The following is a 275,891-nucleotide window of genomic DNA, read 5'->3' on the forward strand; positions in this document are numbered from 1 at the left end:
CATATGCGGATGAAGAAACTGAGGTGTGGAGAGGTTTAAGTGTCCAACATCACAGAGCTAGGAAGAGGTGTTACCGGCTCTAGAGCGCATATTCTTAACCACGAGGCTTAGGTTTCCCAGGGTTCCGTGGTTACCAAGGAGCCTAGAGAGATTAGGCTGAAATCCCGTTTCCCTCCCCGGCCAGAGCTTATTCACAGACCTAAGCCACATACAGGAGCAGTTGAACTCTCCACGTGATGGACTCAAAGTCTTCTGCCGATACGTTAGGAAATATTCGAGCACCTGCTTTGTACACAGTGTTATTTTCAAAGCTGGAGAGAAGTGGTGAATAAGACAAGACCGAGTCTTTATTCTCTTAGAGGCAATTATGAACTAGTGAGCACCACTTTCTAATATGACTTAATACGTTTAAGTGCTATGAAGAGAATAAAACAGGGTGCTGTGATAGCAAGTGGCCTGTGTCTACTTTGAATGAAGTAGTCAGGGAAGGCCTCCGTGGGTGACTGAGGGAGCCAGCCATGCAGAGATCCGGAGACAGTTACAAGCAGAAGTAAGCGCAAAGGTCCTGAGGAAGATTTTGTTTGGTGTGTTAGTGGTAATCGAACTCTGATTTTACACACAGAATTTTCTCCGCACTGGTATTTCATTTCCTCATTGACCTAGCAAATTAAAAAGATGATCAATATGTTTGTGTAACCCTCAAAAGTAAGAAATAAATTTGGAATAATCAAGAACTTCTTTCCTGGGTTTAGAAATACACCACCAAAGACATTTGGACATTTTTGTAGCCAGCAGTTTTGTAAGCAGACCCATAACTTTATAGTTTCAGTGTTTGTTTTGAAACCCAAGTAAAAGAGGGCAAGCAATCCCCAGCTGATGTGTTTTATTTTTTTTTTAAAGATTTTATGTATTTATTTGACAGAGACACAGCGAGAGAGGGAACACAAGCAGGGGGAGTGGGAGAGGGAGAAGCAGGCTTCCTGCCGAGCAGGGAGCCCAATGTGGGACTCGATCCCAGGACCCTGGAATCACGACCTAAGCCAAAGGCATACGCCCAATGACTGAACCACCCAGGCGCCCCAGCTGATGTGTTGTAGAAAGCCAAGCAAATTCACACTGATCGGTGGGCCATGAGAGTGTAAGGAATAATACTGAGGAATAAACATGGAAAAGCTGATTTGCTGCCCAGCCTCAGGGTCAAGCACAGGCCTGAAGGGGGGCCACCTGCATCTTTTTACAGTCTTCTCAGGGAAATGCAACTTCTACAGTGTGCCACCTTGGAAATTTTGCTTGCTGGCCTCGTATGTGAGAGGTATGCCCAACACACTTTGGGGAGGTTATTTCAACTTTCTGCTACTTTAGGAATCTGTGATTGGTGAACATCAAAAACCCCAAGAACACCTGTGTGTCCTTGGCTTCCCTTGGAAAGCGCGGAGAGAATTTCACCAATCGAAAAGAAAACATGCTGGATTTTGTCTGATCGTTGTTGAGCCGACATTTTTGGGTGTCCCTGAAACCTAACTTGGATAACCCTCCTTGGCACCTGCAGCTGCTGCCTCTTCTGTCTGCTTCAGACTCATTTCTTGCCAAGATCTGCCAGGGAAGCCGTGGTTCCCACCGTGGGCCTCACACAACTACATGGCAGCAGACTGAAGTTCGCTGTTCAGTGCCTAATGAGCCTGTGGCTGTAGGAAGTGAACAAAGCGTCTACATTTTTGCAGGATGTCACTTGAAAGTGTTCGCTGAATAGCCTCAGCTGTTCAAATAGTAAAGCTGGATACAGTGGGGTGTGTGGAGGGGGCGGGTCCTGGGGTGGGTGAGCAGTCCTGGCAAGAAAGGTCTAGGCCTCCTTGAGATTTAACGGGCTAACACAGATGTGGCTGCACATTTTATTTTTCTCAAAAAAGCCTGATTTCAAAATGGGTGAAGGGGAGTGGGAGATGCAGGCTTCCAGTTACAGAATGAATAGGACGTGGGGATAAAAGGTACAGCCTGGGGAACACAGTCAATGGGACTGGAATAGTTGTTTGCGACCCTCATGAGCACAGCTTAATGTATAGACTTGTGGGATCACTATGTTGTACGCCCAAAACTAATGTCACACTGTGTTTTACCTGTACTTCAATTAAATAAACAAATAGAAGGAATAAGTTTGAAAAAAAGTCTCATTCTGTTGTTCTTAGAGTGCTGCTCATGTGAACCTGGGCTGTGGAAAGAATAGCATTTCTCTTCCTTTGTTCAAGTGAGGTGAGGCCTTGACGCAGAGGGGAGGGAGGCCGGTCCGTGGATTTGGGGTGGAAGCTGCTTCAAAATGAATGGATCCCCAGGCTTATTTCTGCACCTGAGAAATGAGAAGTTAGATGAGATGAGTGTCCTGGGCTTGCCTATGGGTGAGTAGCTCTCTTAGTCAAAACCACTCTGCTCTCCTGACTCAGAATTCTCAGGAGCGTGACCTGCATCTTGAGCAGGCATCACCGGTGATCCCCCTCCTCCAGGATGTCTGGGAACGGTGGCCTGCACCATCTCTGACAAGTCTTCCAGCTGTACGACTCCTGGCTAAGTCTGGAAGGCCGTGATTCCTAACCAGTTTTGAGACCCAGACCTCCTTGCAAATTTAAGGACAGCTGTGGATGCTCTCTTTAAGAAAAATGTATGTAGACACAGAATACCGAATCCAGTTCCAGGGTCTGTGGGCCTTGATTAAGAAATTGTACCCTGAAGTCAGCTCTCAGAAGAGTGGCTAAGCACTTAGAACCATGCCTGGGATAAAGTAGCAACTCCCTGAAGGTTGTTCCATGTATGCCTCCCAGCTCCTATGATACACTAGTACTATCTTCATTTTATAGATGAGTAAACTGGGGCATAGAAAGATTAACAGACCTTGTTAAGTGGTGGCTGGATTTGAACCCAAGCCCATCTGATAACAAAGCCAGTGAACTTAAAATTCTGGCTAACCTAATAAAGTGATTATCAGATTTGTCTACCTGAATTGATGGCTCTTTCTTTCTACTGCTGGCCACTTTCCTACATCTCTCCTGTATCGGTTATAATTAACTGAGCGGTTACTATGTACCAGAACTGTCCTAGGCACTTTATACATATTGTTTCATTGAAAAATGTGCTCAGAAAATGATGTACAGAATTAAGGGAGCGCAATGAGTTCTATGTAAAGGTAGGGAAGAAAAGGTAAATAATATCCCAAGGCTCAGAAATTTTTTAGTTATTCTTTGGATACTTTCTCTTTCACTATACAATCAGAGAACTAGAGATAGAGAAGAAACTGAAGATTTCCTAGTTCAAGTATCATTTTTCCTAGGGACTGGCAGAGAATAGAAACATGCATGGTCATTGGCGCTGTGCTCAAGCACTTCATATGCATTATTTCACTTAACCTCACAATGGTATCAGACCTTCATATTTCAGATTCCCCTTTCAAGCAAAGAACTTCCAGCAGAGACCTTGTCTGATTTCACGCTTGCTTGTTTTCTAAGTGGGAGAAATGCACAACTAGACAATTAGGGAACTTGCCCGGGGCTACTCAGCAAGCCCTGAATGGAGGGGGCGGGGGAGGAGGAAAGGGAAGAGAGAGTGAGAGAGAGAATGAATGAATGCCAGGGCAGAACTTGTGCCTTCCTGATGATGATTCCCAGGCCAGTTTGTGTGACATCCCTTACCAGACTGGCCCAGCCAAGATCACACACATAGTGGGAGGATCCTAAATCACAGGGGATCACATGCTCCACTGAGTGAAACCAATACACAAGGGCCGGGCCCACTTTGTGTGGGTGAGAACGGGAGGGGCTCCCAAGCTCAGTCCCACGTGCTGGTGCAAGTGGCTGTCCCAAATGGCAGGACCCTTCCTAGCCCCACCCTGGGACACCAGCCTCCTCACCTACCGCATAGGGAGTACAGCTGGAGGAGGGCACACCTAAGTAGGGCATTCTCTGTAACTTTTTAACAGGTTGGCCTTGCCCAGTGTGAAGCAACTAGCCAGGCCATACCACATCTTCAAACACCCATCTGTGCCAGACTCACGATGAAGCAGGATGGGGGGGGGGGGTCCAGGCCCTAATAATGTTGAGCCTATGTTGGGGGTAGGGGTGGAGCAGACCACTTGGCCCTGACCTCACCTTAACAGACAGCCTCTAATTATGGCTTTGAGGTTTAATAGACAGTCATAGAAGTGTACTGAAATAGTTCTAAGTAGGAATGTTCTCCACACAATTTTAAAGTTGTGCAGTGTTTCCCGTAGTGTGCTTATAATGGATTTCTTTAATGAATCTTGAGATTAACATGTGGGTAGCAGCATCACACATCATTGGGTGTGTGTGTATGTGTGTGTTTGTTAAGGCTCATTTGCTCAATGGAAAAAATATACCACACTCTTTGTGTCCTATTTTGACACATTTTTTCTTTTTGTTTAAATGGATTTGATTGATTGATTGATTGATTTAACATAACCTCTATACCGAACGTGGAGCTCAAACTCACAACCTCAAGATCAAGGGTCATATGTTCTACTGACTGAGCCAACCAGGTACCCCACACCTTTTTGTTTTTTGAAACTGTTAGGTCCTCAGTAAGTGTGAGTGGCTCACATCACGCTTGCCCTCTGAGAGCCCTGGAAAGACCACCGATTAGAGATCTCAACAGAGGACCAAACACAAGCCCCATTTCTGTACAAGTTCTATCCCCACTCAAGGCTTCCTGGCTACAGGACCGACCATCACCAACAATGCCCAAGGCTTCACTCTGCTACTGGCTGTGGGATCCTGGGTCAGTCTTACAAACTCTGGGCTCTTTCAACAAGTGCAAGGCTGGCAGGACAGCATTATATTTCTGAATACCCCTGCCTATGACATCTTCAGAAGTTAAAGATTTGTTTGACAGCTTACAAAGATGCCCAGGGGTATAGACCTCCCACAAGCCAGCTGCCTGGCAGGCATTGGGAAGGGAAGTAAGCGGTACAGAGAGGACGGGTGGCTTGGAAGCCTGGCTTCTTGACTCTGGGTTCTTTTCTGATAAAGTAGGAGAGATGCTGGGATAATTCTGGCCTGTAGGGACCAGCAGAAGGCTGGACTCAAAAGTCTGGGCCACACCTCATTTGTGCGCCAAGTAGTAACTGAGCTCATGCACTGTCCTGCATTTGTTCAAGGCTCTGGTTATTTAACGGTGGACAGAGGAGGTTCCTCCCCTCTTGGGGGGAGGATATCATTACCTGAAATGATCTTATTTATAGCTTAATGTTATTTTACAAAAGGGTTGGGGGTCATCTGGGCCCACCGTGGGTGAGGTGCGGATGGCTTAGTGTGGGATGGTTGGAAAAGGCCTGAGTTCTTTTTTTTTTTTAATATTTTATTATTTATTTATTTATTTATTTGAGCGAGAGAGAATGAGATAGCATGAGAGGGGAAGGGTTAGAGGGAAAAGCGGACTCCCTGCTGAGCAGGGAGCAAAAGGCCCGAGTTCTTCCAGTTTCTGAACTAACTCACTTGTGCCCTTGGCCCAAGCATTTTCACCCCGAGGGTCTCAGTTCTGGGTTCTCGGTTTGTATATCCCACAAAGAAAGGGGTTGGCTTCCACTCTTTCGCACTGGCTTGGTCGCTTGGTCCGGTCAGGCTCACGCTCTGTGTTCCGTTTCCCGCCCGGGCCTCCCTTCAAGCCGGCGGAGGATCCCTGAGGTTCCCCGAGGAGCCTGAGCCCCGAGCAGCCAGCTCCTGGGCGGGGCCCACCTGTCCCGGCCGGGTCCCCTTGCGGGCGCCCCAGGTGGCTCAGGCGGGGAGGAGCCGCGCCCCGCCCCGCCCCGCGCGGCCGCAGCCAACGCCGGCCCCCGGCAGGAGCGCAGGGAGCCGAGGCCGGGAGCCGGGCTGGGGCGCCGAGAGGCCCGGAGGGCGCGCGCGGCGCAGGTGAGCGGGGAGGGCGCGGCCAGCTGGGGGCGGTGGTCGGCCGCGGCCGGAGGACCCCGCGCCGGGGACCTGCGGGACCGCGCGGCTGCGGCGGGCCGTGGAGGGCCGCGGTGCGGTGGAGGGGCTGGGGTCCCGAAGCCAACTGGAGGCGAACAGCTGGGCACATCTGGACCGGGCGGGGGCGGGGTTGCCAGGGCGCCGCCGAGCGCCGTTTGCGTGGCGCTGGTAGGGGAGAGGGGAGGCTGGGGGACAGGGCTGCTGGGTAGAGCGCGGAGCTGGGGCGGGGGTTCGGGCCGTGGAGGAGCCGAGAGGAGCTCCCGCCTCTCCCTCTGCGGCGCCGCACAGGGGCCCGCGTCCCTGCCGCTGCTCTGCCCGGCTCTTTACTTTTCGGTGGTGGTGGTGAATAAACGACCCATGCGTAAGGCTTAGTTAGTTCCCTGGGGCTTCCGAAGAGCTGAGTACGCTCGGCTGCTCTGACTCCAGGGGCCGGAGGTTGGAAGACTGCAGGTCTGTGTGCCCTGGGGCGTTGTGGGCATGAGGGTGGAGGTGGAGGGGTGCCTCCATCTCCCAGGACCCTGCGATCCGAGGGAGAAAGGGGGAAAAGGTCTATAGTGCTGTTTAAATTCTAGTTACTAGCTGTGTGACCCTGAGCAACTTACTTAACTTCGCTGATGCTCAGTTTCCTCAAAGGCAAAATGGGTATTATAGTCATTAAAATAGCCTTAAGTTATATGATGTTCATAAAGTGCACAGCACAAAGCGTGGTGAAAGTTCTCTCCATTTTTTTCCCTACGTGATAATGTAGCACTTTATGCCTCCCAGAGGTCTCCACACATTTCTGAACAGAAGGGAGATCCAGGAGGCTCAGATTACCCGCCTTTAGGGGAAACCCTAGGAGTGGTGAGGTGTGTGTGTGAGTGTTTTGGGGGTGGCATTTTTTTTTCTTTAATCACTCTGACTTGCTCACTGCTAGACTCCTCTCAGGCTCTTTTACTTCCTGATACCATCCTAGAGGCAGAAGATTGAGAGGTGCCAGGACAGACCCTGCAGACAAAAGGGGCTTAGCAGCCCGCTTTCATCACCATCGACTGTGTCAGAATTCTTTTGAGTTGGGTGTTGGTCACTTGAAAATTGATGCAATATAGAAATTGGGTCACATAAATGAAAAAAGGCTGAGGGTTTTAGCTTCAGGCATAGCTACATCCAGGGGCTCATATGAGGTTGCAGGGCTCATTCTCTCTCATACATATCTTGGCTCTTTTCACCTTCTGTGTTAACTGGTTTTTAGTATGAGGTGATAAATAGCACTGGCGCCTTCAGGTTTATCTCCTCCTTTAGAGAGAGGGGGTGGGGGGAGGGGAAGAGTCTCTCTCTTCTTCCAGCTCTTTCATCCTCATAGCAAATCTTACTGATATGCTAGCCCGAAGCTGGGCCAAGCCATCTCAGTGGATAGGCAGTGGGTTTCCAGGATAGGAGTGAATACATTACCCAGGTGCCACCAGTGCCTGGGGGATTGGTTCAGGTCCAGTTCAGCTGTTGGAGACTGGGGAGGGGCAGTTCCCAGTGAGAAGTCTGCTTCGGCACAGATAAAAATAGTACATGTCCATTGCACTCTCTCTGCCTTTGCTCACCACCACCTAAATGAAGTCCGTAGTAGAGTGTAGACTGCCTGGGTGCCGTATTCAGTCTGTCAGTCATCAAGTCTTTATCCAAGGCATGGAGAGCATCCTGTGTATTCATCCTTCCATTCATTGTTTTGTTGTTCATTCATTCACTAGGACCAAAATGGAGTCACTTATGCTAAGCCCAAACTGAGACTTAACTACAGTATGCCAGGGCCTCTGCCAAGGGTGAAAATGATTGCTTTGGAGAAGCTCACCATCTGGTGGGAAAGGCAGATGTGCAGATAACAGTGCCTGAGAATGTCTAACTCTCTGGGGATATAGGGAAGGCTTCTCCAGGAGACGGAAGTTGAGCTCTAAATTGGAGACGGTAGGGCTGCTCTAGGAGAAAAAAAGCCTGAGGGGCTTCCCAGGCCATTGTGGTGGGGGATCAGTGCTTGCTATTGTAAATAACGTGATTTAGGTCCCTTAACTGTCTCACTTAAGAAGTCCTTGCAGGTAGGGGTTCACAGTGGTCACGGCCCTCGTTTGGATTCGCTTGCTTTTCCCTTCTCTGCCACAGGATGACTGCAGCTCCATTATGGCTGCCGGTTATAACACCCAAAACAGAAGGGAGGGATGGGGTTTGTCTAGATAACAAAGGACAAAATGTCCCAGAAGTTCCCTAGGTCATTGGCCAGAATGGTCACATGCCCACCCTAAATCAGTCACTGGTAAAGGAGAAGAAGGTGGGCTATGATTGTTTTATCCACACAGTCTTCTGGAGCTGAGAAAGGGGCTCAGCTTCTCTGAGCACATCGATGCCCCATATCTGAACAAAGCTGGAGTTCTGTTATCAAGGAAGGAAGTGAGACGGCCTATCAGGCTGTTAGGTAGGCAGTCAGTCAATGGTTTTTCCCACAGGCAGTGACAGATGATGACAGGCCTGGCCTGTATGGACAATCAGGAGAAGTTCAGTACAATAGAGTACCGGGTGCGGCTGAGGGGTGACAGGAGTGAGGCTGGAGACACAGGTAGAGACTCTAACATGGAGTACCCTATATTAGATACCACTCTGGCTCTCACTAAGAAGCGTAAATCTTGGTGCCATTCCTCAAAGAACTTACACTTAAAATCTGCAAAAGTTTTTCTGAGCTTTTCATACTCCTGTTGGTAACAGCAGCAGTGGCTTACCTTATCGTGATGATTCTGTAGGGGTGGGTTAGGGTGGAGGAGTTGGGGGGGGCATGTATAGTTTGAAGAAGCCTCACAGCTGGTTCTGCTCTGTGTCCCACTCCCCAGCACCTCCCCTTCACCTTCCCCCATGCCCTCTGTTGAGAACGCTTTCTTGTTCTAAATCATGGCTGCGTTTCAGTATTGTTAACCTGTCTTCAAACTAACAGGCTGGGACTTGGTGAAGATGCAGTTTGTGGTGGATCCTGGGCAAGAAAACAGTTCTCCGGACAGTAAATCCAGTAGGTGAATACTCTATAGTTGTTTTAGTAGGAAACCAGCCTCTACTGCCTATTGCTTTTAAAGCATTTAGCCTGTTTTCATTTGAAGTATGGAGTGCTGCTTTTTGTTTCCATTTGATATGGCAGACATTGGTGGACATTTCGGAGTTAGATTGGGCAAAAAGGGGTGCATCCTTAATATCTCGTTAGCACAGAAGTTGGCAGAAAGTCTTGGTCACTAATCCTGAAAGAAAGGAGGGAGTGGAGGGCAGCATATTTTGTTTCCATCAGCAGTGGTGCTATGGGATGGCCAGGATCATTGGAAAAACATGAAGGAATGGGTAGGGAGAGATGCCTTGGGCCGTCATTGATTCACAAATATTGAGCATCTACTGTGTGCCAGATCCTGTTCTGGGTGCTGAGGATAAAAGAGTACACAAGAAAGACAAATCTCTCTGCTCATGGTACTTACAATCTACTGGAAGGAGACCTATTTATTTATGTTCTGTCTCATATTTCAAGTGATGAGAAGTACTATAAGAGAAAAAAGTTATTGTCAGAGGAGAGGGTAGTGGAAGGGTGGGCAGAATGGGTGAAGGGGAGTGGAAGGTACAGGCTTTCAGTGATGTAATGAATAAGTCGCAGGGATGAAACACAACACAGGGACTATAGTTAATGGTATTGTAACAGCATTGTATGGTGACAGCAACTATATTTGTGGTGAGCGTGGACTTGTTGAATCAGTGTGTTGTATATCTGAAACTAACGTTACATTGTGTGTCAAATGTATGCAAATTTACAAAAAAAGACTCTAAAAACTAAAACAGGGTAAGAAAAGAGTGCAATAGTTGGAAACCAGCTGGGCATAGTGCTGGAAATCTTCAAGGTTTATTCTTTCTCTGGTTTCCAGCAGAGAAGTATGGCCTGAGCAGGCATGATACTGGGGGGAAAAAGACATTCACTTGGAAGAAGAGGGTTACATATTGAATGACTTGATTTTAAAAGATTTCTTTCATGAAGAATCTCTTTGTTTCTTTGTTATACTTCACATTGTTCCCAAACATGATTTACAATGACTTACAAAACGTGATACCAGGTGGTGAGAAATAAGTGAAGAAACATGAGCAAAGGGAAAATAAGAATCATTTCTTTCATCATTGGGTTCCAGAACTGTTTAGTTTTGGTATCAGGAAGGAGGAAGTATGGTGATTAAAAATGTGATTCATGTTCAGGGCTCATTACTTAAAAGGTGAGAAAATAAATTTTTATGCCTTAGAAAGTTATAAATTTTTTTGTGTGTTTAAAGAGTCAATTTTATTTGATAGGAAAATTAGTCTCTTTAGTAAGGACTTATATGAAATTTATCCCTTGAGTTCAATGAAAACTAATATTTTCTTTTTTTTAAGGTCAATATAAAGTGCATCAAAGGTTAACAGAGATCAAAACCTAATTCTGGGGTCAAATGATATGGAACAAAACAAATTGGTGAGAGGCTACATTTTGACCCAGAATAGACTGGAAAAAATGTACAAATTCAGATAAAAATTTATAGCTTTTAAAAGTTATGCAGTAGTAATTTTGATTGCCTATTTTTATTGGGTTGTTTGTTTTCTTATTGTTGATTTTTGAGAGTTCTTTACATAATCTGGAATCTCAGAAATGTGTTTTGCAAGTTATTTCTCCCAGGCTGTGCCTTATATTTTTATTCTTTTAACAGTGTCTTTCTCAGGGCTAAAGTTTTTAACTTTGATAAACCAGTTTATCAATTTTTATTGTGAATCAGACTTTTGTTGTCATATCTAAGAATTCTTTGCCTAACCAAATAGTTTGAAAATTTTTTATACTTTCTTCTAGAACTTTCATGATTTTATGTTTTACACTTAGGTCTGTGATCCATTTTGGGTTAATTTTTGTATGAGGTATAAGGTATGAGTCAAGGAATTTTTTTTTTAAGGATTTTATTTATTTATTTGACAGAGAGAGACACAGTGAGAGAGGGAACACAAACAGGGGGAGAGGGAGAGGGAGAAGCAGGCTTCCCGCAGAGCAGGGAGCCCGATGTGGGGCTCGATCCCAGGACCCTGGGACCATGACCTGAGCTGAAGGCAGACGCTTAACCGACTGAGCCATCCAGGTGCCCCATGAGTCAAGGAATTTTTTTTTCTTTTTGCATATGAAAGTCCAGTTGTTCAAGCATCGTTTATTGAAGGGACTATGTTTCCCTATTGAATTGTCTTGGCATTTTTGTTGAATATCAGTTGGTCATAAATGTAAGTGTTTATTTCCAGACTCTCAGTTTTATTCCATTGATCTCTATGCCTATTTTGTGCCAACACCACCTCTGTCTTGATTACTGTGACTTTATAATAAGTTTGGAAAGCAGATCGTGTAAGTCCTCCAACTTTATTTTTATCCAGAATTGTTGTGGCTCTTTTAGTTCCTTTGCCTTTCCATATAAATTGTAGAATTAACTCGTCAATATCTACAAAAAGCCCTGCTGGGACTTTGAATGGGATTGCTTTGAATCTATATGTTAATTTAGGAAGAATTGACATCTTTACAATATTGAGTCTTTCAGTCCATGAAGATGATATATCTTATCTCTCTATTTGTCTCTTTGGTTTTTCTATTACCATTCTGTAGTTTTTAGGATATAGATCTTGTGTGTTTTGTTAGATTTATACTTAAGTATCTAATTTTGGGGGTTGCTATTGTTGCTAGTATATAGAAATGTAATTTTTTTAAAAAGATTTATTTATTTATTTGAAAGAGAGAGTGAGAAAGAGCGAATGGGGGGGTAGAGGGAGAGGGAGAGAGAGAATCTCAAGCAGACTCCCTACTGAGTGTGGAGCCCAATGTGAGGCTCCGTCCCACAACCCTGAGGTCATGACCTGTGCTGAAATTAAAAGTTGGACACTCAACTGACTGAGCCACCCAGGCACCCCTGTAATTGGTTTTTATATATTGACATTATATTCAGTTACCTTGCTAAAGTCACTTATTCTAGAGGGTTTACTTGTAGATTCTTTGGGATTTTCTACACAGTCAATTATGTCATCTGTGAATAAAGAGAGTATTATTTCTTCCTTCCCAATCTGGATACCTTTTAGTTATTTATTTTTTGCCTTATTGCACTGGCTAAGAATTCCAGTACAATGTTGAATAGGAGTGGTGAGAGAGAACATTTGGCCTTGTTTCTTGTCATGGGGGAGAAATAATTAATTTTTCACTATTAAGTATGATGTTAACTGAGGCTAGATGCCCTATGAGGTTAAAGAATTTCCGTTGTATTGAGTTTACTGAGAGTTTTTATTATGGATGGATTTTGAATTTTGTTGAATGCCTTTTCTCCGTCTATTGACAAGATCATGTGATTTTTTTCTTTATATTTAATATGGTGAATTATACTGATTGATTTTCACACATTGAACCAGTCTTGTATTCTTGGGATAACTTCATTTGGTTGTGATGTATTTTTGAAAGAGGCTGTGCAGGATTGGTATTGTTTCTTCCTTTAGTGTTTGGTAGAATTCATTAATGAAACCACATGGGTCTAGAGTTTTCTTTGATAGAAAGTTTTTAACTAAAAATTTAATAGGTATAGGTACACTTCAGGTTACCTATTTCTTGATAAGTTAGGGTAGTTTATGTTTTTTAAGGCATTGTTCTACTTCACCTAAGTTGTCAAAATATGGAGGTAGAATTGTTTGTGGTGTCCTCATATCATCCACTTAATGTCCATGGAATCTATAGTGATCTTCTCCTTTCATACCTGATACTAGTAATTTGTGTCTTCAATTTTTTTCTTATTCTGTCTAGAAGATTATTAATTTTATTGATCTTTACAAAGATCCAGATTTTGGTTTCATTAATTTTGTCTGTTTTTCTGTTTTCAATTTTATTTGCTCTTTTCTTTATTTCTTCCTTCTCCTTGCTTTGGGTTTATTTTTTTGTTTTCTTAAGGGATAGTGCATATTACTGATCTGAGATTTTTCTTCTGTTTTAATATAAGCACTTAGTACTATACATTTCCCTCTAACCACTGCTTTAGCTGCATTCCACAATTTTGTTATGTGTATTTTCATTTTCATTTATTTAAAATCAAAATATTTAAGAATATACCTTGAGAATTCCTTTTAATCCACATGTTATTTGAATGTATGTCATTTGATTTTTTAACTGGGAATTCTCCAGAAGTCTTACTGTACTGATTTTGAATTTAATTCTACTATTGTCTCACAGTATAATTTGCATGATTTCTGTTCTTTTAAATTTGTTCACCCTTGTTTTATGGCCCAGAATATGCTCTGTCTTGTTGAATGTTCAATGTGTACTTGAAAAGGATGTATATTCTGCTATTGTTGGGTAGAATGTTCTAGAAATGTTAGGTCTTCTGTGTCCTGATTTTCTGTTCACTTGTTTTATCAATAACAGAGAGACATGTTGGTCTCCAACTAAAGTTGTGCATTTTTCTATTTCTCCTTTTTGTTCTATCACTTTTTGCTTCATGTATTTTGATCATCTGTTCTTAGGTGCCTACACATTCAAGATTGTTATGTCCTCTTGGAGAACTGATCCTTTTATTATTATATACTATTTCTTTTTATCCTTGTTAGTATTCCTTGTTCTGGGTTCTACTGCTTTGGGTGTTAATAATATAGTTACTCCAGCTTTCTTTTGGTTAGTGTTTGTTTCCTATATCTTTTACTTTTCTTTTACTTTTAGCCTGTCTATGTCTGTATATTTAAAGCAGGTTTCATGTAGACCTTAGAGTCTTGCTTTTTTAACCGATCTGACAACATCTATCTTTTAATTGGTGTGTTAGACCATTCACATTTACTATGCTATTAAAGTTAATCAAAATCTACCATTTTGCTAGCTGTTGTTCTTTCTTTCTTTTTCCTTTTGAGTTCCTTTTATGATTCCCTTTTATCTCCACTATGGACTTCATATTTATGCTTCTTTTACATTTTTAAGTGATTACGCTAGAGTGTGTGTGTATATATGTAAATATATACAAACATATATATATATATAAATATATACCTTTAATTGATCAGAATCTACTTTCAAATAATATTATACTGTTTCCCATGTAGTGTAAGGACGTCAACAGTAGTATATTTCCAATCCTTCTCTTCTATCCTTTGTACTTATTGTTATCATCATTTTCCTTTTACATATGTTGTAAACACAACATTGCTGTTATTTTTGCTTTAGACCAGGGGTTAGCAAACTTTTTCTCTAAAGGACCAAAAAGTGAATATTTTTGGCTTTGAAGCCACATTTGGTCTCTGCTGCATATTTTCATCATTTCTTAAACAATATTTAAAGAACATAAAAATGATTCTTAACTCAAAGGTCATACTAAAAGAGACTATGGCTTATAAACCATAGTTTGCTGACTCCTGCTTTAGACATTCAGTTATCTTTGATGGCAATTAAAAATAAGAAAAAGACAAATTGTTTTTGACTTTCATTTATTCCATTTCCAGCACTCTTCATGTCTTTGTGTAGATCCAAGTTTCTGATATTATATTCCTTCTGCCTGAAAAACTTTATTTAGCATTTCTTATAGTGTAGGTGTCCTGGTCATGAATTCTCTCAGTTTTTGTCTGTGCCAGTCCTTTTTTCTCCTTTTTTTTGAAAGATATTTTCACTGGGTCTAGAATTTTGGGTTGACAGTTTATTTTTTCTTTCAGCACCTTAAAGATATAGGTTCATTGACTTCTTACTTGCATGCTACTGACAAGATGTCTTCTATAATCCTTATCTTTGTTCTTTTATATTTAATGTTTTATTTTTCTACCACTGCATGCAATATTCTTTTTGTCTTTGGTTTCAGCTGTTTTAATAAGTTACACCTCTGTGTGAGAGTGTGTGTGTGTGTGTGTGTGTGTGTGTGCGTGCGTGCACATGTGCACATGTATGCACATTCTTGGTATTCATCCTGATTGGTATTCTTGAGCTTCTTGGATCTGTGGTTTGGTGTCTGTCATTAATTTTAGAAAATTCTCAACAATTATTTCTTCAAATATTTCTTCTGCTCCATTTTCTTTTCTCCTTCTGAAATTTGATTACACCTATGTTAGAAATTTTGATTTGTTCCACAGCTGTTGAACACTTCATTTTGTTTCATTCTTCTTTTTGTTGCTTCTTGTTTTAGTGTGGGTAATTCTGTTGACCTATTTTCTAGTTTACCGACTGTTTCCTTGGCGGTGTCAAATTTGCTGAAGAATGTTGAAAGCCATCTTCATTTCTGTTACTGTGTTTAGCCTTTCAAGTTTTTTCATTTTATTCTCTCTTACAGTTCCTATCCTTCTGGTAAAATGAGACATTTAATCTTCTGTGTTGTCCACTCTTTCTGTTAGGGTCTTTTACAATTAATTAAGGTTGTTTAAAATTTAGTGTCTGATAGTTTCAACATCTGTGTTATATCTGAGTTTGGTTCAGTTCATTGCCCTCTCTTGGCAGTGTGGTTTCTTTCTTGCTTTTGTATGCTCTGTATGTTTTGTTGTGAACTGGACATCTTGTGTAGGACACGAGAGACTGAGATAAATAGTTTTTATGTCTGGAAATGGGAGTGCCTTTCTATTTTTGCTAGACCTTTAGTGTGGGCAATTGATCACTGTAATCAGGATTTGAACTGGATTTGAGGTTTGTTGTTGGTATGGTTATTCACAGTGCACCACACACTTCAAATTCCTCTTGTGATACTTTGAGTTTGGAATTGGGGCTGGTTGGCCAAAGGGCTTTTCTTACTGTCTGTCTCAGTGTCAGCCTTAGGTCTTCCTTTTGCACTGTGCCTCAGAGTGGTCTGGCTCCATGCTCTGTCAACTGTCCCAGCAGTATTCTGTTGTTATTTGTTACTTGATGCCTGTTAGCCAGTGTCCACGTACATCCACTTCAGGTAAACAAGTGCTGTCTTCTCTCTTCCTGTAGGTATCTGGTTCTCCTTAGATTTAGGGCTAGTTTGTTTCCGTGTGACCTCAGCTTTCCAGTAGAGTCAAGAAAGCTCTAGACTTGCCATTTATCTGGCTTTTTATTTGTTGTGAGCATGGGAGTGATGCTCTCTTCAGCTCTCTACACCCTGAGCAGAAATTAAAAGCCTTGATATGATGTTAGTCACCATACAATACATCATTAGTTTTTGATGTAGTGTTCCATGATTCATTGTTGGAGGAACATTGTTGATAGCCTTGTAATTGTTTTATGTCCTCCCATTTTTTCCATATTAATAACGCATTATCCTAAATAGCTATACATGCATCTTTATTTTCTGAAAGACTGTGAACTCCTTAGATGCCAAGAAGAATATTTCATTCTTCCTGTCCGTGGTGATCAGACCAACAAAATTAATTTGTTGGAATAAATTTAGAAAGCTATATTCCCAGTCCAGAAACTTTGGCCTTTTAGCATTATCGCTTCGCTGACAGTTGTACTATCAACCTTATCAGCTTACCAACACAGGGCTTGATAGCCATGTATTTACTTTGGGAAACAGATAAACTGGGTAATTTAGATGAACTTGTCACCTTAGGATTCACACATAAGTGACTGTGGCAGTTGCTCGGGGAGATGTCTACTGTTTCACAGCTTATAGCCTGAGTGGGGACACATGACATGCAAGGTGGGTGTCAGCGAGTACTGTGGTGGGTAAGTGCTCCTAGAGGTCACGGAGGAAAGGAAGGCCACATGGGTGGTCAGGAAAGACTTGATTCGGGCCTCGAAGCATCAGACACATGGAGTGGAAGGTGTTTTGGAGTGGGGGGATTTGGAGGGAGAAGTAAGCTATTTTAGCAGTCTCCCAGACTCTACAAAATCTCTGCTGTCTCCGGGAGTGACTTGGATCCATAGGATCTGAGAGAAACTGCAGGTAAGATATAGAAGAAAATCTAATTTAAATTATTTCTATAGCAAGGATCGACATCCACAGAAGATAATAGGCACAGCTCCCCGTCCCCGCCCCCCATCTCAGCCTTCAGAGTCTCTTACTCTAACTGATATAGTTTGTGTGTATTTCTGGAAGCTACTTCTTGTCATGGCAAGGTTAAGCTTTCCAGAGACAGTTTCAGGGCTGGTAGCTTTAGCAGTCAGTGCCTCTTTGTGACTTCTGTGTTTTAGGTCCATAGCCACTGACCTAACTTTTTCTCTATTTTCTGTTCTCTGAGGACTCTTATGCAGATGCTTTATTAAGAAATGTACATTCTTGGGGTGCCCAGGTGGCTCAGTTGGTTAAGTGTCTGCCTTCGGCTCAGGTCATGATCCCAGGGTCCTGGGATCGAGCCCCACATCAGGCTCCTTGTTTCGCGGGGAGCCTGCTTCTCCCTCTCCCTCTGCCTGCCACTCCCCCTGCTTGTGCTCACTCTCTTTCTCTATGTCAAATAAATAAATTAAATTAAATTAAAAGAAAGAAATGTACATTCTCAAAGTATGCTACATCTACCACACTTCAAGATTGACTTCATCTATGAGACCATCTTCTGAGTATCCTTGTTCAGAGTGAAATGGTGACACCCTCAAAATATTGCATAAAAGCCAGATACAGCATCACTGGGGTCTTACTGGAAACAAACATTCATGCGGGAACTATTTTACTGCAGTGAAAAATAGGGATGGAAGTATATTATGAGAAAGGCATTATGTGTGTGTTACTTATTGTTTAGCAAGGGGTGGGGACCACAGTTCTTAAGCAACAACAGAGAACAAAAGTGAAGGCTGTGCATTAGCCCCTGCTGTGCTGTACTACAGGGTAGGTATTCGTATTACCGAGAAGCAGTACATCATGCTCTTCCCCTAGAATCCAGTGCCGGAATGGTAGTTTATCTCCTGGGATGAACTGAGAAATAAAACTAGTAGAGACCTAGATAATTCTTCATGTTTCTCTTTTTGCCTTGGCAGCCAGGAAACCCAGAGCTAAATGTAAAAATACTCAACGATGTGGTAACTTTTTTCAAGTTCTAAGTGCCAAGATTTCCTGCCTTAAATTATATGATTTCACCTTTTTAAAAAGAGTAACTTTTGCTTTTTTCTTATTACCAGGGTGATACATGTTCATTATGGAATATGTGGAAAATAATAGATTGCACCACCAATCAGATGCTTTCCCATCACACAGAGATAGTCACTGTTTAAGCCATTCTCATTTCTTCTAAGCATGTATGTCTTTATATGTACATATATGTAAATATATATATTTACAAAAATGAAATGATACCTTTCACACTGTATTAAAACTCTTTTTTTTAGTCTAAGCTTTATAATCATTTTCCATGTCATCATATTTTCTTGTACAACATTATTTTTAATGGCTAGTATATTTCATCATGAGGCTGTATCTTGCACATTTAGCTTGAACTCAGCTTTTTGCTATTGTAGACAACTCTGTCCTGTACATTCTTTTGTAGCTAAATCTCTGAGCAGATCCACAATTATTTCCTTAGAATAGAATTTCTAGAAGTGACACAATTAAGTATTAAAATAATTAAATAATATTTTTTAGGGCTCTAGATTTATATTTGTGTTGCCTCCAGAAAACATGAACTAATCTATTTTATCACCTAAAATTTTGAGAATGCCTCTTCCCCTGGTCTCCTCCAGTACCAAGATCATTATTTGTTAAAATCTGTATTAGGATGCAGAATGACTGGCTTTTGGCCAGGTGTGGAGGATTTATGAGGACCCCATGAAGCAACTATGAATCTAGACAAAATGAACAGAAACAGCCTTTTTTTTTTTTTAAGAGTTCATTTATTCATTTGAGAGAGAGCATGGGGAATGAGTTGGGGGAGGGGCAGAGGGAGAGGGAGAAGCCGACTCCCTGCTGAGCGGGGATTCTGATTTGGGGCTCAATCCCAAGACCCTGAGTTCATGACCTGAGCCGGAAGTCAGACACTTAACCAACTGAGTCACCCAGGTGCCCCCAGAAACAGCGTTTTTGTCACTCTGGTAATCCATCAAAAGCATATAACAATCTGAGAAGCTTTTGTTCTTGAAAAACTGCTGAACTTCAGGTAAGAGCAGTAGGAATCTGTAGCATTCTTGCCTGGGGCTGCCCCCATCTCGTCACCACTCCCCTCGGTGGGCTCAGAGACGTTGGCTCAGCAAGGGAGGTCATGTGGACCAGCCCCTGTGCTGCCAAGATCAAAGGGACTCACCCAGTTTGCAGTGGTGGGCCATGTCTGTACCTTCAGGGTATTTCCAATATTCTGATCTTACAAACTACATTGCAGATAATCTTTATAACTAAAGTGGTGACATTAATAATTATTTACAGAGGATACGTTCTTAGAATTTGAATTATGGTATCAAATTCGATACCTGTTTTCAAAACTGTCTTTCAAGATGTTTTACCAGTGAACATTTTCACCAGCAGTATCTCACCATAATTGTTATTGTTAAGTTGAGATAAACACACATGCCATAAAATTTAAACTTTTATAGTATACAATTCCGTGGTTTTTTGTATGTTCACTAAGTCGTGAATTATCATCATCATCTAATGCCAAAATGTTTTCAAAACTTCACAAAGAAATCTCATACTCATTAGCAATCATTCCCCGTTGCCGCCTTTTCTCGGCCCCCAGCAGCTTTTAATTTACTTTCTATTTCCATGGATTTGCCTATTCTGGACATTTCATATAAATGGAATCATTCAGTGTGTGACCTTTTGTGCCTACTTCTTTTACTTAACATAATGTTTTTAAGATTTTAAGGTTAATAATGTTTTCAAGGTTACAGCACAAATCAGTCCTTCATTCTTTTTTATGGTTGAAAAATATTCTACAGTATGGATATACCACATTCTGTTTATCGGTTCATCTTCATGGAGGTTTGGGAAGTTTCCATTTTTTGGACTATTGTGAATAATGCTTCTGTGAACAATTATGTACATGTTTTTGTGTGGACATGTGTTTTCAGGTCCCTTCGGTATATACCTAGGTGTGGAATTGCTGGATCATGTGGTTATTCTGCTTAATTTTTTGAGGAACTGCCAAGACTTTCCAAAGCTGCTGTACCATTTTACCTTCCTACCAGCAATTTTGTGAGGGTCCCCATTGGTCCACATCCTCACCAACACTTTTATTATCTGTCTTTATGCTTATGGCCATCTTAGTGGGTATGAAGTGGTATGTCGTTGTGTTTCCAGTTTGCATTTTCCTAATTATGATATCGAGTATCTTTCATGTGCTTATTGGCCATTTGTATATCTTCTTTGGAGAAATGTTTACTCAGATCCTTTGCCAACTTGAAATCAGGTTATTTGTCTTTTTATTGTAGAGTTGGAATAATTCTTTATATATACTGGGTACTGGACCCTTATCAGATGTATGATGTGCAAATATTTTTTCTCATTCTATAGGTTGTCTTTTCATTCCCTTGAGAGTATCCTTTGACATACAAAAGTTTTAATTTTGATAACATCCTATTTATTTATTTTTTTTCTTTTTTCACTTGTGCTTTTGGTGTCATATCTAAAAAACCATTGCCTAATCCAAAGTTACAAAGGTTTACACTTATTATTTTGTTCTAAGTTTTATAGTTTTAGCTCTTCCATTTAGATATTTGATCTATTTTGAGTTCATTTTTATATATGATGTGAGTTAGGGATCCAAATTTATTTTTTTGCATGTAGCAATCCAGTTGTCCCAGCACCATTTGTTGAAAAGAGTATTCTTTCCCCATTGATTGTCATAGCTTGTCAAAAATCAGTTGACCATAAATACATAGTATACTTATGTACTCTCAATTATATTCTATTGATCTATAGGTCTATCCTAATGGTTGCTTTGTAGCACTTTTGTTATTGGGAAGCGTAAGTTTTCCAACTTTGTTCTTGTTCAGGGTAATTTTGCCTATTCTGGGTCCCTTATATCTTCATATGAATTTTAAGATTAGTTTGTTAATTTCTGCAAAAAGCCGGCTGGGATTTGATAGGGATTACATTAAATCTATAGATCAATTTGAGGATTATTGCCATTTTAACAATATTAAGTTTTTCAGTAATGAACATGGGATATGCTTCCAGTTGTTTAGGCCTTCTTTAATTTTTTTTAGTGATGTTTGGTAACTTCCAGTGTTCAAGCCTTGTATTTCTTCTGTTAAATTTATTACTGAGCATTTAAATTTTTCTGGTGCAATTGTCTTAATATCATTTTTAAGTTTTTGTTGGTAGCACATAAAAATGCAATCGCTTCTCATGTTTTGATCATGTATCCTGAAACCTTGCTGAACTTGGTAATTAGCTCTAATAGTGTTTTAGTGAATTCATTTAGATTTTCTATAGAGAAAATAATGTCATCTGCAAAGAGAGATAGTTTTACTTCTTTCTAATACTGATGCTTTTTATTTCTTTTTCTTGCCTAATTGCCTTGGCTAGAAGCAACAATACAACGTTGACTGGAAGTGTTGAGCAGACATCCTTGTTCCTATGTTAAGTTCCTGATTAACAAGGTGGCCAATATTATTTATGATATTTTTTGATGACCTTTTTTATACTCTAAGAATCTGAGTGATGGAGCAGGAGTTGCTGATTGGTTTCTCCTAGGGAAGGAACAAACAAAAATTCCCTTTTTCCTGTGCATTTGAAGGTTTGGCCTGGTAGTTAATAGGAAAAAAAAAAAGTATTTTAATTGAAGAATCTACTTATGTGACGTCTAGGTGCCAAGGAGTTTGATTAATGCTTTCTAGGATATAAACATTCATTACTTAAAAATAAAACTTAAATTTTCCCTGCTAGTTTTTCCATCCTGCCTTTCCATATATTGGTCGCACATTATATGCTTCAGCTACCATGCTGGGATCCCAAAGATGAATTAAACACGCATGGTGTCTTCAGGGTGCTCATGGAGAAGTCCTGGGGGAGACAGATAGGAAACAGGGAGTTTAATATTCTGGCAAGTGGTTCCCATGCAGGGTAACCTGTCAGAAGGAAACAGGTAACAGATGTGGGTTTCCCGCTGGGGGTTTTTAGGTCTCAGTTTGGTGATGGAACATTCAGATTTCACTCCATAGAATCAAGGAATTTTAGAACTGGAGGCTTAGAAATCCTTTATCCAACTCCACATTTTTCAATAGGAGTAACCTCGTACCTCATTCAACACTTGCTCTTCTCTCTCATCGGCAACTCTTCTTTTTCTGAAATGTTTTATCTCACACACACATACACACACACACACATACCTCCCTTCACACAACATTTTCTCTAGGGAGGCAATCCATGTTAGGCCCACTTCTTGGCTCCATTTGTTGCGTCTGGTAATATAACACCAGCCTTGGTGCTCATCTTCAGTATGACTCATCTAGGAGTCCTGCTTTCGCTTGACTGTGAAGACTACTGGGCATTGTCCCTTTTGTAGGTCTTATGATGTGGAACTGAGAAGGATGGGGACATTATCCAGCTCCACATCCGAGTTACCCAGAAAGCTTGCAGGAGGCCTCCTGCTCTGTTTCATTGTACTTTGAATACTCTTTGTAAAGAGCACATTCCATTTTAATCTGGTCAATTCGGGAGATTCACTAGGATGCATATAAAGTCCTACCTGTATGCTTGCTGTGAAGTCATCTTTCCAGAAAAGAATGAAAGTGGTATTAACAAAAGCAATGGAATAGACACACACCTTAACAAGGTTTACAGTTTTTGTTTTATAAGTCAAGTCAGAATCGCATGGTACATATGCTTCCATTTTTACTTTGCTATTTAAAAAGAAACCTTTTACTCCAGCTTTATTATTTATTATTACAATTAAAATAATATCAGGTTACTTTTTATCATTCCACTGGTAAAATGGAATGCAAACCTTATGGTCTTAGGCTACAAAAGAAAATGAATTGTCCCCACAAACCTTTCAAGCTTAATTAAACTTTTAAACAAATATGAAGTTCTAGTTTCCTTTTTTCTTTTTTATTACAATGCGTTTTTTCTTTTGATTACATGAGGGACTGAGATAAGGATGCAGAGCTGCTTTCTGGTTCACACTGTTTAATGCATATGATACAGCAGCCAGTTCAATCAGAAGGGAAATAGGAAAATAACTACTCTATTTGTGCCTTGTAAGTGCTTTCTACAGTCCCCTCCAGTCCCTATGATTAAATGTTGGCTTCTCTCCTTGCAGGCTTCTAAAATGAAATTAGAACGTGAAGCAAGCAGCATTTTAAGACCAGGCACAAATACTGTGTAGGGCCAAACCCAGCAAATTGAAGAATCACAGCATTGCAAGCAGTCATTTGATTCAGTGCTGAGAGAATGCAACAGAAAACGAAAGGGGATGGGAACGGATCCTGAGAAGGTTCTGGGTCCTGGAAAAGCCTCTGAGGATTTTTCTATGTTGGGGGTCAGTTGGGGTGGGGAGAGGAGGAGGGCATGGATTGGTGTTCAGGGCAGAGCTTTCCCTAGTGTGTGTGAAAAATGCACCAGTAAAACATATTGTCCTCAAGTTACTCTTTACCTCAGTCTAAGCCCTAGAGTGGCCCTGGGACTTGCTAATGGGGAAGAGGGGAGGTTAGGGTGTAGAGGGCCCCTTCTAGAAAGGGGGCTGGCACTGTGTAGAGGAAAGAGTGTTTGGACTGGTAGTCAGGACCTGAGTCCTGTTCTTGGTCCTTCTGCTTTCAGGCCACGTGACCTTGGATGAGGTCACCTTACCCCTCTGAACCATGGCTTCTATACCGCAAGATGCAGATTTGGCCTAAACCTGTGATATCCAACCCAAACTCCCAAGCCTCCACTGAGGCATCTCAGAGGCTGTCCCTACACCAGCAGTTGGGGTTCCTGGCCCCTCTTTCCCAAAGGGAGCAGCCTCAGTTTCCCCTCTCATATTTATGCTTCTACAAGCTGTTGTTTAAGCCAAGAGAAAGGTCCCTAGAGAATGTTTGAAAGCTCCTAGATGGCCTGATCTCAAAGATCTTCTGGTTCTTGCATCCCAGTCATCTGTAGCTCTGACATCCAGTCCTAGGGGCCTGTGGCAGGGACCAAGGGACACCCACTCTTCTGGCGTCTCCCGCCTTTCTCAGGAGACACCAGGAACAGAAACACTACTCTTCAGGGTCAGCGAAGCTGCAGTGGGGAAAGACGGCCTGTGCATATAGGATTTCAGCCTTGGACTCGAGGAGCAGACCATTTCACCCCTATTGACATAGGTTCCCCGTGGCTCCAAAGATTAGGGCCCGGCTAAAGCATGTGGCCTGGGAGACCTGTGATTTTGAGGGCAGCTGTGGCCTCTATCTTGTGGCCCTCATTAGCTCTCCAACAGGGGCTGTCAGGTTGCCTAGCCCTGAACCTTTACTGGGTGCCTCTGAGGCCAAGGAATAATAACCTGTCAGCCACAAGTTGCGATTCTGAGAGCCGGCCTCTCCCAGGAGCCATTTGCTGGTTCAGATTAAGTAAGCCTTTTCTCCCCACGTCAAGTCATCACCTATCTGGGCCCCGCCTTGGGAGTCTTTTCCTTTCACTCCTTAAGAATGTGCCTTCCTCTGCCACAAACTTTCCTCCATCTCTTTTGAAATCAGAATGCGTGTACTTTTGTGTTGCCAGGAGTGAACAGTGAGGGAGTAAGCCTTCAGTTTCCCCTCTGTTTCAAGCAAAGATTGTGCCTTTTGTTACTTGTCCCAAGATGCTCTGGTGAACACATAAGCCTGGGAGGAAAGGTTTGGCAGAGGAAGCCGTCGTGAAAGAACTGTTTTAACTGAGGAACATATAGCTGGAGACCCAGGGGTGTTGAGCAGTTTAATTAATGTTTATTAGAAATGGAGACGTGCTATTTAAAAATGAAATTTAAGCCTCCTGTCTCCATATCCATTTCTCTCTCGTGTCACTGCTCGTCTTGCCTGCTTTTTAACTTAGCAAGCTTTTATTGAGTTCCCACAATGAGACTAGGCACCTTGTTGCACACCGGGCTGACAGAGATGAGTAGGACCTACGCCTTGCCCTTAAGGCACTCATGGCTAGGCTGCCGAAAGATGGTAATAGAGCGGAGTGGTCTGTGCTTTTTTGGAGGAGGTCCTGAAAGTTGGGAGAACACTCAGGATGAGCAGCCACGTGCCCTTGGCTGCGGACAGGAAGTGGTTTCTGCAGGGGGAACCCTGGGACCTGTGTCCTGGAGGAGGATCTTGAGGTGGTCAGAAAGGAAGGGGAGGGCATTCCGGGCCGAAGAAGCGGTGGGTCCAAGGTGCGAGGGAGTTGAGTTTGTTGAAGTGTAGGGGTTTAGCGTGCTTGAGGGCCGAGCTTGAGGGAGGAGTGAGGGGGAGAGAGCAGGAGCCTGGATGGGATAAGCAGAGATCAGGCTGTGAAGGACTTGGAATATTTTACCAATGTACTTGTCAGTTTGGATTTCACCCCAGGGTTTGAGAAGCCACAACTAAATTTTAGGCAGCTTGGGACAGGAGGGTTTGCAAGGCTGTTTAGTGTGGCAGTTATGGGCAAGGGCTCTGGAGGCAAGTGACTGGGGTTCGGTCCTGCCTTTACCACCTTCCAGGTGTGGGTAAGTTACTTAACTGTATCTCTGTTGCCTCATCTTTAAAATAGGGATAAAAATCCTATCTGTCTTATAGGGTCCTTGTGAGGAATGAATAAGTAAATTCACCTAAAGCTCTTACAAAATGGGTGCATAGGAAGCACTTACTAAAATTTAGTTATCATTTTTTGGGATGCGGAGCATTGTGTTTTCCATGAGCAGTCTCCTTAGACTGTGTATCAGTTAGCTATTCCATAATAATGCCATATAAAAAACACTCTAGAACACAGTGGCTTAGAACAGCAATTATTTATGAAGGCTCTTGCAATTGCGGTTGGCTCTGGGGTTTGGCTGGTCTTCGCTGGGCTTGACTGAGCAGCTGTGCTTCAAGCTGTGACGCAGCTGGGAATTCAGGTTGGGTTTTCATCTGCTTCAGGTGGGGTCCAAGCTGAGGGCAACAGCTACCTGGGTCGGCTCTTCCCAAGGCCGTGGCAGAGCTGGGGGGCGGGTAAGAGGAAACCTGCAAGGCTTCTTACTGCCTAGATTCCTTCCAACCAAAGCCATTCACAGGCCAAGCCCCAAATCAAGAGGCAAGGGATTATTTGATCCCCATCCGTGTGAGGAGCTGCAAAGGCACTTGGCGAAGGGCATGAACACAGGGAGGACTGGGGGACTGGGGCCAACAGCGTGAGGTCCCACAGGCTGGCAACTTCCAAGAGGGAGCTCCGTGAGGGGCAGAGTTAACACTCAGCTTGGGCAGATCTGAACTCTAGGGGGCCTGGCTTCAATTAGTGACCTTCCTGCGCTTGTCCCAATGCTCACCTCCGGGCCTCGCGAATGCGTTCTTTCTCCTGGGTCTTTGGAGGAGACCGCACATTTTAGGGGAAAATGTACTGGTGTGGGTTTGACTGTAGACGCTGTGGGATGAAATGGGGATGATAATATTCTCCCATAATACCCATGAGAAAGTGTGGAGGGGAGCAGAGGAATGCTCTGCAGCCTCTCTCGGACTTCCCAGGCTGCAGTGCTATTCTCGAACATGGTTTGTGGCAGATGTGAACAGCTATGATAAGACTTACTGTTTAAACCCAACAATAAGCTGTGCGTTTGTTTATATGTGTTTTTAGATATCTCTCTTGATACAGTGGAAGGAATTATATCTTTTCCTGGGCTCCCTGGCATTTGCTTTTTATTCCCTGGGAACCTCCTGTGAGGCGTGGCTGACTCTTCAGTGGACAGCCGTAGGCAAATGCTGGGGGAGAGGCAAGGGAGAGGCAGGTTGGTTAGTGTTTATGGGCATGTAAATATACCTTGTTCTCCCAGGCTCCTTAGGAGCAGGACGGGGACAGTGATGGGAAGAGTCAAATACGGTTGCTTTGCCAACATGTAAAATAATCTCCCGCTCCTCCTGGGCCTCCTTTTGCTGCATGACAAACGCATCCATTCTTCTCCAACAGAAAAGAGAGAAGCAGGGACAGGGAGACTTCTCTGTTTTATGTATGAGAACATAAGTATATTATGAAATTAAATAACAAACATTTTAATATGCCAGTCATTTCTTAGATTAAAAAATTAAGCACGATCTCTAAAATTACACTTAAGTATAATATTAAATGGGGCAATTTTTAAAGATAGGGGTTGGAAATGTATTCTAGAATTTTCTGGTAATGGAAATAACAAGTAAAACATTTAGCAGTATGATTGATATATATAAAATGCTCAGTAAATCTTATTTTATTTATTTATTTTTTAAAGATTTTATTTATTTATTTGAGAGAGACAGAGAGAGAATGAGAGACAGAGAGCATGAGAGGGAGGAGGGTCAGAGGGAGAAGCAGACTCCCCGCTGAGCAGGGAGCCTGATGTGGGACTCGATCCCGGGACTCCAGGATCATGACCTGAGCCGAAGGCAGTCGCTTAACCAACTGAGCCACCCAGGCGCCCCTCAGTAAATTTTAGCATTGATGATGATGATGATGATGATGATGTCTAGAGAACTTGTCCATTTATTGGTAGAGAGGATCACAAAGATTACAAGGCTGAGGACTCTCATCAACTGCCTTATTCCAGAGGAACCTCTCTTGGACATTCCTTCCCTATGTGGGAAAGCAACAGGCAAATGAACCCAGAAAATCTCAGGTTCTAAAACCAAGCCAAGTGTACACTTTAGAAGTTACAATTTTTTGCTTAAAGTGGTTGTTTCTAAAGGCACAATTCAAAATAGTCACTGCAAGAACAGACATGCTGAAATCCTAATGGTGCAATTCTATTTTGTTGAGTCAAAAAAATAGGGCTGGATAAAATGACGAGTCGTAGCTATGCAAATGAAAAGAAAGATCATCATGTCTTGTGCTTCAGGGTATGAGTTGATGGCAAAAATCTGTCCATGTTACTTAGTAGGAGATATGAATTCAGATGAAAACATTTAGTGATATATATATACATATATATGTACATATATATACATACATATATATATATAATTTTTTCCCTTAAGCATCGCTTATGGCTGAACTATTAAAATGTTGTTGATCTGTTGGCAGGCTTTCCTAGGTGTCAGTTGTGGGCATGGCTCAGCAAATGTGTCAACCCTTCCTTCCTTCTCCAACAAACACAGACTTTGTTTCCAGGAGCTTATATCTTAATGGGAATGGCAAGATGCAGACATTAGAAATGGAAAAAACAAGTCTAAATTTATATAGTACACATTGTGAATGGTAGGTTTCTAATATATCTGGAGGAAAAATCAATAGAGTGAAAATGACAGTTATAAATCTTGGCTAAATTAAGCAATGAATTCTTCAACTTCTTTTAGTGTTTTCAGGCCAAGGGGCCTTATATTCAGGTGTATCAGAGTTGGAATAATATTGTCTGCCACCCAGGAAGAGGCCCCTCCCCAGTAATAAGCAGAGAATTCAAACAGTAATTGGTGACTCAGCCACCATGTACTTATATGTCCTACAAATACATTCTCAAAGCCTTCTACTGAATGGGAAGAATTGATTTTAAATAGGAATTATTGCTTAGCTGACTGATGTCTGAAATGAAGGCGAAATGGCTTGATCATTTGATTTGTTTATAATCTCTTACTGAGATTTCTTATGAAACTACTATGTATATTTGGGTTTTTACTTTGAGGTTTTTGAACTTTTTATTTAAAAAGTGAGCTGGAATAACTTCTAACTACATCTAATGCCAGTGTGCCAACATTTTCAAAATAAGTCAATGAGGAAGAATTATTTAATAGATTATTTAATAAATGCTTTGCACATGATATCACTTTTTTTTTAAAGGTTTTATTTATTTGAGAGAGAGAGAATGAGAGATAGAAAGCACGAGAGGGAAGAGGGTCAGAGGGAGAAGCAGACTCCCTGCCGAGCAGGGAGCCCAATGTGGGACTCGATCCTGGGACTCCAGGATCATGACCTGAGCCGAAGGCAGTCGCTTAACCAACTGAGCCACCCAGGTGCCCCATGATATCACTTTAGACCCCATCAAACATACCATATCTTTCAAATAAACTCCACAGAGAGTTGAATAATGCAAATCAAATTATAGAAAAACTAGCAGAAAATATTTATTAGGCCTGCATAGGAACGACAATTTTCATAGCTTCACTGCAAGAGTAGCAACCAGTGAAGAAAAAACAAATAGACTTGAATATATGAAAACTTAAAACTTCTATATAAATGAAGAGACAACAGACTGGGAAAATTTGCATTAAATTTGTGACACATATATGATTAATATGTGTTATAACTTGAATATATAGCTTACTCAAATATGTAAGAAAAGGGCTGGGGCCCTAATAGATGTAAAATATAATAGCTACCATTTATTGAATATTTTTTTATGCCCGCATAGATTTACATAATCAGATTTTACTGATTGTTTTACCTACAGAATATTTTGTAACCAGCTTTCCTCACATGCCCAGACTATGTTACTAGTTAGTCTTCTAAAACAGTTCTAAAACACGGTTTTCAGCGGTAGCAAATTATGTCATTGGTAAGGAAGTACAGCCCAATTTTACTTACCTAAGTCTTCAGTGCTGGATGTTAAGGTTATGAAAATATCAATTAAGGTGATTTTCCTAGTATCTCTTCTATTTGTGAAGGCACGGTCTGTTGTTAGAGCTATGGTTCTGGAAAAATACATCTCAGTGAGTGAAACAGTGATTTACAAAGAAGCACATTCGATACTCTTTTTATAGGTAGCATCTGCCACTGAAACCTGTTTTAGCAAAAGAGGAGATAGCATTTGAGATCCCATGCTTTTCACAACTTTGCACAGCATGTCAGCATGTTTACTGAAGGCCTTAGTAAAAGAGACATGTTAATTACCATCCCTGTGAGCATCTCTAGGGTAGAGATGACTGTAGTATTCTGTGAGGGCACTTTGTCAAGCACGTCATTCCCTTATCTTGTTTTTATAGCAGAGGAAATAGAGGCACTAGAGAAATATCTTTGAGGTCACACAACAAGTTAACAGCAGATAAACATTAGAACCAGCAGCTCCAGAATTCCCACTGTGTGTAATTAGTTCACGGCGGGCAGGAAATGACAGCATTGGGGGATAAATGGCAATGTGGTGTTTGGGGACGTCGAGGCTGCTGGGAATTCTCGGAGCTCTTCTGAATGGTTAATTAAGTTAGTTTCTTGCTGAGGTTCTCACTGCATAGAACTTAGAGGCCTCTCAGCCAGGCACCTTCTTCCTTAGGGTAAAAGGAATCCGCGCGGTCACCCTCAACCGCTTTGATGGGCTGTCGAGGTGGAGGATGTTGGGTGTGGGCCTGAGTCATTTCATTTCTTAGGCTTTGCAGTCTCTTATTGAGGCAGTGTGGAGTTTGTGAGTGTGTTTTTTGCTGTGAGCTCCTGATGGACCCTGAGAAGGCTGCAAGTATGAGGTTGGAAGTAAAAGGGCAGGCACTGTTCTGACTCCTTACAAGCTCACCCCTTTCCCTGTGCCCCAGTGTTCTCAGAGTCCCCTGGAAGTGCTAGGTAAGCTCATGGAGTCCATGTTTGCCTTGTTTTGTACAGTCCTTATGAGTGATAGGTTCTGAATTTGTTGACTGCCTCCTATTCCTAAGCATCTAACAAAATCACTGTAGGAAATGATGTGCTTGTAAACTACCACCAAGAGATTTGGTGTTTGTGAATTTTAGGGTATTCAGAGACTGTCTGCCAAAGGCTGGTTCCATTGGATGCTCTTGAAAACTCATTAGGTCCTGCAATCATGATTATCTTAATTTCATTGACACCCCCCACTTTTAAAGAACATAACAAGTGTTTAATCACCAAGGGTTGATGAGAGAGAGGACTCTGTGCCTTTGCTTTAGAACTTTGAAAGGAGGTGGAATTCTGAAGTTCATTTGCTCTTCTGCCCTGTCTAGAATGAGCTGGGCATGCTGCCTGGGAGAACACAGGCTAGAATCTACTCACTTCCTGTTGCTTCAAACATGGCTGCTCAAAGTGAGGTCTGCAGATCGGCAGCATCAGTATCACCTGAGGACTTGCTAGAAGTGCACCTTCTCAGGCCACATCACCTGTGTTTTAACACACTCTCGAGGTGGTATAAGAACTTGAACAGAAGATATGCTTCTCGTAAGAAGCGCTGGAATAGAACATATAAATTGTTGAACTCTGAAAGGTAGCTTACTCAGTGGTGAATGCTTTTTCCTGATCATATTTTCTGTTTATACATTCTGACCCTTAAAAATAATTTCAGTTTTTTGACATTTTAATAATTTTCATGTCTTTTTAAAATTTGCTTTTTGCAGCACCTGGGTGGCTCAGATGGTTAAGCATCTGCCTTTGGCTCAGGTCATGATCCCAGGGTCCTGGGATGGAGTCCCATGTCGGGCTCCCTGCTCAGTGGGCAGCCTGCTTCTCCATCTCTACCACTGTGCTCTCTCGTGCACTCTCTCTCTCTCTCTCAAATAAATAAATACAATTTTTAAAAACATTTGCTTTTCATTATGACTACATTCTCATTCTAGAAGCTTCAGAAAATACAGAAAAGTGTAACGTAAAGAGCAATTTATTCCTCAAGTACACTTATTGATAACGTTTTAAAGGTACCTTTTCTGTCTTTCTGTGCATCAGTTTTTAAAACTTCATGTTTTTTTTTTTTCCCCCCAATTGTAGACATTGTATATTATCCTTCTGGAAAATCAAGAAAATAGGAAAAAACATAAAACAGAGGACAGAAAGCATCCTACATAAGCAAGTGTTTGGGTTTTACATAGAGTTATAAAGTGCATTTCATAGTCTTTGCTTCTTTGGTTTTAGAGGATCTTCTCAGATAATCACTGTCTTTAGTTCTCATGCTACTTACAGGTTCTGTTTCTCCACTTACTTTTTAAAATTTTATAGAAATTAAATAGAATTCTGGTATAATCATTAGTGTCTCAAATAGTTATTTTATGGTCGGAATGGAGAATTTATTAACTTCTTTGTGCACTTGAAAAATTGACTACTCACCAATGGGGCATATTTTATATTATTTATGAATCCTCTTTAATCAGAAATTTCTTGGGGGGTAGAAAAATCTTTGCTTTTGAAGGATGTGTGACTACCCTCCTCTCAACTTGCCTGATAGGTTGTCTTCTGGAGGAGAAAAGGAGGGACTGGCTAGATTCCTGATCCCAGGAGAAAATCCTCTGCCGCTCCTTAGGTCGACTGGGTAGAAACTTCTAGATGTTTGGGGAATACCACTGCAAGGAAGCAGGTTTTGGTTACTTGGGCTCTTCACGGAGAGTGGAAAAATGCAAGACAGAATGAATCTTTTTGTCCATATTCCTGCTTTTTTAGGTAGTTTGGGAGAAAATTGGCATGTGATTTTTAACATCTGTGGAATAATGGGCTTCAGCATTTGCGGCAGGGCGGAGGACATCTGGTTGTGATTTTCCCTGTAACATCTTTGCCATGCTTTGTTTTGGAATACACCATTGCCCTTGATAGTGCAGAAGGTATTCTGTCAAGTGAAGAATTCACTGCATTTTTTCTGTCCATGGACTAAACTCTTTCTCCAAGTCTACTTGTTCTAAGAGTACTAGATGCACTTTACCATTCCGATGAAGCCAGTTCAGAAACTAAAGTCACAAACAAGTATTTCCACATTTCAAACTTTGCCTTTTTCAGAGAACATTAATAGGGATTTAATGTATATTTCTAAAAATGCTAAGTAATAGCCCTAAAAACTCTCTTCCTTCTCTCCTAACTGTTGCGGTTCCAGATCGCCTCTCCTCAACACTCATTGTTGCTCCTCTGGTCCATACCTTTCTGAAGTTCCAGTCACTTCTTTCCAGGAAGTTCTTTATTATGTAGATCACTTTAGCTCCACTGACTTCTATCAGCTCTCTTTCTGGTAATTTCCAACTAAGGATAGTCTTGGAATGACCCACCAACAGGAGTTTGTCCATTTTGTGGGTAGGTAGGTAGGTGTGGCCTGGCAGAACCTGATGGGGAAGGGTTGTGACTAGTCATTAATAATAGCTGTTTTCTATTACACGGACTTCAGAGTATGCCCTGTAGTCCATGCTTGTGGCCTTGGTGACCCAGGCTGTGTGTTCTTAAGAACAGTAGAGTCACTGCACTGAACTGTTTAGAATTTATGAGTGTTTGTTCATTGGAAAGCTGTTTACATGATGCATGAAACTGGTTGATTAGGACTGAATGGAATTGGAAGATAGCCGAGCTTAAGGTACCACCCCAAGCCCTGCTGTGTCGCAGATCTTGGTTGATAGCAACTTACTCACGTTGAGAAGCTGGTTGGGCAGGAAGGATGTGTGGTCTGGATATTGCATTAGCCAGCTTGGCATTCGAATTTGCCAAAGACGTTTGGGGCATTGCAACATTAAAAAAAAAAAAGTCCCTGTGGTAAATTTCAATGCTCCTGTCTCCTGTAATTCTGCATGTTATTCTTATACACCAGCGTGACATATTTTTATAGCACTGTTGCTCATCCAGTTGCCCCTGGTATTAAGCTGTGTTCTCTATTGTGATGCTCGGTCCCAGTTCTATAGAAGCTTACACTCAAAACCAGAGACAGTTTTCATTTTTCTTAATGGAAACTTGGGATTTTTCCCCAGGCAAATATGTTGGCTTTTTGTTGTTGTTGTTGTTGTTCTCTTGAAAATATAGAGATGTGTATTTTTTTGAAAAATAATCACTGCAGCATTTTGAGTATATGAAAAATGGTATTACAAGCAATAACAAGCAATTTTTATTTTTATTTTATTTATTTTATTACAAGCAATTTTTTTGAAAAATAATCACTGCAGCATTTTGAGTATATGAAAGTTTGGTAAATGGGTGACTTTTCTCTGTGACTGATAAAGAGGTATATGTTTTGGAAGCATACATCTCAGTCCCTGCTCCTCTGGGATTTTATTTCTTGCATCTGTCCCTGTGAATGTTTGGCTCCAGCTACACTGACTTCCTTGCTGTTCCCCCAACATGCCAGCCGTGATCTGCCACAGGACCTTTGTATTTAATGCTGCCTTGAATGCTCTTCCCCAACTATCTGCAAGGCTGGCTCCCTCACACCCTTCAGACTCAAATACAAGCTTCTCACTGAGGATGTTCTTGGCTACCCCTCTGTAATTTCACCCCTCCTTCTGGCCCTATAACATTTTATATCTGCTTCCCTATTTTTTTGTTCTCTCTTCCTTAGCACTTATCGGTATTTAACACAGTACAGTTGACTCTTGAACAATATGGGGCTTAGGAGCCCCAAGCCCTATGCTGAAAATCCATGTATAACTTCTGACTGCCCCCCCAAACTTAACTACTAACAGCCTACTGTTGACCAGAAGCTTTACTGATAGCATAAACAGTCGATTCACACATATTTTGTATGTTACATGAATTACATACTGTATTCTTACAATAAAGTAAGCTAGACAAAAGGTCAAGAAAATCATAAGGAAGAAAAAATTTATAGTACCATACTGTATTGAAACAAATCCACATGTAAGTGGACCCAAGAAAATCAAACCTGTTGTAGTTCAGGGACCAACTGTATACATTTTACTTATTGTTGATCTCTCTCTCTCTCTCTCTCTCTCTCTCACTAGAATATCACTGTCCTGAGGGCATGGTAGGGTTTATTTCCTCTGTATTCCCAGTGCCTAGAATGATGCTTATCCCATGGAGAAACTATGATGTCATCACATAAAGCACTTGATAAATAAGGCTGGAGGGAAGGAAGAAAGATTGTGAATGACTTTTGTTGGCTTCTACCCGTCATAATTGACCTCCTCCACATTTTAGACAACCCAGTGTAAGCTAGCAATCAGCCCACTCCCTGCACAGAACAGTCTGATTTTGAGGTGAATTTTGAGGCTCATGGGTGCTGGCAGGCTTCACGGTTGGTGAACTCTCGTCAGGATTTGGCTTAGACAGGCATGTTCCGTGAAACCAGTGAATGCCCCGTCTCTACACTGGTCTACTATTTTGTACATTTCTAAGAAGTCAACGGGTAGTAATAGATGGAGGCTGATGGATTTCTGGGAGGGTCAAGAAAGAGCGTATTTGCTGTGAGATAGGTAAATGGAATCTTTGGCACTGAAATTCCATTATCTTTTGTCCACGGATAAAAGGTGTATGACTTACTTATCATTTAATCCCACATAGAGCATTAGCGGTAGTGATAGGTGAAGGGGTGTGAGGAGAGGGACTTGTAAATAGTGATAAGATGATGGGAACATAAAGCTCAGTCTGGCAGGGTCTGCCTGGGATTTTGCTGAGACCACAGCAATACTTAATTAACTGTAAACATTCTATTCAAGATAAGACTATAACAGTTGCCTTGGGGAAAATTCTTTTGAGTCACTATTTGTTTGATCTTTCATATAGTATTTTGGCTCTGCTATTCATGCAATAGCAAAGTTCCTATTATAAATGCCATTTTCAAGGATTTGCTATATTTGCACACCAGGTCAGTCCTGGAAGAGGTAAAGGATTAGAATCACTGTTTAAATAGAGGTTCGGAGCGGTTTCAAACAAATCTTTAAAAGTGGAAATCCTTCCTTTCAACCAGTTGACAAATAATTATTAAAAACCAGGTTAAGTACTCTGGGGGATTTCAAAATACAGAATAAGATCTTTGCCCTCAGTTTGCTTATCATCTAGCTGTAGAAATAAGACTTTAATCAGTGTATGTGACATGATACATATGCTAAATGATCATGATGAGTATGCCTTACTGGATAATTAACAGCACCAAGCTCTGTCTTGGAGCTTTTCTAACCACGAACTCACTCATCTCATCCTCCAGTCCACCCAGTGAGGCAGGTGCTACTGGTTTAGAATAAAGTTTTGCATAAGTAGACAGTGCCGTGGGAGTTTGAGGGAAGGGGAGATAGGGGAAGCAGAAACACGTGAAGGGGAGCTAGAAGAAGGACGTCTCTCAATCTACCTCTTAAAATCGGGAATGGCTGTGTATTCGAAGAGGGAAGAGGGCATAATGGGCATTTGTGGTTTTTGCTTGTAATACCATTTTTCTCTCTTGAGAGTTCTTTTAGTCTTCCTAGACTCTCAGCACATGTGCTTCTGGTGAAGGAGACAATAAACAACTATGTCGGTAAAACATGCAGGATGTCAGTTTGATCAGTGCTTGGAAGAAAAATAAAGAAGGGCGCCTGGGGGGCTCAGTGTGTTGGGCGTCTGACTCTCGGCTCGGGTCATGATCTCAGGGTAGTGGGATCGAGGCCTGTGTCCAACTCTGAGCTAAGGGTGGGGCCTGCTTAACATTCCCTCTCTCCCCTCCCCCTTCTCCCCCTTAAAAAAATAGAGACAGGAAACGGAAAGAGTGCTGAGGTGCTGGAGGAGGGGATGTGTAATTTTAAATAGGATGGTTGGGAAGGCTAACTGAGGCATCTGAGTGAAGAGTGGAGGAGAGAGAAAAGAGCTGTAAAGGTACCTTTGGGAAGAGCCTTCTAGGCAGAGGGAACAAAGGTCCTGGGGTAGCAACTTACCTGATTTGTTCAAGGAACGTCAGAGTGGCTACAGAATAGTAAGCAGGGAGGAGAATGGTCCAGGTGAAGGCTTTACAGGCAGTGCCTGCCCAGTTAACCATTGCTTTGGTGGTGCTGTGATGCAGGAGGAGCTGGTGAGATTTGGGAGTAAGGGGAATGGCCCTTTGGCAGTTCTTCCTATTTTCCCCAGCCCTGTGCAGCTGTAGCTCCTCTTGCTTTTAACCGGCAGGCCCAGCTCGGCGGCTCTCAGTTCTGGTTCCAATGCTGACATGGGCAGAGGCACTCACACCCACCGCCTGGCAGGTAAGAACCCAGCCCACACAAGCTCAGGCCCTGGACGAGAGCACCCGTGTGAGCTGAATGACACTCTCGCCACAACCCTCACAACATATTTTTGGCCCATAATTCCGAGTTTCTTGCATTTCCTGCTTGGCATGGATATTCCTGCTGGAATGGCAGCCATCTTGGTTGGGTCCTTGTCTGTGCCTGGTTCTCACCATCCTCTCTGCCGGGCCCCCGCCTGTGTTGCTGGGAGTTAGTGCTGGTTCTGGGCTGTATCTATGGCTTTGGGGGGGCTCTCTAGGGAGTTAGGAAGATCCACTGTGCTGCTGGAGCCTCCTTTCCCCCAGTGTTTTTTGGTTCTCTCCTACCATTGCCCTGTCTTCTTAATTAACAGACGTGGAGACTGGAATTAGGCATCGTGGACTCTGGTTCTTCAGACACATCTGCGAGACTGTTGTGCTAGCTCCTTGAGGCCGGGCTAGGACATGGGTTTGTCGGTCTCTGACCCTTCACCTTGCTCCCACGCAGCTGAGCCACTCCGTTCAAAGCACAGGCTATACCTGAGAGTGAGAGGATGGGGCCCTGAAGTGGGGGATGAAGATCCAGACCAGGGTGACAGTAGGGTGGGAGGAGGAGGAGGGCGGAAGTGAGCGATCTGGGGAAGGAAGCCTCAGCACAATGTGGGACGGTCTGCTTTATGGGGATGCAGTAAAAAATAGAGCCCAGACAATCATGTAAGAGTTCACGGATGAGTGTCAGTTTAGAAGTTGCAAAAGCCACGAGCACTTTCAGAGAGTCCTAGAGCTGAGTCATGACCGAGTTACAGAAGAATGTGCTTGCTGCGGAGCCCCCGCCTGTGAGAGTGTGGGGGGCCGGGGTCAGGGTGGATTAGGATGAGAACAGACATTCCAGTTAATGTAACCTCTAAAGGTCAGCCGTGGGGTCACTCCTGTGAGGACACACCCAGAAGCACACACACTGGCACGCACATTTTCGCCCATTCCTGCCTTTGGTTTCTGATTTCAGCTGCCGTTGCTTCTATAGAAATCTAAAACACCAACTTGAATGATGTTCGTAGGAACAATGAGAGTGCAAATAGGCCCGATTCTCAAATTTACACACCAGAGGTTGAGGTGATAGAAAGTTCTCTGCATTTGCTCCCTGTTTCCAGCAGTGGGACCCGAGTTTCTAGGGTGCACATGGCTTTTCTGAATCCACTATGAATCAAGGTATGCTATGGGGCCCTTCCAGTGCTGGAAAAGAGTAATTGGGTTGAAAAACGCTGTTGTAATAAAAATGTAGTATTGGCATGGTCCTAGAAGGTGGTTATCTAAGGGATATTCCTTCTTTGAAGAAAAATGCTAAGTTATTTAAGGTAAGTGGTCTCCTGGGCCTACCACTTGCTTTCCTGGGAAGGGATTAATCTGAGTTAACATTTGAGCTTCCAGAATATCCTATGAAATGCTTTAAAAGTTTGAAATGCAATTTGTTTTCTGAATAGGTAATTCACTCACGTGGTTCAGCATTTAAAAGCTGCAAAAGAATATTCGGTGACACTCTCCCACTCACCTCCTCCACTTGGCCAGTTTCTCCCTCAAGGCAACCCATGTTACCAGTTTCTGATGTATTTCGGAATCTATCAGTGTTAATGCTCTTAGAGAAAAGACACCTTGTTGTGTTTTTTCTCTTAAGAAACTTGCCTTTAATAAAACAAAGGGAGCTAATCATTTATAGCTGCATTTTGGAAACTTCTGTGATGACAAAATTCCTAGATGCTGAAATCTAGATTTGCTGCTCAGAATGTGGTCCTCAGACTAGTGGCAGTAACTAGCCCCTGGGAGCTTGCTAGAATGCAGAATCTCAGGGCCCGCTGCCCCCACCCCCCAAAGCAGAATCAGCCTTTCATAGATCACAGGTGATTCAGCGGCACACGGAAGTTTGAGAAGCCACTGCTGTGTATCCTTTTCACAACATTGGCCTTAGGTGGCAGAGTGACTGAGGTCCAGGTGGGAGAGAGGGAGAGATGATCTTAGACGTAGAGTTCTCCCCACGTTACTCTTCACAGTTGTTGCTAAAGTTAAATGATGGTGATCTCTTCTTAATTTGCAGCCACAGATCTAGATGGCCTATAAACTTTGTGACTTTTGATGGTGAAATTGAAAATCTTTTTCTCCCTTTCCCTGGCTTCTCATGAATTGTTCTTAAATCTTTGGCATTTGCTGGAAATGCCTTATGGAGCCGTGCTGGCCCTGAGTAAAGAAGTAGTAAAGAGGTAATAGAAAAACCTAGAAACAGCCAGTCAGGTTTAGAGTGACAACTTCCATTTTGATGGGTACCACATAGGTTTATGGCTGTGGTTTTATATTGTGTTTGGCGGTGTGTACGTACGTTTGGTTACAGCTCACATTTCTGAGCAGTTGAGCCATTTAGTGTATGTTTGTGCTCATCGCAGCGTGACAGAATTAAATAGTTCATGGGATTCTGAAAAACTTAAGCTTTTTAAAAGTTGTCAAGCTTCTGGCAGAGAAAAGAAAGAAGGAAACTTGTTTGTTCTGTGTGAATGAAGAAATAGAGGGCAGAAATTATTGAAAGCCCTTCGATGGATGACCTTGAAAACTAGTGCAAACAATTTGACTATGACTGAGTATGACTAGGAACTTGAGAAAAAATTTACAAAAAGAAATTAGAAAGGTCAGAAGACTGTATCTTTATTATTAAATGTTTCTAACCACTCAGGATTTACATTCTAAAAAGGTGAGATACATATGTATCCATTTAAACAATGCTAATGGGATACTTTTTGGGGACTGTTGTGGCCGACTTGGAGGAGGAGTGAAAATAGGCAGAAACAAAAGCAAACAAGAACAAAGCCTGGCCTTCTTCCGTGTGAGACAACTAAGCCTAGGGGTTGGGGCCAGTTTTGCAGAAGGAGGCAGGAGGCTGAAGGGAGGGGCAAGTCCGGGGGTGGAAGGGATTCTAGGGAAGAATGAGTTTTGAATATGGGAAAGTAAAATGTCAGGATTTAACCCTGAAATGCGTGAGAACCCTCTTGGCAGTCTGTTACTGGTAACTTTAAAATTCTTTGATCATTTGGCTAATTACTCACCTGGACTTACTCTAACTCTAGAAATCTATTTTCAAGGAATGTCTGAAATTTTTAAAAAAATCTTCGGCATGAAGATGTTCTTTAACGTGTAATTGATAATAAAAATGGGAAGTGACTTAATTGTCTAACAAAAGGGGATGGATAAGTAAATTCTACATCCATAGGATGAACATTTTATAGCTATTGTAATATTTATGATCTAAATTAGGTATGAAGAAGGATAAAGTTTGCTTGGTAAAAATAGGAAGCAATGTTGATTGTGTGATGGGAATTTTTTTAAAGACTGTTCTGGATCTAATAAATATACTATAGTGAGGATGTACTACCTGAAAAAGTGGAGTAAAAAATCCTACTCTCCTTTTATTTTTTTAAAGATTTATTTAGAGAACGAGCGAGAGAGTGTGTGCATACACCTGTGTGCGGTGGAGGGGCAGAGGAGGAGGGAGGGGGAGAAAGAATCCTTAAGCAGACTCCGTGCTGAGTGTAGAGCCCGATGCAGGCCTTGATCCCAGGACCCTGAGATCATGACCTGAGCTGAAGTCAAGAGTTGGCCACTTAACCAACTGAGCCACCCAGGTGCCCCCCCTACCCCCGGACTCTAAGTTAAAAAAAAAAAAAAAAAAAGACCAGGAGTTGAAAATGGACAGAAAACTTGAGTATCATTATTCAGTGGAAGATGTTATCATGAATATTTAAAATCTGAGGTGTTCAAGGCATTTTTGTAAATGCCTTAGAATGTAGTCTAAGATTAAAATATGCTGGGGTTGGAGTTAGTTGTGTAGGGAGGAGGGAGGAGGCAGAAAAACTCTTAACAGGGAGAAGTGAGAACATTCCTGACTGAGGCTGTGCACAGTTTGCAGGTCTCCTCTGCCCCCATATATGCGCTGGGGGTATTTGTAATTTGTGGAGAGGACAGTCCGCCTCTGGCTATAGATTGCCAAGCCGCTGGCTGGAATGGATGGCCACAGACGGCTTAGTGACCAGTGTCCTATTAAATGCCACAGAAGGCCTTGACAGCTCATTTTTAATTCTCTGGAAGTCCCTTGCAATCTTGAAATAAAAAGGCAAAAAATCATACTGGGTGTGCACTGGGAGCATAAGCTGCCCCTAGGGATGTCTGCAGGAAGCTCTGGAGAGCAGGGCAACTTCCCAGCTTCCCAGCAGCCCAGGGAGGTGAGGGCTTTGGTTTCTGGCATGGCTTAAAGAGCCATCTGGACACAATAGATTAACTTTGAAAAATATGTTCCCTTTGTATTAGGAAACCATTGTATTTCTGTAACACTTTGATTTTTTTTTTTTTTTTAAAGACAATGTGATATATAGTAAGAAGTGGTAACTTTTTCAAAAAAATTTTTTTTCCCCTGGGACTCTGCTGGAGTAGCTCTTCAAAGGGCTGTTTTTTTAAAGTGATTTGAAGGGAGTGGCTTTTCAGGTTTTTGTCCTTTCTTCTTCATGTATCTTTAAAGTCGGTGAGCTGAGCGTGTCCACATGAACACATGCAAGTATAATTGCCCCGGTTTTGAGCTTACCTGTGCCACAGTGAAAAACCAACACCATTAGCACAGTGTGTGAGCCCCTGTCCTTCAACTGCTGGGTACCTTTTTAGTGGATAAATTGCAAATTGAATAATGGAAAACTGGGGTTAATCACCCTGGCCTCTACCTTTCAGCTTGTCATTTGCTGAAAGTGATCTGGTGTCACTGAGGAAAAAGGAGTTGGATGGGCATCAGGTCCCAGGGGTGTAGCCTGAGGCTAACAAGGAGCCCTTGCTCCTTGAAGGGCTGCTGCTGGCTTCAGAGGCTGTTTCTGAACTGCTCAGTCCTCCCTAAGCAGGAAAGGGAAATTCTAGAATTTACAGGAATGTGACAGGAACACTACTAGTTTGCCTTGTAGGCTGACTGGAAAATGTCTGTCATAGTGCCACAATGTCAGGCCAGAAGAGTGTCCTTGAAGGACTGAGGGAATCCCATATGTAGGAGGGAATGCTGCCCTCCCTTTGCATCCCTGCTCTCTGCCCCTCCCCCACCCTAGGTGCCTTGATGCCTGGACAGAGGCCAGTTTCCTGCTATAAACAGATCTTCATTTGTATTGGCCTTTGCTTCCCTCTCTGGTCATGGAATGCTTTGCCCCTCTCCTCCCTGTGTGTTGGAGGCCATAATTGCTTTCTGTAAACCAATGGTATGAAATGTGGAAGTTACTGTGGTCCTTTTGGGGATGAAAATCTGTGACCTTGGTTTTCTCAAGCTATTGACTGGTGTGCTTCCAAGGTTGGCACACACACTAAGGGCAACGCTCCTATACATTAGACCTGAGAGGAGTCTAGAGCCCAGCCTTTGGTACTTGTTTCAAGGATAGTCCTGGGAGTCGACTAATTTTAAAATTCAGAAGAACAAATAGAAATTTCTAAGCTAGTTGTCAAATTTTCACCTTTAAAGACCAGGAAGTATTACCACTGTGTGGGGTACTTTTGAACTCCACTTTGTGAGCTCCGTGCTGAGCCCTGTGAGGACAAGGGTAGGGTCTATAGCATTCATCCCTGGGTCTGATTTTCAGCACGTGGACTGGTGTCTAGCGCTTACAGGGGCTCAATATTTCTTCTATGAGTAGACTGCCATTTCATAATATTTAACTCTAACCATATTATTGTAGCTAATACTAAATTTAATCTAGCTATTACTGATGTTTGCTGCAATTTGGACTTTGGCCATAGTTGGTACATACCAGAGATCAATTCATAAAACCCACCCTAACACTGACTGCTTTTAGAGGTTCATTTTTATTTTCAATGGCGGCACTTGAAACTGACACCCTCATTCAAGGTTTTTGCTAGACGGATGTTTTTGGAAGACCTTGTAGATGAATTCCATATTACAGTTCAGAAGTGAGTCTGAACTAGCCTCCCTTAAAGTCTTATTACTTATTAAAATGCCATTTCTATTCATAATCTTTTTTTCTTGCCTCATTTTCAGTAGCTACATTCTTTTTAGTAGATTTAGGCCTTTGAAAAGTACTTCTTTCCTGCAGTGGGAATTAGGAGTCTGGGGGGAAGGTGTGCTAGAATTGGCTGAAATTTGTAGGACTAGGAGACACCCTTGGGGACCTAGGTGCTCTAGGCACCTTTCTCTTTGGACAGAACCATCCTAAGCCATCTCGGAGGAGTTAGCAAGCTCCCAGGGAAGGAGATTTTGTCATTTCTTTCATGCTTTGACTTCTCACAACTTTTTGCAGCAGACATTTTTTTTTTCTTGCTTTCTGAATTCCAGTGAGGGCTTTGTGTCTTAAAGCCATCTACTTTATTTCTCAGTACTTGTTTCTTCATCTCCGAGATAAAGCTAGAACTGCCCTGTTAGCTGACCTTGCCAGGGCAGGGTTGTCGTCACAAACTAACACAGCGGAGTGGCTTAAACAACGGAAATGTGTCTGCTCCCCGTTGGGAGGCTGGAAGTTTGAGACGTAAGTGTCAGCAGTCCCCCGTCCCCTTTGAAGGCACTAAGGAAGGATCTGTGCCAGGTCTCTTTTCCCAGTTTATGGTACTTCCTGTGGCAGTGTAATTCCAATCTTCACACGAGGTTCTCCCTGGGTGGTGGGGGGATGTCTGTGCCCAAGCTTTCCCTTTGCATAAGGATGCCAGTCATGGTGGAATAGGACCCACCCTGCTCCAGAAGGACTTCATCTTTAACTAGTCCCATCTACAATGACTCTATTTCCAAATCAGGTCACATTCTGAGGTATTAGGTGTTAGGACTTCACCCTATGAATTTTGGAGGGACGGGAGACACCATTCAACCCATAACATGAGGTAAGAATGGTCAAATAGGATTGGGAGGTCTGAAGTAGTAGGCTGTGTTATTTCTCTCAAGTTCCCTGTTCCTCCTTTTTTAGAATCCAGTGTATTAGGAGAAAGGCCAACCTGGGACACATGCATTTGCTGTCTGACTGGGATCCTGTTTAAAAAGACCAGATTGGAGTTAACATCCATGGAGCCTTGATTTAATCAGGATGGTCCATTACTAACCTCTAGTCTGTTCCTGAGTCCAGCCGCTACCATGCTAAAGTGCAGGATCTGGGTCTGCTACCGCAGACGATGCCCCAGCTGCCTCTGCCAGAGCGCTGCTGGGCCCCATTTGTTCACTGGCTGCTTTGAGATCCGGGATAGAAGGTGTAATAGAGGATCAAAGGCCTTTGTAATTACATTCCCCTCCCCTCCCTGCCACCCCCCCTCCCCCCAGCAATTCTTGCTAATGCCTGCAGAGTTATTTGTACAGCTATTGCAGGGACTGGGTCTCATTTCACTTTACATACAGACTGTGATGTTGGCTCCTCAGTGCCTTGAGCTCTCACTTGCTTTAAGCAGATGACTTTCTGTGACACGCCCAGAGACCGTGGTTACATAAGTCCTGTCTCTTGGTGGAGGGAGGATTCAGTTGTCTTCCTATTTTTTTTACATTTTTTGAGATCTCCTTGACCTATGACATTATTTTAATTTTAGATGGACAACATAATGATTTGATATTTGTATAGATTGCAAAATGATCACAAGTTCTAGTTAATATTCACTACATATAGTTACCGAATTTTTTTCTTGTGACCGAAACTTTTGAAGTTTATAGTCCTCATGCTGTATATTACATCTCTATGACCTGTGTATTTTATAACTAGATGTTTATACCTTTTGACTCCACTCATTTTCCCCACCACCCACCCCTGCTTCTGACAACCACAAATCTGTTCTCTGTATCCGTGAACTTGGTTTTTTGTTTTTTAAATTCCACATATAAGTGAAATCACGTGACATTGGTCTGTCTTTGTGTGACTTGTTTCACTTAGCATAATGCCCTCCAGGTCAATCCATGTTGTTTCAGATGGCACAATTTCATTCGTTTTTATGGCTGAATAACACTGTTATATGTAAAAATATATACCATATTTTCTTTGTCCATTCACCTGTTGATGGATGCGGAGGTTGTTTTTCTGTCTTGGCCATTGTAAATAATGCTGCCATGAACATGGGGAGGTATATATCATTTTGAGTTCCTTTTTTCATTTTCTTTGGATAAATACTTTGGATAAATAAATACCCAGCAGTGGAATTGCTGGGTCATAGGGTAGTTCTATTTTTAACTTTTTGAGGAAACTCCATACTGTTTTCCAGAGTGGCTGCACCAATTTACATTCCCAAGACGGCACAAGGGTTCCCTTTTCTCCACATCCTTGCCAACACTTGTTATTTCTTGTCCTTTTTATAATAGCCTTTTTAACAAGTGTGAGGTGATCCTGCGTTGTGGTTTTTTTTCTTCATATTTTTAATTAAACTTTTTATTAAAGTATGACCTGCAAATGGGAAAGGGCACAGAGAAGAGTGCCGTTCAATGAACTTCCAGACACGGAACATCCCTGTGTCCCTGTCCCTGCCCTTTGTGCCCTTTCCTACTCCCTAGTCCTCCTTCCAAAAATAACTACCATTTTACATTCTAACAGCATTAGTTATTCTTACTTGGTTTGAATTGTATTTATATACATATTTAGAAATATATTTAAGTTTTTCTTAAAATTTTAAATCAAGTACTTATTTTATATAGTCACAGTAGGTACTTTTTCAGTGCCTGGCTTCTTTTGGTCCATGTTCTATGAGATTTATCCATGTTGTTGCCTCTAGGGGTGACCATTTATTTTACAGGGGAGGAAATAGTTCTTCCTCTACTCTTCTGAGTTCTTGGCTTAGAACCTTTAATAGAAGAGTAGCAAGAGAAAAACAGTAGTTTATTAACATGTATACCTCATGTGTCCATGAGAGACACTGAAGGAAGAATAACTTCTTAAGGCAGTTCAGAATTCAGGATTAAATACCATGTTCTGAGGGAACCGGGAGCAGGATGTAGGCCTCCTGGGGAGAGCAAACGATTTTTAGGAAAGCTGAAAGAAGGGTCCCTTAGAAGAACAGAGGAGAGGTAGGATGGTTTGTGACAAAATCTGTCTGGGTGTGGTGTTGCCTTCCAGTCATCCTTCCTGTGACAAGAGTCCGTCTTCCCTCGCTGATGAAACTCCCGGGAGGATATTTATGATAAGTTGAGCTCCTTATGGAGGATGTGTCTTGAGGCAGATAGGGGAGTTCTCAGAGACGGCCTCCCTCTGCGTTTGCTGTTTTTCAGGTGCCTTCAGCACAAGCTGTCAAATGCCTACCCCTAAGTGGCCTACTTTGGGTGGCAAGTCCTGAACCCCTGCAGTCCTATTTGGGGGTGGCATATTCTGCCACTCTTCAGTTCCAGTTGCCATATGATATTCCAGAGTAGCCTTCCTATTAGTAAGAAGTTACTGTCTTCTATAGAGTTGCCGTGGATGTAAGTACTGCCGTCCCTTGCTGGATGGTTGGCCATGCTTTTTGGGTACATGTTCATGTAATTCAGCAGCTGCCCTGCAAGATTCGAACGCCTGCCTAGCTTCCTTGGTGTTTGAAGGACTTTTTTCCTCTTTATTGTATCCGTATCCCCATGGCCTATTTGAAACTTAATTTTACCCTCTTAATAACTATCTGCAGTAACTTTAAGGAGGGAAACATCTGTTCTAGTCTTCTGAATTTTCTACCACTTACGTGTGAAGAGCTGTGAGCAATGGCAAGTGGCTGATTAGCGATGGCCCGAGTAGCGATGGCCAGAAGGAACGACTGGATGAAGTCATAGATTTTTGCTTCTCTTGCTTTGATTGCTGTGGTAGACATCAGGAAGCAAGCTGGGATTTTAATTGTGGTACATTCTTTCTGATGATAAATGATGATGGATGCCGAGACAGGCAGGAATTTGAGGGGTGATTTGCATTAATGGTTTTTAGGGGAGGAGAGGGTGAACCTCCTTCTGCCCCCAGTACCAATTACCATTTTTTTTTTCAAGCAAAGATGACTGACTCACCCTTCTTTGAATGTGAATAGTATCACAAATTGCTTTTTAGTCTTGGCTTACAGTGAGTGTTTCAGTCAGTAGCTGATTGTAGTATGTAATGATCTGCTAAAGATTGACCACATCTGGAATTCCATGCACTATGGTATGTGCCAGGCACTTAGAACGGTGTCTGGTGCATAGTACGTCTTCAAGAACTGTGGTTATCTTTGTTACTGGAAATTACTTGGGATTTTCCTTGTGCCAGCACAAGGTCCAGGGTGGCTGGACTCCATTGTGTGGTTAATAATTACCATGTAGTCAGGCGGCTGGAAGAGCTTGTCGGGGGAACCTGGCTGGGGACAGCCATAATTCAGGCCTCCCTTTCTACCTCGTTGCCTGTAGGAAATAAGGAATCCAGGGTGTGGAACAGCTTTCTCTCTGCTTGCCTGCGTGCACCCGGGTGTGCCTCCATGAAGGCAACCAGATGCCAGCACATGGGGCAGATGTAGACAGCCCTATCTGCAGGCTAGAGTCTGGAGACCCTGGACGGAGTATCCTCGAATGGGAATAAAGCAGCATGGTGGGGGGCATCACGACAGAGCAGTTAGGACGAAAAGAAATAGCTTCCTGTAGACCGTGCCAGTACGCCACACCCAGCAACAGCATTGTCTTTGTCTTCTCGCGTCTCTCTCACGTTTCAGACATCAGAGCACTTCATCCCTAAATATTTCAGAAAGCCTCTTCTAAGAGTAAGGACCTTTTCCCTTCATTACCAGAATATGATACTACACGGAAGCAAATTAACAATGATTGTTTTCTTAGGTATTTCAAATCTCCCTGCTTATTCAAAAATGTCTTATTATTTTTTTTTTTTTTTAACTTTCAGATCTAATCAAGGTTCATTCACTGCATTTGCTATGTCTCCTTAGTCTCCCTTAGAACATCCTGCACATCACCTTCTTTAACTTGGGGAGTCTAGGCTAGTTGTCTGGGAGTATGTCCTACATACGTTATGGGTTTTTTGATGGTTTCCTCACATGTTATGTACGTATTCTATCTTACAGACATCCTTAAACTGGAAGTTAAGTCTAGAAATGGGAATAAATTCAGGCAAAACATTGTCTTGGTCCATTCAGGCTGTTAAAACAAAAATTCCATAGACTGGGTGGCTTATAAACAAGAATTTATTTCTCACGGGTCTGGAGGCTGGAAGTCCAGGGTTAGGGAGTCAGCATGTTTGGGTGAGGGTCATCTTCTGGTTTGCAGGCTTCTCCTTGTAGCTTCACATGGTGGAAGGAGTTAGGGAGCTCTGTGGGGTCTTTTTTTTTTTTTAAATAAGGCACTAATTCACTCATGGGATTAGCTCTACCCTCCTGACCTAATCACATCCCAAAGGCTCCATCTCCTAATAACTAACACCTTGGGAGTTAGGATTTCAACATAGGAATTTTGGGGGACACAGACATTTAGACCATAGCAAACATTTTTGCCCAAACTACGTGATGGAGGATGCTGTGAATTTCCTGCTGTCTCAGTATTACTGATATGGAAGTGCCAGATCTTTAGACGGTAAAAGTGCTTTTCCTTTGCAATTAGTAAGAATTTGTGGGGTGGTTTTTGGCAAAGTGCAAGTATCTTGTTTCCTAACAACTCTTCAAGTTTTGAGCTTCCTTTGATCCCTGCCTCTAGCTATTTTGCTGGAGCTGCAAACTGGAGGTTTTACAATTCTTTCAGTGCTTCGATACTGGGCTGCTGGCATTCTTTAAAGAATTTTCCTCCCTCACCCTTTTTGTGAGTATCACTATAGATTTGTGACTTTATATATCTAATACATCATAAGCAGTTATGGCCATGGTTCTTTTTGATACTCTGGTAATCCTTCATGTTGAAGGACACAAAGACATTCTGTTAACTGACAAGTTCTGTGTGTATAAGAGCAGAGCCCTTTCAAGGAGTTTGTTAACTATAGGCAACTGGCTTACAAACTGGTGTGTTCAGAAGTATTCCGAATGTTCCAGCAATGTGGTGTATATGTGTGTGTGTGTGGGGGGGGTTAGTTCTCTTTAAGAATCAGCTTTGTTCAGGTCAGTTACAAAACTGTGGGACCTAAGAAGAGCTTTGAAGCGAAAAGGAGAGTGAGGATTACATCTGGTAACTTCTATGTTAAGGTGACTTAAGTCTTTTTCTGATTGGAAGCATTATCCTTTTTCCAACTTTTTTTTTGGTCACAGAAGAAGAATGAGGAGTGGCCAGTGGGAGAGGACAGGAAGGTAGCTCTGTTCAGAAGGCTCATCAGTGAGGACTGGGATCCCTCCAAGGAGGAAGTTAGGCTCTCTGTGCCTCTCTGTTAATGCAAGCAGCAGGAGAAAGGTCCATTAAAAACAGCTCCATCAAAATCCAGGACATTGCCAGGAAACTGTTCTCAGGGGCAGTGCCTGGGCTATTTCAATGCATGGATGCACCTTAGCTGAAGGGTTTCAAACAGAGTGGAAGGCAGCCCATTTTTTTTTTTTTTTTTGCTTCCAAAATGAAATGTTTCGAGAATATACTTCCCCACCCCCATACACATAAACACTCCCCCAGTGTAAAACAGCCTACCTATATTTGCATACATTTAAGAACAATAAAGCCAAAGGCAGCTACATCTAGAAAATGGGAAGGAGGCTCCTCGCTCTCTGCCTGACAGAAAGGCAAGGAGAAAGACAGTTGTTCTGGGGTTTGTGCATACTGGGCTTTCTTGGCAGCGCTCCCCTCCACACATTGCACTCTGTTCCTCCAGGCCCTGGAGGGGAAAAGAGCCTCGGAAAATGAGCAGTAGTGGTGCCATGAGCTTCAAGGTACCACTAAGTGCTAAGTTTAAAATCTGGTTCTTCCTTCTCTCCTTCATTTTTTTCAGTCTTACTCCAGAGTAGTAGTCACTTTGTGCTCCTATTCGACCTCATTCTTTTCCTCTACAAAATGCACCCAAAAGTGTGTGATGGGAATGGAGACATCCTATTCTGGAAACCTAAAATCTGTGACTCTGCCTTGATTTGTCTATTGGAGGGGTCAGGGAATTTTTGATTCTCTTTGCATATATTCCCATTGTCTCTGTGGTGAGGATGTTGTGTCCTCACAAGATGTTGAATTAATGATAACAGGTGTATCCCGTAAAGAAGACTTTATATTTCAGAGATACAGGAATCCATCCTTTGAAGAACTTAAGTTTAGCCCAAGGTATTAACCTAGCATAGACTCATATGCAATTATATGGGCTTTTTAGCAAATGGACTGACCTTTGGAGAGTGGTTCAATTTCCAACTGACCCACTGGGTCCTAATGACTTAGATGGCAAAATGCAATCATTGTGCACTTAATATGGCTAAATCGTCTTTCTGGATCACTTCTTTCCATTTTAGACTTGCTTTGTTTTGGCTCAAGCCAGAGGTCAGAGGTATTCACAGAACGTTAGGAATGGAAATGATCTTTATCAATATTGTCAGTACTCTTAGCTTCTTCATGCAGGATTGTTCATATTAAACCTGACGTAACAAAATTTTCTATATAAGACTTAAAATATGTGGTCCACTACAAAAATCTTTTATTTTGAAGGAATATCCTGTTTCTTAAAAAAGGTTATCTCAGACTATTGGGGAGATAACTCGGGAGACCCAATGATATTGGTTATATAAGGCAAGGGAAGGCATGTTAAATCTTTAAAACTTGATACAAAAACACTAAGAATTTCTTTATTCATGTAATTATTTACTGATTTCTACTAAGTGCCTGGTACATGACCGGCACTGATCTTTTTGAAACCCACAGGCTGTAAGACCACAGCATTCAGCAACATCAATCAGTGTGCTAAGCATGGGGACAGATAAGAATGATGAAGATGTGCTCCCTTCCCATGAGTTTGGTGAAGTTTCTTTTCTTTGAATTTGGTCTGATTGGTCAAAACTATCCCGAAAATATCTGAGAGCCCTGCATTAAACACATGATACACAGAATAAATTGGTACTCAGTTCTTGATGTCTTATGTCTAAAAAGTAGAATGAACTAATTTTGGGAGAACTCTTCATTCAAGGTAAGGTTTACAATAGCATAAAGCCTTATGTATATTTTCATTTATACAATTATGTTCCATTATTTGCAATAACATAAAGTCTTACATATATTTTCATTTATACAGTTGTGTTTATTCCATTATATCTCTGCATCATGTGAAGTTGAGGTTTCAGATCTAAGTGAAGGACCTAAATGAAATGAAGGGCTGTGTCCTGATATGAATAAATAAGTGAGCAAATGAATAAGTGATTAAAAAGACTGTGCACATGCCTGTCCATCTATGGTAGACTGATTTTGACCATCATTCTAGCTTATTGAAAGGTTTTGGATCTTGTTTCTGACATATTATATTTATTCCTCTCTTTTGGTTGCAAGTTTTGGTATTTTTAATAATCATACCACTATATCCTCATTAATGTTAGCAGGACAAGTCCAAGGATAAAGTCTTGAGCTATGCCTTTCATGAGCTTCCCTTGGCATTCTTTGTTTCACATAGGGACAAATCTACCTAAATATACTATAGTCCAGTTTCTATTCTTGTCATCAAATCCTCTTTCCATCATTCTATCCATAAACCAATCAACATTTACTAGTGATTCCTGTGAATCACATATTGGGCCACTTCTGCAGTGAAAACCTGGAGAAGACATAGGTTGTAATCTAATACAGGAGAAAGCAGTATAAAAGGACAGTTTTAAGACTATGTGACAATTTCAATCCAGTTTTGAGGACCACTGGTTTAGCAGCCATTGATTCAGGATGCTGATTTGCTTGGAAAGTAGGGTGATAGTTCATGAAAGCTACTGCAGTGTCCAGATTGGTTGAGGGAGGCAAGGTTGGGAGGGAAGAAGAGTGGGAAGGAGAGAAAGAAATTGATAGAAAGCCTGACAGACTGGAAAAAAAATGCAGCTTTCAGGAACTAGCTGTTTTAATGTGTGATGGTAGAAGGAGGAAAGTAAGAAAAAGAAAGCTAGAAGGACTGGAAGTTGGGATTGGTGTGGGCGTTTGAGTTTAAGATGTCAAAGATCATGACAAGGTTAGTATATGGATAGGAGAGGGGATAGCAGAACTGGAGGGAAGGTGAAAATGTTGGTATTGAAGTCAAATAATTGTGTTGCTAGGGTGTTGTGTAGGCTAACTGCACACATGAAAGTCATCTTAGATGACAGCAGGACTTGGGATGTCATGAAGACCATGAACCAATGTGGAAGTGACAAAGCAATCTTTATAAACCAAGACAGGTGTACAGTTCTGGAAGTGGAATCTGGGATTCATGAGGCAGCAACTGTGGTTGAAGTCCCATTATCTATTCTTCCTTGACAATATAATCGTAATTTTTAGCCGAGAACATGGCTGCCCAGATTAAGACTACATTTCCCAGCCTACCTTGTAACTAGGTAAGGCCATGTGATTAAGTTCTGACCAATAGAATATAAGTAGAGTGGTGCTTACAGTGGACATAGAGCTTCCTTAGAAGTCTGTCTTCTGGCTAACTTTAATGTGCTTGTGCTCTTATGAAGTGACAGTCCTCCTGTACCATGATGGAGAAGATACTGCTGAGGGTGGTAGAGCAGTAAGTTAAGAAATAACCTTGGCTCCTCCTGACCTTGTGAAGCCCACCCCTAGTAACTTTTCATGTGAGAGAGAATTGTAATATCTCATCTCCAAAAGCCATTGCCATCATGGGGTTCTGGGGTTCTGTCCCTTATAGTCAAATGAATCCCTCACATAGCTCAGGACTGGGGGGAGAAAGCTAGCATCAGCAGGGGAAGAAGCAACAGCTCTAAGAGAGAGCCAAATTTCAATTTAAGTCAGAAGGTGGAAACCATGTTCTGAAACGAGCTTATGGATGCTGAAGGGCTATTTCACTTGGGAACAGGGCTGCCAGAAGGTACAGTGGAAAGCTTTGAGGAAGATAGCTGCCCAAGAAAGCAGGGATGGAGAACAGTTCTGGAATGCAGAGAATTTACATTTTGGCAGAGATTGAAGAAGTCAAGGATTCAAGGGAGGTGGTAGAAGCTGACCTCAAAGACTCCAGCAGATATTTGATGTAGTCTGTATAGGTCCCGATGCAACCAACCCTAAACAGGTAGGAGACCTGATGACTATAGCAAATAGGAAGTAAGGTGTGTTGGTGTTGAGACCTGGGACAAAAATACACCCTGGTCTAATGGGATCTCCTGATAGACTGTCAAGATACCCTATCAGCATTTCTGTAAATAAGACTGGGACCAGTGTTCAAGAAGGAAATAAAGGTAATATACTGCTTATTATTCTGGGACAATCCGTGATGGTTTCTGATGATCTCTACTCTTTCTCTAAGCGCTCATAGGCCATCTCTTTAAAGATCAAGGTTAGGTATTTTCCCTTGGATTTGACATTTTCTGTAGCACATGGCTCACTAGACACAAACTGGATATTTTTATTCTCTTTCCACATGTATATTCTCACATTACATTTTGTTACCTATGGCTCTTAGAATTTGTGATTTTCTCTTTCCTCAAGACTGCTTCCTTGCATGTATTAGGAATCTGCACTTAACTTCTTCAGCTCTTGTGGGTGAATAATTTTTTTCCTGATTTATGACAGTAACTTTAAATTATTTTTTCCCACTTACAGCTCTACTGGTTTAGTGATGCATTTTCTGCTTCATCTGTGATTTTTTTTTTTTAAAGATTTTATTTGAGATGGCAAGTGCATGAGATCAAGAGGAGGGGGGGAGGCTAAGAGGGAAAGGGAGAAGCAGACTCCCCCACTAAGCAGGGTGCCCACCAGGCTGGATCCCAGGATCCCTGGGATCGTGACCTGAGCCAAAAGCAGACATTTAACCTACTGAGCCACCCAGGCGCCCCCTCATCTGTGATTCTTTTTTTGTGTGTGTGTGTGTTAAAGATTTTATTTATTTGAGAGAGAGAATGAGAGAGAGAGAGCACATGAAAGCGGGGAGGGTCAGAGGGAGAAGCAGACTCCCCGCTGAGCAGGGAACCTGATGCGGGACTCGATCCCGGGACTCCAGGATCATGACCTGAGCTGAAGGCAGTCGCCTAAGAAACTGAGCCACCCAGGCGCCCCTCATCTGTGATTCTTATCAATTACTCGGACTCCTTTGCATTAACTTTGTCCTTCTAATTATAACGGAATAAGAATTTTCTTGACTTTTTGTTTTTTTGGTACCTGATCAATTCTAATGGAATATGGCTTTGGTACCATGGAATTGATATAAAGTGGTGAAGCAATAAATGGGTAAAATAAACATGTATAATGAGAATTCTCCCAGCAAATAAGAAAATAATTATCTACTTAATTTTTGGTCCTGCTTTAATTACTTTTGGTCCCTGTGTGTGAATGAATACACATAAATAAATAGTATGTAGAATAAACTTCTTTTCTTCCTTTTTAACTGTTCATTGTGAGGATTTTAATACCAGAATGCAATTTCACTAAAAGTGAATGACCTTTGGACATAAGAATGATTGGACTCTGGCTCCCATGTGAAAAAATGAAAAAAGCTTTGTAACTTCACTTCTAGAATGCCAGGGACATGATATAATCTTGAGGACATACTTAACATGTAAAGATCATAATTAGATTTGTTGAACCAAATATCCAAAGGATTGTCTGAAAAATACCTCCTGAACCCTAGGCAGGTGGAAATGAATAGTTAGAGGAGACTGTTACTCTGGGGTTAACCACTTGGTCATTAAATTCTGGATATGGTAGCTATTAGAGCAGGAGACTGGAATTCTTGAAAGCATTCATTAACTCTCAGATGGATTCTTCTTTGGAAAGAAGAGTGAATAAAATTAGGTTTTACTTTAAACTTAGTTTAAATGAAGCGACATTTATAGACAATAAGAACATAAGTACCATTTGCAATCCCTATATCTTCATGTCTGATCCTTGTCAGTACATAGGCCTAACTTGTTCTTTGTAATGAGGGGTCTTCAAATCGCCACCATGTTGTTGCTCCTTTGCTTGGCATTGCTTAGCCACTTGTCAAAGGACATTTAAGGAGGAATGTGCATGTATCAAGTAGCAACTCCAAAAATAGCTATCAAAACAATAAAGAATCAGTAATGTCTATGTCCTTGTTCTGGCTTGTGTGACTTGTAATGTTCAAGAAATCTTGTTTTAGAAGAGGACAGCATGGATGCCATAGCTGATGGACTAAGACAAAGACAAAAGTTGAAAGGACATTTCTCTTCTAAAAAGGGTGGTGTGCAGTCCTGTGTGAGAGCATGCTCCCAGATGAACAGTTAAAGACGTTTTATTCTTGCAGTGTAAATTAGTGTGTGTGTGTGTGTGTGTGTGTGTGTCTGTCTGTCTGTCTAGCTGGGCTTTCTTCCCCCCTTCCCCCCCCACAAATGGGAGTTTGGTGAAGCACCGCAGTGATTTGTATGTACTTGGTTTGAACAATAAAACTTATTTACCTTTAGCTAATTGGGGTAATTATTGCTTTCTGTTTGATGTTCAAGACCTTGGATTCAGACTGAGAGTAAAAACATGAATGGGGCCCTGCAAGAGAGCACACGACCAAGCAAGAGATGTCAAGGAACTAGAAGGGAGGGAGGGCCAGTGTGAAGTGAGAGGGTGAGAAAGTGATGGCTAGCTCAATAAAGGACACCCGAGGGACAGACAGATGAATGGTGGTGGGGAGAGGAGATGATGCATGGAGGGAGGGAGGAAGAGAATATGCAGAAACAAGTACAAGCAGGGGAGAGATGGGGGAGAGAGAAAAATGGAAAGTAGGGAGTCAACAAGTTTGTGGAGGTCTTGTGTTACTGCCTGAACTCCCTCTTGGTGAGTCATCACAGAGCAAAGTTTATCGGAAGCCAGTTAATAAATGGAAAACTATTTGAGAGACAAGTAGCCGATTTACCCCATGGGTTAAATTTCCTTATTTCCACTTAGTCCATGCTTTCAGATCTTGAACTTGGGTCCTGAGCTACGTTAATCATTACTGAATATTAATATGGAAATGAGTTTACTCTGTTGCAAGTCCCAGTTTCAATCAGTAAGTAATTATGAAAATTAGTCTTAAAGATGCTGTGAAAAGGTGTTGCTTTCCAGGCAATAATTAAACCTCTCAGCCATCTCTGGATGGTTGATTTTTTTTTTTTTTCTAAACTTTCTGCAGGTGGGAGAAGACTGAGTTGCTGCTGAGTTACTCATTATTGGAGGTAGGTAAAATTCCATCAAGAGAAGGGAATGAGCAGAATGTTTTAGGACCAAAGATTAAAAGATCATCTGCTTTCTTACCCAAGGGAAAGAATTTTAAGTTTGAATAGAACCTTTAAAACTCCAGTTTTCATAGGTGTATTTTTGAGCCAGAACTCAAAAATGGAGCTACATCTCCATCCTCAGTGGAAGCCAACCAAACAAGCTTGCCAGTTTCAGTTTCTGGCAATTAGTAAACAGGTGCTCAAAAATAGCAACATATAATTGTTATTATCACCATCTATGAAGTGCCATGGGAGCTGTGCATGACTGCAGAAGTAGAGCCTGAAGGGCTTGTAGGCATGCTGCCCTGGTGGCTCCCTGCACCTCTGTCTTCCTGCTCCCCCATCTCCTCCCCCTAAAAGAGAACCTCACCCACCAGAAGAACAGGACAAAGCCCCTTCGCGACTCCTTCAGGTATGAAGCCTTCGAGGACATGGTATGGATCTAGGCACTATTCTTCAACTTTACGTTTGCAAAAGTTGCAGTATCAGCAGGGTGTTGAGAATGTCCTTTTCTGCACGCCAGATGTAGAAACTGACAAGGGTGGGGGGAAGGGGTGCCAGATAAAATACAGGACACCCAGTTACACTTGAAGTTCAAATAAACAAGGAGTGCAACATTATTTGTTGTTTATATGAGACTCCCAGTAAATGCCAAGGGGCAATGGGCCCAGCACTGTCTCTGGAGCTCCGGCCCCAAACAGAGCCCCATGGACTCTGCCAGATGGCTTTGAAGGTGATCTAAGCAGGCCCCTTATCTGTACATAGTGACTGGGGCAGGGGATGGCTGGCCAGTGTAGAAGCCACCTCTCTGTGCTGAGCACAGCCTGACTTCTCTGGCCCCTGTAAATATTGGATCAGTGAATAAAACTCTCCTAAGAAATGAAAAAAAAAAAAATAGAAAAAGTGACTCGATGGCTTTTCCTTTCTCAGTAAAAGGCAATGGCTGTTGATCCTTCCGGATGGAATTTTGACGGCACATCCCGTGTTAATTTGCTAAGCTAGCCAGCCAGGTTGCATCACCTCCTTTGGGGAGTGCCAGACCCTAATAGTGTGGGCTGGGCCACAATTGAGCCTGTGGTTCCCAGGCCTGTGATGTGTTGATCAGTTCTAGAATCCTTGTACCTTCTTCCAGAAGGTAGCATAGATGTAACTGGGAATAACTGTAAAAGGAAGAAGGAAGAATTTTTGGACTAGATCTTATCAGAGATTTATACAAGTTAGAGCAGGCAATAAAACAAGCCTCTTAAATTGGGTTGCTTTCCTGACTTGAGGACAAGTCTGTGGCTGTTGATTCATCAGTGAGAAAGTGTGCTTATATCTAAGCATCAGCACGTTTCTTGGGCTATTTGGTCATTCCGTCACGTACCCTACATGATTTTCAATGCACAGGCACAAGACTTATTTAATGAGGAGAGAGAAAGGAATATAATTCTTAAAAACCGTTGAGTCAAATACTGTTTTTGGTTTTTTTTTTTTTACTTCGAGGCAGTATCTTTAAAGAACTTGCAAATCAAAATTGTGAGTAATTGCTTACTTGTTGTAACTTTGCCTTTTGTTTGCTTTTTCTGAGGGAATGAACACCGAGTGGTGAAAATTCTAGGAGTTAAGAGGCCTGGCCCAGTGCTCTTTCTGAATTCTTTCCTTTGGGATTAGCTATCAATGTTGATACATTCTGAATTTCATCATGAATTCTGGAGACTTAAATCTTCTGAGGTTACCCTAACTTTTTACGTTCCCAAACTGGTTTGGATCCATGTTGTCAAAACCTGTTTTCCCTGTGTGAGTTGTGTAGCACATGCCCAACCCTAAACATGGGTTTGATTTCTTTTTGCATGGATTCTCTAAGTTAAGCTTGTTGGCTTTTTGAGTACATTGGAACTTTGACATATCTATTTTATAGACATAGATGTAGAGATAGATGTAGATATATATGTATAGATAAAAATATACAGATTTTGTCAAGTCACACTGCTTCAACAGTGGGTAGTTTAAGATAAATGTGAGCTGACGGGACTTGGATGCATTGCCATACCCTGCACTTCCACAAGGCTCTCATGGCTTTCCTACATAGTGAACTGTCACAGCAATGATCAGTGGAGAAGAATGCCTCCTGAATTCCTGACCAGCTGTTAGAACAGTTGCTTAAGTAAATGTTTCCTGATGTCCAGTGACCATTAATATTGTCTGTATACAGCTGGTTGTAAGCGGAGATCCTGGAGGTGTACTCTCTATACTTTAGTGAAATCTATAAAAAAAAGCTTTGTTATTGTTATCCCCTGGACTAGGGAAGGTAAACCAAAGCCCTTCAGACAGGACAGAAGCCCTTTTTTAAACATCTACTTCTTTAGAGATCAGAGTGGGTCTCTGAACTGCCCGGAGACTCATGGGAGGATCATACCAGTGTCAGGAAGATGGAATGCATGTTCCAAGATCCCTGTCCCTCCCCACCCCAAGTCTGGAACCCAGTAGAACTCTAAGATGGTTGAATACCATACCTCTGAAGAATGAGGTGAATCCTCATAACCAGGATGCAACCATGCTCATCTAAGGTTTCCCAGAGATCTCCAAAGCTGTGTATGTGGTATCAGGAGCAATGCCCAGTCTAGGATTGAATGCCTCTTTTTTGTGGTGGCTGAACTTGAGGAATAGAGTGTTTAACCCCAGGGACTTTTAAACTGTATTTTCCAAAAGATGGGAAAGAGAGCTAGCACTCAGGGTGAGGTCACACCTGATTACCCAGCCGAAGTTAGAGCACTTGTAAGCTTGTTGGGCCCAGCATTGTGATGGTTACTAACTAAATGGCCAAGGCCTTTGATCAGAAGTTACTTCCTAGATACATGCAGGCCACATAGAGCTGTTCTCAATGGGCATGGCATGGGCCCTCCATTATTTCAGTGTTGTTGTTCTGAATAAAAGGTTTGTCCTCCTTATGTTTAGTATGAGGCATTTCACGTTTTTGTTGTAGAGAGGACTATTTATACCAACTTATTTCCTGTTAGGAAAAGGTTGATTATATTTGCTGGGGGCTGCTGGGAAGGGATGGGGTGTGACAAAGTATGTGATAGTCTAAACTGGATCCTATAATATTAAAGAGTTGTAGCCCCTCTTCTTTGGGCCCCGGTGTGTCCTCAGAATGCTTCTCAACTCAGTCCCCATAGTCCTGCTAATTAGGTGTCATTGACACATGAGCTGATGCCAACGGCCACTTCCAGTTTAGAAGGATTATTTTCTCTGCTGATTTCTCTAGAAATTTGCCTTCAAAAACAGCTCTGTGGGTTTTTTAAAAAGCGGGGCTCAGGTTGGAGTCCTTTGGCCTTAGCAGAAAAAGGGCCAGGTCGTGAGACAGAAGGGTGGTCTGAAAGGGATTGGGCGTAAAGAACCCTTGCTTTTTACCCCAGGTCCCCTGCCTGTCACCAATGGGCGGTGGGTCCTTGGATGGGGCTAGAGGACCCTGTAGAGGCTTAGCTTCAACTAGAGCTAACCAGCCAATATATCCTCTTCTTGGGTAAGTTCAGTTCCTCCTCACTACCCTTTCCCACAGGGCTTTATTGAACCTAATCTGTCTTATTATATGGACTTTTAAAATGGTGGGTTTGTGTAAGCTATTGTAAAAGGCTGAATGAATCCATCATTGAACTTAGTAACAATTTAGAATCCTCCTTTCAAAACTACCATGCAGGGCGGGCTGTGAGTTACCCAGAATTTGGAGTGTAAAAAGCAAAGCAAGTAAAGATCTGCTTCCTGTCCGAGCTAACACTAGCCCAGAGCCCTCCTGCTGCCCACCTCTTTGTGGCATTTTTAATCCACACTCTTGTGGCTTGAGCCAACCCTTGCCCACGTCCTAATCTTGCAGCGCAGAGTTGTGTCTTCAGACAGCACACATTTATATCAAACAATAGACGCTCTTGTTGTCGGTTCTGCTGCTTTCAATAATTTATCTTGACTTGATGTTCATTAGCACATGCCATTGGCAAAAGTGCGTACCTCCAAACTTGGCTAATTACTCGGCTTCCAGTATCGGTACAGCTGAAAGGAACCTAGCCATCGTCATGAAGGGTGCTTTTCTGCCAGAGCCAGCCTTGAGTGTGGCAGGTGACAGGGACAGGACTAGCAGTGATGAGCCAAAACCGGAGGAAGTCTGGAACCATCAAGGGAAGTGTGGTGCTTCCTTTTTCTCTAATATATTCCCCTTCTGCATCCCCATAGAAGCCATGGCACAGTCCAAAGGCTGGAAATTAAAAGCAATTTGGGTGGAGAAACACCACAAGTAGCCCTAGAAATTCAACCACTGATTTACAAATTTGGTAGCAACTTGTGGAAATGCCAAGGCTTAGGGAATACTTGGCAAACCATCAAGGATAGCCGTGCCTATTGTTCATTGCACAAGGGCACTAAGCCAAAGGGTTAAGTGGGGCCAAAATCCAACCCTTGCTCTGTCTGGCAGAAGGCAGTGTTGGCCTGGAGAGATGGAGGCCTTTTGCAAAGGCTCGCATAGACCCGGTCCTCTCACCAAGCTGTGTGCACACACAGGGCTCCTCTGCCCATGGCAGGCACCTTTTCCTGATTTGTAGAATGGTGCCATTTGGGCTAATGGTGGGGGGGCCCTAATGCTTGCTCCTGGTCCTGAGAGCACCTCAGACTTTTATGGGAACTCTGAATCCATCATGGCCTCAGGAGCTTAGGAGATGGGCTCTCAGAGATCCCTGAAGGCAGGAAGCCCTGTGGCATGAGATGATTTCCGGGTGCACCTGACAACCCATGTAAGAGGCTGCTTCCTTTACCTCTTTTCAGCCCTACTCATTAGTCAAGAAGAAAGTGTCAGTTTGCTAAAAAGGGCTATCAGCGAGTGCTAGAAATGTTTAGTTAGCCACATCAGCCCCAAAATGGAGCTGAACTTAGAGCCAGAGGCTTCCGCAGGAAACTCTTGTAGGTACTTACCGCTTTAATAGTCGGTGCATTTGTGTTTAGAATGACCTATCTTTGCCAATAAGTTGATTTCTTGTTTTAGCCAAAGCCATCTTGTCACCAGCATGGACTGAATTCAGGAAGCACTGATTTAGTGTAAAAAGACCAAATGTAAGAAGTGATTTATTTGAGTGCGGTAAGAGAGAGGTCCTCACAGTAATACAGGTTTCTGACAACTTCTGCTAAGAAGACAATGAAACATTTGCACTGTGTTGGAGGGATTTGGGCTTCAAATGTGCAGGGGTGTTTCTGTGTTTGTGTGTACTCGTTCCATAAACAAAACCTGAGAGACTATGGGCTCCATGAATTCCTGAGGGTGGGACTAGAAGATGGAGGAGAGACCGCAGTTATTTAGATGTCAAGCAATTGACCCCACATTTTTTTTCTGTAGGGAAGAAATGGCTGGATTAAAACCAGAAAGTTCCAGAAGAGGAGCACTGCTATTGATACTTGACTCAAGGTCTTCCTTCATACATCCCTCTGTGTCTCCTTCATTTTGTCTTTCTCACACACGAGCGTGTGCATGCACCCCCCACCCCCAGCCAATCCACCAGTGATTCAAATCTGCCATCTCCCTTGTAGGATTCCCTGCACAAGTGGCCACGTAAAGTTCCAGGCGCAACATACAGAACTAAGGGCATTGTTTTCAGCCCTCTTCGGGTGAAAGAACATACTCAGCTGTCGGTGTGAACATGGTTGATATAACTGCAGTAAAAGCATTGTTTGGTATCCAGTGGCAATGTTAGTTTCTGTTTACATAAAGAAAAAACGTGTCATCTGATAGAAGCTCAGAAAACTGCTGCCACAGGCCTTTGAAACAATTAGCTGAGACTATTTCACAGAGCATTAAGCTTAACAATGTCAGTCTGTTCCTAAATGCTATTCAAGAAAATTTTTGCAATGAGGCCAAAACTTAGGTTGGCAGAAGGGCAACCTTGGATAGGCCATCTCATCCTTTTTTTTTGTTTTTCTTTTTTTAGGATAAAACTGACTTACAATAAACTGCACGTATCTGAAGTGTAATTTGCTAAGTTTTGATATATCTATGGGACAATCACCATAATCAAGATAATGAACACATTTGTCACACCTAAATGTTTCTTGTGTATTTTGGTAATCCTAACCTGCCCCTCTCTGTGTACCACTTCCCCTGTTGGGGAAATGCCTTCTGTCGCTATAGATTGGTTTGCATTTTCTAGAGTTTTATATTGAAAAGTTTATACTCAGTTTATACTCCTTTTTGTCTGGCTTCTTTCAGCATAATTATTTTGAGAGTCATATACGTTGTTCGCATCATTAGTTCATTTGTTTTACTGGTGAATGACATTCCACACTCCACAATCTGTTTATCCATTCACCTGTTGATGGACACTGGAGTTGTCTGTAGTGTTGTGTTATCACAAGTAAAGCTACTATGAACATTTCTGTATCAGTCTTTATATGGATGTATATTTTCTTTTCTCTTAGGAATGGGTCATATGGTAGTTGTAGGTTTAATAAACTACCACACGGTTTTTGGAAGAGTTATACCATTTTATGTCACCACCAAAATGAGAGTTCCATTTCTGGTGTGAATTCTAGTTCCTCTGAATCCTTGCCAACACTTGGTGACATGTAAGCCATTTTATTTCTTTGGTGGTTTTAATATTTCCTGAGTAATGATGCTGAGCATCCTTTTTGTGCTATTTACCACTTGTATATCTTCTTTGATGTGTCCATTTATAAAATGGGGCTGTTTTCTCATTATTCATTTGAGTATCCTTATATAGTCTTAATGCAAATCTTTTATCAGGTATATGCTTTGCAAATATTTTCTCCTAGGTTGTGGCTTTTTATTCTAACAGTTACTCTATCAGTTCTTTCAAAGAACTGAAGTTTTAAATTTTGATGAAATCAAATTTATCGATTTTTTTTTTAACCAGACCTTGCTTTGGGTGTCATATCTAAGAAACCTTTACATAACCTAAAGCCACAAATATTTTCTCCTATTTCTTCTTCTAGCAGTTTCAAAAGTTCAAATTTTACATTTGGATCTGATCTGTGTGGATTTCATTTTTCTCAATTGGTCCAAGGTATGGATCAGTTAAACTTTTTGCAAATAGACATCCAATTGTCCCAGCACAATTTGCTAAAAAGTATTTTTTTCTCCACTAAATGGCCATTACATGTTTGTCAAAAATCAGTTGTTCTTACATTAATATATGTCTATTCCTGAGCTCTCTTCTATTTCATTGATCTGTGTGCCTATCCTTACTTGATTACTCCTGTGTAATCTTAAATAGTTGTTTCTGTTACTCTGGTTCTTTTGCATTTTCATATGAATTTTAGAATCAGCTTGTCACTTTCTATAAAAAGCCTCTTGTGATTTTGATTGGATGGTGTTAAATCTATAGACTGATTAGGGGAGAATTGCCATCTTAACAATATCTGCCTTCCAATCTATGAATAAGGCTGTAATCCTCTATTCAGGTTTTCTTTTCTCTGTTTCAGTAATGTTTTGTTTTCAGTAATGAGTTCCTTCACATTTTTGCCAGATTTATCCTTCAGTGGTTTTTATTTTTAATGATATTGTAAATGATTAAAAAAATTTTAAATCACTGATTGTTTGCTGGTATGTTTTTTTATGTTGATCTTGTATCCTGCAACCTTACTATAATCATTTATTAGTGCTAGTAGCTTTATTGAGCCTTCTGTTAGGTTTTCTACATACATGGTCATGATATCCTCTATTATGTTAGTTTGACTTCTGTCTGGATGTCTTCTGTTTCTTAGATTGACTTAGTTTCCTGGCTGGTTGCTTCTGTACAGTGTGGAATAGAAGAGATGAGAGGGAACAGCCTTGTACTTGATCACAGAGGAAAGCATGCAGTCTTTCACTGTTGAGTGCAATATTAACTATAGGTGTCTCATGGATGCTGTCAGATTCAGGAAGTTCTTCTGTTGCTAGTTTGCTGAGAGTTTTTTGTTTTTTTTTTCCTCTCTTATCAGGAATAGATGTTGGATTTTTGTCAAGTGATTTTTCTGTCTCTTGAGATAATCATATGGTTTTTCTTTTAAAGTTTCTTAATACAATAAATTGATTTTTTATTTTGCTGGTGACTTTTATACCAACCTTGCATTCCTGCAATAAAACCTATGTGGTCTTGATATATTATCTTATATATTAAGTTCTTTTGCATCTGTTCATGAGGGATACTGGTTTGCAGTTTTCTTGTAATTCCTTTTCTGCTTTTGGTATCAGAATGATGTTTCACAGAGTGAGTTGAAAAGCATTCTCTCCTTAATTTTTCTGGAAAAGCTTGGGTGGAATTTGTATTTCTTCATTAATGTTTGGTAGATTCACCAGTGAATGCATCTGGGTATTTTGTTTGTGGGAATGTTTTTAAACTACAAATCCAAGTTCTTGAATAGATACAGAGCTATTAAGGTTATCAGTTCTTCGTGAGTAAGCTTTGGTAGTTGTGTCTTTCAAGGATTTTTTTTCTTTTAATCTGTGATTCTGAAATTATGGCCATAAAATTCATAATCTCTCATTCTTCTAACATTCCTTCTTGTTATTTATACTTCGTGTTTTTTCTTTTGTTTTCCTAATCTAGGTACAGGGTTAAAAAATTATTGATCTCAAAGAATAAGCTTTTAGTGTTATTTTCTTTTTCGGTTTCCTCTTTCTTTAATTTCTGCTTTTTTCCTTATGCTTATTTTGGGGGTTATCTCATTTCTAGTTTAAGGTAGAAGCAGAGGTCATTGATTTGAGGCTTTCTTGAAGCATTTAGCATTTAGGCATTTAGTGCTATAAATTTTTTTTCTAAGAGTCCCACATACTGTTTTCATCTTCATTTAATTCAGAATACTTCCTAATTTTATTTTTAACCTTTTCTTTGACCCCATGGTTGAGGTTTATATTTTAGTTTACAAATATCTGGGGATTTTCCAGAGATCTTTATTGCTGATTTCTATTTTAATTCTATGTAGTCAGAGAACTAGGACTTGAAATATTTTTTTATTTTTATTTTAATTTTTTTAAAAGATTTTATTTATTTATTTGACAGAGAGAGACACGGTGAGAGCAGGAACTCAAGCAGGGGGAGTGGGAGAGGGAGAAGCAGGCTTCCTGCCGAGCAGGGAGCCCGATGTGGGACCTGATCCCAGGACCCTGGGATCATGACCCGAGCCGAAGGCAGACGCTTAACGACTGAGCCACCCAGGCGCCCTGAAATATTTTTTTAAATCTGTTTAGATTTGATTTACAGCCCAGAATATGTTCTGTCTTGTTAAATGTTCCATGTGCATATGAAGAGAGTGTATTCCAATTTTGATGGGTATTCTATAATTGCCAGCTAGGTCAAATTGATAGTATATTCTTAATGATTTTCTATTTGTTGGATCAATTATTGAGAGGGGGTATTGAAATCTCCAGTTATAATTACGGATTTGTCTAATTCTTGCCGTTCAAGGAGTTGTTTCTCTCTCTCTCTCTCTCTCTCTCTCATATTTCGAAGCTCTGTTAATAGATTCATAAATGTTTAGGATTGTTCTGTCCTCTTGATGACAACTTTATGAAATGGCTATTTTTATTCCTAGAAATATAATGTGTTTTTCATCTCAGAGGTTGCAATTTCTTTTGCAGAAGTTTGATTTGGGATTTAAAAAATTTTTTTTTCTCTTACAAAACTTAAGAAGAGATAAACTACAGTTAAAATAGTTTTAATGTCCTTGTCTGTTAATTCTAACATCTGTGTCTGTTCTGGGTAGTTTTTTTTTTAAGATTTTATTTTTATTTATTTGACAGAGAGAGGGAACACAAGCAGGGGGAGTGGGAGAGGGAGAAGCAGGCTTCCCGCAGAGCAGGGAGCCCGATGCGGGGCTCGATCCCAGGACCCCGGGATCATGACCTGAGCCTAAAGCAGACGCTTAATGACTGAGCCACCCAGGCGCCCCTGTTCTGGGTAGTTTTGAATGATGTTGTGTTCTCCTGCTTCTTATGGCTGGTAATCTTTATTTGCCAGACATTGTGAATTTTACTTTCTTGGGTGCTGAATATTTTTGTATTCCTGTAAACATTTTTTTTTTAAAGATTTGATTTATGAGAGAGAGAGAGAGAACGCACAAGCTGGGGGGCGGGTAGGCAGAGGGAGAAGCAGGCTCCCCACTGAGCAGGGAGCTCCATGTGGGGCTTAATCTCAGGACCCTGGGATCATGACCTGAGCCGAAGGCAGACTCTTAACCGTCTGAGCCACCCAGGTACCCCTCCTATAACCATTCTTGAGCTTCATTCTAGTTAGGTTTTATGGAAAGTTTGACCATTTTTGGTAATTTTTATATTTGCTAGGTGGGACCATAGTCTAGAGTTAAGTATTCCCCACTATTGAGTGAGGACCCTCCTGAGGACTATGAATTCTATGCCCATGAATTATGAGGTTTTGTAATCTGAGTGGTGGAAATGGCAACTTTAGAACATTATGTATTATATTCCATTTTAATGTAAAATATACATATGTGTTTCCCTTATTTAGTGATTGTTTTATGAATACATCTAATGTGACAGACATCAGGAATAGAATAGCAAATGAAACAAAATCCTTGCTCTCAAGGAGTCTACATTCTATGGCTGAAGACTTATAAGGCAATAGTTATATAATATGTCAGGTAGTAATATGTGCTTTGAAGAAAATAAAGCCACGTAAGGAGAGAGAACATGATGGAGAGTGGGATAGGGTACAGTAACATGAGTGGGAATAACTCCTTGAAAAGATGACATTTGAGCAGAGACTAGAATATGAAGTAAAGGAACATACCCGGGGCTGTCGGGGGGAAGGACATTCTAGGTATTTGAATAAGTGCTGAGACGGAAGAGTAAGCCAGGAGAATGGGTTTGGCTTGTTTGAGGAAGATCAAAGAGATCACTGGGGTGCTGGTAGAAAGTTAGGCGAGTAACAGTGGGGGTGAGTGTGGAGAGAGCACAAGGACAGTGCGAGATCATGTAAGGCTTTGCTGCCTGTGGTAAGAACTTCGGGTTTTGCTCTGAGTGTGATAGAAATAATTTAGGGGTTTTGAGAAATGGTAGTGGCATGACCTGCCTTACCTTTTTAAAGGTATACTATGTAGCCATATGGGGAATTGACTGCAGGTGAAGGGCAGTAACAAGGAGACCAGGTTAAAAGCTGTATAATCACTCTGTCCAAAGTAGTTGGTGGTGGTGAAGGCATTGGGGAAATAATCAGATTCGGGATGTGGTTAGAAGTTAGAGCCTGCAGGATTTGTTGATGGGTTAGATGTAGGGTAAGAGAAAGAATGAAATTAAGAATGGCTCCTCAGTGCTTTTGTTTAGTTTTTGCCCCCTCCTTGCACTCCTGATACCCACCAAGAAAAATAGTTGCCATTAGTAGGATGGAGAAGACTGGGGGAGGAGAATCAAGAATTCAGGTTTGACCTGTTGAGTTTGAGATTCCCTATACAATGTCCATTAAACATTACAAGTCTGGAGTTCAAAGGAGAAGTCTGGGCTGGAGAGCTATTAACATGTAGAAGGCATGTGAAGCATGGGCCTAAATGAGATCACCTAGGGAGTAAGTATAGATGGAGAATGAAAGAAGGCTGAGGATTGGATTATCCTACATTTAGAGGTCAGGAGGTTGAGGAAGAGCCATCAAAGGAGACCAAGAAGGAATGGGCAAAGAGACAGGGAGAGGGACATCCTGGGAGCTAAGAGAAGAAAATGTTTCCAGAATAGAGGGTGCAATATACTGTGTCAATTGCTCTTCAGAGTTGAAGAAAATGAGGTCTTAGAATTGACTTTGAGATTTGGCAATGTGGAGGACATCGGTGACCTTGACAAGTGCAGTCTTGTGGAAGTGGTAGGAATGAAATTCTGATTGGGTGAGTTCAAGAGAGCCTGGGGAGAGGAACTGGCAGTAGTGAGCGTGGATGGTCTTTGGAATCATGTTGTGAAGGGGAACACAGGAATAGAGTGTAAGCAGATGTCTGTGCCCCATGTGCTTAGATGTCTTAAAAGAGGCAAAAGAAAGGGCACCCTGTGGTTACCTCTGAGAGAGACTGAGTGGACTAGGGTAGAGAGGAGATGGAGGAAACATTGTGTGTTTTTTTTTTTTCTTCATGCTTATGGTGCTTTTAACGAGACACAATCCTCCCAAGGTTTACATCAATACATGAATGTACATATAAAGATAGAATATGGTATACATAGCATGATTAGGTTAAACCATCAGAAAAAAACTGCAGAGAAAAGGAGGAAAATATATAAAGTATTTAAAATAAAGTATAAGTGGGATGAACTTTGGAATCAAAGTACTACGAGCTTCCATACAAATCACTTCATGTCTCTTAGTCTTGACTTCCTTATTTGTAAGTAATAAATAAAAATACTATCATCAAGGGTTAGTGTGAAGCCTATCTGGAATGATGTATGTTAAGTGCTTAGAAATCAGTAGGTTCTTGGGCCATTATTGCTTGAATTTTCCATATTGTCTCATGTTCTAAAAGGGACAAAATATTCATGAATTACTAGTATACTTAAAAGTTAGAAACCCTGAAAACGGACCGGAACAGCAGTTAGTAGTGTTTGGTTCTAGGTTATCTCCTATTCAGTATAGTTTCTGTGCTTTTAAAAACCAGCAGGTCAGCGAATAGTTTAAGTAGAAACATCAGGTGATTTTTTTTTTTTTTCTTCCCCGGGTCACTGGCTGTTTTGAACAAGAACAGAAGGTATATGGGGGCTGAGGAGGACTGAAAGCTCAGAAGGGACCTACCGTCTGAAAAATTAGTTGGAGAAAATCCAATGCATCAAAAAAATAGGGTAATGAAAATGTGATTTCCTTCATAGATAGCCTTCAAGGCCTGCATCTGCTGCCTGGGTTGAGGTCTTCTGTGTGGCTCGTGAAGAGGGTGGCTTGCAAGAACAGTTCCTGTTGAACTCTTGCCTTGGCGTCCTTACTTATAAAGTCTCCTCTCACTTCCAGGAGTGTCCCAGTGTGGATGACAAATTGTAAGGTCCCCCTACCTAAGGGACGTGGAACCTGCAGTGGTTTTCACAGGATTCGACACTGCTCTTGGATGGGTTTGCTCGAAGATTTGCATATTAACAGGGGGAGAGGATGGTGTGCCAGTAAGACTGAAAGGACGTCCGGGTCAGCTTCTAAACTGAAATTCTGTGGTGAAGTGCAGAGGGACAACATTTGGGATGGGACAGTGACATTTCCTGTCCTGGCCACATGGGGAGGGTAAGTGCGGGTTCTTCATATAAGCCTGAGGAGGCCATATTTAGTATAACATGTTGCAAACAGTAAGATTCTACTGAAAATGTAAAGTGCTTTCATATGTACTATTCCATTTGAGTCTCACTATAATATCTAGTTTGGTTTTTTAAATAGATGTGGGAATAGCTGGTAATTGATTGGGGAATAAAAGCCAAATCTCCTCATGTTCTTTCCGTTATAACACACACGTTGGAAAGCTTTTGCTAGACTATCCAGGGAAGGCCTTTTCTGACTAGGACAAAAAGTGCATCGAGGGGGCTTCCTGGAGTGAACCACATGGTTACTTGTTTAGGAGACCAAGTTCTGTTTACTCTCGGCGGTGGCTTTGCTATATAGGTATTCTTGCCTATTTCCAGTGTTTTATTTTAACTTAAAGATTTATTTATTTTAGAGCACACGCATGAGCAGGGGAAGGGGCAAAGAGAGAGAAACTCAAGCAGACTCCCTGCTGAGCATGGTGCTGACGCAGGGCTCCATCTCATGACCCTGAGACCATGACCCCATGACGCCAGCCAAAATCAAGGGTTGGCCGCTCAACTGACTGAGCCACCCAGGTGCCCCAATTTCCAATGTTTTTAATACCAACAAGCCAACAAACAGAATAGCAGTTGGTTGACTACTGTCAGATTTGGGTATGTGCCATTTATCTTAACCATGGGAATTCCTTTGCCTCCTTTTCCCCTCTGAAAGCCCAGTAAAGCAAAGGGAAGGAAAGCATTGGACAGAGTAGTTAAAAGAACTTCAAGGGGTTGACTTGATACCATTTTTGGCTCTTGCTTAGTACTTAACTCACATACCAATTTTTTTTTTTTTAAGATTTTATTTATATATTTGACAGAGAGATGAGAGCACAAGTAGGCAGAGCGGCGGGCAGAGGGAGAGGGAGAAGCAGACTCCCTGCAGAGCAGGGAGCCCGGTGCGGGGCTCGATCCCAGGACCCTGGGATCATGACCTGAGCCGAAGGCAGACGCTTAACCAACTGAGCCACCCAGGCGCCCCTCACATACCAATTTTTATACTTTAAATTTTTTATTGTTATGTTAATCACCATACATTACATCATTAGTTTTTGATGTAATGTTCCATGATTCATTGTTTGTGCATAACACCGAGTGCTCCACGCAGTATGTGCCCTCTTTAATACCCATCACCAGGCTAACCCATCCCCCCAACACCCTCCCCTCTAGAACCCTCAGTTTGTTTTTCAGAGTCCATCGTGTCTCAGGGTTCGTCTCCCCCTCCGATTTACTCCCCTTCATTCTTCCCCTCCTGCTATCTTCTTCTTCTTTTTTTTTTCTTAACATATATTGCATTATTTGTTTTAGAGGTACAGATCTGTGATTCAACAGTATTGCACAATTCACAGCGCTCACCATAGCACATACCCTCCCCAGTGTCTATCACCCAGCCACCCGGTCCCTCCCACCCCCCACCACTCCAGCAACTCTCAGTATGTTTCCTGAGATAAAGAATTCCTCATATCAGTGAGGTCATATGATACATGTCTTTCTCTGATTGACTTATTTCACTCAGCATAATACCCTCCAGTTCCATCCACGTCCTTGCAAATGGCTAGATCTCATTCCTTTTGATGGCTGCATAATATTCCATTGTGTATATATACCACTGCTTCTTTATCCATTCATCTGTCGATGGACATCTTGGCTCTTTCCACAGTTTGGCTATTGTGGACATTGCTGCTATAAACAGTGGGGTGCACGTACCCCTTCGGATCCCTACATTTGTATCTTTGGGGTAAATACCCAGTAGTGCAATTGCTGGACCGGATGGTAGCTCTATTTTCAACTGTTTGAGGAACCTCCATACTGTTTTCTAGAGGGGTTGCAACAGCTTGCATTCCCACCAACAGTGTAGGAGGGTTCCCCTCTCTCTGCATCCCCGTCAACATCTGTCATTTCCTGACTTGTTAATTTTAGCCATTCTGACTGGTGTGAGGTGGTATCTCATTGAGGTTTTGATTTGGATTTCCCTGATGCCGATTAATGTTGAGCACTTTTTCATGTGTCTGTTGGCCATTTGGATGTCTTCTTTGGAAACATGTCTGTTCATGTCTTCCGCCCATTTAGTGATTGGATTATTTGTTCTTTGGGTGTTGAGTTTGATAAGTTCTTTATAGATTTTGGATACCAGCCCTTTATCTGATACGTCATTTGCAAATATTTTCTCCCATTCTGTCGGTTGTCTTTTGGTTTTGTGGACTGTTTCTTTTGCTGTGCAAAAGCTTTTTATCTTGATGAAATCCCAGTAGTTCATTTTTGCCCTTGCTTCCCTTGCCTTTGGCGATGTTTCTAGGAAGAAGTTGCTGCAGCTGAGGTCAAAGAGGTTGCTGCCTGTGTTCTCCTTTAGGATTTTGATGGACTCCTGTCTCACGTTTAGGTCTTTCAACCATTTGGAGTCTATTTTTGTGTGTGGTGTAAGGAAATGGTCCAGTTTCATTCTTCTGCACATGGCTGTCCAATTTTCCCAACACCATTTGTTGAAGAGACTGTCTTTTTTCCACTGGACGTTCTTTCCTGCTTTGTCAAAGATGAGTTGACCATAGAGTTGAGGGTCCATTTCTGGGCTCTCTGTTCTGTTCCACTGAACTATGTGTCTGTTTTTGTGCCAGTACCATACTGTCTTGATGATGACAGCTTTGTAATAGAGCTGGAAGTCCGGAATTGTGATGCCGCCAGCTTTGCTTTTCTTTTTCAACATTCCTCTGGCTATTCGGGGTCTCTTCTGGTTCCATACAAATTTTAGGATTATTTGTTCCATTTCTTTGAAAAAAATGGATGGTATTTTGATGAGGATTACACTGAATGTGTAGATTGCTCTAGGTAGCATTGACATCTTCACAATGTTGGTTCTCCCAATCCATGAGCATGGAACGTCTTTCCATTTCTTTGTGTCTTCCTCAATTTCTTTCATGAGTATTTTATACTTTTCTGCGTACAGATCCTTTGCCTCTTTGGTTAGATTTATTCCTAGGTATCTTATGGTTTTGGGTGCAATTGTAAATGGGATTGACTCCTTAATTTGTCTCTCTTCTGTCTTGGTGGTGGTGTATAGGAATGCCACTGATTTCTGTGCATTGATTTGATATCCTGCCACTTTACTGAATTCCTGTATGAGTTCTAGCAGTTTTGGGGTGGTGTCTTTTGGGTTTTCCACATACAGTTTCATATCATCTGCAAAGAGTGAGAGTTTGACTTCCTCTTTGCTGATTTGGATGCCTTTGATTTCTTTTTGTTGTCTGATTGCTGTGGCTAGGACTTCTAATACTGTGTTGAATAGCAGTGGTGATAGTGGACATCCCTGCCGCATTCCTGACCTTAGGGGGAAAGCTCTCAGCTTTTCCCCATTGAGAATGATATTCGCTGTAGGTTTTTCATAGATGGCTTTTATGATATTGAGGTAGGTACCCTCTATCCCAATACTCTGAAGAGTTTTGATCAAGAAAGGATGCTGTACTTTGTCAAATGCTTTCTCTGCATCTATTGAGAGGATCATATGATTGTTGTTCTTTCTTTTGTTAATATATTGTATCACGTTGATTGATTTGCGGATGTTGAACCATCCTTGCAGCCCAGGGATAAAACCCACTTGGTCGTGGTGAATAATCCTTTTAATGTACTGTTGGATCCTATTGGCTAGTATTTTGGTGAGAATTTTTGCATCCGTGTTCATCAAGGATATTAGTCTATAATTCTCCTTTTTGTTGGGGTCTTTGTCTGGTTTGGGGATCAAGGTAATGCTGGCCTCCTAAAATGAGTTTGGAAGTTTCCCTTCCATTTCTATTTTTTGGAACAGTTTCAGGAGAATAGGTATTAATTCTTCTTTAAATGTTTGGTAGAATTCCCCTGGGAAGCCATCTGGCCCTGGGCTTTTGTTTGTTGGGATTTTTTTCATGACTGCTTCAATTTCCTTAGTGGTTATAGGTCTGTTTAGGTTTTCTATTTCTTCCTGGTTCAGTTTTGGTAGTTGATACGTCTCTAGGAATGCATCCATTTCTTCCAGGTTATCTAATTTGCTGGCATAGAGTTGCTCATAATATGTTCTTATAATTGTTTGTATTTCTTTGGTGTTGGTTGTGATCTCTCCTCTTTCATTCATGATTTTGTTGATTTGGGTCATTTCTCTTTTTGATAAGTCTGGCCAGGGGTTTATCAATCTTGTTAATTCTTTCAAAGAACGAGCTCCTAGTTTCGTTGATCTGTTCTACTGTTCTTTTGTTTTCTAGTTCATTGATTTCTGCTCTGATCTTTCTTATTTCTCTTCTCCTGCTGGGTTTAGGCTTTATTTGCTGTTTTTTCTCCAGCTCCTTTAGGTGTAGGGTTAGGTTGTGTATTTGAGACCTTTCTTGTTTCTTGAGAAAGGCTTGTATTGCTATATACTTTCCTCTTAGGACTGCCTTTGCTATATCCCAAAGATTTTGAACAGTTGTGTTTTCATTTTCATTGGTTTCCATGAATTTTTTAAATTCTTCTTTAATTTCCTGGTTGACCCATTCATTCTTTAGTAGGATGCCCTTTAGCCTCCATGTATTTGAGTTCTTTCCAACTTTCCTCTTGTGATTGAGTTCCAGTTTCAAAGGACTGTGGTCTGAAAATATGCAGGGAATGATCCCAATCTTTTGGTACCGTTTGTGACCTGATTTGTGACCTAGGATGTGATCTATTCTGGAGAATGTTCCATGGGCACCAGAGAAGAATGTGTATTCCTTTGCTTTGGGATGGAATGTTCTGAATATGTCTGTGAAGTCTATTTGGTCCAGTGTGTCATTTAAAGTCTTTATTTCCTTGTTGATCTTTTGCTTAGATGATCTGTCCATTTCAGTCAGGGGGGTGTTAAAGTCCCCCACTATTATTGTATTGTTGTCAATGTGTTTCTTTGCTTTTGTTATTAATTGCCTTATATAATTGGCTGCTCCCATGTTCGGGGCATAGATATTTACAATTGTTAGATCTTCTTGTTGGACAGACCCTTTAAGTAGGATATAGTGTCCTTCCTCGTCTCTTATTACAGTCTTTGGTTTAAAATCTAATTTGTCTGATATAAGGATTGCCACCCCAGCTTTCTTTTGGTGTCCATTAGCATGGTAAGTGGTTTTCCACCCCCTCACTTTCAATGTGGGGGTGTCTTTGGGTCTAAAATGAGTCTCTTGCAGACAGCATATTGATGGGTCTTGTTTTTTAAGCCAATCTGATAGCCTGTGTCTTTTGATTGGGGCATTTAGCCCATTTACATTCAGGGTAACTATTGAAAGATATGAATTTAGTGCCATTGTATTGCCTGTAAGGTGACTGTTACTGTATTTTGTCTCTGTTCCTTTCTGGTCTATGCTGCTTTTAGGCTCTCTGTTTGCTTAGAGGACCCCTTTCAATATTTCTTGTAGGGTTGGTTTCATGTTTGCAAATTCCTTTAGTTTTTGTTTGTCCTGGAAGCTTTTTATCTTTCTATTTTCAGTGACAGCCTAGCTGGATATAGTATTCTTGGCTGCATATTTTTCTCGTTTAGTGCTCTGAAGATATCATGCCAGTCCTTTCTGGCCTGCCAGGTCTCTGTGGATAGGTCTGTTGCCAATCTAATGTTTCTACCATTATAGGTTACATATCTCTTCTCCCAAGCTGCTTTCAGGATTTTCTCCTTGTCTCTGAGACTCGTAAGTTTTACTATTAGATGTTGAGGTGTTGACCTATTTTTATTGATTTTGAGAGGGGTTCTCTGTGCCTCCTGGATTTTGATGCCTGTTTCCTTCCCCACGTTAGGGAAGTTCTCTGCTGTAATTTGCTCCAATATACCTTCTGCCCCTCTCTCTCTTTCTTCTTCTTCTGGGATCCCAATTATTCTAACGTTGTTTCGTCTTATCGTATCACTTATCTCTTGAATTCTGCCCTTGGGATTCAGTAGTTGTTTATCTCTCTTTTTCTCAGCTTCTTTATTTTCCATCATTTGGTCTTCTCTATCACTAATTCTCTCTTCTGCCTCATTTATCCTAGCAGTTAGTGCCCCCATTTTTTATTGCACCTCATTAATAGCCTTTTTGATTTTGACTTGGTTAGATTTTAGTTCTTTTATTTCTCCAGGAAGGGTTTCTCTAATAACCTCCATGCTTTTTTCAAGCCCAGCTAGTATCTTTAAAATCATAATTCTGAACTCTAGGTCCGACATCGTACTAATGTCCGTTTTGAGTAGGTCCCTGGCTGACAGTACTACCTCTTGTTCTTTTTGTTGAGGTGATTTTTTTCGTCTTGTCATTTTGTCCAGAAGAGAATAGATGAATGAGAGAACAAAATGCTAACAGGTTAACAACCTCCCCAGAAAATACACTCTAAACAAATCAGAAAAGACCTGAAACCAGGGGAGAAGAAAGGGAAAGAAAAGAAAAAAAGAAAGGAAATAAAAAAAGAAAAAGATAAAACAAACAAAAACAGAACAAAACAAAAAAAACAGAATATGATCAGATATGATCAGGCTAGTGCATAGATCAGTGCCACACACTAGATTTTGGGTGTATTTTGGTCTGTTAGAAGAAAGTGCCTCCTAAAATTTTAAAGAAAGAAAGACATATATGTACAAAATAAGGGTTGATACAATGAAGGGATGGAATATGACTGTAAAGATGAAAATTATAAAAGATTTTATAAAAGGAATTGATAAGATAAGAAGTTGTTTGAAAAAAGAAAGAAGAAGATTAAAAAAAAAGAGAATGTGATCAGGCAGCAAACTAGAACAAAGCCATATACTAGTGATTTAGGGTATATTTTGATCTATTAGAAGAAATTGTATTTCAAAATTTTAAAGAGAGAACAACTTATATACATATATGCCAAAAATAACGGTAACTACTATGAAGGGATAGAATATGACTCTAAAACTGAAAAATAAAAAATTTTTTTTTAAAGAGAGTGATAAGATGTTGGTTTAAAAAGGGAAAAAGGAAAATTAAAAAAAAAACAGTTAAAAAATTAACTTTGAAAGACTAATGAATCATGGTAAAAAAGCCATGAATTCTATGTCCAGTATTCCCCTAGCGCTGGAGTTCTGCCGTTCTCATTGATGGGTAAACTTGGTCTTGGCTGGCTGTTCGTGCTGATCTTCTGGGGGAGGGGCCTGTTGCCGTGGTTCCCAAATGTCTTTCCCGGAGGCTGAATTGCCCCGCCCTTGCCGGTCTGGGCTAAGTCATCTGCTTGGGTTTGCTCTGGGGAGCTTTTGTTCCCTGCAAGCTTTCCGCCCAGCTTTGGAGGATGAGAGTGAAAATGGCGGCCTCCAATCTCCGTCCTGGAGGAGCCGAGAACTCGGGGCCCCACTCCTCAGTGCGCCCCCAGAGAAAAGCAGTCAGTCACTCCCGTCTCCCTGGTCTCTGGCCACACTCCGTGCTCACCCGGCCTGTGACTGAGCGTTTCTATCTCTGGCACCCGACCCCGTGTGGAGTCTCCAAACCCAGCAGTTCCCTGTGGTGCGCTCCCGCGCCGCTCCTCCCGGGGGAGAAAGGGGAGTCTCCCTGGATCTGCCGCTTGTTGGGTCCCTGCTGGAGGAGCAGTGGCCCGACTGGGCCGCGGATCACGGTTTATGGCAACCCCGAGCTGAGAGCCCGCGCCTCGGCTCTGTCTCTGCAGCCGGCTTCCCCGCTCCGATACCCGGGAGCTCTGCCGCACTCAGGCACCCCCGGTCTTTCTGTGACCCTGAGGGTCCTGAGACCACACTGTCCCGGGAGGATTCCACACCCCCGCTTAGCCACTGGAGCGACGTCCCTCAGCGGAGCCGACTTCTAAAAGTTCCGATTTTGTGCTCCGCGGCTCTATCACTTGCCAGAAGCTGCCGTCGTAGGCCCCCTCCCCCGCCGTCTATCCTTCCGAATATTGCCGCGGATTCACTTCTCCGCACGTCCTACCTTCCAGTAAGTGGTCGCTTTTCTGTTCACAGAGTTGTTGCTGTTCTTTTCTTCGATCTCCTGTTGAGTTCGTAGGTGTTCAGAATGGTTTGATCCCTATTCAGCTGAATTCCTGAGACCAGAAGAAATCTGGGTCTCCTACTCCTCTGCCATCTTGCTCCACCCCCCAAATACCAATTTTTAAATTAAGGATTACAGTATGGAATTTAAGGATTGAAAGAAAAAAATAGAAGCTTATAGCCAATTACTCTTTCAACTATTTTTTTCCGAATGCACAATCTTTGGAAAAGTCTTATTATAAGTAATGCTTTTATCTCAATGCCAAGTGATATTTCATTTTGATCTAGGAATCCAGAGCTTGGATATGTATTTCTTTTTGCAAAATGTTAGCTTTTTGTCCTGCTAAATTAAGTAGTGATAAAGGAAAACTCCAATATAGCTCTTTCCTGCTCTCCTGAAATCCTATCAAGACCCCACATATCTGAGAAAAGGAAATTGTACCTTAAGGTTTAACACACAAGTCATAAAAGCTGGTCTCTGTTAAAGCTGGGCTGTCAGCAGCCTGCAAATTAGAACTCTAGGGAATGTCGAAACTTAAAGTTCATCTTTAACATAAAGGGGGTTCACACAATGCTATTCTGAGGGCTAATCTTTAGTGACAGATGTAGAGAAAGGAGTCTCAAGTGTTGTTAGGAAAACCCAAGTCTTCCATCCTAAGCACTTTTGACTTTTATTTTAGACATCAGCCAGTCATTGCCAAGAATATGTCTGAAGGGACTGATCCCAGCTATTTGAAAGGGCTTTCCTTTTGTATAAGGTACTTAGAGAATCATGTAGTATTCTGTTCTGTGGCATATTTTATATATACCATGACCACAAATAATGGTGATCCTAATGATTTTTTTCCAAACTGATGGCAGCAAGGACTTGTGAAAAGAAAGCTCACGGAGCTGGGAGGCAATCCTTACTACAACGATTTAAATTAGATTTTACTACTAATTAGACAAGTTGTTTAAACTTTTGTTAGCTCAATTTTCACGTCTGTAAACAGATCTTAATAACTTCACTGTCTACCTTATTGGAATAGTTTCATGGTCAAATGGATGATTAGATGTCAGATCCTTTGAAAAGTAGAATCCTGACTGTGGTAGACTTAAAATGCTCACCTGCATCTAGTTCATCTTCATGGGAAAATTTCTCTTCCTAGCCTCTCTTGCAATTGGGCGGGTCATGTGACTCTTCCTGGCCAGTGGGTTGTGGCTGGACGTGAGTCACTTCTGGGCCAGACTAATTAGTTGGTGTAAGACCCTTTAGGGTTCTCTTTCCCTGTTTTGGTAATTTTGGAAATATGTTTCCACATTTAGAGCTGTCTGGAATGCTAAGACAACACATGGAAGATAGTAATCTCAGAGAGGTGCTTGGACCTACGGTGGGCTTCGATTCAGCAAGAGATAGACCTAGTGTGTCAGAGCAGAGATTGAGAGATTGTTTGTTATGGCAGCATAACCCAGCTGATCCAGACAGCTCTATGTATAAAGAAGTTATAAAATTATCACTGTGATGATTAGTCAGAAGTCTCCCAGATTCCTCCTAATATTTACGAATAATTTGCTGGTGTTTCATATTCTGATACCTAATGGACTTGAATCTGACTGTTGCAACTGTCTTCCCATCCTCCCACCTCCAAGAATCTGCACTGTCCTTTTGGATGTAACCTGAAAGAATGAACTGTATTGGCAGTTACAACATACAAGGGGAGGTGGTAATTCCAAGAAGTAATGTATCTGGCAATTAATGGATATTCAACAAAGCTTTATTGGCAATAGGAAGAGAAATTGGGTGATATGGTCATTACCAGTGATTCCATGTAGCAAAATTGAGTAGCCAACACTCAGTTCTCCTCGCAGTTGCCTCAGAAGCAGGGTTTGGCACATTTCGTCCCTCTCTCTTTCTTGAACTCTTTTTGATCCTTGGGTTCCTAGACTCCAGCATCTTCTAGTTTTCTTCCTGTCCCAGCAGCCACTCCTTGGTCTCCTTTGCTGAATCCTCTTATTCCTGATAATTAAATACTGGAGTGCCCTAGAGCGCAGTCTCTGAAGCCCTTCTCTTTTATTTGAATCTCTCAATCATAACTGCTTTTTGTTTTATTATTGAATGATATATTTTTTATTGATTTATACATTCTTTTATATAGAGTATTAACCCTCTATCATACATTGCTGAGAATTTTCCTCATTTTTTGTTAGATTTTTACTTTATAGTTTTTCCATGTACATTTTACATTTCTATATAATAAAATATATCATTTTTAAAAAGGTTTTTGGAATTAGTATAGGATTTGAGGAATTTGTTAATGTGTGAGGTGGTGATATTTAAACTATGAAAGTGGTCTCTATATTAAAGACCAAATCATTGGTCTGGAGATGTTCTCTGCGTTGGTACTTACATAGTGAAGGGTCATGTCATTCCAATCCATATTCTTGCTCAATTACACTTGTTACTGTAATAATAATTTATTTCTGTGTAACAACTTCAAATTTTAGTTGCTTAAAACACCAGTAATCATTTATTATCTCTCATGGGTTTCTGTGGGTCTAGAAATCAGAATTGGTTTGGCTGGGCATTTCTGGATCAGTGTTTCTCATGAGGTAGTCACATGTTGGCCTGAGCTGCAGTCATTTGAAGGCTTGACTGGGGCTGAAGGATTTCTGTCTAAGGTGACTCACGTAACTGGGAAGTTGGTCCCTCTTCATATGGGCAACTGCTTAAGTGTCCTTATGACCTTGTTATTGGTTTTTCCCCAGAGCAATTGATCTAGGAGACCAAGGCAGAAATTCCGGTGTCTTCTAAGACCCAGCCTCAGAAGTCACACATCATCACTTCTACCTCATTTAATCGGTGGCATAATAGACCAGTCTGACTTCAGAGTATGGGTTGGGGGTAGGAGAGAACACTACTAAAGGCCTGACCCCCAGGAAGTAAGATCCTCAGGGACCATTGTGGAGCCTGGCTCCCATAGCATCCAAAGGGTACTCCGTATTTGAGATGATTTCTTGGGTTTGATACATGCTTTTAAACTGAAAATACAGGAATGCCAAATGATGAGTATTCGGGTTTATCCAAGGCATTGTTAACTTTATACTCTATTAAAGTAGAAGAGATGGATGAATATTTGCAGACTGCTTGAGTAGGCCCCTCAGGACAGAAGGTGTCTGAGATAATACCAATGTAAGACCCCTAGTACACTTTCTGGAACTAATGTTACTCTTGATTTTCTACTTCCTCCATACCTCTCTGAATCCAAATATTTTGCAGAAAATAAGTCAGGTAGGGGCAAGACAATGTCTAAGACAGAGGAAAATAGCTGCTAATAATAGCAATAACTTTTACTTATTAAACACCTGCTATGTGCCAGCCAGATCTAGAACAGACTCTTTTTAATAAGTTACATCTTTTTTATTCCTTACAATAGCCATTGATGGAAATGGATAGTATCCTTTTTTTTTTTTTTTTTTTTAAGATTTTATTTATTTCTTTGGGGTGGGTAGGAGTAGAGGGAGAGGGACAAGCACACTCCACACTGAGCGTGGAGCCTGATGTGGGGCTTGATCTCACAACCCTGACATCATGACCTGAGCTGAAATCAGGAGTTGGTTGCTTAACCGACTGAGCCACCCAGGTGCCCTGGGAGTGGATATTATTCTTATTGTAAGTATGGCAAAACTGATAATCATAGTAACTCACCCAAGGTCATGGAGTATTGGTTGAGCCGAGATTTGAACCCAGGTTTGTTGGTCTCCAAAGGCTGTGGTTATTCTACTACCTCTTACTGTATCCTCTTGATATAAACATAGGGACATAAAATGGGCATCAGAAATTTGAAAAACTATAGAGTTGTGTGTTATCTGGAAAAATCTGTCAAAGGTAAAAGATCCAGGAAAACATAATCCCAGATATGAAGGCACTCTGAAAATGAAAAGTGCTTTATAAATGTAAGGTGACAGTGTTGTTAATATTATTCAGCTCAGAGAAGTGAGAAAATGAATCATGTATAATTCCTCTATTTCTTCTTCAGAGTGTAGCAGAACACCTGCCCATTAATCCTTACCCCGTTAAAACAATAACTGCCTAGCCAGGTAGTACACTGGAATTAATGTGTAATTAAAGAAAATTAGCATCCGCTCAGCTATGAAATAGGAATGGCAATATTTCAAGTTCATATATATTCTAGACAAATAAATGTTTTAGATTAGGAAACTCTGCTAAAATGTATAATTTAGGAAGATATAAAATCATCAGTTTAAAATTAAAGCATAAAGAGCTTTATGTCTGTAAAAGCATTTTGTTGTAATGTTGGTACGGTGTCGTATTTGTCTTCAGTAGGAAGACATCGTCTTTCTGACAACCACTGTTTAAAGGCTACACGCCTTGGGGAGGGGGAAAGCGTGTTTCTCTTGGATTGCCCCTCTTTTGATGTGTTTGTTGGTGGCATTAACACATTACCAATGAACTGAGATGGCGGGCTTGAGGGTGGGGGATGGTATGTAGCCCTCATTATCGTGCCTTGGCACCTGGCCTGTAGACACCAGCAGCAGCAAGAGCCTTGATTTCATTTTAAAAGGAGTTAGAAGAACGTGAAGAAGGTCATAGCCATCAATCTGTTATCACTCTGCTAGATAGGATCTCTTCAAGGAGGAGCATGAAACATATTTTAAAACCTCCAACGAAGGCCCCCAAATGACAGTGTTCATCTTACCACTTACTAATGAAAGCGCTCCATCTCTGAAACAGAGCTCACAAGCACTGCACCACAAAATTTGTCGAAGAAAAGGATTTCGTTTTAAATTGCCCCAGCTCGAGACAGCATATACAGTTAGTATAGACAGGGAAGGAGGCATACGAAAGCAAAAAAATATATATATTTTTGCAGTTTTATTGGGTTTCATTAACTTCACATTCTTGTAAGGGGGTTGGTACTCCTTCCACTGCAGAGGAAAGAAACAGAGGCGGACGTTAAATGTCCAGCTGAAGGCTGCTTATTGATCGGAGGGTGGGAAATAGTCTGGAGGAGCTTTAATCTCTCAGAATGCACTTCTCCTATCACTGGCTGTAGCTGTGAGGCCTCTCACCCCTGTGAGGGATAGTATGCCCTTTGTTTTATTTCTAAGGAAATTTTAGAAAGGAAATACACAGTACCTAGAATCTGAGTCTTACAGCATGGGATTTAGTTTTGTGAAATTTTATTTAATGTTGAGGTGCCTGTATATTATTTTTATACAATTAAAATATCGATGTTCAAATGTATGTACAAAGTCTGTTCAAATATCCATTTTTTTAAAAAAGATTTTATTTATTTGACAGAGAGAGACACAGCGAGAGACGGGACAAAAGCAGGGGGAGTGGGAGAGGGAGAAGCAGGCTTCCTGCAGAACTTCCCAGGACTCTGGGACCATGACCCCAGCTGAAGGCAGACGCTTAACGACTAAGCCACCCAGGCGCCCCTGTTGCTATAAATTCTTAATACTCTTTCATAGTAGCATACTAGTCCTTCAAGTTGATAATGTTGTAATTTATTTTCTTACTGTAGGACATTCAGGTTGTTTCCAAAGTTTCCCCTGCTATAGGTGATGATGATTGTAATCAACTTTCCCATGAAGATACCTTTTTTATTTCCAAAAGGTATTATTATTATTATTATTATTATTATTATTATTATTATTATTCTTTTAGCTAAACTTTTCAGGACCGGACTTATAGGGTCAAGGCCACTTTTGCTTATGTGATTATCTTCATGGGTTTGCTTCCCTGATAGATGGTGATTTTTTTTTTTTTTGTTTATATTGTTAATTTTTGAGCATCTAATCTGTACCTAGGGGTTTGCATAGTTCTGATCTGCCTGACCAGATTTGAGGATTGTGTCCGAAATGGCCCCAGCAGGATGCAGAATTCACACCATTGGTTCAAATGAGGAGAATTCCGTGGATTCTACCCACAAAGTGTGTGCAGGGTGATAAGATGGGGGAGTCCAGCCATAGAAAACCATGGGAGCCGTGAGCTGAGGGGACAAGAGAGAGAAGGCATGTTCCAGAAGGGCTCATGGCCAGCTCTGGACAGAAGAGAGAAGGGAAGGAAACAGGGTCTCAAGAACACTTAGAGCTGCAGCCGTGGACGGTGCGGTCCCACCTGGGGCTGGGGCTGCAGAGGGACGCTACTTCTATGGGTGATGCTGGGCTTGAAGCATGTGGGGCTGGGAGGACCCCTGCCCCCAACCTCCCTTTCCTCCCTTGCTCTGGTCTCCTGCCACTTCCTCCATTAGCCAAACCCAGCACAAGTCAGTTGCCCAGGAACCTGGGGGATACGATCTGCAGGGGCCACCCTCCTGGGTGACAGTGAGAGCAGGGCAGACAATGGATCTCAAGCTGGTGGAGGCGCAAATGACAAAAATAAACTAGCACAGTGATGATGGAAGTTGGGATGATAGTTAACATCTCTCTGGACTATAATCTCTGAGAAAGGCCTTAAATATTGCATTTCCTTTATTATGAAAACCAGGTCATGGTCAGAGAGCCAGGGGCTCAGAAAGAGCACTCAGCACTGGTGAGGAGTCCCACGTCTGTAGGCTGGGTTTGCTTTTTGGCAGTCTTTGTGGTGTCCTTCTGTCAGATCTGATATTCCTTACACCTGCTATTCCAGCTCTCCCCCAGCTCCTTCCCCCAGCCCTCGAAGCTTTGATCCAAGTATGTCTCTAGTTTCAAGGACACACTAAAGGTAGATTCTCTGTAGGAACCTGGTCACAGACAGCGTTCCACAGGGCAGTTTCTCACACTGGGAGCTGAAGACCTCTGAGCCTTGGTAACCTCCGGGGTTTGTGAGTGTTAGGTAAGGTTTTTAAGATGTTGCTTTCATTTTCATGGCGATAAAAATTTTACCTAGGCCCATCCTGGATCATTGGGTATCTGTCTTATAACTAAGCACCGGGACATGATTTCCAGTGTGCATTTAGGTTTGTGTTCAAATTGTGTCAAGTAGAACCTGTTTAAAATGGAGCATTCCTAAGAAAAACCAGGGTAGAACTAACTTGACAGCAAAGCACTGTTTGCATTTAAAGACCAAATGCTCACAGAGCAAGCTGATGAAGAAAGGTTTCACAGCACTTCTAGAAGGGGAAGTGGTGGGAGTATCCAGTCTTCCCATAGGACACGGGAGTAAATGCTTGCCGAGCTCAAAAGGACCCATGCCATGGCAGTCAGTGGCCAGTACCATATATATCCTCATTGGGGCAGCAGTGTGGTTTCAGCAGAACATGATCTAACATGTTAAACTACAGTTAATTTGAATGCTGTTTGTTCGGTAGTTTGGATTGTATCTGCTTATACATGTGCTTTGGTTTGTGTAGACAAAGGGTGATACATCTAAAGATTTTGTACCTGGTTTTATATTGTTGCTTTTTAAGGAACACACTAAAAACAACAAAGTTAACATTGGGGGGATTTGAGGGGACATTTTTCTTTTTTGTTTTTTTTTTTTAAGATTTATTCACTTATTTTGAGAGCGAGCGAGAGAGAGAGATGGAGAGAGAGAAGCAGGCAGATGGATAGAATTTTCAAGCAGACTCCCTGCTGAGCTTGGAGCCCCACGTGGGGCTCAGTCCCATGACCCATCAGATCATGACCTGAGCCAAAACCAAGGGTCAGACTGACTGAGCCACGCGGGTGCCCCAAACATTTTTCTTCAAAATAAGTCTGCATATAATTCAAGTTGGACAATTACCATGGAGTTAACCGTGGACTGGTAACCTTTGCCTCTGTGAATTGATTAAAGGAAGAAGGAAGGACTTTTTTTTTTAAAACCTCTCTTTTAGCACTAAAAAGACTTTATGAATCTTCATATCAAGAATTCATGAGGTTTTGGATGATTTAGCACATATTTAAGAAATATGATGTTAGTCAACAGGATCCCTGTGGCTCATTTGCTCCATGATTTTCTTGTTCGGGACTCTTTCCTGTGGAATCCGAGGCTGATTCTTCCTATTTCTGCCATAACCAAGTAGCACAGTGAAATCTCATAGATGTTTGGGGACTGATTTTCTGAAGTATTAATTCCATTGTTTGAAAATATCAAAGAATATCTCTAGGGGCACACGGGTGGCTCAGTCGGTTAAGCATCCTGCTCTTGATTTTGGCTCAGGTCATGATCTCAGGGTTGTGAGATTGAACTCTATGCCCCCTTTGCACTCAGCAGGGAATCTGCTAGAGATTTCTCTCCCTCTGCCCCTCCCCCCACTCGTGCTTGAGTTCTCTCTCTCTCTAATCTTAAAAAAAAAAAAATAAAGAATGTCTCTTAATTTCTCACTGCATTGCCCCCCACCCCCGTGTTGTATGGATTTTGAATGCAATACTTCTTGGGGGGATATCAATATGTAGTCATCTTTGGGGCTGGGAAAAACTGCCTTGTAATTATCAGTGACAGTTTTTCTACTGGGCATTGTCTTTGTGCATATAGGCAGAAAATTTATATTAACACTCAAGGCAGTTACATGCATGAAGGGAAAAATAGGGAACGGGTGTTTGGTATTAAATACACCGGTCTGTTTTTTAGGCAAGGATTATAAGACACATTATGTAACTGAGGCATCGTATGATAATATGAACAGGTATTCATGCTGGAATAGCTGGGTATTCTTGACCCGGCAAGCTTTTGTCCTTAGCAGCTCTCAGGACTAGAATCGTTTCTTTTTCTTTTCAAGATTTTATTTATTTGACAGAGAGAGACACAGCGAGAGAGGGAACACAAGCAGGGGGAGTGGGAGAGGGAGAGGCAGGCTTCCCGCGGAGCAGGGAGCCCAATGCGGGTTTCGATCCCAGGACCCTGAGACCATGACCAGAGCCGAAGGCAGACGCTCAACAACTGAGCCACCCAGGCGCCCCTAGAATCACTTCTAATGCTTCTGGAGTTGTAATAACTGGGTGGTTATTCACGGTTTCCACTGCTCACTGATTCTTCTAATGGAGAGCTTCAGAGGTAGAGAGAACCTAAGTAACAGGTAAGTCTTCAGTAACTTGTTACTGGCATTGAAGTATGTTACTCACTTTCTCCCTTGCCAGTTAACCTTATGCTGTTTGCTTTAGGGCTATGTAAAAAGGAGCCTGTAGTCTACAAATTAGGATTCCAATTGTAGTGCAGCTCCGGCTTCTCCCCTCACCAACACCACCATCCAAATTATGAAAAGTAATGAACTGGCCGCAGGAAGCTTCTCTGGGTAATTTTCCTGGAGGCCATCCCTAACACTCAAGACCCAAACTGGGCAACCAAGTCACAAGGAAGCCTTTGAAGATGGAAGGCTTTGGTTGTGATTTTTATTTTCTCAAGAAGGAAGTTAGTGTGGGTCGATGAGTTCAGATTGTACCTAGCAGAAAAATTCCAGGAGGAAATTGGACTTTCCCAGTCAAACATAGACCTTTCACGTCATCTCTTCCCTGCCACCCCAAAACTCTCCATTGGTGACATCCAGGAGCTCAAACACATCCTCCCCTACCAGGCAGTGAAGTGACTTCACAAATCCCTAATCCCCAGGCCTGTTTGCGAAATTAAACAATGCAGGGCCCCAACAAAGCCCTTCACAAACAAAGCCACACCTAGTCTGGTCTGAAAGTGAAGTAGGTGGATTACTTTCTAGACACAGCTGAAAGTTTGGCTGCAAAAACACTGCCTTTTGTCTGCCTCCGGGCCTTTTCTTGGCTCAGAGCTGTTCCTCCTCTCTCAGGGACCGATCCAGAATCCCCTTCTTTCAGGAAGCACTGTCAGATCTCCTGGTTCTCCCCCACCTCCCAACTCTTCCCCACAAACTGGGGGGTGGGGCAGGTCTGAGGGGAGAAGGAAAGTGGGGAGTCCTGGTATGGTCCAGGCCAATTAGGGCCCTGGTGCCATTTTCCCCTGTTGTGAATGCAGTTCATTAGGATCATAATCCCTTTCTAAGGAACAGAGCCTCTGGGAGTACTTTAATCATTCTCACGAATTATATTGTTTAATATTTTAGTTCTGACTTTTTACCACCATGAGATACACTTTAGTTTTAGCATTGTTTTACAGAGACTGGTAAAAATACCTGTATAAAATTACCTATGCATTTACCGTCTTTCCTGCTTGTCATTTCTTGCATATCAGATATTCCTCTGGGTTCATTTTCTTGCTTCTTAAAGTACATCCTTCCCGTGTCCGGGTGGCTCAGTCGGTTAAGCATTGACTCTTTCTTGGTTTTAGCTCAGGTCATGATCTCAGGGTTGTGGGATCAGGCCCCGCATTGGGATCCTCACTTAGCGGGGAATCTGCTGGAGATTCTCTCTCCCTGTCCTTTCCTGCCCCTGGTACGTGCTTGCTTGCTTGCTCTTGCTCTCTCTCTCTCTCTCTCTCTCTCAAATAAATGAATCTTTAAAGTACAACGTTTAGGGCATTTCTTTAGGGAAATTTGTTGGTAGTAAACTTTCCGTTTTTGTTTAAAAGAATGTATTCCATTCTCCTTAAAAAAAAAAAAAAGCTTCATTGGGTGTTCTAGTTGTTAAGAAAAATTCAACCAAGTAAATTTGAAGATCTAATTGGTTTTATTAATGGATTCATGATTCAGGCAGCATCCCTTCTGGCAAGTGGAGGGGTACCCTGAGGAGTGGTACAAAATGGAAGGTTTTTATAGGAAGGAGGATGGGGCAAGAAAGTTGTTAGCAAAAGAAAAGACAGGATTGTTCCAGGCGAGATCACCGTACCTTAGGGGAACTCAGGGGTCTGACTAGATAATTTACCTCATCTTCTGGGCCCATGTGACAGATTACCTCATTGGTGCTTATCAGAAAATTCCTGACTGACCTTTTAAGACTTAACATTTCTGGAGGAGGTTGAAACTGCAATTAGGTTAGGTGTTAAGCCCCAGTTTGGTGACTTGGCCTAAGTGATGCCATTTTGGGACTGTGGCTTCTTTTTAATACAGTTAATAGTTCTATTCTCCTAGCACTTTGAAGATTGGTACACTTCTGTCTTCTGACTTCAGTTGTTGCTGTTGAGAAATCTGTCAATCTAATTGTTGATCTTTTTTGTGGATGATATTATAACGTCATTGTCTTTGGTATTCTGCGGTATCACTTTAGTGTGCCTAGATGTGGGATTCTTTTTATTCTGCTTGGTATAGAGTGTTTTCTGTGTCTTTGTATTGGTGTCTTTCATCAACCTTGGCCATTATGTCTCAAAACTGTCCTCCAATCTCAATTCTCTCCTAGGACTTCCATTTTCAACTTTCTTAGTCTATGCTCCATGCCTCTCAATATCCTTTTAATATTTTCTGTCTCTTTTTATTGCATTCCGGTCACTTTTTTCTAGAACTCTTACCTGTTCAAGTGATTCTGTCTTCAGCTGTGGTAAATATGAGGTTTAACTTGTCCATTGAGTTTTTAATTTAAATGATTTTATGTTGTCTCTGAAAATTCTCTTGGGCTAATTTGTGAATATTTCTGGTCATTTGGTAATATTTTTTAAAGTCTCATTCATTTTCTATTCCATATTCTATTACATTAAGTATTTTTGTTTAGTACTCTCTGAGAGTGCTAAATATTTGGAAACTAAGGGTGGGTGTCCTTCTGTTCCTGGCAACTCTCATTTATGTTGCTTTATTTTCTTGTGTTTTGAGGAAATTTTTTTTGAGAGCTTATATTTGATTCAATTTAATTTGTAGCAACATTAAGGACTTAAATTGAGAGCTTTTCTCCAAGAAGATTTGTATTTCTTGTGTCCTGGAGCTTGGGGGCAAGACTGACCTAGGACTATGTTAGCCGCCTTCAAGGGTCTTGACTTTATGAGTGTCAGGTTCATCTACCCAACCCTGTCAGGGACGGCAGCATTCAGTCCCTGAAGCTGGAGCATCTGCTCCCAGGGCAACCCTGACTGGTGTGTATGCTTGCCACTGACGCTTTTGAATTTATCTTACATTTCTTCCTTCCCTTCCTCTCTCTCTCTGTCTCACTCTCTATTTGTGCATACGTGTCTTTGGAATATATTCTGTACTTTTTTGGTGGTCAGAAATGCAATATAAAGTTTGTTCTACTTACCCAGGATCTTGTAGCAAAAGGGCCTCTTAGAGTATGGGCTAGAAGCAGAAAATTTGATCTCTTTAGAGGATGCCCCACTTCCTTGTTTCCTCTCAGTTACAGCTAACTTGTGCCTGATCATAGGCTGAGTCCTGGAACTACTTCTGGCTTATGGGGTATAATGGTGCTCTCATCACTCAGCATTTTACATACTACCTTATGGTCTTCTTTGCCGATAACCCTGAGGTCAATGGTCAGAGGTGTGTCTTCAAAATATAGTACTGTATAAGCCAATGACTATTTCTTTTAAGGAAAAAAAAATGGACCCCATATTTAGGTATTTAATTTCTTTAAAAGATATATTTTCAACTAACTTACGTCATGCAACTGATTTCTTTATTTAGAAGAAAAAACATAACCCATTATCCAAGTGGCTCTTTCCACTTAGATATGGTATTGGCATCATTTGCTTCTTGAAAATTAGGTTTGTGTCTCATTTTTCTTTTTATACCTGGCTATACCTACCATTTGATAAATTTTTCTGGAATTGAATTACATTTTCCCAGCTGGCTCTTCAGAGATTTGGATATGGCATGTAGGGTTTTTTTTTTTTTTTTTTCCTCCCCGTAAGATTTTATTGAATGCAAACACAAAAATTATAATTTCGGATAGCATTTGAAATCTCCTGGGAGGCCAGTCTAAATAGAGCAAGTTGTTTGGTTTAAGTTATAGATCCCAATCATAGACTTTAGGGATATTTTCTGGAAACTGATTCCTTGTTCTGGTTCTAATCAAGGGTACTGCATCATCTCCCTTCATATTATTGATGAGCAGCTGCTATGATTACATGAGTCTCACAAGGATGGAAAGTGGAGATAGAACTGTGTTTTATTTGGTGTTAAGGTAATACTCAGAGCTTTTGCCTCATCTGAATAGAGACCTTTGAAGGAATGTGTAAGGTACTCCATGTTCTCAGTGAACAGTAGTAATAGGGTCTTTGAATGTGAAACATGTCCTAAATTTTTTCTCTTTAAAAATAACATTTCAGAACAAGTCAGAATTTCTCAAGGCAATTACAGAGCCATTTGTATTGACAAAATAGCAACAAGATGGGGTGTAAAAGGTTATGTATCTGTTCATTGCTCAGATGCTTAAGGACATGCCAAGGAAGAACATAACACCAGCCTTTTATTTTCTCTTGAGAGATGGCTCTATTTTTAATCTTGCCTAGTGTTCTGATCCTTTTGATTGTACTCCAGAAGAAAATCTGATGAGAATTACATAGGCCACCTACCTTAACCTAACAAATGAGAGGAAGGGAGAACTCACCAGGGGGATCTCATCTCTTTTCTGATGAAAAATGATAATTCCTGATTGATTGAAATGTCATGCTGAGTGGGTGAATAACAGTCTTGGGGTTTATTGCATGCTTCCTAAAACTCTGCATATGGGGTTGTTCTTCAAACACAAGGAGGTCCTCTGCTGGCTCTCTACTGGGGACATGTACGGCAAGAATGTTTAGGAAGGTTCTAAAAAAGCCATCTCCTCTAGACTTCTAAGACCTTTATAAGGAAACAAATATAAGAATTATTACAGGTGGAATTACTTAGAGCATTAATGATTTCCCAAGCTTGAGAATATATAAAATATACCAAGTGGGATAGTTCTTAAGAGCGTGGCCTGAAGGAATTAGGACTGGTGCCAGGCCTGGGCTGCTCTCTGCATACCCTCAAATTCTCCATCTGAAAATCTTCCCTTTGGTATGGGTGCAATTAACTCCTTCACACAGAAGTATAAATCACTAAGAAGTCTCATGAGTGTCTTCCTCCTGGTTTTCAACTGGAGATAATCTTTGAGTCAAGGGAAAGCAAATCCAGTTGTGTAATAGCGAGGATACCTACTGGGGAGGGGAAGATACCCTTGGCAGGAGGAATGGGGTGTGCTGAGGGCTTGACAGAGCCACAGGTCTTTCCCGTGATGTTGGCAGCATGCACAGCTGGTGGTGCTCATGTTGAACTAGAGGAGACTCCAGTGGGCTTTATCCAGCTTTTTTGTTGGACTTTGTATCTTAAGAGCAGAGAACCCATAGAATTTTTCTGTGTCCTTCATTGTTTTTGTTTTTTCTTTTTCCTTTTAAATTTTTATTTAAATTCTAGTTAGTTAACATGTCGTGTAATACTGGTTTCAGGAGTAGAATTCAGTGATTCATCACTTACATCTAACACCCAGAGCTCATCATCACAAGGGCCCTCCTTAATACCCATCACCCATTTAGCCCATCGCCCACCCACCTCCCCTCCGGCAACCCTCAGTTTGTTCTTTTATGGTTTGTTTCCCTCTTGCTCTTCCCCCACTTCTTCCCTTCCTATATGTTCATCTGTTTTGTTTCCTGAATTCCACATGAGTGAAATCATAGGGTATTTGTCTTTCTTTCACTGATTTCCCTTAGCATAATATACTGTAGCTCCATCCATGTCGTGGCAAAAGGCAAGATTTCATTCTTTTTGATGGCTGAGTAATATTTCTCCATGTGTATATACCGTATCATTATGTATTCATCAGTTGATGGACACTATGGACACTTGGGCTCTTTCCATAGTGTGACTATTATTGATAATGCTGCTGTAAACCTTGGGGTGCATGTACCCTTTTGAATCTGTATTTTTGTATCCCTTGGGCAAATAGCTAATAGGCAATTGCTGGGTCATAGTGTAGTTACATTTTTAACTTTTTGAGGAAGCTCTGTACTGTTTTCCAGAGTGGCTGCACCAGTTTGCGTTCCCACCAACCGTGTAAGAGGGCTCCCCTTTCTGCACATCCTCACCAACATCTGTTGTTTCCCGTGTTGTTCATTTTAGCCATTCTGACAGGTGTGAGGTGGCATCTCATCATGGTTTTGATTTGTATTTCCCTGATGATGAGTAATGTTGAGCCTCTTTTCATGTGCCTGTTAGCCATCTGGATGTCTTCTTTGGAGAAATGTCTCTTTGTGTCTTCTGCCCATTTCTTGACTGGATTTGTTTTTTGGGTGGTGAGTTTGCTAAGTTCTTTATGGATTTTGGGTACTAACTCTTTATCAGATATGTCATTTGCAAATATCTTCTCACATTCTGTAGGCTGCTTTTTAGTTTTGTTGTTTCCTTTGTTGTGCAGAAGCTTTTTATCTTGATGAAGTCCCAGTAGTTCATGTTTGCTTTTGTTTCCCTTGCCTCCTGCACCATGTCTAGTAAGAAGTTGCTGTGGCTGAGGTCAAAGACGTTGCTGCCTATGTTCTCCTCTAGGATTTTGATTGTTTCCTGTCCCACATTTAGGTCTTTCATCCGTTTTGAGTTTATTTTTGTGTTTGGTGTAAGAAAGTGGTCCAGTTTCATTCTTTTGCATGTTGCTGTCCAATTTTCCCAACCACCATTTGTTAAAGAGACTTGTCTTTTTTTTCCATTGGATACTCTTTCCTGCTTTGTTGAAGATTAGTTGACCATAGAGTTGTGGGTCTATTTCTGGGTTTTCTATTCTGTTCCGTTGATCTGTGCGTCTTTGTGCCAGGACCATACTTTGTGCCAGGGGACTGTCTTGATGACTATAGTATGTAATAGAGCTTCAAGTCTGGAATTGTGATGACTCCAGCCCTGCTTTTCTTTTTCAGGATTGCGTTGGCTGTTCAAGGTCTTATGTGGTTCCATGTGTCCTTCATTTCTAACTCTATGCCCGGTGCTAGTAGGAGCTCTGTGTGTACTGACTCTTGAGTGGATGTCAGCTCAGGACTTGGCAGCAGGGAAGGAGGGAGAAGGAGGCATAGAGACAGGTACCTGACATGGAGGGCTAGCATGCTGAACAGAAACATTGTCTCATCTTTCTTTTGTCGTGGTCCCCGTCCTTCTTGGTACTATTCTTCCTTTTGTGGAAAAAAAAAAAAGTGGCTCTTTGTTTTTGTTTCTTCTTACTCCCCCAGATTTACACTTCTGCTCCATCCCAGGTCCTCACCTTTGGTCCAGGAGCCTGGGTGGTGTTGGCTTTGTGCTCAAATATAGTAAATGCATACTCTTCTTTCCTGGATGCCCTTGAGAGGTCTGTTGGAACAGAACTTCAAGCAGCAACTCTTCTCCCTTCATACCTTAAGCCTTGCCTTTCTCTGCTTTGGATTTACCCCAGACACAGCCAGGAGCTTAGGCTCTTGCTCAGGATGTAGTTTGTGTTGCTCTGTTGATCTGTCCTCCAGCCCCTGCTGCCAAAATGGCAAGTTTCCAGATGTATTATGATCCCATTGTTCTAGGAAAAAAAAGTTAAATGCTTTTTGAAGGGGAGGGGAAGGGGGAAAAGTCAGGTATTTTAATTTGGACATCAGAGTGGTTTGGCTTGTGTCCTATAGTCATTCCATAGGAGTTTATTTAGGCAGATGTTGTCTAAGTGATTGATCAAGGAGGGACAGGAGTTAGTTATCCATCTTAGGCACTTGGCAAATTCTGTTTTACACCTGGAGACACAGTTCAGGGTGCTTGCCGGGGAACCAAAGGTTTGTGCCTCTGAAAGAGGAAGGGGGCCTGGTCCCACTGAGTTATAGCAGGTCCAGATGAAGCGATTCTCCATGACTGGGGAGAGGAGCATGCACTGTGTTCTTCCTCTCTATTCCTTCCACTACTTAAAATTTGCATTCACTTCATCTGCATCGCACCAGATCTTTCTACCTGGGGTCAAGAGGATGTTGTGTGAAGTCCGAGTCCTTCTTGCACCTGTTGTGTGGCTGGGAAAGGTTATTGAGCCTAAGGACCTCCTTAAGTCTCCTCCCCTGCCTAAAGTTTCTTACTTACTTTAAAAAAAACTTATATCCCAAAATGTCTGCAACTTCAGTTATAATGATACCTTTCCATGTTCATTTGTTTAGATATGCCACGCTGCTGCCTGCCGTTGGCAACCCTCCTGGACTAGGCTGCTTTGGTTAATCACATGGATGTTGTGAGTATTACGTTCACAAGTGGATGTAGAGAAGATAATTTGATTGAACTACAAATCCTCACCACACAAGCCACTCCTGCTTAGCAAAAATATATGAAACAGTTGTGATCTGGAGTTTCATTAATCTCTGGGATTATGCTGCTTGCACATTGGTTAAATACTGTGGTTTCTATATCTTACTCTAAGCATCGACTTTTTATCAAAGAACTTTTGACACAAGGCAGTGTCTTAGAATATTTCAACATGAAGGTAGTTGTTGATCTCCATTTGCAATCCTGAATTCATTTCATCTCCTATGCTTTTATGTTACAGCTTTCTTAATGTTGTCAACATGAATGTGCTTCAAATAGCTTTCAGTCCTAATCTCATGGTTCTGTTCGTTGAAGATAAGTGGCAATTTCTTATTTTCCTATGGGTTACCAGTGGGACTAAATAACCCCTTTAGTTGTGCTGGCAGGACCAAGTGAGAAAAGATGAGAAAGGAGGAAAAAAAGAAAAAGATTGAGAAAATATAAGGAAACTTATGAGAAGGGAGAGAAGAGAGAAGCATTCTGGGAAGGTCACTAATTACTTAAAGGCTGCAAGTCTTCTGTATACGAGTTTATGAGCCAAGGGTTAGAAAGGGCCTATCTGCAGGCTCCCAAAGAAAGTATGCGTGTGTCTTAGTCTCTTATGTGACTTGAAGAGTCACACAGAATATTCTCCAGCATAAGGCAAAGGACATCTGACTAGTAAAGTCTCTGGGGATGAATAAGGGCTAGCCAGAAAGGCCAGAAAGAATGGATGATGAAAATACTACTTTCAAAGAGAGAGACATCCCAGAAAACCCCAGAAAACCAGAGGATCTGAAGGTAGACAGCAGTCTCAGATATAATTTTGGTCTTATTTTTTTTGCCTTAGAGCTGGGAGAACGGAGACCAAGAAAGAGGAAGTGATGTGCCCAGAGCTGCAGCGAGTGGCTGAGCAAAGCCATGTGTCATGGGTGCTTTCCATACAGTTATGGTGCCTTTTTTAGAAAAGTAATCCTAGGCAAGTCAGAGCCATGTTGCATAGAAATCATATAAAGCTGGGCAGATAAGAGTCCGATTGCTTACATAAAAAGAATAGCCCTGCTTAAAATGGAGTTCATCTTTTTGAGGTCTTGAAAACTCCTCTTTTTCAAGGTTGGGCTGGACTCTCCGCATGCACAGCAGATAGAAGCAGATTTCTCAGGGCCGCCCAGGTGGCCTGGCTTACACCCAAAAGCTTGACGTGGAAATGCACTCCCCTTCCATGTGATTCCATGATTTGATTTCCATTTGGGCAAGGAGAAAGGGACTTAGAAAAAGTATATAGGTTACTAACATGGAGAACGAGATTTCCATGCGTTCTTCAGGGACGGGATCAGATGCAGCTCAAAATTTTCAATTCACAGCAGCTCCAGTGGGTCTGGGGTACAGCCCCTCATTTTGGCAGCCTCTTTTCTGCAGAAGGAAGTACACTCATCGGCAGCTACACACCGAGAAGGAGAAAGGCTTCAAAACTCCTTGAGAGCTACTTAGTGAGGAGAGTTACTGCTAAAGACGAGGACAACGTATTTCCATCGTACAGATGTGCAGTTTGTTAAGTGCACTTGGCCCTGCCCCATTAAATTAGCCTTCCAATCTCAGTAGCTTGCTGAAAGAATTACTAGGGCTCTGCTTCATTGCTCCTTGGCAGGCAGTTTAGTAGAACACTTTGGTAGCAAATGTCAAGACAGAATACTGAGACTTAGAATTATGGTCTGCGCAGAGCCCCTTAGCTTCTGTGGACTGAAGCTTTTACTTATTTACTCATTCTTAAAATTTTTTCTCTGGTATGTGCCCTTGTAGCAACAGAACCAAGAGCAATTATGGATCAGACACTTTATTGCTTATTTAGTTCTATTTCACGGTTCTGTTTTTAGTAGGTTCTAGATCTCCTGTGATTTAAGTGATTCACAGCCTCTCATTTCTTGGCGTATCTGGGTTTCTTCCTCTTAGCTACGCTTAAGACTTACAGGGTCTTATAGACTCGTATTCAGGAAGGTAATGTTGTTGGCTGGAGAGATTCTGAAGTGCAAAGTAGCCTTTGTAAACTGGAGCTGTGTGGTCCATTTAATGAAGTTCATGCATGCACAGTGTCCTTGGTAATCACTGGTCTTAGTACCTCTCCCCGCCCCTTTAATTTAGATGCTGGACAGAGAGTCAATATAGTTAGTTACATTGGTCTCATTTTAAGGTGATAACTTGATAGAGTGTTTGATTTCTCCTCTTCTGGAGAAACTTTTGGAGAACATGTTTGGGAACCACGCAAAGTGGGCACCTTTCAAGAGTGTCAGAGCTACTAAATCAAAATACATTCAATTGTTGCTCTGTAAGGTACAGTTCTAGGTGTATTGCTGCAGGATTAACAGATTCTTGGGCCATTTGTTTGGATCAGCTTTGACTTTTTCGTAGAGTACTGTTCTTTGCTAGAATAAGGGAGAAGAGGATATTGGGAAAAATTCTACCTTCTTTGTGCCTTGGTTTCACTATTGAGATGATTGGATGGAATGTGAGTGAGTGGAAAGAGTTAAAAAAAAATCATTCATTCATCAAGTATTTATGGAATGCCTACTTGGTGCCAGGTGTGCTGGAGATACAGTATCGAACAAAACCCAGCCTCTGCTCTCTGGGCATATGTTAGACTCAGGGAAGAGGGAAAATGAACCTGTTTGTGGTGGTAGTAAGTGCTATGCACAAACAAATACATGGAAAAGAAGAAAAAAAAAAAAAAGAAAAGCAACAAGCAAGTAGGGAAGGGGGCTGGGGAATGCAAGCGTTGCTTTTAAAGAAATATGGTCAAGAAAGACCTTTCTGATAAGGGGACAGTTGAGCAGAGAGCTGAAGGAAGGGAGGGAGGAAACCCTGTGGATACCAGCTGGAGAATGTTCTGGGCAGAGGAAACCCAAGGAAGTAGTCAGTTGGCATCTCCCCGCAGCTCTTCCCTGAAGGCACAACTTATTTTTCTTGCTGCTTCTGATAGATAAGCTGAATATTACCACTTTTACCATAGGTTTATGCAGTAGTTACTCTTAAGTGAGAATTATGCATATAATATACTTTATTAGAGCAGTTGTTGTTAAGCACCGAATTCATCATCTTTCTATTACATGGAATTCTGATTTAAAAAAAATAGACAAAAAGGAGACTCCTCCAACCCACGAAACTCTTTATTGCTTCTTAGGTATTTGCAGGCCTAGAAAACTATTCCTCTGGGGCTGGGAATGCTACATAAATGTACAATTGTTTTACTGCCCCTGCAATTCAGATCACTAGAGAGTGTTCCTCTGAAATAAAAGCAGCTTTGCTTGGGGATAGATTTGAATCAATGATATAACTTGAAATCGCGCCAGCAACCCCATTCTCTTAGAGTGTATGCTGCGGAAAAGGAATATGTTGCTATTGGGGGAGGCAAAGGAATGTGTTGGCTTAACATTAGCCAAATCTGGAAGTAAGCCAGGGTCCATCTAGAAACCATATAGTTAATCCTTGTTGTCAATCACTGTCAACCGGCCCAGAGCTATCAAATCAAGATCTTTGAGGTTGGCATACTGGAGTCAACAATAGTGAAGCAGACAAAGTTAGGAATATGATAAATTAATAAGATACCTTCATATTTTTAAACCAAAGTTATTTTGGAATCCTGGAAAATATTCAGAGGATATTCAAGAATCAACTCTTCAAAGCAGATTACTCCTAGTTACATCTGATTTTTCCCAGGGTCCCTTGTAATACCCCACGAGAAGCTGTATTTTGTAAATATTGAGGGTTCCTCTAGGTTAAAAGGATATTGTTCAGTGTGTATATTTAAACATGCTTATGAATGAATATGTATTTTTCAATCTATTGCCATGAAAGTTTAAAACATTTTTGAAAGAATCCAGAAACATCAGAAATCAAATGAGAGCTAATTTACCAAGAGCAGAGCTAACATGTCATTTTTAAGGGGTACCTTTCTTGATTTCTTTTTCCTTGCCATCTTCCAACCTCCCTCCCCTATTCCTGCCACCAGGCGGCATGGCATGCGGTTCCTCTGAGCTCTGACTATACTCTGTATATCTCAGTCACAGTTATGGCCACTTGTTAATTCAGTATCTGTCCGAGGCTTTCTGGAAAATGGACTATGTTCTTGAGCTCAGAATTGCCAGCACTTTGTGTGATACGTGATGTGTGATGGGGTTCTCTACATGTTTATTGAATAGATGAATGAGTGAATGAGTTAAGATCTGTATCTGGTTCTGAACTTCCTGGTAACCAAAGCAAAAAGAAAAATAAATGGATTACACAGTTCTCATAGGCCTAGAAGATTAAACCGAGCATTACTTCAGAATTCTGAAGTAATTCTGAATTGTATTCAGAAGATGCAATTCTTGTCTTGGTGCTGAGTTCCTGAAAGTACTTATCTGATGAAACATGGTATAAAGGTAGCGAGTTAAAAGAAATGTTATTTTCAATACTACATAAGCTACTCTGGTCCTGGACTTAATGAAAGAATTCATGTGGCTTTTGGTAGAGCCTTGCAGCTGGAGCCTAACTCTGGCACCTGCAGACTCTAGGTCTTGATTAGCTTCTTAGCAGATTCCCTGCTAGAATATCCATTTCCCAGGTGGCAGTGGGCCCACAAGAGAGCTTCCTTTATGCCGCTGGATTTTATTTTTACTATTGCAACTATCTAATAGATACTCTACTAAAAGATTTTTTTAGGCTTGCAAGCTGGGGCACTAAGCTGAGTGTGCGAACTAAGGGAAAACCTCGGGTAGAAGCAAGTTGTGAAGTCACTGTAGTCAATTTAGGACTTGCAGCCTGCCCTGGCAGGTGGACTCTTCCAGTTGCCTCCGACAAATAGCACTTGCTGACCTCTTGGGCCTTGTGAGGTAAGGACTGTTTTATGCGGACAAACGTGGACGACAGAATACAGGTGAGAATCAGCTAATGGATAGCTGCTCAATTAAAAAAAAAACTTTTTTAAACCAGTCGCTTTTGTGAAGAGAGAATTATGCTGAGAAGAATGAAGAGGTAGTTGCAAAGGGAAAGAAAATCGATTGCTTTTTGTGTGGGTGGGAAAGAGAGGAGAGATACTTGAAAAATTCTTTGATCCAGCAACAATATTTACTGAAATGTTTTTTCTTGTAAGTTGGATCATCACCTAGGAGAGAAGACATTGAGTGGTGAAGTGTTCTGAATCCCAAGGCATTCTGAGGAGAAAGGGTGGGAAAGATCTTTATTGAGCATCTTCTATTTTCCAGGCATCCTGTGAAGAGTGTGAGACATTTTTCTATTCCTCTGAACTCTTATAATTCTGTGAGTCGAAGAAGGGGAAACTGCATTAATGAGGCTAAGTAAATTATTCAGATCATTCAGTTAGTGTCTACTTTCTCAAAGCCAGTATCAAATCTACTTAGTGTGTTCCAAAACTCAGGCTGGTGTTATTTTTTAATTTTAAAAGTGCTTCCGTGGCTTCCCATTTGTTCTGAACCCACGGGGTCTTCAGAGCTATTGCAAGGGGGGCTACATTTAAGGGCACATCTAACACTCTCTGTACACAAAAATACATGTCTTACAGATACGTGAATGTATGTATTTCAAAAATATGTAGCCATTTGGGAATTTTCCCTTAAAAGTGTTTATTTGAAAGCATTACGTCTAGAACATAAACTCAACAAGACCTGGGATTTTTTTTTGTACTTTGTGTAATGTAACTCACGTACCCACAGCCAAGCTCAGCGTCATAGTTGCCCAATAAACGCTTGTGCATGCAGGAGTGAAAGAATCATTATAGTTCTTTATGCCAGGCTTTAGTTAGTCAACTTCGTGTTAATAGACTTTTAGATTGTTTCCATTTTTTTCTTCCATAAACTATACTGATATATGCTACAATTGAGTCCTTTATCTGTACATCTTTGTGCTTTATAAACAAATACCTTTCATTATAATAGATTCCTAGGAGTGGAATTGCTGGGTCAAAGGAGTACATATTTTAGATCCTGATACTACCTTTTTGGGTGTGTTTTGGTACAATATATCAGTGACACTGCCTCTTTCTTAACAGCGTGTAAGATGATCTGCTCCACGTCAACCTGGCTGACATTAGGAGCTATCAGGCTTTTCGTTCTTATTTATGTATGTATGTATTTTTTTAAGTTAATAAGTTTTTATTTAAGGAATTTCACATGTGATTGCTTCCATTGCCAATCACCCTGGTTCCTTCAAAGTCTGAGTCCTCATCTTCAAGGTAGCCCTTTTAAAAGAACTTCTCCTCAAACCACCGTTGTCGTTGTCCACAATTCTTTTAGTTGGGATTCTTTGATCTCCACTTGAATGTGGACATACTTCAAAAATTCCCCACCTGAACTTACATGAAATGGCTCTCTGATCATTTACTCCAAAGGCAGCAACCCATGTTTCAAATAACTTTTACCGTAGAGTTTTCATGTTTGAAAATCTAGCATAGATCTCGTTTGGATGGATGTTCTGAAAGACTGTTTTCATTCAGTTCATTCACTTTTTGTTCTTTTACAGTGTCATTAAATTCCAGAATTTGGAAGGCTTAGTGCTTCATCTAAGTTTCTATTTATCCTGCTTAGGATCTAGGGCAATAGAGAGTGGCTTTTTCCCTCCTGGGGTGAGAGTGGATGTGGGAGAGTATTATTCAATGAAATTATTTTTTTTAAGCCCAGTTTCTGTTCTTTGTTACTCTCTGCACCGCCTGTTTGAGTACATGGACTCTGTCTCTTGTCATTGGTCTAGAGTTAGCTATACATCATTAGCAAGTGGAATCTGCCTGCTCTCTGAGAAACCATGGATGCATTTCTAAACTGAATTTAACCCTCTGGGAATGATCTGCCCCTGGGAACTTGTGCTCTCTTGTCCCCTGCCCAGCCAGCCAGTGTGAGTGAGTGAGATGCCATAAGGCGTTCCTGTTGGCTGTTAAGGATGCCTGACCTTGGTCTTTGCCCCATAAGCAGTGTGGATGGGAAAAATCTATGTGTGACCACTAGATAGTGCTCTTTACAGTACTTGCTAGATAGAAGTGACTTCTTGTTGGCCTTTTTCATGGGTTTTCAAAGGAGGCTTTTTACAGAACTCACAGAAGCTTGTGCTCAACATTCTTCAAAACAATGTTACCAGTACTTTATCTTCTGAAGTAGTGTTTTCTTCTCTTTGATTCACACACGAAAACTGTGTGAACCAGTATATTCCTTTTTGCTTTGGTTACCAGGAAGTTCAGCACCAAATGTAAATCTTAATCACTCATTCATTCGTTTTATTCAGTAAATAGACATGGAGCCCCTTTTACATGTCAAGCCCTGTCTAAGTGCTGGTGATTCTGCGCTCAAGGACACAGTGTCTGCCTTCCAGCAAAGTGGTTCGAGTTCCAAATTGGGAAGGAATGTCTTGCCTTCTTGGGCCTTGCTTTGGATTCTTGCCCTAGGCCGGGAGAGCGCAGCTTTTCCCATGGAACATAACCCCTCTCCACAAACTTATTAGCACTAGAAGGAAGGCAGCTTATTTTCCTCTCAGGTGTAGACAAAGGCTACCGTTGTCCCAGAGTGAAGGGCCGTTGGTGAGTTGATTAGCACACAGCCTGGCCTGTGCTGATTTTCAGATGGAGACCATCAGATACAATCTGCTGCCTCATTAGGTTGACACTGTTCCTGCCCTCTCTTGTAATAATGTCACTGGAGTACTTTATAATCTTAGGTAAGTGCTGTAAGCATACACTGCCCAGGTAACCCAGGGTCAGGGGCGGCAGACGCTTGAAAAAGTGGTTTTCTCATTCTCTGCTCTGTTTAAAGTATAACAGGCCAAAAAGTATAATAATTGGGCAGATTTAAATATTAGAGGAGGAGAACTTGCAGCAATATAACTATTTTTATCTGTGATTCAAACTTGTACTTTTTCAAGATCAAGGGGACAATGAAGGAAATTGGATGATTGCCATGGACTTACAGCAGAGAGCTCATTTATTCTAGAGAAGAGAAGGCAGAAAGGAGCCCTCACGTATTTGAAGATATATAAGATAGGCAATAATTAGGAACTCCTTTCCTTTTCCAGTGAAAACAAGAGAAGAAATATGTCTTATATTGATTCGAGGAGGAATTAGGTTAGGCTGAGAACTGGCTGACTAGAGACTAGAGAAGCCTGTGGGCAGGAGGTGGTGGGGTGGTGGTGGTGCAGGCTCACCTAGTTCTTACTTGTTTTGGTCTTTTAATAGTAGGCAGTTACTTTCTTGGCTGGAATTGGGTTCCAGAAGCTGTTTTGGGAGGGTGGTACCAGATTGTGTGCTAATCCATAAAAGTATATAACCTGCCCTCAGAGAACCACATGGGTGTAGTGGGATTTGGTGGGATTCTCTATTTAGTGGGTTACAAGGGTGTGGTGGGGAAGGGCTGGGGACGGTGGACATCTGGCTCAGTGCCATAGAGCTACCACCATCTTCTCTTTGGGTCAGAGCTCGGAAACCAGAGTGCTGGATGAGCTTGTGACTCAGGCTTGGTAGGGTAAGGGGCTCCCTTAAAAAAACAAAGCAGGAGCGGGAGGTGCCTTAAAGCAGATCTGTCCCAAAGCAGCAGGGTGGAGAGACTTCTTTCTGTCCCTAGGATTCTGACATAGATTAGTGCCGGTTCTCTGATAAGTGAAGCCCAGAGGAGGTAAATGGGAGAAGTCTAATAGAGAGCAGAATTTGATAGGGAATGGTGGTGTCCCTCCAGGGGACAGGCAGCTGAATCCTTGACTCTCAGAAACTTAGCTAGATCGGATTCACCTGCCGGGCCATGAGGGCCAAGGTCCCTCCCATAAGCTTAGATTCAAACTTCTTTAAAGTCAGTCTTTCTTTTAGGGTACTTCTGTAGCATTGGGTTTTTATTCCTCATACTGTATGAAAAGGTTTCCCCTAACTTTTATGGTTAGATGTCCAAGAAAATAAATGCTGATTTCAACAAAATCCAGCATCATGGTACAAATTCTTTCTCTGTTTTTGAGTCTGTTCTTTCTCCAGAGAGAAGTCTTCTCTTTACCCTATTTTTGATCATTGGCTAGGTGTAAAAGGAGAAAAAGCTGCAGTTGGAAAAAAAATAAATTTATGTGAGATAGGGTTTGGCCAAAACATAAAACCGTGCTATAGACTTAGCATGTGCAAATTTTATATAAGTCATGTTTATTTAGTACCTATTGTGTGCTGCAAGGTATTGCTGGATAGTAGTCAACCCTGCTTTCCTGGGGCTTATCTTCTAGTGTGGGAAGCAAACAGGCAAGCAGTGAAATCATGTCAGGTAGTGATTAAGTGAGGAAAAAAGAAGTAAAGCTGGTAGAGAGATAGGGAGAGTTTGGGAAGGTAGTACTATTTTAGATCAGCTGGTCAGGGGAGGCCTTTCCAAATTGGTGACATTGGAGCAGAGATCTCCGTGAATCCAGGGAGTAAGCCATGTGACTATCTGGTGGGAGTGTGAGGGGATGGGATCATTCCAGGAAACAGGATAGCACATGCAAATGTCCGGAGGCAGGCCAGAGGGTACTTGATGTGTCCTTTGGGAATGGGGGTGGGGGGAGAGAGAGAGATCGGAGAGGTAGCTAGGATTTGCCAAGTTGGTTTGCAATGAAAGGAAGCAGTCTTGCATTTGTTTGTACTGGTTCAGCTTTGCAGTTTTTGACTGAGCACCTTTATGTATACCAGTCAGATAATGAACCTCTTGGAAACCTTGCTGAACATGTTCGCTGGTTTAATTGCACAGACATGTTAGCCTGACAGTTCATCAAAAAAGGAATTTGAAGGGAATGTGCAAAGGAATCTGGAATTTCTGCAGTTTATTAGGCTTATCACTAGAGACTTCATTTTACTTAGATGCTGTATTTTAAATGAATATGGGACTAAAAGCTTTCTGCCTATTTGAATAGTAATATATGAACATGGTAAAAATGCAGATATGATCTTTTAGTGAAAATAAGGCTTCCCTGTCTCCTAGTACTTAAGGAAGCAACTACTGTGAGTACATTGTGTTAGCAGGGTGTTTCTTGAATGTAGGAGTGCTACACTAGGGGCCCCTGGGTGGCTCAGTCAGTTAAACGTCCGACTCCCTGATTTCAGCTCAGGTCACGATTTCATGGGTTCTGGGGCTGAGCACCAGCTTGGGCTCCACGTCTGCTTGGGATTCGCTCTCTCTGTCCCTCTACCCATGCGTGTGCATGTGCCCATGCACTCTCTCTCAATAAATAGTTAAAAACAATATTGCTACACCAGCTTTTTTGTTTTCAGGGGTTTTGGTGTATCTTTTTCATGTTCTTCATTTTTATATAGTTTCTATGATTTTGTTCTGTTATTCTAGAAATGTCATTGGAAGACCATAAATGAATCAGATTTGTAAAGTTATTCAGCTTTTTGTATTCTCACAAATGAATTTAATATGTCCATAATTTTTGAATTACTGATATATTTGAATATTTTTCTGTGTTTTGTATTTGTTATATAAAACCTTTTTTCCCCTTTGCTACTTAAAAAAATAGTTCCTACCTTTTGTTGGATTAATCAGATTTTCTCTTCCTCCCCCCCACCTAATTAGAAGCTCATTTAGTTTTCTAGGCTACTATAGCAAAGTGCCACCAACTGGGTGGCTCAAGACCCTAGAAATTCTTTCTCTCGCAGTTCTGGAGACTAGAAGTCTGAAATCAGGGTGTCAGCAGAGCTGCACTCCCTTTGAAGCCTGTGGGGGAGGGGAGGGTGCTGAGTTTTTCCTTGGTTCTTAGCTTCTGCTGGTTTTCTGGCAATCATTGGTGTTCCTTGGTTTGCGGCTGCATTGCTCCAATCCCTGAATTCGTGGTCACTTTATGTTCCCCCGTGGATCTCTGAGTGATTTCTGCTCTCAGCTTATTATTTCCTTCCTTCTGCTTGCTTTGGGTTTATATTGCTCTTTTTCTAGATTCTTGACATGGGAGGTTGGAGTACTTTGAGACCTTTCTTTTCTAATAGTTGTATTTAGTGCTATGAATTGTCCTCTCTGCACTCCTTTAACTGTTCTGTGTATTTTGATATACTGTATTTTCATTTTCTTTCAGTTAAATATATTTTAAAATTTTCTTGAAGCCTTGTCTTTGACCGGTGGGTTATTTAAAAGTGTATTACTCTGTTTCCAAGTATTTGGAGATTTTCCTGTTATCTTTCTCTTACTGATTTCTAGTTTGATTCGCTGTGGTTGGAGAATACCCTCTGGCTGACGGGAAGTCTTATAAATTTGCTGAGGTTTGTTTTATAGTCCATGATGTGGTCTCTCTTTGTTTGTGCTTCATGAGCATTTGAAAAGAATGGGTGTTCTGTTTTGGGGTGGAGTGTTCTATAAATGTCTGTTAGATTCTATTGGTTGATGTTCTTTTTTCTTTTTTTTTTAAGATTTTATTTATTTATTTATTTATTTGACAGAGAGAGACACAGTGAGAGAGGGAACACAAGCAGGGGGAGGGGGAGAGGGAGAAGGAGAAGCAGGCTTCCCGCGGAACAGAGAGCCCGACGTGGGGCTTGATCCCAGGACCCTGGGACATGACCTGAGCCAAAGGCAGACACTTAACCCACTGAGCCACCCAGGCGCCCCGATGTTGTTCTTTTCTATTCCTCTATATCCTTGCTGATTTTCTGTCTAGTTGTTCTATCAGTTGTTGAGAGAGGGTCACTGCTTTTTAAAGAAGTTTTTTTCCCCCCAGAATATATCCTTCCTCTTTGAGGACTTAAAATATCTGAATTCATAAGGAGCATTTCTTATCGGCCCATCCAGTAGACCTTGGGGTTTATGTGACACCTGTGTCCCCTCCTTATACCCTTAACACTTACAAGCAGACCTCTCAGTTGCTGGAGGAAGAGGAAAGAGTAATGATCTGAAATCCCCACATCCGTACTGTTGTAATAAAAAGTTAACTGATTTCTTAATACCCAGGCTAGCTCTGCCGTAGTTCATCTTAAGAGACTTAGCCTATACACTCAACCCCGCTGCATGTTAGAACCTCCTTGGGGAGCTTTTTTAAAAAAATACTGATGTTTTGGCCCCCACCCAAGACCAATTAAATTAGAATCTGTTGATGTGTCTCTGGGCATTGGTCTTCATTAAGAGTGCCCAGGTGAATTCATTGCCCAGACAGAGTATTGCCTGGCTAATCTCTCCAAATGTGAAGCACCTACAGCCCGGAGGTCCTGTGCTAGGTGTGTGGAGGCACAGTTGAGGAAGATCCTTGCTTTTTTGGGGAATGTGGTACCATAGCATTTTCTAAGGATCTTTTACCTGAGACTCAGGTAATATTTCTTAATTGGTTGCCCTAATCACAGACTGCTAATAAGCTGCCTGGGATAGGAGTGAAAAATGTTAGAAGTGTGAAGGGAGTCAGGGGGCAGCTGCCCAGTAATCAGGGAAATAAGAGATACCACATTCTTCGCATTCAGTCCTTATTTTTGCCACTTTTGTATTTGCTGTGTACTATGCTTACTCATCTGTACCCCCTATTGGTATTCTTATTTCCAACATTTTCTTGGACTAAAATTCTCAAATATTTACCCTTTCCCTCTTTACCTGAATGATTATAAGCTACATATCTTAATTGTAGTCTTTAAGGACTACCCCTGTTTTTCAAAATTAATAAACTCTTTACTTTAGAATAGTTCTAGATTTATAGAAAAGTTGAAAAGAAAGTACAGAGAGTTCCCATACACCCCACATGCCCTTCCTGCTATTATTACCATCCTACGTTAATGTGGTACATTTATCAAAATTGATGAGCCAATGATGATACATTATAATTAACTAAAGTCCATATTTATTCATATTTCCTTAGTTTTTACCTAATGTCTTTTTTATTTTTATTTTTTTTAAAGATTTTATTTATTTATTTGACAGAGAGAGTGAGAGAGCATAAGCAGGGGGAACAGTAGAGGGAGAGGGAGAAGCAGGTCTCCCGCCAAGCAGGGAGCCTGATGCGGGGCTCGATCCCAGGACCCTGAGATCATGACCTGAGCCAAAGGCAGACGCTTAACCATCTGAGCCACCCAGGTGCCCCTTACCTAATGTCTTTTATCTGTCTCAGGAGACCATCTAGAATACCACATTACATTTGTGGACTATCTTTGATTTTTTTTAATATTCATAAAATCATTTATTTTCCATTTAGTTTAAGTTAATTGGTAGCTTCCTTTCTGGTAAAGCAAGAACATTAACATACCTTAATTCCCCTTTATTTTTTCTTCCCAACTTCTTGGCTAGTGTTATGTAAAATTTGGTTCCAGTTTTTTTTTTTTTAATTAACATATAATGTATTATTTGTTTCGGGGTAAAGGTCTGTGATTCATCGGGCTTACACAATTCACAGCACTCACCATAGCACATACCCTCCCCAACATCATCACCCAGCCACCCCAACCCTCCCACCCCCCTCCACTCCAGTTTGTTTTTAGGAACATAAATGCCATGGAGTTTTTCATCAGGGCAAGGTGTTTTGTGGGAATTGGCTGTTTTTTGTCTTCCTGTGCTGAGGACATCAATGAAAACCACAAGTACACACCACCGAGTTTTAGATATCCTATTTGATGGTTTTAGAAATCTGTCTAAATGTTTTTTTTTTAAAGATTTTATTTATTTATTTTGAGAGAGAGAATGAGATAGAGCATGAGAAGGGGTAGGGTCAGAGGGAGAAGCAGACTCCCCGCTGAGCAGGGAGCCCAATGCGGGACTCGATCCCAGGAGCCTGGGATCATGACCAGAGCCGAAGGCGGTCACTTAACCAACTGAGCCACCCAGGCGCCCAATGTCTAAGTGTTTACTTAAATCACCCCCCTTTCACCCCAAAAGAATGGCAAAAGAAATTAGTGTGTGTGACAAAAACTTGTCCTTTCAATCCTGACAGTTTGTAGACCCAGATATCTCCATCCAATTCTCTTTTGAGGAGCATAAAAACCAGAATCATCATGAGATCCAGTAAATAACACCCACAGAGTTTAATTGTTTTTAAAATTGCAATTATAACTAATTAAATGCTAAGATGTGAACAGCTGCGGAAGAATATTTAACAGCTTTCTTGGAGCCATCTCCACTTTAGATAGGACTTTTAAAAAGGCTACTTTATGGAAACATAGTGGTTATTTTATATTTCACATGAGAAAGTGAGAAATCGACCTGAGGATTGGCAAGAGATGAATTCTCTGGGTTTTCTTCGTAAGCCACCCATTGTAGATCTCTTCAGCTGGTGGACAATCACAATACACAGCATAAGTAGGGGCCCAATACTGGTCGGCAGGCACTGCCAGGTGAGGCGAGATCCAATCAAACTGGAGGATGAGGGCCCTCTCTGTGGAGGGTGTCACCTGAGCTCAGTCTTGAAAGATGAGCAGGACTTTTTCATTTGATATGCATTTATTAAGCTTGGACTGTGTATTCATCACTGTTAGAGCTGGGACCCCTGGGTGAAATAAGTTATGACTTCCACCATGGGGGAGCTCACTGTGTGGAGGTGGGGGGATGGATTCATCAGTGGCTGGAGTCCAGGGTAGGGGATGGTCCGAGGCACCCAAGTCAGCCTGCCACCTGTTTTTGTGTGGCCCATGAGCTGAGAAGGATTTTTTTCTTTTTTTCTTTTAAGATTTATTTGTTTTAGAGATGGGCACATGAGTTGGGGGAGGGGCAAAGGGAGAGAAACTCCAGGCTGAGTGCGGAGCCTGACGAGGGGTGGGGCTTGACCCCACGACCCTGAGATCATGGCCTGAGCAGACATCAAGAGTCCATTGCTTAACTGACTGAGCCACCCAGATGCCCGAAGCTGAGAACAATTTTTATAAAGCAAAGAGAAAACAGGGACGGTATGGGGTCTCCTACCACTGTGTACATGCGTGCATGTGCGTGCGTGCGTGCGTGTGTGTGTGTGTGTGTTTCTGACCAAGGCAGCACCTCTATCTGGCCCTTTAGATGACGGCCTAGTGTTTTATGGGCTAGAACTGCTGCATACCCACAGGCTACAGGAACACAGCTCAATCTGACTGGAGAAGTCCGAGACGTTGCCCCCAGATGAGGAACTGTAAGAACAAACATCTGATACCTCTCCTACTTGATAGGCCTTCAAATATACCAGCTTTCCTATCATTCTTCCTTGATTTTATTTTTTTCTTTTAAGATTTAGTTCTTGCAGTTGCTCTTCTTGTCACTGTTTATTGATTGTGGTGTTCTTTGTTTCTCTGAAACAGGGTTTCTTAACATGAGATCTACGGATGGGGCTTCAGGGGTTCTCTGAACCCCTAAACTGAAAGCAAACTGATGTACGTGTGTTTACCTGGGCAGAGGGTTCATGAATCTGTCATCCTTAAGAGGGCTGTCATTCAAAAATTTTGAGAAACACTTTTAAAGTGGGTTTCTCAAAATGAAAATCAGTACTACTGATGGTGGGTCTGACCAGGGCAGAATTAAGCAAAGGGATTGTGAATTCCCTTCTGTCAGTCCAGGCCAAGATTACAATAGCTTTGGAGGGAGAAGCTCCCCTCGAAAGTGTGCTATGTGCTTGGGCTGTAGATGGAGTTTCTCCCTTTAGGGGATATGGGCGGTATCAGAGGGTATCAGCCTGGATGCTTAAGAAAGCAAGCTAGAGAAGAATTAAGGTGCTAACAATTTATATGGAAGATGCAAGCCCCAGGTGTGAGGACGAGGGAGGAGAAGGGGGACAGGGAAGAGGGGCTGCTTGGGTGTGCTGGCTGGAGCCTTTCCACAGGCCATGAAGAACCGTATCTCTCTCTCTCAGTAGCTTCTTCATCTGGCTCCAGCACCTCTCTAGGAGGGTTGCAAGGAGGGGCTATACCTCCAAATAGTCCCTGGTAGGGAGAAAGGAGGGTGGATTTATCTGCTGGCCTCACTCCCAGGTCCTTTTCATGTCAGTAATTTTGTGCCATGAGATGCCACCTCTGCTTTATCTGAAGCTGGCATCCTCCACCCTTCAGGGACTGCTCAGGAAGCTAGGTACTGCACTCCACAGTGTGGTAGTCAAGTCCTCAAGTGGAGGGGTGACCTGTGAAACTAAGGATGACAGTCAAAACAAACAGAAATTGGGGGATGTACTTAATGGAATTAGAGAATGTGCACAGGTTTTGTTCCTAGTAATAGGGGAGGCAGACCTCTGAACAAACAACAGGTGGAATGGGCGTGGGCGGGGGCGCGGAGCAGAACCTTCCCAGCAGAGGTAACCTGTGACCGGAGGTAAAAATAAGAGTGGAGGGGCAAGAAGACAGTCCTTCTGAGGTTGTGTCCATGCTTCTATGCATCCATCTGATATTTATTAAGCCTCTAGTCTGTGCCAAGTTGGTATAATGGGTGAACAAGAACAGACATGGTCTCTTCTTTCACAGAGCTTAAAATCCAGTGCCGGAGACAGATATTAATCATTTAATCATACTAGCAAACATAAAATTGCAACTGCGTTAAGCACTCCCAGGAGAATGAAAAGTAGACCACTCTGAGAGCCTTTATTAGATAGAGTTAAACACAGTGAGAGAGGTCAGAGAAGGCTTCCCAGGCAAAGCGGCTCATGGACTGAAATAGAAAAGACAGGTAAGAGTTAAGGGCAAGAGGAAGAGATGGGCGAGCTCTGTATATTGGGGGCACCATGCCCAGAGGCTTTGTGAGAGGATGGGACATGATAAATGTGAGCGTCAGAAAGGGGGCCAGTGCGGCCAGAGCAGATAGAGCACTGAGGAGAATGGCTGGGGAGGAGGTTGGGTATCCGGGGCCAGGCCACGCCAGGCTGTGTGAAAGGAGTTTCACCTTTCTCTGAGGAGCAGTGGAAAATTGTTAGAGAAATTTTAGTGAAATGTTGTAGTCATGTTAGCAGTTAATTCGGAAGACCCAGGCAAGAGGACCCTAGGATACTGTAGACCCTCTGAGCTCTGGACTGTTATATGAGAACAATGGCGTGTGTGTGTGTGTGTGTGTGTGTGTGTGTGTGTGTGTGTGTGTGTGTTTAAGAGAGGGAGAGAGAGCTGGGGGGAGAGAGGAAGAGAGAATCTTAAGCTCTGGACTGTTATATGAGAACAATGGTGTGTGTGTGTGTGTGTGTGTGTGTGTGTGTGTGTGTGTGTGTGTGTGTGTGTGTGTGTGTGTGTGTGTGTGTGTGTGTGTGTGTGTGTTTAAGAGAGGGAGAGAGAGCTGGGGGGAGAGAGGAAGAGAGAATCTTAAGCAGGCTCCATGCCCAGTGCAGAGCCTGATGCGGGGCTTGATCTCCCAATCCCGAGATCATGACCTGAGCTGAAATCAAGGGTTGGACGCCTAACTGACTGAGACACCCAGGTGTCCCCAACTATAGCTTTTGGAGTCATTCCTGTGAAATCCCAAGTATTAACCACCCCAGGGATACGTGAAGGAAAAGCAACTCCGGGAAAATCCCTCAAGAAACAAAGAATAGGCATTTGAAACTTTTGAGCTGGTAGCTGTGGGACAGTTCATACTTACTTGCTGGCCCTAGGGACATTTTTCAAAGTGCTGCAGAGCTTTCTCTAGACTACTGTCTCTTAGATTTCCTAGTAGCATTGTCAAGTAGGGCAAGAAACTAGAGGTACCCACATGGAAAGTTCTGTAACTGAATCTGGAATACCTGGAAGCCTCTTCCTGAGGCCCCGTCCCGCCAGTGGCAACCCTGGCTGATGGTCAGGTGAAGGGCTCTTCCTGCACAGTCCAGGGCTAGGACTGCACACAGGAGGATGCACAATCCCACGTTCTCAGTGGTTCCTCCAGAGTTTTGACCCAAATTCTGTTTGAGCCTTACTGTGCCCAAGCCCCCAACACCTGTTTTGCTTCCAGAAGCTTTGGGGATCATTGTGAGGCTAAAAACTCTGCTCAGAACCAAACAAAGCAGAAACCCCATGGTGAAGCAATTTGAGAAAGAACTTTTATCAGTCCAACTACCAAGTTACCTTTGGCTTGTGATAAACAGAATAATCCAACTCATTAACCCGGGAGAAGGCATCTCTGAAGGGCAGCCTTTCTGTCTCTTGAAAAGCTCTGAGAGGAATTTAAATTAATTCTTATTTGGCAGGAACTTATTTATGAACTGTGATTACCTCCAGTCAGAACAAATTGTCTGATGACTACAGGAAGCCTTGGGATTGGGTACAGCAGGTTTGGCTGATTACAAATGTATGCATATGAGCCAACATGTGTGTGTATGCGTGTGTGTATTTTCTAATCAAGTCAGCGATTCTAGTAGTCATGTGTCCTGAGCTGTGAGCAGTTTTGATTCTTCCTTTTTTCTTCAGGATATTTCTAGGTGGCTGCAAGAGCAGACCTCTCCTGACCCATTAATCTGTGCAGTTTCAGTACACAAGCAGTAATAAGGTGATATCTATATGCAAGCTTCTAATTCCTCACATTCCCTGGAGTGCTCGGCATTTTCCTTTTTGAACTGGACAGCTGCATGTGAGAAGTTGATTTAACACATCAAGTCATGGATGTTCCTTCTAAAAGCTTTTAGCTGCACCCTAGACCCCTGTGACTCTGGTAATACCTCTGAACCCTCTCCTCAAAAGAATGTCTGGGCTCACCCGCCCTTTCTCAGCCTGTCTCTTTCTGGCTCTTAGCTCCCAGGCTCTGTGTGAGTCTGGAGTTGCAAGACCTTTTGATTTTTCAAGACAGGTTTAGAAACAGAGATATTTGTGTGATTTTTTCCCTGTTTTTTAAAAAAACCATGCAGCCAAATTATTCTCTCTCCAGGCCATTGTGGCTTCTAGATAGTCATAAAATCTTCATCTTCCTTAGGGTCTCTGAGTTCCATGTGACTGTTTGGTTTGGCTTCACTTTTTCATGTGGGAGACTTTCCTCAAATGCGTGGTGATCCTTGGCTATCCTTGGCTGAAAATTCCATGTGAATGAGTGGGGTTTTCCTGTAGGTGATGGGTGGTGAGTATATATGGGTGTTTCTCTTTTCCAGAGAAGAATTTTCCAGTCTCCCAAGGGAGGGAGGAGTGAGGTGGGGTATGAAGGGAGGCAGGGAGGGAGAATGTATGTCTTTCCATAGTTGGATGCTACTAGGAGCAGTTGGTTTAGTATGTAGATTATTGCTAAGCTCCTGGTTTTCAGTTTTACACTTCATCCCACTGCTCCACTGTGCCCAATGCTTTTGAATTCAGAGAATCCTCTTGTTAAATTTTTCCAAAGCACAGAGCCCTAGTCTTCCATAGGGTTAGATGCCTTGCCTACGCAGGGATGAGGAGAGGCTCTGAAGGTTTTGAGTTGCTCTGTCTGCTTTTAAATAATCTCTGTTTTCAACCTAAGATCCACCCCTGCCTTCTTGCCACCTGGTGTCTTCAGGTTTGAACCTCTCAGGGATACTTTCTTTACCACTGGTTCCTTTCTCACATTCTACATATTCAAATCTCCTGTCCTAAACCCTAAAGTAGCTATCCCTCAGCTGTTCTTTTTGACTTCAAGTTTCAACACTGAAGAGTAGCTTACGTTGCTGCTCTGTTTTTCAAGCAAGTCACATGTGACCTCTCCTGCTAGGATCGCTACTAGTCCTTGAAAGCTCCTGATTCTCCAATCTTGTGATGTCTCTCATTCCTTCTCTTTATCACACTCATGGTGGTGGATTCTTGACCCTTGATCCTTCCTGTGGCTTCCCGCTCCCAGTGGCCTTTCTACTCCTGGCCACTCCTTTATCTCACCAGCTTGCTCCTCCTCAGGTGCTCTCTCCTAAATGTGTGCATCCCTGAAGGACTTGCCCAGGGCTCTCTTCTCTCTCTCCCGAAACAGACATACCCGGTTCCATGTGCACAGCTATTATCTTTAAGCAGGGAATCTTGGAACTGTGTTATGATTCCCAACCTTCATTGATCGAATCTAGCCCCTATAAATGCCTGTTGGAGATACTTAAGATGCCACAGAAACCCTCAGGTTCACACATCTAAAACCAAATCCATCTTCTCTTCCACAGCCAACTCTTCCATTTGAGTTTTCCATGTTTGTTAAGGATGTGACTGTCCTCCAATTCATTCAAGTTAAAATCCTTAGGGCTATTTATTAGTTGTGCTACTTCTCACCTCAGATTCTAATTCACTGTAAAGTCCTGTTGCTTGTATCCTCACAGGACCTCAGAATCTGTCCCATCTTTTGTTTCCATGTGCTTCGCCCATCCTTAGTACTGCGGCAGCCCTGCTTGAATCATCATTCTTGCTGCTCTTCCTGCCTCTTCTTTATCTTCTCTCTAGTTGGTCTTCTACACCCATGACACCCCAGTCCAGGTCTAGTGACATCAAAATGAACTGAGAGTTATTAAAAACTGCATATTTTTGGACACCTCCACTCAGTGATTTTTAAAAAAATAAATCTTAAAAAAAAAAAAGGTATTTGACAGAGAGAGAGTGCACGAGAGCCAGCACAAGCAGGGGGAACGGCAGGCTGAGGGAGAAGCCGACTCCCCGCTGAGCAGGGAGCCCGATGTGGGGCTCAATCCCAGGACCCTGAGATCATGACCTGAGTCCAAGGCAGACGCTTAACTGACTGAGCCACCCAGGTGCCCCTCCACTCAGTGATCTGCGATTCATTAGATCTGGATGGGATTCAGCAATCTGAATTTTTCAAGATACTTCCAGTGAGTAAAGCAAATTTCGAGCAATATTTGCTAAATGTATTATTGATGATTTTAGCACAAAAAGCAATGCTATGTGGTTCTTATGGACGTATACATCTATCTCTGTTTCTCTGTATAAACATGGACTAGAAGGATATTCACTGAAGGGAAGCGTTCATTTGGGGAGAAGGAACAAAATGGAGCTCAAGGATAGGTATGGTGTATTTCTCTTAAAAACTCTAAAGCCGCAGTGGCAAAACAGCAACATGATTTTATTATGTATAGAGAATTGTTACATTGTTTGTATTTTTCCTTCTGTATTAAGCAGTCTTGAAACTCTGCAGATGATTCCGATGCATACCCAGGTTTAGGTTCTGCAGTACCATGTAGGTGCTCACCTAAAAGTGCGGCTGTGACCACATCACACCTGTTTGAAAGCCTTCCAAGATTTCCATCTCCTACAGAGTCCACTTCAAATTCCTTGGCCTAGCGTTCGAGATGCTGGCCCACCTTTGTAGCACTGCTTTCCATTACTCACCATTCACTCAGTCAGTGGGCCAGAAAGCTCTGCTCTTCATGGAAGTGGGAAAACGCCATTTGCTTTCACCTGGCTCTTTTATAGGTGCTGCTGCTTCTGTACCTAATTCTCTTTCCTGACTTACCACTTTTTGCTCATCAAAATATTGTATATCCTTCAAGGTCTCTCAAGTTCTACTTCTTTAGGAAATGCTCACCCTTTTCAAAACTTCCGTTTCTGTATTTCCCCCAGGATTTCATCTCTACTTCTACGATACAGTATCGTATCAGTTATTGTTGGTCACCTTGTGTTTATCCCATCCTCCCCTGGTCCCTGGATGTAAGCTGCTTGAAGGCAGAGACTGTATTACTTACTCAGTATACCTTTTATTGATCAGATATTTCTGAGCACATGTTATATGCAAGGTGCCGTGCCAGATGATGAGGAAGACATACATACGAGTGAAGCAGGGTTCCACGCAGACTCGGTCATGAACTTTGTGACACGTGTTCACGTCCCTAAGGGGAGGGGAGGACAAGAATGCCCTCTCTGTCTGGCAGGCTTCTCAGTTTTAAAAGAAAGAAGAATCCAGTGTGGCTGATGAAACTCGTCAAAGACTTATGGATGAGTTTTCTTTTGCGTTGGGCCGTTCTGTGAAGACTTTGACAGGGGAACATAGGTCAAGATAGAAGCTTGTTGAATTCATGAATAAATCCTAGGCAGAGGGGCTTGAAAGTCTGGGAGGCCTTTGAGAATCTACTTAAGAGCACTCGGTAACTTACTTTGACCAGACCCTGGACCAAGTGGAGGGGACCTAGAGGTACTAGGCTGTCCCGAGATTGGGCTTCATTTGGTGAGGTGCCGCTGAAAGGCTGGGGACAGGGTTGTGGCATGATAGGGCACTGTTTAAAGCAGCAACATGTGACATGGTCCGTAAAGGAAGCTGGCAGAGCAGGTAGGAGACAGGGAATTCAAGTTGGGGCCAAGGTGGTCAGGCAGAAGGCATGGGAAAGAGGGGACGGGCATAAGCACTTCTGTAGGATAGAACTGATGGAACTGTACTTCGTCACTACAGATTATGGAGCTGAAGGGAACCAGGGAGCAAGTGGGTGAAGGCCCTTGAACATGACTCAGAGAGTTCATCCTGGGTCGTGAGTATGAAATGAGTCTATTAATATGAAGAAGAGCATTGGGAAGAAAATGGGGTTTTCTGGTACAGATGATGTGTTCTGACTTTGGATATTTAGTGAGTTTAATAGTACCCCCTCCCCCAACTAGATATATCTAAGTCCTAACCCCCAGTACCTGTGAATGTGACCTTATTTGGAAATACGGTCTTTGCAGATGTAATTAAGTTAATGATCTTAGGATGAACTCATGCTGGATCTGGGGTTGGCCCTAGATCCCATGATTGGTGTCCTTAGAAGAGGGAGGGCGATTTGAACAGAAACCCAGGGAAAGGGCGTGAGCAGACCGAGGCAGAGATGGCTGTTATGTAGCAGCCACCAGAGTATAGGAGTACAGAGGGTCTCTCTGAGCTTCCCGAGGGCATCGACCCTGCGGACACCTTGATTTTTGGATTTCTGGCCTTCAGAACTGTGAGAGAATAAACATCTGGTGCTAGTCACTAAACTTGTGGTCCTGTTATGGCAGTCCTAGGAAATAGACAGCTACACTCAGATTTTAGAACAGGACAAGAATTTATCAACCTTGAAGCTCCATCTGTAACTTTGTTGTTTTGTATGATCCACTGGATCCACTGGGGACATTCATTATGAAGATCCTGGTGCTATTGTGAGTTTGGTGAGGGAGTGTGGGGGTCAGGGGTGAGGAGGGAGTCGTGTTTTTGATAAAATGAGGCAGGTAGAGTGGATTTGCTTCCTTGCAGGGCATGCTATTTCAAAAGCAAGAAGCAATAAGTAATTGAGCCTTTACCAAGTTTCTGTTTTGTGTCTGACACTATGCTAGGCCCTGAAAAGGATGTAAGAGTAAGATTCCATATGGACTGTTGATGTGTCCACAACTCAATAATTGAAACAGAGCCATTAGCAAGGTGAACGTGTCATCACTTGTTAAGAGGTATAAGGAAGATTGAACTGAGTAGGGAATCTTTATTTATTTTTTTTATTAATTGGATACTTAAAAAATTCATCACTGAGTTTGAGGTTCTGTGACAAAGTCAACAGGATGTGTTCCTTGATTCCATTAAGGTCAAATTACCCCTTGGTTGAAGACATCATGCATGCTGATTTAACGGCAGAGCCCTGGAATTTGTAGGCTGAGACATCCTCCTTTCTTTTTTCACTTCCTTGCTAGGGAGGTGCTGTGCAGCCCACAGAATCAGCAGGGGGTGGAAGCACAGTCACCCTCCAGTAATGGGAACTAAATGAATTCAAGTACTATCTTACCTAAATGGCTTGACAAGTTCCCATTCGCCTGGCTAATTGCATCCATCTGCGCGCTCCTTTTTCTTCCAGGGGGCTGGGACTTGGCAGGCATGAGTGTTAGCTTGAGGGTTAGTGGTCCCCTGCTGCTGGAATGCACCCCAAACGGGACCCCCCAACCCCATCACTGCAGTCTGGAGAGGACCCAAGAGCCTTGTCTGCTGACCCCAGGGGTGCTCGGCGGCATTACTTCTAATAGATTTCACATTTGTTTCTGGACCTTCCAGGCAAAGCCATGTCAAGTGTGTGTTGGCTTGGGGAGATGGCCAGAGTTAAGACTGAAGAGCTTGAGGAGGCTAATGGAGCTGGGACATGAGGACACACTAGGTGATGACTTGTGCTTCCTCTGTCCCTGGTGACGTACCACAGACAGTCCAATCCATAGCGCCTGAAGCCAGACCCAATGTCTACCTATGCTATAGGGCAAACATTATCTATGCAGAGTGGAAATTAAGCTACGGTGTTCATGGCTCCCAGCACCAACAAAGACTTCAGTCAGCAATCCTGTATGAACTTCTCCAGTGAAGGAGAAAGTAATTACTCGTGAATCAAGTCTTGAGGCAACTGGGAGTCCCCTTATCCCTGATAATCTCTTGCTCCGGACTCGTTTCTGTAATGTGCAAAGCTCTTTGGCCCCCAGCCTCTCCTTTTCTTTTTAGGAAGAGAGGGAATTAAGGTTGGTTAAGGCATCTGAGCCAGCCTTGGGTATTGAGGCAAGAGAAATGAAGACTCAGTGTCTGGGCACACTATCCCCAAGAGTGTTTGTAGGGTGACTTCTGGTTAGCAGAGAGCATTTGGGAAAGACAGAGAAAGTTCCCATAGTTTTGGAGGTCAGAGGTCTTGGGGCAGGCACTAGTGCCCTGTCTTAGAGTAGGGGGTTCTTCAGGGTATCTATGAGGTGTTCCTACTTATCACTTTCTTTGGATTTCTAGATCACCCTGGTTGGGGATAAGGAAATGAATGAGAGCGCGCCCCTTGAGAGGTAGGAGACAGAGTGTCCCTGTCACCTGTACAGTCTCCTCCCTGGAAATGTAGGCATTCAGAGAAGGAAAAAGGGAAGGGCTGCTATAACAAGGACCATAGACTTAAGATTTCTGCTTAAACAGCAGAAATCTCTTATTTCACAGTTCTGGAGCCTGGAAATCTGAGATCAAGGTGTGGGCAGGTTTGGTTTCTTCTGAGGCCTTTCTCCTTGACTCGCAGATGGTCGTTTTCTCCCTCTGTCCTCACATGGTCTTCCTCTGTGCATGTCTGTGTCCTAATTACCTCTTATAAGGACAGCAGTCATAATTGGATGAGGGCCCACCCTAAGGACCTCATTTTAATTTAATCACCTTTTTAAGGACCTTATCTCTAAATATAGTCACATTCTGAGGTACTTGGGGGGGGGCGTTAAGATTTCAACATACGAATTTTGGAGGGAAGAGTGAAAATTAAGCTACGGTGTTCATGGCTCCCAGCACTAACAAAGACCTCAGTCAGCTCTCCTGAATCCGTGTTCTGTGTCCACATGGAAGAGGATACAGACGCTCAACTGACTGAGCCACCCAGGGGCCCCGCCTTATCTGGGTTCTTGTTTTGATCCGCTTGAAAATAGATCCAAGCCACGGGAAGATATTTTTTGGGGTGTTTGTGTGTGTGCATGAAAAAGGTCTGAAAGAATTTAACACAAGTTGGAGGATCAGAATGATTATCACAGATGAAATGTTCATATTCCAATTGTGCCCCTCATCCACTTCCAAAATGCATATAATTGATGTCCTGAGAAGAGGGGTAGAGTAATGACTTGGGACAGATAACTGAGTGTCTTCTCATTCTGAGGTTTCCCAATTAGGCTAATTCTGAGGTCTTTGTATTAGCATCCTACTTTCAGCCTGTTTGGGGCTGGCTTCTACAACCCATGGAAATGTATCCTGTTTCAGAGGCAATGGACTATTTAGCTAAAAACTAAAAAGAACAATCTTAACAGTGTTCATTTTGTTTTGATCTACAAAAAACTCTTGCTTTTGAAATCAGTCTTAAAAAACATACAGGAGGAACTCAAGGCTAAATTCTGTTTTTCTAAAACCACTTTTGTTGGTTGAATGACATATTCCCAGTTAACTGAACACAAAAGTAGTAATGAAGTTCAGCTCAGCCAATTGTTAACAATCTGGGGTGACAGCAAATCCTCCCAGCTGAGAAGTTTATGCTGAACAAAGTGGCCTAAATCCTCTATGGCTCTTGATTTTTGCTTGCAATTCCCTTGTCAGGGTGCAAAGATGGTGGTTTTTCATCAGCTTCCTGCGGACATCTTTTGATGACTCACACTGGGCCACTTTTGTGAATTCAGGAGTGTGGTGGCATCCCCCCTTCACGCCATCTGCTCTTTTATATGCTCTAAAGGTGAAACCCAGAGCGGAGTGCAGGTTCTCACGTTCTCTTTCAACTATTAAATTGGCTTGCTGGGAAGGTGTTGTGTGCTGCTCAGGACCCACGTGGCCACCCAGAAGACTTGTTCCCTTATGTGCATGTCTAGAAATAAAAAACTGTTGGATGGCAAGCCAGTTAGGGGGAAGATGTGCTTTTCTAGCTGATTCTGTCAGGGTATTTTATCTGTAGGGATAAAAAGTAGTGCTTCACAGGACTGCAGTTTCTCTGACTTCTTGACATCAGCTCTTTAGATAGAAGCTCATTAAAATGACATTTGATAAGCTTTAGTCACCAGGATATAAAGCATTACAGAGCACACTGGCCACATAGTGGGGATATTCTAATCTCATTTCAGCTTTAAGCATGAAGAACATTAATTAAGATTGTGGGGGAGATTTACCTAACCCTTAGGGAAGAGAAACTTAGACTTTTGTTTTCTTGCTGCTCCTACTGATTCTGAAACTAGGATTTATACAATTAATTGGTTCCTTCTGGAGTAGCACTTCTGACTCTGACATACTGTTCTTAGAATAAAGATAATGTTTTAAAAAAATCAGACCTCTCACATTGTCAATATTCAGTAATTGAGTTAATTACATAAAAGGTCATACCAGGATAAACACAATGTGGTATATACTAGCAATGGAATATTATTCAGCCATAAAGAGAAATGGAATTCTGGTACATGGCACAATGTGCATGAACCTTGAAAACATTATGCTAAGTTAAACACAGGCACAAATGGGCAAATATTACACAATTCCACTTATATGAGGTGCCTCAAATCGGCAAACTCATAGAGACAGAAAGTAGAATAGAGGTTACCAGGGGCTGCAGGGGGCAGGGCGGGTGGCCAATGGGGGCTCGTTGTTTAATGGTACAGAGATTCTGTTTGGAATGAGGAAAAAGTTCTGGAAATGGATGATGGTGATGGTTGCGTGACATTGTGAATATACTTAATGCCACTGAGTTGCACACTTAAAAATAGTTAAAATAGTAAATTTTTTGCATATTTTACCGTAATAGAAATTTTTTGAAAAATTGATTCTAAAGCAAGAAGGGTATATAAGACTTCTACAAATGCAAACCTATAAAAATTAAACCTTACCTTTCTCAGACATGTATTACCTAAACTTATAAACCTATCTGAGGGCAGTTTTGCTGTGGATCTGCCCCCTGATCAGCAATAGAGAAAATCTTTGCTCCAGGCAATTGCCAGGGACCACAGCCTCAGACAGTGTAGCCCACTTCCTACCCAGCTTTTCACTGGGAGAAATAATATTTCTGGGAAGTATCTCAAAGGATATAGGGTTCATTCATTGTTCCAGAAATTCTAATTTTTATCCCTGGATCAAGCCAGATGATCAGATTGCTATGTGCTTGGGCTTCTTTTTGGTCTTGCTAACACTTCAGTGAATTGTGTTTTGCCATCCTCTCTCTCACTGAGGGATGCAATAAGAAGCATTATAGCAGACTCCCTACTGTATATAGAGGCCCTTCTAATTAATTACTTTCCCTCCTGACCCTTCAGGGTGGATGATAAAGGATGCTCTAAGAATTTACCATGGGAAGGAAAGGGTAACAAATTGGGAGAAATTTCCTAATAACAAGGAAAAGCTAACACTTTTGAAGTGTGTACATTGTACTTAGAGTCAGTGTGATTGTGTCTCTTCATTGCTTTGGCCACTAGGATGCTCAGAGCCTAATTTATGAACTACATCAAGTAATAGTTTAAAACCTTACAAAATACATTTCTTTGGACTATTCGTCATGCTCTAGTCTCTTTTTTGTTTTGTCTTCTTCACATCGTATACATATTTTATAAGTTAACTCATTCTTTCTTGACCTTAGATGGTGTATTAGGGTTCTCTAGAGAATCCTGACCAATAGGGTGTGTGTGTGTGTGTGTGTGTGTGTGTGTGTGTGTGTGTGTGTGTCTGTCTGTCTAGTAATGGATCAACAAAGTCTACTGATTTAAATGTTAATCATATCTAAAAAATACCTCTACAACAATTATCTAGACTTGGGTTTGACCAAACCACCAGGCACCATAGCCTAGTCAAGTTGATTAAGCACAAAATTAACCATCGCAGATTAGGGCCATAAATATACAAGAGAGTTTCCTTAAAATGGGCCATAAGTGTGGTCTTTCCCATGTGCTGCTTTGAGTGCATGTAGAAGAAAGTTGCATTTCCCTTCCACCCCCTCATCTAGGTTCAAGTCTCATGTTGTCATCATTTCATTAGCTGGTAGGGCTGTCTTCCAAAGCAGGGTTAGTTACATGGCATAGAGTCTTCATTGTGTGTGGATGTGTTGAGTGTGTGGATGTGTGAATGCTCTGACCTGCCAACGTACCCTGACATATGTAAGTGTTATACAGAGTTCTGCCAGCTCCTTGGTAAACAGCCATTTTTGCTGAGGGACGTGATGAGGTATATGATTTCATCAATTATTACCATTCCCAATTAGATGGGCCCCAGGTGTGTGTTAATAAAATGTTAGCTCACTCTCTGCAGCTCGAACAGCTCCACCTGACTTGATTCCAGGGATTTCATGCATTTGATATTGTTCAGTTGACTATGTTGCTGCTGTTGTGGTCTGAAAGGTCTTCAAATGTCCGGAGACCTGCTTTTTTGTTAGAAAACATTCCAGTTGTTGAGGAATGTAATGCATTGCCTGCAGTAGTTCTTACCTTATCTTTTTGTCTTTGGTAGGCTGGTTACTTTGTGTGGGCAGAGACCTCTTCACGGTCAGTCGGAGAGAGGAGCCTGACCACCGTGCTCACCTCTCTGGAGGTAAGGATGGAAGCGATGACGGACTTTGTTCTTCGTTTGGGAGCTCTGGGTTAGGTGATCAGGGATCCGGGCAGACTCTGGAAATCTTGGGACTCTGTCCTTTTCCTGTCTCCTGGGTGATTTGCCAGATTTTCTGGCCCATCCTCACCATGCGCTTCTCACTGTGGTCCTGGGATTTGGAAGGCAGATTTTGGCTTACGTCCTATTTTTTGGTGAACCCAAGGAGGGAGTGAGTCCTCATGCCCAGGGAATGACTAGCGGATGAAAGACTCCTCTGTTTCCCACGTAATACACTAATTTGGTCAATTACAAGAGAATGTTCCATAGTTACCATCCCAGTGATGGGGGCAGGAATATGTGGGGGATAGGGAGTGATGTTCAGAAGTGTCTAGATCAAATGAAATACATTGCTAAGTCTACTTAGGAAGTGCATGCACTAATTATTGAGCATTTGTAATTATAGGACATTTAAATGTTAAGGATTAGAAAATCTTTCCTGATCCAAAATAGGATGAAAGTGTTACTCCAACAGAAGATGCAATAGCATCTCTTTGGGCATGTTTAAAGTTGTACGTTTTACTGATGACTGCTTTTCACTTCATTCATGTGCCCTTTCTGTTTTGGGTGTGATGCTTAATGTACATGTTGACCAGATCAGTTGTTGGACCTGTCTCTATTTTCTCAGTGAAAAAAAACTGAATCTGAGATCTAGTTTTCTCTGGTCAGGCTGCCAAGGCTGGCGAATGTCTTTTTGAGGCCTCAGGGACCCGAGCCTGGTCTGCTGAGGAGTCTTCTTCCTGATGTGGGCTATTGGCTCCCAGCCCCGAAGCCCTCTGCTTTGCAAACAGACCTCCCACCTTGCATCTAATGGGTGAGGGAGGCAGCCTCCAAAGGAAGTTGTCTGAGATTGTGAGCTGATGGAGCCAGAAATCTTCTTGTTTCTTGTCTAAAGAGCAGATAGAATCATTAGCATCCATGTTTGTTAAAGATAATTACAAGTTTCAAGAATTCTGTAGAATATCTACTGAGATGGTTTACTGCTTGCCTTTTTTTTTTTTTTTTTTAAAGGATGACATTGTATTCTCCTAATTAGGCCCAAGAAAACAAGCAGGAATCTGTATGTTATCACCATTTCCCTCCGGGCATATTGGGTGGTGTGTAAGCTCTTACTTCAACTGAAGAGTCTATTATTAATAAACCCAGAGAGTATGGAGATCGGAGGAGGGACGGTCCAGCAATAAGATGCGTGGAGAGCATTGGGCTGTCTTCCAAAGCAAGGAAACTTAATGCATTTTTTTTTAAAGATTTTATTTATTTATTTGAGAGAGAATGAGAGAGAGCACATGAGAGGGGGGAGGGTCAGAGGGAGAAGCAGACTCCTTGCCGAGCAGGGAGCCCGATGCGGGACTCCATCCAGGGACTCCAGGATCATGACCTGAGCTGAAGGCGGTTGCTTAACCAACTGAGCCACCCAGGCGCCCGGAAACTTAATGCATTTTTAGTTACAGTGTTAAACACAGTGCTAGGAACATCCTAATGCTGGTAATCATAATAATGATGATAACAATGGCAATAAAAAATAATAACTGTGATATTAGACATCTCTATCACCATCATCATGACAGCTATCATTTGCTGGCTCCTACTTTCTGCCAGGCACTAGACTAAACATTTTGTTTGCATTATTCTCGATCTGCATGGCATTCCTATGAAGAAGGTCCTATTCATACCCATCTTTTAGGGTTGAGGGAACTGAGGGTTAAAGGTTGATTTGTTTGAGAGGGAGAGAGAGTGCGTGCATATGCACGCAAGTGCACAACAGTGGGGCAGGAGCAGAGGAAAAGAATCTCAAGCAGGCTCCCGGCTGAGCATGGAGCCCCATATCATGACCCTGAAATCAGGACCTGAGCCAAAATCAAGAGTCAGGCACTTAACCGACTGAGCCACCCAGGCACTCCCAGGAAACAGGTTTTTATAGAAAGAGTAGGTAAGTTGCCCAAAGTTAGCTAGCCAAGCCAAAAGTGGTAGATCAGGAATATGACCGACTGAAGAGCACAAAACAGGGGCCAAGCACACGGTGAGGCTTTGACCCACATGTGAATATGCAGGGCTGGCCCTCCACGTGACTTTCACTCTTGCCCCTGCTCACATGCCCTTTGCCCTCTGACCACCACTGATATTGTATCTCTTCTGCATCGAGTAGCCAAAACATTAAAAAACATGTAAGTAGTTCAAGAATGTTGAAGAATATTTGGCCTGTAAGGAACCCAGAAAGAATGAAGAATAAAACTCACCCGGGGTTAAAAAATGCCAGCTTTATAGTCATGAACACGTTAGTGTGTTTTGCTACTATTTTTACCTTTGTGTGGTTTATTCACATAGTACGTATTTAAGTTTTGAAGTTTAAATCTAACATAAGTATTTTCTTGTGCCTTTGTCTTACAAGCCTGTTTTAATAGCTGCTTGAGCACTCAAGCATATATGGTTACAGGGCTCTAAAGTTTATTCCACAGGAAGTTGTATCCTTGAGTTGCTCCCATGTGACAAATGCATAGTTATTTTTGTTTGTTTTTTTAAGATTTATTTATTTCAGAGAGAGAGAGTGCATGCGCATGTGCATGCATCGGGGGAGGGCAGAGGAAGAAGGAGAGGGAGAGAGAATCTTCAGAGACTCCCCACTGAGTGCAGAGCTTGATCCCACAACCCTGAGATCATAACCTGAACTGAAATCAAGAGTTGGAAGCCCGAGTGAGCCACCCAGGTGCCCCAAGTGTAGAGTTTCTGCTCACTGTATTGGATGGTCAGTGTCTGTCTACTGCCAAATGGGCTGGAATTGTGGGGTGTCTATGCCCCCTCACATTGTAAACATCTTGTATCTTGAAAGGGGTCTCCATGGGGTTAGTGGAAGTCCTGCTGGCCTGGAGCCCAGAAGACCCAGATTTTGGCTCTGCATTGAAATCAGTTGTTCAGTCCTTGGGTAAATTACTTCATTTTAGCATCTTCATCTGTGGACCAGTTACATCTAGTTAGCTTTGTAATTCCATGAAAACAGGAGTTTTCTGAACCCTTTTAATTTATAACCTGATCAGTTCCAATTGATGCAGCAATTTGGGTTGGGCTCAGCTGGGTTACTCTGAATTGCTTCAAGCAGGGAATTTTGTTTTTCAAGATGACCTGTCAGCTCTTGAAACATGAAATGGCTTGACTACTTTTATATACTCCTTGCTATCTTCATTTCTCTGCTTTCTCCCTGCCCCAACTTTCTCATGCCTAGACACCCACAAAACTATATGGTACAAAGTATGTGCTCAACAAATATGGGATGAATAAACAAATACACGGACCGATGAATGCTACTGGTCTTCACCTAAGAACCTTTAGCACTATGGGTCATCCAACTTATCAGATTAATAAGATTGTTTTCATTTAGATGTGGTGGCTTTGCTTTTAACAGACAGGAACTTAAGCGTCCAAAGTTTCTCATAATGTATTTCAGAGTGATTTTCCTACAAAGTTAATTATCAGTTCTTCCCACGTGTTACAGATGATAGAATACTGATCTATGGAACTTGGTATTTTTTCCGTTTGTGTTGTGGGTTGAGAGAGTTTTTTTTTTTTTTGCTTAGGTCACAGCAAAATCAAAGCTTGGAATGTAATCATTCTCTTGCTGTGACCAGCAGAAAAAAGTGAAGATGTTCTGGGTTCCCTGCTTTCTTGGAGCCACATAGCTGGACCATGGGGATTACATGGTTGGTTCTGACTGGCTGTCCCTGATTCTCACTTGGTGATGTGGACCTTGAATTGGTTTGCTTTTGCCTTGAAGTCCTCTACTACTTTATTGTGCAATATTTAAGACACATGGTATAAAGCTACTTCTGAGGAAGCCAAATCTTGCCATTTTGGGCCCTGGAGTGTATCATGGACTGAAAGGAACAAAATTCTGTATTTCTATACCACCCCCCTCCGCAAAGACCTAATTTGGCACCTACCTTGGCTCTACAGAAAGCTTGCTTCTGTCTCCCCACATTTGATCATTAATCAGCCTCAGCTCTTCCCAAGTTAATAAGCTGACTGTGGTGGCCTTGGTGGCCCTAGGTGGGCGGGATGAGAGCTTGGCAGCACCATGTGGTAGTTGGTAAGCCTGCTGACAGACAGACAAGTGGCTTGGTTTCCTGTGTGTGTTTGTGTTGGAAATGCTGTTGGTAATAAAGCCTCATTTGTTTGGGGCTCTGTATCAGTTATCTATTGCATAATAAGAAACCACCAGAAACTCAGTGGCTTAAAACAACAACCATTTTATTTGTTCATGATTTTGCAGGTCAGCAATTTGGGCAGGCTCTGCTAGTCTGCCTGGGATCCCTCATGCCATCATACTCAGCTGGTGCCTACAAGGGAGTTGAAAATAGACTTCACCTCCTAATGGAATAGCTGCAAAGAATTCATGGCCATGTGAAATTTACCCTAGGCTCTTAACTTTGACACGAAAGCAATCTGAAATTAGTTTATTTTACAATTATTTTGTCTTACACCATCCTGGAATAGGGATGATGGTGTCAGTCCATCTGAGAGAGTTTTGGAAAATGGAGGCTTGCTGTGTAACATTCTCAAGAGTATAATAATAATAATAAAGACAGCAATAATAGCAGCAAATGTTAATATTATTCTTACTAATGCCAAACACTGTCTTAAGTCCTTTACATGTCATGACACATTTGGTCATTACACAGTCTTATGAATAAGTACTGTTTTATCCCCATTTTATAGGTGAGAAAACCAAGGCACAGAGAGGTTAAGTTACTCCCACCAGTGCCATAAAGCTACTAAGTGGCCGAACTGGGATTCCACCCAAGCCGACTGTCTCCAGAGTCTGCATTAACTCCAAGTGCTTCTCAGGTTAATGGAAGTGAAATCTTCCTGACTCTTAGCAGAGTTCTCTTTTGGACCATGTAGTTTTTATAGAGGCAGGGGGATTGGCTATTTGGAGAGGGACACAGCCTTTCTGGGTATACCCATGTGGCCAAAAATGGATCTGGTTACATGCTAGGAGACCCTAATTGGAGATAATAAAGACACTGGTGATCCTATGAGAGAGGGAGTAACTCTGTGTGTGTGTGTGTGGGGGGGTGGTGTCTGGTGATGGTGCTGGTCATGGTCATGGTCATGGTGTCACTCTGCTCATTTTCTGGGGAGATGTTTGAAGAAGGAGGATATTTAATAATGTCATCCCTAGCCTTTCAGATAGTCTCTTGTTCTTGGCTTCAGGTAATCAGAGAGCCTAAGCTCAAAAGAAAAGAATGTATTTAGCTTCTTGTTTAAGGATGACCTTGGGGAAGGGGTGGGCTCATGGCTGTTTTATATGGTATTTGTGGAACTACATTCAGTTCGATCTCCAGGCGGTCCCAGGTGGCATAAGGAAAGTGACAAATTTCACTAACATTTATAAGGTTACCCCTGTTAGCATGAATGAAGTGGCCCATGGCCCCTTCCTTAGTCTGACAGGCGTGGAACATGTTTAGGGGCCAGCACTTTGCAGTTACCACTAGAACGGGGGGAGACTCCCAGCCTAAGACTTGAGGGCAGTTATTCTAGCCGTCTAGCATCTTCTCTCCATCAAATCTCACTGTTGCCTCTGGGCTCCACAAGGAGCCTTCTCCTTCTGATGCCCTCATCCTCCTACTTGGACTCAGGTTAGCATCACTGACTCTTCCCCTTACTGGGGGGTCTTTGCCACAACTTCTGCATATGTGAGAAACTGCATGTTCGACCTCATATGGACTCCAGCTAGAATCTAAGCTGGAATACGGGCAGTCAGAACAGGCACAGCCCCACCTGGTAGGGCAGAACAGAGGGTAGGGATGAGGGAGAGGCGGCTGCTTGCTGCTCTCCCCTTCCATCTCCCCTTCCCACACCAGGAACTTCCCAGAAGTCCCGGATCTCTTGATTGTCAAGCAAGAAATCGTAGTGATGCTTTCCCCATACTGGTGGAAACTGTTACTTTTATAATCTGTTCCTTTAGCTAGTTTTAAAGAGTTTATAATCCTGTCCTGTGATGAGTACTGGTTCCTTTTTGGATACTTGCTTGCTTTTTTTCTGATTTGAACCAGCTGGAACAGTTTGTTGCCTAGCACAGAAATGAAAACCTGATAGGCAGGTCTCTACAGCAGATATTCTCTAAACAGTGCCTTACTGTCCACTGTTGCAACTGAATAGTTCAGCCTGCCTTTATGGCAGAATGAGCCAACACGACACGGGCAGGAAGCTTCTTTTGTTTCCGAGGCCTTTGGGGCTGTTCTTTCCTGGCTATAAACTTAATTGCTTCCTGGGATGGATCTGTCCAGCAGACCAGTACCCCTTTAGCTCCCACCTGTTTGGCCAACCAGGACTACCAAAACCTGCACTTCTGTTCTTCTGTAGGCTTGGTTGATGAACATTACTTTTCCTTTGGCTCTGGCTAACACGGCAAATGCTGGAGCACTGGCAGTGCCCGGGAGTAGGATGTGAGCGTTGGGGACAGAGCAGGTGGTGAGAGGCAGCTGGGCCTTCTGTGACAGCGGTGTACAGGATGAACCTTGCAGACTGGTTCCCCACAGGGTCCTTGAGTGCCTGCAAAAGTCCTCGTGTTTCCTGAACGGGAGGTTGAGTCACCTTATCCCCACAGAGGTCCTTTCAGACTTGGTGTTCGCCTGAATCCACTGCAGTTTTGACTCACCCTAGGATTGCTGGGTTTCATTGCTTACCCTTCTCATCTGTTTTATGACCAGTGCTGTAGGAAGACAAAACCAGCAAGTCTGTGTGAGCCCCTCCGTTTTTTTTTTTTTCCCCCTAGCAGTCAAGAGGATTGCTTAATAATAAACATAGAAAGGGAGTTTAAAAAAAAGAAGAAAGGCCTTTGCTCTAGGCTGGCTCTTGGCAAGGAAGTCTGAGCTGAAGAGGGCATTTTTTAAATGGTGAGAATGCATGTTTACCCATCTGCACATGCATCCCTCAGCTTCTAATCCATGGCACCAAGCACTTTAGCAACTTTCTTATCATCCTCAGTGGCTCTTTCTTGAAAGGTTGTTATTAGCAATGCAGCTAAGCACAGCTTTTTAAATGTAACCTTAAGCAGCTCTTGAAATTTCATCTTCAAGAAGTCTTTGTAGAATAGACGTGAAAACTTCCTCTAGGTCTAAACATGGCAAGCCCATGCATGATTCTCATGTTTTCACCATGATCACTTTCCATGTTTATCCTGTGAACATCGAGTCCTTTCTACTTATTAGCCAGGTTTCCCCCCGCTTTTTCCAAATGTGGAAAACTGTTAAGAAAAGAAGGGCAAAGAAAGGTGGTTACTTCAGTGTGGCAGATCTGCATGAGCCACCCAGTGTGGCACCACCAGATGGAGGATGAATCAACGTGTATAGACAATGATGTCACCTGCAGCAGGCACTCGATCACAGGCTCCTCGCTTCTCTCCCGCGATTAACCTTCAGGTATACTTTGATCGGGTGTGGTCAAGCCTTTTCACTTAAGTTTTCTTTGTAGCCTCAGCAATATATCCAATCAGATTATTATCAAAATCACACATAGTATAAAGCTATTCAGCTATTATCCAAAGGCACTCCAAAATGAGGGAATAATGTAGATGGTTACTTGCCATCTATTAAATCAGTTTATTTTTTGTCTTTAGTAGCATTTCATTTGGAACTAAATCATATTGTTAATTTTTTTATTGAAATATGTTTGACATATAACATTGTCTAAGTTGAAGGTACACAACATGTTGATGCACTTATATATTGAAATATCACCATTATTGCGGTAGTTAGCATCTCTATCATGTCACATAATTACCATTTCTTTTTTTAGGGGTTGGATTAAGATTTAGTCTTTTAGCAAGTTTGATTATAATACGATATTGTTGTCTATATTCACCGTACTGTGCATTGGCTCCCCAGGACTTCTCTACTAGTTGCGAGTAAACCGTATTTTAACATCTCTTTCCCCAAAGGGTAAATTAGAGTAATGCGACATGGAAAATAGTGGGGAGATGCAGATTAATTAGGAAATGAGAATCCCTAATGCATTTATGGATTTACTCCTGAGATTGGTTATACTCTGAAAGGGACAAATTTTCAATTTTCAAGTCTTTAAAATGAACTGCTCTGTCAGCATGTGTGTTCCCCCTGTTAGAATAAGGTATTGTATTAATTTTATATAAAGGATTCCTAAAATAACTGAGGCAGTGACTGAGAGCAGAGAGCCAGGTGGTGTTTCTATAGGAATTTTCTCCACAAAGTTTACAAAGGTCCTCTCTGCCACCTCTACTCTCTCTCCTTGGTAAGGGAGAGGCCTAATGGATAATTCTGTGGATAGATTTCCTGGGACTGTGAGCTGAAATGCAGACTTTAAATAGAGAGTTTTAAGATGTTAGGGAGGAAAGTGACATTGATTTATTTGTTCTGTTTTTGGCCAGCCTGAGAAACCTGTCCTGTCAGGTAATGAACAACTGCTTTTATCCTAACTAGTGACTTCAGGAGAATGATTACTCATCCATCCCATCATTACCGTTCCCCTGAGTCATCCAGCCTGGCTCATATTGGTTCCAAATGAATAAGAATCTTCAGGCAGTGGACTCTAAGGCCAAGGTAGCTGTTTAGTAATGCTCGTTATATAAACGTGCCTTGGACATGGAGTCATGTTGCATTCTGGAAAAATACTTCATAGGTGTAGGTTTGTAGCTATGTGTCTATATGAGACCTTGAATTGTCTGATATGGTCAAAAGTGGCCATCCTAATGGTCAGTGTAGAATGATTCTATGAGTTACCAGATCTCCAGCCTGCCTGGTGTGGACCTAAAGTGTAAAGATAGGGCTATGAATATGGTGATTTGGGAGCACCTTTCTTTCCCTGTTCCTTCTTAGTAGCTCTGCAGGTTGATCACGGAGTGTTCGGTGGCAATCTCAGTCAAGCTACTTGAAGTCCTTGTCCTTGTGATGGTGGGGAGAGCACCGTGACACTTAAGAAGACACGGGCCATCCTAGACAGGTACCACTGAAAGGCGGCTGGAGTCCTTTTCATTTTACAGACACTACCTGTCCCCATATGGTGTCGCTGTTCTCGGCACTGCTGTTGGGTCCTGTTGTAGGTGATTTGGATGACTGAATTGTCCCAGATCAAATTTGGATATATGGGCCATTGTGGAGATGAATAAGATGAATATTGACTGGCATGTGTGTGTGGTTCCAGTTCATCCCAAAGTTCAGTTTATTTCTGAGTTCTTAATATGTATATTCATTACAGATCTAGAGAAACCTAGTTTTGAGTCTTAACTTTTAAGACTTAGTTGAGTCATCATATGCTTATAGCAGCGTTTGACATATAGAAGAGAGAAAGAAAATATTCAAGGAAAAAGGCTGAATACAAGTCTGTGAGGTAGCTGAAAACCCTGCCTCTTTTTACAGATTCTTAACTAATCCTTCCAGGGTTTAAATAAAATCAACAGTTGCTTTTATAACAGCTACTCTGTCACCTTCCTCTGCCTTTCAGGCACTTGAAGTGCAGCATTAAACAATATCAGAATTAATCCAAGGCCCCTTAGACTGAGCTGCTTGGGGCAAGAGCCTTGCCTTCTTCATCCCGAATTCCTGGGACCAAGAAAAAGAAGGACAACCCCTCTGCCCCACCCCGCCCCAACCGTTTTATAAGTAGGTATATATAAAGTAATCAGTAGTCATGAAAATAAAGCAAATCGTGATCCCGAGGCCCTGGCATTTGACAACATGGCCCACAGTGTCCATGTTCAGTGAGAACCCGAGCAGAGGTGGGGAGCAGCTGCTCGGGGATCCTTGCATCGGGCCAGCCTGGAAAGGCAATAATGCACATGCATGCCCTGTGGCCAACGGACTTGTACCATTGCCCCCGATTCCTGTGTTGCAAGGCTCAACCAGACCAATACTAAGGAAACAAACCCAGCTCTTTTATTACTGTCTACAACATTTATAACCAAGTCCTATCCGATGCCCTTCTCCTTGAGGCATTCTGACAGTCATCTTAATGATTTATTTTCTTTTTCACAACCAAAAAACAAATAAAATATTTTATCACCTTTTGGGTAGACTTGATGTCTTTCTCTTCATTTCATCACTTTCTGGGTCTATAAAATTCCCCATACATTTCAGTTTTTATAACTCAAGGATAGGAATCCTGTTTTTCTCATTTCTTAAGTGAAGCTTTCCCCCTCCTCCCCTCAGATTCCCCCCCGCCCCCCCCGGGGGATGTTCTATAGCCTCAAGCCTGTTGTTTTGTATGGTGGGGGGGGGCAGGGGATGGGAAAAGGGGGATTCAAGAAAGGCCACATGTTTGCAGTAACACATGAATTGCAGGGAAAGGTTTTAAATAGGAAAAAAATAATTTTTCAGGGCTACTCCCCACTATTGAGAGGTATGAGAGCATTGGAGCCATTGGGGGTAAAGTGGTGGTTGTGCTGGTTTAAGAAGAAAATTCTCTACTACTGAAATTTCTTCTGTGGTTTCTTCCCCAGATCTCCAATAAAAACCAATGATGTGTGTGAGCACCCCCAGCACTGGGATTACCCCGCTCCATTCTGAATCGCAGGTCTGCACCCCAGCTCCCTACTTTATAGCTGGCAGGCTCCACTTTTCTACTCGTTCCCCTTTAGCTCATTTCTGCCTCATTTTCCATATGGCTTCTGACATTAGGGTGTCAGCAGCAGGATACTCAGACCAGTCATTGTGAGCCACAAAAGCTCCTGCACCACGTGCAGGTTCATAAGGGGCAGAGCTTTCCTGGGGGAAGCAGTTTCCAGTCTGAGTTGACACAACATAGGAGGGTGTTGAGTTTAGTGGTGCAACTGAGTGGTCTGACATGTCTGTCTCCTGCCCCTCTGGTCCCCTCTCCATCAGCTCCAGTAAGGACCAGAGAATTGAAAGGGACTTCAGGGTCCTTACCGTCAAGGATCCTTCAAGGAGTTGATGATTAGTTTTACAAAGAATTGAAGAGCATTCAAAGAAAGGAATAGGCTTCCATAGATAAGTGGTTGGTGCCTCGATCCTAGACTCTGGTATGTCTAGGCCCCTCTGTCCCACACCTGTGGCTTGTGCTTGGTCATATTAACTACTGATCTTTTGCCCTTAACTGTTTGACTGACAGACTTCAAACTATGTCTGATTTTTGGCTTTGGAAAGGCATTCAGGCTAATTAGGTGACTGGAAGCAATTGACCGGACTTGTCTGATAGTCACTTATGTTCTAGCATGGTAGCCAACCCCTAGATTGTAGAGAAGGCAGTACTATTATGACCCTAAAGATGTCACGTGCAGTCCCATACGGTCTGCACCCGTATCAGGGTAGCACCTATGCTTTAAACCAACAATAGCTCTACTACAAAGAGACTTTCCTCTATACACACACCCACTATCCCCATGCCTTAAGATGTCCAACTGTCTTCACTCTGAAATGTCTCATCTGATTTCATCCTCAGTTGAATTGTTTGGGAAGATTTGAAGTGGATCAGTTGAGTTGTGTTTGTATTTTTCTGGAGCATGAAAAATGGCGTTTCCATTATTACATATGTGGAGAGAGGGTGAAGCAAATGTAGAGCCCGGTTTTTAGATTGCAGGTGGAATTGGCAGCGTTGGTAGTTAGAGAAACAGCCTCCAAGCATGGGAACTGCGTAAATGCATTCTGTACCACATGGAGAGAATAAATCTGGGACCCCACGACAACAGTTTTCTTCACACGCATTTCCGACCACTCCCGATTTGGTGGGAAAGAGATGTTGTTTTTCTGTTGTTGGACCTCTGTTTCCATCAGATATGTAGCCAGCTGGCTAAGAGAGCAACTTGCAAAGCTGGCTGGGCTCCTGTTTTGGTGTCCTGGCAGGAAAGAGATGTTTGTTGTAATTGGGTACCTTAGCTGATCTTCCATCTGGCCATTTCCTCCCTTCTCTTACACCTTTTCACCTAATTTTTTTTTTTTTGGGAGTCAGTTGCATTGCTTTTTCTATGGTAAATGGATGTGAATGACCAAGGGCAATGAAACAGCTCATGCATTGCTTTTTGGCTTAGAGGGCAGCCATTTTGGGAGTCGTCAGTAGCAGGAAGCTTTGCCATGGATCCACGAGGGGTTGGGATAGATGGCTAATGCTCTGAACAAGTCTCTCGCTTGTTAGGCACTTAATTGTGCCTTCCCTGCAGTGAGAGACTTCAGCAGGTGGTACACAGAACCTATTTAGAGGACTGATAGTGTGGTTCAGCGAAATCTGCCACTCCAGCAGCGAGAAAGCTCAGACCTGGTGTCAACTTCCTACACTACCTGGTGCTCTCTTCTTCCTCCATGAGTTTCTTTGCCACCATCAAAAGTGAAAAAAACTGGAGGGGAACTAACTTTTATTGAGCAATTATTATAGGCTAGGCATTGTGAAACATACTTTATAGTTAATTCACATACTTCTTATTGTTTCTTATCCTTGACTTTTCACCACAGCCCTGAAATTTAAATTATGCTGTCGTGATTTACAGATGAGGAAATGGAGGCTCTAGGAAGTTCAGCGACTTGCTCAAGTTCATCTGTTTCTACCAGTGGTGCTGAGAACCTAAGCTCAGGATCTGAACAAGGGTTCCCTGACTCCAGTTAAATCCAGAACACACTCCACCTTGAGAATGACTTGTGTTCTGCTGGGGGCTAGGGATTTAAGTAACTCTGGCTGAGAAGCAATTAAGCTTCCAGCACAGCCTTTTAATGTAGAATGCAGCATCGAGGCAGTGCTTCCTTGTTCTTCCCTTTATTGCTATGCAGTAATGTCGGAGCTTTATTGAAATTGTTAAATAGTATAAAGACAGCGTCTTGTTCCCACTGAGATCTAGAGGTCAGTGAAATAACTCTGTTTCCTATCATTTTACCCTCTCCTGCCCTTCTCAAATGAGACTAAACAGGACTCCCTCTAGGTCCTGTTCTTTAGCCCATGACAGACCACATAAGTGAGAAAGCAGTGCAGAAGCTAACCCCCTGTTCACGCAGCAGAGTCTGTCAAAGTTAAAGACTCTGCATCTCCATTAACTTTGGACACTGGCAGCTAGCTCACCTTGCTTTTGAAATTTTGTTTTCCTTTAAACTTGAGAAATGCCTTTAATGCTCTCCTCCTGATACTAATACATTGTAGACATGATCTTCTAAGCCCGATGACTGTTTAATGAGGTCCCGGAAGCCCATCGGTGGTGTACATTCTTCTTTCTCGACAAAAGGTGTATCCCTGCACTTCCTCTAGCCAGTAGGTCTTGTCAATAAATCCATCAAAGGCCAGGCCAGTCTGCACGAGGCAGGCTTCACACCTTCCCCAGTGGGATGAAAGGCAGCCCTTTAGGGCTCGGTGGGATGGAAATTACTTTTCCTATCCAACTCTAGAATAAAAGTGTTCATTCTTGTCTATCTAGTGAGCGGGAGATGGTGGTTTCTTCATTAGCCGGTTTGTAAATACCCAAGTTTGGAGGTCAGGAAAGAGAGTTCCAGCTGTGCCTAGTGATTTCAGAATCACTGACTAGTGGCAGGTAAGAGAGAGGGGTGAGTGCCGGGGATCTGCTTCCCTATCCCACACGGATGCTCAAGTGCCATCGTTCAGGAATAATTGAAAGGGAGGTTTGTGCATCCAGTTACCGGACCGGGGTTCGGAGAGCCTTACTTGATCCTGGCACAATTACGGGTTTTCGGCGGGGATTAGAAAGCTCTGCAATTATACGGATGGCTTTCAAAGGCACCAGGACATATTTTACCAAGTCCACACATCTCAATAGCTCTCGGTGAGCAGACCATGCCCATAACTACTTTGTATTGTACGATCCGGAGCTTTCATGGTCAATTGCTCATGAAGCACAGAGAGTTGTGTCCCACATTTTAAGGAGACTTTGCAGTGCTGGTGAGTGCTGGAAAGGTCATTTTGATTTGTTATATTTTTAACTGGGCATTCTGAATATGGAGGAGTTAATCAGTTCACAGAGAGTTCTTGTTAACTCATAACTTACAGCCCCTTTTGGAAAGGTCTCTTGCCACTAATGTCATTGCAAGCAAAGTCACAATCCCCTCGGGATCCTCCACCCTGAAATGGTCCTGCGAGGGAAAGCTCATCTAGCACTATTGGTTTGTGTACCATCTGTGTTCTCTCCAGTTTTCGTCAATTTACAATCAGTAGGATAGTTACTTCAGCCTGTATCCTCTATAGCTCACCCTTCAGGTCCTTCCATGCTCCCTCTTCTCCCTTCCATGGTGCTCTTTTAGTTAGGTTAGGTAATGCACAAAACCCGTAAGAAATAGTTGAACCTAAGTTAAATTGGAAACAGTTATTTTCTTCAGTAGACGTTTTCTACAAAATTCTATCACTTTTTTTTTTTTTTTTTTTTAAGTAGGCTCCACACCCAATGTGGAGCCCGGTGGAGGGCTTGAACTCACGACCCTGAGATCAGGACCTGAGCTGAAATCAAGAGTTGGACGCTTAACTGACTGAGCCACCCAGGTGCCCCGAATTGTATCACTTTTATTTATTTTTCTTGACAATAAGAAAAGGAGAAGACCTACCAGAATTGTAAAGTCTATCCCTTTGTCCTGGCAAGAAGGTGGATTCTGATCTGCCGAAGTTTTCTCTGGAAAGATTTAATCAGTGTGTGCTGTCGAAGAGAAATGCTCAAGCTTTGGTGAAGACACTTGGTCTGTCTTGATAAACACAGTGAAGGTGACATTAGGCCCTGTATGAGAAAGTGAAGGGAATACTTTTTATGATTAGAATACAAAAAGACAGATTTACTAGGGGCTCTGCTGGGCCTTCTCCCTCTAAACTTGCTGATTCAGCGGGCAGTGCAGGAACGGGTACAATGTTGTATGCTGTTGTACAAGTGAAACCAGCGAATTTAACGATTTTCTGCTTCTGGGTCATGATTCTTTGGCAACAGTGGAAATTCCAAACCTGCAGTACTTCTTGATCTTCCTTAGGGGACACACATCCCTTTTCTTAAGGTGGCTTTTTTGGATGGTGGCGGTGGGTTGGTTTTTTGTTGCGGGGTAGGGGGGCTGGCTTTAGATAGTCTTCAAAAGGGGACTAAAGGTGGGGTGCCTGGGTGGGTTATTCAGATGGGCGTCTGCCTTCAGCTCAGGTCATGGTCCCAGGGTCCTGGGATTGAGCCCCGTGTCGGGCTCTCTGCTCAGCGGGGAGCCTCCTTCTCCCTCTGCCTCTGTGATCCCTCTTCCTCTGAGATCACTTTTGCTCTAAAATAAATAAAATCTTAAAAAAAGGGGGGGGGGGAACTAAGGGAAAGGAAAAGGAAAAATAAGCAAATATTGCAATATGAATGAGTTGGAGAAAAGTTATTAACCAGACTCTTTGCTTAAGTTCCATTTGTGGTGGGAGGCTTTGCAGCCTGGCCATGTGTGTCCCCACGTGTCCCCATCACCACCCTCGCCGCCTGTGCTCTCCTGCTTCGGGCATGGGGGCCTGGCTCTGCCTGGAGGGAAGCCTGGATGTCAAAGGCCATGAAATGTGTTTTGTTTGCTGAGTTCTCAGTTGCCCCAATTCTTCCCCCACACCCCCAGTTTTACTGAGGTCAGATCGACAAACGTAACTGTGTGTCAAATTGACAAAATTGTGTTAAGGTGTACAATGTGGATGTGATGATTTGAGATTTGTATCCATCGTGAGGTGATGACCACAATCCAGTCAGTTAACCCCTCCGTCATGACCTCACATAGGTTACCTTTTTTTGGGTGAAAACAGTTAAAATGTACTCTTAGCCAATTTTAAGTATACACTATGATATGATAGTCACCATGCTCTACATTATAGTTCAGAACTTCTTTCTCTTATCACTGGAAGTTTGTGCCCTTGGACCAGCATCTCCCCATTTCCTCTACCCACCCCCAAGCCCCCGCCCCTGGCAACCACCATTCTACTCCCTGGTTCTATGATTTTACTTTTTTACGTTCCACACATCAGTGATAGCATACAGGATTTGTCTCTATTTCTGGCTTATTTCACTTAGCAGAATCCCTCCACTTCCATTCATGTGGTCACAACGAGCAGGATTTCTTTTTTATGGGTCAATAATATCCCATGCATATACACCAAGAAAACTGCATTTTTTTCTTCATTCATCCATTGATGGACACTTTGGTTGTTTCCTTATGTTGGCTGTGGTAAATAATGCTGCAATAAACGTAGGAGTTCAGATACCTCTTCAAGAAAGTGATTTCATTTCTTTTGAATATATTCCCAGAAGTAGAATTACTGGATCCTATGGGAGTTCTATTTTTAATTTTTTGAGGAACCTCCATAATGTTTTCCATGGTGGCTGAGCCAATTTACATTCTCCCCAACAGTGCACAAGGGTTCCCTTTTCTCCACAACCTTGTGACTCTGGTTGTCTCGTGTTTTTTGGATGAAAGCCATTCTAACAGGTGTGAGGTGATATCTCATTACGGTTTTGATTTGTATTTCCCTGATGACCCACTTTCTTAATTGGAGTATTTGGTGTTTTGCTATTGAGTTGTAGGAGTTGCTTACATATTTTGGATATTAATCCCTTAGCAGACATTGGTTTGCAGATGTTTTCTCCCATTCCATAGGTTGCCTTTCCGTTTTGTTGACTGTTTCCTTTGCTCTGCAGAAATGCCCCTCAGGTGGCCTCCCTTGACCTGTGACCTTGGAAAAGGCACCACATGGGCCTTCTTCTGCTTCCTCCTCTGGGCTGATATTAGACTAGATCAGTGGCTTTTCAGATGTTTCAAGCTATGGATCCCTTTACCCACATGAAGTGTTGTGATCTGTCCTGATAAAAGTAGTTTTGCAAAATCTGACCTATTCTCATTTAAGTGTGGGTGAGGGACCCAGAGTTCCCCCTTACCCCACTCAAATCTCCTTCATCTGTTGGAACTCCAACAGGCCTGCAGTCCACCTCCAGCTCTCTTGATAACAGAATGCAGAAAGTCGCACTAATAGAAGGCCTAAAAATGAAAGTGATTTTACCTTTGTCAGTCCTGAAGATAGTGTATTTTAACAAATTTTAAGTCAACCAACCTAAAGTGGCTTAATCCATCATAAATTTGAAAGCACCAATCATTCTTCTCTTTTATATGCTCTGTTCTTTATAACCCGAGTATTTTTAGCTTTGCTGTTGTTCAGTGATGTGCAAATGAATATGGGTGATGAATTCTGGAAAGCATACCCACTTCAACATTGCAGAATTTTGCCGGCCCTTTGTTACCCTCTCCTGGATTCCAGAAACCCACACTCTTTACCCCCTACCTCCCACCCCTCTAACCCTCTCTTATACAAATACCATATCAACTTTCTTAACCTCTGTATTTATCATGTCCGTCTCCTTCAAAAAATAGCCCCACTGTTTGAAAGACCAAAACTTGGCTCCGGATGTCGACTTTCTGAAAGTTCCATGATTATTTAATTTCCTCTCCAGCCCTATTCCCTCCTTTGCTCTAATATAATTCCATTTCAGTAAGTCATTCATTCTCTCCCTAATCTCTGCCTCCAAGCCTGTGGTCATGCTCCTTGCCCATCTCTCTCTCTCTTCCTTTCCCTGTAAAGACCCTCCATCCTTTTTGTTGCCTGCCTGTATCCTCTATAGCTCACCCTTCAGGTCCTTCCATGCTCCCTCTTCTCCCTCCCATGGTGCTCAGCAAGGAGGCAGCATGGTGTGGCAGCAAAATCACACAACAGGAAGACCATGCTGGGACTACTATCTTGGAATTTTCCCACTTATTTGCAAGATGCCCTTGGCTAAGCCTCTTTGGGTCTCCGTTTCCTCATCTGTAAAATGGGGTTAATAAAATAATATCTCTCTTGCCTACCTCACCATGCAATTGTAAGAATCGAAAGAAGAGCTATATGTGAATGCAGTTTATCTAATTATAGACTTCATTTTTCAGGTTTTGTTCTTACATAGTAGTAAGGTGGTAGTATTATCCCTTCTTGTCTCCTCCTAAAGCACTTGTTTTAATTACTAATCAAACTCAGCCCTATACTCACTGCAGTCATTTCATGTTTGATACCTAGTCTGGCCAGTTCTTTAGGTCAAAGATTTTTCTTAAATGTGAAATTTGACTTCAATACAACTTTACAGTGTTTCTCACAGTGCTGATCACATATTGGGTAGCTCATGTGGATTTGTTTCATAGAGTTTTGACCTCTGATATTTTCCAAGAATTGACCATTTTTGGTGTGCTGGCCACAGAGGTCACTTACTTATCAGAAGAATACTTGGATTCTGGAATCCTTTCGAAACAAGACTAAAATTCTAAGGATTTAAAATGGATGTGGAAGGCCTTAGAAACGGAGTAAATACGTTATCCAGGTGAAATACTCTCCTGAAGATTGACTCGAGGCAGAAGTCTGTTCTGGGACCAGCTGTAATGAGTCTGGCAGTCAGTCCTTGGTCAGCATAGCCTTCTAAAAATTCTGAGTGCCCACAATGAGTAGGAAGAAAGTTCCAGCAAGTGAGGATGCCACCTGGACTATCAGACTTGCACTGGGATCCACCAAGGAGGCCACATCTGTCCAAAATAGCAAAAGAGCCCTTTGCAGGCTTCAGATGATGTCTTTTAGCAGCCCACATGATTTTGCATCCAACTTTTTCCGAGTCAAATAAGTTCCCGGAAAATAAGTTCTTGTGTTAATGTTCATTGTAACAGTGAGTGCTTAGTGTCTCAGTAAGTGGATGGCAAATACTTCTTCATGTAGGTGAAAATTATTTCATTTTGAATCATAGAGAAAGATGCCTTCAGGAAGATAAGGTGAGCATGCTGTAATAAACTCTCGGGGGCAGGTGGGCGCATGCCGCGTAGGTCTTACTACACTGGAGGTTTCATTTGGAGGACGCTGGTGATTAGTAAAACTTGATTTTTTTCCCCTCTAAGCTTGACTTACCTAAGGTACTACATGCTTCTGGAAGAACTGAACTTGTTGGCAGGTGAAAGTGCTGAGCTAAGAATAGGGGACATGGGAGCCCTGAGTTTGCTGGAAAGCCTGCAAGTACCAGGCCATCCAATTTCTAGTTTAGGATGTGGACACAGAGTCTCAACAATCATACCCATTCTGTGTTACAAACCCAAGTGTTCCCCTGCACCTGTTCATTCATTTATTCTGGGGATATCTGCAGAAAGTCTCCGTCAGCCTGCTGATTTATTTATTTTTTTTTAAGAAAAAAAGTTTTCCCTGAGGCATTTCCCCCACTTGGGCCAAACTAAATATGTGTAGATCTGTTCTTTTCAGATTTGCTTGTTTCTGGGGTCCTCCCTCCATGGTTCCAGTGTAAATAATATGCTTCCCTACCTGCTACAAGATATAGGAATCACTAGCATTTTAAAAAAGTAAAGGTGGGGGAGCGTCTGGGGGGCGCAGTTGGTTAAGTATCCAACTCCTGATTTTGGCTCAGGTCATGATCTCAGGGTGGTGAGATAGAGCCCTGGGTTGGTCTCTACGCTCAGCGGGGCGTCTGCTTGAGTTTCTCTCTCTCTCTCTCTCTCTTTCTCTCTCTCTCGTCCCTTCTCTGCCCCTCCCCCACTCACACTTATACACGTACTCTCAAATCTTAAAAAAAAAGTAAAGGTGGTAGAGTTAGTAACACGCCATAATCCATTGTTTCCATAGCAACTGGCACATGTTTGCTGTTTGTACATGAACTGCTTTATCACTGTATTCAAACCACTTTAGGGCATGGACCATGTCTTAAATTTTTATTTCTGGTTCCTTGTATGGTACACAGTAGGTGTTTAAGAATGCTTATTGAATGAATAAAAGGAGTATATATATTTTTGTGTGGATATGTGTGTGTACATATATACATACATATGTATGCATTTTCCATTTTAAAAGTTTATTTGATTAATAACTTCTCAGCTAAGAAACCCCCCCAAAATAAATGTGGGTTGATGATGTCAAAACATGACACTTCTAATCCAGTGTTCAGTGTAATTACCTACACGAAAGGAAGCCAAATAAATGAGGACTACATCATGTGGCCGCGCTGCCACTGCAGAACATTGCCAGATTTTCTTAGATTTGTCTGCAGGGCTCAGTGAACCTAGACCCAAAGGAATTCTTGTGACAGTTCTCTCAGCTCTCCTTCATGAGTTACCACTGCCAAAAGCTATAGGAAGTTAAGCAAAAGCCTAAGCAGGGTAGCAATATTTAAAAATACAACCACCTTGTAGCCTGTATTTAGCTATGAGACTCCTGAGGTTCTGGAATTTTCCTTGAAGGAGTTCATAAGCAAATCAAGCTTCTTAGAATGTTGATTATTCTTGCCACTGCTTTTTTCCTGATGGGAGCTCCTGATTTTATGTCAGTTTGGTACTTCTGAATGTCATCCTCTGTCTCTTTCTGATATAGACTTGAACCCTTAACTGTTTTGAGTTAATGGTGAGAAATCAGATGATGTTTGCTGTAAAGTGTGTACTGAGCACCGGCCATGTATTTTCTACATTCTCACTTAAGTGTAGCATATAATGTACACATACCTGTGCAAGTATTTTTTTCTTATTAAATCCATTGTCTCATAAAACCTCCTTAAAACAACCTCCTTTCTTCATTCCACGATATTCAGCAAACATTTGGACACCTTCTCTGTGCCAAGCCCATTGCTGGAGATGATCAGGGAGCTTGAATTTGGTGAGAGAGGGAGATGGGAACCTCCCTTTGTACACACATTCTTCTCCTTATTGAATCTGATGTCCTGGTCTGAATGGTTGCATGGGCCTCTGGAGCATTCAGGGATTAGCCAAGCATTTTTCAGTAGACCAATTAAAAGAAATTGAGGAGAATAATTAGGGTCCAAAGCCCCAAACTTAATCTCACATTAACCTGGAAAAATAGCTGCGGTGATTGCCATCTGCTGACACACCACCGACTGACGGGGAGTGAATGTTCTAGGCAGGCCAGGCCTCCCTTGAGCAGAGCCAGGGAAAGCACCCCTGATTAGAGCAATTAGAGTGACTCCCTGAGCCGGTTCTTAATTTGCTTAATCACACTCACTTGACTGGACTAGGCTTTTGGTTTAGGGAATTTTAGGGGAAGAAAAAAAATGCAAGGTTTGGGGAAAAGGAAAAGAAGCAATTAGGGAGAGAGAATCCAAATTTTCCTCCCTAGTCAGTTTAGGATTGGCAGGAAAGGAGAATGACATCAATGTCCAGGTGTAAATATGAGGAAGCTGATTTAGAAAATGGGTCCTTTGAGTCTTGTTTGGGCAAGAATCATTGAGATCACAAAAAGAAGCAGCTGGTAAGTTCTGGAAACCTTTTTGTGTAAGCCCAGAATCTGAATAATGCACTAAATGGAGTGTAGTGCGTATATTTAAATATTTATGTATGATTGGCTGTTATTTCTTAGCCTTCTCTGCCATGGTCCCATGACTAGTTACAATTGCTTTTGAATGATCTTTTTCTAGATGCTAGAAGGGTATTGTACAAAAGAGGTGAAGAATCCCAGCAAACCAAACAAGGAAAATGCAGAAGAGACCATTTTAAACCAGAAATCCATCATAGGAAGCTATGTTTAAGAAGTTTTGAAGGCACTATGTTGTAGGGATTAAAATGGAGGAGTTTGGAATTGGAACTTAATTTACATTCTATCCATGATTTACTAACTTTGTAGTCTCAGGCAAGTTACTGATCCTCTTTTTAAACTTCAGATTCCTCGTCTATAAAGTGGGGATGGTAACAGTACCCACCTCACAGGGATGTTGTAAGAATTAAATGAACTTGTGATGTTAGGCACCGGACACCCAGAAGCCTTCTGTAAATGTTAACTTATAAAAGGAAGTTATCCTATATGCGGACACATGGAGAAAAGCCTCAGCAAGTCTTTGGAAAGCCAGATCTCTGCCAGCAGGAACTTGGTTTTAGGGACAGAAGCTATGGCTGTCAACCAAGTGGTGCCTGGCACGTGGTAGGTGCTCCATAAATACTGATGGAATAACTGAGTAAATATAGTCCAAGTAGAGTGTATAAATTGGATTATTTTATGAAATTAATGTGCATTAAATGAATAAAGTATAAGGAAAGAAATAATGGGTGAAAATGTCAAGTGTGGCAATGGTGTATTTTTGAAACCTGTAGCCAGGAAAATGTTCATCACCTCGTTGCCCATCAGGGACTCACTTTGATTCCATTTTCTTCCCTAAGACCAGATGATTTGGGGGACCATTTTTGCAATGTTCTAGATGGTCTCTGGGGATGGGGGAGTGGAGTCCCAGTTCTTTTGCTCTCCTGTTTGGATTGTGTTAAGAGGAGATTGTGTTAAGAGGATTGTGTTAAGAGGATTGTGTTAGGGCGCCTGGGTGGCTCAGTCAGTTAAAAGGCTGCCTTCGACTCAGGTCATGATCCCGGAGTCTGGAATCGAGCCCCACATCGGGCTCCCTGCTCAGTGAAGAGCCTGCTTCTCCCTCTGCCCCTCACCCCGTTTGTGCACTCTCTCGCTCTCTCTCTCAAAATAAAAATCTTAAAAAAAAAAAAAAAAAAGGAGACACTGTAGGAAAGGGAGAAGCACTACTGATTATAGAAACACTTTTCTCCAATTTACTTCCAGAGCATGACGCTTGAATATCCCCTTGTGATGGGAGAACAGAGGCTCAGAGGGGCTAGATGCTGGGAAAGTCTTAACAGCATCATTGCTCTCTCATTTGTAAATAGGCCCCGGTCAGGGCGGGACCGTGGCTAGTTGGTTCTGCCCTTGCCTGTGGGCAGTGTCCTCCTCTGCTCCCCGGGGTTTCAGGCCCTGGCGCAGAAGGTGGGGCAAGGGATTGGCATTCTCCACTGAACCCTAGCCTGAAGTCATTTCTCACACAACACATGATGAACAAATACTGCCTTTGGAGGAAGGTGTACAAATCTGCCAAAGAAAGGAATGCAGTTCTGGGACCTCCTAGCTACAGGATTATGTAAATCATTCAACACAAGTAAAGTTGAAGTTATGAGAGTAATTTCCATTTGTACCACAGCTAATTAGTCTAAGGAAAATGGGGACAGGGGATGTGTTCTGTAACTTCTCGGGAGGTAGCCTTGGAAGACTGGCTTAACGAGCGAGTTTTAAACATAGTTCTGAGATGTAACATGTGAGTAGCTAATATTGACTGAGTTCATACTATCTTCCAGACATTATTCTAAGTGCTCGAGACATTAACTCACTCACTTGGGGTCACTATTGTTTGTTATCTCCTTTTTACAGTGAGGAAACTGAGGCACCGGGAGGTGAAGGGACTTGCCCAATGTTAGCACTAACTTTTCACTCTTGATTACATGTAAGCTAACTGAAATCCTGAGAAACAGCCTATGTATGGCAAGATATGTAGCTGGTCACTCAGCTAAATATGGGGTAATTTCCCCCTGGCTGTACGTGCTCAAGGAACCATCGCTTCCTTTCCTACCGGAGTGAGTCCTAGCCCCATCTTACCATGAAGCCCTGACAGTAGGGGCTAAGAGAGAGTCTTCCCAGGCCGCTGTCCCTTTTCTCCCTGAAAGCCTGAAATCTGGGATCCCAGAACCTCTAATGGAGTCACAGGAGATGAGCTATTTAATATTTTAAAGAGCCTAACAGAAATTGTTCATATAGGGGCAGTAAAACATATGGGCTAATGAGTGCATAAAAACTTTATTTTTTGCATTTGTCAAAATTATATACCACATTAATTTATTTTGTGTGGGTCATACACTTTTCATGGCAATTGTACATTTTTAATCTTAAAAATGGGTAACGAATTATCTTCTACATACAGTTTAGATAAATCCTTCTAAACATGGAATCCAAGGTCTGGAGACAGGGCAAAATAGAAATGGACTTTGGAGATGAAAACATCAGCCACTCTTGGCCCGTAGTGCAAAAGATGGGGTGCTTATGCTCAATAATCACAATATACTCAAATGGTTAGAAAACGCTTCTCTTCTGCAGAATGCTCCTCCTCCTTGCCTACATTCTCTGCTCTTACTGCAGACCGCTGTGACTGTGTTCTTACTAAGATCTCAGGAGACTTTACTGATGGAGCTTGTAAAGTGTAATCAGGATGGTGAATTGTCTGGTGTCTCCATTCCTACCACCAAATGATTCATTTCAAAGCCAAATTAAAAAATGCTATTTTGTATCATCTATTCTTTGGACTTTTCAAGCCCTGGGTCCACAAGAGAGAACTGTTGAACTTTAGCTATATGGTACATGCTTAATCATAAACTATAGAGCCAATTGAACCCTTTTTTTTTTTTTTTACTTTAAATTTTGAATAGGGGCACCTGGTTGTCTCACTTGGGTAAGTGTCCCACTCTTGATTTCAGCTCAGGTTATGATCTCAGGGTTGTGAGATGGAGCCCCACCATAGACTCTCTGCTGGCCATGTGCCTGCTTAAGGTTCTCCCTCTCTCTCTGCCCCTCCCCCACCTCCCTCTCTAAAAATTTTTTTTTAATAAGTTATGATTTACGTGGGTCAAAAATCAAAACAACAAAATGAGGTGTACTCTGGGAAGTCGTCTTCCTACTTCTGTCCTCTTAATACTATTTTTTACCCTGTTCATCTACAGGTCATCATTTCTATTAGTTTCCTGTATATCATTACTGAGTATATTCATGCATACATATGTAAATACATGTAATAGTTTTTATTCTCTTTTCTCTCCAACATAAAAAATTACATGATATTCATATCTCTATCTTTTTCCATACATATATGTATCTGTATCCTAGAGCTTTTTTCATAGCATATAGGGAATATCCTCATTTTTTAAATGACTGTGTCATATTTCATTGTATGTGTGTATATATATATATATAGTATGTATGAATATATATATGTGCATATATACACACACACACTCTTTTTGATGGACATGGGTTATTTCCAGTCGTTTGCTATTATAGTACTGTGATAACCGTCATGGTAATAGATCAGTGTGCATGTGTACAGGCTATCTGTTGAAAAAATTACAAGTGAGATTTTGGGTTAAGGGTAAATGCATTTGAAATTTTAATAATGTTACCAAATTGCTCCTAAGCAGTCACCTTTCCACCAGCAATATATGAAAACAACTGATTTCCCATGGTCTCATTAAAAGACAGCATTAGAAAACATTTTTACCTATCAGACTAGTCAAAATCTGGAAATTATAAAGTATACTTTCAGTTTGCATTTCTCCTATTTGAAAAGATGCTTAACTTTTCTCCTGGTGTTTCAAGACCATTTTATTTCTTATGTCCTATGAAATGTCTATTAGTGTTCTTTGCTTATTTTTCTGTTAGGTTGCTGATAATTTTCCTATTGATTTCTAGTAGCTATTTCCATATTAGTGAGATTTTCATAATTTTGTCTGTGACATAAGTTGAAAATATTTTTTTCCAGGTTGTTATTTGTTTCTTGACTTTGCTTATGCTATTTTTTGTCATATAGAACTTATTGTTTAATGTAATTGAATTTATCAAATTTTATACCTTCTGGGTTTTGAATCATAATTGGAAAGGCTTTCCCCCACTCCAAAGAAGTCACTCCTATTTTCTTGTACTTAAAAAAAAATTTTTTTTTTGTTATGGGAAATTTTAAGCATACCAAATTAGATAGAGAAAATAGTATAATAAGCCCCAAATATCCATCCTCCAGCTTCATCAATTAGGAATGTTTTGCCAATCTTATATTTTACCTATTCTCCCATCCATTTTGAGAATATTTTAAAGCAAACCCCAGACAACATATTTTCTTTTTAAGTATATCAATATATATCAATAACATATAAGGACTTTTTAGAACATAACTCTTATGTGATTATTGCACCAATAATTCCTTATGATTTATCTAATGCCGTCCTGTGTTCAAAATTTTCTCTTGTGGAACTGATGGCTTTGATTGTGTGTGTATGTGTGTGTGTGTTTGTGTGGTGTGAGGTATGTATCCAGTCTTATGTTTTTCCTGGCTATCCAGTTGTCCCAACTCAGCTTCTCAAAGTAAAATCTTACCTTACTGGTTTGAGGAGCCACCTTTGCCATATAACAAATTCCCACATGTATTTGAGTCTATTTCTGGACTTTCTGTTCCATTCGTCCGTCTGCTAATGCGCAACTACTATGCTGTTGTAATGTAGCAGTAGAGGATGTTTTAATGTCTGTCAAGAGGGGTCATTCTCTAAAAGAAATAGTCATCTACTCCAACTCATGCTATATAAAAATGGCAGAAAATTAGAGTTGGTAGTCCGACCTCCTCAGGTCAGGGATGGGCCTGATTTAGAAATTGACAAGGAATAGGAGTTGAATGTGTGAGAGTGAGTGCCGTCCCTGAGGTGAGTAATAGTAGAAACACCCCATAGGAAGGTAAACAGTAATCACAGAAGAGCATGAAACTCAGGGCAGGTCCTCTTCTAGAAGGTGGGAGAAGGAAGAGGAACCCACAAAGGAAAAAGGACATGGTTTTGATGGTTGAAGCTTTGCCCCTGTAAGTAGCCGATCCTGGTTCTCTTCGCAAAGTCAGGAAGGCTGGTAATAGAGAAGGTTGGGATATTTGCTGTATGCATGCTCCGGGGAACTGATCAGAGACACCAGACGTGCTGCTGGGCAGCAATAGCCTGGGTGAAGTGTGTAGAGGAGACCATGCCGTCATTCTGCTCTGGGTGCTTCACAGGCTCAGACGGGCAGTAACCTGAACACCCAGGGCAGCCTGTGCGCAGACTTGTGTCTGTGAGTGTCCAAGGGTGAACCTCCCTGTGCATTTCCCGGGAAGAGCAGTGATGATGTATGTTCTCAGGTTTCTTTCCAGGAGACAGTACGTAATCTGCCTAATGATGTATCTTTGCTGGAAAAGATCTGACTGAGATGACTTCTACTAGGAGTTCTCTTCAGAAAGATACCCAAAAGTATTTAGCGGAGCCAAGTCATAATAATTTTTCCCCCTTTGAAATGCACATATCTGCTAGACTCTGTCTACACCTTCCTAAAAGCCCAGAGAATGATAAGGTGGGCAAAGCAAGGGGAAAAGGACTGAATTCGGAGTGGGTGGAGCTACTGAACCTGGATCACTGTTTTATGACTTCATTCCCCAGCAGACACCCTTAATAACCTTTGGCACAGCCCATAACCTACTCGTCTCCAATTTCCTCTTTATAACCTGCAGATGAGCACAGAGCACTTACCTCACAAGGATGTGTGGGGAAGATTAACTAGTTTCAGATGGGAAAGTTCTTTGACCATGAGTCATATGGTATGGTTGCTGATTTGAGGCTACTCAGCCATGAGTTGGGGTAATCGCCTGTAGCCCAAACCCTGACACCAGAGGGTAAGGGGGAATCAGTCTGCCTCAGAATCAAGGAAATGGACTTTGCAAATGGGATGACTGGGTGAAGTCAACCTTATTCAGGCATTTATTCAATGACTACTAACTGTCTACGCTGTGCACACGTACCAGGCAGTCATAGTGGGTGCTAGGGGTTTGGGTTACTGAGGAGTGGTAAGCCTGAAGTGCAGGCACTGTCCTCACTGCTAGAGTGGTTATTACCCATGGTGGGATATGATAGTCCAGGACTGCGACTCTGGACTAGAAGTCTGTCATCGTTGCCATCAATAGTGTGAGCTGGGCATCAGTTGCAGCGCGCTCCACGTTCTGGCAAACTCTGAATAGTAAGTAGGGTCATCAGGGCTTCCTCAGTCCATTACTTTCCAGTTGCCACCCTTACCACATCCCTAAGCTAGTCTTCTCTCTTAGGTGCTTTCAGGGAAGGGCATCTTTGGGTCCACTAACAAGAAAGTACTAGAATAGAGAAGACTCCCTTTCTTGGCCTCTTTGACTTTTGTTGTTATATGCCACTGTTTTAAAATCTACATTCAAGGTGTGCTTTATTTTAAGTACAAGGTAAAAGGGACTATTTTAGGCATTATCACAGAACACTCTCTCTGCCAATAAGGAGTTTTATGGTCTGGAAATTGGTACAGAATATGGATGAGATCTCAATGTACATTTCGAGCTGAACTTTTTTCCACCCTCTTTCAGTTGTCCTTGAGTGAGGGTAGCAGGGAATGGAAGAGGAAGGAGGAGGAAAGAAAATTAAGAACAGTGGGTATGAGTAACCTTGGAAGGTGAAGGAAAGGGTTTTTTTTTGCAAATGAGGCTACCAAAAGCATTATTCCAATAGGAAGGTTGGGGACTGCAGAAGATGAGAAGTAACCAGAAGCCTACCCAAAGCAGGCAGGTCAAGAAAATTTCTTCAGCGAGAAGCCTATTGTCATGTAAAAATTAATGGTGTTTCTCAAAATATAAGCTCTTAGGAAGGAGACTATAGGGCAAAGCACCATTGTATTAATATGGGATTCCAGTTTACAGTGGATTTATCATATTTAAATAAACTTACATGTCTGTGCAGATATTTGTAGGTACTATAATGTAATAAGAGGGTACAACCTGAATATATTAAAGCTTCAATGGGCTTTGGTACTATGTCCATAACAGTATGTGTTCTGTTTTCTCAGCTCTTTTATTAAAGTTCAAGAATCTGCTTATCTCTTTACTTATTTAATGATATTCTTCAATGACAGTAGGACCAGATAAAGCTGAATTTTGGTGGGCTTGTGATATTTGCATGAGATTATAGCATGGTATAGCTATACATTATAATATTCTCATTTTCTTTCTACAGCCTTCATTCTTACCTTGATTAGTTTATAGAATAAATTCAATTGTTGCTTTACTATAAGCCAATAGTAATACTTGCTCGTACCCTTTCCAAGTAAAGGGGTAGTGTTTATTTACTATGGCTGTTCCTATAATAAGTATAATAAGTCTGCTATAACAATAAGCCATGATGCTTTGGTCCAAAATGACTCCTGGTATTTTAGGACTCAATTCAAGGCTCAGTCAGGGTCCTGGCAGGGACGTGGCAGGCAGATGGCATATTCAAGGGCATATTCAGACTGGTGTAATTTGAGAGAATTAATAAGGGACTGTTTATAATGGCATGGCTAGGTTTAGGAAAATCAGCAAGAGATGGTACCAGACTCCAGAGTTAGCAACAAAGAAGAGTTTATTCTCTAGGCTTAGAGGACAGGGGGAGAGAATGGATCTCAGAACCCAGGAGAAGGTAGCCATGGAGTCTGCTACTAGACCGGAACTGAGGGCTGTGATAACAACCAGGCATGAAGTGAATCAAGGGAATATGTACCCCAGTCTCAGTTTCTTCCCATCCTCCAACCTGCCAGTTTCTGCCATTAGCCAAACTAAATTGGAAGCCTGTGGAAAAAAAGAAATGTGTGAGGGGTCTTTATAACTTGGCTTCGAAGGACACAGAGCAGGGTAGAGAGGGATAGAGGGTGGGTCTGGAGGGGCAGAAGGTGAAAGCCCAGAGGGCTCATTTCCCTTCTGTCCTGCGAGGATACCTTGGGAAGATGGTGTAGTCGTAGCATTTTTTGAGCTTGACATAGTGTGTGTTGAGCAATACGTGAATACGCTAGGTCATAGTTGGGGAGACCTTTAGTTGCTGAGAAAAGAGTTCTCACAATCTCCACGGAGTTAGCCTAAAATCTACACAAACAATTGAAATGGAAATTCACTGGTAGAGATGATGAGAAAATTCCCCCACCCCCAGTTTATTTTTATTGGTAATGCCTGCAATTGTGTGAGACCTTTAGAAATTCTCAGCTCCTCTACAAGCAAGGACTAGAACTTGCTGTGCCCAGCCCAGTGCTAAGCAAGGAAGGATAAAATCTTCTGTCCCCAAACAAACCCCAAGCTTTTTTCAGAGTAGAGCCTAACCGATGGGCTGGAGCAGACACAGTAAGGTTGAATGAATGAGAAATATTGGAACTAGGTCTTTAAAGAGGAGTGGCAAGTACAGGTAAGGACCCCTGTGAGAGCACAGAGCTTGTTGCTTTTGAAAAAAACTTTGTAAGAGCAACTGCCTATTATGTAAGTACAGACTAAGAATATAGATTTATCAGAAAACAGATAAATGAAAATGCTAAACTTAGGCTTATTGTTCCCACAAATATTCTAGAGTAGTTTTCCTAAAATTGGTTTTCAGAGGAATTTTACATCCTTTTCTCACATATGCTCAATCATAGGATTTGAAAGCTGAAAAAATGTATATTGAATTTCAGTCCTAATCGAGTGGGTGTTGCATGATCTTAATGATATTTGCCAGCATGAAATCCATAGAGGAATCAACCATAAATCTCTGCATCTAGCTTCTTACTTGATAATTTGACAACAATGGCAATGGGTGGGGACTTTTATTCTCCAGTTTTTGCGACTTTCTGCAAAACAGATATTTGATATCTCTATTTTACTTACAGGGAAACTGAATCTCAGAGAAATAGAGGGATTGGCTAGAGACAGTAGATCCAACAAGTGATGGGTCAGAACTTGCACCCAGGACAGGCTGCCCACCAAGGCCATTTTTCCACCGTTATACTAGGCAGATTTTACACTTGCCTTTACCCTTGTGCAATCATGAACTGTTGCTTAAATGCAGTTTTTCATGTTGCAATTAAAATACTATTTAATGCACATAATTTTTCAGTTTCCTCTGGGAATATGAAATTATGCACATATATATCTTTATATATGTACATTTCCTTCTGCTTCAAGCGGTAATAGTGACAATTTATAGAGCAAGTGACATGCTGTAACTTTGTTATATATGCAGAATGCAGAAATTTTTTATTAGGATTGCTTTTATAAGCTTGTCAGCTTCCAGAGAGTTCTTTGAATAATCTGTCCTGGATTTTTTGACTGTGCAAAAGTCAGCACGATATTCCTTTGCCATAGCATGCAGTTTATTGTTGTTTTTTAAAATGCCCTCCTGTTTTCAGAGTGATATCCACGAACATATTCTTTACTTGTGTGATATATTTTTAGCTGTAGAATCAAGAATGAAGTTGAGCTAGTGGGGCTCTATAAACAATGGTCAGTGACAAAACCCTAGTGCAGAAGAGAGATGACAGGCCAAATACATAGTAACAGTTCTACATCCTAAACCTCTCCCAATTGAAGGATAACCATGTGGGTCCTGAAATCAGTTGACATGATTGGTAATACAGTTCTTACAGAGTTCTAGGGACACTTTTACAGCCGGGCACATAGTTAGCACTTAAACAATCAAGTCATTCAGTAAAATGCATCTCTGTATGTGTACATGCTCATACGTACATGTATGTATGTGGGTGTGCATATATGCATGCACACATATCCGAATGACTTGATTGCCTCAGATTTCTGCCTTGGTACAGACATTCTCTCATGTTAGAATAGATACAGAGAGACTCAAATGAGAAACACATGTCTATGCACACTTTATTTTTATGGTCCCTTTTCTATGTCAGCTGAGACCAAATGAAGTCAGAAGTCCTAGCCGTCATCTACATGCTGACCCTGAAAGCTACATTTTCTCAGTTGAGTTGTGTATGCCACATAACATGAGAATGCATGCTTGGCAAGAAATTTCCTCCAACAAATGTAGAATAATGGATTCTTAGCCAGCTGTTGGACATTTCAGTCTAGATTTCTACTATGAGAGCTTTGATTGATTATTAAAAGAAATGGTAAAAGTAAAGCAAGCAAGGGTATGGAACATAAAAACAGTATCTTCCATGCCCAGCCTGTGTTGCTGCTTGGTTTATGTCTACGTGCTTCTGCCAGTGGAATGGCTCATTAACAGTACCACACACCTGTGTGCTGGCAGCTCTCTTGCAGAACTCCTGTCCGCCAGTATCTTTCTCTCAAATTTAAAGACCTTCTCCAGTGGAAAAGAAAATAATCTCTCTCATTTGCCTCCCCAAGAGCAGAAATATCGCTATAGAATTACCTTTTAATATTATGCCCTTGGCTTTTTTCTTTTTGAAAGAAATTGCCAATTGAAGGATGCATCTGGAGCTCTTTGAAACAAATTTCAGGCATCATCCATATGTTTTTTGGTGCTTTCATTAATTGGAGAATTAAGTATCAGGAAGAGTATCCTTTTATCGAATAATGAGAATATGTGTCCCCCTTAGCTCCTAAAAAGTACAAAGTGAGGGGCACCTGGGTGGCTCAGTCAGTTAAGCGTCTGCCTTCAGCTCAGGTCATGTTCCTGGGGTCCTGGGATCGAGCCCCGCATCGGGTCCTTGCTAGGCGGGAGACCTGCTTCTCCCTCTTCTACCCCCCTGCTTGTGTTCCCTCTCTGTATCTCTCTCTGTCAAATAAATGAAATCTTAAGAAAAAAAAAAAAGTAGTAGTACAAAGTGAAAGGTTAACACACAGATGAACACCATGCATGGAAGTTTAGCGGTTAAGATCTTTCCTCTCATCTAATAGGGTTTTTACTCTGTATTTTGAGAGCCTCAATGTATAAGTGATTGGCATAAGCCTCCTAAAAATCGTTTATGGATACAAACTGGGCAAAAATTATTTCACATGCTAAGGAATTTAATCAGTTAACATCTGTTTATTAGGTTCCCACCATTTGTCCAAATAGTTCAAGAAAACATGGCAAACCAATCTTGATTCTTTTTAGAAGGAGCACATTTTCCAATTCCTAATCATCTAAGCTTTTTAATCTTGCTCATGTGGAGTTCTTAACCATCTACTCCAGGGTCATCAAAGCCTTCTCAAAATAGATGTAAACTCATGTTTTTGACAAAAAAAAAAGTAAAGATATTACTTGGGAAGGGTTTTTTGTTTGTTTTTTTTTTGTTTTTTTTAGCTTTTTTCTTAAAATTTGAATCACATTTAGAAAGTTGTCTTTAAAATTGATTTGACTATTTTTTCCACCCAAATTGCACACTTATTTCCCTGTATTAGCTCGTGATTAGATTTAAAGTTCATTTGCATAATAACATTATTTTAGTATTAGCACTGTTTTAGACGTTTTATCAGGTTGCATGTAGTAGAAAAAACTGTCTTTAGCACTGCAAAATGTTCAGCCTGCTGCTTAGAAATGAGATACTCATTTCTGCGAATTTTTAATCCTATGATTGATGAGATTTTTAAAAAGTTTTTATCCTTCTAAACATTGTAGCAGGAATCTGAAATATGGGAATACTGCATTACATTTATGACTTTTTATGATATAACTGGAATTCTTCATTAATATCCTTCCATAAAAATCATAAAATATTAGAAGTGGAAGGAATCTTGGCATTCATTCATTCCAACTTTTCATTTGGTTGCGAGAAAGATAATTCTTAGACCCCCTTTAGAAATTAGTGCATAGAACTCAAGACTGCTTACCGGATTTGGTCCAGCTAGTATGAAATGGAGTTGGACAGTTCTATTCCTTGATCTGATCTCGGTTTTCCTGCTAATGATATTTGAGGAAATGGGGAGGAAAAGTAGGGCTCTAACATTTCTTCAATGCCATCTAAATAAAAGCTGCTTTGCCTCTGTAATTATACCCAATTCCCACAACAGCTTAAGAAAGTTACCTCTGTGGCTCTAAGCCTCACTTATCTTGTTGACAAATGGGGACAGTATTTCTTAACTCTGTGGTCACCTGGTTAGTAAATGTAGAACCAGAATTTATAGTTCTCATAAGAAATTGAACATGACACAAAGAAATGAAAAGACATTCCATGTTCATGGATTGGAAGAACAAATACTGTTAAAATGTCAATACTACATAACACATTTAATGTAACATACACATATAATGCAATCCCTATCAAAATACCAACACCATTTTTCCCAGAGCTGGAACAAGCAACCCTAAAATTTGTGTGGAACCACAAAAGACCCCAAATAGCCAAAGCAACCTTGAAAAAGAAAAGCAAAACTGGGGGCATCATAATTCCAGACTTTAAGTTATATTAAAAAGCTGTAGTAATCAAAACAGTATGGTACTGGCACAAAAATAGACACATAGATCAATGGAACAGAATAGAAAACCCAGAAATTGGGAAGGGGGCGGAGCAAGATGGCGGAGGAGTAGGAGACCTAGATTTCGTCTGGTCTCAGGAATTCAGCTGAATAGGGATCAAACCATTCTGCACACCTACGAACTCAACAGGAGATCAAAGAGGAGAGTAGCAACAACTATCTGAACAGAGAAGCGACCACTTACTGGAAGGTAGAACGTGCGGAGAAGTGAATCCAAGGCGATATTCGGGAGGATAGACGGCGGGGGAGGGGCCTCTGCCGGCCGCTTCTGGCAAGTGATAGAGTCGCGGAGCACAAAATTGGAACTGTTAGAAGTCGGCTCCGCTGAGGGACGTCGCTGCAGTGGCTAAGCAGAGGGTGGAATCCTCCTGGGACAGTGTGGTCTCAGGACCCTTGGGGTCACAGAAAGACCCGGGGAGCCTGAGTGCACCAGAGCTCCCAGGTATCAGAGCGGGGAAGCCGGCTGCAGAGACGGAGCCGAGGCGCGGGCTCTCAGCTCGGGGTTGCCATAAACTGTGATCCGCGGCCCAGTCGGGCCACTGCTCCTCCAGCAGGGACCCAACAAGCGGCAGATCCGGGGAGACTCCCCTTCCTTCCCGGGGAGGAGCGGCGCGGGAACACACCGCAGGGATCTGCTGGGTTTGGAGACTCCACACGGGGTTGGGTGCCAGAGATAGCAACGCTCGGTCACAGGCCGGGTGAGCACGGAGAGCGGCTGGAGACCGGGGACACGGGAGTGACTGCTTTTCTCTGGGGGCGCACTGAGGAGCGGGGCCCCGAGTTCTCAGCTCCTCCGGGTGGAGATTGGGAGGCCACCATTTTTGCCCTGGTCCTCCAAGGCTGTACGGAGAGCTTGCAGGGAACAAAAGCTCCTGAGATCAAACCCGAGCAGCTTGCTTAGCCCGGACCGACAAGGGCGGGGCAATTCAGCCTCCGGCAAAGACATTTGGAAACCACAGCAACAGGCCCCTCCCCCAGAAGATCAGCACGAACAGCCAGCAAGCCAAGACCAAGTTTACCGATCAAGGAGAACGGGAGAACTCCAGCGCTAGGGGAATACTGCACATAGAATTCATGGCTTTTTTTTACCATGATTCATTAGTTCATCAAAGTTAATTTTTGTTAACTGTTTTTTTTTTCTTTTTCCCTTTTTCAACCAACATCTTATCAATCTCTTTTTAAAAAAAAAAACATTTTTCATTTTTAGAGTCATATTTTATCCCTTCATAGTAGTTACCCTTATTTTTGGCATATATATATAAGTTGTTCTCTCTTTAAAATTTTGAGATACAGTTTCTTCTAACAGATCAAAATATACCCTAAATCACTAGTGTATGGCTCTGTTCTAGTCTCCTGCCCAATCACATTCTCTCCCTTTCTTCTTTTTTTTTTTTAAATCTTCTTTCTTTTTTCAAACAACTTATCTTATCAAGTCCTTTTATAAAATCTTTTATAATTTTCATCTTTACACTCATCTTCTATCCCTTCATTGTATCAACCCTTATTTTGTACATATATGTCTTTCTTCCTTTAAAATTTTAGGAGGCACTTTTTTCTAACAGACCAAAATATGCCCAAAATCTAGTGTGTGGCACTGATCCATGCACTAGCCTGATCATATTTGATCACATTCTGCTTTTTTTGTATTGTTCTGTTTTTGTTTTTATCTTTTTTTTTCTTTTTTTTTTCCTCTTTCTTTTTTCTTTCTTTCCCTTTCTTTTCCCCTGGTTTCAGGTCTTTTCTGATTTGTATACAGTATATTTGCTGGGGACGTTGTAAACCTGTTAGCATTTTGTTCTCTCATTCATCTATTCTCCTCTGGACAAAATGACAAGACGAAAAAAATCACCTCAGCAAAAAGAACAAGAGGTAGTACCGTCAGCCAGGGACCTACTCAATACGGACATTAGTACGATGTTGGACCTAGAGTTCAGAATCATGACTTTAAAGATACTAGCTGGGCTTGAAAAAAGCGTGGAAGTTATTAGAGAAACCCTTTCTGGAGAAATAAAAGAACTAAAATCTAACCAAGTCGAAATCAAAAAGGCTATTGATGAGGTGCAATAAAAAATGGGGGCACTAACTGCTAGGATAAATGAGGCAGAAGAGAGAATCAGTGATATAGAAGACCAAATGATGGAAAATAAAGAGGCTGAGAAAAAGAGGGAGAAACAACTACAGGATCACGAGGGCAGAATTCGAGAGATAAGTGATATGATAAGACGAAACAACATTAGAATAATTGGGATCCCAGAAGAAGAAGAAAGAGAGAGAGGGGCAGAAGGTATATTGGAGCAAATAATAGCAGAGAATTTCCCTAATGTGAGGAAGGAAACAGGCATCAAAATCCAGGAGGCACAGAGAACCCCTCTCAAAATCAATAATAATAGGTCAACACCCCGACATCTAATAGTAAAACTTATGAGTCTCAGAGACAAAGAGAAAATCCTGAAAGCAGCTCGGGAGAAGAGATATGTAACCTACAATGGTAAAAATATTAGATTGGCAACAGACCTATCCACAGAGACCTGGCAGGCCAGAAAGGACGGGCAAGATATCTTCAGAGCAGTAAACGAGAAAAATATGCAGCCAAGAATACTATATCCAGCTAGGCTGTCATTGAAAATAGAAGGAGAGATAAAAAGCTTCCAGAACAAACAAAAACTAAAGGAATTTGCAAACACGAAACCAGCCCTACAAGAAATATTGAAAGGGGTCCTCTAAGCAAAGAGAGAGCCTAAAAGCAGCAAAGATCAGAAGGAACACAGACAACATACAGTGACAGTCACCTTACAGGCAATACAATGGCACTAAATTCATATCTTTCATTAGTTACCCTGAATGTAAATGGGCTAAATGCCCCAATCAAAAGACACAGGCTATCAGATTGGCTTAAAAAACAAGACCCATCAATATGCTGTCTGCAAGAGACTCATTTTAGACCCAAAGACACCCCCACATTGAAAGTGAGGGGGTGGAAAACCACTTACCATGCTAATGGACACCAAAAGAAAGTTGGAGTGGCAATCCTTATATCAGACAAACTAGATTTTAAAACAAAGACTGTAATAAGAGATGAGGAAGGACACTATATCCTACTTAAAGGGTCTATCCAACAAGAAGATCTAACAATTGTAAATATCTATGCCCCGAACATGGGAGCAGCCAATTATATAAGGCAATTAATAACAAAACAAAGAAACACATTGACAACAATACAATAATAGTGGGGGACTTTAACACCCCCCTGACTGAAATGGACAGATCATCTAAGCAAAAGATCAACAAGGAAATAAAGACTTTAAATGACACACTGGACCAAATGGACTTTACAGACATATTCAGAACATTCCATCCCAAAGCAACGGAATACACATTCTTCTCTAGTGCCCATGGAACATTCTCCAGAATTGATCACATCCTAGGTCACAAATCAGGTCTCAACCGGTACCAAAAGATTGGGATCATTCCCTGCATATTTTCAGACCACAATGCTTTGAAACTAGAACTCAATCACAAGAGGAAAGTCGGAAAGAACTCAAATACATGGAGGCTAAAGAGCATCCTACTAAAGAATGAATGGGTCAACCAGGAAATTAAAGAAGAATTAAAAAAATTCATGGAAACCAATGAAAATGAAAACACAACTGTCCAAAATCTTTGGGATACAGCAAAGGCAGTCCTAAGAGGAAAGTACATAGCAATACAAGCCTTTCTCAAGAAACAAGAAAGGTCTCAAATACACAACCTAACCCTACACCTAAAGGAGCTGGAGAAAGAACAGCAAATAAAGCCTAAACCCAGCAGGAGAAGAGAAATAATAAAGATCAGAGAAGAAATCAATGAAATAGAAACCAAAAGAACAGTAGAACAGATCAACGAAACTAGGAGCTGGTTCTTTGAAAGAATTAAGAAGACTGATTAACCCCTGGCCAGACTGATCAAAAAGAAAAGAGCAATGACCCAAATCAACAAAATCATGAATGAAAGAGGAGAGATCACAACCAACACCAAAGAAATACAAACAATTATAAGAACATATGAGCAACTCTATGCCAGCCAATTAGATAACCTGGAAGAAATGGGTGCATTCCTAGAGATGTATCAACTACCAAACCTGAACCAGGAAGAAATAGAAAACCTGAACAGACCTATAACCACTAAGGAAATTGAAGCAGTCATCAAAAATCTCCCAAGAAACAAAAGCCCAGGGCCAGATGGCTTCCCAGGGGAATTCTATCAGACATTTAAAGAAGAATTAATACCTATTCTTACTGAAACTGTTCCAAAAAATAGAAATGGAAGGAAAACTTCCAAATTCATTTTATGAGGCCACCATTACCTTGATCCCAAAACCAGACAAAGATCCCATCAAAAAGGAGAATTACAGACCAATATCCTTGATGAACATGGATGCAAAAATTCTCACCAAAATACTAGCCAATAAGATCCAACAGTACATTAAAAGGATTATTCACCACGACCAGGTGGGATTTATCCCTGGGCTGCAAGGCTGGTTCAACATCCGCAAATCAATCAATGTGATACAACACATTAACAAAAGAAAGAACAAGAATCATATGATCCTCTCAATAGATGCAGAAAAAGCATTTGACAAAGTACAGCATCCTTTCTTGATCAAAACTCTTCTGAGTATAGGGATAGAGGGTACATACCTCAATATCATAAAAGCCATCTATGAAAAACCTACAGCGAATATCATTCTCAATGGGGAAAAGCTGAGAGCTTTTCCCCTAAGGTCAGGAACGCGGCAGGGATGTCCACTCTCACCACTGCTATTCAACATAGTATTAGAAGTCCTAGCCACAGCAATCAGACAACAAAAAGAAATCAAAGGCATCCAAATCGGCAAAGAGGAAGTCAAACTCTCACTCTTTGCAGATGATATGATACTTTATGTGGAAAACCCAAAAGATTCCACCCCAAAACTGCTAGAACTCATACAGGAATTCAGTAAAGTGGCAGGATATCAAATCAATGCACAGAAATCAGTGGCATTCCTATACACCAACAACAAGACAGAAGAGAGACAAATCAAGGAGTCGATCCCATTCACAATTGCACCCAAAACCATAAGATACCTAGGAATAAATCTAACCAAAGAGGCAAAGGATCTGTACTCAGAAAACTATAAAATACTCAGGAAAGAAATTGAAGAAGACACAAAAAAATGGAAAAACGTTCCATGCTCATGGATTGGGAGAACCAACATTGTGAAGATGTCAATGCTACCTAGAGCAATCTACACATTCAATGCAATCCCCATCAAAATACCATCCACTTTTTTCAAAGAAACGGAACAAATAATCCTAAAATTTGTATGGAACCAGAAGAGACCCCGAATAGCCAGAGGAATATTGAAAAAGAAAAGCAAAGCTGGCAGCATCACAATTCCGGACTTCCAGTTCTATTACAAAGCTGTCATCATCAAGACAGTATGGTACTGGCACAAAAACAGACACATAGATCAATGGAACAGAATCGAGAGCCCAGAAATGGACCCTCAACTCTATGGTCAACTTATCTTTGACAAAACAGGAAAGAATGTCCAATGGCAAAAACACAGTCTCTTCAACAAATGGTGTTGGGAAAATTGGACAGCCACATGCAGAAGAATGAAACTGGACCATTTCCTTACACCACACACAAAAATAGACTCCAAATGGTTGAAAGACCTAAACGTGAGACAGGAGTCCATCCAAATCCTAAAGGAGAACACAGGTAGCAACCTCTTCGACCTCAGCCGCAGCAACTTCTTCCTAGAAACATCACCAAAGGTACAGGAAGCCAGGACAAAAATGAACTATTGGGATTTCATCAAGATAAAAAGCTTTTGCACAGCAAAAGAAACAGTCCACAAAACCAAAAGACAACCGACAGAATGGGAGAAAATATTTGCAAATGACATATCAGATAAAGGGCTAGTATCCAAAATCTATAAGAACTTATCAAACTCAACACCCAAAGGACAAATAATCCAATCAAGAAATGGGCAGAAAACATGAACAGACATTTTTCCAAAGAAGACATCCAAATGGCCAACAGGCACATGAAAAAGTGCTCAACATCGCTCGGCATCAGGGAAATCCAAATCAAAACCTCAATGAGATACCACCTCACACCAGTCAGAATGGCTAAAATTAACAAGTCAGGGAAGGACAGATGTTGGCGGGGATATGGAGAAAGGGGAACCCTCCTACACTGTTGGTGGGAATGCAAGCTGGTGCAACCACTCTGGAAAACAGTATGGAGGTTCCTCAAACAGTTGAAATTAGAGCTACCATTCGATCCAGCAATTGCACTACTGGGTATTTACCCCAAAGATACAAATGTAGGGACCCGAAGGGGTACGTGCACCCCAATGTTTATAGCAGCAATGTCCACAATAGCCAAACTGTGGAAAGAGCCAAGATGTCCATCGACAGATGAATGGATAAAGAAGCAGTGGTATATATACACAATGGAATATTATGCAGCCATCAAAAGGAATGAGATCTTGCCATTTGCAACGACATGGATGGAACTGGAGGGTGTTATGCTGAGTGAAATAAGTCAATCAGAGAAAGACATGTATCATATGACCTCACTGATATGAGGAATTCTTAATCTCAGGAAACAAACTGAGTGTTGCTGGAGTGGTGGGGGGTGGGAGGGATGGGGTGGCTGGGTGATAGACATTGGGGAGGGTATGTGCTACGGTGAGCTTTGTGAATTGTGTAAGACTGTTGAATCACAGATCTGTACTTCTGAAACAAATAACGCAACATATTTTAAGAAAAAAGAAAAAGAAGAAGATAGCAGGAGAGGAAGAATGAAGGGGAGTAAGTCAGAGGGGGAGACGAACCAGGAGAGATGATGGACTCTGAAAAACAAACTGAGGTTTCTAGAGGGGAGGAGGGTAGGGGGATGGGTTAGCCTGGTGATGGGTATTAAAGAGGGCACATTCTGCATGGAGCACTGGGTGTTATGAACAAACAATGAATCATGGAACACTACACCAAAACAAATGATGTAATATATGGTGATTAACATAACAATAAAAAAAAAGAAAACCCAGAAATCGAACCCACAACTATATGGTCAATTAATCTTTGACAAAGCAGGGAAGAATATCCAATGAGAAAAAGACAGTCTTTTCAACAAATGGTTTTGGGACACATGGACAGCTATCTGCAAAAGAATGAAACTGGACCACTTTCTTAACCATACACAAAAATAAAGTAAAAATGGATGAAAGATCTAAATGTGAGACCTGAAATCATAAAAATCCTGGAAGAGAACAGAGGCAGTAACTTGTTTGACATCAGCCATAGCAACTTCTTTCTACATATGTCTCCTGAGGCAAGGGAAACAAAAGCAGAAATGAACTATCGGAACTTCATCAAGATAAAAACTTCTGCACAGCGAAGGAAACAATCAACAAAACTAAAAGGCAACCTATGGAATGGGAGAAGATATTTGCAAATGACATATCAGATAAAGGGTTAGTATCCAAAATATACTATCAATAACTTAAAAGACTCAACACCCCCAAAATGAATAACCCAGTTAAAAAATGGGCCAAAGACATGAATAGACCTTTCTCCAAAGAAGACATCCAGGTGGCCAACAGACACATGAAAAGATGCTCAACATCACTCATCATCAGGGAAATACAAATCAAAACCGCAATGAGATACCACCTCACGCCTGTCAGAATGGCTAAAATCCACAACACAGGAAATAACAAGTGTGGGCAAAGATGTGGAGAAAGGGGAGCCCTCTTGTACTTTTGGTGGGAATGCAAACTGGTACAGCCACTCTGGAAAACAGGCAGGTTCCTCAAAAAGATAAAAATAGAATTACCCTATGATCCAGCAATTGTACTACTAGGTATTTATCCAAAGGATACAAAAATACTGATTTGAAGAGATACATGCACCCTGATGTTTATAACAGCATTATCCACAATAGCCAAATTATGGAAACAGCCCAGGTGTCTGTCAACTGATGAATGGATAAAGAAGATGTGATACACACACACACACACAAAATAGAATATTACTCAGCCATAGAAAAGAATGAAATCTTGCCATTTGCAGTGATGTGGATGGAGCTAAGTGAAATAAGTCAGTCAGAGAAAGATACCATATGATTTCACTCATATGTGGAGTTTAAGAAACAAATGAAGAAAGGGGGAAAAAAAGAGGCAAACCAAGAAACAGACTCTTAACTATAGAGAACACACTGATGGTTCCCAGAGGGGAGGTGGGTGAGAGGATGGGTTAAACGGGTGATGGGGATTAAGGAGTGCTCTTGTTGTGATGAGCACCGGGTGTTGTATGGAAGTGTTGAATCACTAAATTGTACACCGGAAACTTATATTACACTATATGTTAACTAACTGGAATTTAAATAAAAACTTAAAAAAAATGCTGATCCCGTAAAAAAAAAATGTAGAACCAGAATTTTATTCTGGGTGTCCTTTCTGAATCTAAAGTCTGTTGTTTTTCCTCCTTTTCAAAATGATTGTATTAACCCTTGACAGACACATCTCACGTTGAGTTTTTGGCCCCAGTAATATATGTGAGTATTGGGATTATGTCTCTTATTTATTATTTTCTAAGTGCTTAGCAGGGTACAAAAGCATGACTTATAGTCCTACTACTTTTGAAGATTTGGAGAAGCTGGTAATGAGAGGTTGAATCATGATCCTGTTTTTCCCTAGTGAATGTTGTTATCCAAGAAAAAAGTCCATGGAGATTTTATGTTTTCAGATGAAGATAATAGATTGGGCATAAGGTAAAATTCTCTCCTGTATTTTGCTCCAGGCACACAGAAAGGCTAGATTAAATATCTTTAATTCTTTAAAGATATATCTTTATGATACCATAAAAAGAATGAAAGATTCTTTCATATATTTTTTAAAGATTTCATTTATTTATTAGAGCAAACAAGTGAGCATGGGTGGGGAGGGGCAGAGGGAGAAGGAGAAGCAGGCTCCCCACTGAGCAAGAAGCCCAACTCAGGGCTTGGTCCCTGGACCCTGGAATCATGACCTGAGCCGAAGGCAGATGACTTAACTGACTGAGCCACCCAGGTGCCCCAAGAAATTCGTATTTAAACGTAGGGGAAGGAAAGAACTTTTCATTTACCAGAAACAGAATGCTGATTAAAGAAGGTAGAAGCTGTTGTCTTAGGAGTGGGGCTCTCAATGGCCAGGCAAGGTTAGCGGTTGAGACCCCAGTCCCCCTGCAAAGAAGGGAACTAGCACAGTCTGGTGTGAGTCCCATGAACACTGTTCTTGAATTTAATGGGAACCAGAGGATCTCCATTGGCCAACCTGGCCTAACAGCCAGAAGCAAGTAACATAACCCTTGTTGCGGAAGGTAAAGTTTTCTGGCAAATTTCTCCTTTTGAGAGGAGTGTTTGCATCGAGTCCATTCTTTCTGAGTAAAATTTCGGCACTCATTTTGAATTTCCTCTTTGCCTTCTATACTTTTTTACAAGAGAAGCCAGGCCTATTAAAGTTTGTCATTAAAGTGTCTTACTGCGGGATAAGTGATGCTTTCAGGAAGGTGTGAATGTGAGTGTTGATGGGCATGTTGGACTTAGCAGAGTTGCCTCCTTTAAATTATCCATTTCGTTTGTTTTATTGGCGGTTGGAGTTAGCCTTGGCTTGCTGACTCATTTTTAGCAACTGTGCAGGAAGTACCAGTATTTACCACATCTATCTGTTCTTTTTCCTATCTCCTTGTGAGTCCATTTCTCTAACTTTGGACACTCCACCAGCTCCTTACTGCCCACAGTCTCTGTCTTACTTGCTAAGAGAAGTGTTCCTTATAGGTCATAGATAAGATGTTGGTTCTATTCAAAAAGGTGTTTATTGGGTATTTACCATGCACTGAGCCTAGACCTAGGGAACTTAAAAATAACGTAGGTCATGTCCCTGCCCCAAAAGTGTTTATGATGTCAAGGATGTGCTGCTGCTTGAAGCCCCCATCAGCTTTGCATGTTTTCTGTGGATGCATAAAATGCCACAAAAAGGATTTGATGATGATTATTACTCAGACCTGGGACATAGTCATGCTTCTGGACCAAGTGCCATGTAGGTCTTTTACTCTGGGCAGTGGTAGGCCAAAGTCTCAAGTGGGTTTTGTAAATTTGTAAATCTGGCTACGTGCCAATCCCTGGAAGGCCTTTGCGTTGCCCCTCTCTGTGGCATCCCTACAAATGTGCCTTGCAGAAAGCGCCCCTGTCTTTTGTCAAAGGAGCACACTGCCTTCTAGAGCAAGAACTATACTTTCCAAAGAGAGGATCATAAAACAAATGGAAGGCCAGCACCTCAGGTGAAGGGTTTCTGACCAGGCCTACCAGCTGGGAAAAAAGTATAAAAGTAATGTGCTCTGTCTGGGGAGGAATGTTTTTGAGCTGCCCTTGAATTTGAGAAGTGTATACCACATACCTAATGTATGTGTGGAATTTTCTTCGTGTCAAATATAAAAACGTCTAAGTCAAAGGAAACCAAATCATAACAGCTGTATCCTGAAACAGCAAGCAGCCATTCTTAACTATCATTTGGGTCTCAGATTCCTTTGATATACTCAGCCCAGGGGGGAAAATATGTGTAGACACAAAACTTTGCAAATAATCCTAAGAAGCTCACAGGCCACCCCTACCCACTATGAAGAACTCTGCTGTATGTGATGGTCCTGGAGAGAGTAATTGAATGAAGTTTTTTTTTTTTTTTTCCTTCTGGAGCAAAATACAAGCTCTACTGTAATCTTGTTCTGTAACCGAGACTGCAGGGAAAGCCTATTCAGCAAAGTCTCAGCAGACGATTTTTAGTTCAGAGTCTCCGTGAAATGATTCTAAATGTAAAACAACTTTCAGATACCATAGTTAGTCATTTGCTTTTTCATTATCCTTATGTCTTTTGGTTATGAAAGATAAAACAGTCATGTTAACACAAACCTATTCGCAGCAGAATAGATAGAGATAGATCTGGGTACTTAGGAGAAAAGCAGGGTAGGGGAATAGATTATAAAGCCGGCTCTGGAAAATAAGAGACATTTTTATTTAGTGTTTTCCTCATTTGACAGGTAAAACCTTTGCAGTTCTGGAGAATTTTGATAGAATAAGGCTGTGCTGTTTTAGTTAAAAACAAAATGAAAAGACACTAGTGCATATGGAGACAGTATTCCTCCGGTTTGCTTTTCACTACTGTTCAAGGGTAGCAGGCTAGAACAAGCTATGTGGGAATGTTTTGAGGGGATGCTGTGTTCTGGGCAGCATGCTAGGATCTTTACGTGTGGTCTCTGAACCTCTCTTGTACAACGGCAGTGAGGCCACCTTCCCTACCATGCTGTTTTGAAGAATGGAGAAACCAAAACACAAACCTAATCCTTGGGTGTGTTGTTCATTCGGTTGTTTTAAGTCACCTGCCATCTACTCACTCTTTTATTCAGAGAAGCCTTTGTGATTCCCAGATAGGTGAATTCTAAATTCCTCTATATTTTCTATCATTGGCATCCCTTTATTCCGGGAGTTAGAAATAAAGCTAAGGATTTGGGACCTATCACTCTACAGAGACAAAGAATTTTTTCAAAATTAGATAAATTTAAAACCAAACAATTCCTTGATTTTTGTTAGATCCCAAATCCTTGCCACGGCCTGTGAGTGCCTCTATGATCTGGGCCCACCACCTCTGACTCTGTCTACTTCCCCCCTCCTGGGAATGTGCCAGTCACGCTGGCCACTTCCTGAGTTCCCCAACAAGGCATACTCCTTCCTGTTTTGGGACCATGGTATCTTTTCCCTTGGTTCTTTGCTTGGATGCTTTAAGCCCACATATATGTAAAGTAGCTTCTTCTATTCACTAACACATCTCTTTATTGTACTTATCTCAGAATTAGGATTATCTGAAATTATGTTTTTCCCGTCTTCATTGCCTATCTTCTCCTTCTAAAATGCAGACGTCATGAGGGCAAAGACCTCGTTGGCGATCCAGTAATAACAAGGTCTCTCTATGTACTACATGTCAATAATGCCACGTTGCATGAAGGAATGGGATTCTGTCTCACATAGAGATTACACGAGGCAAACCAGGGGTTCTGGCTTATGATTCCTATTTGGAGATTTGTTCATCACAGCAAATGTTTACCCAGTGAGGAATAGAAAATGGTGGACATAGCTCATTAGATAGTTCAAGTGCTTCACATGTTCTAACTAATTTAATTCCTACAACCCTATGAGGTAAGTGTTGTTATTATTATTACTTCCATTTTATAGATGCAAAGGTTGTGGTATGGGGAGGTTAAGGAACTTGCACGAGGCTCCACAGACAGTACGTTTGGAAGGAGGTATTTGAGCGAATGCTCTTTAGTACTGGATAGAAAGCACCCATGTGCCCAGCACTGGGTTGAGTGCTTCATATACATGATGTAATTTAGTCCGTGCTTTGACACCCTGGGGTAGGGACTGTTGTTATGCCTCTTCTACAGATGGGTAAGCTGAGGCTTGGAAAGTTTAAGCAACTTGTCTGAAGTCCCATCTTTGCTTAGTGATGGAAAAGGGACTGAATGTAGACAGTATGACTCGGAAAGCTATAATCGTAGGCATCTCCATTATATAGGAATGTGGATTGCTATTGGAGCACAGTGAATGTGAGGTTTTTGGGAGAGGGGTTAGTCTCCCCTACTCAAGAGATTCCCTACTGGTGTAAAGCCAGGGTCTTCATTCCTGGGTTCCAGATTCACAATGAATATGGAACAGTCCAACTCAGAGAAATGAATAAGAGAATCAGAATTTGTTTTTTTTTTTAAGATTTTATTTATTTATTTGAGAGAGAGAATGAGATAGAGAGAGAGCACGAGAGGGAAGAGGGTCAGAGGGAGAAGCAGACTCCCCGCCGAGCAGGGAGCCTGATGCAGGACTCGATCCCGGGACTCCAGGATCATGACCTGAGCCGAAGCAGTTGCTTAACCAACTGAGCCACCCAGGCACCCAAGAGAAGCAGAATTTGTACCAGTATAATACATTCCTTGCTTGTCTGTAAGGAATAATACAGTTAGCTTTAAGAAACGGGCATTTTCTTCAGAAAGAGCGTAAAAATAGGGTTTAGAAATCTGATAACTCTGAAAGGTCATTTTTGGTTTCTAAAATGAATCAGGACAGAAATATATATATATAGTGTGTGTGTGTGTGTGTGTGTATAATCTCATATAAAATATATACATAATATAGAAACAGTAGGTCTCATTCTGTCCTGAGCTGAAATGCAGTGTATAAAGTTTAGCACTATTGATTTTTGAAACTTACCAGGTTTTCCTTTACACTGAGTACTTCCTTAGAGACTCCATTCTCAGTGGCAGAAGCCATCTGTAGGGATGGGGATGCTGTGGCTATATTTTGTCTGCTATCCAGTTCCATCTCCAGAGATAGGCATTATTAGCCACACATGCAAAACCAGTCTACTCACAACACAAGAGGGGGAGGTAAAATCCCTAGATTCCATGCGTTATTACCCTGGCTTCAAACAAAATATCCATGTGAAGGATTATGCTCATATGTGCAGAGATCAAACTTTTCTTCTTTGAAAAATTCCCTAAACCTACTGAGACCAGCTGATTCAGCAAGAAGAAAATGAGTTCAGGCAATGTTATTGAACTCTAAGACTCTAGCATTTTCACAGACTTGTATTACAAGTGCTGTTACCTACACAATCCTAAATGAGTCTACGTGAGCCTATATTTGATGCTTACAATTACCCCAGTGTGTGGGCAGAACGGGTGTTATTAAGTCACTTTACAGATGAGGAAATTGAGGTTAATAGAGCTTAAAGAGCTTGCCCAAGGTCAAGCAGCTAATAAATAGCAGAGCCAATACCTGAACCAAAGTCTTTGGACTCCAAGTTACCTCCTTTTCTGCTGCCCACACCTCTCCCTTGCCAAAGAGAACCCGTTTATGGTGACACTGTAGGTTCTTAGCATCTCTCCTAAAGATTTTCTTAATACCAGGTTGCTTCTAGAGGGTAGGACCTATGGGGACTTAAGATGAACTATCTTACTCAGTGCTCTGTGGACATCTGTTTCATTGGGTACCAAACCTGCCTACTTTAAGTCTTTGAAAGCTGTGAGTAGTATATGTGAGCTAGGACTAACATTACATGGTTTTCAGCTTTTCAAAGAACTTTTATTCGATTTCCTCTAGAACCTCCTGGCAGCTTCTTGCACAGGGTATGAGAGACACAGGTGCGGATGGCATTCTTACAGTGACTCCATTCTGTTTTTCCCTGTCTCCGTGCTCTGGGATCCTGATGAGACTCTATTTCTCAAATTCATTGTTCTTTTATGCACCATGCTTCCCACTGCTCCAACTCTCATGGTTTCTTCCAGGTTTTGAAAACTGTTACCTGTACCTCTGAAACAAATAATACATTATATGTTAAAAAAAATAAAAAAGAAGAAGATAGCAGGAAGGGAAAAATGAAGGGGGGGAAATCGGAGGGGGAGACGAACCATGAGAGACTATGGACTCTGAGAAACAAACTGAGGGTTCTAGAGGGGAGGGGGTAGGGGGATGGGTTAGCCTGGTGGTGGGTATTAAAGAGGGCACGTTCTGCATGGAGCCCTGGGTGTTATACACAAACAATAAATCATGGAACACTATATCAGAAACTAATGATGTAATGTATGGTGATTAACATAACATAATAAAATGAAAAAAAAAAAAACGTTGCAGAATTTCTCAAACCCAAGTGTTTACTCAGAAAAATGGCATTGCAGAAAGGTGGCTTGGTAACTTCAGGTAACCATGCCTCTGAACCCTGGTTGTTAAGAGATTGGGTGATTCAGCACAAAGCACCCCGGCCAGCCTCAGGCAGTGAGGGAATGGGGTGCAGCCACACCCACGCTGCTTGCTTGTTCTTCCTGAGCCTAGAAGGCCTTTGGGTGTCCTGCTCCAGCTGGGCTGGCTAGTGCCGAGGCCTAACCAGTAGAAGGCAGTCACCGCTTAACTTTCACCTGGGTGGGAAGAATGCCATTTACTCACAGGTATGGGCCCTGCAAGTATATGGTGGAATATATTTGAATAATCAGGCTTTCCAAAGGAAAGCAAAACATACTCCTACTGATACACAAAATGCAAATAAATGCGACCAGTGTCTCTCTTCATCGTAGATATGTGAGTTTTGGATTTTCCCACAACGAAGGTCAGAATGCTGCCCCTCCGTCATGCTCTGGCCGTAGCTGTTGTCCAGATCTTTATCTTGTCAGAAAACTGGGCATTGGCCAAGAATATCAACTTCTACAACGTGAGGCCTCCTCTGGACCGTAAGTACCCGTTGAGTCATAGTTCGCGACTGTGGGGTCAGGGTGACTATTCAAAGTCCCTCTTTTCACCTGTCCTAACTTCACCCGCTCTGGAACATTTGGGTTATACCTAGAATAAACCAGGAAGTCTTCACTGCTTCCCTGGGGCGGGTAATTCATGGTGACGGAAGTTTGCTCCATTTCTTTAAAATGGTTTGGCTTTCTGCCGAAGTCTCAAAGGGGTTCTTGTTTAAAATAATCTCTTGAACACTGTTCCTAGGAATGGCTTAGCAGAGAAAATTCAGTGTTCTTTGTTGATCCCTTTGTTGGAGAAGGATATTGGCTGTAGGAAGTTTCTCCATAAATGATACATTCTTTCAAATGGTCATTAACAATTTTGGAACAGATTAGTTTGAAATTTGGAGGGAAATAACTACTTGGATTTTCATTAATATGCACAGTCGCCATTAGAAAGAAAACTTCCTCCCACTAATTATTTTAAAAAAGCAAGTATCAGTGAATATCATCTATAGGATAAAATAAATATATTTTTTAAAAAGATTTTATTTATTTTAGAGTGAGAGTGCACAAATGGGGAGGGGCAGAGGGAGAGGGAGAGAGAATCTCAAGCAGACTCTGGACCTTATATACATATATCCTCTCTCTTTCTTTCTCTTCAGACAAGTAAAACTTCCGTGATACACTTTATTAGAGAAAGGTTGTTATAGATAACAGTTGTTTGGTAGAAATACCAAAGCCTGTGGTTCCCACACCTGGAAGAGCAGCAGAATCATGATATAAGACTTGAAACTACATATTCCTTGGTCCCTTCTGCAGAGATTCAATAGTCAGAAGGGTGGGATGCAGATTATTTTTTTCTTTCCTTTTTCTCCCCGACCCCCTCTTCTTTTTAAAAAAGTTTTCCTGATACTATTGATGCACGCACATCCAGGTTTAGGAACCACTGTATTTATACTACTTTTTTTTTTTTTAAGATTTATTTATTTATTTTAGAGAGAGAGAGTGCACACATGCAAGCAGGGAGAGGGGCAGAGAGAGGGAGAAGGAGAGAATCTCAAGCCAACTCCCCACTGAGTGTGGAACCTGATGTAGGGCTCGATCCCATGACCCTGAGAATATGATCTGAGCCGAAATGAAGAGTCAGACACCTAACCGATTGAGCCACACAGATGCCCCTAACTACTTCTAAATGAAGCCTATATCGGGACTCTTCTTTACGTTGTGCTTTTTTATTATTTAGGACATTGTATGTGCATGTGCATACATGTATATATATATATATATATATATATATATATATATATATATCACACACACATTACACATGTGTACCACACATGCACATCTTGAACTATCATTTATTATACATTTCTAAATTGGTAATGATTATATACTAATAGCTTAATGACATGGCACAGACACAGTTTTAATAAAATCTAAATTATACATTTTCAACTTTCTAAGACTAAAACAATTTTATGACGAGAAAAAAACATCATTTAAAAAAATGAAGAAAGATATATTTGACCAACGTGTGGTCAGATTACTAGGATGGTTTGGGATTCTCCTTGATCTTTATCTGTTTTATTCTCCAAAAATGGAAGAATTGAAAGTTTTACACAAGGTTTTGTATCATGGCTTGTAAAGAAATGTCAAATTTATTATACCTTCAACTTCTTTCCCATTAAAACAAGATACAAGGTAGAAAAAAAAAAGCATGAGGATAAAAAGGACATTCTCATTGCTTTCAGTCCACATTGCCAGCAGTCATAATTCCTGCTTTCTGTAACACTCTAGCCTGAGCATAAGAGCCTGAGAATTACTACCATCCTTATATTAAATGTTACATTCCTGATTGAGGTCCAATGTTGGGATAATTGACATAATATCAAGTGAGATTGCTGTAATGGAAGTGCATGTGGATGGAGACTAGCCTGATTTGATGGGCCAGGGACTCTACTAGATATTTTTATTGCAACCTCCTGTTTAATCTTCATGATTTCTCTGCATGTCATGGGGATCCACATTGTTAGTATTACTGTAAATATTATTATTTCTTGGAAACTAAAAACCACACAACTACTTAGTGGGAAGAGCAGAATTCAAGCCCATGTTGACCTGACTCTAGTTCTTCTCAGGGGCCACACTATACCAATATTTGGTTCTGATACTATCCCCACCCTTGCCCGTTCTCTCAACTCCCACTTATTCCCCAGTTATAAATTGTAATGGAACGATATTTCAAAGTGGCTTGTGGAATCATTTTCATTACTCTCTAGTAGGTAAGTAGACAAAGTATTTTAAAGAAAAGGGAATAAAGAACATGCCCCAAGTCTGGCAGTTCCATCCAGCTCCCTAGCAACAACAATTCTCAGGATGATGGCGTGTACATTTTGTTTGATCTAACAAAAGTTGCTAATTTTGTGCCATCTTTGATGTTTGAAATTTTGTCCTTTGTAACCTTTCTGTTTCACTGTGCATTTTTCTTTAAAGCTACGCCATTTCCAAACAGCTTCAAGTGTTTTACCTGTGAAAATGCAGGAGATAATTATAACTGCAATCGATGGGCAGAAGACAAATGGTGTCCACAAAGTAAGTGGGCTGAGTTTGGAAGACGCTCTTGTGATCATACCTCATTTAGTTCTCTCTTAACTGGCCCTGAGCAGACATGTTTTATATAATGGGATTAGCATATCAACAGGCTGACGATGTTCTGTCTAAATCAGATTTTTTTTTACGAGACTATGCAGATTTTAGACTATTCTGAGAGTATTTGGAAACTGATGGCATACCCTCAATTTGTCGATGTGTGTGCCTCCAAGGATAATCTCTTAAATAATATTTATCAGGCAGAACAAATAGACCACAATATTGTCTAAGGCATCCTAAGAATTTCAGAAATGCTTGCTCATCAAGCAAGAAAAGTCATACGTACTGGCTAACGCAAAGAAAGGTTTTTATACTCTTGAGATACATTGATGCTTTGGTAACTCATTCATTCATTTGACAAACATTTGAATATCTTTTTTGTTTGCTTAGTTCACTGACACGTCTCTAGTGCCTAATCCAGTTGCCTGGCCCATACTAAGCACTCAGTAAATATTTGTTGATAGAATGAATGCATGCCTTTGATTAGGTGGTCAGGGAAATCTCTGAGGAACTAAGACCTGACTGACCAAAAACAGGGCAGCCACGTGGAGATATATAGAAAGAACATGCCGGGAAGAGGGAACAGCAAATACAAAGTCTCTAGGAGACAAGATTTGGCCTCTTCAATCAACAGGAAGAAGACTGGCCAGTGAGGCTTCGTAGCAGATAGAGAAAGAATCTCATGGAAATAAGGACCGGGGCACACAGGATTTTGGATTTTTTTCTGGTAGAATTTGGATTTCATTATAAATGTGATGGGAAGGTGGTAGGGTGTTACATGCTAGGGGAGCACAGGATTCTAGTTGTGTTCTAAAATACTGCTCTGCTGCCATGTGGAGCATGGGTGGTTGGGGACAAGAGTAGAGGGGGGGACACCAGGTGGGGTCTTTCATTGTCTTCAGGCAGGAGAAATGGCAACTGGGCCTAGGGTGGTAAGAATCGAGGGACAAGAAGTTCAATGATTTAATATATACAAACTTGGCGGTAAAGCAGACAGGATGTGCTGATGGGGGACTTGGAATTGGAAAGCTCTACTTAGAGCTGTAAGAAGACCAGGCTATTCAGATTTTAGGAGGTACTGGTTTTTTTTTAGGTTTTCAGACTTAAAAGGCCAAGAAAAGCCATCAAACCAACCATCTTTTCCAGAGTTAAAGATTACCAGTTTTGGTCTACTATTACCTTGACTCTTTTGGAAATGTCTGTATCATATTCTATAAAGCAGTGAAATAGCCTTACTTCTTCCAGAGAAAGCCAGTGTGTGACACCAATAAATAGTCCACACGGCAGACCTCTATGGGGCCTGCGAATCTGATGCTGTAAATTAGCACAAATGGTTGTGACATCTACTTGGCAGTATTTGTCATGATTTCTTTTCAAAAGTAATTATTATAATTTTTTCTTGACGTTCTTTTACATTTCTGTAAAGTGACCCTAAATTGGGTATGTGCTTCTGCGTACATGTACATATGTTATGCATTTGGAGATGTGTTTCTACATTTTGCACAGAAATATATCTTCGTTACTTCATAGTTTTCAAAGTTGGCCAATGCTTTCTTTATTACCTTACTTCAGAAGGGTGGGTATCGTTCTTTCCCTGTTTGCTTTAAATTCCTCTGAAACATTCGGTGCTAAGAATTAAGACCATAGTCAATTGGGGCATTGATGTCCATTCTTGTGTTTTAACTTCACAGACTATATTATTTTGAATTACATCAAAACACTGTTCCCACTAGGTCTGTGTGTAACACTTCAAATTGTCATTTATTAATCAAAGCCATTTTTAATGGGAACGTGCATGGATATTTGGGGTTTTAGAATTTCACGTCTGTTGAAACGGATGGACAAAAGAGGAATCCTGCAGCTTTCTACCACCAAGAAAATGTCAGAGATGGGAGAGGTGAAGCCCGCGAGCTCTTCCAGGTCCCCCCTGCACACCTGACTCTTTAAGAGCTTGCCATGGAATAACCCCCTCATTCCAGTGTGCATGATGGAACATTCTTGACTGTACTCCAGTCAAGCCCCAAAGATACTAACCATCTGGAATTCTAACTGAGGGTGTAATTTTGTACAATTTGCCACTATTTAGGAGAGTGATAGTCAACCATTTCTTAGGGTGAACAGGCTCACAGCTATTGTTCTTTGTCATCTCAGGTTTCCTTTCCCCTTCGAGTTTTCCTTCTGTGGTCTGTCAGTGTTGTGAAGAGCGGTTCTCTGTGTAACAGGATATGACAAGAATGACATGTCTTGTTTTATTTACCCTGGCTTCTGTTCTGACTTTCCAGGGCTGCTTTAGCACGGGTGACATTTTATAGGAACACACACAGCTACCAGTTTTCAGCTCCCCTTTGTTTGAAGTCTAAGTTGAAATGCCTTTCCAAAACATTATAGTCGTTCCTTTTCCTTCCGAATGTGGAAGTCAACTACTTGTGTCAAGTGCCCTACACCATCATCTGATTTAGTACTAAGTATGCCGAGAGGCAGAATAGTGTTCTGGTGAAGAGTACAAACCCTAGAAAACTGCCCAGGTTAGAATCCTACCTTCCACCACCTTCTACCTAATGTAACCATGGGCAAGACACTGTGCCTTTGTTTTTCTTGATCTGTAAAATGATATTAATAAGACTTGTCTTAAGCCTTATTGTAAGGGTTGACTGAGTGAATACATGCTAGAGTGCCTAGCTGGTGGTATCCCCTCAGTATGTGTTAATATTATTTGAAGTTTACAACAACCTTATCAAAATGTCAGCATACTTGTCAACATCATTTTATTCAAAAGTAAGTGAGCTTAAAGGACCTAATGGGGCTCACTTGTAACTGAGGCAGTTCTGTGAAGCCAAGGGTTCTCCGTATTAAATAAGTTTTCCTCCCATTTTATGGGATTGCTGCTCTAGTCCATTCTCAATAAACTAAGGAGCATTGCACTGGCCTGAGATCACTATAGAGAGATGCAAAACTAAAGCAGAAGTTCCTTGGATATTGAATGAAATCACTTTCTTTAAAAGTAGTAAAACGTGAGTGCTTAAAGCCATATGGAAAGTTGTAGAAATGAGCGAGCTGTGTGGCAGGGAGGGGACAGAGACAGTTAGAGTTAAGAAAGGGGAGAAAAATGGGAATACTCAGGAAAAGTCAAACACTATGGGAGGATTAGAGCGTGCGTAAGAACTGCGTGCATCAGGAAGGTGGTCTTGATGTATACTTTAAAGCACCTGCTTTTCATTTACCACATATCTCTTAGTAGACAAGAAACAAATGCTGAATAATACACCAAGAAGTGCTCTAACCCATTGCATTTTACATTTACACCTTTCATTCCATAGAGTCCTAGAACCCATGCTTCAGAGGGAGGGAGACAGAGATACAGGCACTTTGATATGAAATAGCAGACCTAAGGTCAGCTTTAGAGGGCACCAAAGGATAGGTGTCCACTCCTGCCATTAAACCTCTTGCCTAGAAACCTAAGGATTGTCCTGAATTTTAGTCCTGTCTGAAGTGAATGTTGAGCCTCTCTTTTGCAATGTGAAACGTGTGGTTGCCTTTTTTTTTTTTTTTTCTTCCTGCCTAGATACACAGTACTGTCTGACAGTTCACCACTTTACCAGTCATGGAAGAAGTACATCCATTACCAAAAAATGTGCCTCCAGAAGTGAATGTCATTTTGTTGGCTGCCACCACAGCCGAGATTCTGAACATACAGTAAGGAGTGTGTGTGTGTGTATAAAGTTACTCTCCTGAGGTTTGTTACTGATGGGTAGTTATACATTATGGAAAGGCAGGAAGGATAAGTGAGATTTGTGTACATGTTTACTCTTTGCGGAAACACTCCCTGACAGGGATGCAACGGAGACCACAGAGAAGTGGAAGACTCTTCGTCCTTCAAGAAAAAAATAATGTCACTGGAAACAAATACTAATTCCCAAACCACACAGCTACACCCTGGACCTCAGACTTCAGGTAGATTGAAGTCGGCTCTGGAAGCCCAAGACCAAACCACCCATGAGAGAATGGCAAACACTACAGAGCCCAGCTCATGTATTTTCTCTATGGCCAGGTATCACGGGGCACACTGGCCGGTGAAGCTGGAAGGTGGAAAGAGGGAAATGGGGGAGTCCTGGTGTCACCCCCACCTCTGCTTAGATGAGAAAGTGAGAGTCTGAAAGAATCTGTTTAATAGGATGAACTATGGATAGATTTTAGATCACCTGATCTCGATTTTCTCATTCTAAATGAGCCGTTTTCCTCTTTTATATGCCTGGAATTCTGAAGTGTTTGTGAAAAAAAATTACTTGAAAAGTGTGTGAATTACATGAGATTTTAAGAATTTGATTTAGTTTATGTGTACAGAAAGTGGTTCTGACACCAGTGGCTTTCTGCTCTGGCTCCATAGGAGAGTCACCTGGGGAGCTTTCATAGCTATGTTCATTGTCGGGGGTGGGGTGGGGGGGGAACATCCCAGATCAGCTGAAACAGAACTTCAGGGTGGAGTCTTAGGCATCAGCATCTTTCCTTTTTTTAAAGCTCCCCAAGGAGATTCTCACGTGCAGCCAGGGTTGAAAGCTGCCAATAAAGGTACTTCTGAGTCGCTGCCCTTTTCTTAGCTAGCCAGCCTGGACGCCTCTATGAATGGCTAGCTAGGTTTATCAGGTTGAAGCATTGTTCCAGGTATTATGACAGGAGATTGCCTCCCCTGAAAAACATCTTGTGCTGTGAGGGGACAAGCCTTTTTCAACCACCCAGCAGCCATAATTAGCAAGCCATTGCTGCTGTAACAATAGGAATCAGGTGCTAGGATAGACAATAGAGAGTCATTATTATCCCCTAACAAGTAGTACCGAGAAAGAAAATCAATGAGCAATCCAAAAGGTTCCTAGCTTTCATTTTTGTTTCAGTGTTTCTCCTTACAAACCTTAGATTTGTTGACTCAATCAAGCAGTCTTATTCAGTTTCCCTTCCTCTTCTTTTCCTTGCTTATACTTGGCTTGCTGCAGATAAATCACTGTTAAATGAAAAGACTGTCAAGATAGTCCTTACTTCCGGGTCAGTCGGGGGTGGGGGAGAAGGTACTCAGGGGGCCTGAGTGTCTCGTAGACTGGATGAGCTGGTTAACTCTAAAGATTTTTATTTATTTATTTATTCATTTGAGACACAGTCATAGAGAGCATGAGCAGGGGGAGAAGCAGAGGGAGGGGGGAAGCAGGCTCCCCACTGAGCCAGGAGCCCGATGTGGGGCTCGATCCCAGGACCCCGGGACCACGACCTGAGCCAAAAGCAGACGCTCAACCATCTGAGCCACCCAGGCACCCTGAGTTGGTTAACTCTAATTCTACCTAATCTCAGTGCTGAAGAAGCTTGATTTTGTGGCTCTTTGCTTCACCCTTCCCTCTCCTTCCCATCACTCACCCTCTTTCCCCTCTCCTCTTGCCTTTGTGACAGGAGTGTAGGTCTTGCTGTGAAGGTATGATCTGTAATGTAGAGTTACCCACCAACCACACGAATGCGGTCTTCGCCGTGATGCACGCGCAGAGAACATCTGGCAGTGGTGCCCCCACACTCTGCCTACCAGTGCTTGCCTGGGTCTTCGTGCTTCTGCTGATATGAGGCCACTGTTCCTAGGAGAGGGAGAAACTGCCCCATGAAGCACCGGCCACGAACTGTGTGAACACAACATTTGAGCGAAGACCAGTCTCGCACTTGGAGAGTGCACCTTGGACCCCAAAGCAGAAGCCAGTTGTTTGCTGAGCTAAAACACTCCTGCATCAGGCCACAGGATTGAGGGAAGGGGACATGGCAGGAACTGAGAGGATCGCCACAGGCTTCCTGGCCAGAGGGCCTGCATTTTGTCACTTCCGCAGGGAGGAGCCTGCCCAGCATCTGCAACGGGCGCGTGGCGGTAAGCCTGTGGTGTTTCTGACTGCCCAGGCCGTTAGCTGAAGGGACACGTCGACCTCAAGACTCTTTCGGAAGCTGCTGGGTCAGACCCTCACGTTGCTGTGTGTGATTAGCTCAGTGTCTCTATGAAATCTTACCCTTCCCCTGTGAGAAAGCAATTTCCCCACCAATGACATAGTCAATGAGAAAGGCCACTAGCTATAGGAAGAAAACTTCCAGTTGAACTAATATGAAACCCATTTGCTCATGTGGGGGGAAATAAAGCTTTTAAATTATACAGTGTAGAATCCATGCTTGTATGTGTTTCTTGATTGACCTGGCGACCTTGGATAAAACATTTACCAGTGTCATAAAGGAGGTCACTGAAGTTATGTTTCCATGCACCATAGGTGATATGTTCTGGCTTAAATTATAAACTTCCATGCCCAAAGTGACCTAGCTTTCTCTTTTTGGAAAGGACACTTCTTGGGATGTTAAATGCAAATTAGTGAATTGAGAAGATCAGGAAGCCTTCCTGATGCAGAAGGATGACACCTCCTCCTATGATGCACCCTCCCCAGTAGCAGCTTAACTTCAAAGAAACTGGCAAGAGGGCCCCTCCCCCATACGGTCAAGTTTTCTCTGAATGTCAGGGCCACCAAGTGACCTTTCTAAAAACATGCTAAAATGTTTGGTTCCTTTGTCTCGTCTTTGCCTTTTTTAACAGTCTCAGCAACTTCTTTCTGTTTCCAGAATCCTGATTTCCTGCCTTTACAGATAGGGTGACCTTCAAACACTCTGCCCTTTTATGTATGGTGATGAGTAGATGGAGTTTTTTGTTTTTTAACTGAGCATCCACCATCAGAACACTGGGTGCTCCATAGAATCCATTAATGATGCTATCCTTGCTATGTGGGCTCACCTATGGTGGGAGTCAGCAAACTATGGTCCATGAACCAAACATGTCCTACCACTTTTAGTCTGCTGGATTTCTGTAACAAATACACTATTGATTATGTGGCTTAAAAACATTTAATCCTTACAGTTCTAGGGGTTGAGAAGTCCAAGATTAAGGTGCCAGCAGATCAGAGATCTGGTGAGGGCCCTCCTGGTTTGCAGACCACCATCTACTTATATTTATACAGGGCAGAGAGAGACTGGTCTCTTTACTCCCTTATAAGGGCTCTGGTCCCATTCATGACCACTCCACCTTCATGATTTAATTAACTCCCAAAGACCACACATACAAATACCATCAAATTGGGAATTGAAGTTTCAACATATGAATTTTGAAGGGACACGAGCATTCAGTCCACAGCAACCATGTATTTTTGTGAATAAGGTTTTATTGGAACACAGCCATGTCTTCATTTACAGAGTGTCTATGGCTGCTTTCCCACAACAGCAAGGATGAGAAGATGCGACAGAGAGTGTATGGTCTATAAAGTCTGAAAGATTCATCTTGTCCTTTACAGTGGAAGTTTGCTGGTGCCTAACCTATGAAATGGCAGAAGAACATTAAGAGAAACCTGCTTGCTTTGGAGGGACTGTGGTACTCAGTGGTTATGCACCCTGTGTGGTGGTTTGCCAAATAACTTCCTTTATATTCTTTGTCTTCTGCATCAGTGAATTTTTCTTCTCTGTTTTGATTTTGTTCCACTCATTCGATTCAGTTTCTTAGTTGTTATGTGCTGATGTCAGGTGCTGGGCTGTATATTTGTTTCTTCTCGTCCTTGATGCCCTGGGAGCATCTCCTCTTAAGGTTCTTTAGCTTCCAATAAAACAGGGAGGGAGCAGACATCATTATCTCCCTGTCTCTGTCTTAATCTTAGACTCACCTGGAAGCAACAGTTTTGAAGCTTGATGTAGATTTATCCCTCCTTTCACTCAGCACCTTGAAGTATTTGAGTTCTCATAGCTTATGCTTGTTTGAAATTAATTATATATGGCTTCACTTGAAACATTTTAATAGCAACTTTGGTGTCTTTTTATTCCCCATGGGTTTCTTTTGACCATATAACTGATGAATCGTCTGGTAAAAAAACATTAGCAGACAGTAGTTTTTTTTCTTTCTGATTTTGTTTCTGCTGTCTAGATTAATGAAATTTCGTGTGTGTGTGTGTGTGTGTGTGTGTGTGTGTGTGTGTGTTTCTTTCCTGAGGAAACATCTTAATTTTCTCTTCTTCACCCTGACATCATGTTTGCATGGATTTCACTCCTTACCACAACCCCCTTGAGCATTTAAAATAGGGCTGTGTTGAGCAAAAGAGGGAACACACAGAGGAAATAAACTGTTCACAAATACAGCTGAGTAGGGGTGCCAGATGCACAACTGAAAATATGGGATGCCCTATTAAAATTGAATTTCAGATAATTTTTAGTATAAGTTATTCATAAACTCACAAGTCTGTCTCATCTAAGGCAATGTTTTCAAATCCTTGTAATCAGAACCTTCTGGGTAACTTCAAAACAATACAAATTACCAGGGCATCCTGGAGATGTTGATTCAGTAGATCTGAGGTGAAGCATAAGCCTAATCCCAATAATTGAATGTTAAATTAAAGAAAATAAAAGCTCCTGGGTGATTATGATGTTCAGCTGGGTGTGTTACCCTTGATCTGAAAGGATAATTCCTTCCTGTGAAGCCCAGTTCTTGGCTACATAATAAAAAACCTAATGAATAATAAACACATGTACAAGTAACCTGGGTTAGAGCTGTGGTTCTCGAAGTGTGGTCCCCAGACCGGCATCAGTATCACCTGAAACTTGAAAGAAATGCACAATTCTCAGACTCCATCCCAGACCTATTGAATCAGAAACTCTGAGGGTTCAGTCTGTAGTTTAATTAGGCCTCCAGGTGTTTCTGATGCACATACAAGAACCACTAGGGCCAGAAAAGTGCTTCCTAAATGTCTTCAGTAATGGGTACTTGGGTGGTTGCATGAAATTCACTCAGGGAGCTTGCAAAACAAAACAAAACAAACAAACAAACAAACACCTGATTTTTTATGTTATACTTGAGTCAGAAAATCTATTTTGAAAAAACTCCTCCAGTGATTCTGATACACAGCCACTTTGAGAACTACTAACCTAGAGAATAGAAACAGAAGTGACATGGGTGATCAGAAGGCCCAGATGCTAACACCTGACTTTTGAGTTCCAACATGAAAGCCCTGTGTATTATAAATTGACTCTGGTGTTTCCAATGTAATTTAAAAACTAGAATCCAAGAAATCAGTCCGGCATTGGAGTCCATTACATGAATTTTTTAGACCATTGCAAAGGGCTCTGGAATGGTGGCTAAGTGTCCCAGACCTCGGACTGATTTGCCCCTTGTGATCAAGAAATTGAAAAAGAGGGACGCCTGGGTGGCTCAGTCGGTTGCGCATCTGCCTTCAGCTCCAGTCATGATCCCAGGGTCCTGGGATCGAGTCCCACACTGGGCTCCCTGCTCAGCGGAGAGCCGGCTTCTCACTCTCCTCCTTGCTTGCTGTCTCTGTCTGTCTCTCTCTCAAATAAATAAATTAAAAAAAAAAAAAAAGAAAAAGAAATTGAAAAAGACTTTGGTGTCAAAATATCCAATGAGGGGGCACCTGGGTGGCTCAGTTGGTTCACCACCAACTCTTGATTTTAGCTCAGGTCATGATCTCAGGGTCATGAGATTGAACCCCCGTATAGGGCTCCCTGCTTAGTGGTGAGTTTGCCTGAGATTCTTTCCCTCTGCCCCTTCCTCCCCGCCCCTCCTCGGCTCATTCCTCTCTCTCTCTTCCTCCCCCTCTCTCTCAAAAAATCTTTAAAACAAAAAATATCCAGTGAGAATTTGAGTAGTAGGGGCAGGAGAGAGGATGTAGGTTTGTTATAAAAGAGAAAAGAGGATTAATTCTAAGTATGCAGAGGGTCTGAGAGAGTGAACTGCCAAAGGTCTATTTTGAATAGATTCCAGAATAAATAGAGTCTAGAATAAGCTTCAAATTCCCTTCCATCATTTTCTGAAAAGAAAAAATGGTGCTGAACACTTTTTCCAGCTGTGTCTAAAGTATTCCTAAAGCCAATTCTGAGTGAAGTTGGCAGTCAGAAGTTATAGGTTCATTCTCCATATAATCTGCATTCTGTTGTGTCAGTCACTGTGTAAATATATTTCATAAGAAAAGGGAAGGAAGTGGGTGATCTTCTCTTTTTCACTGGGAAAGAACTCATAAAGCCACACAAAGCATGAAATGAGCACTATGAAATGGCACGGACTTGGGAAATGAGGTGTGCTGTGGACTGGGAAAATATATTTCACATTTGTGAAAGTACTAACTCTTATGCAAAACTTTTGTGACATGTAGATTGCCATTTTATAAAACTTTGCTCTGACCTTTCGGTCTTGGACATTTTATTCTTCACCTAGTTCTTTGCCATCAACTCTATGATTTATGGAGGGATACATTGTGACGCTGGGTATGTCTGGGTGCAAATCACGCCAGAAGCAAAAGCTGGTAGAGCATACAGGAAGGTTAAAGTTATGGAAGCTGGGAGGCAAATGGCTGTTGTAATTTGCATCTTCTCCAGGCACAGTTCCACTCTGTGCATCCAAAACCATTCAGCACCTTCCCATCACACTTCCGGGTTCTCCCTTCAACTCCTAATTCTGTCTCCTTCCCCCACCCCTGCTCTCACTGCTGTGGCCTCTGTTTCATCAGATGCTGAGGCTGCAAGCTGACTAATGCAGAATGTGGGAGATAACCATGGGTTAGGGTGTGAACCCAGGAATACTACTCAGCAAGTCTGGGAACCTGCATTTCTAACAAGCATTTGATCATGAGACTGGTGATTCGGATACTGGTCATCTGAGGGCATCATTTTAGAAACAATAACTAAGGCTTAAGCTGAGAGCACAGCACAACTCCTAAAAACCTCCATACTTGCACTTTTTTGATCTAGGAAAATTGGTCTCAGCCCAGGGGCTGGTAGTACTTGGAAGACACTGTGGTTTGGCAGAGCTGCCATGCTGGGAATGGTCCTGGGAGGCTGGGATGAGTGGGAGCTCTGGGAAACCTGGGGCCTCTTTCATGCAAGCAGGGTGTCCAGGCTTCTGACCGTTGAATGAGGCAGGAAGAAGCAATGCAAAGTAAAGGGCAAGGTGAGCTCATCCACAGTGGCTAAAGATTAAAAATCAAATCCAGTGCAAGCATTCTTCAAAAGAGGATAAGCAACACAGGGTAAGTGAGTCCTAGAGACAGATTCTGATAAGGATGTTGAGGGTCCCCAAAGTGTGTAGCTTTTATAGAATGCCATATCCATCAGGATGACTTTAACTACAACTGACAGAGAGTCCCAATCAAATGGTCATAAATAAATGTATTGGCTCACACAACTGAAGTTTAGAGGAAGAGTGGGGTTTCAGAGTGGACTTAAGCCAACAGTTCTAGCTCCATTATCTGCTGTTGTTTTAACTCTCACCTCCCTCCTGTCCTCTAACTGTTCCATACAGCCCACCTAGTGTCCAGGGGAACAGACAGAGGGATACTACTAGACACCTTCCAAGAAGAGAAGATGGTCTTCACCCAGGCTGCCAGCAAATCACAAGCAAGATATGGTCACTCTTGGCTTAGTTCAGCTAAAGGGAGCTCAGTGGCCCCTGAGGCCTGTGTAGTGCATGGCAGAGGGTAGCTATCTAAACAAAATAGGAGCTTAAAAGGAGGAAGGAAGAAATGGATCTGGGTGGGCAGCCAGAAATGTCTGCTCCGGAGTCCCACAATCAGCCTATGTCTGGAGGCAGCTGTTAAGGTGGTTGAGAAAATGCTATCATGTCAGAGATGAGAGAGCTGAGCCTCCAGAGCTGTGCAGACTTGTCCTAACCGCACGGCCAGCTAGAAGAAGGTCAGACAGAGAAGCTTCCCTACCTACTGCAATTTTCATCGCAGTTTTGATTAATGTACATTGTAAATCTGCAAGTAGTGGAGAGGGTTTGCAACACATCCTGAACTGTTTTATGAGAGAAGCTTTTCTTCCTTGAGCATCTGGGCTCCATAGAACACACTTTGTTTAGTCAATGGTACTTTGCAAATGTAGAGAAATATGAGGGGGAAAGCTGCAGAACATGGGAATGGGTAAGCCAAGACTTCTAAAATGTGTGGATTATCCTCGGGACTTAATGAATGTGTTTTCAGTGCAAGAACCTTGAACCCTTCAGAAACACCCATTTCTCCAAGATTTTGGGCTCTGTCCTGTACAGATCTCTTTCCAATATCCTTTGGTGAGCAGAAGCAGAAAATTGAGAAACCCACCTTAAAAGGGTGTAGCTTCAAATACTTTTTCTTTGGTATTGTTCTTATGTTTGTTGACCTACTCAGTGTCCTGAATGAATTTTAATCCCACTCATGGCATTTTCCTTTAGGTCTGGGGGGCCTACTGCTCCTTGCTCCTCAGGACTCAACTCTAAATCAATCAAGAAGACAGTGTTTTCTGAGGATCATGTTTTCTTGTTTTTTTCTCTTTCTTTATGCCCTGTGAAGAATTATGTGAAGTAGTCATTTGTTATTTCTAAATTTTTAAGACTTATTATGAAATCAATCTTGAGTTAGAGATGGTCTTGAATATTAATTTATCTTCATGTTAACTAATTAAACTAGAATTCATTAGTGGACTGAAGAGGCCTTTTGTCAGGATGTGGTCAGATTCTCAAGGAAAGTCCTTCCATATGTTATCCAACAAAGGAACATGAAGATATAACTGAGTTGAAAAGTAAAGGAAGAACACAGTGCTTTGCCTCCCTTATATAAGCCTGCATTTCTTTTGGTGGATCTTTTCTTGCAATTAATCAGAAATGCAAATGTCCGACATTGATTTTGGAAGATGTTTTTCAGCAATGTTCGCAATCTGGGTCTTTTATACTTACTTGGCTTTAAAATGGAATCTGAAGAAAGATAAGAGAGAGATTTTGATCAACAATGTCTCATCTTTAACTACCTGGGGGCAGGAGTAATTATTTGATTGATATAATAGATTAGTAAAATAATACTACATGACATCTGTATTTTTCTTTTTAATGCAAAGTTTCAAAGTGAAAAGCGAGTTTAATTAAGTGGAAAGATAATCCATGATTAAGATAATGAAGCACATAGTGCAAACAAAGGAACATGGTAAAAACTTAAGAGTTCATGGTTAGGGAGAAAACAGTCAAGTAGTTTGAGGTAAAGCTTTCTCGACTGATTTTTTTTTTTTTTAAAGGCAAGAATGCTAGATTTTATCTACTTTTGGAGCAAGGCAAGGGGCAAGGCCAAGCCTTCCCCATTTCAATATCACTTGCTCGGGAAACAAAATTACCTGAAGTGCTTGGGTGTCCCTTGTCAGACGTGGATGCGTGTATGTGCTAACGATGCAAGGACAGCACTGGGGAATGTGGCGTGCAGCTCTTGGGGCGCATGTGCAGAATCCTAATAAGCACTTACCTCTTTTACTCAGAGCAGCCTGCAGTACCTTGAGGGAAATGCAATCTGAGATTTGCACAGAAAACCCCATGTGTGGAGGGGATTCACAGTACTTGCTCTCTTGGAATCTGTGCTGGGGTTCAGTGGCACCTGACCTGACAGGGTACATACACTTGGGGAGCTTTAGCCATTGCAGCTCTGTTTGGAGAGTTCAGCTCGAGGAGCGTCAGAGTCTGAATGATGTGGGCCCTGACATCCTAAACATACTTGGGATCAGGTGGTTGAGTGAGGATGGCTCTTACTCCCTGTGGTTCTCTCTGACCGAGGATGAGTGGGTGATATTGTGTGGGTCAATAGGTGTGAAGGTGAGTTATTTATTATAAGACAGGAGTAGGAAATGGCATTGCAATCTAATATGTTATCCCATTTAAGAATCAGATTCTTCCCACCCCTTGTTTTGCTCCATGAGACTAAAGTCCTGCTAGATTTTTATGATAAATTTCTAAGACTCTGATATCATATCCAACTTTTGATGTATTTGTCCTTTGTTGGGAGCAGGTGGAAACCAACCTCTGGTAGAATCCTTAATAAAAATGAACAGGTAAGAAGAGAGGAGGAATAGAGAAAGAAACCTAGAGCCCAGCACTCCTCAAAGCTTCTAACTTAGCTCTTAAAAGAACTGAATGTGGCCTGGGTGTGTGACAAGAGATATGATTATAAGCAAAAAAATGGATCACAGATCTGTACCTCTGAAACAAATAATGCAACATATGTTAAGAAAAAAGAAAAAGAAGAAGATAGCAGGAGGGGAAGAATGAAGGGAAGTAAGTCGGACGGGGAGACGAACCATGAGAGACGATGGACTCTGAGAAACAAACTGAGTGTTCTAGAGGGGAGGGGGGTGGGGGGATGGGTTAGCCTGGTGATGGGCGTTAAAGAGGGCACGTACTGAATGGAGCACTGAGTGTTAATATGTAAACAATGAATCATGGAACACTACATCCACAACTAATGATGTAATGTATGGTGATTAACATAACAATAAAAAAATTTTTAAAAAATGGACACAGAAGGTCCTCAGCTTCCTGCCCCTCTCACCATGCCCAACGTTGATTCCTATACTAGGGCCAACGGCAGGCTAACCATGGTTGGCCCAACAATAAATACCTGTTGAAATGAATCCATGAAATACTTTTCACAAAGTACTTCATATTACCAGCATTTGATGTCCCATTTGTGCTTATTACTTATCCCTCCTCCTGCTAGGCATGGCAGGGGGATCAAGTTATGACTCTTAAGTATTGGTAGGCAGCAAGTGCTGCAAACAAATATGGACTTAGTTATCTCCATTTTAAGTTATTCAGTTATATTCTATACACTACTCTTTATATTTTCTGTGGTTTTTAAGTCACTAAGATGTTCTTTCTGTTCCCCCATCAGATTGGTTTTGGTTTCATTTTATTGGCAAAGGGATTCTCAGTTTTCATTGACTGGTTAGATTTCCTCAAACTTCAAATGCTTGTTTTCATTTTTGAAAACAATAAGCAGTATATGCTGTATATTATGCAGCGTGTGGGGCTTCCATATAAATTAATTGTTTGGCTAATTTTCTTTTAGGCAAATGAGCAAATTAATTTATACAAGCTATTAATACCAATTATTAATGCTCTTCATTTTGTTGGTTTCAGCAATCTCTGCGTGACACACACTGCAACAAAATGGAAATGGATTTCACCAAGTTTGGCAATACTGCAGTGTTTTTTAGATGCATCATTTGCAATGATGCTTATTTGAAAGGCTGGTTTTAATTATCCTTTTTTAATTTTTTTTTTTTGCCTTCATCTCAAGATGCTGATGGGTAACAGTTCTATTGCACTTGACGGTTGAAAGTAAATTCATCTCAAGTGTTCCTGTACTGTCCTTGATGCTTGTCACATAAGGAGACTTTAATATGCCCACCAGAAGAACATTAGCCTAACTTATCTGTGTCTTAGCTTTTATACATGGGTAAAAGAAAGCTTCTCAGCTATCAGACAGTGTAGAAAGCAGGCCTCCTGGCAGAACAGAACTTGATTTAACCAGGTCTCTTTGAGACTGGAACTAAGGCCTACTGGGATTCCAGCCCCTTGTAAAGCAGGAGAATTTGGATCTTCTCTCTACTACGCTGCCTTTAATGTGCCTTTCCAATTATTACCACATTTTGGTGTCTTCTCATTCTGTCCCTCATCCTAAGGACTGGCTCTCTGACCTGCTCTGTTGTGTAGCTTCTGCTTACTCAGACATTTGAATCCTTCATGACTCTGGCTCTCTGGACCCTTATCGCTTCTTGACCTCATGACCTTTCTGCATTTACTTCTACTGCACAATCTGAGTTGCTCAGCACTTCCATGCTCTGGAAGTCATTTCTACGCTAGGCTCCCACACAGGCCCTTGTCCTTTTAGAGGTTGGCTACCCTGGTCCAGGAACCACAGTCCAAGTGTGGGCAGCGGGGAGCATGGATCACAGGTGTGAGAGCAGCCTCCCTGGTGCTCTCAATGCAAGGCAGCAAGGCAGGGCAGTTTCCCTTTTAAGTGGTGATGGGTAGGCTAGGTATTCTGGTCAGGACCCCCAATAATATGTGAGGACACACCTTGGAGGATCTTTTTAAAGCCAAATATGACAATACAGGGACCTCTTTCTCTCTTGGTCTCTCTTCTTACCTCCATATCCCAACCTTTCCCAACATCAAATTTATTCCACCAGCATTTGAATTTCAATCAAGAAGACCATAACTTGCCAGCTATTGCATTTTCAGTGGCTTAAAATTTTGAAATGGTGTGGGAAACATTCTGTGTCCTAATGTTCTGCACAGGGAGCGTTATGTTTATAAAAGGATAAAATCCACAGAGACACAAGGAAGATGATAGAAGTGACAGCTCAGAATGCTTGCTTTTCCTTTGGGCCTGACCCTTTCATTAGGTGCTCTCAGTTTTCAGTTCAACACCTAGTCATGCAGCAGAGCAAGAGGCTGCAAGCCTAGGGTTACTCTGACTGCAATAGGGAATTAGAATGTGTGAGATTATTTATATGCATAGCATTTAATTAAATATCATGGAGGTGAAGTCCATCTTGAATGTATTCAAGCTGTAACTCACTGGCTGTTTGCTGGTGTTGCTATTGTGATAATTGATTATAACATCCATTGGTCTCTCCAAGTATCCATACTAAATCGGGAGACAGATGTGGTTTCACTTTTGGAGCCTTATGATCTAAGTATTTTAATGCAGCATTTCCAGTTTCCTGTTGATCTTGCTGGTGGGTCTTTCTAACTGAGAACAAAAGCCAGACTGAAAAGGTTTGCTTTAAGAAAGAATATTAAAGTAAGGAACAAACAAGATAGCTTTGTTTGGTCAATATTCAATTAGGCGTTTTTGTCTTTATTCTGAATTTTTCGATGGTGGGGTTGTATGTCTTTATTATGCTCGAGTAGGATTTAGTTTTCCTAGGAGGAAATTTCTGAGAAATATCTGGCTGTAAGATAACCAGATTTTTGAAAAACAAACCACAGGGATAAAGGCATTCAGTAAAATGATAGAACTAATGAAAATAAAAACCTGATTAAAAATGTAAATTCTTGTCTCTGCCAGACCCCACGGTATATGCTTTGTTAAAGCTTCAGAGCAAGGACCCAAGGAACAGCCTGGATTCTAGAAGTTAAGTTTGCACCAAAAGTAATCTAAGTAGCATTTCTCATTTCAGAGGGAGGGTCTTTTCTACTCCCACCATGATATTATTACAAGGTCTCCATGTCACTTACCACTGGACATGCCTGGCTGGCCCTCTCCCCTCATTCTGCCTGGCCTTGCTCTCCATTATAATGGATGAGGGACCTCCTTGTCTTTTGGATTTACCAGTGGGTATGGGGGGAGTGACAGTTCAAGTGGAGGTCTTATATAATACCAGTTTTCTGGATCATTTGATTTATTAGGATGCCAAGGCCCCTGGGCATTCATCCAACCAACTGCTTATGTTTCAATAAATAATGTCAGCTCTGGGACTCAACTGAATTAGGCCAAGGGCTGGCTAAAGGGTTGTCTCTTCTGCTCTCTGAAGGTTAAGAGATTTGGACTATCAGTGTATAAGACCTTTTTCAGAAAAGCATTTAAAGATCAAAATGTTATGCTGAGTGAAATAAGTCAATCAGAGAAAGACGTGTATCATCTGACCTCACTGATACGAGGAATTCTTAATCTCAGGAAACAAACTGAGGGTTGTTGCTGGAGTGGGGTGTGTGGGAGGGATGGGTGGCTGGGTGATAGACATTGGGGAGGGTATGTGCTATGGTGAGCACTGTGAATTGTGCAAGACTGTTGAATCACAGATCTGTACCTCTGAAACAAATAATGCAATATATGTTAAGGAAGAAAAAAAAGAAGAAGATAGCAGGAGGGGAAGAATGAAGGGGGGGAATCGGAGGGGGAGACGAACCATGAGAGACGATGGACTCTGAAAAACAAACCGAGGGTTCTAGGGGGGGGGGGGGGGGGGCTGGGTTAGCCTAGTGATGGGTATTAAAGAGGGCACGTTCTGCGTGGAGCACTGGGTGTTATGCACAAACAATGAATCATGGAACACTACATCAAAAACTAATGATGTAATGTATGGTGATTAACATAACAATAAAAAATTTAAAGAAAAACAAAGGAAACAAAAGCAAAAATAAACTATTGGGACTACATCCAAAATAAAAGCTTCTGCACAGCAATGGAAATAATCCACAAACTAAAAGACAAACTGCAGATTGGGACAAGATATTTGCATTTCAAAAATCTATGTGTAGGTTTTGTTGTGGATGCTGTAGAGATAGAGGCTCTAGAAAATGGTCAAGAAAATTAGAATTTAACACCCACTGATTAACCTTAACAGATTTGAATAAAAGGCAAAGTCCAACAAGCTGATGTCCAAATGGCAGTAAAGAATTCACAGATTGATGAATTACATTTTCAAATGCCAAGGTCAAGGAGAAATTCAAGTAGATGTTTGAAAGTTCAAATTCCTTAATATTTGCTCCTGGACCATAATGATTAATAGAAACACATCATACTAGTTTAAATGAACAAATCATTAACCTTAGTCATTGAATGAACCAGCACCATAATCAATAAATGATATTTGTTCTTTCCCACCAAATAGGAGATGAGAAGTGTCTAGACAATATTTGCAATGGACACACAAGAGAGGGAACAATCACTTCTAGCTGGCCTGCTACTGAGGGTTTCTCTTGAGTAATATAATGTGCACATCACCATTCAAAACAAATAGCTGTCACTGCATGTAACCGAAGACATCTGTGAAATGCTCAGCACACCCACTTGGAGGGGACTTGGGGACCAACAATGAGTGATTTTAGCTATTTCTAAAAACTCTCCCAAAGCACTGTTTTCTATAGGAACTGGTTCTCTAAGTCCTTCTGCTCTACCTCCCCTTTGCCCCCCGCCCCCAAAGCAGTCTGCTCTGCTGCTTGATCCTCTTAACACCACTCAGGACTTAGAGAGCAGGGCATGGCTCCCCGACATGAATCCTCTCCCTTAATCCTCCAGAGCTAAGACCATACTGCCAGGTGTGAACAAAAATTCATTGAAAGTTGGATGAGCTCGGGGAAGACGTATAACACAGAGTAATTGACCACTGATACTCAAAGTGGCTGTACAGGGGCACACCACAGGGTCCTGACATGGCCCTGGCTTGCTTCCCTGTGCCAGCAGCCAGCTCACGGGCCACTGCCCATTCTCTGCCTGGTGCACAATATCTCAACCTCCAGAACTCCACAGGACATATTCATGCTTTAATTATTTGAGGACCACTTTGTACCTGGCACAGAGAAGGGATGGAGTCTTTTCTTCTCTTTGGTTTATATAATCTGTTTCCAGGCCTCCATGCCTACTTCATTTGAGAGATGCCACCCACCTCCTATGGCACATTTCATCTGTTGACCTCAAAAATAATTATATGAAACATAGCATTAGTTAAGACTGAAAAACTAAGAATGTATTGATATTGGACCATTCTTTGACCTATTCAGCTGTTAATTTGGGGAGTGGTAAAAAGAGATGCAAAAATTAGGAGAGCAGGAAGGGATAGAAATTATCTTTGGAGCTATTTATTGTCTTTCAACATTGGGTCTGAGACATTTCTCCACTCTGATAGCTGCCAGTCAATTGAGAGGGCAGGTATTACCTGCTAGAGCATTCTCTCTGAGTGCCTTCCACCAGCCAGCATGGGCTTTGCTGAATTTTTGTATGAAATGAAAAGGCATTTTACCTTAGCTGTGTTGTATGCCTTTATTTCATGCATGGTTTTGGTGTTGCCTTGTATAGCACTGGGAGGTCGTGTGTGTGTGTGTGTGTGTGTGTGTGTGTGTGTTGAATAATCCCTCAGGGAACTCTTGGTACGCCTAGACTCTGAGGTCATCTTTGCTTCTCATTACAAAAAACTAAGTGGATGTCTTTTTTCGAAGTAGCTACCACTTTTCATTGGCTGCAATAATTATCACCAGTTTGCTTTTACCCAATAAACTGAGCATTGTGCTTATCAGAAGGAAAGTATGATAGCTTATCCTTTCTTCTCCCAAGTTTGGAGGAATCTTTAGACATTACTTTAAACTTTTTATCAGGTAAACTACTTATCTTCATTTCATTAAGTTTTTCCTGAGTTTTATCTTGTTTTTTCATTTGGAACATATGTCTGTTTTTGTTTGTTTGGTTGGTTGTTTTTTAATTTTGCTTGGCCCTTTGCTGGTTTCTACACAGTAGATGAAACAACCACTCTCCAGTCTTGAAGTCTTGAAGGGCTGGTCTCGTGTCAGAGGCAAACCTTGTCGTTCAACCTGCATCAGCTCTTGGTTGTCTGTTGAATTTTTGTGATTGTCCAGGCAGCCTACTTTATTTTTTAATAGCACATTCCCAGTAGCTGAGGATGTGCTAAGACCTGTCGGTATCGCCGAGGGGAGGATCTCAGCACCTAGATTCAGGCTAGTTAGAAGCCAGATCTCAGGAAGCAGCTTTTAAAGTATGCAAATATATACAGTCTTGTGGGGCTGCAAGCATAAATCCCCTTAGCTACCAGAGCCAGGTGATCTGGAGGTGTCCCCTTGGGTGGCAGTCGCAGAAATCGGGGCTGTGGATGAGTGTATAAACTTTTCTCTGGGAGATACTGGTGAGCTGTAGCAAGGCAAAGGATCATGCAAAGGTGGCGTCCACCAGCCCAAGTTCCCAGAGCAGAGAATTAGGCCCTCAGATGTGAGCTATGCCGGAGGCCTGCCCGTAGGCTGAAGCTCCTGGACAAGCAAATGGAATGCTTTCACAGAAAGACCGAGGGTGTTTCAATCTCCTCTCTCGCCCAGTGCCCTGGGGGTGGTAGCCAGACAAGAACAGTCTGTGATTGATACAGCCCCTTGGGAGCCAGAAAGCAAGTCCACCAGGCCCCAGAGAGCTGCAGTGAAGGGGTGTCCTGGGTGGTGCCACAAAAAACAGGGTACCAGACATGTATAAGAGTCCTCTCCATGAGACACGGCACTTGGAGTACCGAGGAGGAGGGGCCATGAGGGAGAGCCTGGCATTAACTCCCCTCTCCGAGGTCTCTGGAAAGGACTGACGCCAGCCCTTAGATGCACGGTTAATTAGAAGCCTGCCCAACAGGTGGAAGCTGAAGCCTTGAGGATCAGCTAATAGGCCTCCTTCACAGGAAGGCCAAGCCCTGGGCCTGCTGCCTCTGCTGCGTCCTGGAGTGATAGCTGTGTGAGTGAACTCTTTTTCCCGTGGTTATAGTTTGTGGGACTGCAAGTAACTGCTGTGCCTCTGGAGCAGGCAGGTGGAGGGTTCCCTGGCGGCAGCTGCAAAAGTCTGGTGCAGACAAGGGTGGAAGCTTCTTTTGGGTGATACCAATTGTTATAGTCCAAGGACAGGACACCCGCTTCCCTGGCCTCCACAGCCAGGTGATGTAGGGCTGTCCCCAGGCTGCAGCTGCAAATATTGGGAACTGGATTGTGTAAGAGCTTTCTTCTGGGAGATATGGTGCTGCACGGCAGAGGGAGAGTGTGAAGATGGCACCATGGATAAGAGAAAAAGAAAAAGGAGAGAAATGAAAAAGAAAAAGAAAGAATTAAGGGAAAAAAGATGGCGCCATCAGTCTCTGACCCCCGAGAGTGTTCCAGCAGGCTCCTATAAATGTGAGTTAATTTAGTTGCTGCCTCTGGGCCTTGTGTTAAAAAGCAAATGAGCCTCTTTCAGTGTAAGTTGGGCTGACTACGTTGTCGAGTTGGGCCTGGGGCAGGTTTCAGTGGCTACAGTCTTGTGGGCCTTGTGGGTCTTGTGGATGAGAGCCTTGTTGGTTTGCAAGGTAGATGTTTTGTGGGTTCATCTCTCTGGTGCAAGTCTTAAAAGTTGGGGTGCTTGAAATGGCTCCTCAAGGAGAAGCTCCAGGTTTTGAGTTCCTTCGACTGAAGGTTGCTGTGGGAGTGGGATTTATGCAAGATTATGTCCCGCCTCTTCTCCCTTCTCAGTGGCCTTTAGGGTTCCCCCCCCAGAGGAAACTTCATCTGTAGCTATCGATCACTGTTTATCTGTGGAAGAGGTGAGTCAGGCTTCAATTTTGCCTTCTTGAACGGAACATGAATTTGTGATAGCTTAAATGGACATTTTCCGGTTCATTCATTATTGCAATATTTAAGAATGACAAGTATGAGGATATGGAAGGTGCAGAAATACAAACATGGTTCCTTCCAAAGAGTGGAGTCTAGTAGAGAGCTAGATGTATAGAGAGATTAAACAGATACGTCCTTTCCATGTTTACACTTGTTTTAAATTTGTTTCCCAGGTTTTAATTGTTTTCCCAAAGCAGCCCTGAAAATGGAATTTCGGTGGGAGCCTCTCCTCTCCCAGCTAGTCCCAGGAGCACTGAAGGGGTGGGGAAGCAGGACAGGAAGAGGGCAAGGCCACCCAGGAGAACATAAAAGCAGCTTACCACTTGGGCGATTGGGGCACGATCTCCTGGGACTTTATGATAAACTGTGTGGATCACACCTCAGAATGGTCTCCTTAAGAGGTACGGAACCTGAGGCACTTTTCCAACAATTCCCACCCTTTGTTGGCTGAGGTCACTCTTGGGTGTGAACTCCAGCCCTTCTGGACTGGCGTGAGCACTGACTGAACATGCTCCTTCTCCTTCCAGAGAGAGCTTCCCGGAGCTCTGCTGTGGGCAAGAATTATTGGCACGTGACCTCTGGGTCGCTAGGGGCTATGGGCTGGGCAGCCAGAGCTTCAGCTCAGGACATGGAATAGCAGCTCATCACTTTAAATATTCATATTAAATGCCATGAAGTCTCATTCTGTCTATCACAAATAATATTGTTCTCTCCCACATGCTCTCCTTCCTGGGATCTCTCCAAAAACTCCAGCAGTGATCACTCTGTCCAGGATGTAGGTCTAATTTGATAATCTCTCTCTCTCTCTCTTTTTTCTTTTTTGGATAATCTTCTATTTCATAGAAATCCAGGAACCTGTTCAGTCCACTAATGGGCCTCTTATTTTGGGGGTAGTTGTGGTGGCCTTTACGTTGTTGAAACACTGAAGATCGGGCCATTTGTTGCCGTGTCAGCCATTGCTCAAAATCACAGTGATGGGGAGACGGGTGCAGAACCAGAGTCCAGTCACCTGGCAGCCTGGGGTGATAATTGCCCACTAAAGAAGAGAGTTTTGGTGATCTAGGGCCTCTGACCATATCTTCATCTTCTACCATATTTTTATCTGAAGTCTTTATTTTCAGTTGTTTTGCTCATTTAAAGTCATTCCAAGCCTCCCCAGGACTGGGCTCCTAAAGTTACCAGCTCTTTCGGGTTTTAAGTACACGTGTTTCCCCAGGCGTTGCTAAGGTGCCATGGCAGGTAGATGGGTCCTACGGTTTCTAGTCTTGGCTACATGCAACATCTAGCATGAGCCCTTCTTTTCCCACCTTCTTGAGAGCAGGTGTGATCTTTAGCTTTTCAGTCCAAGGCCTGACACTCTTTTCCTGCCCGGGGGTGAATGGCACTTTAAAACAAAGCCACCATTTCCTCACAGGGAGACACTGAAGAAGAGCTAGCATTAAGGAACTCCTACCCTCCTTCAAGATCAATTCTTGCTGTTCCTTCTGCGTGGAATGCTTTTTCCCTTTGCCCAATAAAGTTTTCAGATTCTGAGAGCACCTGGAAGTTCAGGGTGAGGAAGAAGCTGTGGTAGTAAATAGAGACGGAGGAATTAAGACAAGTCCTTTGGAAACTAAATAAAGGGCAAGTTGGAAAGAAGGCTGGAAAGACAAAGGAAAGGCAGAGACACAGAAGGAAAGAAAAGAAAAGGAGGAAGCACATCTCCTCCTTTTGCAAATCGTTATGATAATGAGAAAAACAGGACTCATGTCTATGAAAATATTGTGATATCCACAAAGGAAGTACACAAATCAGTGTGAAGTGCTAGGGCTGCCAAGGGCCGTGCAGGGAACTACTCCGTGATCACAGATTGGGGGGGGGGGTGCACAGGAGGTAATTTTACCACTACTACTATTTAGGCAACCTCGCTGTATCATTTTTGGAGGCAAAATCTGGATTTTGTCCTTTACTATTTTGATACAGTGATTTCTGTATGTTGAATATATTGCCAGTTCACAACATTTTTTCCTTTAAAAGTGTATGTTCATACCCCAACTTCCTCCTTCCCCTTGAACTGAGAAACAAGGTGTCCCTTTTTGTTTTCTGTTGAAGTGGAAAAGCCGTTAGTTCATGCAGCCACATGAAATAGCAGCCAGGAGGAGAGGATTGAACCAGAAACTCCCAATGGCACAGCTGGTGCCAAATGGGACATCTCCATTTTATTTGTCACCCTAGAGTGAGTCTCTACAATATGCCAAAACATGCTATGCTCAGTGTAGTGTCACTAGAGACAGTTATGGACTGCATGTGTTTCCCCCCCTCCCCCCAGATTCATATGTTGAAATCCTGATGGCCAATGTGATGGTATTTGGAGGGCGGGCCTTTGGAAGGTGATTGGTCATGAGGGTAGAATCCTCATGAATGGGATTAGTTATAATTAATTAGTTATAATTAGTTATAAACCAGTAAGAGGGACACCAGAAGGTTCTCTCACACTTTTTCTGCCATGTGAGGCTATAATGAGGATACAACCCCAATCTGAAGGGCCATTACCAGAACCGGACCATGCTGGGGCACCCTGATCTTGGACTTCTAGGCTCCAGAACTGTGAGAAATAAATGTCTATGGTTTATAAGCCACCTAGTCTGTGGCATTTTGTTATAGGAGCCTGAGCCAAGACAGAGACCAACTAGCAAATGTCTCAGTATTTCTACAAGTCCTGCAAGAATTCTTAAAACATTTTGATCTAGTCAACTCCTTGGCACATTTTTGGGAGTCAGTAAATTCTCTTCATTTTCTTTGTCCTGGAAGCTGTAAGACTCTTTTTCAGGGCAGTGCTATCCAAAACTTAGTTTTAAGAGTGGAGCTGACCATTTTTCTCCTCACAAGGCATTATTTTGACTCATACTTTTTATGGAAAACAGATGGAGGAGATGAACTGTCATTCTAGCAGAGATCTTGGATTTAAGAGGTTACAGCTTTAATTTCCTTACCAGACATTAGTTGTCTTCTTTGCTTATCTACATCCATTCAGTCAACAAATATGTGCTTAAAAATACATTCTTAAATACATACTATATATGAGACACTGAGGACATAAACAAGGTTTTAATGGTCTTTTTAACAACAGGTTCTGCTCTAAGGTGGCAGGGAAGACGAAAGAAAGAGAGAGAGAGAGAAAGAAGAAAGAAAGAAAGAAAGAAAGAAAGAAAGAAAGAAGAAAGAAAGAAAGAAAGGAAGAAAGGAAGAAAGGAAGGAAGGAAGGAAGGAAGGAAGGAAGGAAGGAAGGAAGGAAGGAAGGAAGGAAGGAAGAAGAAGAAAGAAGAAAGAAAGAAAGAAAGAAAGAAAAAGAAAGAAAGAAAGAAAGAAAGAAAGAAAGAAAGAAAAGAAAGAAAAGAAAGAAAGAAAGAAAGAAAGAAAGAAAGAAAAGAAAAGAAAGAAAGAAAGAAAGAAAGAAAGAAAGAAAGAAAAGAAAAGAAAGAAAGAAAGAAAGAAAGATATCCAAATACAAATTGTCAAAAAAGTTGGAGTACATGGAATGAGCACCTATTTTATTATAAATGTGACTGGCTTCACTTTCAGAGCATCCTTTAGGGCAAATGAGATGATCAATTTATTGCTCTTCCTTTGTATAATAAAGAGATTTAAAAAAACAACATACTGTAGTTTGCTTGTTTAGCATGCAAGCATGAAGGAAGTTGGGCTGCTTTCTTAAGGAGCTGCCCTGGACATGTTGAGTTCAAGTTCCAACATATATGTTCCTCTTCGATATTACGTCACTGGTCCAAAATAGGAAGAGTACAGTAAGTTTCTCCAGACTATGTCTGAGTGCAATAATCTTATTGTAATAGGGCTTCTGGGTACATGCTGCTGCTTTGTTCCTGAATAAACCCAAATGTGTGCTGATTGATAAAAATAGTTCTAAGACTAATTTCGCCTTTGTTTTTTTAAGATTTATTTATTTATTTGACAGAGGGAGCACAAGCAGGGGGAGCTGCAGGCAGAAGGAGGGGGAGAAGCAGGCCCCCGCTGAGCAGGGAGTCCAATGCAGGGCTCCATCCTGGGACCCTGGGCTCATGATCTGAGCTGAAGGCAGACGCTTAACTGGCTGAGCCACTCAGGCACCCCTAATTTCTTCTTTAAATGGAAAAATCTCCATCTGTACATTTATTAAATTTGTTATGTTACCTGGTTTAGGGATAGTAGGGGAACCTCAGAGCTAGATATATGCCATGAGTTAAAAACAACAACAACAACAATAACAACAACTTTTGGTAGATTAGATATCACCACTGAGGTAGTGTTTATCATCAGCTTACCCAAGCCTGTGTCAGAGACCTTCAGAAGAATTGCTTATAGTTTTCACAAATCATTTTACTGCCAGAATGCTTTTGAACAAAAGGAACGAAATAATTAGATCTATAACTCTAGAAGTGAGTTCTCACCTTCTTAGGGAACTTCAAAACCTGTCCTATCATGTTTCATCCCTATTTATTTCAGATTTTTCCAGAAGTCCCGTTCTCTCTTCCGAGTATCCATCATCACCTGGACTCTTCTACAGACTGCTCAGTACATCCAGTTTCTCTCCTCCATCCAGCGTCTTTTCCTGGTACCCAGTTTACATTTTGCCTCATAGAATTTCTACCTCCCTGAGCCCTATTATCCACATGACACCCTAACATCTCAGTTCCTTGACTTATTCCACCACAAACACCTTTCATGCTCATAGCTTAAATGTCTCTTCACTAGAAACTGTACCAAATTAAAATTCTCAGCTTTAAACACCCCACCCTTTGATCGCTCCCAAGGCTTCCTTGTGCCTCCATCCTCACTGCCACAGGTCTTCGAACCCATCATGACTTTCACTTCAGTGATCCTAGCACCTTCCGACAAATGGTCACTTCCTTTGTGTCTTCACTTTGCTCTCTATCCATTTTTTAGTTTATCAAGTGCACTCAAGCCTGTTGCTGCTCTCTCTGTCACACCTGCTTGCAAAACTTTCAATTCTCTCCATTCATGTAGCTCAATATTGTGAGAAAAATCATGAAAACAATCTTCATGCAGCAAACTGTGCTCAAGTGCCTAATAAAGAAAACTCTACTTTTGAAGATAGCAATTCATTACTGTCTTCCATCTCAAGCTTCTTCCTTCCTTTCCAGTTGACAACGTGCTTCATATTTCATTGAAAAATCAGAAGCTATTGAACAGAGTTCTGAAATATCCTCATGACAGAATCTAAAAGTCAGTCTTCATCTGCACCTGTCTTCTCTTCTTACTCTCTTTCATTATGGAATTGCCTAAGGTAAATCTCTCTTCTTTTTCACTAGATCCCACTTCCCTTCTCTTCTGCACCTTCCATCTCGCCTTCTATATTATATAATTTTTGAAAATCTAGAACTGAAAAGTTATAATAGCTTAAATAAAAAATTCATTGGGTAGAATTAATATCAGATTGAAGATGGCAGAATAGAGAAGAGAGTCAGGGAGATTAAAGACAGATCAATAAAAAGTATTCAATCTGGAGAACACAGAGAAAAAAAGATTGAAGTCAAATGAACACAGCCTTGGGAGTCCATAAAACATATCAAATGGTCTAATATATGTGTAATCAGAGTCCAAAAAGGGGAAGAGTGTATGGTAGAAAAAAATTTTTAAGTAATGGTCTAAATTTCTCAGATTTGATGAAAAACATCAACTGAGGTATTCAAGAAACACCATGATCTCCAAGCAGATAAATACAAAGAAAATCACACATAGGCATGTCATGGTCAAACTGCTGAAACCTGAAGACAAAGAGATAATCTTGAGAGCAGCCATAGAGAAATGTCACATTCCAGAGGAAAATGAGCTAAATGACAGCTGGTCTCTATCAAAAACAATGCAGACCAATATATGATGAAATGCCATCTTAGAAGTTCTGAAAATGGGGAGGGGGGGGAAGCTGCAAACTTTTTTTTTCTCTCTCTTTTTTAAAAGATTTATTTATTTATTTTAGAGTGAGTGAGTGGGCAGAGGGAGAAGGAGAGAGAAGCAGACTCCCCACTGAGTGCAGAGTCTGACTTGGGGCTCAATCCTAGGACCCCGAGATCATGACCTGAGCTGAAGCCAAGAGTTGGAAACCCAACTGACTGAGCCACCCAGGTGCCCACAATCCAAATTTCCTACTCTGTATCCTATATCTAGTGAATATATTTCTTAAAAATGTGAATGGAATAAAGACATTCTCAGGTAAATGAAAGCTGAGAGAACATGTAGCCAGTAAGTTGTACAATAAGAACAGCTAAATGCTTCTGATTGAAGAGAAATGGAACCATTTGGAAACTTGTGTATAGAAAGGAATGAGAAGCACGTAAAATGGTAAATGTGTACATATAAAAGAATATGACTTTTCTAATTTTCTTAAAGGATATTTGACTCTTCAAAGCAAAAAATAATAACATTTTAAGGTAGAATTTATGAAGAATGTAGAAGTAAAGGATGTGTCAACAATGGCACAAAGGATGCGGGGGCAGGCAAATACAATTGTACTGATAAAAAGTTCTACACATGTGAGTGGGAAATGGGAAGTTTCAAGTGTCAAGTGTGAAGTATCAGACCTGAGATGTGGAATGATGCAATATTAACTCTAATGAGTGGTTAAGGTTGAAAAGTGCTGTTCTAAACTCTCTCCTTCTTGGTTTGATCTGTTTCCAAAGCTCTGACAGTCATCTCCATGTTGTTTTAATCCGAGATTTCTAAATCTGCTTCAGATCTCTCCTCTGAAATCTAAACTTGCATTTCCAGTTGTGTACTTGACATAGTATATGGCTCAATGGCATTTCAAATGTAAACAAACCAAAATGGAATTCTTGATTCACTTCCTTTTGCTCGCTCCTCAGTCTTATCTACCTTTGTAAATGATGCCACCACCTCCCCAGCTTGAGCCAGAAAGGAGGAGTTTTTGTGGGTTCTGCCTTGTTCCTCATTCTCTCCAATCTACTACACCAGGAAGCCCTCTACCTCTAAATATACACTTCCCCCCCATCTAGCTAGGGCAACCCCTATGTAAGCTCCTCTCTACTCACTCCATTTCTGCTCTTTTTGTAAAGATTTTATTTATTTATTTATTTTGACAGAGAGAGAGAGAACAGCAAGAGAGGGAACACAAGCAGGGGGAGTGGGAGAGGGAGAAGCAGGCTTCCGGCTGAGCAGTGAGCCCGATGTGGGACTCGATCCCAGGACCCTGGGATCATGCCCTGAGCCAAAGGCAGATGCCTAATGACTGAGCCACCCAGGCACCCCTCCACTTCTGCTCTTATGCCCACAACACGTCTACTCTTTTAAAATACCAACAGAAGCTTGACATCCCTTTGCTTAAATCACTTCCTTGATTTCCCATGGCGCCAGGAGTAAAATCCATATATCTTCAAGGGCCTGGAGCTTGTGGCCCCTGCTTCCCTCCTGTCTCTCTTACTATACCCCAGCCACACTGCCTTGCTTTTATTTCTCACTCCCAGGGCTGGGACTAGTGTGAGGTGAATGACTCACAAAATATCAAAAATTTAAAGGTAGGATCAGTACCAGTGTTATGCCAAGTTCTATTAGAACTCGAGGCAAAGGGAAGTCAGTAATACTCAACCTGTCTTTGTTTAACATACTGATACTTTGTTCATCGTGAGTTTTTATTTTTTTGCATTAATTTTGATTTGGAAAATAGTGCATGAAAATATCATGTATTTTGATACTGAGGTTTTTGGCACCCCCTTTAATTTTGTAACGAGATGAGTGTCTCATGCTCGTCCTTGCCTTGCTCAAATCACCAAGTTCAATTCCTGCTTCACAATCTTTGTTTATTCTTTTCCCTCTACATGGAATCTGCCTTCCACCAGCTCATTGCATGGGTGGTTCCTTTCTGTTCTTCAGGTCTACACCTCCTTGGGGAAAGTGATCATCTTGTGTTAACACTAATCCCACCCTGCCCCCATTTACTCTTTAGCATAGATAGCATTCTAATTTTTTTCTTTAAAGGGTTTTTCACACTCTAACAATTTGCTTTGCTGACCTGTTAGCCTGTCTGTTATCTGTCTCCCTGACTAGCATATACTCCATATGAGGTAAGGAGTCCAGCATTATGCTCAGACCCTAGGAGCCTCCAATGCATTCTTTTAAATACATATTTTTATTTTATTTATTTTTTTATTATGTTATGTTAATCACCATACATTACATCATTAGTTTTTGATGTAGTGTTAAGGAAATAAAGACTTTAAATGACACACTGGACCAAATGGACTTCACAGATATAGTCAGAACATTCCATCCCAAAGCACCAGAATACACATTCTTCTCTAGGGCCCATGGAACATTCTCCAGAATAGATCACATCCCAGGTCACAAATCAAGTCGCAACCGGTACCAAAAGATTGGGATCATTCCCTGCATATTTTCAGACCACAATGCTTTGAAACTAGAACTCAATCACAAGAGGAAAGTCAGAAAGAACTCAAATACATGGAGGCTAAAGAGCATCCTACTAAAGAATGAATGGGTCAACCAGGAAATTAAAGAAGAATTAAAAATATTCATAGAAACAAATGAAAATGAAAACACAGCTGTTCAAAATCTTTGGGACGCAGCAAAGGCCGTCCTAAGAGGAAAGTATATAGCAATACAAGCCTTTCTCAAGAAACAAGAAAGGTCTCAAATACACAACCTAACCCCACACCTAAAGGAGCTGGAGAGAGAACAGCAAATAAAGTCTAAACCCAGCAGGAGAAGAGAAAAAATAAAGATCAGAGCCGAAATCAATGAAATAGAAACCAAAGAACAGTAGAACAGATCAACAAAACAAGGAGCTTGTTCTTTGAAAGAATTAACAAGATTGGTAAACCCCTGGCCAGACTGATCAAAAAGAAAAGAGCAATGACCCAAATCAACAAAATCATGAATGAAAGAGGAGAGACCACAACCAACACCAAAGAAATGCAAACAATTATAAGAACATATTATGAGCAACTCTATGCCAGCAAATTAGATAATCTGGAAGAAATGGATGCATTCCTAGAGATGTATCAACTACCAAACCTGAATCAGGAAGAAATAGAAAACCTGAACAGACCTATAACCACTAAGAAAATTGAAGCACTAATCAAAAATATCCCAACAAACAAAAGCCCAGGGCCAGATGGCTTCCCAGGGGAATTCTACCAAACATTTAAAGAAGAATTAATACCTATTCTTCTGAAACTGTTCCAAAAAATAGAAATGGAAGGAAAACTTCCAAACTTGTTTTATGAGGCCAGCATTACCTTGATCCCCAAACCAAAGACCCCATCAAAAAGGAGAATTACAGACCAATATCCTTGATGAACACAGACGCAAAAATTCTCACCAAAATACTAGCCAATAGTATCCAGCAGTACATTAAAAGGATTATTCACCATGACCAGGTGGGATTTATCCCTGGGCTGCAAGGTTGGTTCAACATCTGTAAATCAATCAATGTGATATAATACATTAATAAAAGAAAGAACAAGAATCATATGATCCTCTCAATAGATGCAGAAAAGCTTTTGACAAAGTACAACATCCTTTCTTGATCAAAACTCTTTGGAGTGTAGGGATAGAGGGTACATACTTCAGTAGCATAAAAGCCATCTATTAAATATGTATTTTTAAAATGAATTAATGAATAGGCCGAGTCCACATTGAATAACATTCCACCCTTCTCTCTTGTCCATTGCTTTTCTTCTCTATTATGATCTCCCTTGCTAGCCTATGAGAGAATGAGATCTTCCTGAAACAAATACCTGTGGAGTTTTCTCTAAAAACAAAACAAAACAAAATACAGAAGAGTTTACATGGAAACCAAACCAAACTACAGAAGGGTAGGTAGATGATGATCCTCTTAGGTCTGCCTCAGACTTTTATTTGTTCTGGATTTATGAATTAGTAATTATTCCCATGATTGCACAAAGGCTTATAGTCATAACTGTTGAATCCAATTAACTGCTGAGACTATTTGGTACATTCAATGATTTTTTTTTTTAATTTAACCATAGAAAGAAACTCTTATTAAAATTTCAATGTATGGAAACTGGCTTTTAGGTTTTCCCTTTATGTTTCTAAGATAATAAATCTAGCAATGGTTTATTCATTCAATAAATATTTATTGAATGCCTACTATATTCCAGACATGCTCTCAGGTGCTGGGCATACAGCAATGAATGAGTCATAGTCTTTGTTTTATGGAATTTATCTTCTAGTGCAGGGAGACGGTAAGCAAGCGAACAATCCAGGAAGAGAGATTGTTATGAAGAAAACTAAAGTAACCTAAGGGAGATGAAGAGGGGCGGAGTAGGTGTGAGGGATCAGGGGAACCTATTTTGGGGAGGGGGGTATCAGCAAAGGCCTCTTTGAAGACCTGACATTTCTGCAGAAGCCATTATAGTATTTGGCCTTGAAGTCTGTTTTGTCTTAGATTTTAGTTCCAGGCAGTCATGGGTTGAATTCTCTGGAAGCAGGTGCCAAAACAGGCTTTGGGTACATGATGTTAATTTGGGATCAGCACCTGTGAAAGGAAGAGGGGAGCAGGACTGGGGCATAGGGAGATATTGGAGTGTCAAACCACGACTAACCTGTGTCTGGCAAACGGTGCTTTTTAAAAAATGCTTTTCAGGAAGCCTGGGTGGCTCAGCCAGTTCAGCATGTGCCTTCGGCTCGGGTCATGATCTGGGGGTCCTGGGATCGAGCCCCACATTGGGCTCCCTGCTCAGCGGGGAGTCTGCTCCCCCTCCCTCTGCTCCTCCCCCTGCTTGTGCTCTCTCTCTCTCAAATAAATGAAATCTTAAAAAAATAAAATAAAAAAGGCTTTTCTTGTTACAGCTTTGTTCATCCCCAAATTCAAATAATCAATACAATGTGAAGTGAGTGATTGAACACATATCTAAGAAATATCAGCTGTGCACTAAGCACTCTGATGAGGACTGGATGGGAAGGAGAAGCAAGCGCTGGGCCCTCATGGAGCCCTCATGTCCCAAGGAATAGACATCTCTGAATAATTTCAATTCAGCATGGAAACTGTATTTAAAGGAGGCTCTTGGAATTGCACTGAAAGGCAAATCATTGGTTAAATGATTTACCTGGAAGTACATTCTGTAGCTAACTGACCTGGCAGCCTCATTGGTACGCAACCCTCCTCAGAAATCAAGTATTCTATGGGAACAATATTAAAGTTCTATTTTGGAAGAGGCAGAAAGTTGATAATCCCTGCCCTCGGAATCTCACAGATCTAGAACATCTCTTCCACACTTTATCATTCAGGACTCTGGGGCTTCAGCTGATTAGTTTTTGGAACATTTGGACAGATAATAAGTAAAACTTTCAGGGACGAGAATAGGACCTGTACTATTTTTCCACCTAAGCCCTCATAGCTGCAGACAATGCATAGACAAAAAATTCCCCTACTCTCAAGGCATTCTTCTGTAAAGGAGCAATGCACAGGTACTTGGAAGATACTTGTATGTTACAACACAGTGTATATAATCTATTTGTATGCAGCTAATGTCTAAGAGTTCTGTTAAAGAGGCCCAAGGAGACAGCTCTTCCCAACCTAAAATAAAATTAATCTGGAAAATCTAAAGAGAAACAGTGAAATAAGGAGTTGAGTAGAAAATTAATGTCCTGAAGGGAACTACATAAAATTTGCATTAAGAAACATCTAGAAACTTTATTTTAGAAAGAGAATATATCAACAATATAATTACTGTGACTATTAGTGTTCTGTGCATTTCTTAAAAAAGATTTATTTCTTTGAGAGAGAGAGCATGTGTGTGCAAGCGGGGGGAGAAGAGGGAGAGGGAGAGAGAAAATCCCAAGCAGACTCCCCACTGAGCACAGAGCCCATGGTGGGGCTCAATCTCATGACCCTGAAATCATGGCCTGAGCCGAAATGAAGAGTCGGACACTCAACTGACTGAGCCACCCAGGTGCGCTAGTTTTCTGTGCCTGTTTTATGCAAATAATACACTTATTGAAGAACTCTAAGAATATTTGAAAAATAAGAGGAAATATCAATACCACCCATAGTTCTACAGCCAAGAATAGCTGCTCTTATAGTGTTATTTCTAGGTATCATATTTTTCATTTAATTAAAAAAACTAATTTTTTTTTCACTATGTAATGGAGACGGGAAAAAGGAACTCAAGTTCCAGAATGGGAGTGTCACATAGTAGCAGAGGAGTTGTGCGTTTGGAGTGTAACTTGGCTGTGAAGCTCCTAAGTTTTGGCATTGCTAGCTCAGGACACCCCAATCTATGTTTAGTCTGTAATCCTGGAGGAGACTTGATGAAGAAGAGGACCAAGTGAAGTTGTGTACTGAGAACAAGTTATTTAGGGATTTTAGTTTTTAATATACGGGTGTGGAAGTAGCTCAGGAACGCTAACCTTCCTCATTATTGGAATTGTTTTGTCTTCTAATCCCTTCCTCCTAAGGTGCCTTCCTGAGTCAGGAGCGCCTGTATGGAGAACCCCATAGAGCTAACTGCCACCTGCAAAGCTTGAGGCAAATCATCCAGTGTCTGGTGAAATTTGTCCTCGGGCTAAAATAATATGCCTGTTTGCCAAGCAATGCACAATTTTAGGGTAGGTAAATGGGGCATGTTAAAAGCACACACACAGAGCATGTTCCTGTGGCTTTTTGAGATCATTATTGAGGAAGAGGAAAGATTTTACCTGCAAATCTGTTTGACTGTTTGTCAACCCCTCTAGTACTCTTGAACAGGATCCTAAGACTGCTTTTTACTTCTGTGCCTTTCTTGGGATGACACATTTGATGTGCAATCTTTGCATGAGGAACTACAAAGCGCAGAAATCGACAAGCTTTTCCAAGGTGGACAGTGGACTTTAGGTGGTAAGATTAGGGTTCTCTCTGAGACCTTAGCAAGAGACCATAACGAGTTCACTTTGTAATACGTGGAATGAAACTCCTTTTGTCTGACAGGTACAAAGTTGCTTTTTTTTTTTTTTTCCTCATCGGCAATGATTTAAGTCCAGAAAATCACTTTTCCTGAAAAGCACTTTCCAAATTATTATCTTTCCCTATGATATCATGTCTTTGTTGTCCCATGGAAAAAATCAGTCACAAAGGGGATCACCATAAAGGTACAGCTGCCCTTTTCCTCCTTTCACGAGGAATATAATGGCTTTTAATGTTTGAGTTGATTTTTTGTTGTTTCTGAGCGATGCAATATGGACCAAAATAATAATGAAGTAGTACAGCTTTGGTTAAAAATATACTAGATTAATTAGAGTATATACACTATCATTTGGGAAGCACATTTATGAGAGTACCAATCCCTCTTGGTAAATGGTCACAGGAGTCAAAGTCTAAAATATAGCTAGGTCTCTCTTTTCCTGGACATGTTATACATTCGTGGAAAGGGATGTGCCTCTCTAACACATCACCTTAGAATAACGGGATTATAATTCTGCCCCCAAACCGAGACTCCTGTCTGATTTACATTGTCTTCTACTTCATTAGAGGTTTTCGATATTTCATAAGGGGAGAGGCTCCGGCAGTTGACATATAGGTTAATTTCCTCTCCTGGGAGACTTTGGAAAGGATGCTCCTGGAGGTGTGAAGATTGGGTCTAATTCTCCCTGAGTGGCCATCATCATCCTCCCACCAACACATGCATGTGCAAGCAACAGAGCCTACACCATTCTCCTCTCCATTTGCCCCAGCAACTGGTTTTTGCTGTCTCAACTTCCTGATGTCAGGCATAAGGCTTAGGCAACTATAAAAGTCAGGCATAAGACTTATGCAACTATAAAAAATTTCTCCTCATCCATACTTTTCATTGTCAATTATTCCAGATAGAAATGAAAATTAAATAAAGGAAATATAATAAGAGTTTAAAGGATTTTTTTCATTCTGAATGTCAAAGCCTTGGTTTTTGGACCTTAGCCATCATTGTCAAAATCTGACAGTGAGTATTTCTTTTTTGGTTGTGAACATATTGAACTTGAACTAGGTCAGTGCCCCCCAGCATTTAGAGTTTTTAGGGCAGGTTTTATATGTGTTCTCACCATAACACCGAAAGTCTTGGAACAGAATGTTGATTTTGTTTTTAGATGTTTCAGGTGCCATCAAAAAAGGATGACAAAGATTTTAATTGCACATCTCTTTGACTCTTTGCCAATCTTCTGAATAACCTTTCAGGACTTTGAGGCATTTTGGTAAAAAGTGCATCAAATGATTTAAAAAAATGGAATGGCTAGAGATTATATAAGAGGCAATACCTCATTGTTGTGACCTGGAGAATGAAACTAGAATAAAGTCTCAAGGTTATTTATTCTGGAATTCTCAACTTTGAGAATATAAATGCCAGGCAACTCGACACTCAGGTTAAAATATGTCTCTTGGCATGAGGATCCTTGCCTGCATGTGGATGCCTATGCTTTGGACTAAGGGATGTCCACTTAATGAAAACCAACTCGATACTTGTGCCCAGTATGGGGCACTGCTCTGTGTGATTTGGGAATACTAGCTCAAGTGGGACAGTTTTGTGTCTAATAATAGGATTTGTGAGGATGTAAGTCTGCAGGAAGAGTGGCAACCACCAGAACAGCTCTACTTTCTACTGTAGCTGTGTTCTCAGAAAAGCAGGCCTCCTTCTCCATTTCTAAGACATGAAGAAGAAATTCAGTTTTATTGTCATATACCTGGATTGATGGCAGATATACTTTGTTGCCTACCCAACAGCTAACCCACCTTCTTCCTTGCTCCCATAACAAAAGTCTGTGTGGGTGGCAACATGCTCAGTAAAGGGGAGCCCCTTCCAAACTGCTGGGACTTCTGGGAAATGCTGTGGTTTCTAATTAAGTAGGACAGGTTTATATCCCAGTTTTTTTGATGGTGATGGAATATGTGTATTGTCCTAGTAAAATTATTAATAGTGTCCTCTTTCACTTTGAAAAATTCTGGTTCCTGTGATAAATGATATGGTCTACCTATGAATATGAGAGAAATCGCTGCTCTACTTTCCTCCTGTCTCTGGCAACATAAACTGAGGGCGTGATGCTTGGAGGTGAGGCAGCCATTTTATGACTATGAGGATGAGAGCCAAGATAGAATCAGAGAATCAGATCCAAAACCACAACTGATGCTGGAACTCCAGTGCCTCTGGATTTGGCAGTATAAGTGAAGGCTTGTTTTTCTCACTTAGGACACCTAGAAAAACATTCTGTTACCTGCAGAGGAGAGTATGGAGGAAGGGAGAAACAGGAATGAAGCCTTTCCATGAAAAGGATTTTGAATAATTTTGGATAAGATTTCTGAGTTACAGTTAGTATTATTTTCTCCATTCCTCCTTAAGAATTCTGGAAATTATGTTTGGTTGAATAGAATGGTAGAGAGTATTCCCATGATCTGCTGAGTGAAGAGGAGTGGAAATTGAAAAAGAGTAACTGTTTTTCTCACCCCTGTGGTGGGCCCGTCTTGGGACCACTAGAAATTGGTAGCAGTATGTCTAGGATAAAGGTTCTTACATGATTGAGCCACCATCAACCCTGCCCCAAATATCACCAACTAGATCTGGGGACTCAATAATTTGACTCGCACATCACCAAAATGGCTATATGCAGAATTTATATTTACTTTATGGATATGACATTCCTTGTGCACTATTTCAGAGGAAGATATTTGTTGAGGAACTCTGAAAACTACTCTTGATTCTCTTTAAACTATATAGAAAAGAGAACCGATTTCCATTCACTTACTTGAGATTACCTCAGGCAAATGATGACTGAATCACAAGAATTCCATATGGCTTAGATTGAAAACTGATTCATTGTCTAACCAACCTGTGCTCACACAAAGCAAACCAAAATCCCATTTAAAAATTGCTTTGGTGTTGATACCAAACACCAAATTGTTCAGCTCTTCTCCAATATATATGTAGGTAAACGTCTATTATAACTTATAAAGCAAAGTTGCTGACTTTCAAGGGAGAAACATGCAGGGAGAAGACCCCTCCATATACAGTGTCTGGCACTGTGGCTGGTCTGTAGTTTAAAGGGGGCATTCCTATCTTACTCTCTCCCTTACTGTAGTATTAGATAGTGGTGTGATTCCACAGGGTTTGGCTGGTGGGACCTGGATACTTACAGGCTGGTTTTCTTTGCATCCTTCTTAAAGAGGACAGTGTTCTTTTTGTTTCTCCTTCTCCAGAAGGCCACAGAGGATGCTACACTTACAGTCACTGGAAGAGTGCTGTAGTGGGTCATTCTTAGGCTACTGATTTGTCTGAATGAGTTCCACATCTTAAATATCTGTAGTGATCTGCAGCAGCTAAAGAATTAATCTTCCCAGAACAATTTCCTATCTTTTGCTGGGTGCCGTGGTCATCTTGGGCTTACTGCTATGGCAGGACAGACCTCACAACTGACCATCCACTCCAGAGATGAGATGGAGTGAAAAGAATGTCTAACACATGATAGTCCCACTAGCAGCACATAAAAGTGCTCATGTCACTGCATGCCCCCCAAAATAGTTATCGCCTCTTCATATCCAAGTGGCAAAGATTTTAAAAAACTGGTATCTCATGACTATTTTAGATTTATTTCTTTAATCACCACAGAGGATATAAGTTTGCTATTTGTTATCTTTCCTTTTAATTTCCTGTTCCTGTCTTCTCACTTGCAATCAGAGTATATTTCTCTTTTTAGCTTGAATTTCTTTGCATAAGCAAACTTGTGTGTATGTGTGTGTACGTGTGTGTGCGCGCCTAAGACCGTGGTCCTAAATTGGTCTTAGGCACAGGGAAGTAATGTAAGCATCACCCCATCTCCATGGCAGTATATCTGATGGGGGAAAGAAAGCCCAGATATTCACATTTTGAAAAAGCAAGATATTTTGATACCCCAGCTAATTAATTAATTATTGAACCAATCAATTTACCCCTTTGTCATTCTACAAATCTACTTTGAGTGCCTACTGTTCTAGGCGCCATTTTAGGAGCCGAGGGCATAGCTACTGTAAGATGACACCCCTGCCTGCATTGCAGTGGAGAAGATACATGACATCCAGCAAATAGATAAATGCAATAAGCTAGTTTCTAGTATTGATGAGCACTGTGAAGAAAAATCGAGCAGGGTAAGAGGATAAAATGTGACAGTGGTGGGCATGTGATAGACACCACACTCTTAGCCTCACTGCAAACATCATAGTGTCTTTTGGACAAAGAAGGAAGGATTGTCATTCCTCCCTCTTCCTCCCTCTCTCTTCCTCCCTTCCTCCTTTCCTTCTCCTTCCTTCCTTCCTTCCTTCCCTTCCTTCCTCCTCCTCCTCTCTTCCTCCCTTCCCTCTTCCCTCCTCCTCCTCTCTCCCTCCCTGCTCCCTTCCTTCTTCCCTCCCTTTTCTCTCTTTTGCAACTGCAGTTAGGACAGACAAGGCAGACTGAGTGAGGACTTCTAGGATTATGTTTTTCTTTTCCTTCATGGAAAAGCTTATTTCTAGTGAGTATTTTATTATCACTTCCAATGAGATAGTTCAACCTTGGTGAAATTGGCGTATACGTGAATAAATATCCTTAAGGTCCATCAGCCCTCTTCCTTCATTGCCCAATTCCCAAGGTGAGTGAAGTCTTCATGAATATTAAATGACCTCAGTGCTTTTGCATCAACACACTCAGCTAAAAAGCTTTTCCTGGCCTGCATGTATCGGCTCATCTCCATTTTTTAATATATGTGTAATTAATTTTCAAGTGTTCTTTTTTTAAAGATTTTTATTTGTTTATTTGACAGAGAGAGACACAGCAAGAGAGGGAACACAAGCAGGGGGAGCAGGAGAGGGAGAAGAAGGCTTCCGCCGAGCAGGGAGCCCGATGCAGGGCTCAATCTCAGGACCCTGGGATCACGACCTGAGCTGAAGGCAGACACTTAACGACTGAGCCACCCAGGCACCCCTCAAGTGTTCTTGATTCAGTCACAGGGCTAATGATGTTGAGGATAAAAATATTTCTCCTAAAATGAAAGTCCCGCCAGTTCACTTCTGTACAGTAGTTCCTCACAATCAGACTTCTTGCAGCTCATTTCAGATGAAGCCATTTAAAATCTCCTTGTCCTCATTTGAGCCTGTGTTTCAAAGGAGCAAATCGTAGCCACTTTTGCAGTGACCCTAACTTACCCTACCTGTGAAGTTTAAAGCTTCCTGTTTAGTAGACTCTGTTTATATGTACATATATATATTAGAATAATGTTCTCAGTGACTCCTTGGCCCTTAACTTTTTCTCTGAAAGTTTAAGTTACTTTTTGAGATTGCCCAGAGTCCTATCTATCTGGGAATTTATCATAGTGCTTTCAAATTAAAGAACAATCGATACTATTAACATTAAAAAAATGTGGCTGGCACACTACTCCTATTGTCTTCTTACTTGAGACCAGAGGATAATAGGAAAAAATAAAGTAAAAACATAATGGAAGGTACCTAATATGTCTGCCTGCATATTTGTTTACAAGAAGTAACTCCAGAGCAACAGGATCATGTGAGCTTGCAACAGTGAAGTCAGACGAAAGGGGAATCTTTTCTGTTCTTTTCTTTGCACCAAAACTTTGGGCCAAGTATATTTTCCAACTACTCTTTAAATTGTTACTGCTTATATCCAAACCTTGATTACAAATACTAATGGTGGAAGATTAATTGAAGAGTAGCTCCCAATCCAAAAATAAGTTAAATTTAGCTTCAACATACATTTTGGTGCTTTCATTTTAATATAAGATAACTAAGATTCATAATATTTCACACAACACGGTGAATCTAGTTTAATTATTTAAGGAAATTAAATAGGCTAAAGGGGGGTAGTAATATGTTAACAATGTGGACAGTATCAAGCACACCTGAATTCATATCAAGTCTCTGCCATGGGAGAGGTAGGTGAACTCAGCCAAGTCGTGAAATGTGATCACTTAGCATGGTCCTTAATACGTGGTAAGCCCCAGATGTTAGTTATTATTGTTGTTATTATTTGGATAAGTGCCAACTATTGGGTATATGTATTGGATTTTCGAAGGCCATAGACTAGGTTTCATGTACACTGTGTTTTATACGCAACTAATGAATCATTGAACACTACATCAAAACTAATGATGTTCTACACAGTGGCTAACTGAACATAAAAAGAAACCCAACAAACAAACAAACAAAAAAACATCTTGCTGCATATTTTCCTAGCACATTTCCTATGCATAAAAACATAATCTAAATTTAAAAAATCTTTAAGAAAAATATTATTACAGACTTTGGAAATTATGTTCTCAAGGAGAAGAAGCCAGACTAATGCCAGGAAATGTGAACTAAGAATTATAGAAATATGTCTCTGGATCAACAGGGCTGAATGTGGGGTCATGTAGGAGTCAATGCTGGGCCCATGCATTTGAAAGTGCTTTATGATGATTTTGAAGGTAGGGATACACACTGATGTTGTCAACTTTGCAAAACGAGTTAAGAAACTCTAGGAATCTCTAGTAGTATTTATTTTAGAAAGCTAATGGAAGGCTCTGTGAGTGTTCCAAAATGAGATAGACAGATGAGCTTCAATGTGGCAAATACAAATAATACATTTCTCCATAACATATGTGGAAGGTGAGCTAACAGGCCAGTGAGGCTGATGGCTGTTATCTTCCTTAAAGCTGCCAAAAAGGACCAGGAAGCTGGGTATAAGGAAGAAGGGGGGATGCTTACAGACTCCAGGGCTCACCCACCTCCTAAAGGATCACTGCATATTGAAACCTTAGGAAAGACATAATAAACTGGAACAGGTCCAAAGAGGGCAGCTGAAATGCTCAGGGAGCCAGAAGGACATGTGTAAAAAGAAACTCCAAATATGAGGTTCTACCAACAGAGACTAAAACCTTAGAACCGTTGACTCTGAAAATATGAATATATACCAAACACATTGATAAAATTATGAAATATGAAAGTGAACATAATTGATCAAATTTTGGCCTGCTAGGAGGGTGGGATACCACTTGAGGCTTAAAAGACATCATTTAATACATAGAAGGAAATATTTTTCATAGCGACAAATACATGAAGCTTATTAAATAAGATAAAAATAATATAACTTTAAGAAGTAATATTAGATCATTATATTAGAGCTTCAGGATAGGTTATTTGGACAAAAGGAGGAAGTTTAACTTACTGATGACACCATAGTTAGCAATTCCAACCCTTATCTCTTAATTTTATTTAAGAAAGTTAGGTTGAATTATCCATCAGTCTGATCCAGTAGGCAATTCTCCATTTTTCATATTCATCAATTTGGGAAAAATCTATTTTAATATATTTTTTAATTGAAGTACAATATGTATCTAGAAAAATGCCCAAATAAGAGTGACAGTTTGATGAATTAGCACAAAGTTAACCCACTCATGTAACTACATCCTAGGTCAAGAAATAGAACATTACCAGCTGGGCACTCTTCCAATGACTTTCCCCACAAAGGTGATCACTCTCATAATATAACATCATAGATTAAGCTTGCCAGGTTTTGAGCTTTTAATAAAAGCAATCATACTGTATATATTCTTTGACATCTGGCTTTTTACTATATTTGTGAGATTCATTATATTATTGCGTGCAGTGGTAGTTCAATCATTTTCATTGCTGATTATTATTCCTTTATATGAATATACCACAATTTATTTTTCCATTCCAATTATGGACATTTGGGTTGTTTCCACTTTGGGGCTCTTAAGAATGAAGCTGCTCTCACTATCTGGTACGTGATTTTGGTGCACACATGGATAACTGTATTGAGGATACACCTAGGGTTTAAATTGCTGGGGCATAAATTATGCCTGTAAATTCAAATTTTGGAAAAACAGGAAAATTGCATAAGCTTCCTTCTGACATTGACTCCTTGATGTTTTCTATCTGTTAGAAACTAACTTTTGTGCAAATGAAACAAGGAGCGAACTGTGGCGATGGGTCAATACTAAGAAGAGGAACCCATATTTTGAAGCTGCCAGGTGTGAGGCATGTTGAGGAGTAGAATTTAGTAACTGTGGGTCTCCTGCTGTTTTCATGCCACTTGCCTTCCTCAGACCACGAGATTTGCTTTCACACTTGGATAAAGCTTCTCGTTAACAGCTTTAGAAATATTTTCCATTTGTCTCAAATTTGTAATGTCTGGATGTGGACTTTAGTATTTTCCATTGCTAATAGATACTGCTATGTAATTAAAGATAAATTTCAAGGACCTGAGAGACTTGAAATAGGGTTGGCTGCTATACTGCTTTATTAATGCTAGAAGATCAGGCTTTTGGAAATACTACATCTTTTACCTTGCACCCAGGAGTCAGTCAAGGGTTTAGAGTAGGAGAGATGGGTGCCATCTTGCTACTGGCTGAATGTGGCTTTGTTTTTTAAAAACAGTCAATGTTCTTAAAAAGAAACTGAGTTGCCACTCCCCAGTTGCTGAGGTCTGGCTCTCACAGGGTGCTATGCCTTGAGCACTCTACAGAGATTTCATTTAGCTTTACCACTGTGCATGTTTAAGGTAGAGAAACACTGCCAAATTTAATTTTATAGGTATGATTTCTGAGCACTTGCTAAGTGCTTTATGTGTATTATCTCATTTAATTTCTCAAGCAACCTTATGAGTTAGAGACTACTACCATCGCTTCTTATAGATGGAAAAGAGACTTGTGGCAGTCAAGCATCCTTCCCAATGATATGGAAGCAGCACTAGCTGGTGGTGGAATCAGAACTCAGACCCACGTTTCAGAGATTGCTGAAGTCGTGAGTCACTCTGTGAACCATCTCCTACCCCTTGTTCCCTACTTGACTCTTTTGGTTTTTCACTCATGGTCAATTTAGCCTTGCTTCTTCTTAATAACTTGGCAATGTTGAGGTCTCTCTCTGCAGGACTGTCGTTCACTACATCCAACATTTTGTCTTCCTCCGGTATTGCCTCAGGATTCTCTCAGCCAGAAGGTTCACTCTGCTTCTGTTCCCACTTGCATCAGATTGTAGTCCGCTGCCTTTGTGCAAGGGCCTATCTAGTACACACGTTCATCTTGAAAGGCTTCTGTGTCTTGGTCAATATTTAAAGACCAGGGCCCACTGAGGAATGATGTTGCAAACTACAGCATGTTAGCAGTTTGTGGTAACACAGTTATTTTACATGGCATGTCAGTGCCTGAGAATGGAGTATGATGTGAAGTGAAAAAAGCAGAACATCAAGTGGTATGCACTAGCTAATTCCAGTACAGAGCCATGCGTGTATTAGTCAAGACTGGAAGATAACTTGCATAAGATTGATATTGTTTATTATATTCTGTGCTGTGTGCTAAGTTGCTTAAGTTAATAGAACTACTACATAACAGACTGACTTGGACAAGTAATGTAAAAATAATTGAAGGCAACATAAACCAAGCATCATAACTGGGAATTACACTAAACACCTTTTTTGATCATATTTTACAGTTTCTGACATGTATTTGCATATATATATATTATATTTATATTTGAGTTTATAACAATACTAGCAACACTAGGAAATAGAGAAGAGGTGTTATCGTCCCCAAATATACCTTGCCTTCCTCGGTCTGTTTGTCTTTGATTCACGCCCCCCTTCCCTCTGTTGTTTTCCAGGTTCCCAGACCGGTTGGCTTCTGGCGAGCTTCAGCTGATGAGAGACACTGGCTGGAGGAAGGGAAAAACCAGTGTGTTTCTTCCTGTTCTTTTCTGCCTTGGACTGTCTCTCCCCTACTTGTCTGCTTCAGACAGGGCTCTGGGTTGACAGTCTTCCCTTAAAGAATGAGTGGACTGAGGGCACCTGGGTGGCTCAGTTGGTTAAGCGACTGCCTTCGGCTCAGGTCATGATCCTGGAGTCCCGGGATCGAGTCCCACATCGGGCTCCCTGCTCAGCAGGGAGTGTGCTTCTCCTCTGACCCTCTTCCCTCTCGTGCTTTCTGTCTCTCATTCTTTCTCTCTCAAATAAATAAATAAAATCTTAAAAAAAAAAAAAAGAATGAGAGGACTGAGAAATCATCTTGTTCTGTTCTCTGGCAAGGAGATTTTTGAAGTGTCACATTGAGGGACCCTCAACTGCCAACTTAACCTTTTTACAGCCTAAGCCTGACTCCTGCCTCTCCCATCATTCTTTTGGGGGGAGAGGGAGTGGGATGGCTCTGGCAATCTGAAAATGACAGCCCTGAGAGCCACTGGGAGCTCCCGTGATGGCAGTGGCTCTGGGTGTTGAGCAGGCTTCAGTGGTGTCTGTGAGGCCTGGGCTTTGGGCAGGGGAGGCCCTGCTGGGAGAACAGCTGAAGTCGGCCCCCAAGATCAGAGAGCAGGCTTGTTTAGGTTAAGGTTTCAAAGTACTCGCTTTTATTACATTTTAATGATCAGAGTATAATTTATTCATAGAGCTCAAGCTGAGCACCCTGGAGTTAGCCAAACACAAGGCTGCCATTTTACTCTCAGGCCATCTGATGAAAAAGTTTGAAATAGAAGGGAAATTTGGGGTTGGGCATCTTCATTAAAAATGAACATAAAGGATTTGCTGAACATTGATAATAGCGTATGTAGGATCACATTATTTATTATGAAGGCTTCGATGGTTCATGTGGGCTATGTCAGTAAGTTACGTCTTTTTTGCTAGAGACCTAACCTCTTATGAACTTGTATTTTCAGACCTTCACAATACATGGGTGGTAGGAAGTAGCTGTCCCTGAATTCCTCTCCAACTTTGAGTTTTAGAGTAGTCCGTGTTTTACCTTTTCCTTTTTGAGAGACAGAGAGAGAGAGAGAGAGAGAGAAGTGGTGGGTTTTGCTCTATTTCTACATAAAACGTGGGGAAGATTGAGTGAGGTCCTAATGCATTTTGAAAGAAAGAATGAAGAAGAATTTAATTACCTCTTTACCCTGCTGCTAGATGCAAGTCATGATAGGGAGTGATTAACTTTTATGTTTCTGAAGCCTTTTCACATGAAAGTCATTTTCAAAGAAACAGCAAGTAATCCTGGCAATTTAGAGTTTGTTTGAGGCACTTTCAAAGTGACCCCTCTGTATAGGGGGAGATTAGGACAACACCCATGGGGGTAAGACTCTGATGGATAACTGGCATCGGATGTGAAAGATTGGTCTGTGAATCCACCTTGGATTCTCTGGCCAGAAGACAAAGCCCTAAGTGTGGCCAGTGTTGACTTTTGTCCTTCTTTGTCACTTTCTGTGTCTGTACTTAAAGATCAAAGGACGGCTCTGGAAGAAGACCCTGAGGTGAATGGTGAAAATAATTGCTCAATATTAATTCAGCATCACAGTTTTCCATGATCTGCCTCTGTTGAGGACCCAATTCCCAGGTATTTAGCAGGTTCTGTATATTTAAGGAGTGAATAAATGAATGAGCAGAAGAAAAGGGAATAGGAATGAAATACTTCCTAATAGCAGATAATCTAAAAGCCATTTTCTTGAACATTGCAAAGCATTATATGATTTTTTTTTCTGTTGTAGATTTACTTCCTTAGTTACCTTTTGCTTGAGTTGATACTAAAATTCATGGGTTTTTTTTAGTGCTTTCACACTAATTATGTGACTTTCCAAGCCTAGAGGGTGCTGAATAGCAAGGAGGCATCAAGAGTAAATGAAAATCTTCCAGTGATAATTCTTAAGTGGGTAATCCAGTGAAGTTTTCTCAATGCCAGCATATGTTACCTGTGTGTTCTACCATGTTGCTGCCGCTCTGAAATGTTTGGACTCCAATGGAAGGAACTGCTTCATATATATGGCTTGCACACTGTCAGTGCTTGGCCGGAAAAAAGGAGACATTTAATTTCAAGTGTTTTCAAACAATTTTTTTGTAGACTTCTTTATTCTTGGAACAACCACAGTTCTGGAGCTTCATCTTTTTAGATGACAATAGGTCTCATTCTTGAGCTTCTGTTCTCTTATGTGTAAAATGGAAATTGGGAGGACTAAAAGAGATAATCCACATAAGAAGATTTGGACAGTTCGTGGCTCACTACAAATGCCCAACACTATTGGGTATCTTCATTATTACTACCTCTACCTGCTCTGGGGAACAAATGAGCACCGACTTTGGCTTCCCTATGAAACTGTAAGTGGTTGGGATGTCTTCATTGATAGTAAGCACCCAGGCTAGTGGTTTGCAAACTTTTCATCACTGAGGAGTTCTCCAAGTGCAGTACACTAAAGAACTCCTTTAATAAGTAATTAAAAAAAAATTAAACATGTTTAACTGCCAATTGGAGCTTCTGATTGATGTGACATAATCAGTGCTATCATGGATTGGTATAATTCCAGCTGCTTAGCAAATTAATCTATACTTTCTTTTAGGCTTTAAAAACTATGACTTACTAGCTCAAAGACCTTCATTTTTACCTACTGTAGATTATAGCCATCTTTAAAGACCCTGATTTATCTGTTGTTTTATATTTCTCTAGGGCAGAGTGTTGGACTGTAATGGGTGTAGCAATCAGCAGTTCACCTACTTTATTTAACAGATGACCAAGTAGGCCTAGAGGGGGCATGTGGTTTCTAACATTAGTTAGGGGCAGAATTGGGACCAGGACCAGATCTCCTAGTGCCAAGTGCTATGCTTTTCCCAGTGTACCACACGAATGTCCACATAAAGGGAAACTAAATCATCCTTTGATGTGTTTGCACATTTTTATCCAGAAGGAAGGGAAATAAGGTCCTTTACCCATAATGGTGATAATAGCCGACAATTACTCAGCAATGCCTAAAGATCAGTCACAATACTAAGTGCTTTGTAGGTATACTCTCATTAAATATTCATAGCAACTTTATAAGGTAGGTACTATTGTTATCCCTATTTCACAGTTGGGAAAGTAAGCCTCACAGAAGGTAAGAACTCAGATTGTAAATTGGGAGCCAGGATGAGGTAGCCATAACTCTAGAATAGTCTAGGTCCTCTTCTTTGACCATTTCACTGAACTACCTCCACACATCTGATCTCTGCACCGGAGAGGTGGAAGACAGTGTTTGGTGTCTGTGGCTGCTTACCTCAGGAACTTAGGACAATTATGTAAATGAAGACAAAACCATGGTTTCCAGGATGGCAAAGCCAAGAAACTTTTATCTATCTTATGTGCATAGTCTACATTCTTAGCCCAAGCTATTTGCTTTCTAAGTGTAGTTTTGGCTTAATGGAAGCCCAGTGAAAATGTGGCTCCATCAGTGAAAATCATTCTATATTCAGGAGCATATAGCTGGCAAACTCAACCATTCAAGAAGCAAGAAGCGAAACTGGGAAGACCATAAAATGGCCCAAATAGCGATTATAAAGCTTGTGTCCATTATGTCTCCTTTAGGAGAGTCCCTCTAATACTTTACTCTTGGCAGACACATTTCCTTTGTGAATTGTTTTTGCAGGTTCTTTGTCCATTTTTCATTTTTGTGATTTTAAATTGGTTTGCAGGATCCCTTTACATACCAAGCCTATCAATCTTTTGACTGGCATAAATACACAGCTATTTTTCTATCTGTTGATGGCTTTATAATTTCATTCATTCTTTGCATGTAAAATTGTTATAGTTTTATCTAGTAAAATCAATCTTTTTCTTTATTATTTCTGCTTATATGATAGTATGATAGTAAGTGCTCTCCCGTCCCAAGAATATATTGATATTCACATCTATTCTTTTTTTATAGTGTCTTTTATGTACTTTTTTTAAAGTTGGCCTTTTTATTTTTTTCTATTTTTTTATTATGTTATGTTAATCACCATACATTACATCATTAGTTTTTGATGTAGTGTTCCATGACTCATTGTTTGCGTATAACACCTAGAGCTCTATTCAATACCTGCTGTCTTTAATACCCATCACCAGACTAACCCATCCTCCCACCCCCTCCCCTCTAGAACCCTCAGTTTGGTTTTCAGAGTCCATAGTCTCTCATGGTTCGTCTCCCCTTCCGATTTCCCCCCCTTCATTCTTCCCCTCCTGCTATCTTCTTTTTTTTTTTTTTTAACATATGATGTATTATTTGCTTCAGAGGTACAGATCTGTGATCAACAGTCTTGCACACTTCACAGCACTCACCATAGCATATACCCTCCCCAATGTCTATCACCCAGCCACCCCATCCCTCCCACAACCCTCAGTTTGTTTCCTGAGATTAAGAATTCCTCATATCAGTGAGGTCATGTCTTTCTCTGACTGACTTATTTCGCTCATCATAATACCCTCCAGTTCCATCCACGTTGTTGCAAATGGCAAGATTTTATTCTTTTTGATGGCAGCATAATATTCCATTGTATATATATATACTAGATCTTCTTTATCCATTCATCTGTTGTTGGACATCGGGGCTCTTTCCACAGTTTGGCTATTGTGGATATTGCTGCTATAAATATCGGGGTGCACGTACCCCTTCGAATCCCTACATTTGTATCTTTGGGGTAAATACCCAGTAGTGCAATTGCTGGATCGTATGATAGCTCTATTTTCAACTTTTTGAGGAACCTCTGTACTGTTTTCCAGAGTGGCTGCACCAGCTTGCATTCCCACCAACAGTGTAGAGGGTTCCCCTTTCTCCGCATCCCTGCCAACATCTGTCATTTCCTGACTTGTTAATTTTAGCTATTCTGACTGGTGTGAGGTGATATCTCATTGAGGTTTTGATTTGGATTTCCCTGATGCCGAGCGATGTTGAGCACTTTTTCATGTGTCTGTTGGCCATTTGGATGTCTTCTTTGGAAAAATATCTGTTCATGTCTTCTGCCCATTTCTTGATTGGATCTTTGTTCTTTGGGTGTTGAGTTTAAGAAGTTTTTAATAGATTTTGGATACTAGCCCTTTATCTGATATGTCATTTGCAAATATCTTCTCCCATTCTGTCAGTTGTCTTTTGGTTTTGTTGACTGTTTCTCTTGCTGTGTAAAAGCTTTTTATTTTGATGAGGTCTCAATAGTTCATTTTTGCCCTTGCTTCCCTTGCCTTTGGTGATGTTTCTAGGAAGAAGTTGCTGCGGCTGAGGTCGAAGGGGTTGCTGCCTGTGTTTTCCTTTAGGATTTTGATGGACTCCTGTCTCACATTGAGGTCTTTCAACCATTTGGAGTCTATTTTTGTGGTGTAAGGAAATGGTCCGGTTTCATTCTTCTGCATGTGGCTGTCCAATTTTCCCAACACCATTTGTTGAAGAGACTGTCTTTTTTTCATTGGACATTCTTTCCTGCTTTGTCGAAGATTAGTTGACCATAGAGTTGAGGGTCCATTTCTGGGCTCTCTATTCTGTTCCATTGATCTATGTGTCTGTTTTTGTGCCAGTACCATACTGTCTTGATGCTGCCAGCTTTGTTTTTTTTCAACAATCCTCTGGCTATTTGAGGTCTTTTCTGGTTCCATACAAATTTTAGGATTATTTCTTCCATTTCTTTGAAAAAAGTTGATGGTATTTTGATGGGGATTGCATTGAATGTGTAGATTGCTTTAGGTAGCATTGACATCTTCACAATGTTTGTTCTTCCAATCCATGAGCAGGGAATATTTTTCCATTTTTTGTGTCTTCCTCAATTTCTTTCATGAGTATTTGATAGTTTTCTAAGTACAGCTTCTTGCCTCTTTGGTTAGATTTATTCCTAGGTATCTTATGGTTTTGGGTGCAATTGTAAATGGGATCGACTCCTTAATTTCTCTTTCTTCTGTCTTGTTATTGTTGTATAGGAATGTCACTGATTTCTGTGCATTGATTTTATATCCTGCCACTTGACTGAATTCCTGTAAGAGGTCTAGCAGTCTTGGGGTGGAGTCTTTTGGGTTTTCCACATAAAGTATCATATCATCTGCAAAGAGTGAGAGTTTGACTCCTTCTTTGCCAATTTGGATCCCTTTGATTTCTTTTTGTTGTCTGATTGCTGTGGCTAGGACTTCTAACACTATGTTGAATAGCAGTGGTGATAGTGGACATCCCTGCCGTGTTCCTGACCTTAGGGGGAAAGCTCTCAGGTTTTCCCCATTGAGAATGATATTCGCTGTGGGTTTTTCATAGATGGCTTCTATGATATGAGGCATGTACCCTCTATCCCTATACTCTGAAGAGTTTTGATCAAGAAAGGATGCTGTACTTTGTCAAATGCTTTTTCTGCATCTATTGAGAGGATCATATGGTTCTTGTTCTTTCTTTTATTAATGTATTGTATCACATTGATTGATTTGCGGATGTTGAACGAACCTTGCAGCCCAGGGTTAAATCCCACTTGGTCATGGTGAATAATCCTTTTAATGTACTGTTGGATACTATTGGCTAGTATTTTGGTGAGAATTTTTGCATCCGTGTTCATCAAGGATATTGGTCTGTAATTTTCCTTTTTGATGGGGTCTTTGTCTGGTTTGGGGATCAAGGTAATGCCTCATAAAACGAGTTTGGAAGTTTTCCTTCCGTTTCTATTTTTTGGAACAGTTTCAGAAGAATAGGTATTAATTCTTCTTTAAATGTTTGGTAGAATTCCCCTGGGAAGCCATCTGGCCCTGGGCTTTTGTTTTTTGGGATATTTTTGATTAGTGCTTCAATTTTCTTAGTGGTTATAGGTCTGTTCAGGTTTTCTATTTCTTCCTGGTTCAGGTTTGGTAGTTGATACATCTCTAGGAATGCATCCATTTCTTCCAGATTATCTAATTTGCTGGAATAGAGTTGCTCATAATATGTTCTTATAATTGTTTGCATTTCTTTGGTGTTGGTTGTGGTCTCTCCTCTTTCATTCATGATTTTGTTGATTTGGGTCATTGCTCTTTTCTTTTTGATAAGTCTGACCAGGGGTTTACCAATCTTGTTAATTCTTTCAAAAAACAAGCTCCTTGTTTTGTTGATCTGTTCTACTGTTCTTTTGGTTTCTATTTCATTGATTTCGGCTCTGATCTTTATTTTTTCTCTTCTCCTGCTGGGTTTAGGCTTTATTTGCTGTTCTCTCTCCAGCTCCTTTAGGTGTGGGGTTAGGTTGTGTATTTGAGACCTTTCTTGTTTCTTGAGAAAGGCTTGTATTGCTATATATTTTCCTCTTAGGACAGCCTTTGCTGCGTCTCAAAGATTTTGAACAGCTGTGTTTTCATTTTCATTTGTTTCCATGAATATTTTTAATTCTTCTTTAATTTCCTGGTTGACCCATTCATTCTTTAGTAGGATGCTCTTTAGCCTCCATGTATTTGAGTTCTTTCTGACTTTCCTCTTGTGATTGAGTTTTAGTTTCAAAGCGTAGCCTCCATGTATTTGAGTTCTTTCTTACTTTCCTCTTGTCACTGAGTTCTAGTTTCAAAGCATTGTGGTCTGAAAATATGCAGGGAATGATCCCAATCTTTTGGTACCGGTTGCGACCTGATTTGTGACCTGGGATGTGATCTATTCTGGAGAATGTTCCATGGGCACTAGAGAAGAATGTGTATTCTGTGCTTTGGGATGGAATGTTCTGACTATATCTGTGAAGTCCATTTGGTCCAGTGTGTCATTTAAAGTCTTTAATTCCTTGTTGATCTTTTGCTTAGATGAGTTGTCCATTTCAGTCAGGGGGGTGTTAAAGTCCCCCACTATTATTGTATTGTTGTCAATTTGTTTCTTTGCTTTTGTTATTAATTGGCTTGTATAATTGGCTGCTCCCATGTTAGGGGCATAGATATTTACAATAGTTAGATCTTCTTGTTGGACAGACCCTTTAAGTAGGATATAGTGTCCTTCCTCATCTCTTATTACAGTCTTTGGTTTAAAAGCTAATTTGTCTGATATAAGGATTGCCACTCCAGCTTTCTTTTGGTGTCCATTAGCATGGTAAATGGTTTTCCACCCCTTCACTTTCAATCTGGGGGTGTCTTTGGGTCTAAAATGAGTCTCTTGCAGACAGCATATCGATAGGTCTTGTCTTTTTATTCAATCTGATAGCCTGTGTCTTTTGATTGGGGCATTGAGCCCATTTACATTCAGGGTAACATTGAAAGATATGAATTTAGTGCCATTGTATTGCCTGTTAGGTGACTGTTACTGTATATTGTCTGTGTTCCTTTCTGGTCTATGTTGCTTTTAGGCTCTCTCTTTGCTACGAGGACCCCTTTCAATATTTCTTGGAGGGCTGGTTTCGTGTTTGCAAATTCCTTTAGTTTTTGTTTGTCCTGGAAGATTTTTATCTCTCTTTCTATTTTCACTGACAGCCTAGCTGGATATAGTATTCTTGGCTGCATATTTTTCTCATTAGTGCTCTGAATATATCATGCCAGTTCTTTCTGGCCTGCCAGGTCTCTGTGGATCGGTCTGTTGCCAATCTAATGTTTCTACATTGTAGGTTACATATCTCTTCTCCCAAGCTGCTTTCAGGATTTTCTTTTTGTCTCTGAGTCTCCTAAGTTTTACTATTAGACGTCGGGGTATATTTTTATTGATTTTGAGAGGGTTTCTCTGTGCCTCCTGGATTTTGATGACTGTTTCCTTCCCCAAATTAGGGAAGTTCTCTGCTATAATTTGCTCCAATATACCTTCTGCCCCCCCTCTCTCTTTCTTCTTCTTCTGGGTTTCCTGATATTTTAATGTTGTTTCGTGTTATGGTATCGCTTATCTCTCAAATTCTGCCCTCGTGATCCAAGAGTTGTTTATCTCTCTTTTTCTCAGCTTCTTTATTTTTCATCATTTGGTCTTCTATATAGCTAATTCTCTCATCTGCCTCATTTATCGTAGCAGTTAGAGCCCCCATTTTTTATTGCACCTCATTAATAGCCTTTTTGATTTCGACTTGGTTAGATTTTAGTTCTTTTATTTCTCCAGAAAGGGTTTCTCTAATAACTTCCATGCTTTTCTCAAGCCCAGCTAGTATCTTTAAAATCATCGTTCTGAACTCTAGTTCTGACATCATACTAATGTCCGTATTGAGTAGGTCCCTGGCAGTCGGTACTGCCTCTTGTTCTTTTTGTTGAGGTGATTTTTTCTGTCTTATTTTATCCAGAGGAGAACAGATAAATGAGAGAAGAAAATACTAACGGGGTAACAATGTCCCCAGAAAATATACTCTAAACAAATCAGAAAAGCCCTGAAACCGGGGCAAAAGAAAGGGAGAGAAAGAAAAAAGAAAAAAAGATAAAAACAAAACAAAACAAAACAGAAAAACCAGAACAAAACAAACAAAAAAACAGAATATGATCAAATATGATCAGGCTGGTGCTTAGATCAGTGCCACACACTAGATTTTTGGGTGTATTTTGGTCTGTTAGAAGAAAGTGCCTCCCAAAATGTTAAAGAAAGAAAAACTTATATATGTACAAAAATAAGGGTTAATACAGTGAAGGGATGGAATACAACTGTAAAGATGAAAATTATAAAAGATTTTATAAAAGGAATTGATAAGATAAGTTGTTTGGAAAAAGAAAGAAGAGGATTAAAAAAAAAAGAAAAAAAAAAGGGAGAGAATGTGATCAGGCAGGAGACTAGAACAAAAGCCATACACTAGAGATTTAGGGTATATTTTGATCTGTTGGAAGAAACTGTATCTCAAAATTTTAAAGCGAGAACAACATATATATATATATATATATATATATGCCAAAAATAAGGGGTAACTACTATGAAGGGATAGAATATGACTCTAAAAATGAAAAATAAAAATGTTTTTTAAAAAAGGGATTGATAAGATGTTGGTTGAAAGAGGGAAAAATAAAATTCAAAAGAAAAAGACAGTTAAAAAAAATTAACTTTGAAAGACTAAAGAATCACGTTAAAAAAGCCATGAATTCTATGTTCTGTATTCCACCCAGCGCTGGAGTTCTGCCGTTCTCATTGATCGGTAGACTTGGTCTTGGCTGGCTGCTCTTGCTGATCTTCTCGGGGAGGGGCCTGTTGCTGTGGTTCCCAAATGTCTTTGCTGGAGGCGGAATTGCCCTGCCCTTGCCCGTCCGGGCGTTCCCTGCAAGCTTTCTGTACAGCTTTGGAGGACGAGAGTGAAAATGGCAGCCTCCCAATCTCTGCCCCGAAGGAGCCGAGAACTTGGGGCCCCACTCCTCAGTTTGCCCCCAGAGAAAAGCAGTCAATCACTCCTGTCTCCCTGGTCTCCGGCTGCACTCCGTGCTCACCCGGCCTGTGACCGAGCGTTTCTATCTCTGGCACCCGACCCCGACCCAGCAGATCCTTGCAGTGCACTCCTGCGTCACTCCTCCCAGTGGAGGAAGGGGAGTCTCCCAGATCTGCCACTTGTTGGGGTCCCTGCTGGAGGAGCAGTGGCCCGACTGTGCCACAGATCATGGTTTTATGGCAACCCCAAGCTGAGAACCCACTCCTCGGCTCTGTCTCTGCAGCGGCTTCCCCGCTCCGATACCTGGGAGCTCTGGCGCACTCAGGCACCCCCGGTCATTCTGTGACCCCCTAGGGTCCTGAGACCACACTGTCCCAGTGAGGGTTCCACCACCCGTTTTAGCCACTGGAGTGACGTCCCCCAGCGGAGCCGACTTCTAAAAGTTCCGATTTTGTGCTCTGCTGCTCTATCACTTGCCAGAAGCAGCCCATGAAGGCCCCCTCCCTCCCCCGCCATCTACCCTTCCAAATATTGCCTCAGATTCACTTCTCCGCACATCCTACCTTCCAGTAAGTGGTCACTTTTCTGTTAAGAGAGTTGTTGCTACTCTCCTCTTCGATCTCCTGTTGAGTTCGTAGGTGTTCAGAATGGTTTGATCCCTATTCAGCTGAATTCCTGGGACCAGAGGAAATCCAGGTCTCCTACTCCTCCGCCATCTTTGCTCCGCCCCCCCCTTTTGTACTTTTAAAACTTTAAATCAAATCGGAATTATTTTGGTGTTTGTGTGGAATAGGAGGACTTCCTCATTCCCTCCAAATTTTTAGTCTTTTAACCTACCCATTTGGTGAAAATTTACCCATTTTCCATTTACTTGAAATATCCTAATTTCTGATATTACAAATTTCTTCTGTGATTTCTGTGATTTCATCGATATATTTTTGCATCGGTATTATACTAGTTTTGATTATTATTGGGTATGAACTTAATTTACACTCATTCATGCAATACTGGACTCAGTTTCTAGTTTCCTGGCCCTTGGCAAATTGTAAGATGCAACCTCAAGGCTCTTAAAGGGAGCCTGGGCACATTAAGAAATGACTGTGATCAGCCTGACTCAAAGGTGGGAGGTAGAAAACACTGCGAAGTAGTCTTGAAAACCTAATCAAAGTTATTTGGGAATACTTAATGTAAGTCAAAATTCTTTAAAGATCTCAATAACCTCTGAGACTTTCACTAAGTGATTGATATCCAGGAAAGAACTCAAGTGATAAGAAATAAATAGTCACATATTCATAGACTCAGAGCCAATCTCTTGGACTGAACTGGGTCATGGTGAAGTATGGAGAAAACTCAGATCCTGCTCTGCCAGCTGCATGTCATGTAATAGATTTCAGTCCCTACTTAGGATCTGTGCAAAATATAAAGAAATAAATGGGAATTAAAATTTAAATCAGCTCACAAAATGCTTGAATCAATGATTTGGCAAGTGTGTATTTTTCTCTTTGGGAACTACTTGTGTGAACATTCAAATTTTGTACAGATTAGACAATGCATAATGACCTAAACTAGGTTATTTTAACCTTGGGTACAATTGGTACAGCCGGAGTTCTGGAAGAAATAACTCAGCCATGGTGTGTCCATAACAACTCACTCTACCTTTTCTAAAAATTCTTCCTCCTCTCCCCGCATCAGTGCAAAGCCGAAGAACAAGTAGCAACACCCAGTTAAGGGCTTGGGAGGTTCACACTCAGCTTGTATACTTTTTGATGGCTCTGAGGATAATCTTGTGATAGTGCTGAAAGAATAGAAAACTTTCTGTTCCTGGGGAAGAGGAAGAGGCTGACCCTGGCCAGTTTTATAGTTCTATTTCAAAATTCCAGAAAACATACAGATCTCAAGTGAAGAATTTGATGGGCTTTGACAAGTACATATACTCATGTAACCAACACCCAAATCAGGATATAGAACATTTCTGTCACCTCAGAGAATTCCCTCATCATATGCGGTGACCTCTACATCACTAGACAGGCAACCACTCTGATTCTCTAACATCATACGATTAATTTTGCCAGTTTTTGTAATTCATTGTAAGTGGGATCATAGTATGTACTTTTTTGGGAAGCAATCTGGCTTCTCTCAGTTCACAAGATGTTTTCTGATATGCCTTTGCCTGGTTGTGGTGTATCCATTTGTTCCTGTCTATCACCAAGTAGTATTTCAGTGTATAAGTATACCACCCTTATTTTATCCATTCACATGTTCGTGCAATTTTGAGTTGTTTCTAAGTTTTGGCTATTGTTAAATCAGGCTGTTATGAATATCTTTATACATGTCTTTTGTGGACATATATTTTCACTTCTCTCTGAGTAAATATCTGAGATATGGAATTTCTAGGTCAAAGGGAAGATGTATTATCAACTTAATAAACTGCCATCATGATTTCTTATAGTGGTTGTCCCATCTTCATGTCTCAGTGGGGAATGTTGTGAGAGTTCATGTTATTGCACATCCTTCCCAGTATTTGGTATTACCAAATTAATTTAATATTAACCATTCTACTGGGTTTGAAATAAGTCTCATGGTCTTATTGCACTTTCCTGATGACTAATACTGTTAACAACATTTTCCGGTGCTTACTGGTTATTTTTATGTCTTCTTTTATGAAGTGATTGTTCAAGACTGTGGTCCATTTTTAACAAATGGGGGGGCACACCTGGGTGGCTCAGTTTGGTTAAGCATCTGGCTTGGCTGAGGTCAGGGTCCTGGGGTAGTGGAATCCAGCCCTGCATCGGGCTGCCTGCTCAGTGGGGAGCCTGCTTCTCCCACTCCTGCCCACCATGCACTCATGCTCTCTCTCACTATCTCTGTCTCTCAAATAAATAATAAAATCTTTTAAAAAATGGGTTATCATTCTATTATTGATTGCAAATAGTTTCTTCCATTCTGAGACTTGTTTTTAAACCTTTCTTAATGGTTATTTTAGGAGCAGAACTTAAAATTTGATGAAGTTTAACAGATCAATCTCTTCTTGCTGCCATAGGTGTTTTGTCTGTTTTTATTTTATTTTTATTTTTTTATGTGTGTCCGGTTAAGAAATCTTTACCTACTTAAAGGTGGTGTAGATATTCTGCTATGTTTCTTCTAAAAGGTTTCAGTTTTAATTTTTACAATTAGTTGTATGATGCACCTCAGATTAATGTATGGGAATGGTACTTGTTAGGGTTTACTTTTTTCCACATAGATAGCTATTTCCAGGAGCATTTACTGAAAAGATTTTAATTTCTCCATTGAATTATCTTGGTACCTTTGTAAGAATTGACTGTTAATGTGAGGAGCTGTTTCTGAGATCTTTCTCCAGAACTCCAGGCTCAGATATTCAAATGCCTTACTTGACATTGCCATTTGGATGTCTAATAGACATGTCAAGCTCAACATATCCCCAAATTGAACTCCTTATTCCCCCTTCAGACCTGTTCTACATAAGCTTTCCTCATCTCAGTTTATTATAACTTCATTCTTTTAATCACGCAGTCCAAAAATCTTGGAGTCATTATGGATACTCTCTCTTGCAACTTACACTTCCAAAGTGTTCAAGTCTACTTCCAAAATACATCTAGAATCTGACCACTTCTCTATCTACCATCATGACAATACTGATCTCTGCTTCCACCCTTGCCCGCTAGAGTCAACTTTCGAAGAGTTGGAGTTTCAAGAAATTTTGAAAACTTAGGTCAAATTACTCTTCTGCTCAAAACACTCTAAGGGCTTTCCCTTTGTGCAGAAGATAAGGCACAGTCCTGAAAATGACCTTCCTATTCTCCAAACCCTTTCTGGCCTCATTTCCAGCTACTCCCTTCTCCTCTACTCATCAACAGCCTCCTGCCCTATAGCTCTTCCTTGTCTGCAGGTGAGGCCCTAACTCATGGCCTTATAGCACTGTCCTGTCTGCCCAAAATGCTCTTTCCCAATAATTCTACATGGTTCCCCTCCTGCAGTGCCTTCACGTCATTGATCAAATGCCACCTACCAGTGAGAGCTCAGCTGACTATATATTTGAAAGCATAATCCCCCCAGCACTTATCACCTTCTAGTATCTTATCTAAAAGTTATTTTGTCTATTTCCTGAATTTAGCTTCAACCAGAATGTAAACTTTATGAGAGCAGAGATCTTGTCTATTTTGTGTCCCTCCTGTTTATTTAGCATCTAAAGAAATTTGGGACCTTAGTAGACACCTGGTAGATACTTGTTAAATGGACAAATTAATTCCTTCCCTCCAGGGCTTGCAAGGTGTTTTAGGGATATGGAAACAAAGACTCAGACTGAAACAAATGTGGTATTAATTTTGAGATGCTTAGTTCTTATCTGAGCCCTTTTGGGATCTAATTTCTAAAAACATACAGCAACTGAAAATCCAGAGCTTAAAGTGCAAGAGCAACGTCCTTTCCACAGAGCTTCGTGTGCTCTGTTCCTAGAAGAGAACTTCACTGACTTTAGGGAATTAAGAAGAAAACAGAAATGCATGGAGCACATTTTAGAAATATTTTCAATAAAAACAATAAAAAAATTAGAGTTTTAATACAGAATTAGGCTTCAGTTACTTGTAAAATACTCTATTATTTCCAAACAACGTTGCAAAAAAAGGAGTTATTATATACGTTAACAATATATAGCTGCTAACATTAAAACACTCGCTGGATGCCAGGCAATATGCTTAGGACTTTGCATGAATGATCTTATTTAATCCTCACAAGAAAATTGTAAGGCAGACTATGACTGTAAGTACATACACTTTAGAGTTAAGGAACTTGAAGCTTAAGGAGGTTAAATAATTTGACAGCTATGTCTGTATGTCTTCTCAGGGGCATCACACTGACAATAAATTTGTGCTGAATTCTCAGTGCTGGTCACAGAGTCCAGCGGCTCTTCAAACCTCCTGTTCCAGGTTAGAACGTGGCCATACCTATAGCAGTTAAGATATAGTATTGCTGACAAACTTCTGACCCCAATTCCCCTACCATAGAAATGTTGCATAATACTATAAATAGTAACTTTAGGATTGCCTTGCTACCGTCCAACTACTCCTAAAGGAAAATACTCTTGGCACTTTGGAGCCCATTGGAAGATTAATTTCCACCCATAGATCTCCAGACTCACATCAAATTGAATGAAAGATGCATGGGCTTCAAGAAAAAGAGAGGGAAATATTCTCAAGACATGGGTCTAGCCTATCTGTGCTACCTTTAGGGTTTGTAATAAAGAGCCCACCATTACCACCCCCACCACACCACACATACACATAAGTAGAGGTAAGTTGCACAGAAGCCTAGAAACAGTTCCTGAAGTTACAAAAAGATGCCGGGCATCGTGAGTTTGAGCAGATGTGCCCTCTGTGAAAGGAGGAATTAGTCTCATGTTCTGGTCTTCTTGAAAGCTGCCAAACCACCCCTGGGAGTTTCAGTGCATTTTCTGAACTTTGCAGCCTGAGTTATTTCACCCACAGGTACCGGTAGGCCACTCCTCAGCATCTGTAAATCTACTTTCACAAGAGGAGAATAGAAATCTCTCCAGCTGGTTCAGTGACTTCTGATGATCTCTAGTTACTTCTCAAAGTCCCAGAAATAGGCTTATGCTTTATTTCCCCAGGACCTAGTCTGTCTCTCACCCTTGTTTCAACAATTCTAACACTGGTTTAACCCTTTTGTATCAATTTCTTACCCCTTTCCACTCCTCATCCCTCCTGGGCTTATCACTTCCTATGGCATCACAGGTCCCATGGTTTTTCTTGGGCTTTCTTCAGGTCTCCAGGTGTCTGGTCCTGAGGTTCTGGCTGCCCACCAACTGATCATCCCATCACTCACACATTCAGTTATGAAATGTGAGTGGGATGGAGACCAAAGAAAGAACAGACCTTCCTGGGGTTGTGTTATTTGCTGGAGAATAGTGAGAAAGGTCTTTGATGGAAGCAGAGCTCAATTTCAGAGAAACTCGGCAGTTAGACTGAGGAATTTTGTATCTGATGGAATAGACAGAACTCTCAGAAATGCTTGTGCAAGCGGGGTAAAAGGATGAAAGCAAAGCTTTTAAAAAAGATTAGTCTGGCTATTAGGGTGTGTTGGATGAATCAGAGACAGAGAAAATGCATTAGGAAGGTTTTAGAGCAACAAAAAAATGACAAGCCATGGACTAGGTTTATGAGAATGGACAGAGAGAAGCAAAACCAAGGAATTCTTTGAAGGAAGAACAAACGATAGATGATGACAGACAGCATTCATATTCACAATGTTAAATAGCTGGGAGAAAATGAAGACATATGGTTGAAAATCCAGATGTTCTCAAATACATGTTCAATTATTTAATGTTAGATGAGCCATACATCTAATTTGTAGAAAGTTTTTTTTTTTTTTATTCTGATGATTGCTGACTATTTTGTAGACACAAACATGCTGTGTACGCTCAAAGTCAACAGCGGTCAAGAACAAGCTAATAAATTTTTATTAGATTTGACAGCTAGTTAGGGGTGATACTAAATTGTAAGGGGATAGTTTGGACAGAGGTGTAAATAAACCTTACAAATTAAAGATAGAAAATGACTTTTTAAAGTCTTTCTATCGTGAACCCTCATGGATTGGCTTACTAGCCCCCACTCACCTGGAAATAACATGGTAGGACATTAACACAGAATGTGAATTTTATTTTATTATTCCAACTGGCAGAGAAAATGGGTTGGTAGGTCTTGTTCTTCTGTTTTTTGAAAGGGTAGGGTTTGTTTAGAGACTGAATGATATGGTATATGGTAGACAAAACAGTGATTTTGAAGACGGGCCGACTTGGGCAATAATTTCACCTCTGCTGTTTAACAGCTATGTAGTTTGGGCAAAGTCACTTCACCCGTGAGATGACTGATTTCTTAATTGCAAAATAGGGATAATAGTACATAATTCATGAGACTGTTTGCAACACTTAAATGAGTTAATGTGGTAATAATGACAGCTTCATGAAAGGCACTCAGGAAATGTTAGTTTCCTTCCTTGAAAAACTTCAAGGTGGGCCCATTGGCTTAGCCAAGGACTAGACAGGTTATGTTGATGAAACTTTAGAGAAGTAGTGCAGAATTTTGGGGGGCTGGAAAAATGTATGTCTAACCAATGCTTCCTGACCCTTACCGAATTGCTCTAGGGTGTTGACTCTAGTGGATAAGAAAGGACAAAGAGATAGTGTGTACGGTCATCCTCTACTCTTAAAGAAAAGTGAGAAACTAATCAAGGAAGTCAGCCAAAGGAATAAATTATAATTCCATCCCAAGTTTGAGCAGATTTATTTCCATTTCTGAAGGAAAGTAATTGTATCAGTGAGTACATGGAAGGGTCAATAACACAAAGATGAAGAAGGGACCAAATCATAGTAATGGAGCAATAAATCCAGAGCTTCTGAGGAAGCCAAAAACTAAAATATAAAAATCAACAAAAGTAGTATGTCTGCCTTTGTTTTTGGAGACAGATGTTATTGTGGATAGATGGCAAATTCTCAGCACAATGTGAATAATTGTGTCTTTTGCAGCTCAGGAAATGCTGATTTAGTATTTGGGAGATTTTTATTAAGAAATTTAATCTAAGTTTGGTGGAAAACAAGGACAAGTGATTAATAATCAAACTGAAGGATGAAAAAGGGACAAAGCAAGTTTGAATACAGGAAGAAAAATGAGGCAGAAACTTATTTAAGGAAGCTAGACTAAATTATGTCCTTCAAGCCTGTATAAGTTGGTCCAAACAAGAATAGCAATTAGTGAGGTAATGGCCTAGTATTTAGAAAACCAATAACTTTTTTTCTGTATGTTTTCTGAGTGTACACATACCAGCGCTAGGATAAAAAATAGCTGTTAAAACTGAATGAGTTTTACCTTAAAATGCAGACAAAAGCCAAATAGCTTATGAATATATCTAGTTTGTACCATTTAATTTGTTCATGAATCTAGTTTAAGAGAAAGGAAGGAAGGAGCAATACCAAATCATTATGGAAGTTTGTAGAAAAAGAAGAAGCACATAAAAGGAACAGTGAAGACTGTAAAGAGATTTAAGAGGGAGCAATTCTTTGAAGACATTTTAAGAGAATCTCTGACTTCATTCAAATTGAGGGAGGAAGCCAATATCACCCTTTGAGAATGGCAAATGAGGGCTAAGGAATGGAAGAGAATGATTTTTGAAGACTGTTTTATAGAAAATTGTCCAATTATGTGTTCCTTGAGAGTAGAAATCATGTCTCTTTACTATGCATCAGTGATACATTTGGGGTACTCATTTGGTGCTTTTTGAATGATCGTAATTACAGAAATTATAACCTGAGAGGAGATGGTATGGATTTGAAGCAATTCCAGTTCTCTATTTAAGATAATGCTTTTTAAGATGCAAAAGACAAAATTAAGCCAAGTCTGAGGAACTCAACCCTCATATTCCAGAGCCTTGCCCCGTGCTATGGATATGTTTTCTTCCTCCTTTTTGTCCACTTGAGACTATAAGTGGATTAATAGGAGTGCTAAGCAGTAAAATAGCTGTGGGTTTGCCCACACATACAGTGTCCTATCTGTGACAGATTTTATTTTTAGAATTTAAACATGTGATTAGTAGGGGATGAGATCTGGAAAATACTAAGGAGTTCATCGTCAATGGACTTAGTGAATATTGAACGATGACCGGCAATAGCTGCTTCGGTGCTGGCTCACACACCAACCTCTGTACCTTCCCGCTCTCCTCCCCCACCCCGCATCTGGTCTCCTTCTGCTGTTTGATGGGCTGACCCCACAGGCAGGTAGGGAGTGGGGGGCAGCCGCAGGTAAGCCCCTCGCAGGCAATGGAGAATTGACTTTCACAATCAGAGTCCATTTCTAGCTCACAAGTTTATGGACATTAACTTAGCTTGAGACCAAACCCTCCAAAGAACTTAGCTGAAATCATCTCATAAATCTTTTAAGATAAGTTAGGAAGCCAGGTCTGAAGAGGTTTCATGAGGAACGGTAAAACACAGGTACCTGCACTGCATGCCCCTGAGGAAAGCCCGTGAAAGATGTGGAATGAGAATCGAACATTGTGCGCCCCTGAGGGGTCATGGCAACAACCACCCCCTGCCCCCCAAACTCCACAGGTGTCGTTTCTAATGGCTTGTTTATGGTGTTACTCAGTTCCTTATCATTATGTACAGAAACTCCGCAAATGCGTTCTTCTCAGCGAAGAAACAAACTTCTTCCTATGATGCCGGAGTAGTTTTGCCTGTCATCAGGTTCCCGAAATCAGTCATTATTTTGGGGGACTGCTGAAATTATTGAGGAATCCCCTGTCCCCGGGCAGATAGACCTGAAGATTTCAGCTGACCTTGATTGCTTCTGCCATTAGAGCAGTAAATCTCCCTTGAAGGTAGACAGCACTTGGGTAATTTTCGAGAGGGCAAAGGAGCAGAATTATAGGTTGTCTGGGAAGGGTTGAAAGATTAGACCTCTACAGGGAAAAAATAAAATGAATCATCTTGAAGGGCAACTACTACTTAGGGTCAGAGTTTAAATGTCTGTAACCAGTGTTTTGGTTTGACTTGCTGCTGGGATAATTAATGCTCTCAGTTCTTGAAATAATTGAAAATAAATCATTACATTTAGAATAGATGAATTGATTTCAAAAAAACAAAAGGGACATTCATTAGAACAAGCAAACAAACCTGCCTATCAGTCATTGAAAACATGAAGACAAATACAAATGATCTAACTTTACTTTTCTGAAAGGAGTAATTTCTTTTTTTTTTTTTAACTATAAAAGGAAATGAGGGATTTCTTTAGAACAGGAATGGCAAAATAATATTAGGGTAGATCTTCAACTTCTTTAAATGCCTCTCTCTGCATGTAGCTTAATTTGTATACTCTTTAAAGCTTTGATTAAAAGAGCCTCAGATTTTGAAAGGAATTAGAGGCATCTGATCCTATTGTCTAGGGAGGTGGTTACAGACCCCAAGCTTGAGGCAACTTATCATGAATGTATGTCATGCACTGTCTCGTGTACACATGGCTTAACCAACTAAGATGGTGCCATAAAATCGCATTTCTTCTTAGCAGCAAGTAGGCTAGCATTGCATGTTTAACAGTTTGACAGATTTTAAATATTTCTTAAATTAAATAATACGATGCCTGATAACTGGAGAGCAAGAATGTAAAATATTTGTTATATCAGAAAAAACAAATTTTGCTGTAGTCTGCCAATAATATGGGTATTTGGATCCTAGTGTTATCTATCTGTGAGTCTGACTGAATTATACTGGGAAGATAGATTTAACATTAAATGCTTGAGAATGGGAAACTTTAAAAATTTACATCTTCCAGATATTCCATCCAGAATTCTCTATGTATTTTAAACCAGTTTGATACTGTATACATACCAAGTCTGAAATAGAAATCCACAACAAAGGAAGGTATCGGTAAGTCATAGAAAGACTCACAAACATTGGTTGTCATTTTCAGGTGTTTGCTGAGAATCCATTGGATTACACAGTGAACATCTTTCTGACTGGCTAATCCCAAACTCCTCTGCTGACAAAGATGTGACATGGCACCTGGGGTAGTTGGCTCTACCAGTTCTCTGATTTGGGGCAAATAATTCTTCAACTCTGCCTTAGTTTCCCCATTGTCCAACTTCTAGGAGCAGTTATATTTTTCAAATGTCATGTGGGGAAGTGCAGTGAGAATGAAATCTCTTGTTATAATGGCTTTCTAGGGGACTGTCACTCCCTGTAAGCCAGAATAGCTGAGGGATGTGTGGATTTGGTCATGGTCAAACTAGTTGCTGCCATATCAACCTTGGGTTCTAATGAGTTCCCTCTGGACCCTAAAAAGGGACCCAGATGTCTGGTCTGTCACCACCAAAACCTGGCAGATGTAATCAGAAGCAATTATGCAGATAAAGCTAAAAATAATAAATAAAACAGACAAAAAACCCCACTCCTCATTCTTGCCAGTTAATTTCATCAGATATCTTGAAAGGAAATATTGAAAAGTTTTTTTCTCCACTATTGCTGTATTGCATCAGTTCTCTTCTTTACTTATTTTTTTACAATTTTCACAAAAGTAAGCTCTGTGGAGTGTCCATCTTTTAAGGGTCAGTAGCCAAAGTAGAGTTTTATGGAGGCTGCTGAGCGGAGCTGTTTCCTGTGTTAAAGACCCATCTCTAGGGAAAGACGTGGCCAACACAGTGATCCAAACCCAGCTCTCATGAAATGCCTGGACAATGACTCTGGTCTCAGTCCATCTACAGACTAAATCATTGCTTGAACATATGTGTCCAATTGGCAGTAGTAAACTTTCGTCGTCTGGGGCTCCATGTGTGTTTCTTGTTCCGTTCCAAATCTTTCTTCATCTTGCTATTGTAATAACCTTCCACAAAGATTGTACCTTTCAACAATCTAACAGTTAGATCTCCAACTCTGAGTGACTTTTGATCGACTTGCAAATTATGTTTGTTTGAAGCTTGCAGAGTTAAGCTCTCTACCCTCATTAGAGCTAATTTTATACTGATACTTTACGTGTGTGGTGCCTGCAGCCCCATGCCAGGCATGGAATATTATTTAAATCCTTTGATAACACGATTATTGAGGATTAAAAAGTAATTAAAATGAGAGCGCATAACAATCAGTTCATCGACAACACCAAACACTGAAGGAACCCTGCCTTCTTATAGGCATAGAACTGTGCGGCGAGAGCATGCAAACCACCTGATGTTTAGAGATTTGCTGGAATAGCTAAACCCTCTCCCTTCCCAGAGCAGGGGGTAATGTCATTTGGCTGCAAGTGGATCTTTAATTATGGTGAGACTGCTCAATGCACCCCAACGGCCTTACTGCTTGCTCTTTCCCATTAATTTAGAAGTTGTAACCCAAGTCTGGAGCTGCTTCAGTGTGACCCTGAGGTTACTTGAGTTTTCTATTTGTGTTTAAGTAAATAATTGGGATCAGTAATTTCCCTCTGGAGCCCTTAGAGAATGGCAATTATATGAAATTTGCTTGACTCTTTCATGCATGCCAAGAGTTAGAAATAAATGCATAAGGCATTTGGAATGATAATTTCCAAGATATGCCTGAGCCCGTCAATAGCTCTGTGTTCCCTCTCTGGCTCATCAATATTCTCATTGTCACTTCTAACTGCACAAACTCAAAGAGATAAGGCAAATGGAGGGTATATTCTTTTAAGCCACAGAGAAGAGATGGTTTCTATTCTCTCCCACTAAGCTGAAATCATATATTTGCTCCAAGTAGAAAAGCTAAGCCTTAGGGCAATGTTTTCTTTTTTGACCTTTTTTTTTTTTTTTTTTTTTGGCTGAGAAAAACATATTGATATTTTTAAAGTAAACTATGCTGTAGCTGGCTAGGAGACAGGCTGGGTTTGGGAAATGAGTTAAATAAAGTGTTATGTGTGAGTATCCATTTAGAAGAGTATTCACATTCTCAATAGCTCTTAAGGAAAGACAATACATAATCAATAATGATGTACTGTTTGGTTTTTGCAAAAACCAAACTCTGTGTAGCGAATGCACAGTTTTCTGAGAAGTCAATGGACATTAATTTTGCAGAACCACATGTCAAATTTAGAACAGTGGAGAGACATAAAAATCTTGACATAACTTCATAGAAATTAGGTAATGTTTAATTATGCAGCCTATTTTGTTTGGTACATTGTAGAAATTCTAGAAGGTCTTGTATTCTAAAATACAAATCGTACTACAGAGTTTTAGGATGACTAAACCATAAACTGATGGTATAAACTCTAATAATTTAGGAAATGACAAAACATGATAAAGTGGATAAAACAGGCAATAAAGCAGAAAAGCTGCAAAAGTGCTAATAAAAAAAAACTGTCAGATCTTCACTATGCAATTTAATAACTATTAGACATTGAGCAAGTTTCTTAATATCCCTGAACTTCAGTTTCTTCATTTATAAAACAGGGATCCCAATATTTTACTCAGGTCACTGGGTTACTGTGAAGATGAATAAAATATTTTATGATAGTGAATTATAAACCATTATGTGCAATGCAAATGTTATTGTAACAGTAGTTAATATCATGTGGCCACATTTTGTTCAGATTGTAACCTTAGGGTAGTAAAGAGGCTACTAACGTCTTTCTTGCTGCATTAACTTGCTCTGTGATTTCTGCTAAATCCCTTCTGATTCTCAGTTGCCTGTGAACCTTGATCAAGACAGGGGGTCAGGGCTAGGGAGGTGCTCTTTAGGAAAAATTTACTAGGAAGAAAGTGAAGAGGGGAAAATCAGCCAGGATGCAGTCTTTGGTAGAGTTGAGCCTCGGCCTCATGTCTCTGGTGTAAACCATTACACCATGGGGGAGGGGTTTGGGGAGGTGTGAGAAGGAGCAGCTGGGAGCCCCTAGTAGGCAACAACCACTTAAAGCAGCTGTGGTGGTGTGTACCAGCCCAGTAGGGCATCAAGGTGGGGCACCAAACAGCATCTAGGACAATTGGCCACACAGTTTCTTAATAAAAAGCTTTTTTCCTCTAACAGAAAGTCAAGTAAATGTCTATTATGAATAAATTCTTCCTGAAAGTGACTTTCTGATTTCTGTCTCATGTTTGTCAAACCACTATAGACTTTGCCTTAAAACCTGGTAAGTATGTTTATCTTCCTCAACACATCTACCCATGGCCATTTCAGTATCATCTCGTCTTATGGGGTAGATTCCAAGAAAAGTCTACATGGCAAGAAAAATGCTAAGTTGATTTAAGTGGCTTTGACAACTAAGATATTGCTTCTCCTTTTTCATGTTATCTTCTCATTACCCAATTTTCATAAATATCAGATTTACTCTCCAATTGACTGCCCAGGGCTGGCAGGGTGAAAGCTGTCATCAAAAACTAGGGATTAGGCATTTAATTATGTAAATTTCAGATAAAAATATGTAACTGATAGTCAAGAAAAACTTAGAGTTGACTCTCTAAAAGAGAGCCTTTCACTCTCTAAAAAATTTCTAGAAACAAAGATTCCTGAAGCTAAATACTTCTGTTTGAGACATGTTGCTCATTTTATCCTCATCTGGGAACTTCATTATAAACACTTTGTACTTAATTAGCTTTTCATTTAATGTTTATTGTCTGCTCTCCACTTGAATGTAAGTAATCCAAGTGTCGATGTATCCCCAACACCCAGCCTGGTACCTGGCCCATCATAGCTCTCAACAATTATTTATTGAATAACATGATAGACCTTAGTATACTGAAAACATAGTATACTGAAAAGTCCTGGAGTAGTAAAGCCTGTTTAAATGTGTTAATCCAGTGTTTCCCAAATTTATGCACAGACCTCCCCCCGCCACACACACACACACCTAGCCCCCATCTGGACTACATTTGGGGACGTATTATCTTAGACCAAGAAAAGACAACTCAGTAGAGGTTGGTTTTTGGTCTGGATCTGGACGGTGATTGTGCTGGTCATTCACTTATTGTCCTGCCCCAAATCCATTTTCCACCCTTCTCTATCCTGACCCCTACAGACTATACCATCTGGTCTCCATTGACCTCGGTTTCTGGTTAGATTTGGCCAATGGGAGGCAATGCAAGAGGTCAAAGGGCAGGAAGAGGGGGAGGTGAGAGTTTTTTCCCCAACTTCCTCTACTTTGGCACTGTGGTTCTGTTGGGGATACATCCCTCCATGAAGATTGCTCCTTCCCTGTGGACTCCCTTCCATTCTTTCAGCTCACCCAGCCTCCAGTACCATGTTTCTTCTCTCCTCCTCTCAGGTCTCAGGGTGGTAATGACTTCCCCTAGTGACGTGCTTGGGATCCTCAACTTTGCATTTAGGTTTCCTTAATCACACCCAAGCATCGGTAAAGAGTCCTTTCACTATAGATTTTCCAGAATCTACCCAGAGCAAGCCTTCACTTTTCTGTGAGCCCCTGACTGCTACAGTGACAACCTCTTGAGTCTGGAATGGACTGCCAAGAGGAAATGGAACACCTTCTTGGCAGAGGCAGAGTTTCACATTGTGATTTTGTTATTTTGATTGAAGTTTTACAAATTCTCGGAATTTTATCCACACCTGTGCAGGTTAGTACAGAAATAAATCCCAGAACCAAAGTAAAGTACTCTTATGAGTTATCCATCTTTCTAGTTCACAGCTGATATGTGAACTATGTACTCAGTTTTAATCTATTCCTTACACAGATTCTGAACTTCAAAGAAAATAGGACCTTATTCCTTGGGGCCATCACTCCTCATTTTTAATATAGTTTGGGACACTGTAGGCACTCACTGCCCATTAATTTAATTCATATATTCATTTAGATGATGGCCACAGCTGCTGAGAGTAGACAAAGTAGAGGCTTCATCCATTAGCTTCAGACTAAAGGATAACATTTAGCAGCACTGTGAGCAAAGGGAAAAAGGGACACATTTGTGAAAAGAAGGTACCAAATTCCCAGGTGTGATGTTTAGTATTTTTTTATGTGGTATGAGGACTGGACCAATATACCTACTTTTTACTATTACAGACTTGGCAATAATTAGGATCTGTCCAGTGGGAGATAGAACAATAAGAGTGTCTTTTGCGCTAAAGAGCATATGCTCTGTAGGTTAGGGGTGACTATGTCACTGAATGACATAACTAGCTTTTTCTATCTAGTTTAGTAGATGTATTTGCCTTGGAAATCAATGGATCTGGGATACAGCAGATCAAAAAAATGTCGCAAAATAAAATTCCCTAAGAGGCATGGAGAGAAATCTTCCCATCCTGGTGTTGGGACTATAGAGGTCCCCACTGGATCTTGTAAGCAGTAGAAGAAGGTTATGACTAGGGGAGCACCAGTCATACACGTGTCCTTCCAAACAAGGGCCCAGGCTCATCAGGTAGTAACTTATTGTTTAGTACTTTAGGAAACCCCCAGCAGCATCAGTATAAACACATGACAGGAGATGAGAATTGGTCTTATCAAAGATTTTGAGAGGAATAAACCGAATAGAACCACTGCTTCTGTTTTGAATTCTTTTACTCATTCTTTTTTTCCTAGCCCATTTCTTCCTGGCATAGTTTCTGTCACTTTGGAAATTATTTTGCAGGACAAAATGGTTGCTTTCTAGTTGTGTGGGTCCTTGATATGGGTTGTGTGTTTCCCTTTTGTGAAACTGGTCCATAGGATTTCAGACTAAACCTGTTTGGGCAGCTAAATTGTAATGAAAATAATGATAACCCAGTTCTCCTGTTCTTACTTATAATTGTTTATTTTACTAATCATTTGTTTATATGCTTATCTCCTTTCAAAGTATTAGTTCCTTGAAAGCCTGTCTCTTTAGTTTTTATCTTGTCCTAAAGCTGGCTCTTCCCAGGACCACTGAGAGTAAAAGTGGCCAATTCTTCCCAAGGAAAGCCCTGATCCTGGCTTTTTGTCTTCACCAAGAAAATATCAGAACCCATAACTATATTCTCCAAAGTCTGAGGTATTCAGTCTTAACACCATGTATAGGACATCGACAGTCAAAATTGAGCTTTATTCAGCCTGGTCCAGAGGTGACCACCATTACTCCTTCCAAGTGAGATTAGGATCTAGGCTTGTACTATCCTCATTTCACATCTTGAGGTCTCAGCCCCGTATCTCTTCGGTGTTCTCTGATCCCAACGATTCCAACAGAGGTAACATTTTAATGGTTTAGCAAAAATGTATAGTCAGAGACTCTCAAAACCCTTATTTCTAATAATGGTATCTATTATTTGCATGAATTAATGATCAATTCTGGTATGACACCAATCATGCCAATAGTCTAGCCATTAGAGAAAAGGAGTTAGTAGAATTTCTGATGCTGATATCTTGAGAGGATAGGGTTACTGCTATAACAGGAGGGCAGGGAGAAGTATATTTGCAACATGAGAGATTGACTGGGGAAGCCCTTCACTGCTGTCCTGCACTGTGACTCAGTGAAAGGATGTTCCCTGCCATATCCCCAGGTACTCAGCTTTCCCTTATAGTCCTGCAGCTTTCGACTGCAAGACCTGCTCATTTCTGCTGAGGGTTTTCCTTGGTGAAAACATTCTTGGTCCATGCATGGGGCAGGCCAAAATGCCAGAGAGTCAGTGTTCCTGGAGACAGATCTCAAGCTGTGATGGATGGGGACTGGTGGATAAATACTCCAGCTTTCTGTCCAACAGAAAACAAATATTACTTTTGATGGGCAACTGCTGCAGAAATTTAGAGAGGGAATGACCAAAGTGGGCTGGACAGAAAAGGCTTCAAGGAAGAGGTTGGAACTTGACCTCCTAAAAGAAAGATTGGATTTTGAGAAGTGGCAAAGAGAAGGGAAAGCATTAAATATGTTGAATGGCATGAGCAAAAGTCAAAAGGAATATAGTAGCTTTATTTTATTCCAAGTAGGTAAAACTAGTATTTCCTATCCTCCCTTATATGTGCCAAGCACTGTGCTAGGTTCTTTATCTACTCTATTAGAGGAGAAGTAGATTGATTTGATTGAAATAGAGTATTTGAGTCAAGGAGCATTCAAAACATTAAGAAGAACATGGTGTGGAAGTATGAATTCCTGCAATAAGAGTTTGAGGTATATTGGTGGGATTTGAGTAGGGGAGTGAAACATACACCATTTTAGGAGCTAATTAGGTAGCATGAGGAACAAAGACAAGAGTACAGTTATATTGGAGGATAGAAGACCAATCAAAGGATCCTTGCAATATGCCAGATAGGATATGAGAGGACCTAGCCTCACTAGGGTAAGTGCTGTGTGGAATGGGTAGGAATGGTAGGCGATGAGACTGTCAAGGCTATGCATTAGGGAAGAAGGAGAAATCAAGGATGACCTCAAGGTTTCCTACCTGGTGTTAGAGGAAGTGGGGAGACAACAAATTATGGAGAAGGAATAGTCTAGAAATTGGTATAAATAATTAACTTGCTTTACCATGCCTCTCTTCCTTTTTCTGCAAACCCTCATGGCTAGGAGCTTCTGAAGCCAAATATTAAATTCAGTCTCTGTGGACTGGAATCACTAAGAGAGGAAATGTTGAAGCAGGTTCTAAGCCTTCCTGAGCTCCTGCCTTTTGTGTTCTTCATGTATCATAGTATTTAATAGAAGGGGAGCTGTGCTATCTAATTCCCATTCCAATTTGCTGTCCTCATGGAGAATCTTATTTTCATAACACCAGCAGTTGTAGACCTTCTAAATTTGGAATTTCCCAACTCCCATTAGGATAAGTGTTACCTTTAATGTTTCTTAAATATAGTGTTTGGGCATTTAATTATCTTATGCAAAATTAGTAAACAGCTATTTCAAGATAGGGCTGATTAAAATGAATCTTCAAGGTGTGGTATTTATTAGTATTTTATTTTCGGAACCAAGTGATATAGCATCCTAGCTCTTGAAGTTGAAAGATGAGTGGCGCCTAGAAAATGATGTAACAAGGACGTTGGCTGGTGTTTTAAGTTTCAAAGAAATGATTGTTTTGCTGACTTGTAATGGAACTGATTAGTTCCTTTAGGGGCTGACTGACAGGAAGACACCTGTACTGTCCTTTTCTCCTTTCTGTCATTCACATAGCCCCGTGGATATTCCTTACCTGTTCTAGACTTTTGCTCTTTTTCACATTGCTAGATGTCATGTCCGCTGAAAGAGTTACTGACCAGGGAAAAATCCCAGCACTATGGGTGCTGTAGATGAAGATAGCTGTAGACAAGATACTGGGGGATTGTGGAGGAATGATGCATGGAAATGTTGAAAATAAGATACATCTTTCTGTTGCTCCTTCAGCTAAAGCCATGGTGATCACCCTTCTGTCACATGATTATGTGAAACACGGTTTCATGGCTACCCATGCCTTAGGGAATTCAACACATGTTGCTATGTTATATTGTGCAGGTTTCTTTGTGAAAATAGGACGTCCATTGCAATATATTCTAAAATCTTTCTCTCGTTCTCTGTATGGCCCCTAACTGACGGCATGCCCGTTCTTATTTTAAAGGGATTCAGAAGTGAAGACTCTTAATATGCTTGCTACTAAATGGCTTATGGTTTATGAAATCTGCCTTGATTCCAGATATCAATCTGTATAACAGGATTCCACAGCCGGGTTGTCGTTCCAGAGACTGGCTGACAGAGGTAGCAGTTGGATCTGATCAAAAACTTTTGATAAGATTTCTTCAGACTGTCTCAAGATCATCACCAACATGCAGACTGATTTTTTTCTGTCTTTAACCATGCTGCATATTGCATGCAAAACTCTATATTAGTTTGATCGTATATAGATCCCACTGGTAGCCTGCTTCAAAGAAAGTGGCCACTGTTGGCCTATTTCCCTTTGCCAGAACTCCTGTGATTATTTAAAACACAGGTCCCCTGCACAGAAACTTAATTTATAGTAAACAACAGAGGACAAATCTAAAACCTGTGAATTTCTTATGGCCACCTCTCCTCTTTGTATCTCAAACTCCAGTCTGTGAATGGCCTTCATTCCTCCCTTCGGACTGAAGGGGATGATATTGTCTTGGGTTGTATATTCCAGGGCTTCACCTCCAGGAATCATTTCTGTACCCCAGGAAACCATGGGTACCTATATTGTTTATGGTGTATTTTCAACTGCATGCTTGGCTCCTTGAAATCAACACATTTTCACTTTTTTTTTTTTTTTTTTTTTGCTTTCCGTCATCCCTTTCCTTTTTTTTATCCCAGTATTTTTCCTTTCTTCCTAGTCGTTCAGCCATATTCCCTGTGCCTGCACACCCGTGTTTCATCTCCATTTCCCACTAGTAAAGGCCTTTGGTTAAATTACTAGCTGATTATGTGCTTTCCACTGAAAGGGACATAAGTTACTTTTTGTCAGTTTAACATCTTTTCCTTTCAGGAGCTAGCTGCCTTTCCCCTATGTGGTGGGGCTGTTCAATCACTTGGCCTCACCTCCTCTGGTACCCAGCTCTGGCCGCCCAAAATATCCCACCCCTTTAGCCTGAATCCTGATTGATTCAGGTGTGGGCATGGGACCCAAGCCAAGCCAATCATAGTCCTCTCTAGGATTTTTGTGAGAACTTTTGGAAAAGTGGCCCTTTCTTACACTTCCTTTGCGATTGCTAGCTCTAAGGGTTGTAAAACTTAGGACTGGCAAGGACTGTCTTTGCTACAACATGGGGGAGTCTACCTAAGAATGAAGCCAGAGAGAGAAAAGCAAAGTCAGGAGAGAGAGAGGATTGTATTGAGTCCTTAAGACACGTTTGAGCTCCAACCTCCTAGCTACTTCTTTTCAGATACATGGGCCAATAAATTCCCTTTTTGCATACGGTAGTTTGAGTTGGGTTTCTGTCACAACACCTGAATGATTTCTGGCTGAAATACAAACAAAAAATGCCAGTCGTCATAAGTCAAGGAATGCCACCTTAAACAAGAAAAGATCTCACCAGCCTATGACTAAAAATATAATTTCACATATATTAAGTAATAAATTATGAATGAGACGGGATAGATTCTTGTCATCCAGGAGGTGAAGACAAAATGTCCTGTTATGTTGGGTCCTGCAGTGTTCTCTCACCAGTGCTCAGAAACGGGTCCCTCAAGGAGGCCCCTAGCATTCTTTATTCTTTCTCATGCTGCCACACCACTACTTCTGACACTTTTTTAAAGCACCAGGACTCTGTCTCCCTCAGGTCACTGAATGAAGCATCAGTCTGGCCTTATGAGGTGGGGTGGGTAGCTGCTCTTCTCTTTATCATTTGTTAAAAAACAAATTTCAGCTGAATACATTTGAGGATCTAATTGGCTTTATTCAACAATTCATGAATTTGGTGGCATCCCATCTAGCAGAGAGAGAGGAGCCTCAAGGAGCAGCACAAATGGAAAGATTTATAGGCAGAAATGGAGGAAGGACAAGGAAAGAGCAGATTTTTTCAAGGCAAGTCTCCTTCCTGTGGGGGACAGGAGGGGTCTGTTGGGTGAATTACCTCATTAGTGCTGACCAGGTAATTCCAGATTGACTGGATGAAGGTTACATTTCTGGGACAGGCTGAAACTGCAATTAGATTAGGTATTAAGTTTTGGTTTACTGATGCAGGGCTTAGCACAACTTCACTTTGGGCCTGTCGACCCTTTTTTTTTTAACACATTCCTTCTCAAATCTGAGAGAGGTTTCATCTCTTGATTTGGACGCCACATCTGTGAGCAAAGCATAACTTAACAGCTGTGTTTCAATTGGCTGTACTCAGAGCCCACTGGCCCAGATGTGGAGAGGCCAGGCAGCTCCATCTTCTCCAAGCATGCCCAGCCCTCAGAGCCAAGGCCCAGGGAAGGGTTGCACTTTCTAGTTTCTTTAGTCTAAGGGCCACCTCTCCAAACCTTATTTCCTGTTCCAGAAGCAACCTGTTTCCTAGACAGTTGACGGTGGAAATGCACTCTCCATGTAGGGAAAGCCTGCCTTACTCGCGAGAGTATGGCTTTGCCCACTGGCACCGGCAGGATAATGACTCAGCACATATTGGCCAACACCAGTGCTCTCAGCCTACAGTGACACCTTGTGTGGGAGGGCCCCAGTCCAGTCCAGTCCTGCTGATTTGCTTTCTCTAGAGTTTTTGTCCCAGCAAGAGGTGAAGATCACTGCTTGCCATGTGCCACAGCCTTAAGGCTGCCTAGTTAAGACACATCCCTTAACACTGCCTGGAATTAATTCAAATTCTGACTCTGCAGCTAAGTAGCTACATCACATTTCAAAAATTACTTTATCACTCTGAGCCTCATTTTCTTCAAATGTAAGATGGAGACAAAGAAAGATAAACTGAGACAGTATGCATCGGGCTCTTAGCCCAGTGCCTGACTCACTTGTAGTAAGTTCTTCATAATGGCAGCTGCTAGTGTTTTTTTATTTTTTTAAAGATTTTATTTATTTATTTGAAAGAGAGAGTGAATGAGAGAGAGCACATGAGAGGGGGGAGGATCAGAGGGAGAAGCAGACTCCCTGCCAAGCATGGAGCCCTATGCGGGACTCGATCCAGGGACTCCAGGATCATGACTTTAGCCGGAGGCAGTTGCTAAACCAACTGAGCCACCCAGCTGCTACTGTTTTAACTCCTACAGTCCTCAGGTCCCAATGAGCTTTTACAAACAAAAATGGGCCATGCCTTCCGAAGAACAAGAGATAATGGCAGGTAAAGTGCAAGATAGGGTCTGCATGGTAACACAGTTTCCCGACCCATTAACGAGGGGGAGCAAAGTACAAATACACGCTCTGCTGGGATTATAGTCAATCGTTCAGATCACCTGGAGTGCTTAGTATCCAGACTAAAACATCTGTATTTAGGTAAATGATCACTTCAAAGTTTACTCGAAGAAAACTTGGTAGGTACTTGCTTTTTTTTTTTTTTTTTTTAACGTCAAAGCAAAGGGTCACTTCTGACAGTACTCTCAAATCAAGAAAACTGCCTTCCTCAAAGATTAAAGCACTCCTTGAGTGCACTCTACCCCTTGAGAAATGGAACACTTCTTGCAACTCTTAATGCATTTCCTCCAACTTCTATCTATTCCAATTGCAAAAGTCTTTGCTAGGTCACTGTGTTTTTTATATTTAAATTGTTAGTGGTGGGAAAACACATGTTAAGCAGTCCTTTTTTTTTTTGTTGGAAAGATGGAGAGAGTTTGACAGGTAAGCTTGTTCACTATGCACCTACTCTGCACCTGGCACTGTGTGAGGTATCAGATTCACGTCGGGAAATAAAGCAGGCATCATCTCGTAGTCGCCCTTATAGTGGGTAGGCAGGTAAGTCAATATGCACATATGAATGCTATGAAATGAACGGGATGCAATGAAGAGACAGTAAACGGACAGTGTACAGGGGAGTATTTAAATATGGTGGTCAAGCAAGGGCTCTCTAAAGAGGAGACATTTGAGCTGGTCTTTGAAGGATTAGAAGCAGCCAGGAAGAGAAAGCACTATGTTCCCTGATGTGCAAAAGACAACATTTTCAAGGAAGTAAGGGGAAGCTGAGTATAGAGGGAGAGAGGAAGAATGACAGAGACGTAGGCAGGAATCACATCATGTGAATAGTTTATGGGGATATTCAAATTTTATTCTAAATACAATAAAAAAGCCATCGAAGAGTTCTACACAGGTCAGGTGCTTAATCAGATTCATACTTTTAGAAGATGAGTTTGGTTTCCGAATGGAGACTAGGTTAGAGGAGGCAAGATTGAAAAGAAGGGAGCCCAGCTAAGAGGATTTTGTGGTAGTTCAAGTGAACGATGATGGTGGCTTGGCTAAGATGGTTAAAGAGAGAAGGAGACTGATTTGAGATATATTTTGGAGACAAAGGAGAAAGTTTTATTGATTGTAGGGAGTGAGGAAAAGAGGCATCGAGAATGTCTCCTAAGTCCCTGACTTACAACACTGGATGGAGGCGGTACTATTCACTGAGATGGAGAAGAATGAGGGAGGAAAAGCTTTTGAGAGGAGGGGGTCGGAATCCAGAGTTCAGTTTTAAACATGACAGCTTTGAGATATTTGCAAGATAGCCACATGTAAATATCACATGAGCAGGTAAGTGGACCAAACAGCAATTCAGAGCCTACAGATATACACTTGGGAAAGGTCAGCATCTTGGTGATCTTCAAAGCCATGCGATGGGAATGGGATCACCAGAGGACATGGTCACGAAGAGGCCCAGGATAAAGCCTTAAGAATCCCGATAATTAATGGTGAGGTGAAGGGAGAGGGTTGGCCAAAACACAACTATGGAGGAGCCGTTGAGGAGGAAGGAGGAAAACCTGAAGAATGCAGGGTGGGAAAGGCCAGTGTGAGAATCCCTGCAGAAGGAGCGCTCAGCTGTGAGAGATCTGGGAGAAGTGATCAGAGAAGTGAGCACTGGGTTTTGCTTCGTGGAGGTGATGGATGACCTCCACAACAGCTGTTTTGGTGGAATAGAGGAGACAGAAATCAGAATGGATCAGTGAGTGAATGGGAGAGGAGGAAGTAGAGGCAGTCTACAGGGAAGACTAACCCAGGAACGTGGTAAAGGGAGGCAGGGAAAGGAAGTAGTTATTGCAAAGGAATGCGGTCCTTGGAGTGTTTTGATTTTCTCAGATAGGAAGTACTAGACAGTGTTTGTTCTAACAGGCATTCGTTATTATTGTATCAGTAGGGAAAAGCAAATGAGGACTCAGGAGAATGAGAATGACAAAGGGAACAAAGTTCTTAAGGGATAAAGTCAAGAGTGGTGCTTTTCAAATGTGAGTGTCCTTGTTCATGTAAAACCCCTGGGGGGCCTGTCCCATGGCAGAGTCTGGTTCAGCAGGTCTGGGGAAGGGCCTGAGACTCTGCATTTCTAACAGTTTCCCACGTGATGCTGATGCTGCTGGCCCAAACACCGCCGTGACTAGCAAGGGTGGAACAAGAGGGGATCTACATTTATTTGGGGGAAAAAAAGGCCATTTCTTCAGTTGTGGTAGGAGGGAGGCCTACCTGGATTGCTCCTTGACAGTTCCTAGTTTCTGAATAAATTATGAGAGTGAGGGAGAAGTTTGAATAGGAAATTTGAGAAGAGAACAGAGGGCATGAAAACCTTCTGAGAGTGGAAAAGTAAGCCCTAAAGAAATGTGGTTAGATTTTTGGGCAGAGCTGAGGGCCCATTTGAGGTTTCCAGCTATGAACTTAATGTCAAACCACTCTACAACATTGGGCAGCTTGGATGCTCACAGAAGGGAGATAGTGGCATTTCTAGAGTGTTGGGGTTTTGCCAATTGAGTATGAGAGTGGGAATAGGGGTTAGAGAGGGAAAGGTCTTTTCAAAACTGATTATAATGATGACCATGGACTCCAAGCTGGCCAGGAATGGAAGTGGACTTACTGTTCCTGCCGAATGCATGTCAGTTGAGATAACGACATTAATTTCTATGAAGAAACATGTCAAGGTCATCCTGGAAAAAAAAATACTGGCTCATTATATGAGCACATGCTATTATCTTAAAAACGCACAGATTCTAATTGAGAAATGAGAGCTATGGAATAGCTGTGGGTGTTCTGTGATTCCTGTGTATTTGTTAGGAACATATTCAGCTGTAAGAACAGGTTACTCAACAAACAGTAGCCTAAATAGTATCTAATACAACAAGGAATCTAGAGTCAGAATCATGGTTATTCTTTAAACTGCTCAGCTATGCCATTTTGGTTTCGGTCTCTTTGTATCCTTTTTGTCCTCAGAATTATTACCTCTGGTTTACAAAATGGTTGCTGCTGCCTAGACAGCCCTTCCATGTTCACCTTAGGAAGAAAGGAGGAGCAGATGATGCCAACTGCAATTGCCTCTTTTTATCAGAAATGCAAAAGCTTTCCCAGAACCCCCTCGGCAGACTTCCGCTTACATTGCATTGGCCAGAATCTCATCACAGATCCTTCCTGCAAGGGAAGTGGGTAAAATGAATATTTAACTTTCCTACTCCCCGTGATAGAAGTTTACAAAGGATAAAGGGGTGGGGAATGGGTCTTGGCTCTGCCCACCTACAGTATCTGCCTCATCCAGAGCTGGCCGGAGGGCTTATCCAGGTATCTCTATTTTAGAGCAGTCAGTCACCGACAGTAACCTATTATATTAAATACCCTGTGCTCAATGGCAAAGAACTGTGTTCTCTTCCACTTGATTCTTGTTTTAGTCTCCAAGAACACAAGGGTCTGAGTTTGAGAAAGAATGCGGAACGTACCGACACCTGTATTCTCTGGACTTGCAGTCACTCTCACCTGTCTCACCTGGCTCTTGTTTCCAGTTTAATTCAGTGGTTGTTTAGAGGGAAGATGAAGTGAAGAATAACAACTCTTTAATTCTAGAGGAGCAGTCAACTCTGGATCATCCACTAGCAGATGATTTGTTTAAGAATTTTCCACACTGAGAGGGGAAAACTACTTCCTTTAACTAAGTCCCATGCTTTCAATTCTAAGAGTAATTCATGGGGTTTCTCAGCATAACACAGAGGGAGTTCTACTGCCTCTCAGGCAAGTTATTTGAAAGCTTTATTCTGTATTTCAGTGGGAGGGCAAGGCTTTTAATCCAAAGCCATGAATTATATGAGATTCTGAGGAATTCTGAGGAAACCACCAGAAAGCCAAGTACATAAACCCCAGTGGTATTAGCTGTGTCTGTGATAAGGTCTCTTACTCCTCTCCTTAGCAGCAGGCTCCCTGCAGCCTGGCCCCTGAGAGCCTCTCCAGCTGCAGCCCCTCTCTCGGCTTCTTGATTTCCACCCCCAGCCCTTGGAGCGAGTGGCCGTTCCAGAAATGAGCTGGGCCATTTCACACCTCCTCTGTGTATAGGATCCCCGCTGCTGAGAAGGCTGCCTCCTACAGGGTCCCACCGAGGAACAGAGGTGCGCCTGAAACGCTGACAGCTATAGAGGTATGGACAGTGAGGGAAGGTAAATGGCCTGCCGTCAGCTGCTAAACTTGCCCCTCCTGGTAACTGTTCCCTTCTGTCCCCAGAACTTGGCAGGGTGCGTGGTCTTCAATGGAGGAACACAGCTCTGCCGAACCCTGGCCAGGCAGGGCGGGAGCTCTCCTCCTACCTCCTGCTTAACACAGAGAATGAGGGAGGCTGCAGTGTATAGAAGTCCAACTTCCGGGCTACAGAACGCAGAGAAGGACCCTAGAAATTATGCTGGGCATTCTCCATGTGCCCCTACAAATCCAATGCCCTTTCTCCTATTTGTTGTCAGAGCAAACTCATAGACCCTATTAAGACCCATGTAGCACGTCCATTCTGCTGTTGCCTTTAACTACTCCCAAGCCCTTCCTTCGCATCAGCCTACACACAGCCATACCTCTCCTGTGATACTTATCACTTACCATCATGTTTATGATTTAATAGGTCAGTTCCCCCAGTAAACTGAGATTTTGTGGTCAGAGACTCTACCCTATTTATTTTGGTGTATGTATTTTTGTATTCTCAGCCTATTATTTTGAGATATTTTGTATATTGAGATATTTTGTATATCTCAGCCTATTATTCGGGCCTATTATCTGGCATACAGCGATGTACAATAAAAGTTTGCCAGGAGTGCCTGGGTGGCTCAGTGGGTTAAGCGTCTGCCTTCAGCTCAGGTCATGATCCCAGGGTCCTGGGATCGAGCCCCACATCGGGCTCCCTACTCAGTGGGAGGTCTGCTTCTCCCTTTTCCCTCTTCCTGCAGCTCCCCCTGCTTGTATGTGCACTCTCTCTTTCTCTGTCAAATAAATAAATAAAATCTTAAAAAAATATCTTCTCCCATTCTGTGGGTTGCCTCTTCGTTTTTTTGACTGTTTCCTTTGCTGTGCAGAAGCTTTTAATCTTAATGAAGTCCCAAAAGTTCATTTTTGCTTTTGTTTCACTAGCCTTTGGAGATGTATCTTGAAACAAGTTGCTGTGGCCGATGTCGAAGAGGTTACTGCCTATGTTCTCCTCTAGGATTTTGATAGATTCCTGTCTCACATTGAGGTCTTTCATCCATTTTCAGTTTATCTTTGTGTACAGTGTTAGAGAATGGTCGAGTTTCATTCTTCTGCATGTGGCTGTCCAATTTTCCCAGCACCATTTATTGAAGAGACTGTCTTTTTTCCATTGCATATTTTTTCCTGCTTTGTCAAAGATTATTTGATCATAGAGTTGAGGGTCTATATCTGGGCTCTCTATTCTGTTCCATTGGTCTATATGTCTGTTTTTGTGCCAGTACCATGCTGTCTTGGTGATCACTACTTTGTAATATAGCTTGAAATCGGGCAACGTGATGCCCCCAGCTTTTTCTTTTTTAACATTTCCTTGGCAATTCAGGATCTTTTCTGATTCCATATAAATTTTAGGATTGTTTGTTCCAGCACTTTGAAAAATGTCATTGGAATTTTGATTGGGATGGTGTTGAAGGTATAGTTGCTCTGGGTAGCATAGACGTTTTAACAATGTTTCTTCCAATCCATGAGCATGGAATGTTTTTCCATCTTTTTGTGTCTTTTTCAATTTGTTTCATGAGTGTTCTGTAGTTCCTAGAGTATAGATCCTTTAACTCTTTGGTTAGATTTATTCCGAGGTATCTTATGGTTTTTGGTGCTATTGTAAATGGAATCGTTTCTCTAATTTCTCTTCTACAGTTGCACTGTTAGTGTATAAGAAAGCAACTGATTTCTGTGCATTGATTTTCTATCCTACCACATTACTGAATTGCTGTATGAGTTCTAGTAATTTGGGGGTGGAGTCTTTTGGATTTTCCACATAAAGTATCATGTCATCTACGAAGAGAGAGAGTTTGACTTCTTCTTTGCCAATTTGAATACTTTGTATTTCCTTTTGCTGTCTGATTGCCATTGCTAGGACTTCTAGTACTATGTTGAACCATAGCGGTAAGAGTGGGTATCCTTGATGTGTTTGATCTTAAGGGAAAGGCTCCCGTCTTTTCCCCATTGAGGATGATATTCACTGTGGGTTTTTCATAGATGGATTTTATGAACTTGAGGAATGTTTCCTCTATCCCTACACTCTGAAGAGTTTTAATCAGGAAAGGACAAAGAGGCAAACCACAGAATGGGAGAAGATATTTGCAAATGACACTATAGACAAAGGGCTGATTTCCAAGATCTATAAAGAACTTTTCAAACTCAACACCCAAAAAACAAATAATCAAATCAAAAAATGGGTAGAAGATATGAACAGACACTTCTCCAAAGAAGACATACAAATGGCTAACAGACACATGAAAAAATGTTCATCATCATTAGCCATCAGGGAAATTCAAATCAAAACCACATTGAGATACCACCTTACACCAGTTAGTAAGGCAAAAATTGACAAGGTAAGAAACAACAAATGTTGGAGAGGTTGTGGAGAAAGGGGAACCTTCTTACACTGTTGGTGGGAATGCAAGTTGGTACAGCCACTTTGGAAAACAGTATGGAGGTTCCTCAAAAAATTAAAACTAGAGCTATCCTATGACCAAGCAATTGCACTCCTGGGTATTTACCCCAAAGACACAGATGTAGTGAAAAGAAGGGCCACATGCACCCCAATGTTCACAGCAGCAATGTCCACAATAGCCAAACTGTGGAAAGAGCCGAGATGCCCTTCAACAGATGAATGGATAAAGAAGATGTGGTCCATATATACAATGGAATATTACTCAGCCATCAGAAAGGATGAATACCCAACTTTTACATCAACATGGATGGGACCGGAGGAGATTATGCTAAGTGAAATAAGTCAAGCCGAGAAAGTCAGTTATCATATGGTTTCACTTGTTTGTGGCACATAAGGAATAGCATGGAGGACATTAGGAGAAGGAAGGGGAAAAGGAAGGGGGGGGGAATCAGAGGGGGAGATGAACCATGAGAGACTATGGACTCTGAGAAACAAACAGGGTTTTAGAGGGGAGGGGGGTGGGGGGACGGGTTAGCCCTGTGGTGGGTATTAAGGAGGGCATGTACTGCATGGAGCACTGGATGTTATATGAAAACAATGAATCATGGATCACTACATCAAAAACTAATGATGTACTGTAGGGTGACTAACATAACATAATAAAATAATATTTTAAAAAAATCTTTAAAAAAAAGAAAAAAAAAAGTTTGCCAAATTAAGAAAGATGGCAGAGTATGAATTACAGAGGCCTCCAAAGACCAGTCTACTGAAATATAACTCTATCAGCACTCCTTCCAAATAACAGAGACTGCACATTCTCCTGGACGAAACGTCAAATGTTATATATGTAATTTGTAAGTCCCAGGCTTCACACAGTGCTGATTATACATGTGTCATATTTGTAGTCATAGCTGGAACCTCTGTGCTCTGAAGTCCCTGCCTGCCTCATGGGCAAGATATCTGATCTTCTCCTATGATTCTCTCTCCCTTAGTGGCAGAGAATCTCTGAGTATGTTACAGGTGTCACCTGAATGTCTCTAGTTCCCTTCTTGCTCCTTCCTTCGGATTTAAGGGTACAGAACAGAGTCACCCCTCCTCCAAAAGATCCAGGTTGGGCTTTGTCTCACAGGTGATCAGGGCCACCACATGCAACTTCACGGTCCCTCTACTTCTGCTTTGACCCCTTCACTTTCTTGCTGTCACTTGGCCACCTGGACATGGCCCTTGCTGCTGGCCACACTGCTGCCAGTTCTCCTCTGGGCTGTCTGCATCTACACCACACCCGGAGCTGGGGCTATCCTGCTGACCATGCCCAGCCTGCCCCAGAGACCACCGACCTTCCTGTTGCCCACGGATCCTGTTCACACAGTTCATGACTTCGTCTAACTCACCAACACCATTGTTTCTCTTCCCTGCCACTGCCGAGGGAGTGCTTTCTGCCTTGCCTGACCAGAGCTCTCAGGAGGGCTTCCTGCCTCAGAGCTGTGGGACCTCTAAGGACAAGTTCTCTATTCCACATCCCTCTCTTTAACAAAGATCTCAGGCATTCTGTGGTCATGATGGGTTGTACCTGGGTGGGCTTGTGAGGATGTTAACCCCTACTCAGAATCAAAGTCTCAGCCCTTCTTGCTCATTTGGCCACAGTTGACTTCTTGCAAGGGGATTTTTCTCCAAAGGTTTAAATTTCATTTCCTATAGCTTTCTTCTTTTTGAAGATGCCTAGCCCATCCAATGGGTCTGTAATGTCTAAGGACTATTGCACATAGAATTCAAGTTCTTTGATGTGAGTCTCCAAAGTCCCATAAAAATCAGGGAAAATTAGTGGGCACTTGTTTTAAATATCTTTAAGTTCTCAGGTAATTAAGAAAGTCACTGAACATCTTTGATAGGAGGGAACCCCAGTTAATTACAACCCAGATTTTTAGAGAGAAGTGCTGTTTAACCTGACAGTCTTTCCACAGTCTCACACCCAGCCCAGAAAAGATACCCAGTGACATCTGGAAGGGACAGCACTTTTTAAGCCTACATAAGTAACCTTAATGATTTTACTTGTTGGCACAGTGGGCCATGCCCAGGCCTCCTATAGGCCCAGTGACATGGTAAGTTAGAGAACTCAGAAGTAGGACTGGGGCTGCAAGAAATTTCTTACATAGTAACAGGATGGCACTTACCTGTGGATCTGGCCCAGCACAGGCACTGCTAAATTATAAATCTGTAAGCCTGTGGGTCCAGGTCCTTCAACATGACAGATTCTAGTCGGACCACTGACTATCATGGAAAGAACTACTCACTTTGTTTTTTAATCACATGTATGTTATTTGCACTTCTTGTTTGCTGGTTTGGTGGGAAAGAGAAGTGAAAACCAACTTAAACGGAGGCAGATTCATTATTCTTGCCCAGTTTTAAAACTGGCTCGGCCCTTCTGGTGTGACCTGGCTTTATCGTTTCCTGCTGGCTTCTGTCAAGTCTCTAAAGCTCTGTGGTGCATTTTGATGAGTGAAAGAGATCATAAATATTCAGACATTTGGATGCTTCTGTGCAGGCCAGAGCTCAGGGGTTAGGATGAAGCAGTAGAAAACCGCAAGCCTTGAAGTGCACAAATATCCAACCTTGTGACGTATCTCTTTCATGACGTATGATGTAGGGAGAGAAGCATCTGCCCTTCTTCCACATTTCAGGCTTTCGATGACCAATGGTCCTTAAGTGAAAGGCTATAGATGTGCTTTGCAAAATATAGACACAGGTGTAAGGATGACCTGGGGACATAAACAGTACAAGAGAAGGAAGTTGGAGAAAGGGATTCATGGCATTAATAACGCTAGTCAGAGGCATTAATGAGCAACTTTGACTATCCCCCAAGCAAGACTGGCAGCATAGGGAAAGTGTTAGAACATGGTCTTGGTAGTGAGATGGGTGTGAGTCACAACCGATCCTTATTATAGATCGGTGAGCAAATTAATTCCTCTAACCTTCCCTTCTTACATTGATTGAAAATATGTCCTCTAGAGGCTTTGTTTGTGTGAGGTAGGGGGTATATGGGAAATCTCTATGCTTTCCCCTCAGTTTTCCTGTGATCCTAAAACTGATCTAAAAAGAAAATGGTCTTAATGAAAAGAAAATCTACTCAGAAAGATTTATTAATGATATTGTTGATATAAAGTACCTGACAAAGGATAGGTATGCAGTGAATAATCTGGGAGGGAAAGATACAGTCTTCTCACATTGTCCACACTCCTTTATTAAGTTCCCAAAAGGAGAAGACCTTTGAAGCTCTAGGAGCAGAAACATCTCTTTTTCAGCAGAGACGGTAAGATAACGACAGTATATTAATTCATCTTATTATCTATAAAGACACAGCACATAAAGCAAATGTGCTCAACACATAAATGCAAGAGACTGACTGCCTGGGTTCAAATCCCAGCTCTTCCATTTGCTGCATATATGACTTTGGGAAAATTACATAACCTCTGTGTGCCTCAGGTTCTTCATCTTTAACTTCAAAATAATGACCATATCTTTCCTAGAATGTTGTTTAGATGAATGAATGACTTAATGATACATGTAAAGAGCTTAGGCAGTGCCTGGCACTTAGTAAACCATCTATAAGTGTTTGCTATCACTGCTACTACTACCATCCTGATTTATTATATATATATTTTTAATGTCCAGACAGTGCCCTGGACATGAGAGGCATGCAATACACATCATTTGACATGTGTTCTGAAGGAAGGAAGATGAGGGCAGTGAAATGGTAGGTGATGGGAGGTGACTTGTGGTATTTATTAAAAGTGATACTAATTTTGAGCCCAAGAAGCCCGAGTAAGAAGCCATACGTGCAAAAATAGAGTGTCTTCTTGCCTATTGACTTACATGATAGCCATCTGTATTCAGAGAAATTAAATCCCAAGTTGCCACTTGCTGGATCACTAAAACCCTCTAGGGTGGTAATTTCTGTGCCTCCAGCCCGACACCTGCTTGGATGCTTGTCCGGGCTGCTACTGTGGGGAGAGGAAGCCTATGGAGAAGACCCACTGTCAGTTGCCTTACATATTGTGGTTTCACTGCCTTAAAAAGTTTTTTGTTTATTTGTTTGTGTTTTAAATCACTGCAGTAGATGAATCAAGAGAATATGCAGCTACCATTTAGGATTTCTAGTTCTGCTGGCCTAGACCTAGCACATGATGCCATTTTCTGGTAGGTGTGAGCAGAGTGATGTGTGAATTGCCCTCTGAATTGGAAACCAAGTGAATGACGTGTTCCTCTAAAGGCCTTTCCTAGCTCCCTCTCCTCACTTTTTATTTCTTACTGTCCTTTTGTCTACCAGTTATGCTATGCATTTTCTTTTTATGTTTTTATGGCTGCTGGGTTGCTTTCAGAGGGATACTATAAGACAGCAGAGAAATTAATGCATCAAGGGACCTCAAGCAGAAAAATCCATCTGACCTGGTGACAGTTGGTAAGCATTAGAGAAAATCTCATTTACTTGAGAACCATAAGTTTGGCAATTTCATTTTGGCTTACTTCGCTGCCCTTCCCAAAGCTCTGGTTCAATCAAAGAGAAGAGGAAAAAGCAACCTCGCTGAATTTGGTCAGAGAGAGAACTTTGAAGCCCACAGGAAGGCTGTTCAGAGGAAAGGAACGGTAAGAAAAATATCTCATTGTTGTTGGTCCAAATCTGACTTCCTGACGCCCTATTGCATTTTAATGAAAACTTTAAGCCATGTCCCAGATTTTTCTTTTCAGCTGATGGATGGGGAGTATTGCTCCATAAGAAGGCACACATTCTTTCTGCCTTTTTCTACTTCCAGCTGCTTTATTGGGTGCTTTATCTCAACCACTTACAATTGTTTTATGATGAAGGCTGCATTCCAGCTCATCTTGAAGTGGAATGTGCTCTTCCACATGGGCAGGGCTGAGGAAGAATGTCTTTCTCAAAAGAGGAAAAGGGGAATTTGTCAGTGATGCAAACCAGACAGGAAGGGAAGGGAAGGGAAAGAAACTGGTTGTTCACAAATGATACTAAGACAAAGAAAAGTAAGCCCGGCAGACTCACTCAGCAACTGAGGTCATCTGCCTGCAATTCAGTGATCTTGTCTCTGAAACACAGAGCAGATAGGACCAGGGACTTTGAAGGTAGTGACAGACACTAAGGGTTTCATCGGGCTGAGTGATGAAGCCTCTGTCTCAGGAGGACCTTTGACCAGGGTCATGGTCTTTGTATCTGTAGTCTCCCACCTGCCCCAAATTTAACTCTTCCAAACAGGCCTGAGAAATGAGTCTGTCCTTCTGAATCTAATCAGCCCAATTTAAGAACTCAAATGAGAATGAAAACAATTTCATTCCTGTGAGAAAGTCCATTTTAGCTTCACTCTCCTATGATGTCACTGTCTCTCTGGGATATTGTACTTTCCTGATCAGTGTTTTCCAAAGAGACTTTTAAAAGAAAAAAGGAAGATTTTACAAGAAATAATATGTTATTTTGCAGTACCTGTGAGGCTATATCTAATTGGGGGGGTGGACTAAGGAATAACCCAGTTTGGGTTCTTTTATTTTTTTTAATGTGTGGTTTAAACTTAAGAGTCAATTAATGATTGATTGTGTGATTGTGTAGCTCTTAGGTACTTAGGCCTATTTTACTTATGATGGTACCAAAAAGTTTCAATATTTTTTGTTTGCAAGAAATTTAACATTTAGTTGAGGAAACAAAATAATCTCAAGTAGTAATTAGTGAGAAGACAATGTGATAATTAACGATTTTATGCTGACAAAATAAAGTGTAAAAAGAATCAAGAGTTGGTAGAATGAGGTGTTAATTGCATAGTATAGAATAAAAAGGCAAAACACTTATAGAGAGACAAACATGGACCCACTTTGTTAAGAGTTACTAAGGACGCAGCTCTTTGGCAGCAACTAAAAAGTCTTGTTCTTGGTTGTATCGCATTGCTTTGAGAAGAGTTTATGATTCTTGATATCAGATCCTATTAGTTACCCTAAAGTCTGGGAGTAAAAGAAAATGCTAATATTTCTGTAACACATTAGGCTGAGTTTGAGTATTCCTGGGAAGGTTTACTATGGGAAAAGAGGTGCTAATTTAAGCTATTACCAGATTTTAAGCTTTTGTCCCATTTACTAAACTCATTCTTTTCTCTTAGAAATGTCCCTAGCTTTTCCTAAAATGTCTAACCATATTCACAAGGACTCATGACAGGGAGCTTTTTTAAAGAGTAGATTTCACTACTGCTGTCATTTACCATCCACCACGTTACTACTTTAAGTGGCATAAGGCTGGGCTCTTTATCTCATATGCTCAAAGCCCTGAGGTGTCTTAACATTTCCATGTGAGTAATGAGGAGCTTTCTTCAGCTGTTTTCCGCTCTATTTAGTGGGGAAGCTGAAGAAAACAAAGATAGCATTCTGAGTGACATTACTTTAGGAGGCTGTCCCAGCCTTTTGGCAGAGTGCTCATTAGTTAATGTTCAGTGCTACTGACCAGACCACCAAGGACTTATCTCTTATACTAGTCTTTTCTCAGTTTATATCTCTTTGCATCCACTTTGGCTCCAGCCGCATCAGGAGCTTCTTGGTAGACTTGGGTTTATTATAAAGGATCTAATGGGATTTCTGTAAAAGTCATAATTGATCTTACATTTCCAATTTGTGAACTGGAAGGGAACAGAGTTGGTGCAATGCTTTTGTCATCTGAAACTGCTAAAGCATATGCCGATTATTTGATGGGCTACCTGGCACCACCAGTGTTCTTTGGGTCCCATTACAAGAAACACTGCTCTGGGTCCATTGATAGAATGGGCAGCATTGTGTAAGAGAATAAGCTGGGGACTTGGTGCTCGGTGGGTGGAAGAAAAGAAGAAGTCTGACCCTGCGGTTGGCAAAGGAATGAGGTGGTTGCAATGCAATGTTCTGGAAATGGCAGAACCTCAGAGGGGAATGACTCCATACCTGTAGAACTAGGAGCCAAGCAGCATTGATGTGGGGGGCCCAAGAAAGTTTCCCTTAGCTGAGCTTGGTGAGGGTGTGAAGGATTGTTTGAGAGACTGTAAGCAGTATTAGTTTTTGTTTGTTTGTATATCCTTAAAGGTTTGTGAAATAAGGGAAAGCCTCCATCCCAACTGGGTTGTCCTCCATATTTCTGGATGACCTAAGCCCGGGGTACCTCTAAGATCTGAAAGTGGCAATGAAGCCTTGATAACCAAACTTCTTATTAACTGTAGTGAAGGAGTGTTGGAAACAGATTTAATTTTATTTAGAAAAATTAAGAAATATAAATGCTATTGCATTTCAGAAGCCATGGGGACAATTCAGATCTGTTATAAGTCTTGAACAGAAGATCACTAAAAAAAGACTGACTTCTGCTGGGATGTGGATTTCACCGATCCTGTGTGGGAACTAGTTTCACAGACAAAGTCAGAAAAATGCAAACCAGTTAGGAATTACCTAAGCCATGCTCCCTTTTGGGGAAATGAAAAACAAAAAACCCTAACTAAACTTGTAATTAGTGGGATTTATCACTATGTCTAAGCAAAGGTAACTGGCAACACTGAATGCTTCTCTGGAATTTCAGTAACTGAATTTGGGCCATTTTAAAGACTGTTAGCCCTTTTGGCCTTAATCACTCTTGTGTACTTCCTACTCACATCATATCAAGCATATGAAAATGAACTGACAACCCACATTTAATTAAATGCAGACTGAAATATAGAGTTGAGTTGTAGTCACAGGTTCCAATGTTACATTTTTAGAAATAAAAGCATTAGTTTTAATTTTGTGATTTTCTTTTTTATGTTTGGAAGCAGTCAATTTCTTTTTCCACATCTCAAATACTTCCACAGGCCCTTGGAAATCTTGAACGTTTCAAGAGATTGTACCTATGGTGCCTAATGGATTAAAGGGCCTGCCGAGATGGCAAGCTAGTGGTCAGGTGTATGCTTTCTGTGGCAACTGACTTGTCTTCCTGCTCCTCATGAAAACAGTTTACAATGGGAGATGACTTAGACCAGTGTCAGATTTGGTCACTTAACATGATGTAATCCTTTGCCTTTCCAGATGAACTGCAAAAGTATTTTATTTCAGTGGAAAGAATCTGAACAATTTTGTCCCTGAAGTGTCTATAAGGCTAAAAAAAAGTTTTTATAATGGTACAGATAAATTTAACCAGTGGTTATTTTTTTATGGCTTCTGAATATGAAGACATTATGATTTTGTTAAAGATTTTTTTTTTTTAATTTATTTGACAGAGAGAGAGCATGCCCACAAGCAGGGAGAGTGGCAGGCAGAGGGAGAAACAGGCTCCCTGCTGAGCAGGGAGCCCAATGCAGGCCTTGATCCCAGGACCCTGGGGTCATGACCTGAGCTGAAACCAAGTGTCAGATGCTTAAGTGACTAAGCCACACAGACACCCTGTAACTTCCATTCTTTATAGTAAAAATGTATTTGAGGAGACTTCTGCTTCTGGTCAAAATGGAATAACGGGGCAAGTTTACCTCCAGTCTGAAACAACTAAATATACAAAAATATATATGAAGCAAGCATTTTCAAGATTTTGGACATCAGGCAACAAAGACCAGTGATACCTGAGAGAGAGGGAAAAAAATGAAAAGAATCCTATAGTTGCCCCAGCTTATTACCCAGAGTTTCCATATCTTTCTAAGCAATAAGTTGGGGAAATTGTAGGGTTTGCTTTGTTTGTTTTCAGATGTGGTGCAACAAGGGGGAACCCCAATAGAACCTGGAAATCTCCTTAAGTTGAGGAAATAGAGCTGGGAGTCAGGGAGGCCAGGAAATAGCTACAGAAAGAAAATTCTACTTCCAATATTCAACTGAGTACTGATCAGCGCATGCATATGAGGCTGGGGAAAAAACCATCTGAAAGTATTAGAGGGAAGATGAAGGGCAGGGAATAGTGCCTCTTCTCACCACTTGGACCTCATGATTCACCGAGCATCAGGTAGTCAGTTGGGTATTGCTTCAATAGTGGGAAAAGTTAGCCCTAGACTAGTAAGACTAACTGCTCTGACCTCACCTGACAAAGCTTAAAAGCAATATCTGATAGGATCAGTTATTTCCAAATAACTGCATCCCAGAACAAAATTCAAGAAAAAAAAAATATATATATATGGCACCAAAGTAAACAAAGTAAATTCTAATTTCTGGTACCCAATCAAAAATTACCAGGCAGGCAAAGAAGTATAATGAGGAGGAAAAAAATCAATTAAAACCAATCCAGAACTGACACATTATAGAATTTGCAGACAAGGACATTGAACCAGTTATTATTACTATTTCCATATGTTACAAGTGCCAGAGAAAAGACTAAAAGTGAAAGATATGAAAAAGATGCAATTTGAACTCCTAGAGATGACAACCACAATGTTCAAGGGAAAAAATACATGGGGGAAGATTAATGGCAGATTGGACATTACAGAAAAAAAAGACAAACTAACCTGAAGACAGAAGTAGGATCAATCCTAAATGAAACATAGAGGGTGGGAAAAAAAGGAATTAAAGTAATAAACAGAGCTAAAGTAAGAAACAGAGCTAAAGGAAGAAACAGAGCTAAAGGAAGCAACAGAGCTAAAGGAAGTAACAGAGCTTCGGTAATTAATGAATAGAGGGTTATGGGAAAACTTAAGCAGTCTAATATGTGTGGAATTGTAGTCCCTGAAGGGACAGAGGAGGAGACAGAGAAAATATTTGAAGGGATAATGGCTGAAAATTTTACAAAGTTCATGAAAATATATGAAAATTTCATATAAAGCCACAGATACAAGGAGCTCAAAGAAAGCACAAGAAACAGAAGTAGAATTAAGGCATATAATAGTCAAGATGCTTAAAACCAGTGATAAAAGTATTAGAAACAGCCGGGGAATACAGACACATTACACACAGAGGAACAAGGGTAAGGGGGACGACAGATTTCTCATAGGAAGCAACGCAAGTGAGAAGACAGTGGAGAAATAAAGTACTAACAGAAAACACTGTCCACTTAGAATTCCATACACAACAAAAACATCTTCCAAAAATAAAGGCAAATATACCCAGGTATAAAGAATTCAGTAGTATACTACCGAAAATATTAAAGGAAATCTTTTTGATAGAAGGAAAATGATAGGCAGGAAGACGAATCTACACAAAGGAATGATGAGCACCAGAAATGAGTACAACATTGGTAAGAATATAACATTTTTTCTTATTATTTACATACCTTTAATAAACAATAGGTTATGTAAACAGAGTAATAATAATGTAATGTGGGGTTTTAAATACATATAGAAGCACAGTGTATGACCGCAATAGCACAAAGCCTGGAAGGGGAAGATTTGAAACTATGCTGTTTTTAAGGTTTTCATATGTGAAATGGTATTCTAGCAATTCAAGGTAGACTTTGACAAGTTAAAGACATATACCGTCAACCCTAAAGAGACTCCTTGAAAAATGAAACATATATCTAAATAAATGAACATGGGAGATAAAGTGGGATCATAAAAAGTAATCCAAAAGAAGGCAGAAAAAGGGAAAATAGAAAACAAATAGTAAGATAGTAGATTTTAAACCTAAACATTATCAATCATCACCTTAAAATAAGCTAAACATTTCAGTTAAAATGTAGAAATGATCAGATTGGATAAAACAAGCAAGGCCCAACTACATGCTATTTGTAAGAAAACAACTTTAAATATAAAGACACAAATAGGTTAAAAGTAAAAGGGTGCAGGGCGCCTGGGTGGCTCAGTCATTAAGTGTCTGCCTTCAGCTCAGGTCATGGTCCCAGGGTCCTGGGATCGAGCCCTGCGTCGGGTCCCTGCTCTGCGGGAAGCCTGCTTCTCCCTCTCCCACTCCCCCTGCTTGTGTTCCCTCTCTCGCTGTGTCTCTCTCTGTCAAATAAATAAAATCTTAAAAAAAAAAAGTAAAAGGATGAAAAGATATGGCATGTTAATATGAAGTAAAAGAAAGCTGGATTGGCTGTATTAATATTAGACAAAGTAGATATCACAATAAAGAATATTACCAAGGATTGAAAAAAGGTCCATTTCAAAATGGTAAAAGGGTCAATTAAAAAGAGAATATATCCTAAACCTTTATACATCTAATAACAGAGCTTCAAAATGTAGGAAGCCAAAGCTGATAGAACTATAAGAAGAAATAGACAAACCCACAATTATGGTTGCAGATTTCACTACCCTTCTCTCAATGATTGATAGATCAAGTGGGCAGAAAATCAGCAAGAATACTTGAACACCACTCCCAACCCACTTGATTTGACTGACATTTATTAGAACATTCCATTCATCTACAACAGAATACACTGTCTTCTCAAGGGCACAGAGAACATTTGCCAAGAGAGACTATATTCTGGGCTATAAAACAAGTCTTGATAAATTAGAAAGGATTCAAGTCATATACAGTGTGTTCTCTGACCACAAAGGAATTAAAATGGAAATCAATAACAGGATGATATCTGGACAATCTCCAAATATTTGGAAAATAAATAACATGCTTCTGCATTACCCATTGGTCAAAGAATTCCAAAGGGAAATTAGAAAGTATTTTGTCCTGAATGAAAATGGAAACACAGCATATTAGATGGAAATCAATAACAGGATGATATCTGGACAGTCTCCAAATATTTGGAAAATAAATAACATGCTTCTGCATTACCCATTGGTCAAAGAATTCCAAAGGGAAATTAGAAAGTATTTTGTCCTAAATGAAAATGGAAACACAGCATATTAGAATTTGTGAGATTACACCAAAGCAGGACTTGAGAAGAAATTTATAGCAGTAAACCCCTACATTAGAAAAGAAGAAAGGCCTCAAATCAGTGACTTTAAGCTTCTGAGAAACTAGAAAAGGAGGAGGGAACTAAACCCAAATTAAGCAGAAGAAAGAGCTGAGTTTTATTCTGTTAACAGCTCTGTGACCAGGGCAAGCATTATTCCCCCTGGCCCTGCCTGGTTGCATCACTTGAAAAAATGAGGATTGTAAACTATCAGGGTTTACCAAATTTTGGGCCTACAGCATTTGAATCACAAGGGAGCTTGTTAGAAACACTAATTTCTAAGCCCTGAGCCAAATCTAGGGAATCAAAATTTCTGGGTAGAGCCTGAGAGAACCTATGCATTTTATTTTTATTTGTTTATTTATTAAAATTTTATTTATTTATTTGACAGAGAGAGGACACAGCGAGAGAGGGAACACACGCAGGGGGAAGTGGGAGAGGGAGAAGCAGGCTTCCCGCAGAGCAGGGAGCCCGATGCGGCGCTCGATCCCAGGACCCTGGGACCATGACCCCAGCCGAAGGCAGATGCTTAACGACTGAGTCCCCCAGGTGCCCCAACCTATGCATTTTAAACACTGAAGTGATGGGAGTGTTCTAGAGTGGTAGGAGCCATATCCTCATCCTTGGGAGCATTCAAATCAAGTCAGTGACATGATTTCTGAGGGCATGCAAACTAGGAAGGCTCATCCTAGACAGAAGGCTCTTAGCTTCTGTGCAATCTCTTTTCCCTTATACTTAAGTAGCTGGATCATCATGGGGGACTCTCGGGGCCTACACAATGAGGATATTAGCAATGACCAGAATGACTAATGATGGCGATCTTGCCTTTGTCTTATAATGTTATAGAAGCCTCAGAGATGTGTCACTGCTTCATAGGTTGGTGATGAAGTCTAATTATGACCGAGGTAGGACTTCCTGCCCTTTTAGCAATGTAGGAACCAGGATGTGATTTGATTTGTTTCATTTCATTTCATTTATGTCTATTTCTGTTCCATAATGTATTTCTTTGTCATAAATGCCTTTATGTATCTGAGTATCTCTTTGAACAACCTCAACAAATTTATGTTGACATCTTTTCAGACTATTCTCTAAAATGAATTTCAGTTGGAGTGAATTATTCTTTTTGAGTCTTTTGCTTCTTGGCTGTCCTTTGAGAAATTAGTCCTTCTTCCTGCATTTTGGAATTTTGGTTTGCAAGCTCATTTCAAGTATTGCCTTCAAACTTTTCCCTCCTTGACAGTTTGGTGGTTGTTTCTACCTAGCCCCGCCCTCCTATTCCTAAACCAGAACCAGCCTTTACAATTGACCTTGGGATGCACTGCCCCTAGGGGCCATCGAGGGACATGGCAGATCCATTTACAGAGTGTAGGCAGTTGGCTCAGTTCCTGGCAGTGACACTTTGTCTTTGTCCTTTGTCTCCCCCTTGCTCACAGCTTCATCTGAAGCCATAGTCCCAGTAGAGAAGGAGCCCTGTCTGCCTCTGGCATCAAACAGGAAGCCTGGCTCTGCTCCAAGTCTCATTCACATTTAGAGCTCCTTATCCCACAGGAACCAAGCTCCCAGTCACTGGTGCTTGCTTCCAGAGACCAGATAACACACAATTTATATTTTCCTTTTGTGTCTGGTCCGTGGAGATTCTATCTTGTACCAAAGCTTGATTGGGTCTTCCTGGTTTCATTCCTTCCTTTCTCTTTGTCTGTCTGTCTTTTTTCCTGTCTTTTAAGTATTTTATCTGTCATTGCTATGTGTTCAGAGCAGAAAGGTGAACTCCCTGCCTTTTGACCATTATAAAAGCCTGAATTAATTCATTTCAAAATGGCAAATAAATGACATTTCTTTCAACCCCAAGTCTCTGGAGTAAAGATCCACATCCTTTACCATGATTGACTCTTCTTTATTCCTCCACTTGATAGAGCCTGAGCAGTTATGTCTTCTATTAATGCTTGTATAAGTTGGTACTTATATAACTTTAATGACTTACCATTAAAGTATTCCCCAAATGACACATTCTCTGGTAGCCACCCACACAGAACCTCAACTATCAGATTGATTTACTCCACCCATCTCAAGTTTCCTTAATTACTTCATTAAGTACACTATGATGCTTAATAAAAATATTTATATATTCAAATGTAATGTGGAAATACAAAAATAAGTAGCTATATTCCATACACAAATATGTACATATTTGACATTTTTAGGTTTTTTTTTCTTTTTTTGCTACCTGCCTTGAGAGTCAGTGCCTATTACCTTTCAACTTGGAAAACATTGTAGAGTTGTCTACTACCCATTCTCCAGTGATAGGTAAAGAGACGAACTCCCCATGAAGGGGGCCTCCAGCCCTGCCCATCAGGAAGTCAGCTACCTGTGACCAGAGAGAGAGTACATTCTTTCTCCGAGCAGGTGTTAACCCACCCCAGCTAGTTAAGAGCCAGCAAGGCCTCTTCCTTTGGGGAATAAAGAGGTAGCCTGTGTGGGGTCCCTTTTCCTCCCCCACAGAACCATTTGTTACTGGGGATACACCCCCTCCAGGAATCTTTCAATGCTCTTCAAACCCTGGGCATGCACAATGCACCTGACCTTGTTCAAAGACAGGGGCTGCATTGCCCCAGGCAAAGGGTGACAAAATACAGAAAATTACACCTCTTTCTAGCCTTTTTTTTTTTTTTTTTTACTACATTCATTGCATGGAAAGGCTCCTATGTCTGTGGACAAAAACACTATTCTTCCTTTTTTTTTCTTTTCACTCCAGTAAATTGACTAATGCATACCATCAGTTGCTAATGATTTGGCAATAAGAATCTTCACTTTGATAAGGTACAGCCGGTGGGGAAAAAAATGCAAAACTTGTATTCTCTGTACTTTAGGTCATCTATTTACCGCTGAGAAGAATGTTTTTTTATGCCCTCCTCATTGAATCAGGAATGGACTTTGTGTGAAGCATGTTTTATCCCGTAGAAAGGCTCTGTGGAGAGTGGCATTTACTCAGAGCAAATGCCTGCAGGGTGTTCTTACTGAGATGGGGGTGGCTGGTGACAAGGTATGACATCTGCAGAAGAAATACAGTCAGGCAGTTTAGCCACTCAGTACTTACCAGTAGACACAGGGCTACTCACAATAGTGGAACTTTGGCTTATGTTCAAAAGGCTATTTACTCAGGATTCGGCCCACCCAATGGCATCTGCATTTTAATTATAAAATGGGAAAAAGGATGTGAAATCTCTGTGAGGCCACCACACACTCAGGCCCACATGTGCAATTCCTGGCTCGGAGCACAAATGCTATAATTGAAGAAATCCGCAATAAGACATGTGTGTCCATGTGCCTGTGTGAGAAAATGAGGAATACTTAACGAAAACATAATTTGCTAAGTAATTGAAAGGTTATCCTATACTCTAGATTTTCTTTCAAGTTTCAGCTTCGGCTTACGAAGACAAAGCAGGAGGTTACTACATTCCTAAACCGCTGTAAAATGGACTTAAAACCGATGGGCAGATTTTAAAGATGTGTGTGCATTAAGGTTGGAACACTGGGAAATGCTTTAAAGTTTTGTTGTTTTTTTTCAAGCGCGTATTCATCGATGAAATAATTTGACATATGTGCACGTAATCCTGGAAAAGAGTACTGTTGACAATATTTGCCAGAAGATTTAGATTTTAAGAGGAGGAGGCCTGAAAAGCAGGGGGCCAATGCTGCTTGACTTGGGAAAAACACGGGGTTTGGAAGAGTTCAGTGAAGCCCATTACCTGATCTCCTACCACGGGGAGTCTTCTGGGTTGAATTTTGTCTAAAAAAAAAAAAAAAAGATATGTTGAAGTCCTGACCCACAGAACCCCAGAATGTGACCTTATTTGGAAATAGGGTTTTTTGTAATTAGTTACAACGAGGTCATATTGGATTAGGGTGGGCCTTAATCCAATGACTGGTGTTCTCTTCTTCTAGGAAAACAGAGGAGACAGAAGACACACAGGGAGGTTGCCATGTGATGGTGGAGGCAGAGATGAGGGTGACACAACAAGACAAGGGGTGGCAAGCATTGTGGGTGGCCACCAGAAGCCAGGAGAGAGGCACAGAGCAGATTCGCCTTCAGAGCCCTCCAGAAGGTTGCCTTGACTTTGGGCTTCTACCCTCCAACACTGCGAGGGTACCTGTTTCTGTTGTTTTAAGCCACCCAGTTTGTGGTACTTTGCTCTGGGAGCCCTAGGAAGCCAATATGGCAGTAGCCTGTCTCCTAGTCTGATAACTGAGCAGTAAGAAGAGCTGAGATCCACCGCCAGGATATGGATGTTCATTTAACCCCTTATTTTTAGCATGACAGCTTTTGGTCTTGCTTCCCTTTTAGCTCTTCAGAGAAGTGAGGGGATGAGTACATGGCAGGAGGAGTGTTCACCGTATTATTCTAAGTTTGTGTGTATATATGAATTTTTTATAATCAAAAGCTAAATTTATCAACATCCTTAGAGAAATGAGAAGTCTTGTGTCTGTGTAACAAAAACAGGCTACCATAAAGTCAGAACATAGGACTAGAAAGAGCTCATAGAAATGAAAAATAGGTTAGCAGAAGTTTTAAAATAGCTAAAAGGTTTGGCAGATAACATTGAAGGAATTTCCCTGGAACTGGAACAAAGAGAGACATAGAAGGTGGAAAATTGGAAAGAAGAGATATGAAAATTAGGGGATAGATTTAGGACGTCCAAAATCTAATAGGCATATAAAACATAACATAATAACATATAAAATAGAGGATAGAAAAACTTCAAATCAATACAATTTCCCCGAACTGGAAAACCTGAGTTTCCAGACTGAGCTCTTAACACTCCTACCTTTGTTACAAAGCATAGTATAATAAAAGAGAAAAGACTAATAACAAGGCATCGTTGCTGTGGTGGTTTTAAAACATGTTCTCAAAATCTTTGACAACTTTCCCATCAAATAGCTGAATCTGGTGATTCGCATCGTGCTGGACAGTTTTGGCAAAAGTGATGTGGGCATGACTCCTGAAGCTAGGTTATGAAAGGCAGTATGTCACAAAGTGTTTCCATCTGGCTCTGCCTTGGGATGGCCACCCTTGGTAACCAGCCACCATGCTGTAAGGAAGCCAGCAGCCACTGAGGGGGTGTGTGAGTTAGCAGATGTTTCCAGCCGCCAGCCCTCCTTCCAGCTGCCCCTGCTGAATGCCAAGAGGACCAGAGACAAGCTGTCACTGCTTTGCTCTGCTCTATTTTCAATTTATTTTTGCATATTTTGCAAGAAAAAAGGTGAAGGGGCCAGGAGGCGCTGTGGAAAGGGTTTTCATCTGTTCAGAAAAATAGAATGAATGATCTCATAGAAGGACCTGGAATATCTGTTACTTTACTCCGTTGACATCTGAACTAGTCTCAGGTCCCTGTCCAATGACCTATTTAAAGAGCTTTTGAGATAGCTTAGTCAACTTGCCATTTTTCCAGGAATTGATGTTTTAATTTCTGGATTTATTTAATTTCTGGCCTCGTTATGTTTCTTTTTCATCCATCTGCCACTTTAATATTTCTTAGTCTCTCCTTAGAATGTGAATTATTTTCTTTTTCTCCTTTAAGTTGCTTCATTTTAAGGTCATTGGGGTTTTCTTTT

General features: G+C 41.4%; 1 protein-coding gene across 16 annotated transcripts; it reads left to right on the forward strand.

The window, feature by feature from the left end:
* Positions 1-5,810: 5,810 nt before the first annotated feature.
* On the forward strand, positions 5,811-219,535 carry LYPD6B (LY6/PLAUR domain containing 6B). Of its 16 annotated transcripts, XM_027590067.2 has the most exons (10): positions 5,885-5,906; positions 36,620-36,693; positions 55,835-55,877; positions 61,276-61,344; positions 94,002-94,072; positions 122,763-122,843; positions 171,873-172,025; positions 174,519-174,617; positions 178,237-178,367; positions 180,105-180,956. In XM_027590067.2, exons 7-10 carry the CDS (start codon positions 171,911-171,913, stop codon positions 180,267-180,269), a joined length of 510 nt encoding a protein of 169 aa, XP_027445868.1. In that variant the 5' UTR covers positions 5,885-5,906; positions 36,620-36,693; positions 55,835-55,877; positions 61,276-61,344; positions 94,002-94,072; positions 122,763-122,843; positions 171,873-171,910; the 3' UTR covers positions 180,270-180,956. The 16 variants fall into 16 exon arrangements, with proteins under 16 accessions (XP_027445877.1, XP_027445876.1, XP_027445861.1 ...); XM_027590073.2 differs by lacking the exon at positions 122,763-122,843 and having other exon boundaries at positions 5,886-5,906; positions 180,105-180,959; XM_027590062.2 differs by lacking the exon at positions 61,276-61,344 and having other exon boundaries at positions 5,889-5,906.
* The last annotated feature ends 56,356 nt before the right edge of the window (positions 219,536-275,891 follow it).

This window comes from Zalophus californianus, chromosome 3 (genome assembly GCF_009762305.2).
Source record: "Zalophus californianus isolate mZalCal1 chromosome 3, mZalCal1.pri.v2, whole genome shotgun sequence".
In the NCBI taxonomy this organism is placed as follows: Eukaryota; Metazoa; Chordata; class Mammalia; order Carnivora; family Otariidae; genus Zalophus; species Zalophus californianus.

What these genes read in the sequence shown, in the direction of transcription:
- LYPD6B (XM_027590074.2), top strand. Translation starts at nt 171,911, where the DNA reads ATGCTGCCCCTCCGTCATGCTCTGGCCGTAGCTGTTGTCCAGATCTTT. An exon ending in CGTGAGGCCTCCTCTGGACC is followed by an intron (nt 172,026 to 174,518) that starts GTAAGTACCCGT and finishes TTTTCTTTAAAG; the next exon opens with CTACGCCATTTCCAAACAGC. An exon ending in AGACAAATGGTGTCCACAAA is followed by an intron (nt 174,618 to 178,236) that starts GTAAGTGGGCTG and finishes CTTCCTGCCTAG; the next exon opens with ATACACAGTACTGTCTGACA.